Consider the following 262,869-nt stretch of genomic DNA (forward strand, 5'->3'; position numbering starts at 1 on the left):
AAATTCGCGGTTTGGACGTAAATGATTTTGTTGTCTACACCAGAGTAAAAGTTTTACAGCCAGTTCCACAGCTCATCACTCCAATAGTGAAATGTGCGTGTTTATCAAACACGATAATGAGTACAATGATTTCGCCTTGACAACTTGTATCCTATTTGGACCAGTTGAATAACTGCATGCGTAGTCAAAAAAGGGAGCACTCCGTTCACTTAAATCTTCTTCTATATAATAAAAATGAGTTGAGATTTCCTTTCTGACGATTTAACTCGCGAACGGGTTGACCGATTTGCAAGATTTTACCCCTAATCGATTCGTTTTGGGATCCGCAAGGTTTGTATATACATACAAAAAAAAATGGTAAATTCAACGGGGAAATGTAAAAAATCATTAGAATACAATTTTGGGTCAGCAAAACAAACGCATGGAAACCGATCTAGAGTGCGGTGCTGCAAATAGTTTATTGTGCCAGCACTGGAAAGGTCGTGATCGTCATAAGACAGAGAGCAAAGCGCCTTTTTTCTATTTCAGGCGACCAAATGAAAGAATCGTGGGTTCTTTGATCAATTTCGCATGAAAGGCAGTCATGAAAGGATGTTGTGCTTTAAAATAAAATTAAAATTTCTAAAGTATTTTAATAAATACATGCGAAGAATAGTGACTAGTCGATAAATTAATCATATTCCTTTAATTTACCGAGTTGAAAGTGGTAATAAACACAAAAATAAAGCCGATATTGCACACTTTCATGCCCTGTCACAGAACAAATATTTTTTGAGATTTTTGTAGCATGCCATTCATCCTTCGCGTTTCTATAGATATTGAAAGGGGCAGATATGTAAACATCGCGTGACATCTCTCATTGAAAATGAGAAATTCCAGTACTGATTGTGACATTTGCAACACCCGGGCAAAGCTGGGTTTTTACGCTAGTGATTATATATTTTTGAACACAGTGTTCAACTAATTGGATTTATTTTTCCATCAATACTGTATTCACTTCATATGCGTTGCGTGGGGTGATTCAAATATGAAGTCTACTACTTTTTGGCAGGTATTGAACATATCATTTCATTATCATTTAGTATTCAGACAATAACTCATTCCAGAGACGAAATTCCGAAAAGTTTTATATGGCGGACTCCTAGCGCGTAATTTCCCTCTACAACTTTGTCTAAGGGTACATTGCTCTATGTCTAAAATTTACAGCGTGAAACGCTAGTATCATTTAATATACTAAATGATAATAACACTTATTATCGTTTAGTATATTATGTGTTACTAGCGTTTCACGCTGTAAATATTAGACATAGAGCAATGTAATTGTAGAGGGAAAATATCGCTAGCAGTCCGCCATACAACACTTTTCTGAATTCCGCCTCTGGAATGAGTTATTGTTTGAATACTAAATGACAATGAAATGATAAGTTTAATCCCTGCTTTTTGGGATTTCAAGAATCTCCCTCTCCTCTCTGTCACGTTTTTTGTATATTTAGTACATGTACTGTCACAAAAGCTTAGACCCCCCTTCAAAACCTGTGACATCATTATTGAACGACCTCTGTTCTGATCATATCCCGACCAACCATTCGTCAAACTACTTCGAAGTTCTTTATACAAAATTAAATAATTTTGTCGGTATTTCTTTACTCTAAATTATTTCCAAAAACGATATAGGGGGACTGTCCCGTTTTCCATATCACTGAACATACACAGAAAAAAATTCCATGGTAACGGTTACTATTTTGTAGACTACGCCATGTTTTTAAAACAACCACAAATTTTCAGTTAAATTAACCACGCATTCGGCCAAATTCACCACTGATTCAGTTCATGCAACAACATTCCACCAGGACCACAGTTGATTTTTACTGCGCGCATGGTAAAATCAAACGGGTTTGTTGTCTGCTGAAAATCGTCGGTGCGTATTCTTAAATTAACCCTCGGAATGGTAGTTTCGACCGCAACATTTTTTTGTGTGTATATTCATCTCATCGCGAAACAAAGAAATGTGGCCCCAATTTCTTCGGTTCTTTTTGCTAACATGCATGATTGCACACGGCTGAAAAAATCACAAAAATAAGAAACAAATCAAATACTTTTTCATTGCTTTATTTTTCATGGGATAAATATCGGAGCTATGAGATGAAGTCCAGGAGCACTAACCCTAAATCTTAATTAATCGTTATCTCAATTCATGTAAAGAATGTTATCAACGGAATGATATACTTTGGGATAGCATTTCAAATATAAACCCTCCCGACCAACCATTTCTTCAAGTTTCTTCAAAAACGATTTTAGTTGAAGTCGTTTTAACGCGGATTTCGGGATAATATTGCTTTTCTCACCGAAAAATAGACTACCGTGGTACCAAAACAAATGCTCACACGTCCAATTGTATGGAAATTAGCAAAAGCACAATCCAAAACACCATTCTTGCACCTTATCTCACACCCCAAACAGCTCTTTCTTGCAGTACAGACGTCATCCATATATGGAGAAACTGGTGGGAACATATTTTGGTGGGACAATATTTTTTGCATGGGAGTCGAACACGGCGCAAAATTTGCAATAAGAGATTGCATATTGTCCGGAAACTATAAAAGTATGACATTCTTTCCTTCAAGATACAATAATGAAACATTCATTCTATTCCCGTAGAGAAATGGTAACAAATATAATTAAAAACTTTCAGCAAGGAATGACTCTCGAACAACATTCGAAAGCTATAAAGGTGACGAGCATTTTTCATTCGACTTGAGTCGTTTTCCAGTGTGCTATCGAGTTTCCATAATGCCAAAACATCTCGTTATTCTTGTATACTCGATTAAGTTGAAAACCGGAATACGGGACTATTATTTATTTATTTATTCAGACTAAGGCCGAAGTGGCCTGTGCGGTATATAAGAGTCTTCTCCATTCGGCTCGGTCCATGGCTACACGTCGCCAACCACGCAGTCTACGGAGGGTCCGCAAGTCATCTTCCACCTGATCGATCCACCTTGCCCGCTGCGCACCTCGCCTTCTTGTGCCCGTCGGATCGTTGTCGAGAACCATTTTCACCGGGTTACTCACCAGTGAGCCCAAGTACACAAATTCTTCTACCACCTCGATTTCGTCACCACCGATGCAAACTCGCGGTGGGTGGCTCACATTGTCTTCTCTTGAACCTCTTCCTATCATGTACTTCGTCTTCGACGTGTTGATGACTAGTCCGATCCGCTTAGCTTCCCTCTTCAGTCTGATGTAGGCTTCCTCCATCTTCTCAAAGTTACGTGCCATAATATCTATGTCGTCAGCGAAACCAAATAGCTGGACGGACTTATTGAAAATTGTACCACTCGTGTTAATCCCTGCTCTTCGTATTACACCTTCCAAAGCGACGTTGAATAGCAAACACGAAAGACCATCACCTTGCCGTAACCCTCTGCGGGTTTCGAAGGGACTCGAGAATGCCCCTGAAACTCGAACTACGCACATCACCCGATCCATCGTCGCTTTGATCAACCGTGTCAGTTTATCCGGAAAACCGTGTTCGTGCATTAGCTGCCATAGCTGGTCCCGATCGATTGTATCATATGCGGCTTTGAAGTCGATGAATAGATGATGTGTGGGCACGTTGTATTCGCGGCATTTCTGCAGTACTTGGCGAATGGCAAACACCTGGTCCGTGGTGGAGCATTCGCCCATAAAACCCGCCTGGTACTGCCCCACGAACTCCCTTGCAGTTGGTGCTAGTCGACGGCATAAAATTTGGGAGAGTACCTTGTAGGCGGCGTTCAGCAATGTGATTGCGCGGTAGTTGCTACAATCCAGCTTATCGCCCTTTTTGTAGATGGGACACACGACACCTTCCATCCACTCCTGCGGCAAAACTTCCTCCTCCCAAATCTTGGTAATGACCCAGTGCAGCGCTCTAGCCAGTGCCTCACCACCGTGTTTAAATAGCTCTCCTGGTAGTTGGTCAACCCCAGGGGCTTTGTTGTTCTTGAGCCGGCCAATCTCCTCCTGGATTTCCTGGAGATCCGGAGCCAGTAGAATTATGTCCTGCGCGCGTTCTCCCAGGTCCATCACCATACCGCCATCTTCGTCTGCCACATCGCCATTCAGGTGTTCTTCGTAGTGCTGCCGCCACCTTTGGATCACCTCACGCTCGTTCGTAAGAAGGTTCCCGTTTATGTCCTTACACATATCGGGCTGTGGCACGTGGCCCTTACGTGAACGGTTTAACTTCTCATAGAACTTTCGTGTGTTATTAGCGCGGTACAGTTGCTCCGTTTCTTCACGGTCTCGATCTTCCTGCTGGCGCTTTTTCCTCCGGAAAATCGAGTTTTGTCTGTTCCGCGCTTGTTTATATCGTGCCTCGTTCGCCCTCGTGCGGTGTTGCAGCAATCTCGCCCATGCTGCATTCTTCTCTTCCACTAACTGCTCACATTCGCCGTCATACCAGTCGTTTCTCTGATCCGGGGGCACCGTGCCAAGTGCAGCGGTTGCGGTGCTACCAATGGCGGATCGAATATCTCTCCAGCCATCTTCAAGAGACGCTGCGCCTAGCTGCTCTTCCGTTGGAAGTGCCACTTCCAGCTGCTGCGCGTATTCTTGGGCTAGTCTACCGTCTTGTAGCCGCCCAATGTTAAGCCGCGGCGTCCGACTTCGACGCGTGTTGTACACCGTCGAGAGTTTTGAGCGCAGGCATACTGCAACGAGGTAGTGGTCGGATTCAATATTCGCACTGCGGTAAGTGCGGACGTTCGTGATGTCGGAGAAGAATTTACCGTCGATTAGAACGTGGTCGATTTGGTTTTCCGTTTCTTGGTTAGGTGATCTCCATGTGGCCTTGTGGATATTTTTGCGGGGAAAGAAGGTGCTTCGGACTACCATTCCGCGGGAGGCTGCGAAGTTTATGCATCGTTGGCCGTTGTCATTCGATACGGTGTGCAGACTATCCGGTCCGATGACCGGTCTATACATTTCCTCCTTCCTACCTGTGCGTTCATGTCACCGATGACGATTTTAACGTCCCGCAGTGGGCATCCATCGTATGTCTGCTCCAGCTGTGCGTAGAACGCTTCTTTCTCGTCGTCGGGTCTCCCTTCGTGTGGGCAGTGCACGTTGATGATGCTATAGTTGAAGAAACGGCCTTTAATCCTCAGCTTGCACATCCTTGCGTTGATTGGCTGCCACCCAATCACGCGTTGGCGCATCTTACCCAGCACTATGAAGCCGGTTCCCAGCTCGTTGGTGGTGCCACAGCTTTGGTAGAAGGTAGCCGCTCGATGCCCGCTTTTCCACACTTTCTGTCCTGTCCAGCAAATCTCCTGCAGCGCCACGACGTCGAAGTTGCGGGGATGTAATTCATCGTAGATCATCCTGTCGCAACCTGCGAAACCTAGCGACTTGCAATTCCATGTTCCAAGCTTCCAATCGTGATCCTGTATTCGTCGCCTAGGTCTTTGCCGATTATATCGAGTCGCATTATCTCTTATATTGTTCGTAATGATTGGTTTTCTAGGCGGCTTATTGGGCCTGCGCAAACCTCCTGTCTCGTCGGAGGGCCGTCGTGTCAGGGCTGTTTAGCGTCCCACCTAACACCAGGACTTGGGCTTGTGCGCTTTGAGCGTCACACGGTCGCTTTGGTGGAGCCTACTTGCGGATACATGCAGCTTTTTATAGAGGTTTAACAGGGCCCACTGTCAAACCCCACCACATCCTAGGCAAGCCCCACAACTCGCAGATGGCCTGGGGAGGGATCGTCAAGCCCTTGGACATAGTCCCTGCTGCCCCCGAATACGGAATACGGGACTAGCGAAGTTTGATTTTTCTCGCAATCCATACGTTAAACCTAACTTCGCTAGTGGCGCGCTAGTCTAATTAGGCCCTAATTAGGTTTAACGCACGGATTGCGAGAAAAATCTAACTTCGATAGTCCCCCATTTCGGTTTTCAACTTGACTAGCGATATCTCCTGCTCCTCGAGCATACTCGAACGATGAGTCGTTTTCGAGATCGAATCGAAAGCCGTAATGCCAAACATGTTCGACTCGATAGAATTTCGTTCTAATCGAGATGCGCAATGCCACCCGAGAATATGGTTTTGATTGCGAGAAGTTAATATGCATCAGCATTCTACACCATATCATTTATTTGAAATAACTTATACTTTCCTATTATTTTGCTTTACTTCCATGCAAATATATTTCGGACATTTCTACATAAAATGGTTCTTCAACAGGGCATAGTTTTCCTTTGATTATTTGAAAACGAACGTCGTTTCATTCAACATTTCATTTTCCGAAAATCTAAATTTTCGGGGAAATAAACAAACGCTAAATATCAATCGATTTTTCGATGTCCAGCGATAAGAATCGATGACCTAAAAAGTGATAAAGGGGCAGCTGTGTTTATCTATGAAATTCTTTGTCAAAACATATCATTGCGTTGAGATCGTACTTTATCAAAAATCAGATAACGTTTCATGAATTTGCATATCGTTATTGCAATGAATTCAGTGGTAAAGATGTAACAGGGTTTATCTTTGAAATGCTATACCAAAGTATTTCGTTATTCCGTTGATAACATTTTTTACATGAATTGAGATAACGATTAATTATGATTTATAAATATCGTTTTTAGAATTAATTTAGAGTAAAGAAATACCGTCAAAAATATTTAATTTTGTATAACTTCGAAGTAGTTTGACGAATGGTTGGTCGGGCTGTTACATCTTTGTATTAGCAAAAAGATTTATTCCTGGGCCCAGTAGCATAATCAGACTAATAATATTAGCTACAAGTTACAAGTTACAAGTCAACAAATTACAAGTATTTGTAATTTGCGTCGCATAATAATGTTTTGCCAACTAATAATATTAGTACTTGTATTATTAGTAAGGTTGAAATTACAAGTCCGTCAGGTTCATTTACCTGTCAAAATTCATCCGACAGTTCACTGTCAATGCGGAGGTACACGGTTTGTTTACGTTTGTTTGCAAATTTGTGGATAGAATAAGCTTCGTGGTATTGGCATTTTTAATTAAGCCATTATAATGCACACTGGAGTCGTTTTTATGTGGTCTTTGGGATTGACTTAAGTTTTAATTAAGGCGATTTGTAAGTTACGCGAACGTATGCTCCATGACAAATCGAATCCTGCTAGTCTTGTTTGTTTGTTGGTTTTGAAGAGGGTTTAATTTACGTGTATTGTGAGACTTGTGCGGGTTTACGTTTTGCTTCTAATTCTAATATGAAATTTGGACGATTTCTTTTTTAGTTCAAAATACTAACTGCTGAAAATATCGTAATAAATTCTACTCAGAATTTAGGTAGTTTTTCCGTTTTTCTTTTCTTTCCCATGATTGTTGTCAAACATAAAGCAATATGCATGGTCTTAAACGAGATTGTTTAGTATAATAATACAATAATACAAATTTCAGTAAATTAATATATTCTCAATTTTGAGATGAATAAAGTCAACTAAAACTCACTAAACTAAACTCAGTTTTGGTTAATATGTTTTAAGTGGATTAAGTTAAACTACTAAGATCTTTAGCGCTCCTCCATTTGAATACTTGATGTCAGCACTTAAAGTACTTCTACTATATCCAAAGTCATTTGAAAATTTTCATAATTCTCAGTGTTATATCGGAACTAGAATAATAGTTTCTTTCTCTGTTAAGTCGTTAAAAACAATTAAACGACGCATAATTGATTTGCACAGCTAAAATAATAAAATAAAAGCTACTTGTAAATTAAATTACAGCACCATTCATACTTGTAAAAGAAACTACAAGCCAACGCTAATAATTTCTACTTGTATTTTCTTTATGCAACAGATACTTGTAAATTCCACTAATATTATTAGTGCGGTTTACTTGTAATATTAGTCTTGTAAAGTCATACTTGTAGATTCATTATGCAACATATAAATACAAGTTACAAGCTACTCTACTAATATTATTAGTAAAATTTCGATTATGCTACAGGCCCCTGGTTTGTCGCATCTATATCCTCCGTGGTTCCGCGTCTCTGTTCCTGGATGGTATTCCAAACATGTGTTAGCATGTCCTAAGGTTGGCTCCTAAGCTCCAATAGAGGCAATTGTTGTCGATCATGCTGGCTTTGCTTGTATGCACAACAGCTGGAGCGAATCCACTGTAATTAAATATGTACATGAGTTTCTTTATTTTAAAGTGAAGAGTAAGCTTAAAATCTGTTTGAATTAAACAAGGAATGGAGATACGATTCAATGCTGCCCAGAAAATTTTCAACGACGATTTTTTTCTTTCTTTTCTCGTATTTACTCATAGCGATAGAGTGCAAAAGATGTTTAATGTGTGTAAAGGTCTTAATCGTTTAAAATCAAACGTTGTAAAAAAAAATCTTGGTGTATCTATTTTTCTAATGTAAAGATTCATTTTAGAGGTTTCCAGAGACAAACAAGATGGATCTTGACATTGATTTTACTACAATTTTCATGACTGAGTTTTCCAAACATGCTTTTTACAGTTGGTAACGTTCAGCACCACACTAGAATCGCACTGTCCATCCTATCAGCTGGTTTTCACGCATAAAATATAGCGTCATGTAGATCGTAGCATGGTTAGTGGCTTGGAAACCAGCCACTGCGTTTCCTTCATTCACGAGTCTGGCGCTTGCGTATTTGCAGCTATATGAACTCTCCCTTAAAAGTTAGACAATTTCCGCGGAAAATTGAGAAATTATAATTAAATAAATCAGGGTGAGAATGAAAAAAATAAAAAAATAACACATTTTTCAGTAATAAATCAAAATTGGTAATCAATAATAGCAACATTTTTACAAAACAATGTATTTTAGTAGAAAGTTACCACGAAAAAATAATAAAAAAATAGGAATATCATCCATTGAAGACAGCTGTAAAAACTTGTAAATTTTCCATAAACAAATAGAGTTTTCAAAGATTCAAAAATAAGATGACTGTTCTGCTTGCTTTTTACATCTCATAGCTCCCATATTCATCTTATCAAAAACAAAATAAGGAATGGTGATTTTACTTTTATTCGTCTTGAGATGTATTTATAACATTAAGATGGAGATGGGAACAGTTTGTTGTGGTTTGTCTATATTGATTTGCCAGAAATGAGAAAATTTCAATATTAAACATTATAAATGTGTATCTACTAAATTTTTGGAATCATTTGATGAGTCTATGTAAATTCTCAATTAGGGGAACTGTTCCGATTTCCATCTCACTGTACATATATCCATCTCATCGCTAAACAAAGAAATACGGCATCAAATTCGTCGCTTCTTTTTGTCAACATGCGTGCTCACTGCTGAAAAAAATCACAAAAATAATAAACAAACTAAATTCATTTCCATTGCTTTGTTTTTGATGGGATGGAAATAGCTGCTATGAGATGAAGTGGCGAACCGTTCCCCTACTTATGGAAATTTCATAGGCAGGCATTTTCGTCTTTTCGTCATAGTCTCGATAACCGATAAAAGAGACACTTTTTTGCCAAACTCATCCGTACCAAGTCGTAGGCTCAGGAGAAACGTTCTGCAATAGTGGAGTTCTAGCAAATGGACGTTGCTTTCGTTGGTATTAGCCCCTACGACGATGGACGTAAATAAGCCTGCCGTGTTCCTGTCATATACCTATACAGTATACATACTTTCAACCGAATTTCTATAACGGCTATTTCTAAATTTTCAACGTAAAGTTCCTTATTTTCTATGAAGCGTTTTTATTTTAGTTGAATAAAATCCGCAAAAGTTCCTTTAAACAAAATCCCGCCAAAACCCGCAACCAAAACCGCACTGCTACGACTTTCAGACAAAACATTCACACCTCACCTTCACGCACTCCACATCAAGCCTGATATGATATAATTGGACCTGTACCCACTCTTCTGCCACAACTCGACGGTGATCGTTTTGTTTCGACTGCAGATAAAACATGCCGCGAAGTACGCCCGCTACCAATCTTACGATTCTTTTCACAACGCTCTCATATTTTGCTCGTGTTTTGCATTTGGCTATAACGTACATTGAAACGTAATCTCTCCAATTGAAGGGTGCAATGTTAAGTGGTTTATGAGGGCAACTCTCGGGAAAATTCTATATTATTGGAATAATGGGTGCCCCTAATCAACTTTTTCCTAAACGGCATAAAATCAACATTTAATAAAATTATCATAAAAAACCAGATTAATCCACCTAGCGGTGATGGCGCCTTTCTCGCGCAAAAAGGTAATAAATGTAGCCTTTACGCTTACACCTCGATGATGTTCAAGAAAGGCAAAACAGTTACACCGTCTAATGTTATGATAGAAAATTTACACTAGTAGACGACAGATGGCGCTGCCAAAAGTTTCTCGAATTTCCTATGTTCGAATTTAGACTTTCGGACAATTTCATAGTACTATGAAACCAGGGGGGAGTAAGCCTGTCATCCACGAACAAATCAAGCCTACCTAAGATGTATTATCCGGGCCTCGCCGCTTGGGATAGGCGGGCCACCCTGGGCCACCCCGCTTGGCAAGTGTAACATTTTTCGAACTGGAATCTTGTAGGATATTGGTTAACCTACACTACTGCTGACTAACGAAAAAAATGTGGGATTGTTTATTTACATTTGCTTCATACTACATGCAGAGGAGGCGCGATGCACCGCATATTACCCCCCTGTATGAAACTGAACGAAGAGCATAGTTACGCCTAAATGCGTGCAACACGAGCATCTTTATAGTACGATGAAACTCTTAATGGGAAGCCACGGATAAAATATTCATAGATGCAAGGCATTTTTCATAATACATTATTGTTCTATGTGACATAGTTCATCACTATTTTAATATTATCTATTTTTTGCAATTTACAATTATTATGAAATTCAATAGTGATCAACAGCGTTTTAGTCTCTGTCGGATGCAACTTGTTGCAAGAAAATCAGTTAAGAGTTTCTATGTGAAAATTTGGCTAATGTTTTTTATGGCATTTTGTGCACACACACACGCACACACATACACACACACACACACACGCACACACGGACAGACAGACATTTGTTCAGCTCATCGAGCTGAATCGAATGGTATATAACACTATGGGTCTCCGGGATTTCTATCAAAAGTTCGATTTTGGAGTGAAATGATAGCCTTTCGGTACAACTTAGTTGTACGAGAAAGGCAAAAATTCTAATAGATATAATAAATCAATTTTTTTCACCAGAATATTAGCTTATGCCTATTATAGGCAACCGACCACCTTCCCCTACATTTAGTATAGGAGTTAGACAAAAAAAAAAAATAAAACTAGTAAAACCAGAAAAAATCAAACCTATGTTGAAGAGCCTAACGGCCAATCACTTAACAAGAAAAAAGATTGGCTCCATTATTCGTTTTCCTAAATAGGGGAACTGTCCCGATCTCCATCTCACTGTACATATATCCATCTCATCGCTAAACAAAGAATTACGGCACCAACTTCTTCGATTCTTTTTGTCAACATGCGTGCTCACTGCTGAAAAAAAAACACAAAATAATAAACAAACCAAATTCCTTTCCATTCCTTTGTTTTTGATAGGATGGAAATAGGAACTATGAGATGAAGTGGCGAACCGTTCCCCTATATGGTGCGTAAGAAAACGACAGACCCCCTCCCATACGTACTTACGTAATATGTGTACGGCCCCTTACTCGCTTAGTGAGAAACTAGAATATGTGTTCCCAGTCTGCTGTCCCCATTTAAAAAATTACGTTTAACGTATTGAGCCAAAACACCGACGTTAAATCCTAAACTGTCATGGAGGGATCCTTCAACCTTCCAAGTCATCTGAGTTGCTGTTCATGATCCATTTGAAACCTCATCAGCATCGTCGTGATGAAATGATCTCGCCTATGTTTAACATGGCAAAGAATTACACAGAATTATGTTTAAAAACTTGCAAAACGATAGTCATTTTAAAATGGTTTGAAGTACGAAGTAAGGAACCCCGGACATAGGATACGCTTGTATTGTGTTTGACATGTTTCCCATTGAAAAAGGGGGAAGGTTGTGGGAAGAGGTTTTCTTTTTAATTGTCTTTATTAAGGAGACTTTCAGCCCTAGGCTGGCTCGTCTCCAGCCAGGTGAGAAGAGGTATATTCTTTAGTACATGAACAATTCAGTGCAACCTCTTAACCCTTTGACCGATTTCCATCAAATTTGGAACACATATTATCTGCCCTGAGGAGACGATTGTATTGGGGATGGGAGGGTCATTGAAAGAGAAGAGGGTGTGGAAGTGTGTAACTTCTGAACCCCTTGACCGGTTACAATCAAATTTTGAGCACATTCTCTTTTCAAAGGAGACGATATTAGACTGGGTTGGAGGGTCATAGGAGAAAGGCAGAAACATATTTATGGAATGAATAGTTCTGACGAACTTTTTTACGCATGGGACGTTTTTAACCAAATTTGGAACACGTATCCTAAGGAGAAGAACATTTCGAATATGGGAGGTTATTGGGGTTGTGTATTGTTTAGATGATTTTGAAATTTCTTAGAAATTGACACGGACATAACGGACATCTTGAAATTGATATTTCCCCGAAAATGGCATTTCCTTAAAAACAAGTTTTCTCCGGAAATATAATTTTGTATAATATAACAAGATCTTATTTTGAGGAATTAATGTATTCAAAAGTGTTTGATATTACATAAATTCTGCCGATGATAGCGCTCCTTCATTTTTCTGGCACAACCAAGCTCGCAATCCTCTCCCTTGATTTTTACACAGTAGTATCGTCTACGAGATCAATTCAAGAATGGTCTCCATTACTGTGCTTTCAATATTGTGACCTTCGCTTTTGATTTTAACATATCGCATATTATAGGTATTATTTTTTAATTAATACTACTCGAGACATGCTAAATTTAATTAATGAAAGGTAAACGCAAAAATAATTCCTTACAAGAAAATATAAGTGAATAAATTTAATTACAATTATTGTAAATATCACCTATCTTCCTAACAATGTTATTTTTACTTATTTATAAGCTCTACTTTACACGAGTCAGGTGACAAAATCGTTAGACGGATCAATCTATTATATTTTCTTGAATTCTGTCGCAAAATTTTATCACTTTGTAAACGTAAACCCATCAGTAGTGTAACATCTGTAAACCGCAAATGATGGGAGTGCACAATTCAGCGAGTTATTTTGATTATGTTTACTCTCCCGCCTCGCCCCTACAGCCAGCCAGCATAGCCACTAGGTGTATCACTCATTCATGGTTTCGGTTCGAAGCTTCTCTCCGTAGTTCCTCTCTTGATGGGGAGCGACTCCAAAGCCGAATCAAATTGGTAGCCCCAGCAGCAGCCCCACGTTAAGGTTCAATACGCATATACGTTCAGTTAGCGTCGAGAGCTCGTGTCGGGTGGTCGATGTAGCCTCCTGTGTGTGTTTTTGGACAACTTGGAAGCAGGGTGCGCGCGTTGTTCCTCTGTTTGCGAATGGTTCTAACAGATTCTTCAACTTCGTGGAATACTGCAGGATACAGCTAGGGTTTCCAGTAGTGTTGTTTTACTGTGGAAGTGTGTTTAAAACGTCGCGTCGGTTTATATTTATGCCCATATGCTTGCATTTGACGACCTGCTTTCAATCGGATAGGATGTGGAATTCAAAGGAATGGAAATCAAATCAAGTTCAAGAGTTATACAATATGTAGCATGTTGTCGTCTGTGCCGCAACGAGACTTCTGCTGTGTTTACTAGTTATGTTTCGCATTGGGGGTTGTGGTGTGGAAGTGATTCCGAATGAAAACAAAATTGTACTGAGGTTTATTGGCGTATTGTAGCTCGCAGATTCCTCTGTTATACCTTTGGAAACAGTTTTTTTTAGAGTATCGCAGAAGTGGCTAGACGCCTGTTAATTGATAAAAGAATTCTGAGGTTTTAGAGTGTGTAGCACGACTAACGACATTGTTGATCGTTGTTGTGGATGGCGTCTTTAATTAACGGTTGACATTGCGAGGCTGATATAAAAATATACAAAAAATGTCTGTGAAAAATAAAATCTCATGAGTGCGATATCATCGACCGAGAAGTATTACGTGGAAATAAAATCTAACGAAAAAGTATTTATTCTGCGTAGAGTAGAATTGTGTATGAAAATGGAAGAAGAAGGTAGAGGTGGAGAGTGGTAGCGAAGAAGCTTATGTGCTCTAGAATTAATGAAATTATTTGTACCGGATGAGGGGAGAAGTAATAGGACGATTTATCCTACGACATAAAAAACCGACTGTGCTATACGGTGCATGCAAGTGAGGAGTAAAGTTTGGTGAAAGCAGAACCTATCAACATCATTGATAACTATCTAGGATATCTTAAATTGCAGCCATTATAAGTCTAGGTGAGTAACCACCTAATGTATGTACCACAATGATATATAATTAGAAACTGCGGGTTTATGACCCGCTTGAAAGGGTAACTTTCAAGTGCTTAACAGTTTATGGCCACGAATTTTTTGGCTTTCTTGATTCCAAGGTTTATTGAAAGGGTTTAAAATGACCTCAAAAATAACATTTCAATATGAGTTTGCCTTTCCAATCAATGACTCAACTCTACGAATTCAGATGATTCCTTTGGGATGATGTACGTTTATTGAAAAATAATACTTTTTTAATGAATTAGTTTAAAAATTAACCTAAAAATCGGCGAGTATTCCTTTCTAATAACATTGAAAATTGACCAAATCGTGCCCAAGTGCGTTCTAGTGCTGTAGCCATACCACCAATTTATCACAGGACGATAATTAACATGAACGAACATATTGAATGTTACTGATAAATGGTGGATATTGTGATCATTTTGATCTTTCTAAACATTTATGGATTGCTTAAATCTACGAGAAAGGTACCGATTCTGATAGGTGGGTCAATCTTGACTAGATCTGATATTAATACACCAAAAGCAAAACAACATTGCTTAATTAGGGATAATTCACCTTAAATTATCTGTTCTCCAAATTCATTGGCATCTGTTGTGATGAACTATTCAATTTTGATTTTTCAAATACAAGAAATTAGCATTAGCATCATTGCAATTTATATGTACCACGCAGATTGAACACTAATGATACGCATGCTTCTTCTGAAATCTGTGTCCTGATTGCTATCAGAAATCAATGACGGAATCGTCACGATGCCTGAAGCTGGCAAAATGACCTTGATAAATCTAACTCCGCATAAAAACATGTGAATTCCAAAAGTCGTGTAGACAAGCATTCTATTGCGTAATTTAATATTTCTGAATGTCTCGCAATTCACCAATCGGCGAAGTCTGCGCTCTAAAATCACCAATCAAAATGAATTCCATAGACTAGACTTTATTATTTTTATTATACTCTTCTGCAGCAATTAGTGCACAGGGGATGGATTCCTCATAAATACTCATTATTATTTTTTTTAACTTTTTTTGCGCTTTGGTTTTTATCGAACAACCTGAAATCCGCAACTAAGTGTGTGTTTCGGTAAGCTATTTATTTATTTTATTATCATGCTGCGGTTGATGTGGCCTGTGTAGTACGTTAAAATTCTCTCCCGCCCGGTCCATAGCCGCACGTCGCCACGTCGCCAGCCACGCAGAGGAGGGTCGTCTTCCACCTGATCGATCCAATTTGCTCGTTGCGCGCTTTGTTGCAGAACTATTTTCGCCCAGCGCAGCGCAGTCGTTCGATTTCCCAACAGCTGATGCAATTCATGGTTCATTCGCCTTCTCCTAGAAAAGTTTTCTACCCCTCTGTAGGTAGTACGCAGCACCTTTCTTTCGAAAACACCAAGTCCTCGTAGGTCCTTGGCATTCCGTAAAATAAAATAAAAATGATTCGTTTGATATACTCTACTCAGATGTCGCTACGTGGTTTGTTTTTAGTTGATTATGGCACTCGGACAGCTCAGCACACGTAAAAATTGAAGAATTTTCAGGTGGTTGGTATTTTAAAGGTGTGGAATCTGGTGTAGATCGATGGATGATGAAATTTATCTGCGTAAAAAGCGGCCTCAGTGTACTTCGTTGAAGTTTTATTTGGTACATGCTTAAAATTTCGAGTATTTTTCTCCTACTTTTTTCCCTATTTAGATACAACAAAGGTATTGTTCTCTGGGGTCACTTTCTACGAGGTTTGGTTGTTTCTGTCTTTGGATTTACTGAATTGTTGAATTGACCCCATTTTTTTGTTTTTATTTGAGAGACTTTAAGCCCAGAGCTGGCTTGTTTCTAGCAAGAAATTGATTAAATCTATTAGTCTAAAATGCGACCATAGTGTCCTAATTGGAACAACCATCCTATAGCACGACTAGCACAAAAGAAGAAATTATAATTATTTTTTTGGGAAAGTGAATTGTCGTACATTATTCGCCTTACTCTTACAACAACGTTGTACTAGAAAGCTAATTTAGGAAATTAGATTCATGAAATTAGAAATTGGATTTCAATCCTAACATTTATTTTTGATAAAGGATTCAAATAAATATAATTCAAACACCAATTAACTCAGCTCGAAAAACTGAGCCAATATCTATCCTTATTTGAATATAACTCTTTTTATACAAATGGAATGCATCGATGCGAGAGCAACAGGTTTCAATAACTTTGGCATGTATCATTCTGAGGCGAGAAATATTATCTATCACACTGAATATCAAGAAAGGTATTTATCATTGCTGGGGCTAAATGTGTTTTTTGCCTTTCTCATACAACTTACTTGTACCTGTAAGCAATAATTTTACTCAAAAAATGATTTTTAGATAGAGTTTCCCTAGACTTAAAATTCGTCACTATTGAGTAGAAATAGCTATTGAGAAGAAATGAAGAAGTCGTTTCTTTATTAAGATAAATGGGAATCCACTTTAGATTAAGGTACCGTTATTTATATCCTTCGAGAAATGGCTTACACCGACTTGTAAAGGCCTCTAAATCAGTTTCGGCTTCAACAAAAAGGTGAGATACCGTCGTCGGTTTTGTTTCCGACCTCCAGACCGTTGGTGATAGCGATGAACCATTCTTACCACCAATGACGGTAATATCGATTTTGACCATGTAACATTTTCTTGTTTATTCTTATTAGAACCGAAATCGTTTCTGTTCAGAGATCTGATTTCATTGTGTATAGAATTTTCCACCTTCCCACAGAGCAGACATCAATCAAAGAATTCAGTAGATCCACCAAATTCGTAGCTACCTGATTCTTAATCAATGATGGTGTTTGCGTACTTTTAATTAACTTCATTCACCTGCCTACTGGGTAAAGAATAGATAGACCATCTGAAAGCAAACTATAGTCGTTCCATACTCTACCGATCATCACTCATAATTAACGAGTACAGTACAGACTACAGGGGAATTGATACCTACCCAAAAAAGCTGACACTTTAAAATATGGCAAACGATCAAAATTTACCAATTCCAGCAGCACAAAAGCCATTGACATTCATTTACAATTTATAATTTGACAGAATTCAATTCAATGAAATACTGGATATCATCACATCATCATCATCGCTTCCGCGAAGCAAACATTCTTTTACTACAGGTTCGACTTCGAACAGCATCACGCTGTGTGTAGTGCGTATGTTGATACATATACATTAGGGTGCCAATCGAATGCGTGGGAAAATTTGTTATTGAATTTAAAAGGAAGGAAACGACATTGCCCACAAGCTTCGGTAACCCAAAAAAAGTCCCTATCATAAATTTGAACTCAATAGCCTAGGGATGTCTCTAACCGATTAACCTCATGATTTATCACATAATAAAATCGATTTTCCATTTATTAAAAGGGAAACCTTGCGAAAATTTTCATAAGTAATATTGCTAGAACTTTGATCGAATTGAGGTGCTGTTCGATTGAAATCAAAAGAAAATTGTAAACGTCATTTTCATAATCACCCTAATATACAGCTACATCAATCTTTTGGGAGCCGATATTTCCATTTTAGAAATAACATGGTGATATATTGAAGAGATGATAAGAATGAATAAGACGCCTCGAGTCAGCCGAATCGAATATTTAAATCTTGTAAAACCTTGGGGAACGTGAATTGCTTGATATTCCCTACTCTAGGGATAGTTTTGTGTAATCTGCATAGATGCTGAACGTTAAGCGTACATTATATTCGCAAAAAGTGAAAAGGCATTCGAATCAATCAATCGATTTGTTCATTACTGCCGTATCATGTGGTGAGAATAAAATCCTCAACCATTTACGTGCCGACCGACGCGCGTCGAATGCTGCTCGTCTTCCAACTTTATGCTGTTGCTGACTTCATATCTGCACTTGGGTGCTTTGCGGGCTGGCTCTCTGAATGCAATTGACACACTTACTGCAAGGTGTCAGTTTAGTACAGCGCACGCGTGCTGCTGGGTGGGTTAATGCAACGGCGGATAACGAGCGGTGAGAGTATATTCTCAACTCAGTTGCTTATTAACTGACTGACAAGCCAATGACATAACGTGCAGTTTTATTATCATTCACCTAGAGGCAGATAACGGAGTGCAACAAACTACCATTGAGATGAATTTTATGACCTATGAAGTTCATTGAACACACAGGGTTCTTATACAATGGCATTATATTTGACTAGCAAACTTCGTTTTGCACAACATTGATAAATTGATAGGCATAATGAATTCTTAGCATCCATGGTTCCATCCACAACATAGTGTTTACCTGATGAACACACTATCAACAATCTTTATTTTGATTTGCAACAAGAAAGAAAACTAAAGTTCATATTTCAAATCTATGCAAAACGATAGATATCTTTTCCAACATCTTACATACAATTTGCGCTGCCTCAAGATGTTGCGCATACGCAGCAGCGACATCCGGTTACTGCAGCCGATCTGGGTCATACTGAGGCGGGCGTTCCGAACATTGAGGACGACGTATAGTTTTGGGCGCTGTAACCACCAGCAGGTAGTGGTCAGAGTCGATGTTCCGTTCCTGAATCAGAACGTAGCTATTTACGATCTAATTATTGTGGTGATCTACAGGTATACCGATTCAAAAGACTGTGTTGCAATTAAGTACTGCGAATGGCCACATTCTTGGAGGCGACAAAACCAATCAACAGGCGACAAAACCAATCAACAGGATCCAAACTATCCTTGAGTTGTGATCTTGATGTTTTAACTAAAGAATAAACCCGGCACTACAGCATGCTATTTTTGAATCTGTAATGCATCATGATACGTCCTTGCACCATTCCAGAGATAATGCAGATTGATTACAATATCTTCGATGCTTCAAACTGTTCATGAGTTCAAATCTTTGAAAGTGGAAATGGCCAACGAAGTAATTTACGGGGTTTCGACTATATTTTTGACACTGAATAGCTCCATAGGAAATCAATACACCACTATAGACATCCCAAGCAGCACGCGCAACATCTTTCAAATAACTGCTTATTCCCAGTAAACTGTATTAAATTCTCAGGTACTACATTAAGTTTTATTAAACTCATTTTTTAGTTTCAGAAACATTGTATGTCCCTTAAAAGATACAATGAAGTTCAAAAATAACTTTGTTGTCTATGTAGCGGTAGGCGAAATTTACAAATAGAATTGATAGTGTGTTAATTATTGTAATAGGTTGGAAATCTCAAGGTCAGTGGCGTATAGCCATGGGGGTGGTTTTGGGTATAAAACCCCCCCAGAGACAAAATTTTTGGAAGAATTTTTTTTTTTGAAAGAAAAAAATGTTCAGAAACCCGCACCCCCCCCCACCCCCCCTCCAGGCCAATTTTCTGGCTACGCCACTGCTCAAGGTCATTGTGTTCCACAAGAAGTTTCACATACGACGCGTTGTGCATAATTGAGTTCTAAAGCCCAACCTCGTTTATGTTTGCAAACGATAATGCATCGGTGTTTGAGACATTTTAATACATGTTTTGGGCTGAGTAACTTCTGTTGCTGGAAAGGCAACATTTCACAACGAATGAAACATCAGCCCAAAACGACAGACCCATATATTATATTGCAAAGATTAAGTCAAGTGCCCTGCGGTGTTTTGCTATAGTGCAGCGGTTCTCAATCTTTTTCTTGAGAGGTACCCCTTCGTGTGTTTGTATTCTTTGAGGTACCCCCTATTTTAATAACCGTAACTCATAAGATTATCTCATAGAGTGCTTTCGAACCTATTGAAAAGAGACTTTTGAGCATCTTGAAATGAAGTTTCTGACCCTTTTGAAAGTAGGCTTCCAAGCCTTTTGAAAGAATAATTCCGAGCCCCTCAAAAGGGAGTTTCCGAGGCTTTCAAAAGGAGGCTTCCAAGCCACATGAAAGGGATCATTCGAGTCTCTTGAAAGAAGGCTTTGGGGATTGAGGATTGAGAAATGACGCTTCTGAGCCGTTTGAAAGTTGACTTTTTGAAAAAAGAATTCCGAGCCACTCGAAAGTAAAATTCCGAGCCACTTGAAAGGGGGCATCCGAGCATCTTGAAACTGGGCTTCTGACTCCTTTGAAAAGCGGCTTCCGACCCACTCGTGATGGTTGGCTAACAGGATTCCGAGCCCCTCGAATGGAGGATTCTGAGCCCCTTAAAAGGGGGCTTCCGAGCCTCATGAAAATGGGTCTTTCCAGCCTCTTGAAATGACATTTCTGTGCCTTTTTAATGTAGGCTTCTAAGCTTCTCGAAGGAAGAATTCCGAGCCCCTCCAAAGGAAGTTTTCGAGCCACTTGAAAGGGGGTTTCCGAGCCTCTTGAAAGTGAGCTTCTGAGCTTCCGACTCTTTCATAAAGAGGCTTTCGAGCCACTTGAAAGGGGGCTGGCTGAAAGAAGAATTCCGAGCCCCTTCGAAAGGTGGTTGCTGAGCCTTTTGAAAATAGGCTTCCAAGCTTCTTGAACGAAGAAACCCGAGCCCCTTGATTGGGTTTTCGAGCCACTTGAAAGTGGGCTTCCGAGCCTCTTTATAGGGGCTTCTGGGTCTTTTGAAAGAGGGCTTCAAACCATCTGGAAAAGGGGGATTGTGACCCTCTTAAAAAAAACATCTGAGCCTCTTGAATGAGGGCTTCTTATCTGTTTTGAAAGGGGGCTTCCGAAAAGAGGCTTCCGAACCACTTCAAAGGGGGCTGACTGAAAGAAGAATTCGGTTTTCGAGTCTCTTGAAAGGAGGCATTGAGCATCTTAAAATGACGTTGCTGAGCCTTAGGCTTCCAAGCTTCTCCAAGGAAGAATTCCGAGCCCCTCGAAATGAAGTTTCCGAACCACTTGAAAGGGGGTTTCCGAGTCTCTTGAAAGTGGGCTTCTGAGCCTCCTAAAACTGGGTTTCCGACCATTTTGAAAATAGGCTTCCGAACCACTTGTGGGGATTGGGTGAAAGAATTTGGAGCGAGGCCTCTTAAAAGGAGGCTTTCGAGGGAAATTTCGAGCCTCTTGAAATGGCGATACTGAGCCTTTTAAAAATAGGCTTCCAAGCTTCTCGAAGGTAGAATTCGGACCCCCTTTAAAGGAAGTTTCCGAGCCACTTGAAAGGGTGCTTCCGACCCTTTCGAAAAGAGGCTTCTGAACCACCTTAAACCAATTATTTTGCTTGGAAGGATGCTTTCGAACCGCGTAGAAGAAGGCTACCAAGAGTTTTTTTTTTGAAAAAAAAAGCCTTATGCCTCAAGGCTTCTGAACCTTCAAATTTAATATTTTAGTTAAGAAGTATATTCTATACATTTTTCATAATTTTGTTTCGATTAAGTAGATTGTTTTTGAAGATATCTTTGATCTTTTGTCCCACAGTCCTTCATACACTGTGTTGGCTGTGGTGGACATGGTTCGATATCAGAAAAAAAATATTTTAAGCTCTTTTTTAGTGGAATGTATTCAACCGTCTAATACGAGTTAAGTATTCTCCATTTAATTCCACCAATTATTTCGATATCTTTGCAGATACGTATTTCGAGTCGAGTCAAGTACGAGCACTGAAGACGACCACACAGTTGTGGTCGAAATACGTATCTGCAAAGGGATGGTTCGATTTGTTTTAATTTACTAATTGCTATGCATATTATGTTCTATTCAAAATCTTGGAATATAAATTTATACAATTATTAAATCTTTACCAATAGTTTTTTTAATTAGAATTGTAATTCGTCCGCCATTACGCAATTTCGTCCAAGGTACCCCCTGGGGTCAGCGAAGGTACCCCCGGGGGAACATGTACCCCAGGTTGAGAACCGCTGCTATAGTGCATTTGAAACTATATTATACCACTTTATTCTGTACATCAAAAAAGACCGGAGGAAGCATTTTCTATGTATTTTTTAATTTCAAATTAAACAATGTTCTTTTCCACTTCTGAGTTGGAAAAAAATCTGACGCGTTCAGGATCATTAGTTTTATCGTTCAATGGAAGAAAATCTAATACAGATTCTTCATTTTTGGACCCAATTTAGACCTTTAGTTCGTCGCACCACAGTTGTTGTTAACAACTGAAAAACAAGTGGCGTTGCTGGGGATTCATACTATTTCCAGGCCTTCTACAACACTGCAAACTGTCCTTAATTTCAGATCTTAAATTGCTTAATATTGCTTAATGCTATTCTAAATAATCAATGAGTTAGATTAACTTTTTGAGGTATCAAACCATAATGATACAGTATTACATTGGCCGGGGTCAGACAGCGTAAAAAACCGCTGCGTGGACATCGGCCCTTATATGGCATCATATACGATCTTGTGTTGACTGGGATGGCGAGTTTGATGCTCTGTCCAATCTAGGATGTTTTCGGGTTGTAAACTTTCTCAACACTTTGGGCAAAGTGTATCGGTTATACTTGTCACTACAGGAAATATAGAATACTAAACCGTCTAAGACGAATTAAGTACTGTCCAGTACTTAATTTGTCTTAGACGGTTTAATACATTCCACTAAAAGAGCTTAATATATTTTTCTAGAATACTAAGTTGAAAAGCAGGCGAAGTTTTAGTTGGAATGTTGATCCATTGAAGAAGAAGAAGTCCAGGGAATAATGTGGCATGTGTATAATAACGACGATATCCCATGTAAGGACGATATCCGTTGATCGCTTACAGACTTTACAGACCTTCGAAGAACCTACAGATTCAAGAAATTTTTGAAGTACCAATGAGGTTTGCGGAATACTTTGACATACTCACAATAGCGAAATGGTGTTTTATGAAGCTGTTCCAACTCAATACTTCGAACAGAACTTAAAATATGAAACCAAGATTAGTTTGGAGTACCATTGATGTACTGATAATACTGTGAAATGTCTATAATAGGGAGCTATTTGAACCCAAAGATAAGGCCGTCACTTCAAGATCTGTAGTCAAGAATAGTTTGGAGTATTGTTGATGATTTGATAATACTGTGACATATTTTATTTACACAAGCATAGTTGAGCTAAGCTAACTCAAAAACCAAAGGCCAATACCTCTTAGATCACTTCATTGACAATACCATACAGAACTTCAAAATCTGAGCTCCAGACTGGAGTACCGTAATTATACTAGGAATACTGTTTTTGACATGTGATATTCATTTATATAACATTTTGGGAATGCTGTGACATATTTACAATAGGGAAATGGTGTTTCATGGAGCTATGCTAGCGCAAAAATAAAAACCAAGACTCCGTAGATAACTTTATTGACATACAGATCTTGAAAATCTGAACTCAAGAATAGTTTGGAACACCGCTCTTATACTAGGAATACTGTGACATATTTATTCATACTACTGAGGTAAACTGCCGCAAACTGGTGTTAACGAGTAGTACTCATCGTGCTCTTTAACAGGAAAATGGAAAACTTGTATGTTGTGATTCGGAACTTACATCATTTTTTCATATTACAGCAGTTTACAGTAATTCTACTTCACAAGTATGACCAAGACCCCGTAGATCGATTTGTTGACTATAAAGACCTTCAATATCTGTACTTAAAAAATAAAAGAATAGTACCGTAGATGTCCTGGGAATACTGTGATATTTTTGTAATAGGGAAGCGATGTTCCATGAAGTTAATCTAATTTAAAAATATGGCCAAAACCCCGTATAACGCTTTGTTGATCACATAAAGGACCAAAATCATAACTCAAGAATAGCTTCGAGTATTGATGGAACATTGATGATCTGGGAACACCGAAATTAATGTTTTTTTATTCCAAACAAATACAAGATATACAAGATTTTTGATCTTTTAGAGCGGGATTGGTTCCTACCCCATATATCCAACATCCCAGTGATATCTCGTGGAAGTGCAGATGACTCGTCGGCTTCTATCAAAGCGAGTATCATGTGAACATTCTCCTACCCATTCTCCTACCCATCTTTACACGTGCCACGGTGACCATAAATTCAGGTGTCTGTTGAAGAAACTGATTCAAGCCTGATGTGATTGAAGATATTAAGGACGATAAAATTATACGAGGTATGTTGGGATGCAAACAATTTGAATAGGGCCAATAAAAAACGAACATTAAGACTACTGCAGCAGCGGGATTGAGTGCCTGGCGATGATCGGCCGGATAGATCCGGCAGGCGCGAGAATTAGTACTGCAATAAAGAATGTTAATAATGGTCTTCCAATGGGTGGACTGTGGACGACTTCGAAACAGTAGCATTTTGGAGGTGTTTTATTTATAATACATATAAATTGTTCCACCTTATGCCTTCATACAACCCGCCGTATCTTGCATCAGTTCTGGTCGGGTGAAACTAACGGTTGTTGTAACGAAGCGTGTAACCATAAATAATAAACAAAAATGTTCTAATGGTGTCCATGGTCGGTAGATCTATTCACTATTATTGTTGATTCAAAGTTTCACTCCCCCATTTCGATTAGCTCTTCGAGTAGTCTCCGGATCAATTCCAGACACACCCATAAAAAATAGAGGTGACAAAATGAATACTACAAGACTGGGGTTGCTTTTTACGCCGTTAATACCTGAATACCTCCTGATTTATTTCTTGTGGGATTTTCTGGTGGGGTCAGCTTAATCTTTTGATAAATCCAGCGTTCCCAATGTAGTTGAGCTTTAAAAATGTTCTTTGATTTTATCTTTCAATTTGGCGAAAGGCTTAGATTGCTAACAATTGGGTTTTTGTTAAATTTTGAATAACATTTTGATTTTTTTATTCATTCGATACAACACCTTTTTCTGAGCTACAACATATTTTTTTCACCCTAATAGACCCTATCCAATAAAAGATTTTGGAAATTTGACTGCTTGGCAGTTTGCTGACAAGTTGACAGCTCGGCCCATAGTAAAATCAAAATTCATGAAATTTTGGATTATGGCTCGGTTTTTATAATAGATTTAAGGTATGTAGTAATCTTAATACCCCTAAAAACCCAATTTGTATTTTCCCCTAAATCCAAGAAGCATAAAAATTGTTACTTGGGAAATTTGTATGGAAAAATCCTACTTTGGGTAGAGGAGATTGGAAACGCAAAACTTTACCCTTACCTAATCATTTTACACTGGGAGTTGGCATCCAAAAGTGTCAGAAAGAATAGTGATCTATTGGTTTCAACTGCGGGAATGACACTTGTACGCCATTGACACTGTTTGTGTTTGAATGGTGCAAGGTGACAGCCATAACGACAATAAGGTGAAGAGAAAAGGTGCGTTCCAGGGTAACAGTTTCGCAAACAGCAACCAGAAGAAAAAAGCATGTATTGCTGTTTATGAAACTGTTATGTTATACCGGTGGAACTTTGTTGTACGAGATCGTCAAAACTGTTAAACCTCGCTTAACTTTTCAAAAGGACCTAAGTAACATTTTTTTCATGAATTAATTTGAGTACTGCAATCAAAAGCTTTCATGTTGTTCTGTTGATTGCGCTATTCAAATTAATTCATGAAAAACATGTTACTTAGGTCCTTTTGAAAATTTAAGCGAGAAACAAGTGATTCAGAAGGTTGGCGCCTACCTTAATTTTGGAGATCGAACAAGAGATGAGATGAATGGAAAGACGGGATTGTCGAGCTTCAAGAATAGAGGGCGGTATCCAAAAGTGTGACGAAGCATGATCATTATTTTCATTAAACACTCAATATTATACCACATGGCTCATGTGGAGGATAATTCATTCGATCGATTTTGAAAGCTGAAAAATAACAGCAAGCACGTCATATTGTTGGTGTGTTTGTTGAATAATCGATAAAAGTTTAAAAAATACCTTTGACTAAGAAGATAATTCAGTTCGTGTAACTTCGACTATTTGTATCCCACAATCCATAATAATTATTTAGATTATGTATTCAGAAATTATTTAGAAAAAAGATCCATCATGAAGGCATGTATGTTTCCAATACATAAAGATTTGTGTATACGACTTAAATGGCAGCATACGATAGCACCTAACTAGATGATTTGTGAACCATGTGACAGTCTGCAAAATAAATAATCACATTTAACTATGAATTATAATAAATCATGCCACAGATAGTGACTAAATTCATTCGTTTTTCAACCGAAGCACTGATGCAGGTTGACTATCTGCATTGCATTACCATAATGGTGTCACAAAAACTAGCTTATCGGTGGGCAATTCACAACGTATGTATGTCATTCTATCGGCATGATGGAAAACTGGTGAAGGACAGTTTTCACAAAGTTTCGCATACAAAAGACCAATGCCGAAAAATATCAGCCGTTGTATTCTGCCAGCATTCCAAAGAAAGGATGATGTCACTCAAACGTTTAATATGTATGAGATGTGTCTCGGAAATTTATGAATAGTGGATGTAAATTTGTGATACGACACTCGATCCTACACCGAATAATCGTAGGTTGCATCGACTTTGGTCAATGTCAAGAAATGAAAGCAAGTCTTAATAGAAAAAAGCATCGCCGTTCAGTTTCAACTCCTTTGTCTGTGTTTCGACAGTCTAACCGTTTCCGCAGACGCTGAACCTTTCGTTTCTGCAAATGTTGGGATCAATTTTTAGATACTGGGATTTAAGGTTTTAAAAGTACACTGGGGCAAATGACGTTTATTTAATCTTCTGCAATGGCTCTTTATTCAAAATGAAACTTGGTGTTCTATTAGTATTTTCACAGTTATCAATGAAAGCTCTTCTATACCTACCATTGGATTAATTAGTATCATGTGTGGCAAGCACAGTGGATAAAATATGAAATCCAGCACTTGCTTGATGTATTTATGGCCGATGAAGGATTGGATTACGATTGTATAGATAATGGCATAAAGCCTGTCCACGTTAGATTTCGGACAGCTAGATAATGCTCAATCGATTTGTCGCTATTTCACCAATTTAGACGTTAGCTAAAACATACTGAAAGCAGCACATAAACCGGAAAGATTTAGCTGTCATGTAAATGGATTGTCTCCGTATTTTGTAAAAAAATGTTTAAAAATCGCGGTGGAAGATGGGTGTCCGAAATATAACGTGGACAGGCTTTAAATGTATAAAAAGTACAAATGTACATTCAGGATACCCATCATTCATTAGGACCCTTCATGCTCCGCTCACCCCGGTGTACCTTACTTTAAACAGAAAATAAGTGCACGCAAACAGTTTTGGTAAAATAATTAAATTAGTCCTTTGCTACTGTGATAAAATCTTAATGAGAACCGGTTCCAAAACTTTGTGAAAGGTTCTATGGTTGGTTCATAAATCACGTCGACCTATCTTGCTGGGAGAGGTGATGCCGGTTGAATACGGTTTGTTATTAAAATGTATAAGTTTGCGAATGTGGGCTGTGATTTTTGAATTGCCTGTACGTGGTTTACAAACAGGTCCAAATGACCTTGATGAAGAAATCGATTCTTCAGTATCTTTAAACTCTTCCTTTTCTTGAAAGGGGAACCCTGCTCTTTTGTGTGCCTAAAGCAGTCTTCCCTTGCACAGTTTTGCTCAAAAAATTCATCGTCGTCTAAGCTGCATGGTAACTGTCTAGAAAGCATTTTTTTCTGTTTTTTGCCATCATTCCTGCCGCCGATCGTGAGCACGTCTACATAATGTGCTCTGCTGCTTTCAAGGGTGCACGGCAACTGTATATGTCGTATCTTGTTAGCCTATAAAGATTGTGGTGCTTCAGCTACACGTAATGATGGTTATATTTTGGGCAACAATTTAAGGTGGAGTGCTGTTCTAGCATTAGTGTTAATATCTCGATCTACATAAAAATGATGTATAGGTATAAGAAATTGTAGGAAAACAAAACAAAATGCTGAGCAGATAATTCAACTCGAACCACTGTTTACCAAAAATATTATATTTTAAACTGAAGAGTAGGTATAGTAATAAGTATGTAATGGATTTCTCAATTTCAATAAGAGATGTCACGTGATGTTTACATATCTGCCCTTTTCATTATCTATAAAAACGCGAAGGATGCAAGGCATGCTACGAAAATCTAAAATCTCCACAATTTTTATTCCGTGACAGGTCATGAAAGTTTGCAATACCTATCTTCTATATTATTGTGTTTATTACCACTTTCAACTCAGTGGATTAAAGGAATGTGATTAATTTATCGAATAGTAATCATTCTTTACATGTACACAGAAAAAAATAATGAAAATTAAAAAGCGCGTAAAAAATAAAGACGTGGAAAATTACACTATTCTGGCCATACATGGATCTTTTCCAACAAGTACGCTCTAAATGTATGCAATTCACATATCATTATGACACTTATGACACATACCCCCACTTATTCATATAAAAAGTTACATAATGCAATGTAAATTGCATACATGCAGGATATAATATTGGTTTAATCTACGCTATTTTTGGCATTCCCTTTATGTGCATTACTTTCGTGTAAATTTTAACAACTTTTTCTATCTGTGTAGTCACTTTTTATCAAAATAATTTAGAAATTTTAGTTTTAAAACAAAGCACAGCATCATTGCACGGCTGCTACCTATGCCTACCTACCTATTATGGTCGTACACTCCGTGTTGTTCAGGGCAAGACCGAATGTAATCAGATATTCCAGGTCGCTCGTTCTTGGGCCCTCAATCGCCCGTCTACTTGAATACCGGCCGCACGCACATCTTCCTCGCGATATATGGGGCATTAGGGCAAAACGAGCTCAATAACTACATACAGAAGCGTTCCACGTTCATGAAACAGCACTCACTGAATTCTTTGCAAAATTCCCTTTCGAATAAGCTCTTGATCTCTTCTGTAAGTTGTTCGTGAAGAAAGTTATCAATTTTTTCCACCTTTGAATTTGGATTTCCCCATTGTGGAATGTTCCTCTATAGTTTATCATTTATTTTTAGGGGAACCTTTCAACTGGGCTCTAGCTTCATCTATCACCTAAAGAAATTATTCCACCACTTGTCATAAGACGAGTTTATACAATCCCATATAATAAAAAAATAATTTTCTTATTATTCCACCAGTTATGATAGCAGACTAGATCATCGTTGTGTGGAATATTCTCCATAAGTTTCTGGAACACTAGGTATCAACGTATGTATCATTTGTTCATCGATTTCATGGCAGCAATATTGATGAAACTAATCTCTGCGGACGTACTTATTTGATTACTTAGGCTTATTGACTTTGTTGTACAAATTATTTTCTAGCTGTAGATCTTATCTTCGAATGAAAGCCTTATCAAGCACTTTTGCTGCTATCGTTTGAGTAGACAGGTTCTAAAAAAAGGTTGGCAAGGATAAGATGATACAATTGAAATAAATTATAAAACTACGATATGATACGTAACTACACGTTTAAAAATAAAGTGTTATTGTAGCTCAGATTGAGTAGTTCACCATCGTGTTTATTGTTGTCCATTCTTGTGAATCGAAAATTAAAATTAATCAGTTGGGTTCTTTCATTACATGTCTCATATTTGAACACTATTGGATTACGATCAGGCACGGCAAATGCTGGGTAAAGCGTACCATTGATACTTCGCGTACCTGAAGGAATAAAATAGACCCCATCTCGCGGTCCTTAGTCTCTTACCCAGCAACTCCTATCCCTACCTCCCCGCGGTGCTGGCCGGGATACGAGCAACCTTAGGGAAGATCGGGTAACCAACCCCGGTGGGAACTATGGTCGTATGCTGACAGGGAAGGGGGGTTTGCTCCTCTCCGGAGGTGCAAATCATATTGAGCGTCTGTTCTCCATGTTGGAAGCGGCTCACAACAGCGCCTGTTCTCCATGTTAGGGGCGGTTGATCATCGTCTGAATGCCAGCGACGGACTCTAAGTGAAACTGTGCACCATGGTCGACCGGAAATAAAGAGGAATGCTCCTCCGGAAATTTAGAGGGTTTGGTGTCAGGCTCTTCAAGGCAGCCTTTAAAAAAAGCTTACGCAACGAATAATTAACAAGAGAGTACGGACCTGAACCATCGGCGAAAAACACTGCGATGAAAAACGACTAGCGATTGAAAACTCGGTTCGTGGAACTGCAAATCTCTCAACTTCATCGGGAGCACACGCATACTCGCCGATGTGCTCAAGGACCGTGGATTCGGCATCGTAGCGCTGCAGGAGGTTTGTTGGAAGGGATCAATGGTGCGAACGTTTAGAGGTAATCATACCATCTACCAGAGCTGCGGCAGCACACACGAGCTGGGAACAGCTTTCATAGTGATGGGCGACATGCAAAGGCGCGTGATCGGGTGGTGGCCGATCAACGAGAGAATGTGCACGTTGAGGATCAAAGGCCGGTTCTTCAACTTCAGCATAATCAACGTCCATAGCCCACACTCCGGAAGCACTGATGATGATAAGGACGCATTCTACGCGCAGCTGGAACGTGAGTACGACAGCTGCCCAAGCCACGACGTCAAAATCATCATAGGAGATTTGAACGCTCAGGTTGGCCAAGAGGAGGAGTTTAGACCGACTATTGGAAAGTTCAGCGCCCACCGGCTGACGAACGAAAACGGACTACGACTGATTGATTTCGCCGCCTCCAAGAATATGGCCATTCGCAGCACCTACTTCCAACACAGCCTCCCGTATCGGTACACCTGGAGATCGCCACTGCAGACAGAATCACAAATCGACCACGTTCTGATTGATGGACGGCACTTCTCCGACATTATCGACGTCAGGACATATCGTGGCGCTAACATCGACTCTGACCACTATCTGGTGATGGTTAAACTGCGCCCAAAACTATCCGTCATCAACAATGTTCGGTACCGACGACCGCCGCGGTACGACCTAGAGCGACTGAAGCAACCTGATGTCGCCACTGCATACGCGCAGCATCTCGAGGCAGCGTTGCCGGAAGAGGGTGAGCTCGATGGGGCCCCTCTTGAGGACTGCTGGAATACAGTCAAAGCAGCCATTAACGACGCAGCGGAGAACAACGTCGGGTATATGGGTCGAAGTCGACGGAACGATTGGTTCGACGAAGAGTGCAGACAGATTCTGGAGGAGAAGGACGCAGCGCGGGCGGTCGCGCTGCAGCAAGGTACCCGGCAGAACGTGGAACGTTATAGACGGAAGCGGAGACAGCAGACCCGCCTTTTTCAGGAGAAGAAACGCCGCCTGGAAGAAGCGGAGTGCGAGGAGATGGAACAGCTGTGCCGTTCTCAAGATACACGCAAGTTCTATCAGAAGCTCAACGCATCCCGCAAAGGCTTCGTGCCGCGAGCCGAAATGTGCCGGGATAAGGATGGGAGCATCTTGACGGACGAACGTGTGGTGATCGAAAGGTGGAAGCAGCACTACGAGGAACATCTGAATGGCGCTGAGAGTACAGGCAATGAAAGTCAAGGCAGCGGAGGAGATGACTACGTCAGTTCAGCGGACGATGGAAGCCAACCAGCCCCCACCTTGAGGGAAGTTAAGGATGCCATTCAACAGCTAAAGACCAATAAAGCAGCTGGTAAGGATGGTATCGGAGCTGAGCTCATCAAGATGGGCCCGGAAAAGCTGGCCACTTGCCTGCACAAACTGATAGTCAGAATCTGGGAAAACGAACAGCTACCGGAGGAGTGGAAGGAAGGGGTTATATGCCCCATCTACAAGAAAGGCGACAAACTGGAGTGTGAGAACTTTCGAGCGATCACCATCCTTAATGCCGCCTACAAAGTGATATCCCAGATCATCTTCCGTCGTCTGTCACCATTAGTGAACGAGTTCGTGGGAAGTTATCAAGCCGGCTTCGTTGACGGCCGCTCGACAACGGACCAGATCTTTACTGTACGGCAAATCCTTCAAAAATGCCGTGAATACCAGGTCCCAACGCACCATCTGTTCGTTGATTTCAAGGCGGCATACGACAGTATAGACCGCGTAGAGCTATGGAAAATTATGGACGAGAACAGCTTCCCTGGAAAGCTTACCAGACTGATCAAAGCAACGGTGGATGGTGTGCAAAACTGTGTGAAGATCTCGGGCGAACACTCCAGTTCGTTCGAATCGCGCCGGGGACTAAGACAAGGTGATGGACTTTCGTGCCTGTTGTTCAACATTGCGCTAGAAGGTGTCATGCGGAGAGCCGGGTGTAACAGCCGGGGTACGATTTTCAACAGATCCAATTTATTTGCTTCGCGGATGACATGGACATTGTCGGCCGAACATTTGCAAAGGTGGCAGAACTGTACACCCGTCTGAAACGTGAAGCAATAAAAGTTGGACTGGTGGTGAATGCGTCAAAGACAAAGTACATGCTTGTGGGCGGAACCGAGCGCGACAGGCCCCGCCTGGGAAGCAGTGTTACAATAGACGGGGATACCTTCGAGGTGGTCGAGGAATTCGTCTACCTCGGATCCTTGCTAACGGCTGACAACAACGTTAGTCGTGAAATACGAAGGCGCATCATCTGTGGAAGTCGGGCCTACTACGGGCTCCAGAAGAAACTGCTGTCGAAAAAGATTCGCCACCGCACCAAATGTGTCATGTACAAGACGTTAATAAGACCGGTAGTCCTCTACGGACATGAAACATGGACAATGCTCGAGGAGGACTTTCAAGCACTCGGAGTATTCGAGAGACGGGTGCTTAGGACCATCTTTGGCGGTGTACAAGAAGACGGTGTGTGGCGGCGAAGAATGAACCATGAGCTCGCCCAGCTCTACGGCGAACCCAGTATCCAGAAGGTAGCTAAAGCCGGAAGGGTACGATGGGCAGGGCATGTTGCAAGAATGCCGGACAGCAACCCTGCAAAGATGGTGTTCGCTTCCGATCCGGCAGGTACGAGACGACGTGGAGCGCAGCGAGCGAGATGGGCAGACCAGGTGCAGAACGACTTGGCGAGCGTGGGGCGTATTCGAGGATGGAGAGATGCGGCCTCGAACCGTGTATTGTGGCGTCAAATTGTTGATTCAGTGTTATCTGTATAGATGTAGACTAAATAAATGAATGAAATGGATTACGATCAAATAACGTAGTTCTATGAATTCTTCAACGCTATAGTTAGCGATTGATGAATAAAAAAACCCAACATATGAACTTTTTGGATGAGCAGCATTTCCTTTTTTTCTGTTCGACGAAAATATAGACCATTATCCATTGACACACGTGCAACTTAACAAATTGTTTTTATAAGATTTGAAGTGTACTATTTCTTCGTTGCCGCCGCACGACACTCAACAGAGTTAGGGAGAAGGCAGAGTAGACGCGACCGCGCGATGCGACATTTGACAGTTCATTGATAATACCTAATTGTATTTCCTTTACGTGAGTCGCGGCGCACGTTACGTTTACTATAGGGACTCAATTTATTCGAAGCGCGTAATCGTTACGGAGGCTCATCGACTGCAAAATGATCAGTACCGTAATCCGGGGGAACATTGATCATTATTTTTAAATTTTTTTGTGAATATTTCCCCCGTAAGTGAAATCATAGCTTTTTCATATTTTTAAAACGAGTACTGCTCCTTGTAGAACTTTTAAGGCTGTTGTTCTTGATTATTTGATAATTTTAAACTTGTTTTAAAAATGTTTTTTGTCGAGTTTTTTTATTTTTCTATTTGGTGTAACTTTTGATCAATCATTTATCTATAGAGAAACCGTATGCAAACGCATTAAGGTAGGCAATTATAGTTGGAATCTCTTACGCTGCAGTGATGTGCATCGATTATTACGAGAAAGGCATTATCATCGATCGTAGAATTATCTGGTTTTCTAACAATATATATCAAAATTTCGAAACAAAAACTATGGATTAACCAATATTGCTTATCACATAACTATAGGTACGAGCTTAATGTTTTTGTTATTATACTTGTTTTGAGTGCTTTTTTGGCAGCATGTTGTGAGTTCAAAAATTAATGTTGCTTTTATTGTTCAAATTTTGGCGAAAAATAAATGCAAATTCATTCCAAGGTTATATCATTCATCAGCAAATTTAGTCAAGATTAAGATACCTAACTCACAATAAGTAGTTATGATAACAGGAAATAATCATTTGTTGAAAATGGTGAAACCGATCAATGTTACCCCGGTGATCAATGTTCCCCCGGATTACGGTACAAAGCCTTACACAATGGACAAAGCAAAGCATCGATTTTCTGTGTCCGTACTTCAACCCAGTAGATACCTATTTATCGTTTAGTTATTCTCAACATTATTCTATAAATCGCAATTTCATTCTTGCCGTGGTCAATTTTCATAATTTTAGACTTTTCCTTCGATGACTTTCGTTCATTTCATTTGCGTACATGCGTATGTGTAGAATCAAGCAGGGTGAAATAAGATCAAAAGAATGAGAACTTATTACGGTCGCGTGGGTTTTTCCGCATCGTACATGAATTTTAAATGACAAATCCCATGTTTAAGCATTTTCTACGCTCGTTTGTACAGAAAATTTAGAAAATTGCCTTAACGTATCCTGCACTGTAAGCAGCCAACTGTCATCCTTCAGCACTTTCTACACTTAAGTGTCTGTGCCGCACGCTCTTGCATATGAAGAAAAAAATGTATTTGAAATAGATCCACTAGAAGAACAGATTGTGAAAAGAAGCGTCTTATTCTTTACTGGTATCGACTTTTACAACTGGTATTGCATCTTACAGTCCTTTGCTGGTATCGCATTTCCTTCTCGCAGATTTATGTTTATTGAGCAGTTTTACAGCTCCATTAACTGCTAGGTTTCAAAGGCAAATTACTATTTAAGCATTTGTATAGCATGGATCGAGAACAAATAAGCGAATGCTTCCATGTTGTTCAATGCAGTTTAATCCAATATACTTCCTAAAAGTCGAACGTGTTCAACTATCATTTTATTAAGAAAATTATTTAGACCTTTTCAGTTATATTTTTATTCTAGTGAACTGAATGAAGGTGCTTAGATGTTAAATTCACATTAAGTCGTATCAATTGGATGATTCAATGTGAGAATACAATATTGCAATAAAAAAAATCAAAACTAAATTTTAATTAAAAGATAAGTACATACTCAAACCGTATTGATGAAGTTCTTGGAATATGTTTTGGGTGTTTCGTTTGTTATGGGATAAACAAGCATTTACTTGTGAGTAATGCATTCGGATGGATTAACGGTAGGCAGGAAAGCGTACAACGTTTAGACTCTAGTATTGCAGTGTTGTTTTTCAAGAACTGGTGTACAGAGTCCATGTAGTCAAAACCAAGACTCGCTGATGCTTTCGCTTTGGCTTTGTTTTTCTGACCCGGTAACTTTGAGTCAGCTCAGATCTGTGATAAAGCTTCACCCCTAGCTGGTATTCTAATCAAATGATAGCCCTTACTATTAATCAAACTGTACGAAACATATGATTCATAGAAGTGGTGAACGAATTTCGTTCGGCCCCTCTCAGCATTTCGGTGTAACATGACCGAGGGCACTGGTGAGTGGATTCGTTCTTGTTTCCGTTTTCAGCGGGTTTGCGCTGTACCTAATTATTGGAGAGAATTCTTGACAATAATTATATTTTGTCGAATTCCAATACATCTATCCACATGAAGCACAACAAGCTTAATGATGATAATAATTATTACCGTGGGGCATCGAAATCCGTACACTTAAGCACCTTAGTATATGAAAAAGTCATTAGAAAATAGGAGTCGAATGTAAATAAAACGTTTGCCATTGACACAGGCTCATGAAGGCTTCTACTTTTGAAGTGTTTCACATTTACTCATTAAAAACTACGAAAAATATGATAAAATAATGAATTGAATCAACTACTCCTGACTCGAAATCCGTCCACCGTGGACGGATTTTGAATCAAAGGATCAAAATCCGTACAGCTATTTATTAACTGAATATTTAAATTGAAACAGTCTGATTGACTAAACTACCACTGTAAATAGTTCGATACGCACCTTGAGAAGCGATCCCTTCGATTTGTATTCCGCTTATCTTATGTAATGATTTGCAATTAGCAATTAAAACACAGTTAATTTTGGTGCAATTATGCTCTACCCGAAAACAAAATGGCGGCACAAACTCCGCGTTTGGTGGGTGGAGATTTGTTTTTGATTTTTGTTGTTTTAATTTCAAAGCCTTCTTTCCAATTCTTTGCCCTAGAAGCTTACTGTCAAGTATCTGAACAGGATAAGATTAATTATTTCTACATTAATTACCTTTAACTTCCTTTAATTTATTGAAATCTCATGAGGTGGACGGATTTCGGTCCTGCACGGTATTATGAGTTATTACACTACAGTCGTATATACCCTCCAACCAAGTTGAATATACAGAACTCGAAGACGACTTTCGTTTCAACTTTTCCTATGACACTGCACTTATTGCAGTTCAGTTATCAGTCCATCTCACCCGGAGGCAGCGAAACATTTGATCCGGAGGTGGCGAAACATTTTTGAAATGGTCAAGTCACGTTTCATCACTCCGCTGTTCATATTTCCTTCTGTCACCATGGTCGTGTATGAAGGAATTTTGTTGGGGAGGAACTATTCTTTGCTCCTGGATGGTGTCCATCGTATTTTGGTTTGGTACCACATAATTGCAACCAAAATTCCTGAGACGGAACAAACGAATCATACTTTCACCGTCTTCGCTTTCGCGTATTGCGAACGAGATGTGAGAGGGTGGATGAGTATCACAGAACTAAAATTGTCGACCTGAATTTTTTAGACGTTGAATTATGGCAGCGATTTATACTACGGTAGAGCAGCATCTTCATGGAAACATACAAACTGTCAGTGGCACGTTTCATTCCACCCTTTCAAATGAAGCATAATTCCCAGTTTGGATGCGCAAAAAAGGTCAGAATTTAATTAATAGAATCAATTATGCTTTTTTTCCCGTTAGTAATTAGGATCAATGTTTTTTGTTTTTGAACGCTTTCAGCGTGCTGTTGATTTCAAGTTTTTCTTTAATTCTCGGTAAATAGGATTAAAGGTATACTTTCAACCTTCTCTTTCAATGATGTCCTATTGCAGGAGATTAAATTAAGTCCACTCGATCTGCGAAATGTATTGATTGATTTCTAAGTTGAACATTCAAGATGGAAGATATCTCGCAACAATTTATCTTTTTTCTTATACTTCGTGCATTGAAGTTGAAAAGGAATACGAAGTAGCGGTAGATAAAAATGAAAGTATAAATCTTCTAATTTTCTCTGGTGGCATCGCATTTCACGGGTTTCTAAACCAAGTGACTATGCTCTCGTATATCCTTCGGCTGATACGAATACTTTTATTAGCAGAGCCGTGTAAGCTTCCTATTTGCAAACTTCATACACCAGGACCGAGATTCGAATCAACTAATCGTATTACTGCTGAGTTACGGAAGGCTCCTTAAACGTGGATAAATTTATACCCATCGCATCGGTATATATTTCCAGTTCTCCTTGGACCACAAAGGAAAGCGACGAGATGCAAATAAATAAATCCCAACAAAGTATAAAATGCTAAGAGGAGGGGTGCGATATTGTTGTTTAAATATCAGAAATTGAGTAACTGAACCGTTCGATAATTTATGGTTTGGGATATTGAAATTTTCCCGCGCACATGAATTATGCATAGCTTCTCTTTGGCTGACTGTACATCGTTGAAAATCCGTGATTGATCGGGAATGGTGTAAATTACTCTACAATGCAAATGACTAGATGTCGAAGAACTGCTACCCATTCTCTAAATGCAAATGTACAGCTTTCGTAGTTTGATTTATGTATTACTGTGCCTATCATGTCCTCATACCTGTCAGTTGGGAAGAAGAGGAGAGTGTTGTGTTTCCATAGGAAATGCAAGTGTATCCAGTTTTGTCTTCAACCATTGGTTTGTATCGAGGAGATCCAAAAATGTAGTACCGTCAACGGGGGCGTCATTGGGCCAAAATGTGATATGTTCCAAGTAAATGTTACAAAGCTCTGGTAGTTAACATTGAATTCAAGTTTTAATTAGTTTGGTACAAGTTTGAATAATAAATTTACCACTGTGTGGGGAAAAAATAATAAATGAGGTTTATATGTTGTTCAAAATTGGCCCATTCTCACCCCTCACAGGGGGTACATTGGACCAAGTAAAATAAAGTTCAGCGGTGACGATGCCTCGGTTCAATCGTTCATTAAAAATAATTGCCTACATTACGGCTTTTACCAACTATGTAAGACAAGTCAACCAAAGGCTTGGCCCAATCTCACCCCTTTTGAGCGTACATTGCTCGTCGCTACGAAAAACCAGAACTGCTATACAAAATATCCATAAAATTCGATAAAACAACAATAGATTATCGTAACATGACAACCAGGTATCCATCGATCTAAAAACTATTTATGTAATAGATTTGTGGGGCATTACTGACATTATTTTTAAATACGGGTTCATTCGATCAATAGTTTTACATTCAAATTCCAAGCATTATGGTATGAGCACAATTAGTTCTTAGAATTTGTTTTGTGATTTCCTAGATGTGAATTTTAATATAATTTCGAACCGTTTGAAGTTTTCATCAAAATGAGATATTAGGATTGGAAACATTTTTCGTTTTTGGCCCAATCTTACCCCCTAGGCCCAATGTCACCCCGAACGACGGTATAGCATTAGTTTATATGAAAAAAAGAAACCCAGAAATACATAAAATATTGTTGTCTTCATTTCAGATTTTATTCCTCTATGTTTGGCATAAAATATATAGAGTCGCGTGGTTTCCATCCAGAGTTTTAATCCCAGTCCGGCTACTGATGCTTCCTGGGGGAAACATTCTTGACTCTCTGGGTATAGGGCCTAGTGCGTTTCAATAATTATGAATACCAGTTGTTTGTTCAATTATTAATACATTCGCCTTTTGCGTAAATCAAGGTGTAACGCACGGAATCCTTGGCCAATGTACCTTATTTCAAAGAAGTTTATAAGTTTTCTTTTTTAACGTAAGTCCAATTCAGAGGGTTGTTACTTTTTTCAATGTGATGAAAAAAAGCAACTTTCAAGTCAGAGAGAGCATTTTTCGATGTTTATCATTTCAAGATGGATGCCCAGCCAGCATATTGGTTTGGGCAAGTAAAATCACAGAAAAGAGCTAGGTTCTTACTTTCTCCAGCAAAATTGTTCTTCAGAATGTTGGCTTTACTGGAAAAATATCACAAATTAGGTTTGACTATACCCTGAAGATCCAGATACCGGAAACCTTGGGGAGATTCGTTTCTGAGAGCATGCAAATCAGAAAAATTTAACCCTTTCAGGCCCACGGGGTCATATATGACCCCAACAGAAAAATGGATGTAGAAACTCAAAGGTGCAGCCCAATCGGGTTGTACGCAAAGGAGACGTAGGACTACGTAGCCATTCGAAATTGATAGTATTTGCCATAATAATTTGTGTCGTTTTATTAACATTGAGCAAACTGCTCGGAGGCCAACTGAATCAAGAAGTGGAATAGTTGTTCCCAGTTGGATGGACTTGAGTCTCTAATCGTGGAATTAACATGACTCATTGGCCGCTGAAGCCACTCGACTTACTTTGTCACGAACGCTTTGCCGATTAATCCTTACTTTGCCACGAACGCTTACATCGCGGGCGAAAACCAAACGCTGCATATCAATATATTTGCGTTTGGTTTCACGCCACTTCTGATTCTGCTTATTTCTCCTTTATTTCGGCCATTTTTGAGGATGGTGAGGATGGTCTTTATGCATACAAAAGAAGGTTGATCCGACAATCCGATATGAACTTTCTTTAAAGTGCAAAACTCAATCGTAACTAGCAAAATTGATAGCGCGGCGGAGGGAGATGATGCAATTAATTTGAACGGGTGGAATCCCTAGCAGCAACCAAGCTACCACGCAAACCCGATTCCGCCGAAACAATCCATTTTTGCAATTAACTCTTTCTTTGCAAAAAATGCTGGTCCTGAGAAGAACCAATTTTCTTTTCCCAATGCGCCTTTCCAATAACTAACTGCATCCAAACGCTTGGCAGCACCTTGTGTTGAAAGTGTCCGACCGTCTTCGTGCTGCTGTGTCCACTCTGCTGCATCGAATGTCGAACCGCTCTCTGTGGAATCCCGATCAAAATGGCTCGCGCGCGTCGGAAAGCAGCAGGCAAGCTATGTTATAAGAAAGCTGCTTTCCGGCGCGCGCGAGCCATTTCGATCAAGATTCCGCAGACGACGGACCGTTCGAAGAATGACAAATTCTAAGAATCCTATGAAATTTTCTCGATTCTGAATTTGGTTATGAGATGTAGTTTATCTTAGATGCGTATTGTTGCGAGGAATAACAGCAGAAATTTGACTCAAGACGAAGTTTCTTCATATTACAAAACATTATCTCTTGGTATCTGTCTGTCCAAGCGACGTTCACCAATGGGTGGTTGCTGTGTGAAGTTTCCACTGAGGTGGCGTCTTCATTGATTCAATACAAAAGCCACCATTTTATACAAAAGAAGGTTGATCCGACTATCCGAAATAAACTTTCTTCAAAGTGCAAAACTCAATCGTAAATAGCAAATTTGATAGCGCGTCGGAGGGAGATGATGCAGTAAATTTGAATGGATGGAATCACTAACAGTCCCCAAGCTACCACGTCAAACCTGATGCCACCGAAACAGTCCATTTTCGCAATTAACTCTTTCCATAAAATGTTGGTCCTGAGAAGAACCAATTTTATTTTCCCAATGTTCCTTTCCAACTAACTGACACCACAATTTGTAATTCCCATTCCAGCCGCCAAAGGTTGAAATAAATTTACAGCATTGCCACACTGCCACCCACTCCGTGCTGCTGTGTCCGCTCCGCTGCATCGAATGTCGAACCGCTCTCTGTAGAATCCCGATCAAAATGGCTCGCGCGCGCCGCACTGCAGCTTTCTTGTATTAAATTAAGCCCGTTAGCCCCGCCCCTTTGTGAGTTGATATGGGTGAAGATATAATGTGCATTCTTAACGATTAATGAAGGGGCGGGGCTAATGGAATTACTTCATTAGATATAAGAAAGCTGCTTTTCGGCGCGCGCGAGCCATTTCGATCGGGATTCCACAGACAACGGACCGTTCGAAGAATGATAAATTCTAAGAATCCAATGAAACTTTCTCGCAAGATTCTGAATTTGGTTATGATATGTTGGTTATCTAAGTTGCGTATTGTTGCGAGGAATAACAACAGAAATTTGACTCAAGACGAAGTTTCTTCATATTACAAAACATTATCGTTCGGCATCTGTCTGTCCGAGCGACGTTCACCGATGGGTGGGTGCTGTAGATAGTTTCCACTGAGGTGACGTCATTAATTTTATACAAAAGAAGGTTGATCCGACTATCCGAAATAAACTTTCTTCAAAGTGCAAAACTCAATCGTAAATAGCAAATTTGATAGCGTGTCGGAGGGAAATGATGTAGTGAATTTCAATGGATGGAATCACTAACAGCAACCAAACTACCACGCCAAACCCAATGCCACCGAAACAGTCCATTTTCGCAATTAACTCTTTCTTTTCGTAAAATGTTGGTCCTGAGAAGAACCAATTTTCTTTTCCCAATGTTCCTTTCCAACTAACTGACACCACAATTTGTAATAAATTTTCAGCATCGGCACTGGCGGTGCGGGATCGCCACACTGCTATTTTTATGGTCAACGTTTTCTTCATATGAAATTCTGGTTCGTTGAGGTTGAATGATCTGCAGCAACACATCGAGCACCACCACCAATGCGATGGATTTTCTTAGAAAATGTTATTAGCGCCTCCGTGATGCTGTATCCGCTCCGCTGCGATCGCTTTGATGCGTCTGCTCTGCGTAAAATCTTGTTCAAACTGAGGATTAGATCCAAACCCGCAAGTGATTGATTTTTTATGTCTGTGCTAGTGATGCATGTACGTGATTGGTTGGTTGACCTATTTCTAAACTTTTTATCAATTTTCGATAATAAATAGTTAAAAATCAGTATTTTCAAATGAATACAAAGAAGCGTTGACTTATCCTTGATCGAATGGTCCAAAAAAATTGAAAATCCATCCAGAAACGGCTTAGACATTCAAGTTTAAAGTCTATCATATTTTCGTGACGGTCCCCGATTTTCGCAATCGTAAAGTGTACCCCAATATAGAAAACACAGACGTAGTCCTACGTCAAAAATCGCACGGTGTATAAAACTGAAAACTGTCTTCAGCAAAATTGCTTGAAATCAACTTTTCTATCAGGCAAAAATATCAGGCATGGGCGATCATGTCCTTACGGCAACCTAGAACGTGATGAACACGGTGAAGATATGAACAAGAAAATAATTGGTGTATTGGCAGCGGATTGACTGTTTCAAAATAAGAGTTTTATTCAAACGTATCCGTAGAGTAACTATGACAGACAATAGACTATGTCTAGTCTTCCTTGGACATCGTAGGCCATCCAAACTAAAAACATGTTGGTCTTCATTACAGATTTTATTCTTCCATGTTTGGCATAAATATATAGAGACGCGAGATTTTCCATCCAGAGTTTTAATCCCAGTCCTGCTACTGATGCTTCCTGGGGGCAAACATTCTTGATTCTCTGGGTATAGGGCCTAGGGGCCGTCCAGAAACCACGTGGTCATATAGGGGGGGAGGGGGGTGGGTTTGGAAAATGACCACGATAAGCCACATGGGGGGAGGGGGGGTGTTGCTCTCGAACCACGTGGTTTTTTTTAACACGAAAATTTTTGGTAAATAACAATAGCGGTGTAAAAAATACAAATCATCAAAATTTAATGATTTAATCATTAAACGCAAAGCGCATCTTAGGGCCGATGCCCACGTAGCGTCTTTTCAACTCAGTGTTAAAAAGAATTTAGCATTAAGCATCGAGAAAACCCGGTAACGCAGCGTCGGTCGCAACGCCGATGCATATCTGAGTTATTTGGCCAACTTAGCTTTAGATCCTTTTTCCATAAAAAAATAAACGAAAAAGCAGGTTGCGTTTCAGTCTCAATTTTCACCAAAAAAAAATTGGGAAAGAAAAATGAAAAAATATTTTTTTAAAATTCCGCCGCAGATGGTTTTTGGCATCACGCCGCCGACACTTTTGCATCAGCGGACTACAGCTACAATTTTGAAAACTGTTCATGTTTTTACAATAATTCAAGAAAAATCTTCAAAAGAATGTCTTGTGAATATTCAGGAAAAATCCAGTAAAAAAATTTCCTGTGAAAACTTTGACCTTACTTCATACAATCCTGGCTAGCATTCAGAATGTTTTTTGAACAATTTTCTCTGGAAAATTTTGCTTGTAAATTTTGCTACAAATTGGTCATGAAAAAAAAACAAAATATCGCCAGTGTAAATGCCGAAAAAAATTCTATGTGAATTCTGTCTGAAAATTCAAAACAGTCTCGTGGGAAATACATATAATTTTCGGTGGAAAAAAATGTTCATATTTTCATATTTTTTTTACATTCTAATGAATTTCTTCGACAAGTTCTTCCGAATCTTCACCAGAAATTCTATTTCATTTCCAAAATAAGTTTTTCGAACATTTTGGGGAGTGCACTTCAAAATGTTTAGTCTCCAGTTAGCCTTACGACCAAAGGCATAGGATTGCCAATCCGGAGATGACGAGTTCGATTCCTGTTCCTGTCTAGAATGTTTTCGGGTGTCAAACATTGTCGACATCCTAGGTATAATGTATCCTTCGTACTTGCTACACAAGATATATAATCGTACAATTGCTGGCATTTAAAACTTTCAATTTATAACTGAGGAAATGCTAAAAGAATAAACTAAGTTGAAAAAGCAGACCAACTTCCAGTTGGAATATGGAGCCATAGAAGAAGAAGAAGACTTCTAAATTTTACAAGAAAAAATCTTCTGAATTTTCATGAGAAATTAAATAGCCAATGCCACATGAAACACTTTGATATTACCGTTGATTTTTTGTTTTTGGATTTTTGTTTTCAAATTTGGAATTTTGAAATGAAATTTTTTACGCTCTTTTCGAATTCTATCACATTTTTTAAATTTTCCAAATATTTTTTTTTTCGAGGCATTATTTAGAATTTCCACGGAAGAGTCTATGGATTATCTTCAACAAATACTTTGGATTTTCAAAGAATAAATCTTTAGAATTCACAAGGTTCGTGTTTTTTTTTAATTTGCACCATAAATTCTTCCAAAATTTCATGAGAAATTCATTCTTCTTCGGAAAGTCATTTTGATTTCTTTGTAGGTTCAGCTAAACATTGCTTTAAATCTTTACCATGCAAAGAAGCACAAGAAATGATTTAAAAATTTTAAGGAATTTTCACATCAGAAAATCTTTAAAATTTTGATTTAATTTTCTAAGGAATTCTTATTGGAATTGCTTCTAAAGTACAACCTTCACAAGTACTACAAAAGTGCAATTTTTTTCGTTATTTCCACTTGTAAAAACATCGAAATATCCTCGAAATTCATGATTGGTGTTTTAGATGAACTTGTCATCGATTTTCTACTGGAAAATCTTAGGAATTTCCATCCGAAATATTTGGTGATATTCCAAATAATGGCTTTTGGAAATTAAAAAAACTGCTAAAAATTTCTAAGATTATTTTTTGAAAAACGAAAAAAATTTCCATTGGAAATTTAGAAGAATTTCCTTTGAAGATTCATTAAATTTGCCCAGGATTTTGAAAAAAATCTTTAGAGATTCTGTAAAAAAAGTAAGCTGGATTTTTTTTCTAATTTATACCGGAAGTTCTTCGGAATTTGATGTTTATTGGAATTTTCATCGTAAATATGCATTTAAGATCCTTCTACGGATTCTTCTAGTTCTTCAAAATTTCTACCGAACCTTTTTTAGGAACTTTTCCACAGAATTTCGAAAAAAAAATCGTTGAAATACTGAAGATTTTTCCGTGGAGACTCCGAAGAATTTCTTCTAACTATTCTGAAGGGTTTCCCTTGCAACTCCAGAATAATTATTCTTGAAAATTAGGAAGATCTTGGAATTTAAAATTCATCCAAGCAATACATGTAGGCAATTATTTAGGATTAAGAAGCCTAGTTCTTATGATATTGAATAATTAGGCTAATTGATCGAAAAATTTAATAATGCACAAAATTCTAGTAGTGCGTATGAAAAAGGTTATGACATAGAGAAGTTTGCATTTAAAAAATCAACATGAAATTCTAAATAAAATGCTTTTTAAATTCATAAAAGGGTCTTAGAACTAAGAAGAGTCCGGCGATATGAAAAAAAGTGGCAGTGTTCCAGAAAAAAACACTCCAATTCCTAAAACAATCTAGGTAAAAAATAGTGTTATAATAACGATTGAAATTGAATTCCAAAACAAATCTCAACCCTTTCAGGACGGATGGGTCATATATGCCCAGCGTTTTAGATTGTCTATTAAATCACAAAAGAGTTCATCTAGATATTGGTTTTACAGAAAAAAATATGGGAGCTCAAATTTGACTGACCCTGAAAACTCAGTTATCCGAAACTTTGGGAAGATTTCGATTCTAAGAGCATGCAAATGAAGTTGAAATGTTTGAATCATTCTGAACACTCAGATAAGATGGGTCATCCTGAACGTTAAGCCAGTGATTGCTCTCAAGTTCAGCCCACGACTTCTCGGGTGATCAATCATGACATTTGTAATGTCCTCATCATCGGTATGTACCCAATCCGATGAAATAAGCATATGATCCTAATTTCCATTAACATGAGATCTAAGAGACAAGGTACCCAAAATTATCTTGAGTTAACATCAAGCTGCACAATGACTATGCCTTTTTGTAGGGCCTTAGAAGCACTGGGTTCACGGACTTGGATGATTAAGTAGTTCAAACAATACGACTTCCAGGACGTTTTTAAAACCTAAAAGTTTTGTATAACCTAAGTCGAGTCAAGTACGCGACACTGAAGACGACCTTACTGTTGAGGTCGAAATACGTATCTGTCAAGCTACAATCAAGTGGTGGAATTAAATGGGAAGGTACAAACTCGTCTTATGACAAGTAAAGACATTCCACTAAAAGCTCAACATAATTTTTTAACTAAAAAGTCTGTACTGCCGTCATACGCATATTTGTCCCATGTTTGCTGGGATTTCCTATGTACATGGGACAATTATGCGTAGAACGGCAGTGTAGTAGCTTGTACAAATAACAATTGTCATATCAACCCAGTGGACCTAATAGGATATTATATCATACATCATTCATAATTTGGTTAATTGGATAAATCGAATGATCCGAACTCCAAAATGATAATTGATCTATAATAAATTCATTCTTTTATGAGTCGCTTATGAAAAGACCATTGACTGAAGCATATTCGAGATATGGAATAGAAGTTCCTTGGGAAATTATTCGAAAGACATCAGAGTGACCGAGAAAATATGTTTAGTATGGCATCATTGGATTCCACGAGTCAATATCAAAATAAAATTTCAATGAAGAATTAGAAATTTTGAGAGATGAGCCAGCTCTAGATTATTTATCAGAGAGGAAATTGAAATTTTCCTTAATAGTATTGGAAATTGACTATCCAGAAATATGGGTATGTGTCTTAAATAAATATCGACTTACTGCAAATAATGCAAAATTTCCATAAACAGTTGCAAATTTTCCACAAAACAATAATAAATTAGCACTTGTAAAAGCAAAATTGCAATTATGTATTTAAAAATCACCAATAAAGAAATTAAAAATATAGGTTTTTTGGAAAATTTCTAAACCATTACAAATTTTTCTCGAAATTTTTATAACATATTCGCGAGTCCGCATTTTTGGTATCCTCCTGATGCATCGAAGGTATGCGAGTTCTAGATAACCTAATACCTGATACACATTACAACATGATAACATCATAAAAATCTTCGAAATAATGAAAATTTATAATTTCCATGCTGGGTTTTAGTTTGATTTTGAATCAGTTGAAATTGTCCATCTTCAAAATTGATCGGATTAACCATATGTTTTAGTTACATAGGTTTTTTTTTTTATTTTTTTGCTTGAAAAAAAAACCACGTGGTCAAAGGGGGGGGGGGGGGGGGGGTCTGCCAAATGACCACGATAGACCACATGGGGGGAGGGGGGGGTTGAAAATCTTCAAAAATATGACCACGTGGTTTCTGGATGGCCCCCTAGTGCGTTTTATGTTTTCTTTGAAAGCGGGAGAAAATGAAAATCTTTATACAAGATAGCTCCTTCTTGATAAAATGGCTTCAATTCTACACTTGTGAGTAAGTGTAGTTAAATATGGTATCCGCTCCTTGTGGTACAGAGAGAAGATATCGTAGACAGTATATGTTCTTGGTTTTACCAAGAATTCCTGAAGAATGGCCTTTCGGTCTATACGGTTAACCAAAGATCAATTTGCCTAATTCAAATATGGTCGAGGTTCAGCCAAATCCCACCAAGCGCCAACGACAAATTACTGATTTTTCTGCTAAAAGTTTCGTTTAACAGATTTAATTGAACGCAAATCGTATCGGATATTTCTCAACCCCATAACTGAGGATGTCCTACTGCAAATGTACGCTTGAATTGATATGAAACTATTTCCGTTGTCCTTGTACGATCAAAATATCACAAGTCAGTCGAAAAGCCGCTCAGTGCGGTTTGGCTGAACCCCGACCATATGGTACAAGCTCTATGTAGTACAAATCTCGCTTAACTATTCAAAAGGACCTAAGTAACATTTTTTTCATGAATTAATTTGAGTACTGCAATCAAAAGCTTTCATATTGTTCTGTTGATTGCAATATTCAAATTAATTCATGAAAAAAATGTTACTTAGGTCCTTTTGAAAAGTTAAGCGAGAAATAATTGAATACATTCACAGCATATGTTCTTGGTCATCCCGGAAATTCCTGGAATAAGGCCATTCGATCTACACACGTAACCGTGGATTGATTAGAGATTTTCTTTAGAGTTATTTTTAAGGCGATCATAAGAAATTCGAACACCAGTGGCCAAATGATCAAATCGTGACCTTATGTTATTTTTCCGGACTATACTTCCAATCTGTCCAGTACTTACTACTTATTACCAGCGTCAAATTGTGAACAGGTAATCTGGTGGTCTTAAATATGATATGTCGCTTCCTGCTATTGGCATGTGTACGTCAACCATTTTTTCCATTCGTATAACGAAAGATCATCGATTTCGCATTGTCTTTCGTCGTTTGCTCCATTATTCCCTTCAAAGAGGTGAACTTTACATAAATCAATCTTGAGCCAACTTGTATATTGCCTCCTTCTGCATTAAATCGGACTCCATAAGATTTGCGAATCTAGCAATTTTGTTCCATGACGGCTGAGGACTTCTCATTGGAAATTTGAGCTGCAGCAACAACATACAAGTGATGCAGACAAACTAACTATAATTCGATATACGGATAGCTGACCGTACCTAATAAAGGCAATAGAGGCAATAGTCAACAAAGCGACCTACGGGCTGCAGCATCCGTTACATAGGGCACAGCAGAAAAGCGACTGAAACAGTTAATTGAAACTGAGCACAATGACACAACTGCTGTTCTACAGGGATTTGTCTAAGCGCTATATGGCCTACCGGGAATACCTGCCGATTGCATATTAGAGTTCAACTGTTTTCAGTTAACAACTCAACGGCTACGTGCTGTGAATTAAGACTCAATCACTGTCAAATATATCGAATTGATGACTGGCAGCTCGCAGCAGGGTTCTCACCTATTCTCACCTTGTATTTTCGGCTGGGACTGATAGAGTTGGGTTTGTCTTTTGCCGTTTCGCGTACGATTCTGTCGTTTTTCGCTCTGACAGTCTTGCGTGAAACAGGTTTCATAAAGCCATGCGACAGTTATGTATATTGTGAATAAACGGTGAAGACGTAGGCACATTTGTTTCCCTTTGGGGAATATTCAAAAATTTTGTTTTTACGGCAGAAATAATTTATTAGAACACGAAATGCTCTAAACTAATTCAGAATAAATAAATATAAAGTTTTTTTTTGTCTCACCTCTATCCAATGTAGCATATTACAGCAGGGTAGGAACAACTTATAATTGAATAAACACGTTATTTTCAAATCTTTCATATTGTGGTGACTCAAATTAGCTTAAATCGCTTTGTAAAGCTGTAATACATTGCCAATGTTGACATATGTGTTACTTGTTAGACACACACATACATCATTTAAATATATCATACTTGATATGAGGAACTTTTAGGTATTTCCGGTAGGATATTTTTGCTTTGGTACATTCCTGTAAAACGGACGTTTTGATGGTTATGATGTCATGATCAAACTAAACGACAGCTGCATTGTACATTGTCGAGTATCCACAGTGGACCAATGTGGAGCTTATTGGCTCATCATCGAACCTGTGCTTTCATTGATTTTAAAACCTGTGCCCGTGATAGGGCCCCTACCGTGAATACCTGCCGTTACTCCATTAAACTTGATCTTTATATGTACCTCTATTTCGAATTAATTTTCCCCATAAGGTTGTTGCTGAATTTCATTGGTATATTCGTTGGAATAACAATGGAATTTATTGCAAAGAATCGTGGAATGCAGACTTTATATAGATCCGGTTGAGTGGAAACCACCAGATTCAGCTGGGCGACACGCTGGAAGGTCAAAATCTATTATTTGAGAGGCGCATGTTTAGCCGGTCCTAACGATCCATTAACAATCTCTTCTTTTTCTCGTAAAATATCAGTTGGATACCATTTTACTATCACGATTGATCCTTCTAAATGGTATCAAAACTTGAGAAATAAATAATAAGGAAAAAGAGAGCTAAATATAAACTTCGTTGGTTTGGCAGTTGGTCCGACGCTGTACATATATGGTTCTCTTGACAAAACTTAATCGTCGCGCTGGTTGCATTTTATGATATTGATCTTCGACCATTAATTCGACATCAAAGTTGTGATATGAGTGCAAAAGGAAAAAAAACGAGAGAAAAAACTTCGTTTGCATTTGGGTGACATTTACGTATTTCTATTTATAAACTTTAGTAGGTATGACTGGAAATATAAAACAGATGTGATACATATACAATGCCTTTCCGATTCCAGTAACACATGATTGCTACCTTATTTAGTTGCTATGAATAAAATACTGGACATATTAATTTCTGATGTCGCTAGCCCAGAAAAGGAATAATAAATAACGGTCTGCTGACAGAGTTGAGCGAGAACTACCAGCACCCTTGGAGTAATCCTTATTAGGGTTACGGGCCTTTCTTATCAATTAAAATAAAATGTGCGATATTTTACCTTTAGCGAACAATTTAATGAATTTTATGCTGGGTGGACATAAGCATACATAGTACTTTTCCGAGATAAATGTGACGCTTGTTATGACTCATTAAAACGTTTATTTAGTATCCGAGTCCGGGTATACGCAGTACACACCCTCGTTTTATGCTTCTTAAATGTAAAAAAATAAACCCGGTTGAAAAATCATATTTAAATTATCACGCAAAAAAAGCGTTTCCAAATTCATGAACCGGCAAAAATACACCGTGATTTAATTCATGGATTCGGGAATACCAGTCACGTTTTCCAGAACGTTCCAGAAAACGTGACTGTTGTTCCCGAATCCGAGGCTGTTGTTCCTGAAAAAATACACCGAGAACTTGTTATTTAACGAATTCATGAACGCTTCTTTTTTGCATGACTGCTCATGGAATATTCAACGGATTCGCTTTGATTTTGCGCTCGTAGACGTTTCTGGATTGCTGGAATCGGCAATGTCACTTGATCAAAGGCGGTCATAATTGCCTTTTTCGGATAATAAAGCCTGTCCACGTTAAATATCGGCCACCCATCATCCATTGCGATTTTTTAAAATTTTTACAAACCACTGAGGAGATCAATTTACATGACAGTTGAATCTCTCTGCTTTATGTTATTCTTTCAGCGGGTTTTCATTCTTGTCGAAAGAGATAAAATGGCCAAAAATCAATTGGACATTGCCTCAGTGTCCGAAATTTAACGTGGACAGGCTTTATGAGGTTTATCTGAATAAAATAAGCAGATTTATCACAGATCTACACTAAATTCAAACCACTATTTCCCGGTATCCATAGAGCAATAGGATCCCTTCAGAATTTGGTCAACCATTATGGATTGATTATCAATGTAGTCCCCGAATAGATTCTACTGGGAAAAGCTGAATCATTTCAAACCAATGAATTTGAGAGTAAATTGCCCTCACAAAAAGAAATATGGTTTGTTTGTACTTAGAAGTTCATACTTGGTAGTCGGTTTGGTATTCATTGGCTCTTTAACCAATAAAATTGTCCTTTTTCTCATACCGTAATTTTCGAGTTTCGGCACCCATTAAAGACTGGCGCTCTTAGAAAGGGCCAACCGAGATAATTGCAGGCATCAACGCTGTCTGCTGGTATTAATAATAGGAATAATTGAGGAAGACAAAAGTCATCTGTTGTCAAAAACGGGAAGGTTCTGTATTCAAGATATGACTCCACCGAAATATGATTTATTCAAAAACAAATCTTCGACATCAACTTGAATTCTTTTTCTTTGCAAATCTTTTCGAAAAAAGAATATGAAATACAATGTACCCTGCATCAGTTCATGGTCTTCTTCTTTTTATTGGCATTTCATCCCTCACTGGGGCATTATCGCCTCGCAGCTTAGTGCTCTCGAAGAACTTCCATAGTTATTAATTGCAAGGTTTCTAAGCCATGTTACCATTTTTACATTTGTATATCATGAGGCTAACACGATGATACTTTTTTATGCCCAGGGAAGTCGTGAAAATTTCCAACCCGAAAATTTCCTAGACCGGACCGGGAATCGAACCCAGCCACCTTCAGGATGGTCTTGCTTTATAGCTTTATAAATTTTATAATGCTTTACCGTGGACCCCCGATAATTTGAACGGTACATCATTCAAATTAACGGGGTTCATTTTTAATTTGAACTTCTGGTTACTCTATTTGCTTCAGAAAAACTGGTTTCTGGCTGCTCTCTTTGCTGGTTTGTTTTGATTCTGCGTTCCGTTTCACGATGTTCCATTTTTCTTTCCTCGATTCCACGTGTTAAATGACGTTTGAACCATTTTTAATTTGAACGATGTTCAAACGAACGGGGTTCAAATTAAAAAGTGTTCAGATTAAAAGCGGTCATATTACCGGGGGTCCACGGTATAAATAGATAAAAATAAGAAATGATTTATCAAATACCTTTTCATTGCTTTGTTTTTGATGGGATGAACATCGGAACCATGAGCTGAAATCAAGGAGCAGTTCCCGTACTACAAAATTAAACATAATTTATATTGATAAATTGTCAACTGAACTAAATTTATTGTCTCCTATTGAAAATTGGCCGGATTGGACTATGGGCTCAGAAGATATGGTCAAAATGCATTTGTTTATGCAAAAATCGCGTAGAAACAGTCTCACTTTTCTGACACTTATCTTTAAAAGATCTCCTTGCAACAAGTTGCGTTTGATTGATATTCTTAAAAAGAATTTAAATCAATGTGAATAAGGGGCCCTATCCACATATCAGTGTCATTTTTACAAGAACCAATTGACATTTCCCGCCAAAAAAATGTATCTCGTTTTATTGTCTCAGTCAATTCTTTGACTTATTTAAGTTCAACTTTTTCACAGAACTCATACTTTAGAATAAAAAAAAATCGAAAAATCGAAATTGGCCTTATTTTAATTCAAAATCGGGCGAATGTTAGACCAAGCTTGGAAACCAGCACTATTCGTCAAAAAGTATGGCGTCAAAAAGTATGGATTCTTTGGGAAAGTTATTTATTTATTTAAAAAATTGAAGAATCGATTGAGCGGATAAAATTTGTTGACGGGAAAGGTCAATTGCACAGTGCACCTACACCTGCTAATTGGAATATTAAAGGATAAATTGTTATGGCTATTTTGGACTATGTTCGTATATTAAAGCAGGGCTGTATTTTGCAACGGGTTTTAAAATTCAAAACGACGCACAGTAGCGGACCCTCATAAAAATCCCGGACAAAAGATTAGCATAAACAGCATAAACGAGTTTGCATGAGCGTTTCAGGATCACGCTTTGCTGAACGGTTTAGCAGCAATTGATTTAAGAACTGCTAACAAGAACATTCTAAAGATATTCAATTTCTTTTCCTACCGTTGAGCGTCAGTATAATCCTTAAGCCTTGTGCTGAACAAATGTGAATACCAGGATATTTTATTCGACAACATTTATTTAAACATAAAGACTGCTCGAAGAGTTTTCAGTTTTTTACATTCAAATAATAAATAAGTTCGTCCAGAAGAAATAATGCCAGGTTTGAAAACCATTTGGAACTTTATGTAACACATACTGAAATAAACTCTTCCAGTTTCGTGGATATACCTTAAAAATCAGTCCCAGTGGGTCCGATTTGCTGGATGTTGATGCATCATCCATCGTTCTATACTTAATTCCATGCACCAAAAGCAGAAAAAGGTTGGAAGCAAAGATCTAACAGCTAAATATGACAATCTCATCTTATCACTTGCTCCGCATACTGTCAGTCTGACAATTTACTTCACGTTTTCGTATGGCAGAGATCACCAAAAATATGCATTATTTTTCACCACCTTTTTGTAAGGACGTGGCCGTGGCTATTGCAGATTAAAGAATTGTATATTTATCATTATATACAATGAAATTTTCCAACGCGAAAATGGTAGATCAATCAAGTCGATCGAACATATGACTCAGAGTGCATCTCCATATATAACATCATAACATGCCTTACGGGCCTTTATTTGCCCCAATGTACCATAATAAATATAGAATCAATGTAAAATATGACTTACAATATTCAACATCTTTTTAAAACCCCAAAACACAAAAAAAAAATTGAGCGAAAAAAAATGTCCATATAATCGAGGTAAAAAGTCCATATAATCGAAGTCCATATAATCGAGGGTCCATATAATCGAGGGTCCATATAATCGAGGTAAACCTGTATAGATAATATAGATAATTATCTTTCCAATAGTGTATCAATTTCAAAAATTGGACCGGTTTTCGCTGAGAAAATTGCATTTGATTGAAATGCATTTTTTTTACAATTTTCACAATTTTCCTAAGTCTATTGTCTGTGGCGCAATGAGTTCGTCTTGCATATACCCTTCAAAACCATTTTAAGGGCCAGCAAGGTAGATGGTACTCTCCAAGAGGTTTTCGTGTAGGTGATGAGGAAACAAATGCCTTATCTAGAGTTTTATTGTTGTAGAATTCAAATACTCTTGTAGGAAATCATTAAACTCAAAATGTTACTTGGGAACTTTTCCCTAAAACCACAGTTGCTCATTCTCGATGAAATTTATTCGTTTGATGATAATTCGATCAACGTACATACTAGCAGGAAACCCTATTAACGGTCACGTATGAGGAGCTTCTGGTACAAGGAAAATTGGGTTGAGCCGGAAGTAAACCGGTCGACTAGATACTTCGAACTGTTAATGTAAGAGCAGAACTCGTTATCTTTTAACCAGGGTTTGCAGAAATCGCTCTCAATAGATAACGAACAACGATAAAAGAGAGGCAAAAACTGTTCCGAATCATAACAAGCCATGACAACAAATTTATCAAACTTGTAAACAAGTGCGAAAAAACAGAATCGGATAGTCAGTCCCCAGTGCACAGAAAAATGGTGATTTTCGCTTTGTTTTCGCACCTTTCGTGTTGGTTACTGCACAGCTGTGTTGAAATGCATCATCAGAGCTAGTACATTTGGGCCTTTCTAAAAGAAATTTATCATGGGGTATACCATCCCGAATCAGTTCTCTATCATGACAGCTTGCGAAAAAAGTTTCTCGCGGTATGCTACATATCGTATATGTATACAGAGATGATACGTGAGAGACTTGCTCTTTCTCTTTAGGATTCAATCCCTGCTTTTAACTTGTAATATAGTATGCTTCTAGAAAGACGGCATACACCGATTTACGTCCAAATAGTCTTACAAACGGTTTTGAAATTCAGTTCCTTGATTTCATACACCTTTCTAAGCCAAATATGTTTCGAAAATGAAAAGCATATCTACAATAGTATTTTATTTGAAGGGCTCAAATGTTTTGAGGATAACGGAGCCGTATTCAAGTTATTGTATTAAATAATTCAAAAAAATTGGTATTGGTAAATCGTACATAACTTTTGATAGAAAAAACATACACCTGAGATTTTTAGATACAATGCACAATATAAGCTAAGATTTCTATCGATGTATTATGTGTGTGTGTGTGTGTGTGTGTGTGTGTGTGTGTGTGTGTGTGTGTGTGTGTGTGTGTGTGTGTGTGTGTGTGTGTGTGTGTGTGTGTGTGTGTGTGTGTGTGTGTGTGTGTGTGTGTGTGTGTGTGTGTGTGTGTGTGTGTGCGTCATCCTCTATCCCTCACCCAGCTGGGGGCGTTGGTCAAGTAGTACTACGAATAATTTGATCAGATCTCATGCTCCGTAATGGTGCCCTTTTTGTTACGAAGACTAGTACCGCAAAAAGGATTCACATCTGAAGCAAGAAAGGTTTCTTCAGGGAGTGTAGGGTATGGGATGTACTAGCTGTTCATAACAGGTACAGCAAAACTTTACAAGGACGCCCTTATTCGTATTAACTACTCAGGGAGTAGAAGGCCGAGAAGAGCCACCGTTGCTAACTAAAGCGTGAACCGGATACCTAGGACTCCCACAATATCCGCAGCAATAGCAGCAAACGATGCCCTGTACGTATTTAGTATTACATTATAAGCATTTAGAGATTGCTGAAGAAATGAGATGCTCACCAATTTAGTTCGTTCGTCCATAATTTTGCATTACCTATCCTCCTTTGCTCTCATTCTTGGCCAAACTATGGATGATTTGGTGCCTGCAAATGTTCTTATGGGGTCAGCGGCTGTCGAAGTTCCGGTAGCTGTTAGTTCCATAGCTGCTTCAACATCTTCAAATGCTCAGAAATTGGGAAGATTTCTATCGATGTATTAATATTTAAAATCGGTGGCTGCGAACCTAGCGGAAAAATAGTTTCCAAAAAGAAATCCAAGATGGCGGCCAAATTCAATATGGCTGCTTCTATTTTTATTATTGCAAATTGAGGATACACTCTTCCTCTTTCCAACGATATGCTGATCTTTAAGATCGGTTGAGAAATGTTGGAGTTATGACTGTTTGGTGAGTCAAAAATTGACAAAATCGGGGGGTCCTTTAAAATGATTTCGTGTATAACTACCGAGGGGTTCATCTTTTAACTCGGACCCTTAATATACTAGCCGAAAGCTTTCGAATGAATATAAATTTAGGGATTTTTAAGAACCTCGTGCAAATAGTGGCCCAGTTTCAGCGAGAATTACTCAGAAGTCGATTTAAAAGCGAACGGAGGGCAATATTTGTGATGGTATAAATCTCACGACCTTCCTTCTGCCAAACTTCCGTATGAAGAGGGAGGGACGAGTATCAGTGTGGAAGCTGATAAAAATCTTTTGTTGTTAATTTTAAACTTTCTGTTTCATTGGAAAAAAATCTTCGTAGAACTACTAAATTACATTCACCAATCCGACAGTTCTTATTACCACTACCTTGACTACTACTATTAGGCAAATGACCATTTTGCCAAATGATTATAGTGCCGAACGCTTATTACACGAAACGGCATTAGATTAATCGAATTTATGCCAAATGTGGTACAATCTATGAACATTTCACGCTTGATTTATATATCGCACTAATTCTAGTACTTATTTTACAACTAACTTCGTTGGTGTAAATTTTTTGGATGGCTTATGATTCGAGGGATCCGATTCAGCATTTCATTTATCTTATACCAGCCAAACGAATTCCTCGGCTCAGTGACACATTACAAACTATGCTACCGATGCTACCAACAAATGTTATCAGTTTGAAAAGATTACTTCGCATGCCTCCAAGAAAAGGTTGCGGCCCATGTTTATAAGGATGTGCTTCATTTCCTCTTAAAATTTGTTTCTTGTCTTATGTAGCAGTGGAAGCTTCACAATAATGTTTTCTATATAGAAGGTTTGGTCAAAATAGAACACTGAATATGGCTTTGTTGTACCGAAAACATCGTAATATTCAACACCAGAGATATTGTGAGTGTGTGCAAAAGAATTTTTCCTCCATAAGTATTCTAAACCATTTTCTCGCATCACATTTTTCACACAAACGCTTCCTAATGCTCCACCCTTTCTCGCTTCATTTATTCAAGCAAAAGCCAGCTCGTGTGAGTTTTCATGTTTAGCTACGACTCTCCGTGGGCCTTTTTTTTTGTTTACGAAAATGGAAATTAGTTCCAGTATATAGAATGTAGCTAATGCTAATTCATACCAAGAGATGACTTTTCTGGTCCGCATTCCAGTTGTTGTGGCTTGGGCTGTACGAGGGTCGTGGATTCAGACATAATATCATTGATGACGATGCCTCTACTGGCTGCCCATAGAGCAAGGCTATCGTTGATAGTCATGGTAAATTATCAGTTCTGGATAGCTTTATCAATTGTTATTTCATTTCGAATACTGGGAAATTAAAAGCAGAACTGTGTGCCGAAATAGGAAAATCTGGTCTGATTGAGTGTGAGCAAAAAATCCTGATTAATCCACTTAGTAGTGTCAACGCCTTTAACATTTTTTCAAAGCCCATTTGTCCGATCTGATCTCTTTTCAATAATGAAAAACATGTGGATATCCTACTTTTAGCTTGATAATGGTAGTTTTCCTATGCATATTTTGTATTCATCTTGTTTTTGGGTTAGAGGAAAATGAGAAAAATAGCTTTACTTAGGGTTTTAACCGCTAGTTCCAGAAAGTACAACCAACGATTGACAATTTTAAAAATCACCTTCAACATTCTAATATACCAAACTTCTGAAGACGGCCTAAATTCCAAAACCTTATTTTAATTCTACTTTTTTTATTTTGATTTTATTACTAAAGTTCTTGAGATTTATTATAGGTATGCCAAAATATATGTTACCGGTCCTCGAAAAAAATGACAAAACGACTCGAGAACGTGGGGCAGGCCTGCTCTATAACCTTTCGGTACAATTAGGATACGAAAAGGCAAAGTAAATACAAGAGAAGGCCCAACGGCTTTGAAGATTAAAAACGGAAAAGCAACGAAGCGAGCCAGAGTGACTATAGACTGGGCGAGAAATTAACTGCCAGCCACTAAGGATTTTTCTCCCCATTTGGTGGATCTCGAGACAGCTTCTGTTTTATGCCCAGATTTAATCGACTGTACGTCGCGCGATGAATTTAATGTTTATTAGCTTGACTTTTCTCTTGGCGGGTAAGGGTATGTTTTTGCTTTTACGAAGTGAAAACACATGACACATGATTTCGCTGTGTCTATTCGATTAATTGTACGTTCCATTGATTTTATAACCACTCTAACATTGAAAAAAAAAACGCTGAATCTGTCCTCAGAACATCGAAATCATAATTCATTCTGTGGTATCACATCGCTTTGTAAGTGCTTTATGGGAGGGTTCAATCCGCATTGTTTCTATCGCATGTAGCTGGCATGTAGAGGGAAACATTCATCGACAGCATTTAGAAGATTGCGGAAAGGGTACGCATTAGTAATCTGTCAAAACGTATTTCTAAAACCACTGAACCGCTCCACTTTCATGACAGCTTGAATCCTTCATTTTGTTTAGGGATTATAACATGCTTCAACTCTCGCCCAAATTGATGAAATGGAGTCAAATCAAATTAGCTAAGTGTTCGAAATTTAACGTGAGACGTGAAACGAAGACAAAAAGAATGAACCCGCGATCCTGGTAAAAGTAAATAGAATGGAATTTAAAAAAAACGTTCCGCTGTTTTGAAAAATATCAACTTTGAGAAAAATGACTCAATTTTTAGACGACGTATTCACTCAGAAAACCCTTAAATTTTGATTTATTCTATTGTGAAAGAATATTTGTGCGTAACTTTCTGCGCAGCAACTAAAACGATCCTTTAGGGTAATCGAACACACAAAATAAATCATTTAGAAGGAACATAACATTAATACACATTTTTATTCTGTTTTATTTGACGTAATTTTAAACGACTTCCTATTTAACTCGTGTTCCTTATTTCATTCCAAAAGTCAATCCTGATTAATTAGATCACGATTTTTCTGTCGGTTTCTCGTACGGTTTGTATTCATAATAAAAAACATATTGAAACAATTTTATCAAATTATTCCATTCGCGGAGCACTTTGACTTTGAGCGATAGTATGGATCCATTGGATCGCGTCACTAATCATTGCATTTGACTCAAAAAGCTTGATTGGCTAATTTAACAGAAGGGAGTGCTATACCGGCCAATGTAAAAGAGGCGTCGTTTTTTGGGAAATTAATTCACTCGTTTTGAAACTTAAATTTGAGGGGAGCTGGGATAGGGCATTTTTCAGTTGTTTTATTTTTGTTCGAAACTCACACGCGAGCAACAAATCACACTATTATCACCGTTGCAAAACACACGCCACCCGAAGAGTTGGTTGTGAGGAGAATATTATTTTTCTCACACCGTGATTGTCGCATTGAAAAAAACCCTGAATAATCCACCTGAAGGTGTTTGTACCTTTCTCATTCATTAGATAGGGGAACTGTTCCGATCTCCTTCTCACTGAACATATATTCATCTCTTCGCGAAACAAAGAAATACAGCACCAATTTCGTCGCTTCTTTTTGTCAACATGCGTGCTCACTGCTGAAATAAATCAAATACCTTTTCATTGCTTTGTTTTTGATGGGATGAATATCGGAGCCATGAGATGAAATCCAGGAACAGTTTCCCTATTATAAAAAAACTAGTTAAATATCTGAGCGTGTTTTTTTGTTCAGGAATGGGCTAGATGTACCAGTCATGGCTATAGCACCAGTTGTCGCACTAGTGCATTATACACCAAGTGGCAAATCACATCACCACAAAACGTTTTCTGATCAGTGAACCATATTCATATGACCATATAACACCTTTAATCTCCTCCAAATAAGACAAATTTGTAATAATTGTAAAAAATGATTTTGTTTAATTTTTGCCGTCCTTTGCACTAGTCGCACTAGTGGTCCCAATTTGACCAATCCCATCATAAAACAATGGGATTTGCCATAATAGGAACCAACATTAAGAATAATGCCACAATGTACATGTGTTCCTAATAATGATTAAGCGATTTTGGATACGATCACGAATTTTAATTCGGCTTTCACATTTGTTCTAAGAAGCAGGGAGGGTAACCTTCCGCATGACATATCAAACCACCCACATCCCTTTTATTTATATTTTTAAAAACAGTTCTTCTTAACTATGGCGACGATTGGTACACCCACCCTGTATGATTTTTTTTTCATTTGTGCACGCACTAAAAAGAGCAATGGAGTACTGCTTGCAGTTTTCGCTTTGTAAGTTCCCCGGTGTGTAGAATTTTGCCAAATGAAGCCGTTCATATATCTGCCAAGAACATAGAGAAACGGAGTCCTTGCGCAACTCCCATTAACTTACATAACACGAGAACTCGCGTGTTGTAAAAATTACAACAGTCCGAAAATCCATTATATTGAACCCGAATAAAATGAATGATTTTTGTATTTTTTTCGGGAAAGTAATAAAGGGGATTTATACTCTCATTGAGGACTTTTTTTCTGCTTATCCTCCGGAAGATCCGGAACCAACGAAACACTGGTGAAAATAGTCAATTTTCTGAATAAATGGCGCGGTGTTTCTTATAACATTTCTAAAATCCTGGCGTAGTGAAACAAATTCTAAAACCATCTATGACCGATCCCATGCGGAAAAAAATGATTTGGAATTCTTCCACTTAGAACCTACCATTTTGGTTCGATATCTCGGGATCCGTTGGGCTTAGAAAATTGCCGTCTTTTACAAAGTTTTTCAAGGGTTGGAAACCAATATGTTGAGAAACTGATTAGTTTAGAATTCACCCGCAAGGAGGCACTACTGTATATTAGAGATAAGTTCTTTGATTCACGGGATCCTTGGGATTTAGAAAGCTGCCGCCTTGTATAAAGTTATTCGAGCATTGGATACCAATATGTTGAGAAATTGTTTAGTTCAGAACTCAGCTGTAAAGCGGCTGTATATGAGAGATCATCTCGGGATCTGTGAGATTAAGAAAATTGTTTTTCAGAGGTGAACCAGCCAAGAGCTGAAAGCCTCTTTAATAAAGAAGAAGAAGAAAAAAAAATTGTCGTCTTATAGTCTTCTAGTTGTTCGGGGATTGTAAACCAATAGGTTGAAAAATTGTAAAATTAAAATTCATCCGTCGAGTAGTGCTAGTACATGTGACCAGTTTGGTTATATATCCCCGGTTCTGTGATATTAGTGAGTGGCCTTCTTCTACACAGCTGTTCGAGGATGAAAACCAATATACTGAAAACATGTTTAATTTGGATCAAATCCACTGTGATGTGATATATTGGTCAACCAGTTTTGTTAGATATCTCAGAATATGTGAGATTTAAATGTGCCGTCATTTACAGTTATTTGGGATTTGAAAACCAATGTGTTCAGCAAAGTGTGATTTGTCGTCATTTAACTGCCGTTTCTGCCTTATACGCAGGAGGCCGTGGGTTCGATTTCAGGCCCATTCGATTCTCCTACTTTGTATCTTTTTCTAAGAAAATTATTTTGAGCTTTTTAGTGGAATGTCTTCACTTGTCATAAGACGAGTTTGTACAATCCCATTGAATTCCACCACTCAAGTGGTGGTGGAATTCAATGGGATTGTACAAACTCGTCTTATGACAAGTGATCTTTTTCTATATTTCTTATGTTCGCTTGAACAAGAAATTGATTTCCGTACCGTTTCCATTTCAATCCTGTATCTTCAACATGACTAGTCTAGCATTAACTGTTAGAATTGGAAATGCAGGAAAACTTGATTCTTACATCCAATTATAATTCCGTCTTTTGTGCTCCGTTCACATCCTAACAAACCACCTTTGCTAAATATGCTAGTTTTTTAGCTGAAGTACACCTGTGTTCAGAATAATAGCAGCGGATGCCAATTTTTATACAAAGTGCCCAAGTTTGACAAGCTGTAACTTTGTACTCCAATGCCCGGTAAACACAAAATCGTATATGCTGAAACATAAGATGCTAAAGTGGAGGCGATATACGTGTATATTGTATGGGGAAGTACCTATATGTCCACCACTTTAGCATCTTATGTGACATGACATCATATACGAGCTTTTGTTGACTGGGTGACCGATTGAGCTGATATTTTGGCGGTGAACAAATATGTTGAAATTTCTATATACTAAGTATCAAATTTTTCGAATTATTCGTTAAAAATTACACACTAGGTCAAATTGTTCAAAACAATAGCAGTTTTTATTTTTGATATACTGGCCAATTCAAATGTCATATTCCACAACTCGTATTTTTTGAATAATCTTCTTAGTGCCTTTCCGCACCTTAATACAAGTTGATGCTATTTCAATCAATTGTTTTTATATATTTCTGAAACAAAAACTGCTATTATTTTGAACAATTTGATCTAGTGTGTAAGTTTTTCACGAGGGGTTTTTTTTCAAGTTCGTTTATTTGGTAGGCTCAGGTGTGTATAACACTTTACGGAGCCATGGTTCTTTGTGATATATACAATCAATATCATTTTATTATACAGTTAATAAGAGAGGGGAAGGAGCCAGCGTACTCGTGGTGACTCGAGTTTCACGAGGGGTTCGAAAAATTTGATAAATATTTAGTCTATGAACATTTCAATATATTTGTAGTTTATCGCCAAAAATTTCAGCTCAATTGGTCATTGGGGTACAAAGTCACAGCTAGTTAAACTTGAGCACTTCCGGATTCTCCAGAAGGCCGTCTGGTGGCCACTGCGGTCACAGTAAAGTAAGAGCTGTGTACTAACTCTTAGATCACCGTCAGAAATGGCTTAGACAAAATTGCGCTACTCTAGGACGAACTATCCCAAATGACCATTTACGGACGTTCCGGATTATCCTGAAGGCCGTCTGGTGGCCACTTGCGGTTATACCTTTACGTAGTAAGTAGAGTAAGAACTGTGAAATATCTCCAAAATAACCGTCCAGGGTTCGTAATGCTCACTCAATCTCAGGAGCTAGATTTTGGTTTATCTTCCAAGGATAATTCTAGAGGAAAGATTGATGGGTGAAAGATGATCCTAAACATAAACAACGAAAAAAGATTCTTCCTTGGCCCGAAAAACGTTTGCTTTGGTCTCATTGAAAAGAAAAGTCGAAACCCTGATTCCTGACCGTCAGAAATGGTTTCGAAAAAAATGCGCAGCTTCAACTTCATAAATTGACTGTTTCTACGGATGTTCTGGATTATCCAGAAGACCGTCTGGTGGCCAATGCGGTAATAGCAGAGTAAGAGCTGTATTAACTCGAAGATCACCGTCAGAAATTGTTTAGAAAAAAATGCGCTGCTCTTGGACAAACTATCCAAAATGACAAACTATCCAAAAATCCGGAAGGCCATCTGGTGGTCACCTGCGGTCATAGCAGAGTAATAACTGTGTACTAACTCTAATATCACCGTCAGAAATTGCTTAGAAAAAATTGCGCTGCTCTAGGACGAACTTCACAAATTGACCATTTTTACGAACGTTCCTGGTTTTCCGGTTTCGTTCCGGTGACCACCTGCGGTCATAGGTGAGTGAGAACTGCAAATTAGCTCCAAAATTATTGTCAGAAGTGATATAGATAAAATCGCGCTACTTCAGGATGATTTGTTAATGAAATAAATGAATAATTCATTATTGGTGACTTTTCCCAGAGTCCCTGAGCCTTTTATTTAGCTTGATTTACCCGAGCCTTATATCGAAACACTTTTATTATCTTTTATTATCTTCCCAATTCATACAGAACTATTTTTTTAAAGGAATATATGGTGGTTTGGTGCAAATTGGTCAGTTGACTAAAAAGATATCTAATTTTTATTCAATTTGTTATACTTTTTACAACCATTCCCTCGGATATGTTATCTTGCCGCGATGGGTGGGCTTACACCATTAGCATTGAAATGGCAACTAAAGACATATCCTGTCGTGGTGATATGTTGACTGTTGTTGATATGTTGACATGTTGACTATTTTTTGTTTAGTGCCGCGTCACATATAATCTGGCATTGATGCACTGATTTTACGCATGTGCATGTGATTCAACGGACATCGTATCTTGGAGCCTTGAAGGTGATTATACAATCAAGCCTGTGGTGAGTTTTAAATTCTCTTTAAAATCTACATATATTTCCAAAAGCCCAAATCTGGCGTAATAGTTTTCGTACAGTGCCGAATCTCAAATTATGATTGTTCAGCATAACTAAGCAAACGATCTACCATTATTTCAGCCCCATACGCGTTATGGTTCTTTCATCTCATGCTCTTGAAAAACAATATTGGAAAAGCACATGGTTTACAAAATGGCCGATTTCTGGCTTTATTCTAAATCACCTGAATGGTGGTGCAGACAGGCAAAGGCCTTTTTCATCAGTGATAATGATGTGAGATCTCTTTTCTGCGGCAATACTTTTCTGAGGCGTTCTCTGATGATGATGAGTCGTAGCCACGCTTAAACATATCTAGGTAGGAATTAACCAGTAGAAAATATGATCAAGACATTAATAGGGAATTGACTCTTGAATTCACTGAGTAGAAGTTTTATCAAAACTAGGAACGTGGCACCTTTTTATTTTGTTATGTCGCACTTCAAAGAGCCATAATTAAAAATATTACAAATTATAACGATGGTATGCAAACAATTTTACATTGGCTTCATTCTCGATCATTTTTTTCCAATAGATAGAGAATAGGCGTAATGAAGCTGTACTTTGCCACCAAAAAGTGAATCCTATAGCTGACCACGACCCATACAATTGCAGTAATGCTACGCTTGCGAATAAGGATTTGAGACGATTAGACTACTTAGAGACCATTTCATCACTTTCGCTTAAGGTGGTTATACAACAAAGCCACAAATCGGCCATCTTGGAAACCACCAAGTGATTTTTCAAGAGCACGAATTGAGAGAACAACAACGCCCATGGGGATCACAACATCTGCAGATCGTTTGATTACTCATGCTAAGCAATCGACTTTAATTTCAGTATTGTACAAAAAATATTACGTCCTAGCTTCGGCTGGACATATACTAAAATTGGAACGATACAGAGAAGATTAGCATGGCCCCTGCGCAAGGATGACACGCAAAATCGTGAAGCGTTCCACATTTTTTCGCGGATTGTGTTCGGTAGTGAAAAGGCTATTGTGTTGTGCTCCTACCTACGGATCCAAGGCGATCGCTGTCGGCGAGTGAAGTAGCTGCTTCTGGCGACGCCAGTGAAGCAGGCTATTGTTACTGCTGCTACCTACAGCAGCAGGGGCAGATAAGTGGCAAAACTTTTTATTGTTCTCCCTTCTGTTTGATACAGAGTGGGACTGCTTAGAATTAATCAAATTAGTTTTTTTTTCTAATTTGCTATTAGTTTTAAGTTAGTATAAGCAAAATTATCCTTCCACCTTGTGGGGTAAGAATGGAGGCGGAGACCGGAGAAGGCAGTGTGCCTGCTAAAGATGGAGGGCGCACTCGATTGTACCATGCGGCTTTGCCTGGGCCTTGGGTTGTTTACTTTCGGCAGAAAGTAAAAAGCCTAGATTTTCTCGGCATTAAGCGAGATTTGACGCGTCGTTTTCCGAAGCTTGATTTTAGCCAGATCAACAGGAACAAACTACGCATCACCGCACCTACATACCAGGTGGCGAATGAAATTGCTGGCGACAGGGCATACAATGTTGAATATATGGTTCATGTCCCCTCGCGGGAGGTCGAAATTGAAGGTGTGATCAACGCAGCGAGCCTGACTTGCAAGGATGTACTTGCGGGAAAAGGCCGCCTAAAGAATGCAATGGAGTCTACCGTGGATATTCTGGACTGCAAGGAATTGCATTCAGCAGCCACGGTAGATGGAAAGAAGGTATATTCCAAGTCAGGTTCGCTTCGGGTGACGTTCGCCGGTTCGATGCTCCCAAAATATGTTGATATTGAAAACATGCTATTTCCGGTGCATCTTTTGTGCCAAGGGTATTTAATTGTACCAATTGCAAACAACTTGGTCACACTGCCGAGTTTTGTGATAACAAACCACGTTGTGGCAAATGTTCTGAAAGGCATCGGAGGAGTCCTGCCAGCAACAGGCAACAAAATGTGCTTATTGTGGTTTGAATCCTCCCCATGGTTTGCAGGAATGCCCGGTGTACAAAAAGCGCACCCAAAAGTGAAGCGCTCGTTGGTACAGCGCTCCAAGCAGTCGTATGCGGAAATGGTTAAATCGCAAGACACATCCGCCACAGCCACTGCATCGACTGCTATTTCAGCCACCGTTCGTGTAAGTGATTATTATGATTCCATATCCATTGATGAATTGGACTCTGACGCAGTCGATATGGATGATCCTGCGGAGGTACACGTGCCCGAAAAGAGGAAGCAACCGTCTTCCCGGGATCGCGCCGCAAGAGAACAAAAATCATCCATAAAAGCTTGGCAAAATCTGAAGGTAATGGGGCTTATTTAAAATCCCGAAGCAACCTGTTCCTACTGCTTCTTTTGATCCTAGTTGCAGTAAGACATTCCCGCCATTGTTAAAATCCGATGTTTCGAAGAAACATCCGGCTAGAAGAATCAACGAAAGAAAAAAGTAATTCGCACTTCTAGTAAAAGTATTCCGTCCAAGCGAGGATTGATCTCCTTTAAGGACCTTGTGGACCGTTTTTTGAATTTATTTAATATTCCGAATTCATTGAGGCCTATCATTGACCTTTTTATACCAACAGTGGAAAGTTATCTGAAGCAATTGACTGTTTCATGGCCCCTTCTTGCAGGAATTGTATCTTTCGATGGATAATACGGCCAATACCCAAGATACAATCACTGTGCTGCAGTGGAACTGTCATAGTCTGAAAAATAAATTAGACGTGTTCAAATTTTTGATTCGCAATTCCGATTGCGATGAAATCCGATTCCACGATTTTAATATTATTCGCCAAGATCGGAATGATCATTATGGTGGCGTTCTTTTGGGGATCAAAAAATGCTACTCCTTCTACAGAATTCCCATTCCGACTGTTCCCGGCTTAGAAATCGTCGCATGCCAAGTAAATGTGAAGAATAAAGATCTTTGCATAGCTTCAGTGTACATTCCTCCAAATGCCTCTATTAATCGTCGACATTTTTGGAGCGCAGTCTCCCTCCTATCATCTCCAGTATTGATATTGGGTGATATGAACGCACATGGTATTGGATGGGGCGAAACGTATGACGATTATAGAGCGCCTATTTTCTATGATTTGTGTGACGATTTCAATTTGAATATTTTGAACACTGGTGAAGTAACTCGAATAGGACCAAATGGTCAACAAAGCCGTATTGATCTGTCTTTATGTTCAAATTCACTATCATTAGATTGCACGTGGAAGGTAATTCAAGATCCCCATGGTAGTGACCATATGCCGATAGTCACCACAATTAAGAGTGGCTATCAACAATCTGAGCCAGTTAATGTTCCTTTCGATCTCACGAAGAACATTGACTGGCAAAATTTGCATCGGCGGTAAAATTGGTATTGAATCAACTGATACTCTTCCACCTGTGGATGAATATCGATTCCTTATTGAGTTGATTCAAAAGCGCACTAGAAGCTCAGAAACGACGCGTTCCAAGTACATCTGTCATAAGAAGACCAGCCACTCCTGGATGGGATGATGAATGTACTAAGTTGTATTCTGAGAAATCTGATGTTTTCAAGGCCTTCCGTAAACACGGAAGGTCAGAGCTTTTTGAAGAGTATTTGAGGCTCGAAAGAAAACTCAAAAATCTTCTCAAGGCGAAAAAACGTAGCTACTGGCGACGATTTGTCGAGGGACTATCACGAGAAACCTCAATGACAACACTTTGGAAAATGGCTCGCAACATGCGGAACCGCATTTCCACCAATGAGAGTGAAGAATACTCCAATCGATGGATATTCAACTTCGCAAAAAAGGTCTGCCCAGATTCCGTACCAGCAGAACCGCTATTTCGAGAATCAGTCACTGATCCCGGTTCTTTGGGTGGACCATTCACAATGCTGGAACTTTCTATGTCTCTTCTTTCATCGAATAACTCTGCTCCGGGATGCGATAACATCAAATTCAATCTTCTTTAAAACCTCCCAGATATCGCAAAAAGACGATTACTTGACCTGTACAACTGTTTCATGGAGTACAACATTGTGCCACCTGAATGGCGACAGGTCAAAGTAATCGCTATTCAAAAGCCTGGGAAACCAGCGTCTAATCACAATTCATACCGACCGATTGCCATGCTATCATGCATGAGAAAGTTATTAGAGAAAATGATCCTTTCAAGAGTCGACCATTGGGTGGAACAAAATGCATTACTCTCAAATACTCAGTTTGGTTTTCGAAAAGGTAAAGGAACAAACGATTGTCTAGCGTTGCTCTCTTCAGATATTCAGCTGGCCTTTGCGCACAAGGAGCAATTGGCTTCAGTATTCTTGGATATTAAGGGCGCTTTTGATTCAGTTTCCATAGAAGTACTGTCAGACAATCTGCACAGTAGTGGATTACCCGTTATTTTGAACAATTTCTTGTATAATTTGTTGTCAGAAAAACAAATGAACTTCACACTCGGCACTCTTCCTCTTCCACTTCCAGAACTAAATACATGGGCCTTTCCCAAGGTTCATGCTTAAGTCCCTTGCTTTATAATTTCTATGTTAAAGATATTGACAATTGTTTGGAAGGACAATGCACGCTCAGACAACTTGCAGATGATGCCGTGGTTTCTCTAAGAGGTCCATGTGCAGCTGTCTTGCAAGGACCATTGCAAAGTACCCTGAATAATCTGACTGTTTGGGCCAGACATCTAGGGATCGAGTTTTCACCGCAAAAAACTCAGTTGGTTGTGTTTACTAGGAAGCGGTACCCAGCTCAACTGAAACTCAAGCTGTTGAATGATGTCATCAACCAATCTTTATCTTCTAAATACCTTGGGGTCGTGTTTGATGTACTTGGAAACTCCATTTTGAGTATTTGATACAAAAATGCCGGAAAAGGATCCATTTTCTACGTTCTATCTCCGGAACCTGGTGGGGTGCTCACCCGGAAGACCTCATCAAACTCTATAGAACGACTATTCTCTCTGTTTTAGAGTATGGCTCTTTCTGCTTCCTCTCAGCAGCTGATTGCCACCTGATCAAATTGGAACGAATTCAGTATCGTTGTTTGCGTATTGCCCTTGGCTGCATGCATTCAACGCATAACATGAGCCTGGAGGTGCTTGCCGGAGTCACTCCTTTAAAGCACCGTTACTGGGAGCTCTCACTTAGAATACTCGTCAAATGTGGAACAAGTAACACACTTGTTCTAGATAACTTCGATAATATGCTTGAACTAACTTGTCGTTCGAGATTCCTTAGAGTCTATCTCAACTACATTTCTTCAGATCTTTGTCTTCCGTGTTATAATCCACCTCGAGTTCACTTCACCAACGACAGTGCCTCAATTGAATACGATCTGTCCATGAAACATGCTATTCAAGGAATACCAGATCATCTTCGAAATATTTCTATTCCCTCCATTTTTTCTGAAAAATATGAACATGTCAATTGCAACAGCAGATATTTCACTGATGGTTCTCGCATTAACGGATCCACTGGCTTCGGTGTTTTCAATGTAACTTCAACCACCTTCCGAAAACTTCAGGAACCGTGTGCGGTTTATGTTGCTGAGCTGGCAGCAATTAACTTCGCTTTGGGGATAATTTCCAATCAGCCCGTAGACCATTATTTCATCTTCTCGGATAGTCTTAGTTCTATCGAGGCACTCCGGTCGATGAAACCTGTTAAGCACGCATCTTACTTTCTTACAAACATAAGAGAGCAGATACGTGTTTTGGTCGAAAGATCATTCAAGATTACCTTTGTTTGGGTCCCATCTCACTGCTCAATCTACGGCAATGAGAAGGCAGACTCGCTGGCAAAGGTGGGCGCACAGGAAAGTGAGGTTCATGATAGACAATACTCGAGCAACGAGTTTTTCCCATTAGTCCGTCAGAGTACTCTTCAAAGTTGGCAAAGAAATTGGACACACAATGAACTTGGACGTTGGCTATTTTCCATAGTTCCAAAAGTTTCTGGGCGAGCGTGGTTCAGAGGTGAGGACTTAAGTCGAGGCTTCATTCGCACGATGTCGAGGCTTATGTCCAATCACTATTCACTAAACGCACATCTGTACAGAATAAACCTTGTCGATAGCAACTTATGTAGGTGCGGAGCCGATTATGATGACATCGATCACGTAGTTTGGTCCTGCTCGGAAAATGACGCCTCCATAGAGCAATTATTGGATACCCTTGTGGCCCGAGGTAAACAACCCTTCAGGGAAGTTCGCGGTGTTTTGGGAGATCGTGATGTTGTCTATATGCAGGCCATTTATAGTTTTCTTTGTGCTTCTGACATAAAAATCTAACATTTTGTTTTTTTTTCTTTCATTAAAGTTTTTTTTGTTCTGTCTCTGCCTTTTGTTCCATAGAGCTCCATAGCTCTTGCCATCCGGAAGATGCTCCCAGTCGAACCATTCCTCGAGCACGACGACACGCCACATCGTCACTGACGCCAAATGCCCGGATGAGAAGCTGAAATTTCCTGATCCCAAATCCTAAGCCCCGTCCATCCTTAAACATTGTAAACTAACCTCGAGTCACCACGAGTACGCTGGCTTCTACCCCCCTCTTACTAACCGTATAATAAAATGATATTGATTGTATATATCACAAAGAACAATGGCTCCGTAAAGTGTTATACACGCCTGAGCCTACCAAATAAACGAAATTGGAAAAAAAAATATTACGCTGGTTTTGAACTTTTGAAAATAGGAGTAGAAAACCGTGTGGTGAAATTCACCACATGGCTTGATTGTATTATCACCTTAACTCTTAAGCGGTACTTACTTATACGCTTGAACTAGGATACTCGTCTGAGAGAAGGTGACCTTTAGCAATAGAGACAATATACTGACATCAAAACGCAACATAATCTACAATGAGTATAGAATTGAACTGAGTAAGTAAGAAACATGAGATAGCTAAAGCAAACCGAGTAATAAGCGAATTGAACGTGATAAGCGAAATGACACAGTGCGAAACATTCGACATAATTATGACTAGATTGACAATAGATCCATAGACGTAAAGATCGACCATAAGACTTCCTAAGCCTATAAACAATTCGAAGCTCAAGAAATGTTTGGTAACTCATTACCTGTTGAATCATATTTGGAGGAGATTTCGATGCTGTTGATGACCAACAGACCCATAGCGACAGTTTTCGGCGTTTTCTTTAAATGAGCTTTAAAATATGTAGTATATAAAACTTTATGTTGAGAATTTTTGATAATTTCTAGGTGCACGGTTCTGAACTGTGGCCCGATAAATAGACTAAATAGATTTCAAAATAAATTTTAAACGCGTCATGTTTATTGGTTTTGGTGGTATTGACCTAATGTCATAATGAAAATAGAAGCTAGGTAGACGATAGAATTGATTTAAATGGGATGGGAACATGTTCGCAGTGATTATGAAGAAGGAAATGCAATATTGAGCTGAGGTGCTAGAAGTGGAAATTACTAGAAATAGTTAAAATATTCGGTCCAATGAATGCTAGTGGAAGTGTCGTTTCTTATATGATCGATTCATTGTGTGTGTGTGTTCATGACTGTAAATAAGATATATTTGATGACAGTGACAATAGTAATTATGATAGTACTAGTGTACCCGGCAGACGTCGTCCTGCATAGTAGGCGAAAATACGCGTTGAAAACGCCCCATGCGACATTCCCATACAAATCTTTGTTTTAGTTTTTCACGATTTACTCAACTTTAGTAATAATTTTCGTAGGAAGAAATATCATATAAACCCGTCGGAAACGCATACGATAACGAACATATCTGCTGAAGGAATGAAGAAAATCCATCCAGCCGTTTTAGAGTGATGCGGATACGAACACAGACCATTTCATTTTTATATATAAGATGGTGGTGAAAACGATAATAAGTTATGCTACTGGAAGGGATTATTTTATAGAAACTATTTGGATCAGGCCTTAACAGTGACCATTTGAGCAACGTAGCTTAGGAACGTCTGTTATTGATCTAAAATAGAGGCTCATAGAAGCAAATTTATTCACCGGATCAACAGGGAATAGACCCAGTGTTAAGATAGAGTGATGAGTGATAGTGAATATGGTGAAAACGGTGATCAGTGATGTTATTAAAGGGGACTATTTAATAAAACTGTTTGGATCAGGCCTAAAACAGTGACCATTTGAGCAATGTGGCTTAGGAACGTCTGTTATTCATCTAAAATAGACGCTCATAAAAGCAAATTTAATTAACGTGGGGAATAACAGGGATGGACCCGGAGTAGAGTTTGAGTCGAGAGACTGCCAAAGGGTTGCACAAAAAAAAATGTTATACTTTTTACAACAATGTGAGTTCCGGAAGGTTAAAAATGTGAAGCTTAGGCGTTTGAGTTCTCGCAGTATGTTAAAATCTTGCACCCGAGAAAATTTAACTTAATCGGGACCGAGGGAGTGGTTAGGGTATGGCGTAAATCAACTAACGGGTATCCACTAAATAGCGGAAATGGAAAGAATTCCTCGGGAAGAAAACTACGAAGAAACAAAGTTTAACCTGATATGTGTTATATAAAGTCTTGAACTCAGTCTTCAAACATAGATTAAGTAGTAGCTTATACTTGCTAGTATTCCATGACCGCTGGACGGCTGCCACATCGATTTTCTAGGTGCTGCTTCTGATCCTGTTGACGAGTTGCTTCGTTCTTCCAATCATCTTTGTATGGAATGAAGCTCAGTAGACCAAAAAAATTCTTTGGCAGTTTTTGAAACATTTTCACGCTCAATATGGTTCACCGTGTACTGCTACGATCTTTGTTTCTCTTGAAAAAAGTTATAAAATGCGCGCCGCAATTAAATTACTTCTGGTTCCAGCAACTTGTTTTTGACCAGATTCATGAGTAACTGTAGCTTACTTATAACATGTGTGTTGCTCGGGTGGTCATGTTATGGTAACGGTTGAGAAATAAGTAGACAGCAAGAGCCCTAAAAAATGGTCATAGATTCAATTTTTAACTTGTCCAAAACAATGGTCCAGAACAATCTTCCAATCTTGTGAAAGAGTGACTATTGTAGAATACCAAATCAAGCTCCCGCATCCCTTCTAATGCCCAGACCTCAACCCTATTGAAAACCTGTGATATCCTTGAACAGAAAATTCGAGATCACACGATACAAAACTTAAACAATTGTAGAAGATTCCCATGGAAAATTGGCGAGGACATTCCAAACACTGACAAAATCAATGGAAATGCCTCTTCAGAGCGTAAATGTAGCAAAAAATTGACATATAAAGCGTTAATATAAAGTTTTGTACTCGTAAAACAATGTTTCAAGCAACCAAAAGTTCTTTTAAGAATACGTTCTTCGCTCAATCAGCTTCACTGAGCTGCTTAAGCGAGATACGAACTCTTAAAGGAACTTTTGGTTTCTTGGGCATTGTATGGATAAGTTTTTGGCGTTAATTTTTAATCTTTTTTCTGGTAATGAAAAGATTGGTCAGTTTATTTGTTGAATTCAACGCTGAAAAGACATAAGCATAGCATACATCTTACTTTTTCCAAAAACAAATGTGACGTTTGTTTTATTTCATTAAATATGTCCAATAAAGGGTTTTATATCTGAGCTATTACTGTGCGGACAATGTTTTGACACAGAGTATCTTTCAAACAGACTCTTTCGAACTGTCGTTACATGATGATTTATCTTAAACATTTTATTATTTAAGTCCTTATATCGAGGTTATTATGGTTGTTCAAAAACAAGATAACTTTAAAAGTTTGGATTACCGCCACAATGGGCCGGGTGACAATGGGCCTGGAAGTGAGAATGGGTCATCGCTCTCACCGACAGCCTGGAGATCGGATAACAAAATCGTTCAAAAAGGTCTCTTATGTTTTAGTTTTCTTGTCCTCATATACATTCAATTCATTCTGCAAGCATTTTAAGTTGTTAAAACAGTGACCCATTCTCATCCACATTTGACCCATTGTCACCCCCAACGACGGTATAATGTATTTTGGGTGCTCTTTGGAATTCAAATAAAAGTGCATGGTTTTTGAGACTTATTCGAAAGTTTATTTCACTTACCAATGGAATCAATCAATCTATTTTAACTATTACAAAAAGTTCGAGGGAACTTGAACAAATGAATTACCGAATTTCTGTGTTTTTTAATCTCAGCTGTATTCTTGGCGAAACTTTTGCTAAGTGAGTACCGAAAAATGTTTTTAACAAATTATTGGAAAACAGAGAAAATTTGCTCAATCTGCATAGTAGAAGTGAAGTTGTTATACAGCTCCCAATAGAACAACATTTAGTTCGTTATACTTGCTGATGAGACGACACTCATGACAGGAAAAACTTGGCAAAATTTTGAATTTGAATTTCATTCACATTCCACTGCTAAAACCTCAATTTGTATAACCGTAGAGCCCGGCCGGGTAGGATTGGATTTGTTTTGCGTTGTCAACGTGGAACCGCAATGAAATAGAAGCCAAGAAGAGCCAGATCCAAACTAGGAACCTACTGCAGGCTCGAAGGCTCATGTACACATACAAATTTTATTTTTGAGTGGCATGGAGAGAATACTCTGCTAATCCATAGAAACTAGAGTGGGTCAATGTTATTTTTTTCAAAACAATCGTTTTGACTTGGACAATATTAACTCATAAAGGTTTGTACGCATATAGTACGTTTGTTGAATATAGTTTTCCTATGGTTTTGAATGGCACTCCATATCTGAGATAAAATAGCATTAGTAAAATGAAATGCGATTCTTCGAACATTAACCTTATATTTTCGACAAAGTTCAAAGAATACAATAGATCATATTATAACAATCATAATATCATTGCCTATAAAAATCCATGTAATCATCGAAAGAAACGTGACAATCCCTTCGTTTAAAAGAATAGGCGAATCAGCCTAAATTATTATGATTAGGAAGCTCTGCACAACTTACTACATATGAAGAAAGTTCATTCGAGTACTTAAGATAAGACTCGGATAAAACTGGAGACCTAAGACGGAAATTTGAATAAAATTTTTAGAGCTTTCGGTAAGCAGATAAAATTTGCAACTTAAAGTTGTTATCTTCACCGCAATCTAGCGTACTATATACAGCGCGGCAGGTGAGTAATGGTGGAAAGTTCCTGGATTTGTCAGTATGTATACTCTGTGTACGCTGGATTGGCGGAGAAAATCAATTTGGATTATCGTCCCCCACTTTACAGGCTTGTGCGAGCAAGTGGGAAACGTCGCAACTTGATTATTTAGGTGCTGCCCGAAGGTGGCTACGCTTATCAGCACAAAGTACATTTTTACGATCCCGGCAAAGGTGTACTCGATAATATTGGAGACAAGGGAAGCAACAAAACGTCAAGTTCGATGCTAAGTTAGCTTTGAGGACTGAAACTGAAAAATCGATTGCCGTACGTTCGTCGTTTGGTTGATTACCATACGCATTTCTATTCTAAAATTTGACGATAATTTATGCTAATGCTTGAAGCAATAGGGATGACAATTACGACAATTTTGTTTTATTTCGTTGAACCTTTTTTGAACTGTTTTTTTTTATAATACATACTACCCAACAAACAACGACAAGCTACAAATAAGCATCTAAGTCGAATTATTGTTTGTTTGTAATCTTCATAGCTGAATAAAATGGATGCTGAATAGTTCGCTAGACAGATTTCATCTCAGCATTTGATCCAACTAATATTCGACTTGGCCTATTTATTTGTTTACCACCTTTATTTGAGGTCGAACTAACGTTTTAGTTTTATCACATTTCAGCATATTGGTGAAGTTCATCAATGTGCTGAACTAATGGTTTTCAAAATTCTCTGTTCGACTATGATGTGATGCTCTAAAAGGGTGGTCGAATTGAGTTTGAAAAGTAGATTAATAAACAAGCATTAGACATCCTTCTTAACCGTTGTCCTTCTTACTTACTTGATACTTGATGGGCTACAGCTCTTCGATGAACCTACGCCGAATGGAGTATCCTTCTCCACTGGACTCGATCCTGGGCCAATCGCTTCCAGTCGCCCTGAACATTGAGCGCCCTCAGGTCCTCTTCAACTGCAAAAAGCCATCGTGTACGCGGCCTTCCACGAAGCCTGCGGCCTCTTCCGGGTTCTCTACTAAATATTATCTTCGCTTGACGTTCTTCCGGCATACGAACAACGTGACCAGCCCACCGTAGTCTGCCGTGTTGTATAAGCTTAATAATATCCAGCCCTTTATACACCTGGTACAATTCGTGATTCATGCGACGCCGCCAGATACCGTTCTCCTGTTTACCGCCGAGTATTGTCCGCAGCACCTTACGCTCAAACACTCCGAGAGCTCTTCGATCAGCCTCCTTTAACGTCCATGTCTCATGGCCGTATAAAGCCACCGGAAGAATCAGAGTAGTATACAGCGCGAGTTTTGTTTTCGTTTGCAGACTACGGGACTTAAGCTGGTTACGAAGTCCGTAATAAGCCCTATTTGCAGCTGCAATACGCCTTTTCACCTCGCGGGTAACATCATTATCGCACGTCACTAATGTTCCAAGATACACAAATTCTTCTACCATTTCAAGATTTTCACCATCCAGCACTATTTCGCTACCACCACCACTAATGAACCCACGTTGATTGCCAGCGACCATGTACTTCGTTTTGCTGGTATTGATCGTGAGTCCAATCCTCGCTGTCTCCCTCTTAAAAGGCGCAAAAGCCTCTTCCACGGCACGGCGATCAATTCCGATAATATCGATATCGTCCGCAAATCCCAGGAGCATATGCGATTTTGTGATAATGGTACCGCTTCTTTGCACACCAGCTCTCCTAATCGCTCCCTCGAGCGCTATATTGAACAGTAGATTCGAGAGTGCATCACCCTGCTTTAATCCATCTAAGGTAACAAATGACGTCGATATTTCATCCGCAACCCTTATACTTGATTTCGATCCATCCAACGTTATACGAATCAGCCGTATCAGTTTCGCCGGAAAACCATGTTCAAGCATAATTTGCCATAATTCATTCCGTTTCACTGAATCGTACGCCGCCTTGAAATCAATAAACAGATGATGTGTCTGCAAGTTGTACTCCCGGAATTTATCAAGGATTTGTCTCAGGGTAAACATTTGATCCGTCGTTGATCGGCCCTCACGAAAACCTGCTTGGTATTCGCCGACGAAGGACTCTTCAAGCGGTCTCAATCTGTTGAACAGAATACGGGACATAATTTTGTACGCCGAATTAAGGAGGGTTATTCCTCGGTAATTGGCGCACTCCAGTCTGTGCCCTTTCTTAAAGAGAGGGCAAATGAGGCCGTCCAACCAGCTAGCAGGCATTTCCTCGTCTTGCCATATTTTCGACATAATATGGTGCAGAACTTCATAAAGCTGCTCACTGCCATGTTTGAGAAGTTCAGCCGGGAGCTGGTCCTTCCCCGCAGCCTTTGACCTTCTTAACCATTGGATTTCACCTTTACCGGATCTATCGCACAGTGGGAGAAAACATGATAATAGTTTATGCTTTTTCCGTTTGAAAGAAAATTGTGATGGCTTGAATTGATGATATTTGGATAGGAAAATAATAATTTATTTTCAAGACATTGTTGGCTTCATTGTCAAGAACACTCAGGCTTTTTATATTCGTGGGGCAATGCGTAATTGTTTCGTGATACATAATTAATTCCTGATCTAGGATGAAGCTGTTGGAGATTATAACGAACAAAATTGCTGGTGCAATGAAGAAAATTCATGCAGTTGTTGTAAAGTTGAAAAGGAAACAAACACAAACAAATTCATAAAAAAATCGACCATATTGCATGTCTGTTACAGATTTCCTATATACTAGTTGTTTTTTATATGTAAATAAATGTCGATATGTGTAGTTATTTACTCGCTGCATGTGTGGTATTGATGGCAGAATAATATCGCAACCGGTTATTCAGAGTATCCGAGAAAGGTCGAACATAAATTCATTAAATTTTCATAAACCCCATCATTGGAGACGAATTTTATTTTATCGTTTTGACATCATTTTCTTATATTTTCCCAGTGTTGAATAGTTATGACTGGCTGAACAATGGTTGAAATAAAAATCTTGTACAGTTATTAAAAGACTGTAGTTTGACAGATTGACTTGTTGATTAAGAGTCCAATTATGATTCATATTCAGCCATACGATTATTTATGTTTTGCAATGAGTAAGCCGTAACTTACAAATCAAGGATGGCGCGGATGGCAACGTTACCGGCGGATGATCAAATGTCAGCAGTTCGAGACCCGATTTAGGAAAATTTTAAAATGATTATATGAAAATAGCATACATTTAATGGAGATCTTGATCATGTTGGTCTCAATGCGTTATTATTTTCGAAGAATTTACATGTAGCTGGATAAAGGCTAAGTAAAATGCTTATTAAAGGCTTAACGAATCAGGTAGTAAAGTTGTTTTTCAAAATGAGATGTTGTAGCTGTATAACTTCTCCAAAATTGTGTGAACAAAGCCTGAACAGAAGTTGCGATAGGAAATAGTACAGACATAATTCAACACAGTGCTGAACTGATTCATCACACTGATGTTAGTTAAACTAGTGAATGTTTGTTGGGTAGTCAAACTGAATGTAATAAAATGTAATAAAAGCAATTAGGAAAACCCTCTATTCACTTAGATCGTTAAAATGGCATTTGTTTCAAATCTAATAGTGCATTTGGATCAAAAAACTATAAATTTAAAGCGGCGGCAATAGCATTCGGAATCTGATAAGTTTTCATGTCACACAACCAAATTACTAAGTCTACACCATTTGTCCTATTTTTAGAATTTCTCAACACTCGAATTTAATTAACTTCTACTTCTAATTTTTACAACTATTGAACAGATTGAACTGTTTGATTTTTTTAGTCCTATGTTAAAATTGGCGGAAATATTCAGATTTCTAATTTGCACGTCATGTCCAACTTTATCGATTTCCCATCATCGAATTAATTGATTCATCTGATTAGTAAAATATACTTAATTTTTAACAACTAGTCCTATTTACAGGTCCATATACATACCTTACTTGTCCCAATATCACCAATTCGTCTAATAGACCACACCTCCAGAAACTCTTCATCCATTATCACGGATAACAGGAAAGATTGAATGCGATTGGTGGATTCTTTCTTACCATTTACTGGTGTAGTCACTTTTCTGTTGTGCGTTCAAAAGCGCCAATATCCGTTAACCAAATTAGTTCTTCATTATTCCTGGAGCCAATTCAGAATAAAATTTAATAATTAGGAAGCAACATTATTAGCCTTTGAAATCTGATGTGGTTTCGTGACGTGCCTTTACCCTACGGTACCGATATACTTTCCCCCCTTGGAGAAGAACTAACTCTTCGTCAAAGGATTGTGGTTTTCTCAAGCGTGTTTAGGCGCGCTCAGTAATTACCTTCTGGCCCATTAAAGTGATTTGCAATTTAATAGGGTAAGAACTTTACTACCAGCTGCACGGTGTTTTAATTCATGGTGATTTTTTATTTATTTATGACTAGAGAGTCTGGCCGAATTCGTCTACACATTGAACGAGACTGTCCATAATTTCATGGTAGCTCTAGTGGCAAAAGTTCAGCCACTTGTTATTTGCAGTCACATTACAGCTAGTTTTAGATTTGTGGGCATTTCAGTGATCGTGAGGTATGATTATATGCCATATATTATGCTATGCTCAGATTGCGGTCTTGTATTACTGGGCTATCTTGATGACAGTTCTCATAGGCGATAATTTGATTAAGCATGGGCGTTCTATTGAACAGTTACGTCAAAAATTATATTCATGCGATGGTGGAATTAACATTCCAACATTACTGATTAAAGTATACAAACCTGCTTTCTATGAGGATTTTGATTGTGTATACTGTTCACTATACACAGTACACTGTTTGTCATAGTGACAAATATTTGCCCAATCAGCCTGATATTCGTACACTAATTAATGATCTTGTGTGTGTTACTTCTATGTGAAGTTAAACGATTTACAATGATATTCATTTCATTTCATTTATTTAGTTAACATCTAAACAGATAACACTGAATCAACAATTTGACGCCACAATGCACGGTTCGAGGCCGCATCTCTCTATCCTCGGATACGCCCCACGCTCGCCAAGTCGTTTTGCACCTGGTCTGCCCATCTCGCTCGCTGCACTCCACGCCGTCTCGTACCTCCGGATCAGAAGCGAACACCATTTTTGCAGGGTTGCTGTCCGGCATTCTTGAAACATGTCCTGCCCATCGTACCCTACCGGCTTTAGCTACCTTCTGGATACTGGGTTCGCCGTAGAGTTGGGCGAGCTCATGGTTCATTCTTCGCCGCCACACACCGTCTTCTTGCACACCGCCAAAGATGGTGTACTAAGCACCCGTCTCTCGAATACTCCGAGTGCTTGCAAGTCCTCCTCGAGCATTGTCCATGTTTCATGTCCGTAGAGGACAACCGGTCTTATAAGCGACACATTTGGTGCGGTGGCGAATCTTTTTCGACCGCAGTTTCTTCTGGAGCCCGTAGGCCCGACTTCCACAGATGATGCGCCTTCGTATTTCACGACTAACGTTGTTGTCAGCCGTTAGCAAGGATCCGAGGTAGACGAATTCCTCGACCACCTCGAAGGTATCCCCGTCTATCGTAACACTGCTCCCCAGGCGGGCCCTGTCGCGCTCGGTTCCGCCCACAAGCATGTACTTTGTCTTTGACGCATTCTCCACCAGTCCAACTTTTGTTGCTTCACGTTTCAGGCGGGTGTAAAGTTCTGCCACCTTTGCAAATGTTCGGCCGACAATGTCCATGTCATCCGCGAAGCAAATAAATTGACTGGATCTGATGAAAATCGTACCCCGGCTGTTACACCCGGCTCTCCGCATGACACCTTCTAGCGCAATGTTGAACAACAGGCACGAAAGTCCATCACCTTGTCTTAGTCCCCGGCGCGATTCGAACGAACTGGAGTGTTCGCCCGAAATCTTCACACAGTTTTGCACACCATCCACCTTGATCAGTCTGGTAAGCTTCCCAGGGAAGCTGTTCTCGTCCATAATTTTCCATAGCTCTACGCGGTCTATACTGTCGTATGCCGCCTTGAAATCAACGAACGCGTTGGGACCTGGTATTCACAGCATTTTTGAAGGATTTGCCGTACAGTAAAGATCTGGTCCGTTGTCGAGCGGCCGTCAACGAAGCCGGCTTGATAACTTCCCTCGAACTTGTTCACTAATGGTGACAGACGACGGAAGATGATCTGGGATATCACTTTGTAGGCGGCATTAAGGATGGTGATCGCTCGAAAGTTCTCACACTCCAGTTTGTCGCCTTTCTTGTAGATGGGGCTCCTCCGGTAGCTGTTCGGTTTCACAGATTCTGACTATCAGTTTGTGCAGGCAAGTGGCCAGCTTTTCCGGGCCCATCTTGATGAGCTCAGCTCCGATACCATCCTTACCAGCTGCTTTATTGGTCTTTAGACTTTCACTGCCTGTACTCTCAGCGCCATTCAGATGTTCCTCGTAGTGCTGCTTCCACCTTTCGATCACCACACGTTCGTCCGTCAAGATGCTCCCATCCATATCCCGGCACATTTCGGCTCGCGGCACGAAGCCTTTGCGGGATGCGTTGAGCTTCTGATTGAACTTGCGTGTATCTTGAGAACGGCACAGCTGTTCCATCTCCTCGCACTCCGCTTCTTCCAGGCGGCGTTTCTTCTCCTGGAAAAGGCGGGTCTGCTGTCTCCGCTTCCGTCTATAACGTTCCACGTTTTGCCGGGTACTTTGCTGCAGCGCGACCGCCCGCGCTGCGTCCTTCTCCTCCAGAATCTGTCTGCACTCTTCGTCGAACCAATCGTTCGGTCGACTTCGACCCATATACCCGACGTTGTTCTCCGCTGCGTCGTTAATGGCTGCTTTGACTGTATTCCAGCAGTCCTCAAGAGGGGCCCCATCGAGGTCACCCTCTTCCGGCAACGCTGCCTCGAGATGCTGCGCGTATGCAGTGGCGATATCAGGTTGCTTCAGTCGCTCTAGGTCGTACCGCGGCAGTCGTCGGTGCCGAACATTGTTGATGACGGATAGTTTTGGGCGCTGTTTAACCATCACCAGATAGTGGTCAGAGTCAATGTTAGCGCCACGATATGTCCTGACGTCGATAATGTCGGAGAAGTGCCGTCCATCAATCAGAACGTGGTCGATTTGTGATTCTGTCTGCAGTGGTGATCTCCAGGTGTACCGATACGGGAGGCTGTGTTGGATGTAGGTGCTGCGAATGGCCATATTCTTGGAGGCGGCGAAATCAATTATTCGTAGGCCGTTTTCGTTCGTCAGCCGGTGAGCGCTGAACTTTCCAATAGTCGGTCCTCCTCCTCCTCTTGGCCAACCTGAGCGTTCAAATCTCCTATGATGATTTTGACGTCGTGGCTTGGGAAGCTGTCGTACTCACGTTCCAGCTGCGCGTAGAATGCGTCCTTATCATCATCAGTGCTTCCTGAGTGTGGGCTATGGACGTTGATTATGCTGAAGTTGAAGAACCGGCCTTTGATCCTCAACCTGCACATTCTTTCATTGATCGGCCACCACCCGATCACGCGCCTTTGCATATCGCCCATCACTATGAAAGCTGTTCCCAGCTCGTGTGTGTTGCCGCAGCTCTGGTAGATGGTATGATTACCTCTAAAAGTTCGCACCATTGATCCCTTCCAACAAACCTCCTGCAGCGCTACGATGCCGAATCCACGGTCCTTGAGCACATCGGCGAGTATGCGTGTGCTCCCGATGAAGTTGAGAGATTTGCAGTTCCACGAACCGAGTTTCGAATCGCTAGTCCCTTTTCGTCGCAGTGGTCTTCGCCGATGGTTCCGGTCCGTACTCTCTTGTTGATTGTTCGTTGCGTGAGTTTTTTTTGCTGGCTTGCAAGGCCTGACACCAAACCCCCTAAATTTCCGGAGGACCATTCCTCCTTATTTCCGGTGGAGTTTCACTTAGAGTCCCTCGCTGGCACTCGGACGATGATCAGCCGCCCCTAACATGGAGAACAGACGCGGTTGTGAGCCGATCCTGACATGGAGAACAGACGCTCAATAATATTTGCACCTCCGGAGAGGAGCAAACCCCCCTTCCCTGTCAGCATACGACCATAGTTCCCACCGGGGTTGGTTACCCGATCTTCCCTAAGGTTGCTCGTATCCCGGCCAGCACCGCGGGGAGGTAGGGATAGGAGTTGCTGGGTAAGAGGCTAAGGGCCGCGAGATGGGGTCTATTTTATTCCTTCAGGTACGCGAAGTACCAATGGTACGCTTTACCCAGCATTTGCCGTGCCAATGGAAATGATATGGAAATGCTAATATCATCTTCCAAACTTAGACGTACATTGTTCATGATAGAATTAGAGGCGAAAGTATAGAATTGATAGTTCCGTTAGGATACGCGGCAGAGGCATGAAGAATGTTTTTATAGAAGTCGATTTTGAAAGCGAGCGGAGGGCAATATTTGTGATGGCACATATCGCACGACCTTCCTTCTGCGAAGCTCCCGTATGAAGGGGGAGGGAAGAATATCAGTGTGGAAGCTGATATATCTCCACTGGCAAAAGGAAGGTGGTTTGATTTGCTCATATACCATCGCGTGCGGAAAGATTTTCTATCGACGAGTAGGGTAAAGTGCCCTATAGTGGACCCCCAACCAATAGTGGACCCTCCAGCCATTTTTGCATTATTACAGCACAATGTAAACATTTTGCTATGAAATTCCATCGGGAGAACCTACCTTACAGTCCTATGCTTTGATTACATGCATTGGAAAGGCTATGGAAAGTAAAATTAGATGATTTTTTACAATTCTATAAAAAATAAACTCGAGAGTGTCCATTATAGGAATATTTTGGGGGGTCCATAATAGGGAAGAAGAACGTCCCGAAACGGAACATAAAAATCAAATGAAGTGTCGACTATAGGGAAGCAATTTCCAATTATGGACCCTCAGAGGGTCTACTATAGGGCGAATTCAGTCAGACTTTAAAATGTTAATTTCAAAGAATAACGTCGAGAATTTGAGTGTTTTATGTATGAATCGTGAAGTGGAGATGCAGAGCTTGATATTAGATATCACGCAAAATTAATATTTTAAGAATTTCCACTCTTTATGCCAGGAAGAGCAAAATTTCGCTACTAGGGGGTCCACTATTGGGCATTTTACCCTACTGTCTCCAAATTTCTAATATGACATCAGCATCTAGTCGAATAGGATTTTTATTGCACAGTTCTGTTTTTTCATTGCGTCCAAGAAGATTTTTTAAGAAAATTCTCCACTGGTCCACTGGGTGTTGTGTACACATGTCCTGTCCGTTGTCTAATGCTAGGTGTTAAGGGGGATTGAAGGTTGGCAACACACCACTACATAAAGCCGTATTTTTTGAAAGAGTGTTTGTGATATTGCCCGGTGTTGCACTAACACAATCACAATTTTCCGAACGACGAAAAGAGACAGACGACACACCGCCGGTGGTAAATCATTCAGAAAGCTGTTTTCTATGCCCAACTTTCCTTGAGCCTTAAGTCGAAGACCACATTATCATTGATAAAGTGGTCTTCGCTTAAGTATCATGTCTTCTCAACCTCTGGTCGAAGACTTTGATCCTGCCTTTAAGAAAGTTGAGTACTTTGCGACGGTTTACTGGTGCGTTTGGAATTTCGTTACATCTGTCAATTTTATGAGTCGTTATTGACTGCTAACAGCAAGTCGCTTTTTCAATTACGATTAACCCTTTATAAGGCAGTGGCAACTATATTGCCACCAACAAATTATATGTTTTTCTATTTATTAACAAGAGCTCTACTTATTATTTCCCATGTAGTGGCATTATTTGCTTCCTAGTAACACCCCAGATGAATTTGAGCCATAAAAAATTAAAATGTCAACTTGAGAACAGTTTTTTTACGAAAAGATCGTAAGTTTCGTGTTGAAGAAGGATTTTCAGTTATAATTCGTTAAAAAACGACAAAGATATATTTTTTCCCGTTGGTATAATTTATTTTGAATCTCCTGTGTTAGATTATTACGTGATTAGCATGAAAAAAGCTTTGCCTTGCTGATATTTGGTTTTTGGATTTTTGACGAAATTGTGTTTTTTTTTCCCATATGCAACACACCTGAAAGATTATTCTCTCCAAGCGAGTGTGTGGTAATGCAGCTATGGTTCTCGTAAGAGTAGAAAATGAAAGAATACACAAGTTTATGTCATGGTCGTTAGGTTCTATAGCTGAACAGTCATTCTATTGTAAAGATATATTTGAACTGGAGCGAAGTTTGAAAATTATATACAAAATCTGATTAAAATATGAAAGTATTTCTTATTCTACAACCTTTTTTTTGTCTTTATTAAAGAGACTTTCAGCCCGAGGCTGGCTCGTCTCCGTTCTACAAACTTGTTGAAGATCCCCAGATCACAAGAAGGATGAAACGAAGCTCGGATAACTCTAGAATCATTCAATTTTTTGTTACAAGCTAGTAGTAAGTGAAAAAAATCTACTTAACATAAATGTTATCTGGACAGTAAACTTTGCTTTTTATGTTTTAAAGGTGTAAACAAAAACTAATTCTACAGAATAATTTTTAATACTAGTTGAAAACTGATTATTAATCAACTGAAAATCAACGTAGATGTGTAGTTTAGCTACAGTTAGGTAGGAATTACAATACGTAAGCACATACACGAAATCGCTTGAACATTATCTACTGAAGTATGTACGTTATCCAACATGAATTTTGTCAACTGTCACAAGACGAGTTTAGTTTCCATTCAATTTCATCACAATTGAGATCGAAATACGCTCCTGCAATGATTACAAAACGTGATGGAATTATAAAACGTTGTGTAAATGGTAAGTCTTATGACAATTGACGACATTCCACTAAAAGAACTCAAATCAATTTATCAAATCGTGTAATATCTTTCAATAAAAAGTTTCGAACAAAAAAAAGATTAAGTGCCGATTGCAAGCACTAGTTCCACAGGGGTCGTTTGCCCCGAAATTGAGTTAAAATATGCCACCCAGGAAGATGATTGGAACCAAAATCATAAATAATGAAATGATAAGAAAAAAACTACCAGTGTACTGCGTTTCATAGGCGTGAACTGCCGCGAATCGCAAATCAGACTCGAACTTACAAAACATAGCTTTTATCGAATACGAAGAGGATACGGAAATTAAAATCTAAATTTTAAAAATATTCATTTCTCGTGACATGATATGTACGTTAGATAAATGTGTTTATGGCCTTTTAATTGGTTTTTGAACCAGTGTTAACGACACGCGTGCGGCAGTTAAAATGTTTATTGCAACTTCATCAACAACAAGTTTTTTTTTGTCTATGCCTACCAGTGATCCAGACTATAAATAAACTATAAAATTCTTAGATAAAAATAATCCGAGAATAGCGGCACCTGATTATGACAAATTCCATTTAGGTGAATACGAAAGAAACTGATTCAATGTGATCGAATGTACGTAGTTCAATGTTGAGTAATTACTTAAATATTTAATTATCTAATTATATTGTTATTTAAGTATGTCACTATGCGAAAAATATTGCCAGCTTCTTTATAGTTGATTGATTACATAATAGAACTGGTAATTCGAGAGTGATATGAAAAACGTTCAATTTGATTTATGCAAGCTTTGTAGGTTATCAACCCTTGGGACTATCATTTTGTTTTGAATTCGCGTCACGATAAGATAGTATGCTAGAGCATCGATGCGATATAATTCAAACAAACATGTTTGGATCACTATCCTCGTTGATAGTCTGATTGCTTCAGTTCGTGCTAATATTTATTATATAATATAAAAATTACAAAAGTAAATACATTCCGATAGCAAGCAAAAACACCTACATATTACCTCACCAAGTGCACATTTCTGGCCTAATCCAATCGGCATGGCAAATCAATCTTCCATTGATAACGGACAGCGTGCGAATATGTTGATGACGACTAGACGACCTACAAAGGCACCAGTTCCACGTCATGTGTGGCGATAACAGATTGTCGGTCGGTAGCTGAAAAGTGAATCTGGTTTTGGTTAAACAATTCATTGAACCGAACTGATTAGTTAGTACTTAGATAATGCACGAGAAGTTGCGTGGTAGTAGTTGTAATGGGACTTGAATCATTTGCAGTCTGAGACTCCTTTTTAGTTGTTGATACTTTGAGAACGGTATGGTGACGGACGACATACAAATATCTGACATATATCTCAACTTCATAAGTTGAAATATTTAATTGATTACGTGATGCAATTTATTTTGTGCGCCAAGCTCAAAATATTCAAAAATGCATACAAACAACATTTTTTTTTTGGAAAACTGGCTCTTATATCTGGCATAACATAAGTAGATATCAATGCACATTTATCGCATCAGTAAAAGATAGGAAACAGTCAATGAACTTTTGATTCCCAAATAAATCCATTCCATAAATACAATCGTTAGGTAATACGGCAAAAACAACTTCTTCCGCATACTCACTCACTAAAAATCAGTATCGCTGAAATAGTCGCTTTACGGATACCAATTAACCTTTCAGCTTGCACGTATTCCAGGGTCATAAATTTCACTTCGCTCGTGATGTGTAAAAGGAACCAATTTGTTTCAACACTGTTGAACAAAATATTATAGCGCACGTTGAAATTCTCGTTTAGCCTTGACATGAAAGAGGATAGAATGAGATTTCACTTGGTGAGTGCTTCACAAAAGGGCGTTTCCTATAAGTGATAAACTGTGTCAACAAATATGTGCAATTCGTCTTCTTAAAATTATGTGTAAAGTTGTCTTAAATCGGAAACACGAGAAGATATACAGGACCCTCCGGTGCGGTGGCAGGCGCTTTGTCTGACCCCATACGAGTTGTCGCTGGGGAGCGTAAGGATTCTTTCACCGATACTGTTTCTCATCTTAATAGACGAAATTATGGTGGGTGCGATTGACCGTGTAGAAGATTTCCCCTGGGTCACTATGGCCAGCTATTCCTACTATGGAACATCTGGCGTCCTGATGTGCAGAGTGAGCTTAACAACCTGGCCAAAAGCTTCTCTGTGGCGACTTTTACCATCAACGTTAGTAAGACCAAACCGTTGGATGTCAACAAAAACAATCTACCTTTACGGTAGCTGAGAAGGCTGTTGTGATGATCTAAAGCTTTAAGGCTCGGAGACCCATTGACGAATTGAGGTGATGCCTGTTATGTGTGTATGTGTACAAAATTTTGTAGCTACACTTTTTGGAAAATTACTCGCAATAGGTTCTATTCGAAATGCCGTGAATACCAGGTCCCACTGCACCGTTTGTTTACCGATTTCAAGGCGGCATACGACAGTAAGGAAAACTGGACACACATGCTCCCTACTTTCTGTTTTGGATGTTTCTCGATGTAAAATGCTAAAATTTATATGATTTTAGATGGACTAGTTTGCATATCGTATCGAACAATAAAGGCCAACGACGCATAAACTTTGCAGTCTCTCGCGGAATGGTAGTTTGAAGCACTTTCTTCCCCCGCAAGAATATCCACAAGGCCACATGGAAACATCTAATCAAGAAACGGAAAACCAAATCGACCACGTTCCAATCGATGGTGAATTCTGCTTCAACATCATGAACGTCCGCACTTACCGCAGTGCAAATATTGAATCTGACCACTACCTCGTTGCAGTATGCATGCGTTCAAAACTCGTGACGGTGTACAACACTCATCGGAGTCCTCCGCCATGGCTAAGCATTGGGCGGCTACACCTGGCATAGCGCACCTCGACTCGAAACGAGCAAACCATACAAACTGTCATACGAAAGAGCTGTCGAAAGGAGATGCGCAATGAGGCCCCAGGTGTTCGCCTTACGTCAGGTTTTGCAGAAATGCCGCGAATACAAGGTGCCCACACATCATCTATTTATCGAATTCAAACCAGCTATGGCAGCTTATGTACGAAAACGGATTTCCGGATAAACTGATACGGTTGATCAAGGCGACGATGGATCAGGTGATGTGCTTAATTCGAGTTTCAGGGGCATTCTCGAGTCTCTTCAAAACGCGCAGAGGGTTATAGGGCAAGGTGATGGTCTTTCGTGCCTGCTATTCACCATCGCTTTGGAGGGAGTAATACCAAGGGCAGGGATTGACACGAGTGGTACGATTTTTACGAAGTCCGTTCAGATATTAAGTTTCACAAACGACATAGGTATTATGGAACGTAAACTTGAGAAGCTTGAAAAGCTAAACGGATTGGATTAGTCATCAAAACGTCGAAGACGAAGTACATGATAGGGAGAGGTTCAAGAGAGGACAACGTAAGCCACCCACCACAAGTTTGTATTGGTGGTGACGAAATCGAGGTGGTTGAAGAATTCATGTACTTGGGCTCACTGGTGACTGCCGATAACGATACCAGCAGAGAAATTCGGAGACGCATCATAGCAGGAAATCGTACGTATTTTGGACTCCGCAAAACGCTCCGATCGAATAGAGTTCACCGCCGTACCAAACTGACTATCTACAAAACGCTCATTAGACCGGTAGTTCTCTACGGACACGAGACCTGGATGATGCTCGTGGGAGACCAACTCGCACTGGGAGTTTTCGAAAGGAAAATGCTGCGTACCATCTATGGTGGGTGCAGATGGCGAACGGTTCGTGGAGGAGGCGAATGCATCGAGTTGCATCAGCTGTTGGGAGAACTATCCATCGTTCACAACGCGAACATCAGAAGACTGCGGTGGGCCGGGCACGTAGCCAGAATGTCGGACAGTAATCCAGTGAAAATAGTTCTTGACAGCGATCCGACGGGAACAAGAAGGCGAGGTGTACAGCGAGCAATGTAGATCGATCAGGTGAAGGACGATTTGCGAACCCTCCGCAGACTGCGTGGTTGGCGACGTGCAGCCATGGACCAAGCCGACTGGAGAAGACTTTTATGCACTGCACAGGCCACTCCGTCCTTAGTCTGATTATCAAAAAATAAAAATAAAAAAGGAGGAATTGAGCACAATCCTACAATAATTTGTCAGTAACACTTATTATATTTGTTTTTTTATCCTTTCTGGTGAGATTTTTAGACCGAGGCTGGTTCACCACGTACACTTAATCTGTATTCCATTAACGTTACCTGAAAAGTGTATCTGAAAGCCATTTATCTCTATTTATTTACAGCAAAGCGTAATATAATTCCATCAGAATCCATTATTGTTACCTGAAATTAATCCTCCAATTATTTGTTCAGTGTTTCAATAGTTGTGGTATTTGTTATTTTTGTTCCTATAGTTGTGAATCCCATAGTTTGTATACGGGATTCGTAAGTATTGGAAAACTACCTCAACTATTAAAATGTGATGTTTTGAAAATAATGCAACAGTTAAAAATGAATTCCAAAGCTGTTTTGGTCTCTATCGTGGTATGACAGGTCAACTATTTAACCGGTTGCTGGGTTTAATTAGTAGGTTATGGGTCCTGTACACCCCCAGTGGTGTAAAAGGTCGACATCGGAACTTTTACCGTACGAAAAAAAATGTTGTCATGGCTTGTTATGATTGAGAGAGGCTCATGCTTCTCCTTTGTCGTCGTTTATTATCGATTGAGTGCGAATTCTGCAATCCTTTTTCTGCTACCAAAGACATCGTTCTATGGTGGCAAAACACGTTTTCAACTGTCGAGCGAGCGAATGTTCAATCAGTTTTGGAACCACTAACATCAGATCGATTTAGATGGCGAATCTCAAATGAAACAGCTTACTTAGCAATCGATCAAGTAATTGCTTAGGCAGAGGAAAACGGACTTCCATGGGAACACAGTTCTTGAAGCGAGAAGTTCGTGGAAATCTCCGTAGAAAATAATTGAATTATTGAATTAAGCTTAAATATATAGAACAGCCCCTACCTCTGTTCCTCTCATTCCAAGTTTCGTTCATGTTCAGCAGATACCAATACAATGCAATAGCTCCCATTCTATGGGCGACTTTTTGTTGCTTGCTAGCAAAAAATAACGACAAAATTGTGCAAAATATTTATTCAATAAATTCATGACTGTGATATAAGTCTACGAAATGTTTTGTAATCAGTTGTCAAAATATTATATCCATGCGTACGTATGAAGAATTATGCCAAGTTGAAGCTCTTTATTGACACCACATGAATAATAATGATATCTTAATTCGACACATAAATGGCAGCATATGTAAGGTACACTGGGGGAAGTGGAAAAGGAAAAATCGATAGTGCATGTTTGAATTAGTGTAAAACCAGTTTAAATGATCTAAATGGGTTCAATCAAAATGGGCTATCAAAAACAGTCAATTTTGCACCAACTGTGCGGTAATTCATATCATTTTGGTCGCTTGAAATTTGTGGAAAGAGATTTAAATATAAGGAATTGTTTTTCCACTTAACCCAGTGGGATGGGGTAAGTGGAAAACCCATTTTACCATGATCTTCAATTTTGATGAGTAGTTACATATAACTAAAATCAATACAATAATTGCTCTGTGTATCTTTTGTGGAATGATTTCATTACCTTAACGGAATAGATACTCAACGAATTCTCGTAATAGCTAGGGAGGGCTGGTTTTGCCTTCTCGATAACTAAGTGAACGTAAAATCTATATGTTCGCCCCAAAGATGAACTTTTTATAGGAAAAATGGGACTTCTAGGGTTATAAACTAATCAACTTAGTTTAACGAATTGATATGATGTCTGTATGTGCGTATTTGTATGTATGTGTGTGCAAAGCACGTACAAAATTATCAGCTATTCTTAAGCACTTGTCCTTAACCAATTTGTTCGCAAAAAAATGCATTCAACGGCGAAACTTGTGATGAATAAAATTAATGTAAATATACAATATATTTACCTATCAGTGCTATTTTTAACTTTTTTATACATTTTTTTCATATGTAAAACATGTGAAAGGCATCAATACCGATAGGTGGATTAATCAGGCATTTTCTCATTTATATTAGTCCAATCACCACTGGAATATTAAGATTCACAGCTATCGAAATAAACCCTGAAGGAAAGAAAAAATTTGCGTTATTATAGCATTATCCACTTCCCCCGCAGTGTTTGATACCAGGGGTAAGTGTAAAATCTTTGAATTATTTGCTTTCATGGTACAAACCACTACAAATTGAATAGGATTAGTTTAATTGTATTGTAATAGTAACCTGTGATATAAATTCACTTGAAAAAGAGACAATTGGTGCAAATAAGAATTGATTTTATGAATGCAAAAATCAACTTTTCGCGAAACCTTAAATTACAGTTCAAGCGTTAACCGTGTTAGTGTATGTATTATAGAAATTTCAACATAGTATTAGTGTGAGCATCAAAGTATATTCTTGCATAATGTTATGATGTGGTAAAAACTGTAAAGTATGTACAATTCCAATTTTTCGAGTCGATTTTTACACTTACCCCCTTTTTCCACTTCCCCCAGTGTACCTTATACTGTGAGTGCTTTCTTGATTCAATCATATCGAGAAGATCAACTTTCAGAATTATTTGCCGGGGTAGCACTTGTTCGAATGTTGAACTTATTTTTTTTTGTTTCCTTGCCTATGGTTGCTTGGACACTACATATGGAATGCTTTCAGCATTTCGCTTCATACCTACTAGGAAATTGACCATTACGCAACGCCCATTGAGAAAATTTTCTACTTGAAAAGTTTTGCGACAAGGGGCACGAATCGAACCCACACTCACTCGTCGGTACGATGAGATTGAATATCTCTTAACACCAATCTCGCGACTATGAAGCCCAGTTCGGGGAAAAAACTTGGTGTATCATAAATCACGAATCCTGACACAAGATTCGCCTTATGACTCTATCTCATTCTATATTAATGACGTCGTCACACGCACTGGACAGGGTGAAAGATACATAGCGGAATCTTTAACCACCTGATAAATGCGTGTTGATTTATTGTAGGCGTCAGAAGAGAAATCATCAAACGAATAATCGGGTTGTTGGGGGATTAGGAATATTTTAATCATTGGGCAGGATAGATTTTTCATCATTATTTTAAATGTGTATTTTGATATTATGTGGGACTAATCAACAATAATTGTTCAATTAATTATTAATTGCATCACAGCATCCGCCAAACTAACGTTTTAGAGTTCAAAGAAAAACATTGGAGAGCGAAGGATGTTGAGACGTGTGACGAGAGACGCACGTAGATTCGAGTCCCACTGAAAGATATGTTGCTAATTCCGATTTTGAAATTGTTAAGTTATTCTCGCAAAATCAGTTTTACAGAAGAATGTTGAAAAATGGACCTATGAAGTTAATTAATGCCGTCGTTTCACAAATGATAATTGTTAGTGCTTATTATAATCATAAATCGATGAGCCAACAAATTGGTATAACCGTAATGTGTTTGAACTCTCATGATGAAATTTGCACCAAATGAAAAGGTTATCAGATCAACACAACGGAACGAATTGAGAATTCGTATATCGCTTCGACACTACCGCGGCTAAGTCTGTTATTTATTCGATTTTAACAACTCCAATAATCAATATTCTATATATTTAAATATGCAGTCAACTCTCTACAATCCGGCTTCTGAATTGTTATCTAGTTCATGATTACGAATTCTTCGAAGGGTACTTGCTTTTCAAACGATTTGATTGAAGCATGAAGCGTTGAAGCATTGTTTAAAAAAAAGACACTGGTTTGATAATTGATTTTTGATTGTAAGTATAGTTTTCTCCTACTAGTGTACAAAATAGGAACCATTTGGACGAAACAGTTTATACGGTAATTTACGGAAGATCAACTTCTGTCGATTTCACTGTAAAACGAAAAAGAAACCATTCCGAATTCTATTTAAATAACTCAACAGAGCGCGAATATTATTTCATCCGTGAGTAGGGTACACTGACTGAAAGTTGCTTGCTTGAATAACTTGACGTAGCACCTTATAAGAAATACATTTTCCATGCATAAATATAAAATTAGGAAGCATAATCGATTTTCAATTCAAATCAATGGAAAAAAGCCTTTTCGACTATAAATGAAAGGAAATATGTAATTTGCATACTCTATTTCAGGATTGACTTTTTTCTTGTTATATGTGGACCGTTCCGAAAATGTATTATTGTGGTCCATTTCGTTTTTGCGTTTATAACGTTGCAAAATAAGAAAACTAATACAATTTCGTTGAGCTGATGTTACTATTAAATGGAACTTTCGTTTTCTTTGGGCCTTAGTTGACCTAAACAGTTGGATCAAAAAGAACAAAAATCATTCCAAAGTTAAAAGTCAAAATCAAAAATTAAAAAACGAGCAATGGGTAATGTTTTCAACATAACCGCGAGTAGACGTAGGACTTGAATAAACGTAACGTATTTGCATTTAACTTCTAACTTTTGGATCTATAGAGTTTGATTATAGGTATTGATATTGGAAACGACAACTTCCATGCTGTGTAGAATTATTAGCAATTTGTTTATTCAAAACATCTTGAAAAAAACTAATAATTAAATACATAATTAGAATTGCTTTGCTTCTAACTATTAAGCCCTTATTTACTCAAGCAAATGTAGGGCATCTATAGATTTCTTATTGATGATAGTATTTGAAGTTTAAAACCGACACCACTGTATCCGACCATCTTCAAGCACAGAATGACAAAAAAAAAAAATGCGCCAACTTCTTTTATGCATATTCGCAGACCCACCCACCGGCAGTTCTACCGCTGGCGCTGGTGACTGTATGCTGTCGCTGTGTATATAAACACAGCGAACGAACGAACGAACGAAACGAAAAATGCGGGAGCAAAAAGCACGTCAGTACGCACTGCTGTCACAAATTGTAATGACTCGCACACGGCTGGCACTGCTTCTTTTATACACAAAGAAAATCTTCCGGTAGACCCGAACATACCGTGACATACCGCATTCTGATGTCCGTGTTAGGAATGCACGGGATTGATTACATATGAAATTTTGACTGGCTTTGACAAGAATTGAAATTCTCAGTAGCTAATCGTTAATAATCTTAAGTTTCAATAAAATAGGCAAAATGGTGGAGAGTGTCCAAGTCGATTGATATATATGTAATTCTTAAAAATCCATCGAAAGATAAAGGCGCTAGAAACGTTCAAAATCTTCCCTTCCAGCGTAACGCTCTCGATTTCCAAAAATCTAAATGACACCCAGTATAGTAAAGAAAGACGTAAGTCCTACGTCAAAAGTCCATAGAAATGTTCTATGGTCCAAGGGGGCAGCAGTAGGAGATCCCCTTATAGAACAGTTCACCCTATATCAAACCAAATTCACTCACATCATTGGTTTCTCTCTTTTTATCAGGTAAACCGCTTTGAATGTCTCGAAAGCTGACTTCAAATACAGGCGACACCGGCAGTCAGCCGACAATAAAATTAATAAAAATTCAAATTTTCCTCGTGAAACAAAACAAAAGCAAGGTTTAACCAATCGTCGTGCCGCCGACGACGCCGGACTGGTCGCGCTTGTTGGCGTTTTGGCCTGATGGTTGCTGATATTTCGTGGCTCGATGCTTCCCATGAGCGTTATGATTTATAACTGAACCTATGCTGTGGCAACTAGCTTCATTTGATTAAATTAGAAAAAAAAGGTTAGCTAAGTTAACCAACGAACGATGCTGTGTGCCACCTCGTTGAATTTTTGGTAAGTGATATCACACGTATAACATAAGCACAGGTTATTGATTTTTAATGAATCAATCGAATCTAGAGCTTGTCTGACCGTTGGAAAAAAATGGTACTATTGGTCTGTGACGGTAACCTTGGAAAACAATCTACTTTATGCCACAGAGGGCAAACCGGGTATTACTGCAAGTTTTTTGATTGGTATAGCTTGTCTGCACAAATTGTTGATTTATACCAGCCATGGGAGTTGTTTGTTATATTGTATCATTTTTGCACTAGAGCTTCGTTCTCGAAAGGAACGGCACCCGCCCGAGCAATGTCGGGATATTTTGTGCGGGGTTTATTTATGGTCTTGTTTTGTTCAAGCTTGTGGTGTTATACTATTTGTACTATCGTTGTGGCCATTCTAACTTGGTAAGTGCAGCGAGGAGCAAAATTCAGACAAATATGGTTACAGCAACTTGATTGTGACTGAATCTGGTTACATGTGAGTGATAATAACCTGTGTGGAACATGCATGCTGCTAGGGTGTTCTCCTAAGAAGGATATAAACAGGTCTTAAAAACCCCACTAATCCAATGTTCTCTTGATTTGATTCCTAGGCTGATTTGTTATATTTATTTTTTTTTATATTGTTTCAAATGTTTCAGCTTTTATTTTTATGCTCGAATAAAATATTCTGGTTTTGTAACAAATATGTGTCCTCCTTATTTCTCTTTTTCTTCTTCTAGTTTGAATGCGATAACTTTCCATAAACGTTTTACTGTAATTTACATCAATGAAAATATTAGGATTATTTTCATACATCAAAATAAAGGATATCGAATGAATTACCAACAGGTGGTTTTCTACAGTGAGTCCAAAAAGTATTCGTCTAGCTGTATGTTTGCTAGAAAATGTCAAAGATAGAATCTAGTAAGCTCAAAAAAATAAAACTATCGATTACATTGTGTAGTAAATTAATCAATTCATCCTTATTGTTAAAAATCAAACAGAAAAATAAAACCATAACAAAAACAAAGGTAACAAAACATAAAAATTCATTAAATACGGGCTCAAAAAGTATTCGTCTAGTCAGGTTTAGCGCGCTTTTGAAACGAAAACAGGAGTTGTAGAATGGAATTCAATATTTCGTTGGATTCCCCTGTGTATCTATGACGGGCTATAGTTCTTGTGGCATGGAACTGACCAAATTAGCCGTAATGGGGGCGGAATATTCTTCCATTTTTCTTTCAACACTAATTTCAATTCGTTGTTGTTCGAAATATGACTTTCACGAATTTCACGAAAAGTTTGTCGTCCAGAACCTCCCAATGGAGTTAAATTGGTTTTATATCTGGGATCTGAGGAGGCATTTTGAGTTGATTGGGGTATTATAGAGTAGCTACAGCTTAGTACTTTGAGCTGTGTGCTTGAGATAATTATCACCCCGTAAGATGTATGTTCCCTGTAAGCCCAATTTCTCAGCACTGGCGTTCAAATTTTCTTTCAAAATGCGGATGAACATTTTGTGATACATAATTCCTTCAATAATGTGAAATTTTCCCACACCGGTTGCGCTCAAGCACCTCAGAGACCATGATGGAGCCCCCATCATGCTTTACTGCTCAAAAGAGATTCTGTTGCTGTATCTCAATATTCCTTTTCCATCATATCATACTTCGGCCATTTGATCCAAACATGCTGTATTTGCTTTCGTCAGATAGCATGACTTGATTCCGAAAGTCATCCTTCTTCCAGCGATATTTTTAGCGGTAATCGAGCTGTTTTTGATAATTTGATGGCTAACTTGAATTTTCTTCCGTGATACTCGCCCATTATACCCATACTTTTCACAGGTATTGCTGCTCGTATTGGTTCATATCTGAGCACTTCTTCTCTCCAACTTACTTACGTATATAGATGAACTCGTTTTTAAGGATTCTTTTCTATTTTCCCCACAATAAATCACTCATCGTTATCAGTTTACCATCGCTGACGAGCACTCTGTTATTTGTTCTGATAGATTTTTGTGGCGCTGATGTGATCAGTCACCATTTAAATGGTTGAATTTTTGCTACCCTACCCTAGGGTATACCCACATTTCTTGCAAAGTCATAAGTCAACTTGTACTAATTATGCAGGCGTAGAATAATTTTTTTTTCATTTGGACTCATCTTTTTACTTTTCCCACCCATGGTGCTTCTGTTTCACGCGCCAAGTTCAAACAAAACAAAAACATTATTTGATCTGTCATTGAATGTTGACAAAAATATTGCTAGACATCACTAGAGTATGCTAGTGTAACTACATGCGAATGAAACTATTATATTCGTGTTTCACTCGATTATTTTCTGAATAGATGAATACTTTTTGAGCGAGCGAAATTGACGAAATTTAGATATTCTCTACATACCAGAAAAAGTAATTGAAATTTCTATTTGTTTTTGAATGATAATCAAGTGTTGATAAGTTTTCTACCAAATTTAGAAGAAAGTTTTTTGATTTCACTTCTATCATGCCTAAGTTTTACATTTTACTAAAGAATATGCAGCTAGACGAATACTTTTTGGACCCACTGTACCTGCCGCTGCCAGCATCCAGACGCTAAGGTACATGCGTAAACAGCAGCATTAAGTTATCCGTCAGAAACGTGTATGGCGAAAAACATCTAACACGGATTTTCTAGAAAGTGAGAACTTTTTTCAAAAATATATTTGGTACCAGTTATGCAGGAAGGTAGCCACTACTATGGCTACCTAATACTTATTTGATTAAGGTGTTTATTTTCGAGAAATTTAACCTTAGAAACCTTCAGCTATACTGATTTCAAAAAGTTAACGAATAAAATAAAAACTCCACCTAAAAAATTAAAAATTATAAAATTGCCCATAAAGAAATCAGGGTATATGCAATAAACAAACCCCAAATAATGCAAAATTTTCATAAACAATTAAGAATTTTCCACAAAACAAAAATGAATTAGCACTTTTAAAAGCAAAAATTGTAATTATTAAAAAATAATTTTCCATAAAGAAAACAAAATGTTCTATTTGAAAAAAATCGAAATTTTTATAAATATCAAAATGTATTGGCAATGAACAATTACAAAATGTTCCACGAAATATTTTTTTTCACGAGAAATTAAAAACACTCCACGAAAAAATCAACAAAGAGCAATAAAAATATGAAAATTTCCATAAAGAAATGTAAATAAGCAATTTCCATAGATGACCTCTTCTTTGAAACAGTTTATTGTTCATGAAAAATTTAATCAGCTTTTTTATATTTTTTAAGGAAATTTGTTTGTGTATTTTGTTTTTTATGAAAAAAAAAAAAATTGTTGAAATTTTTGCAATTGTTTATTGCTGAAATTTATTAATTTTGAATTTTTTTTTCAAAGAAAATTTTGGTTTCTTTAGCAGAATTATTTAAATTTATATCTTAATATTTATAAAATGAAAAATTCTTAATTGTTTATGGAAATGTTGCATTAATTATGGTAATTTTATATTTGTTTAATGCTTATACGCTGATTTCTTTATTGGAAATTTCCCAATTTGTTATGAAAAAATTCTAATTCTTTATGGAAATTTTATTTTGTTTGATTTAGGCCGTTACAAATATTTAATTAACTTTTTGTCCTACTGGTCTCCAAAAGGTCAAGGGGGGGATAATAAAAAAGAAATATTAAAATGAAAAAAATCAAAAAACTCCTCGGATTTGTTAAAGAATGTGTTGAAAATCCTCAAAATTATCCGAATTTTATTTTGTTGCCCCCTCAAAATATTATTTTTTGGTAATAAAAATCCGAGGGGGGGAGACAAAATAAATTTTAAATATTTGTATCGGCCTTGTTTCATTCATTCATTTATTTAGTCTACATCTAAACAGATAACACTGAATCAACAATTTGACGCCACAATACACGGTTCAATGCCGCATCTCTCCATCCTCGAATACGCCCCACGCTCGCCAAGTCGTTCTGCAACCTGGTCTGCCCATCTCGCTCGCTGCGCTCCACGTCGTCTCGTACCTGCCGGATCGGAAGCGAACACCATCTTTGCAGGGTTGCTGTCCGGCATTCTTGCAACATGTCCTGCCCATCGTACCCTTCCGGCTTTAGCTACCTTCTGGATACTGGGTTCGCCGTAGAGCTGGGCGAGCTCATGGTTCATTCTTCGCCGCCACACACCGTCTTCTTGCACACCGCCATAAGCACCCGTCTCTCGAATAGTCCGACTGCTTGCAAGTTCTCCTCCAGCATTGTCCATGTTTCATGTCCGTAGAGGACTACCGGTCTTATTAGCGTCTTGTACATGACACATTTGGTGCGGTGGCGAATCTTTTTCGACCGCAGTTTCTTCTGGAGCCCGTAGTAGGCCCGACTTCCACAGATGATGCGCCTTCGTATTTCACAACTGACATTGTTATCAGCCGTTAGCAAGGATCCGAGGTAGACGAATTCCTCGACCACCTCGAAGGTATCCCCGTCTATCGTAACACTGCTTCCCAGGCGGGCCCTGTCGCGCTCTGTTCTGCCCACAAGCATGTACTTTGTCTTCACCACCAGTCCAACTTTTGTTGCTTCACGTTTCACGTACAGTTCTGCCACCTTTGCAAATGTTCGGTAGATAATGTCCATGTCATCCGCGAAACAAATAAATTGACTGAATCTGTTGAAAATCGTACCCCGGCTGTTACACCCGGCTCTCCGCATGACACCTTCAAGCGCAATGTTGAACAACAGGCACGAAAGTCCATCACCTTGTCTTAGTCCCCGGTGCGATTCGAACGAACTGGAGTGTTCGCCCGAAATCTTCACACAGTTTTGTACACCATCCACCGTTGCTTTGATCAGTCTGGTAAGCTTCCCAGGGAAGCTGTTCTCGTCCATAATTTTCCATAGCTCTACGCGGTCTATACTGTCGTATGCCGCCTTGAAATCAACGAACAGATGATGCGTTGGGACCTGGTATTCACGGCATTTTTGAAGGATTTGCCGTACAGTAAAGATCTGGTCCGTTGTCGAGCGGCCGTCAACGAAGCCGGCTTGATAACTTCCCACGAACTCGTTCACTAATAGTGACAGACGACGTAAGATGATCTGGGATATCACTTTGTAGGCGGCATTAAGGATGGTGATCGCTCGAAAGTTCTCACACTCCAGTTTGTCGCCTTTCTTGTAGATGGGGCATATAACCCCTTCCTTCCACTCCTCCGGTAGCTGTTCGGTTTCCCAGATTCTGACTATCAGTTTGTGCAGGCAAGTGGCCAGCTTTTCCGGGCCCATCTTGATCAGCTCAGCTCCGATACCATCCTTACCAGCTGCTTTATTGGTCTTTAGCTGTTGAATGACATCCTTAACTTCCCTCAAGGTGGGGGCTGGTTGGCTTCCATCGTCCGCTGAACTGACGTAGTCATCTCCTCCGCTGCCTTGACTTTCACTGCCTGTACTCTCAGCGCCATTCAGATGTTCCTCGTAGTGCTGCTTCCACCTTTCTATCACCACACGTTCGTCCGTCAAGATGCTCCCATCCTTATCCCGGCACATTTCGGCTCGCGGCACGAAGCCTTTGCGATAGAACTTGTGTGTTTCTCGAGAACGGCACAGCTGTGCCATCTCCTCGCACTCCGCTTCTTCCAGGCGGCGTTTCTTCTCCTGAAAAAGGCAGGTCTGTTGTCTCCGCTTCCGTCTATAACGTTCCACGTTCTGCCGGGTACCTTGCTGCAGCGCGACCGCCCGCGCAGCGTTCTTCTCCTCCAGAATCTGTCTGCTCTCTTCGTCGAACCAATCGTTCCGTCGACTTCGACCCATATACCCGATGTTGTTCTCCGCTGCGTCGTTAATGGCTGCTTTGACTGTATTCCAGCAGTCCTCAAGAGGGGCCCCATCGAGCTCACCCTCTTCCGGCAACGCTGCCTCGAGATGCTGCGCGTATGCAGTGGCGACATCAGGTTGCTTCAGTCGCTCTAGGTCGTACCGCGGCGGTCGTCGGTACCGAACATTGTTGATGACAGATAGTTTTGGGCGCAGTTTAACCATCACCAGATAGTGGTCAGAGTCGATGTTAGCGCCACGATATGTCCTGACGTCGATAATGTCGGAGAAGTGCCGTCCATCAATCAGAACGTGGTCGATTTGTGATTCTGTCTGCAGTGGTGATCTCCAGGTGTACCGTTAAAGGAGGCTGTGTTGGAAGTAGGTGCTACGAATGGCCATGAGAGGAGGCGGCGAAATCAATTAGTCGTAGGCCGTTTTCGTTCGTCAGCCGGTGAGCGCTGAACTTTCCAATAGTCGGTCTAAACTCCTCCTCTTGGCTCAAATCTCCTATGATGATTTTGACGTCGTGGCTTGGGCAGCTGTCGTACTCACGTTCCAGCTGCGCGTAGAATGCGTCCTTATCATCATCAGTGCTTCCGGAGTGTGGGCTATGGACGTTGATTATGCTGAAGTTGAAGAACCGGCCTTTGATCCTCAACCTGCACATTCTTTCATTGATCGGCCACCACCCGATCACGCGCCTTTGCATATCACCCATCACAATGAAAGCTGTTCCCAGCTCGTATGTGTTGCCGCAGCTCTGGTAGATGGTATGATTACCTCTAAACGTTCGCACCATTGATCCCTTCCAACAAACCTCCTGCAGCGCTACGATGCCGAATCCACGGTCCTTGAGCACATGGGCGAGTATGCGTGTGCTCCCGATGAAGTTGAGAGATTTCCAGTTCCACGAACCGAGTTTACAATCGCTAGTCCCTTTTCGTCGCAGTGGTCTTCGCCGATGATTCCGGTCCGTACTCTCTTGTTGATTGTTCGTTGCTTATGATTTTTAAAGGCTGGCTTGCAGGGCCTGACATCAAACCCCCTAAATTTCCGGAGAACCATTCCTCCTTATTTCCGGTGGACCATAGTGCACAGTTTCACTTAGAGTCTCTCGCTGGCACTCGGACGATGATCAGCCGCCCCTAACATGGAGAACAGACGCTGTTGTGAGCCGATCCTGACATGGAGAACAGACGCTCAATAAGATTTGCACCTCCGGAGAGGAGCAAACCCCCCCTCCCTGTCAGCATACGACCATAGTTCCCACCGGGGTTGGTTACCCGATCTTCCCTAAGGTTGCTCGTATCCCGGCCAGCACCGCGGGGAGGTAGGGATAGGAGTTGTTGGGTAAGAGGCTAAGGACCGCGAGATGGGGTCTATTTTATTCCTTCAGGTACGCGAAGTACCAATGGTACGCTTTACCCAGCATTTGCCGTGCATTTCGTCATAGAATCGTCAAAAAGTCGAAGGAAATCGTGAAATTTTGTTTAACCAAAAAATGTTCAGATCGGTTTTAAAAAGCAAAATAGTGATTTTGAGTGAAGACAAAAATTTGGGTGTTTAAGTAAACTTATAAGAACAGTCTATGAATAATAGAACGTCTCTGTCTTCTCGACTTTTTTTCTGTCGACCTTTTGTCTTTTCGATCGTCCTTTCGTCCTTTTAACATTTATTTTTTATTTTTTCAGCTTTCATTTCCTTCAGCTTTTGTCATTTCCACTTTTTGTCCTTTCGAACTTTTGTCGTTTCGACCATTTATCCTTTAAACCTTTTGACCTTCGACATTTTGTCCTTTCGATCCTTCAAACTTCCACCCTTCGACCATTTGACTTTTGTCCCTCACACCTTTTGTTCTTTCGACCTTTTATCCTTCGATTCGACCTTTCGACCTTCGACCTTCTGACCTTCGACCTTTTGACACAGATTCCGTAAGAACAGTGATTAATAGAACGAGACTTCCAATATCTGTCTCTTCGACTTCTTTTTTTCTGTCGACCCTTTGTCTCTTCGATCTTTCATCCTTTCGGCCTTTTGACCCAGTTATGTTTTCAACCTTCTTTTCCTTCAGCTTTTGTCATTTCGACCTTTTGTCCTTTTAACCTTTCAACCTTTTACCCTTTGACCATTTGACCTTCGACCTTTCGAGCTTTTGTCCTTCTGTCCTTTCGACCTTTTGTCCTTCGACCAAGAAGAAGAAGAAGATACTCAATCACAAGAGGCATATTTCAAATCGCCAATGAAACATTTTCATGAACAGATACGCAGCTACTTACGCCGTTAAGTGAATACCCCTATTATGTTACAGGCTCCACTACTGGCGCGGTATTCACTATACGAAAAATTTTGCACTAAAATTTGGATTATAATCAAACTGTGGACTCTGTGTGGACGCCAAATACATTTGCAGTAAAGGTATATGGAACTGAACCGCCAAAGAACTACTGACGTCAATATAGGCGACTAAGTTCAGCACCATTATTGTATTGAATCAGAATGATACACGAATATAATTCTCTATCTAATGGGCCTTCTGTAGATTAGCGGCAAGAAGGTCGGATACAAAGCAGACCACGCAAAGGGAGGCTGGATTTGGATTCTGTTCTTGTCTAGAAGAAATGTTGTTTGACTACTGAGTACAGAAAAAGAAAAAAAAATAATGGGGAGAAATGATGATGTCGAATTTATTACTTTAAAAACTATTCAGTTAAACTTAATGGCACTTGTAGGGGAACGGTTCGCCACTTCATCTCATAGCTCCTATTTCCATCCCATCAAAAACAAAGCAATGGAAAGGAATTTGGTTTGTTTATTATTTTTGTGATTTTTTTCAGCAGTGAGCACGCATGTTGACAAAAAGAAGCGACGAATTTGGTGCCGTATTTCTTTGTTTAGCGATGAGATGGATATACAGGGGTTAGGCAAAATGATTGAGATAGGCAAAATTTGGCCCAAATTCAAATCCTTATAACTTTTTGAAAAATTGATTAAATTGGACAAAACCGGAAGCATTCGACGGCAAATTTAGTCAAGATTTAGGAACATGTCCGGTCACGAATACTGGCCACCGGACACCGGAGATGTTCCGGATTTTCGGAGGCCATGTCAAAAACACATTTTTTCTGCCGCTTGTATTTTTGTGTGGCTTGAAGTTTCATCGATAAACATTATTTTCCTAGAAACTAGATCTTATTGAAAATTGAATGCAGGCTGTTGCGCTAAGATCCGTTGAAAAACATCCGAGATATGGCCATTTCAGTAAACCTGGTTCCGGATACTATGGTCAATTATGTGTATCCTTCCAATCACGTATATATTATCCGGTACCATATCAATATTGGTATCAAACTTCAAGATTTTTCATGGGGATGCTTCAAGAAGCATATGCAGGACGATCAGTTGCCCTGACCACTCTGTAGTAGGTTCCAGGTGCCCCGGGGGAAGTGGCCAATTTGAAAAACGTTCAAAACCCTATCAATATGGGTATCAAACTTCAAGATTTTCCATGAAGATGCTTCAGGAAGCATATTCAGGATGATCAGTTGCTCTGACCACTCTGTAGTAGGTTCCAGGTGCCCCGGGGGAAGTGGCCAATTTGAAAAAGTTCAGAACCCTATCAATATGGGTATCAAACTTCAAGATTTTTCATGGAGATGCTTCAGGAAGCATATTCAGGACGATCAGTTGCCCTGACCACTCTGTAGCAGGTTCCAGGTGCCCCGGGGGAAGTGGACAATTTAAAAAACATTCAGCACCCAATCAATATGGGTATCAAACTTCAAGATTTTTCATGGAGATGCTTCAGGAAGCATATTCAGGATGATCAAATGCTCTGACCACTCCGTAGTAGGTTCGAGGTGCCCCGAGGGAAGTGGCCAATTTGAAAAACGTTCAGAACTTTATCAAAATGGGTATCAAACTTCAAGATTTTTTATGAAGATGCTTCAGGAAGATCAATTGCCCTGACCACTCTACCTGATGATCAAGTGCCCCGGGGGAAGTGGCCAATTTGAAAAACGTTCAGAACCCTATTAATATGGGTATCAAACTTCAAGATTTTTCATGGAGATGCTTCAGGAAGCATATTCAGGACGATCTGTTGCTCTGACCACTCTGTAGTAGGTTCCAGGTGCCCCGGAGGAAGTGGCCAATTTGAAAAACGTTCAGAACCATATCAATATGGGTATCAAACTTCAATATTTTTCGAGGTGATACTTCTTAATGCATTTTAGAACCAGCAGCTGTCATGACCACTCTGTAGTAGGTTCCAGGTGTCTTGGGGAATTGACCAATTTGCAAAATGTTCGAAGCCATATCCAATACTCAATACTCATTATCAAAGTTCAAGGTTTTTCATGGAGATGCTTTTGGACTCTCCTGTCGAATAGAGTTCGCCGCCACACGAAGTTGACCATCTACAAAACGCTCATTAGACTGGTCTGCCTATATGGCCACGAAAGTTGGATGTTGCTGGCGAAGGACCAACGCGCCCTTGGAGTTTCCGAATGGAAGGTGTTGCGGACTATTTATTGTGGGGTGCAGATGGAAGCCAATGGAGGTGGTGGTGGAGGCCAATGAACCACGAGTTGTAACTGTTAGGAGAACTACCACATGGTACCATTTTGGCGGTTACGGTGGGCCGGGCATGTAGCCAGAATGTCAGACGATAACCCGATTGAGATGATGCTTCGATAATAATCCGACCGGTACAAGAAGAAGAGGTTTGCAGCGGTCACGGTGGATCGACCAAGTGGAACGCGACCTGCGGATCTTTCGCAAAAATGAAAAACAGACGTCATATTCAGGATTTGTCATCATATCAACAAATACCTTGTCTTCCAAAATAATTTGATAATCGGCAGGCTTCACTTTGCCCTTAAGTGCCATAATAGGACCATGGCCATGTCAAGATATAGCACCCCACACAATTGCTAAGTCATGCTTGCGACCTGCTGCCAATGATGGCAGGCCATCTTACACTTGGTCGATCCACCGTGACCGCATCGCGCCTCTTCTTCTTGTACCGGTCGAATCATTATCGAGCACCATCTCAATCGGGTTGTCGTCTGACATTCTGGCTACATGCCCGGCCCACCGTAACCGCCAAAATGGTACCATGTGGTAGTTCTCCTAACAATTACAACTCGTGGTTCATTGGCCTCCACCACCACCTCCATTGGCTTCCATCTGCACCCAACCATAAATAGTCCGCAACACCTTCCATTCGGAAACTCCAAGGGCGCGTTGGTCCTTCGCCAGCAACATCCAACTTTCGTGGCCATATAGGCAGACAAGTCTAATGAGCGTTTTGTAGATGGTCAACTTCGTGTGGCGGCGAACTCTATTCGACAGGAGAGTCCAAAAGCATCTCCATGAAAAACCTTGAACTTTGATAATGAGTATTGAGTATTGGATATGGTTTCGAACATTTTGCAAATTGGTCAATTCCTCAAGACACCTGGAACCTACTACAGAGTTCTGCTACTACAGACAGCTGCTAGTTCTAAAATGCATTAAGAAGTATCACCTCGAAAAATATTGAAGTTTGATACCCATATTGATATGGTTCTGAACGTTTTTCAAATTGGCCACTTCCTCCGGGACACCTGGAACCTACTACAGAGTGGTCAGAGCAACTGATCGTCCTAAATATGCTTCCTGAAGCATCTCCATGAAAAATCTTGAAGTTTGATACCCATATTAATAGGGTTCTGAACGTTTTTCAAATTGGCCACTTCCCCCGGGGCACTTGATCATCAGGTAGAGTGGTCAGGGCAATTGATCTTCCTGAAGCATCTTCATAAAAAATCTTGAAGTTTGATACCCATATTGATAAAGTTCTGAACGTTTTTCAAATTGGCCACTTCCCCCGGGGCACCTGGAACCTACTACGGAGTGGTCAGAGCATTTGATCATCCTGAATATGCTTCCTGAAGCATCTCCATGAAAAATCTTGAAGTTTGATACTCATATTGATTGGGTGCTGAATGTTTTTTAAATTGTCCACTTCCCCCGGGGCACCTGGAACCTACTACAGAGTGGTCATAGCAACTGACCATCTTGAATATGCTTCCTGAAGCATCTTCATGAAAAATCTTGAAGTTTGATACCCATATTGATAGGGTTCTGAACGTTTTTCAAATTGGCCACTTCCCCCGGGGCACCTGGAACCTACTACAGAGTGGTCAGGGCAACTGATCGTCCTGCATATGCTTCCTGAAGCATCTCCATGAAAATCTTGAAGTTTGATACCAATATTGATATGGTACCGGATAATATATACGTGATTGGAAGGATATACATAATTGACCATAGTATCCGGAAACAGGTTTACTGAAATGGCCATATCTCGGATGTTTTTAACGGATCTTAGCGCAACCGCCCGCATTCAATGTTCAATAAGATCTAGTTTCTAGGAAAATAATGTTCATCGATGTAACTTCAAACCACATAAAAATACGAGCGGCAGAAAAAATGTGTTTTTGACATGGCCTCCGAAAATCCGGAACATCTCCGGTGTCCGGTGGCCAGTATTCGTGAACGTGCATGTTCCTAAATCTTGACTAAATTTGCCGTCGAATGCTTCCGGTTTTGTCCAATTTCATCAATTTTTCAAAAAGTTATAAGGATTTGAATTTGGGCCAAATTTTGCCTATCTCAATCATTTTGCCTAACCCCTGTATGTACAGTGAGATGGAGATCGGAACATTTCCCCTATATGTACCAAAACTCCTAAACTTGGCAGGTGTATATTTAGAATGAGCTCTCCCACTAATCCTGTTTTGGTTCCGATGCCGATTGAACGCGAGATTGAGAAATAACTTCTATTTTCCTTTTATATTGGATGTGAGTAAAGAAAAATGTGGGCATCGACAAGAAAGGAATAAATTTATGTCTCACTCGCATCACAATATGATTGGCAGCCGAGCAGGGGAACCACAATATCTTTGGGCATGCTTGGCAATTCTCACATTCTTTTCAAGTTGCAGAAATACTTGGTGGATTGTTATGGTATGAGGATATCATTGGCGTCTATTATGATAGCTTACAATAGTCGGAGAAATAGCGTAAAGATAAATGCGTCTGCATATATACGTACCTCTTAGAAACAAACTTATTTAAAAAGTTTTACTGTTTAGATATGATTAAATTCATGATGTCATGTGCGTGTAACAAGGAGATATTATAATTTCAATTCGGTGTATGTTCAGGTACGAAAAAGTTTTTTCCTGATAAGAACATTTTTTATCTCCCTGGTATATAGGTACCATATTTGAGATTTTTGATGAGCTATACCTAATTTTCCATTTTATATATCACCCATCCAGCGGATGGCAGATTTTTTTACAGTTTTGCATAAGAACCTTTTAGAAACTATATAATAATTGGGCATACCTACACAATTTCGGAAGATTTTATTACAATTATCTGTATAAAAAGCTTACCGAATTGTGTATGCCAAGATTTTATACAATAATTGTCAGATTTGTTTTTGGGTGTAGCTATACACCTTTTCTATATTTTTTTTGATATAACTGGTTCTAACTAACCCTCTATCTGTTCTATTTTATTTATTTTTTCAGATCACTCAGCTGGTTCTAAGCGCTCAAAATGAAGCCACCGTTACTGAGGGCGACTTTCGTTTGGTCGTCTCTTCTGCTGATATCTGCAACGGTTGAGTGGGTCCACTCGTACCTGCCGGATACGACAAGTCTGACGACTGAGCAAATCGAATACGAGTGCTTTCCGACGCACATGAAAGGTAAGAAAGAATATATGTATCAATCATTTTTTTTCTAATGGGTGCGGAAAGGCTTTACAAGGAGAGCGAAATTTATTTTAAGTAAAACAGAGATTCATGAAGCGTTAATCAAAGCAGAAGATTTCTTCTATATTTTTGAAAACACTACAAGTATAGTAAGTGCGTTCAACTGCCCTATAGGTGTTTCTGGTATTCAGCCATAAACAAACAAGATTTTGTCTTTGTTCGTTGCTTGGTGGAAACGCATTTAAAAATAGAATAAATTTTATAGGTCTGTTAATTAAGAGCTCAAAACAACTTTTAATTACTTTTGTTGTGTTATTTATCATTCAAAGCTACTGATGCATCATAATGGTTTCAGTATCAACTTAGACACGACCGAGCGAATAAAATGATCGAACTCAGAAAATATTGCGGTGACATATTCGTCTTCGTGTATCGTTGTCGGCGGTCGGAAATAAGCTCAAATCCAAGCAATTATTTACTACCTTGATTTCATCATCATTGATACGAGTTCGTGGTGAGTGGTGTGGTATACGTGCGGACAAAAGATATTTTAGTTACTAGATAAAGATTGTTGCTGTCGTCGCTGTCCGGAACATCTTTTGCTGGCGAGGATAGGGGAGCTAAATGTCAAAGAAGGAAAATCCATACGATTTGACAGGTATGTACCACACATGTTTCGGACAGCAGAACAAAGGGAACCGAAGAGACAATCTTTATCTAGTAACTAAAATATCTTTTGTGCGGACACAGTGTTGAGTAGACCTGTGCGCCGCCGCCGACGATTTTGGGTCGGCGCGCCGCCGATCATAATTTGGCCACGCCAGTGACTAATCGCAATAAAAAAATCAATTAACTTAAGTCGAGTCGAGCCAAGCACGAGATTCAGTGTCTCGGCCTAATGCTTGAGATCGAAATACGTATCTGTGAAGAAATACAGCGTGGTAGAGTTAATTGGAATAGTACTAAACTAGTCTTATGGAAGTCAAAATTCAATTTCAAATCTACCTCAAGCTATGGTGTCCCTAGGTCAGTGTAGTGACATACATTGTCTTGGTTAATTAACAGGTTGGTTGATTAGTTTGAAAGTTTGAATGAGGATTTATCTAGTATAATAATACATAAGTTGTTAAACTGATCTTTGGAATGCGTTAAGCCAAGGCCTCATTTAGTCGGGCACCTAAACTTGTAGGTGACTCGCAAAATGGGTTTGTTGTGGAGCCTGGATACATGCCCAAAGCGTCCCCATTCTTGAAGGATCTGGCATTGGTGCAGGAAAATTATTGCAGTTAAGAAATTTAAGTTGCACATTAGTTATTTTGACATTTTTTTTATTTATTTAAATCAACTTATTTAATCAGTTTTCTTTGTTTTAAGATTTGTGCTATTAGGATAGTTGGCTTATAAGGCAAACTGATTTAGCAAAATAATTAAATCCCAACTGTTAATGCTTTACCGATTTTTTTGTTCCGACTCCCGAGTAAGTAATTCATATTTTGAAATCAAATTCTGAACATAACTGACAAACCCACTTGCTGAGCATCAGCAAAGCAAATATTGCTGAGCAAATATTACGAGCATCAGTTAAAAACGCGACCCAGACGTAACTCAGAACTGGGGTATTGTCGCCTCGCTGAAAAGTATTTAATCAAATTATTTAGTTAAAACGTCAGGTATTTTTAAACATAACGAAAATTTAATTTAAATTTATTGTCTTGAAATTATTTAATACTGTATTATAAAGGCCTTATTGTGAAATCCCTGGAATTTCGGAGAATATTCGAAGAAGTATCGTTCAAACATTCATTTATGAATTCCTTCGAAAAATACTCCAGAAATTTGTTCGGAAATAAATCAAGAAATTTATTTGATAATTCCTTCAGATATTCCTCCGAAAAGTTCCTTTTAAAAAGCCTTAGAAGATTATTTTATGAATTCATCCTATTTTTTTGGGTATTCCTTTGGAGATTCTTTACAAAATTTCTCCGAAAATTCCTCAAGAATTTTCATTACGGATTTCTTCAGAAAATTCTTTACGAATTTCTTTCGGAAATTGCTTAAGGAATGCTCCTTCGGAGACTCCTTGAGGAATTCCTTTGGATGTTTCCTTAGCAATTCCTGTGAAAATTCCTTAAGGATTTCCTTAAAATATTCCATTCGTTCTTTTAAGAATTTCTTCGGAATTTTGTTGAGAATTTCTTCGGAATTTCGTTGAGAATTTCTTCGAAAATTTTTCCTTTTGAAATTGTTTCGGCATTTATTTCATAATTCGCTGGAAAAAGTTTTTCTAAATATTCATAAGAAATCAATTCAAATTTTGCCTAAGGAATTTCTTCAGAACTTCTTCCAGCAACTCTTTTAAAAAATTCTTCGGGAATTCTTCCGGTACTTCCTGCAGGAATTTCTCCAAAAATGCCTTCATCTTGCCTAAAGTCTTTGTTTGTTTGTTGTTTATTTTTGGATTTTTATTTTCGAAAATTCAATAAGTAACAACGTCGCAAACAATTTCGTTTTCAATAAATTTGATAAAAAAAATCTGGAGAAATCTCCGAAGGAAAAATCTTGGAGGTTTTACGAATAATCTTTTAAAGAAGTCCCTGGAGGAATATCCGAATGAATTCCGGGCGGTATTTTTTTTGTTATTTAAGAAATAAAATTCTGGAGGAATTCACAAATAAGTTTTTGGAGGCGTTTTTAAAGAAATTTGTATTGGGTTTAGTGCAGCAATTTCCAAATAAACTTTTGAAGGGATTCCCAAAAGAGAACCTGAATGGATTTTCGAAAATAATTCCTAAAGGAACTTCTAAAAGATTTTTTGAAGGTAAAATACTTCCCTAAAGAATTCCTAAAGGAATTTCCAGAGGAATCGATAAAGGTATTTTTGAAGGATTTTATGATGGAATTTCCGAAGGAATTCTCAAAGGAAATTACGGAGAAAATCCTAATAGAATTTCAGAGAAAATGCCTACTGGTTTTTCTGATGTAATTCCTAGGTTTCTCCAAGAATTCCTTTGGAATTTTTCTCAGTAATTTATTCGCAATTTCCTCCAGAGATTCCTTTGAAGATTCGTCCAGGAAATTGCCTCAAAAAGTTCTACAAACTCCTCCGTAAACGAATTCCAGAAAGTTCTTCGGAAATTCTTTCGGATATTTCTTAAAATTTACTTCGGGATTACGTCAGAATTTCCTCCACGTATTCCTTTGTTTAGGAAAACCTTAGGAAATTCGTTAAAATTCGTTCTTTTAGAAATTCCTTTGAAAATTTCTTAGGAAATTGCTTTAGGAATTGCTTCATTAAATCCTTTAGGAATTCTTTTGGATATACCTTCCGAAAATCATTCGCAAATTCCTTTTGAAATATCGACGGAAAATATTTTAGAATTCCTCCAAAATTCCTCCAGGAATTCATTTACAGATTCCTTCGGAAAAATGTTTAGTCATTGAAAGTTTGCTTAGGAATTTCTTCGGAAAATCATACGGAGGATTATTTTAGGAATTCCTTCGGATTTTTTCAGAATAAAAAACGTTGGAAATTTTATAGAAATTCCTCTAGGGGTTCCTTAGCAAGTTCTTTGACAACTTTTCCTGAAATTCCCATATGAATACTTTCAGAACTACCTTAAACAATTCCTTGGGAATTTCTACGGGTAATCCTTTCTACGGGTAAGTTCTTGGACATTTCCCTCAATAATTCCGTCACAACATTCTCCATTTCTTTTGCATTTTTTCGGGAATCACTTCAGAAATTAATTCAAAGAAATTTCTTCGGAAATTGCTTTTGGGAACCATTCGAAAATTCTTCTAAAAATTCCCTAGAACATTTTTTCGAAATTTACTGAAAAGATTCTTTCTGATTTTTCTGCGGGAATTCCTTTGGTTCCCTAATGTAAACTATTTTTGAAATCAGGGCTTCCGGGAAAAAATAATAAAAAACCTATACATATAATAAGCCAGACCTGCGTGCCCAAACCTTTGTTCCTTATTACGAATAAACGAGTCTACATTAAGCAAGGTTTTGTATTTTCTTGGTGTGATTTGTGGGAAATGAGTCGTGGGATCAATAGTGAATCTTACACTAAGTTCTTTCGAAAATTCCTTCAAAAATTTTGCAAGAAATGTCTTTATAAACTCTTTTCGCTTTTCGGAGAGTGCTTTCTGAACCCCTTCGAAGATTTTTTCCAGCAATTTCTTCGGAAATTGTTTTAGGAATTCTTTCGGAAACTATTTATACTCTTTCGGAAACTAATTTTCGAATAAAATCCTGAAATAATATTCTACGGCAGCGGTTCTCAACCTTTTTCTTGAGAGGTACCCCTTCAAATTTTTGCATTAATTGAGGTACCCCCTCTTGAAAGTAGGCTTCCAAGCCTCTTGAAAGAATAATTCCGAGCCTTTTGAAGGGAGGCTTCCAAGCCTACAAAAAGAAGCTTCTTAATCTCTTGAAAGTAGGCTTCCGCAGCTCTTGATAATAGGCTTCTAAGCCTCTTGTAGACACGCTTTCTAGCCGCTTAAAAAGATGATTCTTTTGCATCTTGAAAGGACGCTTCTGAGCCACTTAAAAGTATGCTTCCAAGCATACGAATTACGAGCTTCTTGAAGGTAGGCTTTCGAGCATCTTAAAAAGAGCCTTCCGAGCTTTTTGAAAGAAGGCTTGTGACCTTCTTAAAAGGAGGCTTCTTTTGCATCTTGAAAGGACGCTTCTGAGCCTTTTGAAAGTATGCTTCCAAGCTTCTTGAAAGAAGAATTCCGAGCCTCTTGAAGGGAGGCTTCCGATTCACTTAAAAATAGGCTTTCGAGCCTCTTAAAAAGAGCCTTCTGTGCTTTTTGAAAGAAGGCTTCTAGCCCTCTTAAAAGGAGGCTTCCGAGCCTCTTGAAAGGAGCTTCTGAAAGTATGCTTCCGCACCTCTTAATAAGAGGCTTCTGAGCCCCTTGTAAAGAGGCTTTCGAGCATCTTGAATGGTGGCTTTTGAGCTACTACATTTCTAAAGGATGCTTCTGAACCTCTTGAAAGTATGCTTCCAACCCACTTGGAAGAAGAGTTTCGAGCCTCTTGAAGGGAGGTATCCGAGGCTCTTGAAAGTAGGCTTCCGGACTGCTTAAAACGAGGCTTCCAGGCCTCTTGAAAGGAGGTTTTCGAGCCTTTTGAAAGAAGGTTTTCGAGCTTCTTGAGAGGAGGCTTCCAAGCCTCTTGAAAGAAGGCTTCCGAGCCTCTTCAATGGAGGCTTCCGAGCCTCTTAAAAAGAGCCTTTTGAAAAGAACCTTCAGAGCCTCTTGAGTGAAGGCTTCCAAGTTTTTTGAAAAAGGCTCCGACCCTCTTGAAAGGATCCTTCAGAGATTTTTGAAAGAAGGCTTCCGAATCTCCTAAAACGAGGCATCCGGGTCTCTTGGAAGGGAGGCAAAGGCAAAGGGCCTCTTGAAAGGAGGCTTCCGAACCTTTTGAAAGAACCCAGTCAACACAAAATCATATATGATGCAGCATAAGATGCTACAGTGGAGACGATATACGTACATGTTATATGGGGAAGTACCTATATCGCCTCCACTTTAGCAACTTATTCGGCATTATATACAATCTTGTTGTGACTGGGAAGGCTTCTGAACATCTTGAAAGGAGGCATTCGAGCTGCTCTGAAGAAGCGTAGAAGAATGCTTCTTATTCTCTTGCCTCAAAGCAACCGAGCTTTTCTGTGAAAAAAGCCTTCATGCCTCTCAAACGGAGGCTTCCTAACCTTTAGATTCTAGATTTGGGTTAAAATTCTTGTTTCTAACATATTTGTCAACATTTTGTTTAGATCAGGTAGATTGCAATAAATATTTTTTTAAATTTGCTTTTTGCCCGATTGTTTTTTTTTTTTTCGTTCAGCAACCCTTCATACGCTGTTCTGGTTTAGGATGGCAGGGTTCAATTGGCTTTGATTTACTGATCGCCATGCATATTATGTACAAGACAAAGTTTATTTGGCATATTTTACCAACTTTTAAGAAAAATATTCAATTTGGTTGGTCATCGTGCCCAAGTCTTATTCAGCCAGAGCTCATTTTAGTTATGTTGATCATCTATTGAGATTTGTGCATACAAAAACGCGAGGTGGGGAGTAAACTGTCTATTGTGGTTGTCATTAGTGGACTCCATCGTGAATGCCCTTCCAGGATCTAAGGGTCACAGCAGATGAACGAAGTAGCACTGCAAATTCTCTAAATATACTAGATACACAGCCGCTCAAACATTGCCTAAATGTATATGTAACTCAAAGAATAGTAGTTAGAATTTTTCTGAAATTTAGATATATTGAGAAGTAAATCGACTGGAGTTTATCAAAATCCTGAATTGGGAAAACTTTTGGAAAAAATATTAACCAATTAGTCCTATGACACCGAAGTCTAATTCTCAATACTGCTCAAAGGATACGAAAAGTGAAGCAGGATTCGTTGTTAAATTTTGATTCATCAAAATCAGAGAATGATAAAATAATTTTAATTTAAATAACATTTTGAGATCAGATACTTATTAGTGTCGCTGGTAATTTACTATTGAATGTGCTGTTTGATGATCGACAAACATAGAATATTTCAATTTTAATCCACTGAAATCGATTTTTATACGGACGATTCGTACGGTGTGAATCAAAACCACGTGAATTCAAAAATCCGCGTTAAAATTGATTTTTTTGCCATTGATTTTTTCATCCACGCCGGTTCACGCCGCCGCCGCCGCCGATAAAAGCCAACGGCGCGCCGCCGTGACGCCGCCGCCGCCGGGGCAAAAATGACCACTACGCCGCCGCCGCCGATTATATGACCGGCGCAACTGTTGAGTGATTATGAAAAAAACACAGATTAATCCACCTAGTGGTGATGACGCCTTTCTCGTGCATCGTAAAATGTATTGCTAAAATTATATAAGAAAGGTAAAAAAGCACATTAGAGGAATAGATCACATTTTTTCTATCATTTTGCATGTTTTTGCATTAATTACTATGTATTGCCACCAACCTTGAAATTTTTCAGAAAAAAACAAAGATTTTTCAATTAATTCCGAAATGCAATGTCAGATCGGGCCAATTTTCAATAGCAAACAATAGGACCGTATTATTCGTCGAATGCAACTTGTAGCGAGTAAATCGTAGCGAGTAAAAAGTTCCAAAAAGTGTGTCTATAAAATTTGTACACATACAGACATCACCTTAGTTCGTGGAGCTGAGTCGATCGATATATAACACAATGGGTCTCCGGGCCTTCTATCAAAAGTTCATTTTTGGAGTATTCATATAGCCTACAACTTATAGTTATCGCCAAATCAGTTTGCTTTCTCCAATAAGCAAACTGTTTGAAAAGATAGTAGAATGATAATTCATATTAATGACAATTCTATTTTTGCTGATGAGCAATTTGGTTTTCGCCATGGGCATTCAACCACTCATCAGTTGTTGAGGCTTGCGAATTCAAGTCGACCTAACAAATCTGAAGGATATTCGACTGGAGATGCTCTTCTTGATATAGAGAAAGCATTTGACAGTGTTCGGTATGAAGGTTTGATTGTAAAATTGATTAATTTTAATTTTCCTCTGTACATTATTAAACTGGTCAAAAAAAATTTATCAGATTGCTCACTGCAGGTAAACTATCAGAGTGAGTTTGACAAGCAATGCTGTTTGACATACTTCTCCCCAAATCTTTTCGCGAGCGGAAAGTGTTGAAAATGTTTTATAAGGAAAACTACTAAACAGAATGTTACTTTGTAGAAGACGGCATATTTTTTATGTATGAGTTATTTTATGTGTAATAGCGGGACACTAAGTTTGCCTACTCGCTGTTCATCAAAGGTTGCGTTTACATTTTCCAAATTCGTTTATGAACGATCAATCCAAGTTCGCGTCATAAAAGAGGTTGCTATTTTGGCTTTATTTACGTGCTGGCGGGATCGTCTAAGGTCGCTTGTTTTGCATAGTTCAATTTGAAACATTGTAGTTGATTAAAAAATATTTTTAGCTTTCACTTGAAATAAGACGAGTTTTCACTCGTCATAAGAAGAATTGGGATTATTCACTTGAATTCCACTTTACAGATGCGTATTTTGACCTCAATAGTAAGGCTGCCTTCAGTGCCGTACTAAGCACGAGAGTTACAATCAATTGGTGGGATTCAACGGTATAGTACAATTAGTCTTATAACAAGTGAACATTGTAGTTCCTATATGGTTCAATTTCACTGGTTCAAAAAATTCAAGTGTGTAACAATTAAAATGCTTAAATATATTCTCGCAAATAAGAATGATAGTTTTGATCAATCACGGAGCACCTAGTCTTAAAGATTATTTAATGTATGCATAAAATGCCGATGTAAAATGTCTGAGAAATAGAAAAAAAAACATCCTTTGAACTAGCAGACAATTGCTCAACAACAGCGATGAATCCAAAATGGCCAACGATACTGTTTAAAGAACGTCAAAGACGATGCACAGAGTACACTGTGAAAAACGGATAACTCGAATCCATATGGGTTACAAATTATTGAAAAACTAAAAATTATTATTATTATTTTCAACCCGTGAAAAATCTAAATAACATACTTCCTCCCAGCATACTCGCATTGTGGTCGAGTAGCCGATTTATAATCATCGCTTCCATTGTTTCCTATTAAAAATTGGCCGACTGGTCAATATATATTTTTTCCTTTTTTTGTTCTTGTCAAATCTTTTATTTATTTAAAAAGTAAGACATTTAAACAAAAAAGTTTCATCTACATGGACTCCATCAAGCTCTTTTAGCTTCCCCCTCCCTCCATTTCAAAGGTGAACAAGGTTTATGAACCTCAAGTTCGATTTTGCATTATTGGAACATATTATGATAGCAATAAATCTGCTGATTTTCGTAAACCCAGTACAATTGGTATCGTAGACGGGCAATTTACTTCCTCATAATTGGATATACTAACGTACGTCACTTCTTTTTGCACAAACGTTTATTTTTTATAAACGCAAGCCTGAATATATGACACTCTTCCTCGTCATGATAGACGTGTCAGGTTCTCAACATTGCGACAGCGAAAAAAGTCCCTTTTAGCTTACCACAACACACTTCAGCGTGGCGCAAATGTAACATTTTTTGATGTGCATGGTAAGGTATTTGGATATATACATCACTAAGGGAAAGGACCACTTGGGCAGCGACCCCCAATTTTATCCGCCACTTTAACAGCACGGCCGCTTTTCAATCAAATGGTTTGATTTCTTTCACACTCAGAAATCTACAGATACAAAACATGTACTTAAAACTAAGTAATTCGGTTGTAATGCTCTCGAGTAATAGTCGTTGCGGGCGTGAATCAGGTGAATGAGATGCTGCCCAAATGAGCATTTACCCTATGTTGTAAGTCATGTGTCGATATGCATTACTAGGAAAGGCATTCCTTTTGCACTAATTGTACGCACACTTAACGAATTGAAGAGATATTCGCATGTGCGTCCACATGTGTTCGGGTGTCTTGAATAAATCGCTGTTTGTTCTGCAAAATAATATTTGAGCGCAATTTTATGGGAAGCATAAACTTTTTCCAAACAAATGAAATCAACCATTTTCTGCAGAAAAACATTTTTCTCATCGTGATTGAAGGTAGTATGAAAGTATGGAAAATCATGCATTTTTGCGTTTCAATTTTTCACGAATCGTAAGACTCTATTCGTTAGGACATAGTTTAGAAGATACCATGAAGCTTTGTCAAATGCTGTAAGTTTCAATAACGCCTACAAAAAAGTTATTGACGGTTTGATGATTAATTATATAAATCATTTGCAAAAAAACGACGGTGAAATCCTTTCTCTTTTGGCACATTTTTTTTTCTTTTTCTTGAGTATTGAACGAGAAGTAGTTCCATGTTGTAAATATTAATGATACTTTCATAGCTATACCAGAGCCGAATTCATTATTGCTTAAAGCACAATTCACTTGTTGCTCCTCTTTAATCATTAAAACAGTAAGAGATCACTTCGAGCCTGACTTGATGAAGCTTGATGATGAATTGCTTTACACTTGACCGAACCTAATTATCGATGCTCTTTGGAGCAAAAATTCAGGTACGGGAAAGTCTGAAATGCACACCGGCATGTTCAAACGATCGTACAATACTATGAAGAATAAATTGCCTTAATCCAAGATAACATGTTACCATTCCCGAGAATCGGATTCGCAAGGTTAACCAGAAACTCAAACTAAAGAATCGAAAAATCTTGAATACTGCAGCGAGAAGCAAAACATAAAATACCCGCATATTTGAACTATAACCGATACTCAATACTTTATGAAATTTCACATGATCAATTGATCACCGTTTATTTAAGCCTGATTAATATCAACTAGCTTTGTTGTCTATATCTTGAGCAACGTTTCCTTAGCCCAATCATTTTAATCCTTCCGTGGATCGCTAATATCTGCTAATTAATTTGACCATGCAGACAGGGCATCCGTGCATGATAATTTATTAGTGGCAAAATTCAGCCTAAATATCAGAAATGAAATTAACAAACCGGTTCACCATTGCGAGCTTTGATTTTAAGCCGGCGGTCTATGAGATTGTTGAGTTAGCAATCTGTTCTGGGACGCATACTAATCAACATAAACTACACTTTTTAGGGAAATAGCACTAATTTTGGGCATTTATTCGTTCCACGCGCTAGATGTTTAAATTAGAAAAAGTAGTCTAACCGAATCAGGTGTGTGGTTAAATGTTACGAGTTATTCAGTGCGTGTCATGGCTTATGGGAATTTAATAATCGCAGACTCGATCACAAGATCGCGGATGGACAAAGAGGGCAATGTCAAAATAACAAAGTATCCGGTATCTGTAACTTTACAAATATGGGAGGGGCACCATAATATTAGGAATGTTTGCTGTGACATTTTTTTCAAATGTTTTTTTTTGTATAGGAAAAGATAGGAGACATATTTAAAAGGCATAATATGGCATTTTTGGTGTCTCTCAGTTCTCCTTTTGCGCACTGCTTATAATTAATGGTTGCGTCACTATATTCGGAAACGAGTTGCGGTCAGTGGATGCTGCTCATATTTGTTGAACACCGATATCAAACTGGTCCGGATAGTCATAATCCTGAAAATCTAGATTCGAAACCAAATACAACGGTCGCTATTGATCTGAGGACATGGGGAATGAGGAATAGTAAGTATATGGGACAAAACACGTAGTGTTGACTTGTTATTATCATTGAATGGTTTTATTACTCTTTAAACAAGGTGAAAAAATATTAAAAATAAATAAAAAATTAGTAAATTTGCTTTTCATTACTGTTTCTTCAAATTGGTACTTTTAGCAAAAAAAAGAGTGGCTTCATTAAAAAAATTAAGAAACTAAACTAAATCATAATAAGCAATTGATCAGGGAGCTTATTACCCCATTACCCCCTTTGGTATTTGAGAAAGATTAACTATGAGAACCGCTGATGGATTGCGGAAGCCCGAATGGAACAAAACAATTCTGTATTTGATAAAACCTGTCTGCCTAACGCACATAATTAAAAAAAAACAGAGATACCTGTCAAAAGAAAATGTCAAATTATGTGACAAATGTGAAAAATATGTATATGACTAATGCAAGAATAATCACTTAATAGCAGCTTAATCCAATTGTTTTCAAAAAATATATGATAAATATGCTTTGTTTTATTGACACATACACTGGTGGAAGCTTATTTGGGTTTCCGTATGTTTTTATTTTACTTCATTATCAATTGATTTGTGTTTAGAATTGTGGAGAAATACATAACCCAATTATTGGAAAGCCACAATGTCTCTTAGAGAATTTTACACCATTTAAAGTAGTCTTCAAAAAACATCAAAAATGAAGTTATTATTTTGAATATATACATGTATGTATTTTTATCGACATATTTTTTATGTTTTGAATGAGAAACAACAGAACAAACTAAATTCACTGCTCAGTGCACAATGGTTCGAGAGCAGCCAAAACCTCAAAAATTGAAATTCGTGTTTCCGTCGGAATTATATTTTTCTCATTTTATAGAGTACTTACGTGATTCAAATTCAAAATTTGAAGTAGTTTTGTTGAGTTTTGACTTTGTTACATCATTTTGAATTCAACATGAATGCTGATTTTCGAATAAAAACGCTGTTTGACAACGCGTTTAGATCAGCATCGCACGGCTTCAATTACATCGCTAACCCCAATATTATTTCAAGACTGCATTGTCAGGGTCTTAAATAATATGTCTATGTCAAATATAGGTGACAGAACTCAACTTAAGTTAACTTTAAATACAAAATTAATTAAAATACTCACATTTTACATATTGAAGTTCTCCAAAAGTATAGGCGCCGATGAGTGCCCGCAATGATTCTATGCTCATTACAAAGCTTAAAGCAATAGCTTTCTATTAATCACTATTTTGTTTTGCGAAAAGTTGCGATAAGCTGTTTTTAAATGGTTTAGTTCGAAATGTACATAGTATTTTTGGTCTATTTCTAACTAAAACCTTAAAAATGCGCATTTTTTGTTTACAAGAACCTTAAAAATGCCTTTTTTTTTTAATTATTTGAAGTTGAAACGTTTGATATAATTATATAACATTAAAAACATGTGTAATGAAAGCGATAATTCAATGATGGAATCATTTGTATACTTTTATTTGAATATTTTTATTGCTGTCAATGACATTTTGGAGTAGTTTTCTTCCCAAACGGCTAAAAGATACAACAGACCAAATTTCTTACTTCCAAAACTTTCTCCTGATATCCGCGAATCTACGAATTTTAGATTTCTTTCAAATGAATTTTATTGTCTGGATTTTGTTTATGTCTAATAATCCGAATTACATAATCATGCTGAAAACTTTTCTAAAGCAGAAAATGAAATGAAAATTCTTAGTATTTTTAGCAAATTGGCATTGTTCAATACTTTGCCATTAAAGTGATTCTACATATCAATAGTTTCAAGTTTAAATGTTTGAGCTGTAACACACTCTTCTTGGCAGCAATAGAGAATGTTTGCACTGAGCAATAGAGAATGTTGGTACTGAGATTTGAAATGAAAAGCTGAACTGTCTCATATTTGTGAAAATAGTTATTCTGCTAGTGTTCATAATTATAGAAAAGACAGATACCTTGAAATGAGCAAAAAAGAAAGCCTGTTTCGAATCAAGATTATAAAGAATACAAATGTAAGTATACAGTTGCAATAAAAGTTGTTCGTTTGTCATTCAAATTAATTGATTCAATTCAAATACAACATTTTGTCAAAAATATTCCATAATTGAGGATGTTCCGAATAAAATTATTTGTTTTGTCTTAGCACAGCATAAAATTATTTGTTGTGTCTTGTCTTAGCACAGTATTCAGCAAATGAGTCTTTTGATAAGAAAATTATTAATAGCTTTTTTGTGGAATATCTTCACTTGTCCTAAAACGAGTTAGTACCGCTTAGTACTATCCCATTTAATTCCACCACTTGAGTCAAGTGAGAGACACTGAAGACGGCCTTACTGTTAAAGTCGAAATATGGTTCTGTAAAGTAACAATCAAGTGGTGGAATTAAATGGAATAGTACTAACTAGTTTTATAGCAAGTGAGATAGTCTTTGTTGCGAAACGATCTGTTTTCAAAAGGCGAATTTAGCAGTAAAATGAAAGTATTTACTGCCCCAGGGATGCCAAAAACACGTCTATTTATTGCCAAAGTAGAGCTCCAACACCCATCTTTAAGTCTGTATGTGATAAAGACCATCAAAAAACCACAATAGAAACATAAAACCTATTTTTAGGGACATTTTGAGGTTTTGGCCAACCTTTGTTCTGGAGCGAACCACTGTGCAGTGCTCAGCACAGTACTAAATACTGCATAGAAATAACTCAATTGACTACTATGAGTATTCTCATGAGAATACAAGGCTTAAAATAAGCCAAAATTCACGAAGGTCAGTATTGAATTGAAACCCAAGTGCTATCACATAGAAACATCTATCAACAGTTTGGAAAATTTATCTTAATTATGCATTCACTGTGAAAGATCAGTGATTCATTATTCAAACATAACATGCTAGCCACAAAACAAAATAACATAAAAATGACGGACACTAATTTATATGTGAAATCAAATTTATCAGCGACTTCAATCTGATGGCACGCGTCAACCGAAACCACATATCATTAATCGTTGTTAGGTTCGGGGCGTTTGGGTGTTTGTGGGAAACTTTTTCGTTGAGGTTACAGCTACTAAGCAGACTATGGAACATGTGCCATAATTGGAATCACTGTTAAGTCTAGGTAGTGTGAGAACTGGGGCCCTCCTTAGATGCGCTTCTATAAAGCAAGACCATGCTGAGGGTGGCTGGGTTCGAAGTGACAATATGTTCCCATTATACGATGCCAGTGACGAAGAAGAAGAAAATGTAGGATAGTTGATGACGACGACATGTCTCTTGACTCGACTGAAATAAGAGTTTGGCACCAACATTTCAAAAGGGCGAAACTACTTTTGTAAACAAGAGCTCCTCACGATGCTGGTGGGCTAATTTGTGTCCACCCACGCAATCCAGCGTCATTGAATGAAAGAAGAGAATTCTCTGTTTCCATCAGTGGTTTTCTATTGCATGTTGGAGCTCTAATTAGCCCACCAGCGAAATGTGAACCTCAAACAAAAGCAGTTACGCCCTTTTGAAATGTTGATACCGATTAAGAACGAAACAGGGTATTTGTACCATTATTAATAACAATCCAGTATATCAATATTTTTCGAGGAAAGAGATGATTCAGGCCTTATCCCGTAGTCCACTCTTGGGCATAATGAAAAATATTTGTCAAATTCTCACAGACATCTATCAAATAATTTAGATATCGACATGGATATCAGGCAGACTTGACAAATATTTGTCATTGTTACAAAGAGTGTACTGATAGCTTTAGTTTGCATTGTTTTTATTATTTCATCACATGTGTGTGTTTTTTAAGGGTTTAATGCGACCTGTTCGCTGGGGCTTCTGCTGTCCGACCTGCTAAAAATATCCACACGGATCTGTTGGCCGGGTCCCTTATCCTCTTTGCCTCGATCCTCTCCGGGAACAGGAGATGCTGCGACTACTCCTTGGGAAGGGGAAGGGGCTGTGCACATGCACTTCTTCTAAAATGCCAGGCGCTAGCTTAGGCTAGTTAGCTAGCTCAGGCTGGCTGATCCACTGCTACTTTGTCTCGCTCCTCCTCGGCGGTCGCACAACAAATGTCCTCACTCGAATCTTCCTGACTCCCCCCGGCTTCGAGGGTGGTCCACCAGTTCCGGTAAAGGAAACTTCTGCATTGGTGACTACAGGCGGCTATCGCACGCTTTCGTGTATTGCGCCGACTTTGTCTTCGTGTTGCAGAGGTGGTCCGACAGTTCCGGTGTGACATCCGCACTGGCGGTGACTTTATTGAGCAAGTTGGCTGGTCGAGTGCCGAGGTCGGTCCGATAGTTCTGGTTGACAGAAGAATCTCGGTTCATCGGCGCCCCGTCAACCTGAGGCTAAACGCAACTCACTGCGTTAGATCACCCCCTCCCCCCCAAACGATTTACGGTGCAGCTTCGGCAGCTTTTGCGTCACGACTCTGCTGGCCACATTCCACATGCCTTCTTTTTGACACATTTGCTCTGCCATGTTACCCGTTCTTGGGACAGGTATTCCTCTATTTCCGCAAACCTTGGGCAATCTATATTCAGGAGTCTCCTCTACGTTGACACACGCCATGCAAAAGAACGACGTCGCATAACCAGATATTGGAAAAAAACAGTCGTGTCCGGAACTGTGTGAGGTAGCCTCTCCATGCTCCCTGTTCACCCACGTCGGCACATTGGGAATGAGTGGGTGGGCCCACCATCCATTATTTTCATTGTCCCACTCTTTCTGCCACTTGACCATAGAGTTCAGTCTCACCTCATCTCCCTCACATTACTGGTTCTTCTCCGTTGGTAGCACTCGAGATCCTCTGCTAGGGTTATTCGACGAAATGGTTCTGCACACACTCTTGACTCGAGTGGTTATCAGACGAAACACGCTTCCTGCATTTACGTTCCGTTTGGGGCACAGCTCTGTAGGCTGGAACACCGTACCTCAGTAATGAGGACGATTCTGCCACCAGAAGGCGCTTACTGTGCTGTGCCCTTCGACGGTAAACTTCATCCGCTGGCTGGATCACTTGCAGTTGCTGACCAGCAACTGAATTCCGTTTTGTGATGATCAAGCTGCAGGTTGACTTCACTCATCCATGTTTCAACTGCAATAGTCGTCTCTGCCACCAGCATTACCACTTCTTCGTTAGGATCACATCCTTCGCGAATCCAAAGATCTTCACGCCTTTGGGCACTTTCAGCATTAGCACCACGTTCTACATCACGTTCCACAGTGTCGGGCTGAGTATAGATCCTTGCGGAAAGCCCGCCATAACCCTAATCGACTTCTGCCCCGGATTCGTTTCGTAAATCAGGATCCTACACAAGTAGTCGGAGACCCGCCTTCTGTGCAGCGCTTCGACGATGGCCTCTCAGCTAGTAAACGCGTTCTTGACGTCAATCGCCACTACCGCGCAGAAGCGATTGTCGCTCCACTTCTTCCCGGATGCCCTCTCTGCAACTTCAATGACTGTCCTGGTTGCATCTACCGTTGATCTGTCTTTTCGGGATGCTAACTGCTTTTCCGATAAACTACACCAGTTTCAGGATCTTTCACTTATCCGGAAAGTAGTAGTAGCCACCTGCAAGACATTTCTGCAGCACCATCTTGAATAAATTTAGAATCGCCAGTATCGCAGTTTTTAGAGCCACTTTGGAATTCCATCTGGATACGAGCATTTCTCATCTTAAAACCTTTCGCCACTGATGTTAGCTCGTCATTGGAGACTTGCATACCGGCGGCGGCTACTCCGTCTTCATTATCGTACGGCGTAGGGAGCCACGTCGTAGAATCATGCTGCGGGTAAAGATGATCTTCGCTGCATCCCTGACCTTTGCTATTACGATACGATAAACGTTGCACCAAGGATCAGCCTCAGCTTCCTTGGCCCAACTCCTTGAAGCAGTTGAATTGCTGATTTTAATATCCCATTTGAAGGTATTCTAGCTTCACGAAAATTATCTAACGCTTCTCTCTGGTCGTTTCAGACCTTGCCCTCTGTAAACGTCTTCTGGATCTGAGACAGGCAGCACGGATGTTGGTAAGAGATTCGTTCTACCAATAATTTGGCCGGTTTTCTCGGCATCGACGAATCGCAAGCCCTGGCTAGCGTTTCCGTCAGTTCATCTTCTTCAAGATTTGCTGCACCGCTGTTTGCTCTAAATGCTTCGATAAAAAGGTACTTGTCGAAGTCCTTCATCTTCCATCGTTTCTCTTAAAGTTCTGACGGTATCTTAGTTGTCTGAATCTATTTCAGCACGATTCCAAATAAACTACTTCTTGATTCTCTGCTCAGCTTAATAATATTTATTCTTGATTCCCAGAAATAGGGGATTGGTTAAATGCAATTAACGTAGATTAATGATCTTCTCAAGGACCACTGCTTTTTGAATTTCACATAACCATTATTTTAAAAATTATGTCTCTACTGTTCTTCGACTGGTGAAGAGGTGGAACATAAAACAATATTAATTCAATAAAATCAGCTCGTTGATTTGATGATTTCTTTTATTTCCTCGTAAAATTACCATTTTTGGCCAGAAAAATCCAGAGATGAAAGATATATTTTTATATCCTTCTTGCTGCCAAATGCACAAGAATTTGAGTTAATGATCAAGTTATTCTAACATGTTACCGGAAAGCTCAAAGTCTCGAGAACATTTCGCTGCCATAGCTTGAATTCCATAAAAGTTTTACTTACACCCCTTTGCTTCTAATCCCCTCCCTTTCCTTTGGATAGATACAAAAAGCTGCCTCTGAGGACTGATTTGCAAGTTACATAACACTTCAGAAGGTAGAAAAAAGTTCTAAGCAGTGCTTAGCCGCAAAGAACCATGCTTGAACCGTTTAAGCGTTACATCGAGATGGGCGATGCCCATGAATGAGTTGAGTTAATCGCAAATGAACCCCAAATATTTAGTTAGTCTTTTTTGGACTATTGACGGCACCCGCACATAACGTTCGTAACCATTCGCAAACAGTTGTCGAATGCCGTATTTTTAATTCACTAATTGATGTTATTAATGTTGACATTTGGTAGTACGCTCGAATGTATAACAGAATGGGCGTGTGGCGTCGTGTTTCTCTATATTTTCGGACATTCGATGTTTAGTTCACACAGCACATACAAAAGTATCTTCTGCTTAAATTTATGTCAATTGCTATAATGTGTAATTAATTCAATGAAATATGGGCTTAGCAGTGATACTGTTGACCTTCATCATTTCCTTTTTCTTAGCCTATAGGATGACTGAAAGTACTAAAAATAAAATTGTGTTCATCAAATGTACCTATAGTGTTAAAATATCATCTGTGTAATGCACAATGAATAAATAAGAATAGATAAATTTCATTATAAATAAATTGTTTATTTCAGAAACAATTATAGGTATGTGACATGTTTGACAATAATTATTTAGAACCGATTTATTTTCATTCAGTATTTTTTTTAAATTAAAATAAGTGCATCACTATATGTGATGAATGCCAACGTCATCGATTGGTGAGATATACCGTATCGCAGGCAAATCACTCCTAAATCGGACAATGCTTCCATCTGTGACCGTGACTTATTTGTAGCAGGTTAGCACTTTGATTTACAGTCCATTATTCCGTTCACGGCTGTCGGATTGTGGTAATTAGCATGGCGCAGGAAAACCGCAACGTGTCGGTAAATTGAAATGTCTTACCTGACATTTCACATTTTTGATTAGAACAATCAAGTCGACAGAAAATACACTGTACTATTTTGATTTTTTTTGTTGATATTTAGTTCATGCTCGTTAGCTCGAAGTCAATCAGGCTTTATCAAATTTGCGTCAGTTATATTCAACGCCATTTTACGCGATTATTTACGCGCTTTGACGTTAATCGCCACCTTGATGACAATAAAATATTGTTAATACTTTGATTATTGATGTGAAAGATGAATCGTATGAATTTAACACCAATATATTGATGGATATAAAAAAGTATGATTTTTGTTTCAAACTGAATAAAAGTCGAATCAAATGGATACACTATGCCCAGGAAGCCGAGAATGTTTCCCATCCGGAAACATCCTAGACCGAACCGAAAATCGAACTCGCCATTTCTAGATTGGCAATCCTACGCCCTTCCTCGCAAGGCAAACTGGAGACCCTATTACTCATAAGCATTCGTTTGTATTTTGGCACCCTAATAAGAATACGTGCTTTATGTGCTAGATATTACATTACACATAACGTATGGAATTGATTGCTAGAAAGTAAGGATTGGCATGAGCAGATTTTTTTCAACGAATTTGTAATGTTCTACAATGTTGGACAAAACATATGCAACTGATATTCAACGAACATGAAAACCTCTACAAAACATTTATTTTCAAAAATCTAAATGGAATTATCTCTACCAGACGACGAATTACGTATCTAGTATCACACAAATGAGCAATAATTTGTTAAATTACAGCTCACGAAAATGTTTTTGATGACAAACGTCATTTTGTGTCTTCAAGGTTTTCTATGTTTATTCGCAAAGTTTAGAAAATCAAAGCCACAAATTTGCCATTATACATCAAAAGAGCTATACTTCAGTCATCTCCAGTCATTAAACGGTAAAGATTCGAAGATGTCGCCATTCAGCAAGTATTCCATAAAAATAGCGATTCATTAGGAAAATCGTTTTGTACAGTCTTGGATTCGAAAATTGAACGATGCTATGGCACTTGCAAAATCTGGACAAAATCCACAGTTCTTTCAAAGTATTTAGAATGCTTCTTCTTCTTCTTCTTCTTCTTCTTCTTATTGGCATTACATCCCCCACTGGGACAGAGCCGCCTCGCAGCTTAGTGTTCAGTTCATTAAGCACTTCCACAGTTATTAACTGCGAGGTTTCTTAGCCAAGTTACCATTTGCGCATTCGTAGAGGCGACGAACTGAGGTGATGTCTGTATGTGTGTACGTGTACAAATTTTGTAGACACACTTTTTGGAACTTTTATTTCGATTTACTCACAACAAGTTACATTCGACGTGGAATGCGGTCCCATTATTTGCTATTAAAAATTATCGGACATTGCATTTTGGAATTATTGAAAAACCCAAGGGTTGAACAGTACAACTTGCCCACAGACGGTCCGACTTTACTCCGACCGAACCAAATTTCCTAGGGGCGGAGTAAAAGTTGTACAACATGTCGGAACGTGTATGGGGCCCCTAATAAACCCCCTCCCTCTGTGTCACAATAAGTAACGGTTACTCAACCCCCCTACCTGGCCCTCAAGAGTTACATAATTTGTGCACAAAGCCTTCATGTCAAAAAGATACAATTTTGTAAACATTTTACTTTACTGACTGAAGACTTTACTTACTAAAAAATGAAGAAGAATGAAAAGAATGTACTGTTAGGCAAAAATTATGCTCATATATTTTTGCCTAACAGTACGTTCTTTTCATTCTTCTTTATTCTTTTGAATGTGATTTTTCTTAAACCTTGAAAATCACTTATTGCAACCTTGATTCTAATGAGGAACTACAATCGAAGGTTTCTTATGTAGGAGCAGCACATATTTAACCCGTTTTGATGGATCGATGCTTAGAAGCAGTTATAAATATCTACATTAGATTTTAAGTTTTTTTTTTAATTAGATTTTCTATCAAATCTCATAACATTCCTGGTAGCCTCCTGTTCGACATTCACAATACTAAATTATAGGACAATTTCATTTTATAAGTACCCCATAATGTTGGGCAGCACCTAATTGTGGAGAAGATTGTACCTCTCAAAACCGACTGCTCTCAGTTTGATTTATTGGTTGTTGTTTTTATTTATCGCTGCTCATGGCGAGCAATATTATAACCGAAATTCAATCTAGAAAACAAAAATGAGGGCCCATTAATTAAGATGCTTGGCTTTCTAAGCACTTTGCAAAAACGAAAAAATGCGTTGCTAGGGAACGTCCATAAATTACGACAAGCTCCGAGGGGAATGGGTTTCATGAAGCGTGACGATAATAAGTGAAGGGAGGATGAACATGTCCGATTTTTGCCTGGCGTAATTAATGGACCTTATCCTATAGAAAATCGTTTTCCGTAAACATTCAAACCGAGAGCACGCTGATGATTGCTCCCGCGTGGTAAACGGAAATCAAGCTATTTTCATTGACATCATCCCCCTTTCATCGAAGTGGTCATCATCAGGGCAACCACCTACCAGCATCGTCATGTACCGCGTTTTGAAAATACAGATCGTAAATTTTATGGAAATAAACCGCCAAAATGTGCTTCTTCCGGCCATTGGTTTCATTTGAGATTGTAAGAGCAGGCAACCGGGCTCCATTCCCGATGTGTACTAAGCCCCATTCATTTTGCTCACAGTCTGTAGGGAGTGGTAGTCTAAAATTGTCTACATGCCATTCAAATTCTCTAAAATAACTATCTTTGGAAGTGCATCTAAACCGCTATAAGCTGAGATTTGTCTCATCATTTGAGATATCATCACGTATTTCCTGGTTGACAGTTTGCTTACATGCTTAGTTATTGCAATGGATATTTAGCCTTATCTTGATGAAGAAATTATCAATGAACTTAGGACGACTTTCCCCTACACTACGCAACCGACAATGTATGCTACAGCTGATAGTGCGGATTGTGCTGCTATGGGACGATGTTTATGTGTTTAGTATATTTTTGGTGCAGATTGAACTCATAGTAGAGGCAAAATATTTTGCCACTGCGCATCAGTCGTTACGCATTCCAATGGATTGGGTTTTCGCCTCACTTCTAGATAGTTGTTTTATGTCTCATTTGAAAATGAGGATTTTGTCATCAAACAGAGCTTTTTAGATAAATTGTATTCTTTATTCATATACGTTCGATTCGAGATGTAAATTCATATAGAAATAATTTGAACCTAATGTATCAGTCACCTACATCTAGTATCTGATTTGAATAGTTATTTGTATTTTGAGGTAAGAGCTAATAAATGAAATCACTTGCCTTACAGATTAGAGTTAGCAGTTCTCCAGTGGCTGAGATGTGTCCTATGTCTTGAAGTAGGGGTAGAATTGACAGTTAAAAATACGCTCAAGAAATTCACAGAGAACTCAATGATCTCTCATAAGCATTACGGGTGGAACAAATTATTTGTACTAATGACACAACAATAAAAAAAAGATTTGGTTGTACATCAATTACAGATGTAGTGTTGATTAAGCTACGAAGTATATATGTAATTAGCTTTTAATTCAACTTAAAACCTTTTGGTATAGATTAAAATACTACCCCTTGGGAAAATCTTGCGTGGAAAGTCATAACGAGGTTCCACAGTGAAAGTCGGTAATAGCTGATGCGATGAAAATTCACGTCTGCAAGGTTTTGGTATCATGACGATTCATTCTGTTTATTTTTTACCTTTTTTAAATACAATGTTTTATATATTTTTTGTAATGGCTACTTTGTAGCGTTACAAATTTGCTCTACTTTCCAGCTCCTACTCCCTTCTTCTTCTTCTTATTGGCATTACATCCCCACACTGGGACAGAGCCGCCTCGCAGCTTAGTGTTCATTGAGCACTTCCACAGTTATTAACTGCGAGGTTTCTAAGCCAAGTTACCTTTTTTGCATTTGTATATCATGAGGCTAACACGATGATACTTTTATGCCCAGGGAAGTCGAGACAATTTCCAACCCGAAAATTGCCTAGACCGGCACCGGGAATCGAACCCAGCCACCCTCAGCATGGTCTTGCTTTGTAGCCGCGCGTCTTACCGCACGGCTAAGGAGGGCCCTGCTCCTACTCCCTACTCAAGGGATTTCAGTAGCGGAACCATTCCACTAGCATCCTTCCCGATCAGGAATACATAACAAAATTATAACTCAATTCTATCAATGGTTGTTATTTAAAACAACGTGTGTTATAATTAGATAATTCGATAAAAATGTGTTTTCGGCCAGTTTTAATTCATATCAAAATTATAACAACATTAGTTATGTATATTTACACAAAATAATTGCCTACATTTTTTGATATTGGAAAAAAGCGGAGGTAATCACCTCCAGTATAACTTGAATCAATGTTCGATGTTAATAGCTAGTACAAAGTTAATTGCCTACATTATGGATGGAAATCCGGCGTTGTAGCGTACCACATTTTTATACGTGATGTAGGCAATTACCATGAAAGTAGATTTTTGTACCTCATAATCATATCAACGGTTGTTATAATGTTGAAATGAAGGTAACAACCTCTGATATAATTATGTTACGGCTAGAGGGAATTTTGATATAATTTTTGTTATTTTAACAACTAACCAGCCAATTTTATAACAAATTTTGTTACATTATTTTTCTGGAATAAATAACTCCCCTTGTTATAATTTTGTTATGCATTCTTGATCGGGTTGCCCTACATATTATTTGCACAGTACTTATACAGTGCATATTACCCATTATTCGGCTAAGGGACACACGAATCGATCTCGTTACTTTGCGGTTTCACCGAAAAAAGGATCTGATAAGTGGATAAGTGCAAAACAAAACCATCAGTGATTCATCTCACGAAATTGAGTTGCTCTAGTTTTTTTTCCCATCTCCGTATGTAGGTACAAGCAAGAATGTAACCTCGCAACAGGTACTGCCTTCAGAGCTAAGGCTATTTTCATGTAGCAATCGTAAAGCACGTTCCTGCCATTCGCATCGCATCTCCCACGCTGAATATTATTGTTTGTTTATGACACGAGAGCGTTCGCATCGCACCCAAACAAAATCCCATAGGGTTACAAAGTATGTTGAGAAGGTTATGCATTAAGGGATCTGATTCAGCATAAGTGTGCTTTGAGTTGGTTGAACGAAAATCTATTTCTCAAACTCTGCATGAACAACATAGATAAATGGTGGTTACGTTCCAAATCTCTCCTGCTAATCTTACAAAGCTGGTGTCATAATGTACCATTCTTTTGAATTTGCAGTCGTCAACATGACTAAAATAAAACTCGTTGCTTTAAAAAACTTTCGTCACCCTGCTGTAACTAACCATATTTTACACTACCTCGCGATTGCACTGAAAACTGGTGCCCTTCCATCATCACTGCATTGAAGTGTGGAACTCTACGAGGGACTTCAAATAGGCCTAGTTCGCGAGTCATTGCAGCGTTTGCTTCTAAGTATATATTTAGAATTATAACGTAATAAAACTTTAAATACCATAAACATTGTAGGAACACTGAGAAATGTGTCATCATGTTGACAATACTACTTTGCTTTGCAGTTGCAATTTCTGATAGATAGCCTCCCTTGTGGTTATCACATATTTTCAACATTTTCAAAACCATCTGTATGTAACATTCAAGAATCAATTTTCACAGGTTTGGCAAATATTATATTACAGGGCATTTTGAAACCAAGTTGAAGAAACAATCCTCATGTAATATAATAATTGAATAAATGAATAATATAATAAATAAAATAATATCAACTCGTGACAAGTTTTATATTTTCAAATATGGTTGATTTTAATTTGGTAAGGTCAAGCAGCAAAATGTTGACTGGTTTCTTTAAAATTCAACTTGGAATGGAGCTTTCAACTTGCAATATGTTTCATGCAAACAATGCATCACAAACCACAACACAGATTTCAGACATACAAAATGGAATAAATTGCCGGTTGCCGCCTAATCAACACGGGGTTTTTGATGATGTTTATTTTTCATGTATGTACAATAGAACCATATAATACATATCTAAGAAAACGCTAACTTAATGCAATTTCCTTGTGCAAATTTTCGTTCTCTTGTCACATCTGTCATATAACATATTTCATTGTTGAATGAAGATGTATTTATAAGTTGCGATAAGAGTTTCAATCAATGGACAAGGTGTGGAGTCGCCTACACTAGAAGAGGTTAAAAAGCTATTAAAGAGCTGAAAAACAATAATGCTGCGGAGAAGGACCAGCTTCCGGCTGAACTTCTCAAACATGGCAGTAAGCAGCTTTATGAAGTTCTGCATCATATTATGTCGAAAATATGGGAAGACGAGGAAATGCCTGCTAGCTGGTTGGACGGCCTCATTTGCCCTGTCTTTAAGAAAGGGCACATACTGGAGTGCGCCGCAATTACCGAGGAATAACCCTCCTTAATTCGGCGTACAAAATTGTGTCCCGTATTCTGTTCAACAGATTGAGACCGCTTGAAGAGTCCTTCATCGGCGAATACCAGGCAGGTTTTCGTGAGGGCCGATCAATGGCGGATCAAATGTTTACCCTGAGACAAATCCTTGATAAATTCCGGGAGTACAACTTGCAGACACATCATCTGTTTATTGATTTCAAGGCGGCGTACGCTTCAGTGATACGGAATGTATTATGGCAAATTATACTTGAACATGGTTTTCCGGCGAAACTGATACGGCTGATTCGTTTAACGTTGGACGGATCGAAATCAAGTGTAAGGGTAATGGATGAAATATCGACATCATTTGTTACCTGATGCACTCTCGAATCTACTGTTCAATATATATAACAATAGTGCTTGAGGGAGAGCTGGTGTGCAAAGAAGCGGTACCATTATCATAAGAATGCATATGCTCTTGGGATTTCCGGTGATATCGATATTATCGGGATTGATCGCTTTGCCGTGTAAGAGGCTTTTGTGCCTTTTAAGAGGGAGTCAGCGAGGATTGGACCCACGATCAATACCAGCAAAACGAAGTACATGGTCGATGGCCATCAACGTGGGTTCATTAGTGGTGGTAGTAGCGATATGGTGCTGGAAGGTGAAAAATTTGAAATGGTAGTAGAATTTGTGTATCTTGGAACATTAGTGACCTGCGATAATGATGTTACCCGCGAGGTAAAAAGGCGTATTACAGCCGTAACCCGCTTAAGTCCCGTAGTCTGCAAACGAAGACAAAATTCGCGCTGTATACCACTCTGATTCTTCCGGTGGCTTTATGCGGCCATGAAACATGGACGTTAAAGGAGGCTGATCGGAGAGCTTTCAGAGAGCGTAAGGTGCTGCGCACAATACTCGGTAGTAAAGAGGAGAACGGTATCTGGCGGCGTCGCAAGAATCACGATTTGATGTACCAGGTGTATAAAGGGCTTATTAAACTTATACAACACGGTACACTACGGTGGGCTGGTCACGTTGTTTGTATGCCAGAAGAACGTCAATCGAAGATAATATTTAGTAGAGAACCCGGAAGATGCCGCAGGCTTCGTGGAAGGCCTCGTACACGATGGCCTTTTGCAGTTGAAGAGGACCTGAGGGCGCTCAATGTTCAGGGTGACTGGAAGCGATTGGCCCAGGATCGAGTCCGATGGAGAAGGATACACCCGGTTCTTTTTTTACACGGGTGGGTTTTAGTTGATTGCGACCTTTAGCGTTGATGAAACTATGAGTTAACCCCATGAAAAAATTCACAAAAAATCAAAGAAAATTCAGGTGGTATTTGAAAAGCTGTGAAAAATCAGGTTAACCAGGAAATTAAAGAATACCAACCGTGTAAACAAATATTGGGTGTACTCCATTCGGCGCAGGTTCATCGAAGAGCCATCAAGGTACCGACGGGTCTTTTCACATGACCACATCCCGGTGAGATGTCACACATTTTAAAAATCGTTAATTCTTCAAAACAATCCGTTAAATTGAACAAACAAATTCATCGTGTAAATAAATAATCTGTCGAGGTAATGAATTTGATGAATAATACACCTAGAAGTGGGATGAAAATAGAGAATTGGTTTCTTCGGGAAAGGCGCAGAGTTTTATATTACGAGAAACTTTGTAAAACATTCCCAAGCTCTATCTTTTCTTCTTCTTCTTATTGGCATTACATCCCCACACTGGGACAGAGCCGCCTCGCAGCTTAGTGTTCATTAAGGACATAGTTGGAAGAGTACCACGATGGCAGCCAATATGGCACCGGACCTTCCACGGGCCAACCCCACACCTCCCGCACTCCTCTTCCACCAACATTCGAATGCATCGAACAAAAGTTTAATATTCAAATTACTAACCTGTTCACAGCATATTTATTCACTTCCCGTGATAATGAACATGTTTCTCTAAAGAGTTCTATGTATTTCGGCTCGAATTATAACATAAATCAGCAGTTTCGTGCCAATTTAATAGCCCTTCCCGATTTGGTGGGGTTATCACTGCACTTCATTTCTTCTCTAAGGGCATTGGAAAAATCAAGTTTTTACTCACTTCTCCGCACATGGGCAGCCCGAAATGTTGATGGAATGCAAATTAAACATCCCTTTTTGAAATCAGTCACTTGTTTGAACCGAAAACTTTATAAAAACTGCTATTTTTGCCCGAAAAAAACGATTAAAAACTGATCGCGGAGTGAATGTAAACACCGGCGGCACCGATAGCAGCAAACTAATAACTAGGGTGGTTCAAAAATTATTTTGCTCCGCCAGGCTCAGTCGATTATCGATCAGTCGATTATGTTTCATATTTTGGGTGTCGTTTGATGGGCTGGTTTAAATAGGGGCTTATCGTGCACAGGTCGTTTCAGGTTTGTATGAATGACAGTTGATATGGCGAGGTTAAATTTAACATTTTTTTGATTGTGGCACTCCGTCATTGGGCGATGGCGAGGGGGAGACCATAAGACCGGATGAAATTTTCAAGAGCTTTAACTCCATAGACAATAGGATAAAGTGTTCAATAGTGGACCCTCCAGCCATTTTGCATTATTACTGCACAATGTCAACATTTTGCTGTGAAATTCTGTCGGGAGAAACTACCTTACAGTCCTATGATTTGATTACATGCATTGGAAATGCTATGGAAAGTAAAATTAGATGATTTTCTACAATTCTATAAAAAATAAACACGAGAATATTTAGGGGGGTCCATAATAGGGAAGAAGAACGTCCCGAAACGGGACATGAAAATCAAATGAAGTGTCGACTATAGGGAAGCAATTTCCTATTATGGACCCCCAGGGGGTCTACTATAGGGCGAATTCAGTTAGACTTTAAAATGTTGATTTCAACGAATAGCGTCGTGCATTTGAGTGTTTTATGTATGTATCGTGAAGAGGGGATGCAGAGCTTGTTGTTAGATATCAAGCAGAGTTAATATGTTGAAAATTTCTAAGCTAAGCACTATTGGGCATTTTACCCTACATATTGAATGGTCGTTCCAATAGTTGGAAGTCGGTTTTAATCGAGGTTGCGAGTCTTTAGCATGATAATCAGGCTTCTCAGAAGGCATCAGTTAAACGTGTAATTCAACAAAATAGCCAGAATTTGTCTGTGATATCTGCACCAGGGGTAGATACTTCATACAGAAAGTGTGACATGGGGGTGAGCGGGGTATAAAATGTTTTTTTTTTGCGTTACGTAATCAATGGATCTTCCTGCGGTGCGATTTTCGTTCAGTGAAGTCTCTGGAATGTTGCTTTCAGCTATGTGGGTTCTCTTTTCGCCAGCATTTGGAGGGGAGGCGCTGTAGCCAGTGTAATGAAAGGTTTAATTTCCCATACAAGTTTTCATACAAACCGGCTTGTGCTCAACCGATTCGGTTTTTGGAGGACACTCGGAGCATGGGACGGAATCGAGTGAGCGTGTTGGAGCTGGGTCGTTTTTTGAACCACCCTACTAATATTTTATGTTTTTTTATAAATACGACACCAATACTACTACAGTATATGACAGTTTTTATTGTACCAATACTTTCAAAGCTTTGTTTTGGTACTCAACCCACCTTCACCTTAAGGTGAAGGTGGGTTGAGTACCAAAACAAAGCTTTGAAAGTATTGGTACAATAAAAACCGTCATATATTGTAGTAGTATTGGTGTCTTTTTAATAAAAAACAAAGAATATTAGTAGGGTGGTACAAAAAACGACCCAGCTCCACACGCTCACTCGATTCCGCCTCATGTTCCGATTATCCTCCAAAAACCGATTTGAGCAAAAACTGGTTGACCACAAGCCGGTTCAAGTTTGTATGAAAACTAGTATGGGAAACTAAAAATTTCATTACATTGAACAGCGCCTCCCCTCCAAACGCTGGCGAAAAGAGAACCTACATAGCTGAAAACAACATTCTTCAACATTCAGACTTCACTGAACGAAAACCGCACCGCAGGAAAGATTCACTGATTACGTAACCCAAAAATGTCATTTATACCCCGCTCACCTCCATGTCACACTTTTTGTATGAAGTATCTGCCCCTGGTTTTCGTTTCACTGATGCCTTGGGTGGTACAAAAAACGACCCAGCTCCACCACGCTCAATCGATTCCGTCCCATGCTCCGAGTGGAGAAGCTTAATTATCATGCTAAAGATTGGCAACCACGATTAAAATCGACTCCCAACTATTGGAACGACCATTCAAAATGCATTGTCTATGGAGTTAAAGCGCTTGAATATTTCATCCAGTCATATGGTCTCCCCCCTCGCCAGCGCCCAATGACGGAGTGCCAGAATCAGAATAATGTAAAATTAAATCTCGCCATATCAACTGTCATACAAACCTGAAACGACCTGTGGACGGTAAGCCTTTATTCAAACCAGCCCAAACCATCTGATGACACCCAAATTATGAATCATAATCGACTGAGCGTGGCAGAGCAAAATAAATTTTTGAACCACCCTAGTTATTAGTTTGCTGCTGCCGGTGCTGGTGTTTACATTCGCTCCGCGATCAGTTTTTAATCATTTTTTCGGGCAAAAATAGCAGTTTATATTAAGTTTTCGGTTCAAACAAGTGACTGATTTCAAAAAGTGATGTTTAATTTGCATTCTATCAACATTTCGGGCTGCTCATGTGCGGAGAAGTGAGTAAAAACTTGATTTTTTCAATGCCCTTTGAGAAGAAGTGAAGTGCAGTGATAAACCCACCAAATCGCAAACGGCTATTAAATTGGCACGAAACTGCTGATTTATGATATAATTCGAGCCGAAATACATAGGACTCTTTGGAGAAACATGTTCATTATCACGGGAAGTGAATAAATATGCTGTGAACAGGTTAGTAATTTAAATATTAAACTTTTGTTCGATGCTGTTCGATGAATTCGAATGTTGGTGGGAGAGGAGTGCGGGAGGTGTGGGGTTGACCCGTGGAAGGTCTGGTGCCATATTGACTGCCATCTTGGTACTCCTCCAACTATGTCCTTAAGCACTTCCACAGTTATTAACTGCGAGGTTCCTAAGCCAGGTTACCATTTTTGCATTCGTATATCATGAGGCTATAACACGATGATACTTCTATGCCCAGGGAAGTCGAGACAATTTCCAATACAAAAATTGCCTAGACCGGCACCGAGAATCGAACCCAGCCACCCTCAGCATGGTCTTGCTTTGTAGCCGCGCGTCTTACCGCACGGCTAAGGAGGGCCCCTATCTATTAAAGGTATCGAAATATGAGCGTCATCTGAGGTAGACCCCCTTAAAAACATTTTTTTCAATACAGTGAACTCTCCCTTACTCGATATTGAAGGGACCATCGAGTTAAGGAGGTATCGAGATATTTTTCTTCCAAAATATTAAACAAACATGTAGCGATGTGAGGAGTAAGATGTTAGAAATGAATAGTGAAAAGAGAAGTGAGAAATTGAATGTTCAAAGTCAGCACTTCTCACTTTTCTCTTCCCACTTTGTACCTTCCACTTCTCACCTCGCAGTTCTTACTTCACAAATTTTTCACTTCTAAAAAGGAGTGGAGGAAGGAAGGAGTAGGAATGATGAGAAGGAATAAAGATTAAGTTTAAAACTCCAATTTTCACCTCACTTTTCACTTCTCACTACTTGGTCCTCTCACTACTCACTTTTCACTTCTCACTTCTCACCATTTACTTCACACTTCTCGCTCCTCATTTCTCCCTTCTCACTTTTCACTACTCACTTCTCACTTCGAATTCCACACATCTCACTTCTCACATTTCACTTCTCACTTTTCTATTCCGATTTTTTATCTTTCACTTCTCACATCTAAAACTTTTCTCTTCTAACTTCTGACCTCTCACTTTTCACTTATAATTTCTTACTTCTCACTTCACATTTCTTCTCACTTTTCACTTTTTGATTTTCTTTTCTCACTTTTCATTTTTCTCACATCTCACTTCACAATTCTCACTTCGAATTTGTCACTTCTCACTTATTACTTCTCTACTTCTTACTTCTCACTCCTGACTTCTTACTTTTCACTTCTTATTTTTCACTTTTACTTTCCACTTTTCACTTCTCACTCAAATTTCTCACTTCTAACTTCTTACTACTCACTTTTCACTTCTCAATTCTTACTTGTCATTTCTCGCTTTTTTCTTCTTACTTCTAAATTCACTTTTCACAATTTACTTTTTACTCTCTTTTCTCACTTTTTATTTCTCGATTCTCATTTCAAATTTGCCGCTCTCACTTCTTACTTTTCGCTCCTCACTTCTCACTTTTTACTTTTCACTTCTCCCTTCTCACTTTCCACTTCTCACTTCACAGTTCTCACTTCTCAAGTTTCTCACTTCTAACTTCTCGCTTTTCACTTCTCATTTCTTATTTCTCACTTCTCACTTTTCACTATTCTCTTCCTATTTCCTATTATAAGATAAGCGAAGTGTCTCATTTCTCACTTCTCGCTGCACATATCATGTAATTCCTACTACTCATTACTCACAATATAAGATTTTTCACTTTTTGGCCAAACTACATTCGACCAAACGGCATTCGGCCAAATGACTCGACATCGTATATATTGTGCATGTGAACTGATTCTGACAACATCGAGTTAGCGAGGTGAAAATGCTTTGGGAAATTACTTCGACTTAGAGAATATCGAGTAAGGGAGATATCGACTTACGGAGGTAACGCAGTATGCAAAATTCAAGGGATTTTGAATTTCATCGAGTAAAAGAAAATATCGAGTTACAGAACATCGAGTTAGAGAGAGAGTTCACGTATAACTTTTCAACCATATTTTTTACATTTTCGTGGTCTTCTACAACGTTATTTGGGCCAACAAAATACGCATTTTGATTACTAGAGTTTCTACCATTCAAAGTAACAATGTTATGTTTTTCCATTATTTTTAGACTTTAAGTAACTTTTATACATGTTAGAGTAAACACTTTGTAAACACATTATATTTATTTTTTTAGCGAAAGAAAATTTTCAACTCATTTCTAGACCTGACCTTTTTGTTTCGAAAGATGTATCTCTTCATGACTAAAATCTTTTTAATCTTGAAATCGAGTGTTTACTCTAATACACACGTCTTCTGAATGTAACACCTTACCCACTCTTTTACATGTCAGTTATAGCAGAAAGCAAGGCTTGCAGATGCCACCTGACCCAACTGCGCCAATTTACAGCGGAAAAATTTACTCAAGGTAAAAGTTAGTCTAAAAATAATGGAAAAACTTGAATAACTTTGTTAGTTTAAATTGTAGAAGCTCTCTATAGTAAAAACGCGTACTTTGTTCGCTTGAAATAAAATATGTTTGAAAAGTTATCTTCAATCTTTCAGCAAATACATTCGTTCTTACCCGGAGAGAAACTGTATAAAAAAATAAAAAATATTATCTTGTTTGAAAAAAGTGCTAAAAAAACACGAAAATAACAGAAATTTTGCACCAAATATCACAAAAATACCAAATTTTGCTATGCATGAGAACAAACTAATACTCAAGGTATTGATAAATTCTTGTTAATTGCAAAACCTGATGTTTTTATGATACTTTAGTGCACTTTTGTTTGTTATTTTCGCCTGTTATTTTATTACTCATTCATTATGTTTATTACTTATTCATTATTACTTAAGTTCATACCATGTTTTGTTATCAATATCTTTTTTTACTGTTGATGTGTATAGACTCCGACGGATTTGTAGGATATTTTCTCATGTGAAAATCGTGAGTAAAGATTCGTATGGGAATTTCTGGGTTCTCGCCTACTATGCAGGGCAACTTCATTTGATTTACGATTTACGTTGATTTGATTTACGAATCAGAATGAAAATTTCGTTAAACTGTGATAACGAATCAAAAGTGCAAATGACGAAGTACAATTCAAAACCACGCCGTAAGAAAATCGCTTGTCGAAAAAGTCTTGTTCCTACTGGTCTCTGCGGATTTTGCTCCCCTATTTGCCCCCCTAATAGGATTCCCAGCCAACAAATCCACTTTCAATGTCTTATGTTTGCCATGCCTGTCACGTGCGATTACTTATAGCAGCGGTGGCTCTTGAGAATTGGCTCGAAGTTCCTTCTTAGCTGATCGCACTATAGCCACTTTCTCTACAAGTTGGTAAGCATATGTTTTCATTTTATTGCGAAACATACGGGATGTATATAGGGTTACTGCACGTCTGTTCGCTGTCTATTTTTAAACATATAAATCCTGATTATTATACCTAGCGGTAATGATGCCTTTCTCATACATTTTTCGGTCCATGCTGCGACGATTCGAAACAGACATTTTCTTCGGTATTGGTTGTTGCAAAATTTTGAAGATTCCTGCCCTTGAGAGCGGGATGTTGTTTTGAAATTGGATTCTTAAGCGGCTCAATCTAGGAAACGTCTCTGAATGTTCAATTCCATTAGATGAACATATTGTGAAATTACTTTTAGCAAATGAGTAAAACCATGTGGTTTTGCAACCTCATGTGTAATTCTTTCCTGCAAAATCATTTGGAAGCCGATGATTCAGTTTCACCTACTCTAGAACGATATTGATATTGATATTGAAATAAAGGAACTATCGATATCAACTCATGAAAGCAAATTATGCCATATCAAAAAATATTTTCTGGGTTACTGTTATGAAAAATCACACAAATAAAAATATTTTGTAATTTTAAATGTATTTTCTTGTCCATAAATGGAACATGTAAATAAACGTAACACTTAATTGAATCAAAATAAACTATGAAAGTTTGTAAAATTCAATTCATATTATTGGTTTGCTGAGAATCACTGCTTTTTACATGTTGTTGAACTTCCAATATATTTAGCTGTGCTGAGTTGGAAAATTATTTTATATTCATTGATATACAAATTGATCTAAAAATTGTTATCATCATGCCTTTGCATAATGACTTACATTTACTTAGATATTTTTTTCTAAATTCCACTGCATTGCTTGTTAATGTACATCTTCTATCTATCTATCTTCTACATTCTATACTATCTATCTATCTATCTATGTATCTATCTATCTATCTATTCTATATTATTATTTTATTTATATATAAAACAAAGTTGACATTTGTCACACAGGAATAGACAGCCCAATTTTTGCTAATCAATATTTGCTTTCTTCTTCTTTTTACCAGGAAAACGTTAAGATGAAATTGGAATGCTTTCGAAATCAAAACTCAATCTTTTCATTGCAATAAAGTTTCGTACAATTTGCATTGAATTTTAAAATTTTGATCATCTATATATATTGAACAAAGTTGTAAAAAAAATGAGAGATCATTCTGAAGAACCGATTTGTTTTCTATAAAAATTGTGGACGCAAAAAATTGTATCAGAAAATTTACCAGTTTTTGGCGAGACAAAGTTCGCCGCGTCAGCTAGTATTCTATATAAGTAGGTTTCACCTACTTTGGGTAAAGCCGAAAAAAATATCCATTTTTTGAATACTCAGGATGTTCATAGTGGAAATTCAATAGCAATTATTTTGAGTGTATGATAGACAATGATTATAATTTTTAAAAAAGGTTATAAACTACAGAGAAAGATTGTCATTGTCGTCGCTGCCCGGAACATCTTTTGCTGGCTGGGATAGTTTATAACTTCTTTATTATAACCACAGTGCCACAAAAAACCCAATGAAAATAGTTAAAGAAGTTATAGATAGTTATACGACTGGTTAAACAAGACGAGCCCCGTGGTGAACGAGATGAATCAGACGGAAGAAAATTTGCAGACCCTCAGAATACTGCGTGTAAAGCGATGTATGGATGAGGTTTGAGACGAATGATGAAAACTTTCACGTACTGCTCAGGTCATTTCGGTCTTAGTTTGATAATAAAATATCCAGATTAATTCATCTAGTGGTGTGCAATGTATACAAACTCAAAAAAGTTTTCAAGAAAGGTTAAAAACATCGTTGATGGGAGAGAAAGGTCGCATTGTGATGCTCTCTTTATGCACTTATTCTGATTTCTTTGTGGTTGAATATTTAGAAATTAATTATTTGGTTAATGATATGATTTGATAGCAAAGTTTCACCGTGTTCCTTGTTGAAAGCACATAACGCATACACTCATTCATACATGTGTTCAAATTCGTCGATTGACATATGGCACTCTGCCTTTTAAACCTTCTAAAATAGAGCCAATCATCTGGTCATGTTGAACAACATTTCTCTTCAGATGCAAACAATAATGAAAGAGACCGGAGGTGGAATTTAAACAAGGTGTTATTCCCACCGAACGATCTCCGTCTGTATTTAGCTGAAAACAGAAGTGGCCGAATAACGGAATGTAAATCGCCGGAGCAATTAAAACTTTTAGAGCTATCCATCCAATTTAGCGCCTTCGGTGTTTCCCGTGAGAGTTGCGAAATTCCAGTTCCTTTTCCAAACCATGTAGTGCTGTATTGTAAATATATAATTCATCAAATACTTTAAAAACTATTCAACTCATTCAGAAAGATCAAAGGGCATGTTAATTTGTTTTTTTTTTCACTGAAACAGAGAACAAGACACGGGTCATGTGATGCGACCCGTTATGGATGAGCATTCTATGCTGAGCCAAAATAGACCGAAATAGAAATAGAAATAGAAATAGAAATCAACTTTCTAACTTTTAAATCACTGAATGGGTCACTTACTTGCTTAACTGTTATTTTATTGATAAATAAAGGAAGTAAACTAACCCAACAGCAAGTAGTTTTGTTGTGATTGCGATATTGCATGTATTTCTAATATTTCATTAGGTTCGTTTGAAATTCACCGACCAACTTCGCATTCGATTGCTTTGAATATGGTTGATTTAAATCTTCTAATCACTAATGTAAGGAGAAATACCATTTTATCGCAACGTTGGGTCATGTTACTCATAGTGCTCTAATGATTTAGAGTCTAAAATTTGACCCTCGGATTTGTATCTCGATTCGCGTATGAAAGCGGCGAATTAAAAATGGGGCCATATTCACCATCGTATGCGGTAGGTAAGCGGACATATGAAGAATTAATTGGAGACACTCATCGTGCTTTTCTTGTCCCGTAGCTATGGGCATTGACTTGAATACGTATAACTAAAGATGATCAGTATATAATTATAATTTACAACTTCCACTCCACTAAACCATCACAGTTGGTCTGAAGCAAAATTAGCAGTTGACATAACTAAAACCCTATGGGATGTGCAAAATTTTCTCCCTTTTACTTTTACTACTGAAATATAACATATTCGTTTCTCGTTTCTGATTGTTATAGTTTTTCTTCTTTTACTTATTTTTGAACCAGTCAAGGTAGGAAGTAAAAAATTGTTTAGAGTTTATGAACATCGCATCGATGTGAAAACTTTCTGTAATTGCCTTACGAGCAACTCGATTGAGATCAGTTATTAGTTTTGAAAAAAGGTATACACATTGATTTTCAGTTAAGTCTAAGGCAACGTTTTTGAGTAATTTAAATCAGACAATCTTAGTCAACAAATCTAATTTACTACAAATTAGAACAGAGGAACTACTCCTGGAATCCATCTCATGGCTCCGATATTCATCCCATCAAAAACAAAGCAATGGAAAGCAATTTGAGCTGTTTCTCATTTTTGTGATTTTTTTCAGCAGTCAGTGAGAAAGCATGTTGACAAAAAGAAGCGACAAAATTGGTGCTGTATTTTTTTTTTGTTCCGCGATGAAAAGAATATATGTTCAGTGAGATGGAGATCGGGGCAGTTCTCCTATGTACAATATAATTTTGCTTGATAATTTTAAAGTAATTTGATACCTAATTTATAGTTTTCCTTATAATATTAACCATATGTGCTACCACAGAGCACCTTCGGCAGGTCTTAGGTATACAATAAGGAAATATAAATTAAGCAATTGTATTAGATATATTACGAAAGATAATAGTTCATATTGATACAATGATAGATATGAACGTAAATTAAATCTTACGTGGATTTAGACGACAGTAAGAGAGGTAAGAGGGTAAGAGAGGTATTTTGGACCACTTTAGGAGATGGCCAAACAATTTTTCGAATAAAAGCTAGATTTTGTAATAACGCTTGATCAATTCCCTATGCAACTAAAAAGTGGCGAATGCTGGGTAGGATTTGTAGGTAAAAATGTTTGTAAATCCCGCCGAAAGAACCAAACTATCGGAAATTCTGAAGATATGTTAGATTTAATTTTGGACCACCTGTTTTTATTTTGGACCACCCATTGCACATATTTTGGACCACTCGAATAATTGTGTATTGCTTGCAAAGTTATGTTACTATTAGATTAAATTAGCGACCTCCATCATTTTCGGCGTTTCATCCTTAAAGTCCTTGTTAAGCAATACATTTTTATAAGCACTCAAAAGCTTAGAACAATATCTACTATTAGGATATTAAAACTAATATCAATTGCAGTACAACTCGGAACAGCTTCATCGAAGCAAAACAAACGTGCGGCCCATGGCCGTGGTGTATGAACCTGGTCACTCCTACCCTGCCATATGTTTTATGTAGTTTGCCAGATCTGATCTGTTCTATATGCGTCATTGATAGTTGTGGGTTGCTCGGTTCTTACTTGCTCCTTGCACATTCTTTTTCCGAACGAAACATAATCGTAGAACATGGAACTTGGCAAGCAACACGGAGGAAGAGCTCTAGCAAACTTTGGTTTTTGTCATGGAGCTTTCTTAATTATTTTCGTATGGAAATAATGAAAACAGTTACATGTTGGTTTAATAGACATTTTTCTAGTGCTTTCAAGAATGAACGGTAATTTATAAATGCGGTATGAACAGTAATTTATTAATTGTTTGATACTAGAGAAATAAATGGTTGGTAAAAACAAAAGTTATTATTATTATTGTCATCATGGCTAGCCTCTGGTAGCAAAATCGCAAAAGTTTAAGAGATCTAGGAACTAAAAAGAAGATATGTCGAAAATATGTTCGGATCAATGAAAAATGAACCTATTTTGGACATGTCTCAGAATACTGTTTTTAAACTTACAATGTTTTGCTCCAGGTCTGAAACTGCTTTAATTAATAATACTTAAGTCAACAACATCATTCACATGTTTTAAATCTTATACAAATAAACTTACAGCTTTTGAAAGTTGAATTCAATTTTACCATGTCGTCTTGGTTTTGGTCTAATCCAGCCAGAATGGGTAAATACATGAAAATATTCTTAATAATGGCTATATTTTATAAGAAACAAATGTAGGAGATACTTTATGGATAGATTCTCTTAGATAAAATTTAAATGTTGCATGTTTTATTTAGTTTTGTGTGATATAAAAGCAAAATTCAGCTGGGTGGTCCAAAATATGAGCCCGGTCCAAAATACAGCCGTTACCCTATCTGTTTTAAAAGTAATAACGTTTATAATGTCTTCCACGAAGATTTTCTGAAGAATATTTACATTAGGGGGATCGATCATAACCCTTTATAAGGCAGACGAATCTAAACAATAAATTAACAAAAACAACAATAGGACACAATGTTGACATGGTATTAAACTCAAATGTATGTTTGTTATACATTAAACAGTTCAGAAACATTGAAAAATTGGTGGCAATATAGTTGCCACTGCCCGCCAAGCGGTAAAACATTGGTGGCAATATAGTTGCCACTGCCCGCGAAGCGGGACAACATTGGTGGCAATATAGTTGCCACTGCCCGGCAAGCGGGAAAACAGTCAACAACAAAAATATAAAAAGATTTTTAAAAATTTGGTTTTACGTAGAACCAGTCAAATCAAGGTACGTTACATTTTTTGGTGAAGAGTCCTAGTCAGAAAACGCATTATAAGTGAAAATAAAAATTTTCGCGTTTTTTCTCCCAAGGGGGGGAAAAAAACACAATTTCGTCAAAAATCCAAAAACCAAATATACAGAAAGGCAAAGCTTTTTTCACGCTAATCACGTAGTAATCTAACACAGGAGATTCAAAATAATTGATACCAACGGGAAAAATATATCTTTGTCGTTTTTTAACGAATTATAACTGAAAATCCTTCTTCCACTCGAAACTTACGATCTGTTCGTAAAAAAACTGTTCTCAAATTGACATTTCAATTTTTTTATGGCTCAAATTCATCTGGGGTGTTACTAGGAAGCAAATAAAGTCACTACATGTGAAATAATAAGTAGAGCTTTTGTTAATAAATAGAAAAACATATTATTTGTTGGTGGCAATATAGTTGCCACTGCCTTATAAAGGGTTAAGCTAAATATCTTTATATCTAGCGCATAAAGTAACCGACAAAATGTCTATATTATTCAGTATTATGGCACCACCACAAAACACAATTTCAGACACCTGCAACGTAGCATACGTGAAAAAATACTGTTGAAAAACTGTATTTAGCTTGCTTGAACATTACTATTTTTCTAATTGGGAAGGGAATTTCATTGATAAGTCAATTTCACATAAAAGTTATACAATAATTATTCAAATATTATAATTTTTTTAAGGGCTCTGTTGGTGAAATTATTCAATTGAGTATCATATGAAGATTGATCCTTGAAATATTTTTAACCTGTCTAGAATAGGATTGACTCGAGTTAAGTATGAGACTCTCATTTTTTTTTTTTTCAGATAATAAATAAAAGACAGAACCACCGTCTTCGACCAGAGGTCGCACAGACTGAACACTTAACATCTAGCATGAGGCAACGGACAGGACATTCACACAACACCCAGTAGTGGCCCAGTGGAGAATTTTTCGCTTTACGAAAAGATTTCTTCTTACCGGGGCGGGAATCGAACCCACACTCCACAGCACATGCGTCTAGACGATTGACGTTGCTAACCGTACGGCCACGAAACCCAGGATTAAAGAAAAGTGGTGTGATATTTTTTTTCCTATTATAGTAGAAGTACATACTTCAAAATAGTTTTGGGTTTTAGAAGGCTTGTGGTAATATTTCTACGTTTATAATGAATAATGTGAACTTTTGCAGAAAAATATGAAAATTGTATACTTAGTTGTTGCTTTTACATCGATTGATTTATAGTCATTTTTTCTCTTAATCCATTGTCATGTATTTGCTTGACCTTGACTATTATACGCAGTATTTGAATTCCACATTCAAAACACCCAATTAAATATCTCAATCTGACGAAAAAACGTTTGCGACACTGTCCTCTCCCATTGTGTTTAATGGTTTAAGGTACACCGGGGTGAGTGGGTCCAACTGGGATAATTCTAAGCTCGTGTTCTTCTTCGTGAATCGCCACTGTTTTTATCGCAGCGCAACGATCGGAACGCAATTCTGTTCTGTTCTCACTTGCCCCGCTCTATCGTAGCCTCTTTTTATTCGCACTTCAATTATACTTCAGCCAGAAATTGTTCCTATTTTTTATCGTAAATATCTTTCACCACACATCTCTTGCAGAGAATCTACTGCCACGCTTTGCCTCCCGCAACCAAAATGATTCGATAGCGATCCAAGTGAGCCGTCGCTACACCCACCAGATCATCTCGCGCATTTACGGCATCTTTCTGCGGGAGATCCTCGGCTACCGCAACGTGAAGCTGGTGAACCTGTACGAACGGACGCACGACATTCAACGGGAACGGCTCTTTGTCACGCTGGAAAACCTTGTGTCGTGAGTAGATATAGATTATAGTTAGTTATTCACTTTCTTTTACAGTTCGAAGTGGCGTTCTTTTGAGGGGATTGTGTATCGGCAGAAACGATATTTTACTGCATCCTTGAAACTATGTCCCAAATTTATTTTTCTTTTCTAATACCATGCTCCGGCTATGAAACATTCTATTCCACTATATTGATGACATTTCTCTGGTCGATAATTTAAATAATATGTGATTCACTTCTTACTTTATGCGGCATCTGATCTACGTTGTTACGAAGAGCGAAGCGTATTTTATCAAACACTAATCGTTATTTATACAACCAAAAATTGATTATTGTGAGCTTTAAGTGGAATGTCTTAACTTGCCTCTTACTGGGGTCTAGGTCCGGTCTAGGATGTTGGAAACTTTCACGACAACCTTGGCCAAGTGTATCCAATATCCATTGTACTTGCCACACAAGATACATAGAAAAGCTTTCAATTAACTACTAAAGGAAATGCTAATAGAATAAGTTGAAAATCCGACCAAGTTCCAGTTGGAATGTAGAGCCATTGAAGAAGAAGTAGAAGTTTTTGGTGTTCATAAGACTAGTTCGTACGATTCTATTTAATACCACTACTTGATTGTACCTTTGACAGATACGTATTTCGACCTCAACAGTAAGGCCGTCTTCAGTGTCTCGTACTTGACTAAACTTGAATTATTTATTTTGAAAAGCTGCGTTTGACTTTATGTTTTGGCCACCAATTTTTTATTTTCAAATCAAATCGCATTTTGCTATCGCCGCAGAATGAACATAGTTTGGAGTTTAGCTTACCAATGAAGCACATTTTGGAACACCAGTGAGAGAATGGTGAAAATGTGTTCCGTTCCTAAAATAAAGACATTTGCCGGACACATCGATTGTAAAAATGCAATTGAACAAATTAAAAACAGTTTGTTGAAATTTGTATAAGATTAATATTTAGAAATATTAACACTTTGAACATGGCATTATTCGGACCTTTTCCTTTTGATTGCTTAGTTTTCCTTTTTTGATCGCATAAATGAACATTGCTTTGAATTTTTTTTCGGTTTTTATGAAGGAAAGTAATGAATGTGCGAAGAAACTTGAAATATTTTATAGGTTAGAAATTATGTTGCTTTATAAACCTGAAGCCTGTCCAGATTTGTCGCCATCTATATGGACATCAATGCGGACGACAGCAGCCCATAAAGCGAAAAGATTTATCTGTCATGTACATGGATCGTTTCAGAGTATTGCTCATACCCTGATTTCTTTATTGGCAATTTCCTAAATTTTTATGGAAAATTTCTAATTCTCTACCACGGTAGAGAATTGTGGAAATGTACTTTATTCTTGAAATTAACAAACATTTACTGGACACATCGCAGGACTAACTCAGTATGAGTGAAAACAAATCCAAATTTTGATCACAATATTTTTTAATGGAAAGGTAGGTAGCAACTACATGGGACATAATAAGTAGAGCTCTCGTTAATAAACAGAAAAACATATAATTTGTTGGTGGCAATATAGTTGCCACTGCCTTATAAAGGGTTAACATTTGGCGATTTCCTTTATCAAAAAACTGCTCGCGACACGAAGGTTGCACAGAACAGATCGCTTTTCGCAGTAATTCGTGTCAAATATCAACTATCAACTCTTATCCACTAACAAATTTGCATTCCAACGGCAATCAAGGAGATGCAGATATGTTTCCGGTATCTATGTAGCAGCGTTGGAACTACTCCAAAATGTTATAGGGCAGGGCTACTTTTGCATCAGGGGACACCAACAGGTTTTCCAATAACAATTCTCATCGACTTTTTGTGGTTTCTTCGAACAGGTTTATTTTCATTCAAAAAAAGACGCATTTGAATGAAAATTCGTCAGTACATGTTTCGTTTGTATTTTATAAATTAAACCGAATGACTCGTTAATCTTGTGCTTGTTTTGCTGCTTACTGAGCGAGTAGAAGATGTGGAGAAATCTTGCCAAAAAGATGTGTGCGAGTCATTTGCTTTGGTTACTTTTTGTTTTAGGTGGTATATTCACAAATTTACACCATTGATCTTCAGTGACAATGATATTTACAGTATGTAATAAACAAATATTATCACATAAACGCTAGCTAGTATCAAAAATCATTCAAATGATGAAAATGTAATGGTACGAAACGACGAATGATCCCCAGCACGATGAGTCGATCACCAGGAATGTGTCCGAATAATGTGTGTTTCGTTTAAGCCGACTCGATCCAGTGACCGTTATCTTGTACACTATAGATGATTCTAATAACAATAACTTGGACTCTTAGCTTGGATTATGTTAATTCTAATACAGCGAAACTTATTTGCATAATGAGGAATAAACTGACTAGCGGCACATTATTGAAATTAAATGTGAATAGTAATGGTTCCAAATTCACTGCTTGGTTCTTCAGAGTTATTCTCTTATTCAACTTGATTATTTGCTCATATTAAACATTTATCTCGTTGACCTATGAAGCAATCGGCGTACCAAAAGTTTTCGCAATGTTGTGTCATTCTTGTCGTAACCTAAATGGGACAGTTTTTCGGTGGTGCTTTTCCAAACCTTCTCACTATAATACTATGATTGATCATCTTATACACACTATTTTAGAATGGCACATATGAATTACCTTGTATTTTTAAGGTCATCGTAATTTACGAAGTTTTTCAATTTACAAAATAGTGTGTCAAGAATACGGTTTTTATTGTTCATTATTCACTACCACTTTGGCTTCAACCGCAGGACGTGATCGTGCGTTCAATACCGGATCCGTTTCACTCATCTCACTTGAATAAAAAGAAATTTGAACACGTTTAACTTTTGGCAAGTCAATAGAGTTAATCAATTCATTTTTATAGTCTAAACATGACATTTTTTTTTTCTTTCCTATCACGTTGGAAACCAGTTAATTAATACGAAGTTCTGCCGTAGTACTTAACTTCTATGTATTTTCCATTCAAAATTCCGCATGACTCGTGGCTAGTTTAGAGATGTCCTCTGCTAAAGTAGTAGAAGGCGACAAATGGCTGTACGATTATTCCAGTGTATCGTACGCCAGTGTAAGGGTTTATAACGCCAAAATTGACCATTTTGAACACCTAATCAACCCTCTTGTAACATTTTTTGTATGGGCCGTAACGCTCAGGCAGATACCCTCCCACCCCCTAATGCGTTATGTAATTTATGAACGGGCAACCTAACAATTGGGATCACCAGTATTTGTAGTCTAAGACGAGTTAAGTAACTCCATTTAATTCCACCAATTATAATTGGTGGAATTAAATGGAGTTACTTAACTCGTCTTAGACGGTTGAATACATTCCACTAAAAAGAGCTTAAAATATTTTGTCTGAGTATTTGTAGATTATTAGTGTCAGTTCCAAAAGCAAGCACCTGTTGATTATCTGAACATCTATCTACTAGGGTGGCTAAATTAGTATGGAAAAAACTTTTTTCAATTTTTTTGATGGGTCGCCCTCTTATTCGATTCTTTTTGATGTCCTGATGCTCTGGACAAAATTTCAGCCAAATCGGTCAACGTTTAGGCGGTACTAAACCCGTTGGAAGTTTATATGCAAAAATGTTTGCAGAATCATCCAAAAATAGTGATTTGCAGTTAGACGATACAATTTACGATGAAGAACTATGATACTCTTTCAGATCTTGAAGAATTTAATACAGAATGTGCTGAAAACCGCGAGAAGATTAGTGTTTGTCCGGCGAAGTTATTAGCATTTCACTGCAGTGAGGTTCGAGCAAATTTCGTTTCTTTCACCTTTGAAAAGAAATAAATTCACACATACAGCACTTCAGTAAAACACAAATATCTTTACGTAATAAACTCACTCTAATCTTCTCGTGGTTTTCAGCATAACATTCTGTAAATAATTCTACAAGAACTGAATGAGTATCATAGCTCTTCATCGTAAATTGTGCCGTCCAACTACTTGTCGATGTTTCTGCATACATTTTCCCATATAAACTTCCAACGAGTTTAGCACCGCCCAAACGTTGACCGATTTGGCTGAAATTTAATCCAGATTATCAGGGCATCAAATAGAACCGAATAAGAGAGCGGCCCAACAAAAAAATTGAAAAAGTGTTTTTTGAGCCACCTTACTATCTACATATATGGTTATAATGGCACGTGCGTCGTTTCTATGGAAAATTGATAACCCTGTAAATGTATGAGAAAATAAATGCGGATTGAATATTTAGCACTTAATTATATTTTAGTTAGTTACTTAGCCCACCTCCACTACTCTCCACCAAGTAGACTGGAATCTGTATATACGAAGGAATTTGCATTTCATTTGACGCCATATAACTAGCGAACGGGTTGACCGATTTGCAAGATTTTCACACCAATCGATTGGGATTCTCAGTTTTTAAATACCTATATGAAGAGTTGGTCAATTTAACGGGAATTTCATGGGTTATGAAGAAAGCCATAAAACTTGAACTGATATCGAAAGTGCGACGCTGCAATCAACTAAAAGATTGACGGTTTGATTAACAAAAAAATACAACCCAAGCCAGATCGGACAGGTTCTTCTAGTTAATAATCACAGGATAATAATACAAATTCGTATACTGAACATGATTGGCAAGTGTTTATAAATTGATAATTATTAAATTATTCAAAGAACACCAAACCGCTAAACTCGTTTGCAATACTTGGGTGTTTAGGCATAGACAAAAGGAAGTCGTAGATAGGGACATCATTAGATCATTATAGTGATAACATAATGTCATATTTATCAGACTTAAAACTAAACATAATGAAATTGTTTGCATCTTAAAAGACGTATATTGACATCCTTCGAATTGATAAAAAAAACAACGAAAATGCCTCTGTTTGCTGACAGCACAGGTTGAAACATTTCATATCACGCTCCGAAAACCATATCGGTACCCTTTCTACAAATTTATTTAAATCTGCAAACAAAGCATCTTAACCGAAACAGGTTCCTCGTGCTACCGGTAGCTTGTTGTCAGCAGTCAGCATTAAAAAGCTGTCTTCGTACTATTTTGTTTGTCGTCTCGCACTTCGGTGCAAACAGTTTTTTTTGCTGTATATGAAGAATGGACTAGGCGCCTATAATGGATGGCTCAGGCTATTGCTAGGAAAGTGACTTTTCGACATTTATCCATCATTCTTCATTGTTACTTAACACGTGTAATATTTCTGAATAATGAGTTATGCTTTAATTATGCAAATAAAACAATATTCTCCTTGGAATTTGAAGGGAAAATCTGACTTGAGTTGTCGATAAGGAAGCTGAATGTTCAAAACTTGGCAAATGTTACCGTGGGGGACCGAAATACGCTCACCAGCCACCTCCCCTCCGCTCCCCGCCCTCCTGAGATATCTATAAATGATGTGGAGTTTAAAGGAATTGATTCACACATTATTTATCTTTTCGTTGGCAGCATTATTTTTTTGGCCGTCTGAATGAAAAGAAGGCTTAGAAATTAAAACCACAAGAATCATAAACAAATTGCCAGCCATAGAAAACGCGGATTTTGTGCAAAAAATTAACTCTGTTTGAATTGGTAATTGCAATAAATAAAGTAAGATCAGCAGAACATAACCCAAGGAATTGCTTCTCAATGTGCGTGTATTGAACCATTTACAGAGGCAATCCAGCCAATCGGTCTGCTTTAATTTCAATATTTAGTTTAAAAACCCAGATTAATCCACCTAGCGGTGATGGTGCCTTTCTCGTTCGTTCAAAAGGTTTGGAAAAATCTAAAATAACTCCAATATGTGGATTGGTCTTATTTTTCATATTTGTTTATATGCATAAAAAAAAATCTCGCAAACGCAATTTGTTGCAAACAAATCGGATTAGCATAAGAGCAAAAAATGGCATTTTATTTTGTAGTTTTAAAATTAGTATTTTCGCCATAACTTTTGACCCAATTGTACGATCCGTCCAAGTTTCTATAGGAAACAATAGGACAAGATTCTGCGTCGAATGCAATCTGTTGCGAGCGACCTAAGAAGCACACATATTGCACATCAATCACAGTAACTTATATATGACCGGATTCAGTCACTATATGGTTACTGCAACCAGATTTGTTGAACTTGTGTTGCTTGGAGAATAGATGAAGTCTAAGTGCTAAAAAAGTGAGCTAGACTTTTTTAAACTCTTTTTCACAATAAATAGTAATTTGACCAGAACATCTAAGCCCATAGTCCGATCTGGACAATTTTCAATAAGAAAATATGAGACATTCTGCGTCGAATGAAATTTAATGCGAGCAAATCGGTTGAGGAAGAGTGCCTGAAAAATAAGTGACATTTTTTTAGCGATTTTTCCATAAAAAAATGGTATAATTTTTGATCCCATAGTCCGATATGGCCAATTTTCAATAGGAAACAACGGGACAGGATTCTACGTCGAATGCAACTTGTTGTGAACAAATCGGTTAAGGATAAGTGCCCGAAAAATGAGTGACATTTTTTACGCGATTTTTTTCATATGAATTTGTATTTTGGCCATAACTTTCGATCCCATAGTCCGATCTGGCCAATTTCAAATAGGACACAATGGGACAGGATTCTGCGTCGAATGCAACTTGTTGCGAATCGGTTGAGGATAAGTGCCCGAAAAATGAGTGACATTTTTTACGCGATTTTTTCATATGAATTTGTATTTTGGCCATAACTCTCGATCCCATAGTCCGATCTGGCCAATTCTAGATAGGAAACAATATGACAGGATTCTGCGTCGAATGCAACTTGTTGCTAGCAAATCGGTTGAGGATAAGTGCCCGAAAAATGAGTGACATTTTTTACCCGATTTTTTCGTATGATTTTGTATTTTGGCCATAACTTTCGATCCCATAGTCCGATATGGTCAATTTCAAATAGGAAACAACGGGACAGGTTTCTGTATCGAATGCAACTTGTTGCGAGCAAATCGGTTGAGGAGAAGTGCCCGAAAAATGAGTGACATTGTTTACACGATTTTTACGTATGAATTTGTATTTTGGCCATAACTTCTGATCCCATAGTCCGATCTTACCAATTTCAAATAGGAAACAATAAGACAGGATTCTGCGTCGAATGCAACTTGTTGCGAGCAAATCGGTTGAAGATAAGTGCCCGAAAAATGAGTGACATTTTTTGAGTGGTTTTGCACACACACACACACACACACACACACACACACACACACACACACACACACACACACACACACACACACACACACACACACACACACACACACACACACACACCGTGGACTCGAGGGATGGCTAGTTCAGGCGCAAATAAGAGTGGTCCAAGGGTTCGGAGTCGGCTTCATGGGTCATACCGGTGCCCTGTGGTCGAACTCGATCCTTTTATCCAACAAGTGGCCGCGTGAAAAACAACATGGTATCGTCGCTTTCGCGGCGTCGGTCAACCGGGCGGGTTCCGAGCCCGAGGACGGAAAGGGGTCCTCGTCAAGGCTGGGGCAGGCGTAGGCACCGCGTCGGCAAGTCCCTCTGTGTGCTGGCGAATAGGCCCTATCGCAGAAAGGTCAATTTGGGGTGCACGCGGCATCATCATTCTTGATACCAGTCGTGCAGAGGGAAGCAGGCGCGAAGTCGACCCTTCCCACCTTCCGAGGACATAGGGCGTGGTAAGGCCACCTGGAAAGCCGGCAATGCGCTGGCACGATCCCATGGTGTTCTTCTAAAAAAGCGAGTCACGATGTTCGATGCTGCAAGGACACGCAGCTAACCTCGAGGGTGCGTTATGCACTGGCCCCCCTTTGAAGCATTACTTTCTGGTTGTACCGAAGGGACGATGGGCTTGGCGGCAATGGAAACGGTTTAGCTGGTCGGGAATGCAGTCCTGCCTCCCTCATTGGAGGTGGCCCCTAACCCAGCACTTCCTGGTCAACCCAGGATGTCTGTTGAGCAGATTCCCCCTCCATTGTTTAGGAAGAAAAAAACACACACACACACACACACACACACACACACACACACACACACACACACACACACACACACACACAGACATCACCTCGATTCGTCGAACTGAGTCGATTGGTATATAACACTATGGGTCTCCGGGCCGGTTTGTTTTTGGAGCGATCATATAGCCTTTACCGTATACTTAGTATACGAGAAAAGCAAAAATAACTGTACGAATTTTGATGCTCTGATTCGAAACACGTCTAAGGTGGATGGATTTCGATTCAAATGAAGTTGATTTCGTTCATTATTTTATAATGTTTTTGTACTTGTCGGTCGAAAACTCCGAAAGCTTTCCGGGCCTCTGTTAACGTCCATGCTTCATATCCGTAAAGGGCCACTAGTAGAATCGAGTTTGATACAGAGCAAATTTCGTTTCCGTGTGCATGATGCGGAACATAAGCTGGTTTCGTGAGCCGTAGAAGGCCCTATTCGCAGTAGCAATAAGTCTTTTCATGTCACGGGATACGTCATTATCACAAGTCACAAGCTTTCGTGGTAAACAAATTCTACAACAACACATCCCCATCAAGCACTGCCTCGGCACAAACATCACTAGCTCAACCTCTATCTCATCTGCAATCCGAATACTTGATCAAGCGTTGCCCATCCCCAGTAACATTTTGGTTTTAAAATGATTTCTAATCAAGGCACTCTTGTAGAGTAAATAATGGTCTTCAAGAGCGTTATGAAGCTAAAAATGTTACTTGGGATATCAGCCTAATCAGCTTCGCCGGAAAACCATATTCAGACATTACATTATCTGCCATGGGTCATTTAAATATTTAACTGAGTCATACGCTGCTTTGAAATTAAGAAACAGATGGGGAGTCTGCAAGTTTTACTCCCGTCGTTGATTGGCCCTCACGAAAACCTTCCTCTGAGAGATTTTACATCCATAACGTCCAAGAAATGCCGTCCAACGATCAGCACGTGGTCTATCTGTGAGCAAGTGTCGCCAGGTTTGTTTGCTAATTGCCATCCCTCCAGCAGCAGCAAAGGATACAAGACGCGTTGGCAGCGGAAGGCTTTCCGTACAAATGACAGGGTGACAGAAGCTTTCTCTCCTAATCTACACGTTTACATCCTCGATGTCAATCATTAGGAGAAGGTAGGAAGACTTTACCCCCTCCTGTTTTAGCGAGAACCAAAGTAGTTTTGTTCTAGCATATATTTTTTAGTATAGATCCACTAGACAAATGATCGTTATGTGGTTAGTAATATTTTGGATTGACAACCTTCTTGATTATGCAAGACGATTTGTTTTTTTTTACCCTTAGATTTCCTAAAGATTTTTCAAGTGGTCACGCAAAATTTTAACAACTTCTCCTAACAATGACCAAATGCTATAATTTTTCACAGCACAAAGCCATAAATATGCTTAATGGTCTGTACTGGTCAAGGATGGCTATTTTTCTGTAGATTTAACAGATTCGATGAGTTGGGGTTGGCTAGAAAAAATATTTATTGAGTGGATATCATAGAAAGGGGGTCAAGTCTCCACAAATTCAAAGATTGCATGCACTATCAAATTCCATATCAAAAATTGTTCATGAATACGCACAGCAGGTCGGAATCTCTGCGTATTTTGAAGGAAAAATATTTCTTTTAAATCAGAGAGCATCTTTATACTTTTATCAAAGCAAATTCTTTAAGAGGGATCAATTCCCTCCGAATATTTTTAAATACGGTTTTTGAAGAGCTCCAAAAAATTTATTGTTTATCAATAATAACATCAATTTACATATTTTTTTACAATGTTGTGAAAACTCATATGTGAATATGTACATATGTGGAAGATATTGGTTTGGAAAATGTATTGGAGGTAATCACTTTCCCTTCGATGGGAGTCGAACCCATGACCCTACAGAAAAGATATTTTAGTTACTAGATAAAGATTGTCGCTTCGGTTCCCTTTGTTCTGCTGTCCGAAACATGTGTGGTACATACCTGTCAAATCGTATGGATTTTCCTTCTTTGACATTTAGCTCCCCTATCCTCACCAGCAAAAGATGTTTCGGACAGCGACGACAGTGACAAGCTTTATCTAGTAACTAAAATATCTTTTCTCTACAGTTACAATTTACAGTCTGTCACAAACCAGTAAAGTTAATCGATTTATTTATTGAAGATTCTGTGCGAAAACCGCGTAAGATTATTCATTTTTGACTGTGATACTTTGACTTGAAAAGGGGATCATGTCTACCCAGTATTCCCTACATCTTGTGCTGGTCACTCTCCGTAATCTTTATCAAGGCTTTCATAGAACGCATCCTTCACATCATCAGACTTATCGTTTGTTGGGACATACAAGGGTTAGACAAAAAGGTTGAGATAGGTAAAATTATGTCGAAATTCAAATCAGCATAACTTTGCGTAGAATAATCCGATTTTGATAAAACCAGGACCATCAGAAGCGAACACTTTTCTAGTATAAGGGAAGGTGGGTAGACTTGATCCCCGGGAGACTTGATCACCCCCTGTTTTATCGAGAACTAAAGTAGTTTTGTTCTAGCGTATTTTTTAGTATAGATCCTCTAGACAAATGATCTTTATGTGGTGAGTTATTTTTTGGATTGACAACCTTATTTATTCTGCAGGGCGGTTTGTATGTTTTGACCTTCTCAAAGATTTTTTTATTGGCCACGCAAAATTTGAACAACTTTTCATAACAATGACCAAAGTCTTTCGTTTTTTCACAGCAACAAGCCATAAATATGCTTATTGATCTGTACTGATGAAAATGTCAACATTCCATCAAAGTTTTAGGATATTTGGATTTGAAGTTATTGCCTCAATATAGGGACACTTGATCCCCCGTTAGTCACCCATACAAAAATTTGTAAAGTTAAATACTATATTTCTTAGAGAGTCTGTGTGGAAATCGCGTATGTTTATTTATTTTTGGTTGTGATACATCGGAAATCAGAAAAGGGGATCAAGTCTACCCAGTCTCCCCTACTGTCCCCCTGCAAAACCTGGGATTGGTCCCTGGCCACCGGAGATCCACCAGGGTTTCCGAGGGTATGTTCAGGAGGCGTTTTTCCCACTGCTCGTCATTTTATGTGACGTTTACCTTCATCATGTTTTATGCTTTCTCCAAAAACTAGAACTAATATGCCGATGCCGACTAATATGGTGGCTGCAGATCTAGAATCCATCAAAACTACGCAGAGATGTGGCCATTTCCGTAAAAACGGTTCCGGGAACATGATGAAATGATAACAGATCGGAATAATGCAAATACGAGTGTCTTACTTTATGGCTTTGCGAGACAATGATTACAGAAACATTTTCAGAATGATAGTGTCCACTGCCACCCTTATAGCAGGTTCCAAGGGCCTTCCAGGAGGGGCCGGTTTTGGCACCATTTGGAACCATGCATATTTGGGTGTCAAAATTCATGTTTTCCCAAGGCGATGAATATAGGATCTTTACTAAAGATACATTTTGAGGATTGTAAGACTTTCTGGCCAATTTGTAACAGGTTCCGGGTGTTCTGTGAAAGTGACATTTGTTCAGGGTGTATGGCCGGCCCGTACCATTTTCACGAAAATGGTCATATCTCTGCGTATACCTAACGGATTTTCGAGCTACAGCCAGCCTTGGTCAGCATATTAGTTCTAATTTCTGGGGAAAGCATAAAACATGATGAAAGTAAACGTCACATCTTCTCGCTTCCCGATCACAATAAAGCCAACTCCATATTCTGCTCTGTCACCGCCGGTTTAGTAGATGTAGCACTTGAATGAAGTGTTTGCGATGGAATCCACCGTCCGGAATTTCTGATCTCCAGTTTTGAGACACCGTATTTCCTGGATTTCTGCCACACTCACGCCGACTTTCTGCAGGTTACAAGCCAGGAACCCAACACGTGCGAGATCATCCAAAGTTTTCACGTCACAAGACCCGACTTCCCAATCTTTTCCATTTATTCGTTGCCGGGTCTTTTGCCAATAAAGCCATCCTTTGCTCCTCTTTTGCCTTTCTTGTTAACTGTAGAAAACTTTGGTAGGCTACCTTACCAGGGTTTCGCTGCCTACATCGTGTTGAAAAGGCCTCTCTCTCGATGCGGGCACGATACAGCACAGTGTGCACAGTGGTACAACACACAGTGTGGTAACAACATGTTACCAAGTGAATTGTTTCGCTCAGTTGTCTCCCATTGGAGAGAGATGAAGATCTTTAAACTTTGAATCAACGAACGCTAAGTTTCAACGATCTAGAAAGCATCATCGATTATGCCTCAGTAGAATATCAAGTTGGCATAAATTTTGTTGATTCTTACTTATGATTTGATGTTTTTCAATCCCTGGAAGGTTGCTTGTACCCCGGACGGCACCACGACGGGAAGGTAGGGATAGGAGTTTCTGGATAAAAAGCTAAGGACTGCTAAATAGTGCTCATTTCCCCCTCAGGTACGCGAAGTACCAACGGTACGCATTACCCAGCATTTACCATTGCTTGAACCGTTCAACCGAGGCTATAGAAAATGAGGAAAAATTGTCGGTGTTTATTTTCTCATCGAAATCGTTTTTTTTTCTCATCGTTCATCAGTAAAAGCAGTTCACCACGAGTTCCTAAAGGACACTGTAGTCTTTTGGGCATGTATTTAAGCACAGAGAACAGACATGGAGGCTCGAACAAAATTTCTTGCAAAGCATGTAAAAACAAACACACCGAACCTCAACGCCATCGTCGTCGACATTGCAACTCACAATCTCATTTTGACATCCCGATGGCGTTGGTATGCTCTTGCATGCATATCGACACTAGCGCACAGTGGCATTTTTTATGACGCTAGCGCTGATTCTGCACGGGATAACGGCGACACTCCAAAGTTATTTCAAAATGAACAGTAAAAAGTTATCACAACATAGCGAGTGCAGCTTCAACGTCTGTTTTCTGTGATGTAAGTTACATATTTTGGTCTAAAGGCCGATGCAGCAAGATTAGGCACTATCACTATCACATACAGCAAAATGAACGCTGGAACTTTGTAACAGAGGTATTTGACTAAATAGATTTCAAACTCTCCCAACGTAAATTCAATACAGTAGACGTTCGATAACTGCAAGTCATTTAACTGCAATGCTTTTTAACTGCAATTCGATAGTTGCAACAGTTTTGCATTTATCGGACCGCTAAACTTCAAACTGATGTCAGTCTTAATGACAGCTGCATTGGGATGCACATTTAGATGCACTTTTATTGCATCTGACGTCGATTGACAACCGTTTGACGTCTAGAATGCGTTGCAGTTATCGAACGGCATTCGTTAACTGCAAAGTAAACATTTTGCAGTTATCGAACGGCTACTGTAGATGATTATTCTGTTTGAACATTTTAACCAGAAGAAAGTAAATACCAGTACGAATACAATAAATGAAGACTTTTTCGGGGTCAACATTTAAGATCAAACCAAACAGTAATGTAAATATCTTGGCCAATAGTAGATTTTATGTTTGTCATTTTTTGCATTTGTACTCAAGCTTACGTATACAATGTTTATGTGAACGTAGCAGAAACAGATGGTATTCTGATTAAATTAATGTCTATACTAGCAACACTATAACCAGAGACCGGCGGAGTGAAAAACTGTCGAAATGGCAACGTATGAAAATGCATGAAATCGTGAAAATAATACTGGCAGCACTTGAACTTTTTGCTTGCTTCTTATGGAAGCAAAAAGTAAACAAGTCGAAATGGAACCGTTTTTGACGGTTCGGTTGGAAACAAGATGGCGTCTTCGCCGATCTCTTATTCTAGTATTTCTAGTCTATACAACTCAGTAGATTGTATTTTTCTTTCACCCAAATAGTTTGGGAAGCTCTGTCCTAAGCGATTAATGACGTTGTTTGTTTGTTTATTAGAGACATTAATTAGTAATTAAAGACGCTGTAGTAGAATCCTATAAGAAGAGTAACGCCATGTGCCACGTTTGACAGGTCTCCTGCTCGTTTGGAACACGCATTTGTATGGAACTGACAGACGATTCTGTTCCAATTCTGACACTTGACATATTTAGATTATTCGTGAATAAATTGTTCATATGCGAATGATAAAGTGATCAACAATTTTGACACAGATTATATTTCCTCACCATATCACATGTGTTATTTATTCCAGGCCACAAATTTTGACGGGTGAACGGATGGCTCGTGATAAATATAGGGTAAGATGGTATAATACGCCCCATCATGCCAAAACGCCCCCCTTTGAATTTTAGAAAATTATACCTAACTAAGGGTAAACATCAGTTGGTAACTTTGAATATTTGTAAAACCATCATACTATGTGAATGTAGAAGTGTTTTTGTATTACACAATGAAAATAATAGCAAGATACAAAAAGTTACAGTTTTGATGTAACTTTTAATGAGCAAACACAACATTCTGGAGCGACTCTGGCATACTGTCCGCAAAACTTGCACTGGAACTCTCAGTTATAATAACTTTTCTCAGTGGTTAATATGATTATAAAATTGCTTCCATCTTCAAAAATGTAAAGATTTTCGAAAATATGTTTCACTGGTCAAAACTCCCCAGTGCACAATGGTCGAGCTCCATACAAAGGGACGGCCAAAACTACCAAAACATAATTTCGAAGATTATATACTTTTTTTAATCTCATTTAAAAGTAAATAAACTATATTTTCATGCGCACTTATTCAAAACTAATTTGAAAATGGTTCTCATTGTTTTTTTTTATATCTTTATTAAAGAGATTTTCAGCCCTAGGCTGGCTCATCTCTTGAGGTTCTCATTGTTGTTAGAGGCGTCAAAGTGACCCTAGCGAAAAATTTGGAAATACAGTCGCCTCTCCACATCTCGATATTGAAGGGACCATCGAGATAGGGAGAGATCGAGGAATGGAAGGAGTGAAATGGGTACTAGATCCAAAAAAGCTCGTTGCCATGAAAAACGTCAACAAAACAAATGTCATTTTCTGTTGTTGATGTGATTGGTATTGTCCAAAGATGGTCTAGTAGCCTAAAAATTTGAACAAATCGACATAAGGAGAGTAAATCCTGGATAAAATATGATCAGAATACATCGAGATATAGAGATATCGAGATAGGGAGGTTATCGAGATGTAGAGAGCACAAATGTATGTAGATTGAAGGGACTGAGGAAACCATCGACATAGGAAGAAATATCTCGATATTAAGGACATCGAAATGTAGAGAGTCGACTGTAGTTAAATTCCAAACATGCGTGAAGAACACATATCTACACCGTATGATATGTTCTACTTTATTAACTACATTAATAGTCATACAAAAACCTTCCCATAGCACATTTTACATTCATAAAAAAAGGTTTTGTTGTTTTGTCGCCGCATGTCGCCGCTTCTATGCATGTATCACGTTTCAGAGTACCATCAGACCTTTCAGGGAGCGTCGAGATAGTTTGCACATGTCTGCACATTTCCAAATAAGAGCTATTTGATAAAATGTCTAATTCGAGGTAATTTCTTATAAGAAAAGTCAAAACAAGCACTGATAGGTGGATATGTCCCACCATTCACGTTTATTTGCATTCAATGCTCAAATCCCCGTCGTATAAAACTTATTGCGAGCAAATCGGATGAGTATAAGTGCCAAAAATGTGTTTTTCCTATACACTTGAAATTATAGTATTTTAAACATAATTTTTGAACGCGTTGACCTATGAGGCTCATTTTTGAAGAGAAACACTGTAAGAAGATCCTACGCTGAACATCTTCTTTTGTGAGCGAATCGAATGAGGCATTTGTACATACACACAGGCACATGCAAACATAACTACGCATATCAATACACAGTGTATACATACATACATACATACATACATACATACAGACATACATTATCTCAATTTACCGACTGATATTCAGTAGTCGGCTTTCCAAACCTCTATATGGTATCCAGATAAGAAAATCTTGAAAAAAAATGTTGAAATTAGTTTTGGCCAAATTTCGTCATTTTCCGACCAATGTGCAGTGTAGGCAGGACGATATGTCCTTACTAACTGGACACAAGTGCTGCGAGCCTGCAGTAGTTGCTTCCAAATGATATGGAAAATATTGAAATATAATTCACACCTGCTTAAATGGACTTATGTTATAAGGATTTGTAATTTTTTAATTACGGGATAGATAAAATACTCATGAGGGCTTTGAAATGTCTTTGGTTACGGTGGGGCGTATTGTCCAGGCACTTTTTGAAATCCATTTTTTCATGACTTCAAAAAAGCTTTATTACGTGTTCTCAGTAATATTTTTAGGAAATGCATTTGCGACTTTTTGGACTACCAAATAACACAAAGTTTGCATAAATTGCGTTGAAAAATAAAAAGGTTTCATAGGTATTGCCTTAGGGGGCCATATTATACCGTCTTACCGTAAATATCAATTTTGGGCAGACTGTGGTGTGAAACTGTGAACTGTGACTGTTTTATCTCTCCTCTTTTTATTTTAACTACAAATATAGTTTTCATTGCAAATACACTCAATAAGTGACCAAAGAAGACCGCATATGTTATATATTGCATTCATTTTATTAGTCGAATTAAAAATCGATTCATTAGTCTTGTCTGTTTACCACAAACTTTAATGCATGCAGTTGCAATAAAACTAATTTGGAGTTCAGAGAAAACAGAGTAGAAAAGAAAGAGAAACATTAATTCTTATTACCTTTCCGATATATTGTCGGGCCGTTATCAAACTGGACTGCACCAGTAGTGGGGACTCGCAACGCGACAGATTAAATCATGCTATAAATAGTGCGATATTGTAGTGGCAAATATTTCAATTTTCATAATAATTTTCTATTTTTTCCTTTATTAATATGCATCATGAAACAAAAAAAAATGTACTGTATGGAAATTTAGTATTTTGTATAGAAAATTCTGATTTTAATATTGTTGACCTATAAAAATACTAAATTTCATTTTATTTTTGGATTTAAAAAAATATTTTTAGAGAATCAATTTTGCTACAATCCAGATGTGAACCAGCAAAAGGATGGAACCCTCTATAATGACGAATAAAAAACAATGTTTGCTGCCAACATTCATCGGCTGCTGTATCAATTATAAACGTGTTAAACTAATTGAGATGATGTCTTCATGTGCAGTTGGGCATCTGCAATTAACCGCTCCGATTTATTGGAAGCATAAAAAGCGGACAGACGATGAGTGTTGGCAACTCTCGATAAAAGATAACAAGTGATGTTGAAAAGTTCATCAAGAGGCGGTTAATTTAGTGAATGTATGAAAAACACGCAATACCGTATTGACAGCACTGAGGACAGTAGTGGAATTAAATTCTAACATCCAATTGTTAAGAATTATGCGCATTATGTAACTAAAAGTTAGACAGGTCTTCAAATTGTGTGTTTTTAATTTTCCATGGCTCAACATTCCAACTGGAACATGACCTGCTTTTCAACTTTGTGTTCTATAAGCATTTACACAGTTATCAACTAAAAGCTTTTTCTTTTCCCGCCATTTGCAAGAATATGTATCTTGTGTGGCAAAATACAATGAATTGAATACACTATGGTCAGAAAGCCGAGAATGTTTCTCAACCGATCGAATTTCGAAAACATCCAAGGCCGGATATGAACTCGCTATTTTCGGATTGACATTTCTACGCCTTTGCTCGTAAGCTAACTTGAGACGCTATGGCTCTAAACGGTAATTAACTTTTTATAAGAGACAGTTTTTGAAACATATGTTTTTTCGAAGCCAAAAGATGATCCTTTGAGTCGCAATTACTTCTATTATTATATAGATAATAATCAATTTAATTTTTGTTTAATCCAATTTTATTACATTATTTTCCTTTATCAATAATCTCATGCTTATTTTTAGTTAATAAACCTCAAAGAAGCTTCTTTATACTTCGGAGCAGAAACTTTCCACTAACTGTTTTCGTCTTCTTTCTTGTTATTTATTTCTTCCATACTACTTCAACCCGGCGATGCAGAGATGGTATCAATTGGCCAGAGCCTACCCTCGATCTGGAAGTGTGGATGCTCTCGGACTATCATATAATTCCGCCGGAAATTGAAGAAGCCGGTTCGATAACCCACCCGGGCCGTTTCGGACTATTTATTCCGAAGTCGTTGGTCCGGAAGGAGGACGTGTTTCCGAAACTATACCCCTACACTATGTTCCAGGAAGATCTAAACAATCCAAAATATTACGATTTGATAAAAAAGTTCGACGTTGCGGATGGGGTGCTTGAAGTGCTCAAAAGTTGGGCCGAAAGAAGTTGCAAAAATGAAAACACGTGCAATCAGGATGGTATGTACATACCGGAACAGTGTACAGAAGGGAAGAAGTGTGCTCTTGTGCTCGCACCCCATTACGAAGATACGAAGTTCATCGTAAAGCACATCGAAGAGTTAAAGTTTCAGCTGAAGGTTATTTGGTTAGGAGGCAAACTTAAACTTGGCATCAAACATCTGATGAGTGTGTATGGAAGTGATAGAAAAAGCTCGAAAAAGTTTCTCGTATTACATTGGACTCCGTCGGAGATAATTGATAGCAAAACGATGGAATACGTTGCTGTGACCATGCCGCGATGTGAAGACATCATCGTTAGTAACAACACCGGCTGCAAATACGAACTGACGCCACTGCTAAAGTATCATGCACACGAGTTTGAGTCTTCCCAGCACGCCCTTCAGTCACTGCTCCGAGTATACTTCGATACGTCTGGTATACAGGCGCTAATCGATTTATACGACAAGTACGAACCGCAAATTTTGCGGGCTAGGGATGAGACAAATTTGGAGTACGACGACCATGCTGTGTCAAGATACTACAACCAAATATCTTGCGAATGGCTCAAGACCAACGAACCCGCCTGGCACAAGTGGAAACCCAAAGGCGAGGAAAAGGAGGAAATTTATATTGGGGGCATTTTTCCGCTGTCGGGACTGGGGCAAGCCTATCTGGGGATAATGCCCGCGGCTGTTATGGCTCAGCAAGCGATCAACAGTAACGGCACCATTCTACCGAATCACAAGCTAATAATACTGAAGAGCGACGGTCAGTGTCGTGCTGACAAGGTTATGAAAAACTTTATCAATTATTACATAATGCAAGAGCGAATGATTGGTGTGCTGGGACCGGCTTGCAGCGACACGGTCGAACCGATTGCAGGTGGGTAATATTTTTCTCAATTTTTTATCGGTTCGATTTCCATTTTTTTCACTTTGTTTCTTAGTTTATTTCCTAGGAATAGTCTACCATATTTATCTAATATCAACAACATTTTTAGAAAGAATTCATAGATATATAAGTTTGTTAAAAAAGGATGGCTGATTTTTTAGTCTTATTCCACTTATGTATCACCTTTATATTCCTGTCATTTATTTTGAAACAACATTTTTTTGGCCGTTTTGATACTTGTGTCATATTACAACCGACATTTCCAGGATGCTTTTCAATACTGGCTGTGCATGTGCTAAGACAAGACAAGACAAGACAGGACAACATTTTTTGAATTTCATTTGAAAAAAAAACTAAAGCAAAATTTAACCATTGAAATAAAATATAAAACAGATGAGAATTTTGTCAACAAACATGAAAATAAAACGGAAAGATTCTAATGTTATTGTCGACTAAAACAATACAACTAGCTGTATAAGACAAACTACTCATCACTCACAACTGCGCCTCTTCAAGAATAGATAGACCGATTCGAACTGTTCTATATTTGTTGTGTTCACCTCTTTACAAAACAAAATTTCATGATAAGACTGAAAAACTTTGAAAATCAGAGTTAAATCATCACACTTTCTGCCCTCTACTCATGCTTCAACTTATTTTGTGAATAATAAGATTATTTTGTCAATAAATCAATTTTGGACAAGACGATAACAGAACACCGAAAAAGTTTTAAATAAAAAACGAAATTCGCCACGTTCCTTCTTCCAATTGACAAACAAAAGATAGGACTTTTTGAAACCAATCAGTTTACAATATTTTATTTACAAATAAAAGCTTTAGGTTGATAACTAATTCCAATGGATTGGATGAGTTAATCCATGTACAGCATCGATGATATTAATTCATATCAATTCAATACATTGTTCATGCTGTCTCCTGCAGGTGTATCCAAGCATTTTCGCATGGCTGTTATTTCGTACTCTGCTGAAGGCGCATTTCTATCAGACCGGGACACGTATCCGTACTTTTTCCGTACGATTGGCGAAAACCGACAATACGAGCACGTGTACGTGCGGCTTTTGCATCAGCTCAAATGGAACCGAGTTGCTGCCCTGACGGAAGATGGTCAAAAATCCACCGAATATATATCGCACATGGAAACGATGCTGAAGGAGAACCACATCGAGCTGATATCGAACAAAAAGTTTCCACGCGATAGGAGTGCTACTGAAATGAATCAGGTGAGATGATTATCTGGGACGATTAACATTTAGTTGTGTTGGGAAAACTCAAAAGTTCTCTGAAATAACCACCGAACCGAACTCATAGACCAAAATTTTTTGAGCCATTCAGAATTATTTTATGATTTTCTATAGTATCCTTTGTTAAAAACAGTGAAATTAAGTTCCTCGCATAGAACAATAGATATGCTGACTGCAATAGCATCGGACATGTGTAAATTACTAAATACATTCCGCTTGATTTTAAACGCTTTTTCGAGTGAAATTATTTTTGAGCAAATACCTGGGTGAAATTTCATTTCATTCATGAAATTGCATGATAAACTCAAGGCGTGCTATCTTACCAGTTTGTTCACTCATGAGGGTTCGATAATTGATATACCTATGAGTAAGATTTTAACTAACACTAACACTAACACTAGCTATAACACCTATAAACTGAATAACAACAATTATTTATCATATTCCTTATATATGTTTTATTTATTCCGCAGTACCTTTTGGACCTTAAGACGAAAAATGCAAGAATCATCATAGCCGACGTTGACGATAAGGTGGTACAAGTTATCATGTGTGAGGCTTACAGACTAGAGGTAGGTTATTTTTATTCAACTCACAGTTGGTTCTCCAATAATGATCAATCCAATGCAATGTCAATGTTATCAATATATAATAGAAGGAAAACCAGATAAACCGAAAAAAACTGGCTCATATGCATTTGAATTTGGTAATTACCCTTAGGAAATATCAAACAACTGCCGAGCACGACAGTCCTTTTTTTTGCTTTCGAATGTAAATGTCATTTGTCACGAGCAAGGATCCCGCTCTGGCCCTGGCAGTTCAGTTTCGGGCTATAAATAGCATTTTGTTCAGATCACTTTCAATGTCCACTGGCAAATCAAGCCAACCGAATAATACTTTGTTTTATGATCCATACGCGTGTCGGAATTCCAAAATGCCCCCTTCGGCCTTTACATGAACACAGCACGCCTTTTCATATATTCTGCTTTTACTTGTTTTATTGTGTCCGGAGTTGCCGCCGCAATGGCTTCTATTGCTCCATATCACGGAAAGAAAATATTTCGTCGCGTCTCATTGAATTAGGCATCTATCGATCGACCAGAAACGAGGGAAAATGCCCTGGCATGCGCTGAACAATGATGAAATCTTAATACAACTGTCATAAATTATGATAATTTAAGTTTAGATAGATATTTTGACCAGATAAGAAACCACAAATATGTTTTATGATTTTGGTTCACAGGCGTGATTTCTTTATTATGTGGCAAACGAAGGCGTAACCATAATGGTCTGGGGAGTGGTCGAATTAAATGGAATAATAAAAGCACGTTTTAAAGACCTTGACAGAAAAATAAATGATATGAGGTGACGACAAAATATTGAACGCCATTAGGAGGAATAATATCATCGTGATTCTATGTTTTATACTATATTAAAAAAAAACACTTTTATCCACCTAGCGGTGATGATTCCTTTCTTTTTTTTCCTTTGCTTTTGAGACGTCTTGAGCTCGGACCTAGTTGATCCAAGCCCTTTCTCGTTCTTTATAAAAAGTATCGAGAAAAGTTCTATAGAGAAGTCCAAATAGCTCAAATATAAAGTAATTAATATTTTTGACTGTTGTATAGTTGGAAGTCTAGCATATAAAATAATTTTTATTCTTCTTTAGACTTCCAAGTTCTTGAAATAATTTATTATAAGCAACAGACGATGGAAATCATTCATTGTTTTTTGTATTATTTCTGAGTATAAAATTAAAATGGTATTTTGGCCATAACTTTCGATCCCATAATTCGACCTGGTTAATTTTACAATAGGACAATGAGACAGGATTCTGCGTCGTATGCAACTTGTTGCGACCAAATCGGTTAAGGATAAGTGCCTGAAAATGAGTGACATTTTTTTGCGTCGTTTTGCACAAACACACATGGTGAGTTGACATCTGGGTAGGAGCGACCTACACAGCTCTGGTCCTCACAAGTTCCAATCTCACGCTTTCACGGGTCTTCCGATGACAATCGACCGCCAACTAAGGGTTTTGTACTTAGCTGGTAGTGCGGCCTGGGCACTGTTGTCCTTCTGACATCAGCTAGAGTGAGGGGGTGCGACCAAAGGAACCATCGTCCCTAACCCCTAATCCCAAGGCGTTAAACGACCCGTGCCGAGGGGATGCATGGCCAGGGGGTGAAATAATGAGCTAGGTCTCTAACGGAGCCTGTGGGGTACCTGGGCACCCCCACAGTAATTATCCCTTACCGTGTCATGCTGGGCTCTGGCGTGGTGGACCTCTTTTTCCGAGCAACTCGTGGGACCAAATTGGAAAACCAAGTCAATTCTTCAATTAGTGGTAGTAGTGTAGGCGACAACCCTTTCGCAAGAGGTGGGTTGTTCAGGTCTCCGCCTAGAAGGCCAGAGGCAATAGTCGGCAGCTCAGTGCGCAACGCCAGCGTGGGTCACTTAACCATCTCCCAGGCTCCGCCGGTAGAGGTTATAGACGGCCCATGGCTTGTGAAAGCGATGAACCGCAAACGCGATGGGCTTTCAGCCTTCGAGGTGGCGACGGAACAGCTGGACGCCATCATCGACTTTGCGTCATCGAAGCATAATATCAGTAAGGACCTCAAGAGGAGCTTGCTGAAACTTCGAAAGTCGATGTTGGACGCCAACCTGGAGAGGGCGGTCGGGACGGCCAAGTCTAAGCCCGTGAAACCCGTGGAGTCGAGGTCTACCCAGACTGAGGCCCAAGGATTCGCGGACTCGGGCAAGGTCAAATCAACCGAGGGCGTGCCAGCGAAGACGGTGGTGCCAAAGTCTACCCAGACTGAGGCTCAAGTATTCGCGGGCACGTCGGGGGTGACTGCTCCAACGGAGCAGACGTCACGGCACTGCGGCGACAGTGCGAAGTAGAGACGCCCACCGCAGCCGTTCGGCTACGGAAAGGTCCGGCAGGGACGCAGGTAGCATTGGTTCGGCTATCTGCAGCGGAAGCCTCCAAGGTAGTCAAGTTAGGAAGCGTCAAGGTGGGATGGTCGGTATGCCCTGTGGGCATATACGAGCAACAAGAAGTTTGCTTCAAGTGCTTCAATGCTGCACGAACCCTCCCAATTGTTTGATTTGTTCCAGCAAAGCTGTGAACAGCAAGCACCCCATGGGGGGTTCGATGTGCCCGGCGTTTAAGCGTGCTGCAAAATCACAGTGCAGGTAACGCAGCTTGCTTGCTCGGCCTCGCCCGAGTGTTTGGTGAGCGCAGGTTTAGAGGAAACGGCGGAACACGTGTTGTTCGTGCGCTCACGTTTTCGCGCAATGCGTGACCACATGCTTGCCACATGTGGTCTGGACACTACACCGGACAACCTAGTTCGGAGGATGTGTAAAGATGAAATTGGCTGGAACGCCGTTTTATCGGCTATCGCCCAAATCGTCTCGGAGCTACACAGAAGGTGGCGCTTGGACTCAAGGATGGCTAGTTCAGGCGCAAATAAGAGGTGGTCCAAGGAATCGGAGTCGGCTTCATGGGTCATACCGGTGGTCATGCTTTGTGGTCGAACTCGATCCTTTTATCGAACAAGTGGCCGCGCGAAGAACAACATGCTATCGTTGCTTTCGCGGCGTCGGTCAACCGGGCGGGTTCCGAGCCCGAGGACGGAAAGGGGTCCTCGTCAAGGCTGGGGCAGGCGTAGGCACCGCGTCGGCAAGTCCCTCTGTGTGTTCGCGAATAGACCCTGTCGCAGAGAGGTCAATTTGGGGTGCACTTCTTCTAAAAAAGCGAGTCACGATGTTCGGTGCTGCAAAGATACGCAGCTAACCTTGAGCTATTGGTTCGGCTATCTGCAGCGGAAGCCTCCAAGGTAGTCAAGTTAGGAAGCGTCAAGGTGGGATGGTCGGTATGCCCTGTGGGCATATACGAGCAACAAGAAGTTTGCTTCAAGTGCTTCAATGCTGCACGAACCCTCCCAATTGTTTGATTTGTTCCAGCAAAGCTGTGAACAGCAAGCACCCCATGGGGGGTTCGATGTGCCCGGCGTTTAAGCGTGCTGCAAAATCACAGTGCAGGTAACGCAGCTTGCTTGCTCGGCCTCGCCCGAGTGTTTGGTGAGCGCAGGTTTAGAGGAAACGGCGGAACACGTGTTGTTCGTGCGCTCACGTTTTCGCGCAATGCGTGACCACATGCTTGCCACATGTGGTCTGGACACTACACCGGACAACCTAGTTCGGAGGATGTGTAAAGATGAAATTGGCTGGAACGCCGTTTTATCGGCTATCGCCCAAATCGTCTCGGAGCTACACAGAAGGTGGCGCTTGGACTCAAGGATGGCTAGTTCAGGCGCAAATAAGAGGTGGTCCAAGGAATCGGAGTCGGCTTCATGGGTCATACCGGTGGTCATGCTTTGTGGTCGAACTCGATCCTTTTATCGAACAAGTGGCCGCGCGAAGAACAACATGCTATCGTTGCTTTCGCGGCGTCGGTCAACCAGGCGGGTTCCGAGCCCGAGGACGGAAAGGGTCCTCGTCAAGGCTGGGGCAGGCGTAGGCACCGCGTCGGCAAGTCCCTCTGTGTGTTCGCGAATAGACCCTGTCGCAGAGAGGTCAATTTGGGGTGCACTTCTTCTAAAAAAGCGAGTCACGATGTTCGGTGCTGCAAAGATACGCAGCTAACCTTGAGGGTGCGTTGTGCACTGGCCCCCCTTTGAAGCATTACTTTCTGGTTGTACCGAAGGGACTATGGGCTTGGCGGCAATGTAAAAGGATTAGCGGGTCGGGGATGTAGTCCTGCCTCCCTCGTTTGCTGTTGGAGGTGGTCCCTAACCCCGCACTTCCTGGACAACCCAGGATGCCTGTTGAGCAGATTCCCCCTGCATTGCATAGGAAGAAAAAACACACAGACATCACTTCAATTCGTCGAACTGAGTCGATTGGTATATAACACTATGGGTCTAGTAATAAAAAGTTTGGTTTTTAAGCGAAAAGGCAACAAGTGTATAAGTACCTAGGAATATAATAGTTCGATTTTCGGAATGGCTTTCAGTCGTGAATAATAGCGTTGACAGTTTTATTGCATCGCCAACGTTTCGATCCGGGGATGGGATCTTCTTGAGGGCCTGTTGTATTGTTAAAAGATTAATTTTAACAGACTGATTAAAAGTCACTCCAAAAATCGAACTACGCAAAATTCACAGTCGAAATCCATCTATAAATATAATAATATGCCAAACCAGTAGATGCCAGGTTTTTCTACAGTTCTGTAAGAGAACATTGCTAAATATGTATGAAATTCTTAAATACACTTTTTTTTTTAGATTCTTGTTATAAGTCGCTGGTGTGCTGACTATATCCATCAGCATCGTCACTGACTTCGCTTATTTTTTCACAGCGGTTTTTGATTGTGAGCCATGTTTCATTAGAGACCTGGAATGATTGTGTCGTTTTTTGACCAACCATCAATAAACCACAGATTTGGCTGTACTATTAACGAGCTACCATAAAAAAAAAAAATCTTATATTTAACTTATTTATTTTTTAAAAAGAATTCAATTGAAATGATTATTTTCTTTCATTAATTAGTCATACCATTGGTTATTTATTAAAAATACATATTGTTTTAATCCTTAATCATAATCCTCAATCGATAATCATACTCGAAACAATTTAGTAAATAATCATAATCGTCAATTCTACATCGAAAGATAATTAATTTAATCATCAATAAAAACCATTAGAGGAGGTGGGGGTAAAACGAACAGAGGTCTCATTCGAGATAAATCGTTACAAAGTTGGTATTCTATCAAGTGGATCCTATTGCTTGTTTCAAATTATGAGTACGACATGTTTCACTACATTCAAATAATGCAAACTATTATGTTTATTAATGATTTAATGTAAACTTTTGATGTGTACTATTAAATCTTTCAAAACAAAAATCGTCAAAACTATCCCGCATAACCCTCGAGGATCTCAAACTTAGTCTATTTAAAGATTGTGTACGGGTTGAACTGATAATTTATCTCAAAATTCGATTTTTTGAGATTTTTTTTTAGAAATTGTATCATGGTGAGGTGAAACAGACACGTTCTGGTGTGGGTAATATGGACCATATGAATTACATGACACATTCTTCGTACAGGTCCACCGGAGCATCAATTTTTCAAACGTAATTTTTGACATTATCTATGTGTTTCCCTTTTTTTCCTATACCTAAATCATCAAATAAAATATTTGGTATGATAATATTTTAACGAAAAATCAGTTTTTGACTAACAATTAGTATAATTGATAATAATGAAGAGTAATGGCTGTTTAGACATATTTTCCCAAATTGACTGTAATTTGGGTTCTGATGCATCAATTTGCACTCTGTTCCCACCTATTCAAAGATGAATAAGCATAGAATCAGTGCCCTATGTAAATTTGATTTAAAAGTGTAAGAAATCTGTATTTTGACAAGGTGAAATATGTCACAAAAAAAAGTGTTGTAACGTCACGAAAAATAGACTGTAAATAGAAGTTTTCTGAGAAGTACATATAAGCCATGAATTTAAAATTTCGTATGCTCTTTGTACTCGAAAAAAGCTTTGTTTTGGTGGTAGTAGAAATAAAATCGGTGGCAAATAGCCTGAGTTTCACCTAGGTGAAGTTTGCGTTGTAACGTCACGGAAAAATATTCCTCATAATGACTACGGAGCTTGTAAGATATTCGAACAAATTGGCTCAATTTGTGTACAGCTACAGGTTGAACATATCAATATAAATACAAAAAGCAACACAATACTCGTTTTTATACATTAAATAAATAAAAAAGATATTTGCCCACAGTAAATCAGCTATATTGACTTTTAATTATATTTGACTTCAGGGAATTAAAAAATAATTAAGCTCTTCTAGTGGGATGTATTCACCTGTCAGAAGACGAGTTAGTACTAAACAGTTTATTCCGCTACGGCATCTCCAGTGTCTCGTACTTGACTCGACTTAAGGCTTACAGTTGATGTCGAAATACGTATCTATGAAGATTACAACGTGGTGGAATTAAATAAAATAATAGAGAACTCGTCTAATGACATGCTCAGAGCCCGAAATTTGCTATCAAATTCCTTTGTATTACATGCAGAATAGATAAAATCGTGTACGACTACTTTGGTCAATATAAACAAAAAAATAATAAAACAGATCAATAAATAAGCTGTCGTAATCCATCTGATTTAGGTTTATTTAATAATGAACTTATATTTATGAAAAAAAAAAAAATTTAAAAGGTCTGTTCTAAAATCTCAGTGAGCTTATTCGGTTTCCCCGTGTCAAATGATATATTCTAAAATATCGCGTACACGAACATACATGATCAGCTAGACCTCGGCTAATTTGTTCTGCCGAAAGAAATACTGCTTTCAGAGCTCCAAAGGTGCCATGCCAGCTTAGTTAGGAACAGTACTATGCAACCATCAATGTTAGATTTCTCGGTGTATAAGTTTGGGCGTTACTGATTATTATTATTTATTCAGACTAAGGCCGAAGTGGCCTGTGCGGTATATAAGAGTCTTCTCCATTCGGCTCGGTCCATGGCTACACGTCGCCAACCACGCAGTCTACGGAGGGTCCGCAAGTCATCTTCCACCTGATCGATCCACCTTGCCCGCTGCGCACCTCGCCTTCTTGTGCCCGTCGGATCGTTGTCGAGAACCATTTTCACCGGGTTACTGTCCGACATTCTGGCGACGTGCCCGGCCCATCGCAGTCGTCCGATTTTCGCGGTGTGAACGATGGATGGTTCTCCCAACAGCTGATGCAACTCGTGGTTCATTCGCCTCCTCCACGTACCGTCCGCCATCTGCACCCCACCATAGATGGTACGCAGCACTTTCCTTTCGAAAACTCCAAGTGCGCGTTGGTCCTCCACGAGCATCGTCCAGGTCTCGTGTCCGTAGAGGACTACCGGTCTAATTAGCGTTTTGTAGATTGTCAGTTTGGTACGGCGGCGAACTCTATTCGATCGGAGCGTCTTGCGGAGTCAAAGTACGTACGGTTTCCAGCCACTATGCGTCTCCGAATTTCTCTGCTGGTGTCATTTTCGGCAGTCACCAGTGAGCCCAAGTACACAAATTCTTCTACCACCTCGATTTCGTCACCACCGATGCAAACTCGCGGTGGGTGGCTCACATTGTCTTCTCTTGAACCTCTTCCTATCATGTACTTCGTCTTCGACGTGTTGATGACTAGTCCGATCCGCTTAGCTTCCCTCTTCAGTCTGATGTAGGCTTCCTCCATCTTCTCAAAGTTACGTGCCATAATATCTATGTCGTCGGCGAAACCAAATAGCTGGACGGACTTATTGAAAATTGTACCACTCGTGTTAATCCCTGCTGTTCGTATTACACCTTCCAAAGCGATGTTGAATAGCAAACACGAAAGACCATCACCTTGCCGTAACCCTCTGCGGGTTTCGAAGGGACTCGAGAATGCCCCTGAAACTCGAACTACGCACATCACCCGATCCATCGTCGCTTTGATCAACCGTGTCAGTTTATCCGGAAAACCGTGTTCGTGCATTAGCTGCCATAGCTGGTCCCGATCGATTGTATCATAAGCGGCTTTGAAGTCGATGAATAGATGATGTGTGGGCACGTTGTATTCGCGGCATTTCTGCAGTACTTGGCGAATGGCAAACACCTGGTCCGTGGTGGAGCGTTCACCCATAAAACCCGCCTGGTACTGCCCCACGAACTCCCTTGCAGTTGGTGCTAGTCGACGGCATAAAATTTGGGAGAGTACCTTGTAGGCGGCGTTCAGCAATGTGATTGCGCGGTAGTTGCTACAATCCAGCTTACCGCCTTTTTTGTAGATGGGACACACGACACCTTCCATCCACTCCTGCGGCAAAACTTCCTCCTCCCAAATCTTGGTAATGACCCAGTGCAGCGCTCTAGCCAGTGCCTCACCACCGTTTAAATAGCTCTCCTGGTAGTTGGTCAACCCCAGGGGCTTTGTTGTTCTTGAGCCGGCCAATCTCCTCCTGGATTTCCTGGAGACCCGGAGCCGGTAGAATTATGTCCTGCGCGCGTTCTCCCAGGTCCATCACCATACCGCCATCTTCGTCTGCCACATCGCCATTCAGGTGTTCTTCGTAGTGCTGCCGCCACCTTTGGATCACCTCACGCTCGTTCGTAAGAAGGTTCCCGTTTATGTCCTTACACATATCGGGCTGTGGCACGTGGCCCTTACGTGAACGGTTTAATTTCTCATAGAACTTTCGTGTGTTATTAGCGCGGTACAGTTGCTCCGTTTCTTCACGGTCTCGATCTTCCTGCTGGCGCTTTTTCCTCCGGAAAATCGAATTTTGTCTGTTCCGCGCCTGTTTATATCGTGCCTCGTTCGCCCTCGTGCGGTGTTGCAGCAATCTTGCCCATGCTGCATTCTTCTCTTCCACTAACTGCTCACATTCGCCGTCATACCAGTCGTTTCTCTGATCCGGGGGCACCGTGCCAAGTGCAACGGTTGCGGTGCTACCAATGGCGGATCGAATATCTCTCCAGCCATCTTCAAGAGACGCTGCGCCTAGCTGCTCTTCCGTTGGAAGTGCCACTTCCAGCCACTTCCAGGGCGTTACTGAGCAACGACTGTAACCAACGACAACGACAACGACAGCAACGTTAGTAATCAAGGGATATATCCATAGCCTCCTGGAGGCTTAGGAACCTCAAACTGCATTGAGAGTGACTATGTGCTTTCATGCGTCTGATATCAAATGAAATGTGACCCACCTAGTGTAAAATTATGAACTGGTGTTGATAAACAGTGTATTTATCAGATAACTAATGTTAGATTTTTTGAAGTATGTATATTGTATTTCACGAGGAATGGACAACCTATATATACATTTTTTTCAGAACTAGTTCTGCTATTGAAGTTACCTTCAAACAGTTTGACGTTTGAAAACCCAAGTATCAAAGCGATCGTTCGGAATATGAAGTCTAATTGTACACACTTTCTTCTACTATCTTAATAAAATTTATCATTAGATTTCAATCGTATTTTTATAGAATTTTCAATTTCAGTTAATCCGCAATTGTAACATAAGACCAAACACTGTGTATTATGCTCGAACGATCAGCTTTTTGTTTCTACTCGGTGGAATCTTACAAAGAAGACAAAATATGTGTTTTAGTTTGCAAATTTAGGCATTGGATGTCATCTAATACATTACGGAACATTATATCTTTTCATTTTGGAACACTTCCAAATTATACGGATCGAAAGCTTATTTAAAAATTGATTTTAAATTGGTATACTTTTTCGTGACGTTACAACGTATTGAAAAACCTGTTTTTGAAGAACCTCGCGTTGTAACGTCACGAAATGTTGACGTCGAATAAAACGAACTTAGTCCGTATTTTAAGCATATTACCCCCTAAGATCATCCATTATCCATAAAGGTGTTCATTATTTTTGGAGTAAAATAACAATCAGAGCAGAGAATTAACCATGTTCAAGTAGAGGTACAAAATCACGAATTCACGCGCGTTGTAACGTCACGCAGCAAATTGCATCCCAGACAGCCATTTTCCTACACATATACGGTATTTATATATCTATTCGATCCGAAATTTTATACGGATTCAGAATATGTAATAATATGCATATGTTTACTGATGTTTTATGCAAGGTTTTTTCAAAAAACCATTTAAAAGTACGTCAAAACGTTGTAACGTCACGCCGGATTGTGTCGTTATGTGTATGTATACACTTTTTCACCGAATTTTTATGTTGAAAAGTTTGTATTGTTTGAAAACGCAAAGCATTCATTGGGATATTCGAATTTCCGAGTTTTGTTCAGATCAATGGCATTTAAAGATAATTTTTATTAACCTTTAAAAGACTGGGACGACACTTTGACCATACTTTTGGTCACAACTTATGATGCCGTGGGCCGATTTTCGGAATTTATATAGTTTTTCAAAGGAGAATATCAGCACTTTCAAAGGCCGTTACGAAGAATCCAGTCCGAAGAAATAACGGGAAATGTAGGGGACTGCTCACATATTTTCATATATCGAAGGTCATATTTTAACTGTAGTCAATTGTATTCTAATGAAAATAGCTCAAATTAATTCAGATATATTTAACAACCGGTACACGGTAGATTTAATCATAGCAACACAGACGCTATCTGAGGTCGTATATGAACAGTGCATGAACATCAGAGTCCAAAGGTGACTTCCATGTGAAACACCGAAAGGACTGGCCAAGCGGTTTAACTCAATGGACATAAATTTCACGTAGGTAGATCTTCCCTATAAATAGGAACGCAACCAATTAAGAAGCCAAGCTGAAAATCGTAACCGTTTGAGTTTTCTTATTATTAATAAATATGAAGGGCACCTAATCAAAAGTTTTGAAAAGATCAATGTAAACACTGTCGATCTAGCAACCTTTGTCCAAGCAGGAGTTGAGCATGCTAGTATCAGAGCTTTAAATATTCGATTATTTTTTATGAAGCCGATCGGCCTCCTTTGTCACTTCACTTCTAAACATACAGTCAAACCTTCATGAGTTGATGTTCTATAACTCGATATCGACTCATGGAATCAAATTATTCCATACTAAAAAATATTTTCTGGGCTACTGTGATGGTCCCTCCAAAGAGCTTTTCAAGAATTTTCTATTCCACATATTTTGATATTTTGCCAGTTAGATACATATTAAATAACAAGCATACTGGAGCTACGAGAACATCTACGAATTGTCCTGTAAATACGGGAGGTAGTTTGATCGATGTCGGAGCTTTAAAAGCATTGACAGAGTTCAACAATCTAATAATATCTGCTACGGTGAATGATGGGCCTGAATGGCCAATATCGGCATGGTTAATTGATTCGGGTTAATTTGTGGAAAGTCAGCGTTGTATACAGTCTTGAAAAATTTTGCGAAGAATGCGGCAGAGTCGGAAATGTCATGGGTACGGATGTGACGCCATATACAGGAAGGATCTGATTTGACACCATCTTAAACTTGAATTAAATGAATTCCCGAAAAGAGGAAGACAAACATTCTTAATATTCTGCTTCAAATGCCCGAAGAGAACATCGGCGAGCGTTACGAACAACGTTACGCCGGTGTCGAAGCTCGGCGTTCCACCATTAGGCTTTCAGCGATCGTGTACGTACACGCCCGTTGCACTCACACTTTTACTCGGTTTGTTTGCAACCACGAGCAGCTGTCACGGCAAAATCAAATGGAATTGTTTGCAACCACGAACCTGCGTTCGTGTTGGTGAGAAATGTCGGCGAGACCCTAATGGATGGTTGTACGATTTACGAGAACAGGTTCTTCGATGTTGAGTGTGTCTACCAATATGCCAAATACGACTACGTCGTAGAATGAGAATAAGGCGATATTGGTATTAGCGTTGCGAAAAAGGTCCACCCAATTTGTTAACCGTAGCCTTTTTGGTGACAGCCAGTGGTGCAATTTATCAACAATAGTGCTGTTTTTGTCAACAAACGGGCATGAGCGTGACAGGAACAACTTCGAGCTACTTCGAGCTGCTCATTGGACAGCACTAATAGTGCTGTCCAATGAGAGCTTGAAGTAGCTCGAAGTTTCTCCCTGTCCTGCTCATGCCCATTTGTTCTAAAAAAGAACGAGCAGGACAGGAACAACTTCGAGCTACTTCGAGCTGCTCATTGGACAGCACTAATGCCTGCTGACTGCGATTCTTTTGTTTTGTATTTTTCTCTGCTTCTCTTTGCCTACGACGAAGCCTTTCAGTCAGAAAGACAAAGCAGGAATATCTTAGCCAACTCGGTTTGCCAATAGCGGGCTGAAGCTGATGATCTTTCCGCACAAATTTTCTGACTTTTTCTTTCAAGTGATAGTATTCACCCATGCATTTATATAGGGCCGTCACTTTCGCGCACCAGCGAGTGAACTGAATGGACTGTCACTGTGGGCTGCGCGTGCGATGAGAGAACAGGTCTTTTGTTTACTTTATCTTTGATTGTTGCTGCTAACCATTTTCAGTTTTCACTGCTACGAAGTGAGTATGAAAAGGTAATGATATTTACCAATGTCTTACAAATCTCAGTCACTGAGATTTAGAATTCGCACCACTGGTGACAGCATCGCAATTGTAGCGTTTAAAGTCAAACTCCAGGTGTTCTACGATCGACTCCGGACGTGACGTAGGCCGTAGAATAAACGATTCGTGATGTCAGTCAGACGGTCAGATGGTTAGATCGTAAATGGGGATACGACCAACTGAACTTCGTTGTTGTTGCTCACAAATAGAAGTCAATAATATTGCTGCTGTTATTACGAACATCACAAATTTGATGCAATCATGTTTTCAGTTGATATAAGCTTCTGCTTGATGTATGCGTTTGTCGGCAAACAAGAATCAGTATCATCGTCGTAATGACCAGAGTCCTCGGGGTAGATTATAGTCACCTGCAATCATAACGGAGTCGATGTCGACTGCCTTGCTCACGATTTATTAGGTTCCAAAAAAGTGGAGGTACACTCATTGCCGTGAAGAAGTCCATTTCCAGCGCTTCCCGAATAAAAAATACAATAGAATTACATTAAAATATCATACAATTACAATACATTTTATTGATGAACATTCAATTCTATTGTTCTTCTATTGTACCAATTAAATTGCCTTATTGTTGTTCCAATAAACGTACAATAAAATCTATTGACAGAAAAATGTTGACAATATAATAACAATAAGTTCTATTGTAATGGCAATTCTTGTTACGGTAACTAACAACCCCTATTTTTATTGTAAAACTGCCATTTACAATACACACTTAAAATAAATCGCCGAATTCGGTAAAATTTTACCGAAATCTCAACAGCAGAACTGTTCGGTACATAATTTTACTGATTTTCGGTGATTTTGACAGTTGAGCAATGGAAAAAAATACAAAAAATCTGTAAAAAAAATTACCGAACAGTTCAGCTGTTGAGATTTCGGTAAAATTCACCGAATACTGTAAAATGAGTTAAGTGTGTAGGATTTATGGTGGCAAACCATATTCTTAATTGTTATTCTATTGTGAGCAACAATAGAGATTATTGTAATTACAATAAAATTTATCGTATTGTTACAATAATTTCTATTGTAATTATATTGGACTTTTTTATTCGGGTTTCGTTGAACTCGATAGAGAAAAAGAGGTGAACCAGTCTATAATATGAAGAACAAAAAAACTCGATAGATGCGATTCGCTTGTACAAGTTCTCGCAAAGCTGTTCGTTTCCGACTGCGTACGGCAATTCCCTGTGGAAAAAATGGATTTTAAAATCAAGCGCGTTGAGCGACATAATTTGAGCATTTGTTATGTCGACGCAAACGGTGCAAAATTGTTGGATATGAGGCCTAGGAAGTCCCAAATCGGGCTCAGTCGGACAGATCATCGGCTTTCTAATCCGATTTATGAGTCCGACATTTTCTTTGAATGGTAGTGGCACTCCTACGGTAACAACGATAAAAATTATAGTTTGACGATAATTCAGTATTGATGACATTATCTCAAAAGCCACGTTTCAGTAAGGACGGTAATATCGTAGTCACTAGAAGCGGTTTGTAGGAAAAGGTGATTAGACTTGGGACGGCGGCGTTCTGATAATAAACGATTCGCGGAACGTTCACTGTTCTCTGGGTAGATATATGAGGAGTTGTCGTTCAGAGTGCCCTATGGAAGAAGAGCAATGACTGGGTCCGAGTAAGCAAGGGTTGTCCTGATCAGCGGCTGGAGTAACTGTGGGACTAGCATCAGTTCCAAAATCTACCGATGTAGAAACGATGTCGCGATTTTCGAATTTTCGAAAGTGAATCCCACGATGCCAGGTTTCTGCGGAGAGTGCAGTTGAGTTTAGTGTAATCAAGAATGTATATGAAGATTTTATATGATACGGAAGTAAACGATCTGGTGTCTTTGCCACGGGGAACAAGTTTCACACCCGCAGATCGGATGTAAATGTAACCTACTTTCTGCTTATTCAGCATCCTTATTTTTTTGGAATAATATACCAGATAAGTATAATCAGAATTTCTCTGAACATTCTTTATCTACTCTTGAGCGGTACTCTACAAATCGATGCAGGTGTCCTAGGAACAGAATCATATTCAATTACTTAAAATTGGGACGTACCTATTTCAGTTTTGTTATCTGTCAAAGTGCTGTTCTGAATTAATCGAGCCGATGACATCTTCGCTTGCTTTATTCACTGATACCAGTGGCACTATACCTCAAACATTATAAAATGGTTTGACTATTTACCATAAAATAAATATCAAAACGAAGTGAATCAATGATTTCAAAATAAAGTTATATTGAAAACTATCGATTATTTATTACTTTTCTGATGATCTCGTATTAGCCAAATTGGCTGATGAATTATTATAATGAATAAATGAAATTGTGTCATCCGGCTTGACAAGTTGGTGAAGATGCTAATATGTATCAATAAATATATTAGCAAGGCAATACAATTTAGAAATGTGTACAAATTCTGCTGTTATGTAAATTAGAGCGAGTTGCCAAAAACCAGCGGCAACTGCCATCGTAAATTTTATTCAATCCCACATAGATGTGTTACATATGGAAACCGAGTCCGAAGGCTGTTGGGTAACATTCTTCATACAACTTCTGCACATCAGCACGATGTGTGCCATATCTATTTCTTTTTTATTTCTTCATTAATGATACTTCTAGTCCTAGACTAGTTCTTGCTTCTTGGCTCTACGTTCCTTTCTGGAATGTGACTGCCCTTTCAAACTGATACTCAACGAATTGTTCACACTTATTTATAAAATCCTTTCTATGCCTGCCGTTATTGTATGAATATGTATCTTGTGGCGCACCATGCCCAGGTAAGGGAATCGAAATTATTTACCACTCAAGAACATTCTAGTCTAAACCGAGGCCCAAACTCTACATTTTCGGAGTAGCAGCCATACACTTTCGCTGACAAGGTTAACTGGAGTCCCCGTGCCACATGCCAGGACTGGATAACCTCAGGTCATTAATAAAAACAACATGCTTCACTGACGCCACAGAATGTGCCCGACCGGCAGAATAATAAAATACAATGCAGCATATTTTATAAACAACATGCCTCCAGACATGTGCTTTGATCATGTTGTTCAACATTGAGTTGAAGTGTCTGGAATCTTCAGACCTCTACTAACCTCGAACAACCATCGACCACAGAGAACAAATTCTTTTAAATCAGAAAGCTTTCTACATGTATAAACATGCCATTTATTTAAATTCCTTACTTCAGATATATATTTTTCTTTTGTTCGTGCAGTTAAAGATAAAGATAAAATAAATGCACATGTAGTATAAATAGCTGGCGAACTTGTCACCTATCACGTATCATGGTAGTCAGTACATTTAAGCGCCTCACTCCACCAGACCAACTGAGAATGCAATAAAGTTGCCCCAAAAGCGGAAATCAACCAACGAGTACTGCTGCAACGTAGGAACGTATAAATTCCACATATCAAATAAAATCGGACCGATTGGATTTAATTTGACACACCAATGGGCGGGACGGGAAGAGTTGTTCATCGTGGTTTCCAGTGACGCGACAATATTTGATAGCCGCTTGAACTCAAGGAGTCAAATAACAGAATAATTGGATCACAAACATGAATTTCCTATTTTGTAATAAATCAACAGCAATTGCTGGTTTTATACCATCAAAATAATGCGCTTGCTCAGTGAATTTAAGTGTACGTAAAGCTTATTATGATGACTCCAAGAACTATCATTTCATACGAGGCTCAAGTATATAAAGTTCATGGAAAATTTTATCCTTTTTATTGAGTTTTTTGTATTTTTTTATGGAAGTTGTCTTTTTTTTTGCTCTTTATTGATTTTTTTCGTGAAAAGTTTTTAATTATTTGTGGAAACAAATATTTATTTTGTGGAAAATTTTGTAATTGTTTATTGCTGACACTGATTTGGAAATGTATTTTTTATTTCTTTATGGAAAATTCTTCTTTTATAGTTGCAATTTTTGCTTTTGAAAGTGCTAATATATTTTTGTTTTGTGGAAAATTCTCAATTGTTTATGGAAATTTTGCATTATTTGTGGAAATTTTATATTTATTTATTTCTCATACCCTGATTTCTTTACTGTCAATTTCTCAATTAAGAAAAAATTCTAATTCTTCATGGAAATTTTATTTTGCTGCCGATTTTAAAATAACCAACAGCCTTGAAAAATGCTTCTGATTGGGATCAAGTCAAATAGTTGCAAGTTACTCCATTTGACGGTCATACAACAGACTAAGTTGAGCCAATACACTAATTGCGCAAGGATTTGTTTTCATACATTGGGTTGTTGAGAAAATGCCTGATAAAATTGCCGCGTTTTAGCTCAAAACGAAATGAACTTGTTCAATTACTGGCGACACTAATCAAAAAATGGAAATCGTATTTTACGCAATAAATAGACGGGCCAAGATAATTCATCCTTAAATCTCATTTGACAATGATAAGCTCCAAACAATTAAAAAAAATCTATTCAATTTAATTTAATTATTATTCAAACAATTGGAAAATGTTATCCATCCATACAAACCTTTAAAACAAAGTCTAGAGTACATATTTAGAAAGTAGAAGACCTTGAACGAACATTTTTTCACGTAACATTATTAATAGTGACCGCCTTGGTGGTGATCGGATGCCACTAAAATGATACCTACCGAAAAGTTGATCGACTAAACTCGATCCTTTACGATTGGATTGATGACCACAGAGCTACAACAATATCACTGCAGCGAAACTGAAGGCGGCGAAACTCGTCTGCAAAAAAAAATCGGGTTCACCTTCTGTTCATGAGTGCTGAAGCCTTCCTTTCAAAAGAAATTTTATTACTGTCTGATGGATTGACACCATATGGGTTGCTTGAGTAAGCTGCTTCACGTTTGCTGTCCATTAGTGATTATAATTTATTCATCATAATCATAACATATATATGTCTATATCAGCAACATAGACATTTTTTAAACCAACACTCCCAGTAGTCACATTAAGCGGTAATTATATTCTCATTTGTATAAAATTGTTAATTTAGATAAACATACGAATTAGTGAAAAAGGAAATCGTTTTCGTCCAGAAATGTAACCTCGCTGTATAATTAAACTGTTCCAAAGCGAGACGGCATTCCGATGATTTTTATTTCGTTCTGTAAAATTGGGACAGCATCGAGATTGGAAAGGATGTGTGATGCAATATGCCTGTAAGGTCGACTGCGGTGCGGGAACGTGATTCTACATCAATGCAAAGTAATTTCGAAGATTATGTGACCTAAAATTAACTGTGTGGTAACAACTTTACGTACCTGTTCTCATTGAATGTATGAATGATGTGAAAGTTGATTCATTAACTGCTGTTAACGTAGCTGTAAACGAAAATGTACACTACTGATTTAGTTATGGGTCACGATGTTCTCAATGTATAAATCAATGTAAACATAATTTAGGGTGTCATTTCATTAATTCTATATAAAATGAACAATTTTATAAAAATTTGGTCATGTCTCTATGTATATATCGAAGCACTAGTACGCGTTGAAACAATGCATTATTTAATTATTTTCCAAAACATTTTTATGTTTAAGGGGAACTTCAACCTTGTGAGGCACTATTATTTGAAAAGGTTTATTTATGATGTACAATTGCTAAAGGATCGAACATAATAAAGAAGGATGAGAGCCACCCGTAAATAGCGGCCCGTCTCCGGCGACATGTTTGATTTATTTAGCTTACACCTAAATAGGTAAAACTGAATCATCAATTAGACGCCACAATTCACGGTTCGAGCCCACATCTCTTCATCCTCGGTTGCGCCCCACGCTCGCCAAATCGTCATGTACCTGGTCCGCCCACCCAGCTCACTGCGCTTCCCGGGCCCTGCCTTCTTGAACCTGCTGAGTCGGAAGCGGCAGGATCGTCTTTGCAGGTTTGCTTTCCGGCATTCTTGCAACATGTCATGCCCATCGTACCCTTCCTGCTTTCACTACCCTTTGGATACTGGGTTTGCCACAGAGGAGGGCGAGCTCGTGGTTCATCTTTCCCCGCCACACTCGTCCTTTTGCATACCTCCAATGATAGCACCTGTCTCTCGAAAACATCAAGTGCTTGAAAGTCCTCCACGAGCATGATCGAAGTTTCATGTTCGTTGAGGACCACCGGTCGCATGAGCGTTTCGTTCATGATACATTTGGTGCGAGTGTGACCGCAGTTTCTTCTGGAGCCTGAAGTAGGCCCGACTTCCAACGATGATGCGCCTTCGTATTTCATTACTAATAATCAGCCGTTGAACAAACAAATTGACTGTATCTGTTGAAAAACGTAGCCTGACTGTCACACCGGGCTCTCTACATGACACGTTCTAGCGCAATATTGAACAACAGACACGAAAGTCCATCACCTTGTCGTAGTCCCCGGCGGAGTTCGAACGATCGATGGTGTGCAAAATTTCACACAGTTTTGCACACCATCCACCGTTGCTTCCGTAATTTTCCATGGCTCTACGCGGTCTATACTGTCGTGTGCCACCATGAAATCGATAAACACATGGCACGTTGGAATCTGATATTCACGGCAGGATTTTGAAGGTTTTGCCGTAGAGTAAAGACCTGGTCGGTTGTCGAGCGGTCGTCAACGAATCCAGCTGGATAACTTCCGACGAACACATTCACACAAACTGGCGGCATTTAGGATGGTGATCGCTTGAAAGTTCCCACAATGCATTCCAGCTTGTCACCTTCTTTGTAGATAAGGTATACACAGTGGTGCCAACATAATGAGTATGGTTAATTCACCGCACAACTTCCACCTTCCGATCACTACAAATCTGGGTGCTTATATCGTTCGGATCGACATTTTTTTAAATTACTCTTAAAAATTGTATGCAACAACTAACAACTAATTCATGTAAATGGCAAAGAAAAAACATTTATCATCAATCTCCACCGTTTTTGACCTCCCAAAAAGTGTATTTTAATCGGAAAATTGGAAAATGTTCGCCAAAAGATTGCCGTTGGATTATTTTTACCCCCATTACGTTTTTCATAGTTTTCAATCTGATTATCAGATGTCGAAGCGATCGCTGAGCTTTTGATAAATTTGCATTTTGTTTCTGGAGTATTTTCAAAGATTAACAATTCTTGGATGTCATTCGAAAACTAAACCTTGAATTCAATATACTGCCACGAATCCCTTCTAAAATATATTTTTAAGAAACGATTCTCATGTTGCAGAAATCTCAGAATTTTGGTAATTCGTCTATGCAAAAAATTAAGAAACTGTTTTCGGAACTCAAGGATACATCGAGGAAAACCCATCTGAATTTGAGTAGCATCTCGGAACTCCGGAGGATCTTTGGAACACTTTTCATCGTTGATTACGAACGATTTTCTATGAAACGTATTCCATTTCTTAAACATATTCTTTCTTACATTTCTTAAGCACACTAGTCTTTAAATTGTTGATAAGCATTGATAAGGTGTAATTCAAACATTGAGAACTAGAGATACTCATATTTTTCTTATAAGATCACATTCATTCCGAACAAATTGACGAGGAAATGACGAGCAGTTACCCGTAGAAATTTCCTAGAATTTCCCGACCAAATTTATAAGAATTTCCAAATAATTTGGCAAAATAACCATGAAACTTTTTCGAACGAAGTTTCAATGAATTTCCAAAGGATACATCAAAAATTTGTCGAGAAAACTCTAAAGAATTAGCCGAGGAAACTCCGAAAAATATCTCGAAGTATTCCCGAAGAATTTCCTGAGGAAATTCCAAAGACTTTCCCGAAAAAAAAATCCAAAAATTTCTCGGAGAAATATCGAAATGTTGCCGAGAAAATTTCTGAGAGTTTTCCGAAGAATTTTTTAGGAATAGCGAAGAATTTTCTGAGGAAACTTTCAAAAACTATCTTGAGCAGGGTTTCAACCTTTCGTTTCATTGAGACCAAAGCAAGCGTTTCTCGGGCCAAGGGAGAATCTTTTTTCGTTGTTTATGTTGAGGATCATCTTTCACCCATCAATTTATCTCTACAATTAGCTTTGGATGATAAACGAAAATCTTGCCTATTAGATGAAAATGAACCGTTTGTTTAAGAAACTGCATATGTAACATTTTTGGCCAAAATGAGATTTTTATATATTCTGAATTCCAAAATATCAGTCCAGTCCAAGTCCAGTCGAGTCCAAAAATACGTATTCTGGCAAAAAATACAAAAAAAAATTTGTTCAGGAATGTATGAAAAAAATTTCGTTTGCTTGAGAAACTACACATGTCCACGTACTTTGAAGCGCAATTGTGGAGTACTGCTTACATTTTTTGCACTGAAAGTGTCTCAGGGTGTTGAGTTTTGCCAAAAACTATTGATCTGTATCGAAGAAATCGAAAGATTCGGTGCAAGTTTGTTGAAAAACAGTTTTTTGTTGTTTTCTCGAAATAGTGTAAAATGGACTTATGCAGTTTCTCAAACAAATGATTCAAATCCTTTACCCTAACAAATGGCGAAAAAGCTCAAAAACTTGCTCAGCAGTTTCAGAGTGCCCATAATATTAGTCTAGGTCTCACTAGACCTATTGAGGATCTCAATCAAGAGAATGTTTTTGACCCTTCGTTGGGAACAAATTTGGATGAAGTAAGATCTATTACTAGAAAATTTAAAAATATGAAAGCCCCGGGTGATGATGGTGTTTTTCTACATACTTATTAAAAAACTTACTGATAGCTCTTTATCCTTTTGGTTAATTTATTTAACAAATGTTTTCAATTGGTATACTTCCCATATAAATGGAAAACGCCAAAGTTGGTCCAATTTCGAAGCCGGAGAAAAATCCAGCAGCTAGGCTTCTAGTTTCACCCAATCAGTTTGCTTTCTTCAATATGCAAACTGTTTGAAAAGATTATTTTACTTGTCATAAGACGAGTTTGGACCATCCCATTAAATTCCATCACTTTTCAAGGATTTCCTGAAGAAATTTCTGAAAATAGAAAAAGAAGAATAAATCCGATTGGAATTTCCAAACTAAATTCTGTAGGAATTTCCGATATTCTTCAATTTCTGTAAGAATTTTTTTGAACATTCCTGTAAAATTTTTCTCGGATTTTCTTGGGATTTCTTCTGAAAATTCTCCGGAAATTGCTTCGCAGATACCTAAATCCAGAAATTTCTTTGGGTCTTCCTCATAATATTCTTTCAAAAATTCAAAAAAGGATTTTTAAGAAAATTTCGAAAGATTCTTCTTTTTGGATTTAAGTACTTACAACACATACGGAAATTGTTTTAGGATTACCTTTGGAAATTGCTTTAGGAATTTCTTTGGAATAAATTTTAGGAACTCTGCCAGTACTTTCTCAAGAAATCCCATTGGAAACTCTAGGAAGAAACTCTTGAAATTCCTTTGCGCATTCTCTCAGGAATCTCTTCAGAAAATCCTTAGAATTTATTTTAGCAATCTTTCGAAAATTTCATTTGGAAATTATTTTAGGAATTCAATCTAGAATTCTTTAGATCCTTAGGAAATCCTTTGAAATTTCTGTCTTCCAACTTAGACTCAGACTGCTGGTCGTTGGCAGCGGATGGAGGGGCTTCCTTACAGCTGTATTGTTGATTGATTTTCATTGGCTTTTATCGGTGAGATCGAACTACCTAAGCTCAAAGTGGAAGGGAGCATTTTTACAAAGCACGATGAAGCACAGAATTGAAAGTTATCGCAAGCGAGCGACAGCTACTGGCAATTGTGCGTGACGGTGAAGAACTTGAAGAATGAACTGCTGAGGCCTGATAATGTGAACTGGATGAGCTGTGTAAGGCTTGTAGGAGAGCCGATGACTTATCATACTTGCCGGAAGTTGGTGTCCGGAAGGTACCGTCTTCCGTCTTTCACTTGATGCAATGATTAAGACGCCGTCTACAAAAACCAAGATTACTGTAATCATGAGTCGTTCCTGTTCGGTTTAGTTTAAAAAAATCGCACATTTCGTATTCCAACATGATTAATACTTACCCTATTAGGGTAAACTGAGGTAAAATGCACCCCCGGGGAAAAACGAACTTTCTTGGTGGTGTTTAAAACATACTTTCAAGAATGTTTACTGTTAGACTCGTAGTTCAAGATCCGAACTACATGCGCTTTTGTAAACACTCCTGAAAATCTGTCGAAAATGGCCTTTATAACGTCAAAGGTTGTTTTGCCCCAGGGGTGCACATTACCCCAGATTCCCTTAATAGGTCAATCACGTAGGGTGAAAGATGGCATCCGTGATTCACTCCTTTTGATCTCTTTTGAGGAACTGTTTTCTGGCCGTTCGATAAGATCTGTTGTTCTTCCGAATTAAGCCATCTGTTTGCAATCTGTTTGCAATATATCAGGGAGTGTCGTTAAGCTTACATTATCTAAAGCCTTTTCTAAATCTGAATCCATAAAGGCTCCCTCAGACCTAAGCGATTTCATCGCCGCGACGGCGACAACTAGTCACCGCGATTCTATCGTTGGGTCGCTGCATGCAATGTTCTATTTACGCTTCCATACCAACGGCGCCAAAATCGCTGTCGCCAAGCGATAGAATCGCGTCGCGTGTGTTTGGGGAACCTTAACAGTTAGATCATCTCCTGAGTTCCATTTTACTTCAAGTATTCTAGTAGCGCTGTGGGAATATGATCCATTGTGATTGTGATGGGTGTGATTGGGGCCCGTGAGGTAAGATGCACGGCTACAAAGCAAGCCCATGCTGAGGGTGGCTGGGTCCGATTCCCGGCGCCGGTCTAGATAATTTTCAGATTTGAAATTGTCTCGTCTTCCCTGGGCATAAAAGTATCATCGTGTTAGCCTCATGATATACGAATGCAGAAATGGTAACTTGGCTTAAAACCTCGCAGTTACTAACTGTGGAAGTGCTTAATGAACACTGTTGGGATGCGGCAATGTCCCAGTGGGGGATGTAATGCCAATGAAGAAGAAGAAGAAGTGATTGTGAACCGTTGATTAACAAAGCCTTCTTGATGTGTTCCTATGTATATGCATCGTGTTTTGAGCCAGGTTCTCAAAATGGATTTTCAATGGAAATTTATTTTTTCCGGAAATAAAATAACATTTCCGTGAAAAAAACTTCTATCCTGAAACTTTATTTCATAGATTATAATAAGAATTGGTATAGCAAAAATAATGAATTCAAGTGTGAATTCTACATTTCAATTATTGGATGTTCTGTAATCTTTCCTTTGCTGCATATCGAGTGAAAAAATATCAATAACAAAACAGAATAGCCCTGTTGACCTACTGGTTTTATCGTTTTTTGACGGTAATAGAAACAGCGAATCAAAACGGCAATTCCGGGTAAGGCCGAGTACATACAGCTAGTGCGTAACTTTCACGCTTCCATTGTTTTCTAAAATGTTCTTCGAAATGCACAGCTCATTCGCCGCGCCGTAGCATGCGGGTGGCCGGTTTGGCTCCCGCCAAAGGCTCCGAAATCAAGAATTACCTATGCAATGGGAAATAGAAAAAAATAACATCAATCCACATAAATCTAGGGTAGAATACGGCTTTGGCAGGGTGCGACAGTTGTTGGCACCGTCAACAACATTTGCGTTTGCCAGCAAACATACACTATTTATGAACATAATTTTGATTCAATCACACAATTTTAAGTCTAAGCTTTTATTTAAATAAGTTGTTTGTGTAAAAGTAGCAAGATTTGATGTGTTAATCACCGGAAACAAAATTTGCACCTACGGAAATCCTTGCCATTATTGCACTGCCAAAGAAAGCAGCGCATGAAAAGCTAACTGTTACTTACTTTTTGGATCGCCTGTTTTCCTCTTTATTGCGTATGACACGACAAATTAGGTACGTAAACTACTTTTTACACTTTATCACCACTTGATTATAACCACAGAGAGCAAATTTATGCAATATTTGCTCTATGTTTCACTAAATAAAATCGAGACTGTTCGTTTTCTTTGGCAGCAGCACACTTCGGAATAGAGCGGTAGAATGTGTTTGTAAGTATATCAAACACACGCTAAAAAGATACCACGCACAATTTTTAGTGATTTGATTTTAGGAAAAATACGAACAAAAAATCCGGCAATGGCATTATTTAAAAAAAAGTGTTAACATACAAATGCTTCTATTCAGATTTTTACGCAGACCATGAATTATATCAAAAGTGATAGCAACACCGTAGTATTTTTACCCTTATGTGGCTGACAGAACCGTTTTCCTTTTGCAACTTCAATACTTTCCAAGCTCATCAAAAAATCATAACCATCCCGTTCCTACATAGCGCATTTCAACCATAAATAATTGCCTACTTTTAGGGTATTATTTATTATTCAACTGTGAAACGTAGTGTAAGAATGGGGTGGCTCCAGCAGCTGGATAGGACAGTGCTGCCCATTATTCAACATATGAAGACTCACGAGGTGGAAAATATTCTTAATATACTATACTATTAGAACCGACGAGCTTCGTTTCACCTAAAACTGATTGATTATATATTTGTTACATTATTTAAAGAAGGTTAAGTATTCGAAATTCGCAAAATTGATTCCATTTTGAATTAATTTTCGATTAAAGCAGAAATTTGTACTTCATTTGTATGGGAGTCCCCCTTCCAGAAGAGTAGGGGTCTAATACCATCATAAGAATCTTCATCGTTTCCAAAAACCTTTACATACAAATGTTCATGCCGTTTCCTAGTCTATAAGGGCAGACAGACAAAAAATCATTCTTATGTGTATTGATTTGGTTTTACGTAGTTATGTCTAGCGGTCGTGTCTTGTACACAACCACCATGACTTTTTTTATGAAACAAAAATATCATGTAAGGACCGCAAAGATCAAGTTGTTTATTTGAAACTGGTTGATAGACTTTTGGCATTACAAAACTCTAAGACTCTAAGACTCTAAGGCATTACAAAGACAAAAATGTAAATCTTGGCAGCGAACAAAAAAGCATATAAGTTCCTTCTCTAAAATGGCCAACATTATTCAAATAGGTTGAAAATGGTAAAGTTATGAAACGGTCAATATCTGGGTACAATTTTGGGTGCCCCTATCTGCCATTCACGTCTGTTTTTGTTGGCCGCACAAGGGTTAAATTTGTTTTACAATGTGTTTAAATGCTTTTGCCTATCTGTCTATATGACATAAAATTGATGCCAAGGCTAAAAATTCATGTTTTGTTTTAAACCAGTTTTGATAAACAATAAAGTTTGTTCCAAAATTGAGTGAAGCGAGATGAGCGTTCGCCGATTAATATGAATGAATTTTACTACTCGAGGATATAAACAACCAGCATTTGGCACCAATACATTACCAGTTTTCTACTTCCATGTCTAGTTGTTAAAGGGAGCAAACTCATTGCTGATAATAGAAATTGTTATGCCAACAGAAGAAACGTTAACCTGTTGCTTTATATTAAATTTACTGAGTTTGTGGTAAAAGCTGTTATATTTAGTGAACACCAACCATCAAAGAAAGAGCATACAAATGTATACCAGTTAAACTGGACCTGTGTTTTAGTGTAATAATTCATTATTTTTATCATTCAATTTGGCGAATGTCTTAGACTGCCAAGAATAGGTATTTTCCCTATATCACAAGATTTCAAAAATTCGTACCGTGATTTTTTTAATATCAATATTAACTGTTATCTTTAGCATCTTTAAGCCACTAAGATTTTTATTCTAACTTCTTTCAGGTTGGATACAACTGTAAAATATTGTAATTTTTTTTAGTAAATAAGAAAGTTTTTGCCAAGAGCACTGAGAGTCAATCCATAGGGTCTGATCATTTGATACCGGTCAGTTAGCTGCGTTCAATAGCTATTTTTCGCTTGTGCGTGTATGAAGTCGAATTTAATTTTATGTCGCGTATTTAACTTTTAATGCTGGTCGTAAAACGAACGAAGGGTTAATCGATTCGGACCCAGCCCGCGCTTCTTCCAGCTTTTACAGCTGTGTGTTAGATATTTTAGTTTGGTGTATGAATAGCATTACGTGCCGTGAGAAGCCAACAACAAACTGAACATTTAATACGTAGCATGAGACAACGGACAGGACATTTACACAACACCCATTGCACCAGTGGAGAGTTTTTGTTATCACGAAAAGTTTTTTCCTTACCGGGTTGAGACGAGCCAGCCTTGGGCTGAAAGTCTCGATAACAAAGACAAAAAAAATCCTTACCGGGCGGGAATCAAACCCACACTCCATAGTCCATGCGACTAGATGATTTACGTCGCTAACTGGACGGCCCCAAAACTCACGGTTTCTTATATGATATCATTTTAAATGAAAATAAGATGAGTGAACTTTGACATACTCTTTATCATGTCACAAAACTCGGAATCTGAAAAGGTTATAAAAATCTGTTTTCTAACGTACATTACTTTTTTATACACAAAAAAGGTGCCATCGCCTACAAAGGTGTTCTTAAGGAGAAAATAAATCTTTCGACAAAAGATCATCACCATATTGAATCTGCTTTCAATTCGCATTGAAACCGTTTGATTTTTTGCTTGTGGATTAGAGCCAATATGCCCATTAAAGGATGTTAGAAGCAAAGTGATTGTAATGTACTATACTTGTGATTTCATACACTTTCTTACCATGTATACGGCTGAGCCGAGAAGGCACCAATTGCGATAGAGCGGGCAAGAACCAGAGCAGCCAAGTACGAGTCCCGTCAACGGTATTCGGATCTGACGCCATTCATTCATTTATTTAGTTTACATCTATACAGATAACACTGAATCAACAATTTTACGCCACAATACATGGTTCGAGGCCGCATCTCTCTATCCTCGGATGCGCCCCATTAGGGACCATCCACAAAGTACGTCACGCTCCTAGGGGGGAGGGGGGGTTCCGAGCAGCGTGACGACTCTTACAAAAATTTTAGAGTTTTAATACAAAAGGTGTGACGAAGGGGGGAGGGGGGTTGAAAATCACCGATTTTTGCATGACGTACTTTATGGATCTTCCCTTATTGCAACATGCCCTGTCCATCGTACCTTTCCGGCTTTAGCTACCTTCTGGATACTGGGTTCGCCGTAGAGCTGGGCGAGCTCGTGGTTCATTCTTCGCCGCCACACACCGTCTTCTTGCACACCGTCAAAGATGGTCCTAAGCACCCGTCTCTCGAATACTCCGAGTGCTTGCAAGTCCTCGGATCTGACGTTATGAACTTATATAAAATAGATAAAAAAAAATCACGATAACAAAGAATAAAAAAAGGTATTCGGCTCTAGAGAAGGAACCGAGCGTGGGTGAACTCCCTGACCGACGAAGTGGAGAAAGCTGCAACAACTGGCGATATTCGCCTCCTCTACGATATCTCACGACGCCTGAGTGGAGCAAGGATGAATCCGAGGATGCCGGTAAAAGACGCGACAGGTCAGTTACTCACCGACCCAACTGATCAGCTGAAACGTTGCGTTGGTTCGAGCATGAGCCGCCAAGGGTTCGACGCATTACCCGCGTCAACTTCGTAGCTCCATCATTGCAGGAGATTGAAGCAGCTATCCGAAGCATGAAATCCAACAAAGCTCCCGGGGTCGATCGCATTTCAGCAGAAATGCTCAAAGCTGATTCCATGCTATCTGCGCAAATATCCTGGTATTCATTGACTATGAAAAAGCATATATTCCATCGTCTGAACCACGGAAATCTTGTGACGTTGTTATACGCAAGGGAAGTCCAGGTAATATCGTCGGCCTCATCGAAGCGCAGTACGAAGCTTCTACGTGCAGAGTCCTGCATAACGAAGCTTTGTCTGACCCCATCCGGGTAGTTGCTGGAGTGAGTCAAGGATGTATTCTATCTCTTATATATCTGTTCATCATCATAATCGACGAGATCATGATGGGAACGATTGACCGTGTACCAAACCGTGGGCTGCTCTGGCAGCCTATTACTATGGAGCATCTAAACGACTTCGATTTGGTTGATGATATTGGCCGCACGCTCCTCAACGGCGTCTCACCAAGACCAAATCGTTGAATATAAACACAAACAACCCCTCTAACTTTACGTTAGCTGGGCAAGCAGTGGAGTAGGTTGAAAACTTTCAATATCTTGGCAGCCAGTTAACGTCGGACGTTGGAGCCAAGATCGACATAGGAGCACGGATCAAGAAAGCTTGGGCTGCTTTTTCAAGTTTACGAAATGTATGGAGATCCGATCAGTTTAGTCAACGCACCAAATTTCGAATATTCAACTCAAACGTAAAATCTGTGTTGTTATACGCCAGTGAGACTTGGTGTGTATAAGCAGAGATCATGCAGAAACTGCAAGTATTTATCAACCGATGTCTACGTTTTATATTTCGAGTATGGTGGTAACAATTGGATCTCGAATGCTGAGCTCCATCGACGATGCCATCAAAAACCGATATCGACAGAAATTCAAAAGCGTAAATGAGGTCACACATTACGAAAGAGCGGAGACGAAATCTGCAAGCAAGCGCTGGACTGGAATCCAGCAGGACATCGCAGCAGAAGCAGGCCCAGGGGCTTGTGGCGCCGTAGCCTCAACAAGGAAATAAAGGAAGTCGACAGGAATCTGACCTGTGTCCAGGTCAAATCTAAAGCGAGCAGCCGCGCAGGATGGAGATCTTTTACGTTGGCCCTATGTACCCCTAAGTGTACTCAGGATACATGAGTGAGTGAGCGAGTATTATCTGAGACCTGAAACTAAATGTGTGGCCTCGTGCCATCGGAAAAGGACCAGCCGAATACATTAGGTAATTGCCGGGGACAAAATAGTACTTACGTGTCGTCCGTAGCTAATCAGGGGGAAAACTGGTTGCTTTGCAGACGTGTTGTAGGTCATGGTCTACTGACGCCCAATTCAAATTATGCCGCGTTGCACAATGGCGGAAACCCGGACAAAACCCCATTTTTTTCGTTTGTTTCGCGAATCTCGTATTTTTTTAATTTTACACCTTTTGGTAAATGAACTGATTCCAAAATTTGATGATTGTAGCTTGTAAATTTAATTTTTGGTGGCTTGTTGAAGTTGATGCTGTAAAGCATCTCCCGAACAAATTTGTATGGAAAAAGAAAATTTGACTTAAGTTTTTTCGGGAACGATGTACCATGTATTGAAACCTATTTTTGGTCTACTTTCCGGTGGTTAGTGTGGTGATTTGCTCCTAGCAGCTCTTAAACTGAAAATTGACTGCTTCAGTGTTAGAATGAAGACGCTGTTAATGCTTCAGACCTTAAGGCTTGCGCCTTCAGAAGTACCCGAGTAGCATAGTATATGTTGAATAACAATTCTAACCTCAAAATGAATTTAGCGTCCCAAGATTACTCTTTGGTGAAAGACTTGAGCAACATATTAGGTTTTGTCCGGCATTTGTATGGGGGCCCGCAACTGTGCGTTGGCGCGGTTGCGTATGGCGAGTCACGTGAGATGTAAGATCGATAAAATACTCTCGACTAGAATCTAGAGTGCTTTGAGAATATGTCGCATGCGCAAAAGAGAGTTAATAATAAATATAGTAGACGTTGATCGGTGAGAATTCATCGATCCATTGATTTCTCTAAATGCGCGTTCTGTTCAGATTATTGTCACTAGTGGCGATGGAAGCGTTCTTTACGCAGTTCATTGATCTTCCATGGCACTACAACAAATTGATTCCCAATTGATTGCAATTAGAACACGGATTATTTAGAGATTTTCGAGCATTCTCATACTAATAACAGACTTCCAGTGTTCTGAATTCTCTACCCAGTACCCACTCATTGTTTATCTACATAAGAGACGTTGCAAATAATGGATTGCTTAAATTTTAGTGTCTCACAAATGTAGCATTAAACTCAAAGCTCAAAATAAAAATTGTTTCATTTGTATAGTATTATGCGTGCAACTTATCTCAGCAGCGATTACATTTTTTATCAATGATTACATTAACATTGCATCCGCTTTGTCACACAAGTAAAGCAAACCCCGCTGACATGTCAATGCCTATTCACTCTCATTCCAGATGACGGCCGAGAACGGGTACGTCTGGTTCCTACCGGTGTGGCTCACCAATTTGTGGAACCTCAGCAACGACAGCCCAATCCGATCGATGGTCAAATGCACCCGTCAGGAAATGCTCAAAGCTATCAATGGCCACTTCTCCTTGTCGCATGCGCCCTTCGCCGATAGTCATCGAACCGTGGACACCATCAACGGTACGGTTGGCAAATGGAGGTCTGACTACCGGCAAGTGCTGCAAAAACACGACTATCTTGAATCAGATTACGCTGGATATGCATACGATGCGGTGTGGGTCTACGCGCTGGCGTTGGACCAGTTGATACGAGAGGACCCTTCCTATTTGAGCGATCTACATTCGATAAAAACTACCAAACGGCTTATGGAGGTAATCAGAGCGACCGACTTTCGGGGAGTTTCTGGGCGAATAAGGTTCGGTGAAGAAGGATCCCGGTATACCATAATCAACGTGCTGCAGTGGATCAACGGAACTCCTAATATCGTGGGACAATTCACCCCGAATATTTCGGAGAGCAAGTATCAACTTTTGGGGGGTACGCTTACCTTAAATCAATCGGCAATTGTTTGGATGACGAAAGATGGGAAGATTCCGGAAGATGGCGCTTTGGACTGCTCATTAAAGGGGTTGGCCAGATTTTTCGGAATGGGTTGCGATGGTACCGTGTACGTTCTAATTGGATTCCTATGTGTCATGACAATTGCTGTTATTTCGTTGGCTTCGTTCTGCTACTTCCAAATTCGGTATAATCGTAAGATCAAGCATTCAGCGAAATATTTGCAAAAGTTTGGCATCGATTTACTGTCACCGTCTTCGATTCCGGTAAACACACTTGACAAATGGGAGGTTCCCAAGGATCGTGTAGTGATCAATCGTCGGCTTGGGGAAGGTGCTTTTGGAACCGTGTATGGTGGTGAAGCGCAGATCGAAGAAGAAGGCTGGACTGCTGTAGCTGTGAAGACTTTGAAGATAGGCTCTACTACGGAAGACAAGGTAGATTTCCTATCTGAAGCAGAAGCAATGAAACGGTTCGATCATAACAATATTGTTAAACTATTGGGAGTATGTTTGCAGACGGAGCCAGTTTACACCATAATGGAGTTCATGCTGTACGGTGACCTTAAGACATATCTACTAGCTCGTCGCCATTTGGTGAATAGTAAACAAACTGAAGATTCGGATATATCGCCGAAACGGCTGACGATGATGGCCTTAGATATTTCACGCGCTTTATCGTATCTCGCAGAACAGAAGTATGTTCATCGAGATTTGGCTTGCCGTAATTGCATGGTGAACGCACAAAGAGTAGTCAAACTTGGGGATTTTGGAATGGCACGCCCTACATTTGAGAATGATTACTACCGGTTCAATCGAAAAGGGATGCTTCCAGTACGATGGATGGCACCTGAGTCACTTGCATTAGGAATATTCACCCCTGCATCGGATGTTTGGTCCTATGGAGTATTACTTTACGAAATTATCACATTTGGCTCATTCCCCTACCAAGGAATGACAAACAATCAAGTTCTTGAGCATGTGAAAGAAGGTAACTGTATGACCATTCCTGTCGGTATAAGGCCTCAGTTAGAAGGTCTTATGAAAGCTTGTTGGAATCAAGATTATAAGAAACGACCAAATGCTTCGGAAGTGTCTGAATTCATTTCAAATTATCCTAGGCTTTTGAGTCCCTGTTTAGATGTTCCGTTAGCGTCGGTGCAAATGGCTGAAACCGACAGTGATCAGTTTGAGCTATTGCCAGGTTTGCGGAAACGAAAAGATGAACCAACCGCGGATCTGCTACTCGGAACATCACAAATGAATGATCTGAATCAAACAGCAACCGGCTACACTAGAATGAATATGCGTAGAGGGATCAATCTCAATGATTTGAATGTCGACACAGATTTTCGAAGCAGTACTCTACCTAACACTGAAACCAGTACGGTTAACAATGGAGGCGTGGCTCTTAATGTGTACAATCCCGTTGAGCCTCTTCTACAACGTCAGCTGGAAGTTTCCAAAAGCAGCTATAACATACTTCGCTACGTGCCAATGTTCGGACTTGGGCGGAACAAAGCCCCCGTGCTGATTACGCACAACAATGGATCCGTTACAATTGGCAATAGAAGCAACAGTACAAGTGTATTATAGCAACAGGAAATAGTGGAATCCACCACCGGAATACCACCAGAAAACGCACCAAAGGAAAACCCCGGAGAAGTCTAATTCATTCGAAATAATGTTGGATTTATAGAACTAGACTTTATTTGTTTATTGAATTGAAGTTAGAAGACTTTAAATAGTCTTTGTAGTTTTTAGCATTTCGTTAAACTAAACAGAACTCTGTGCAGAATAACATGAAAATAAAAACTGCAGTACAAATGCCATGCCGTCCGTTAGGGTCAGAGAACCACATGATAAAGGGTAGTGCAGATGAATTTCTCAGTTTTTTAAATTTAGCGCTGCCTGGTGTCACAAGTTTTCAGACTCTGTATGCCAAAATATGAGGAAATCAGTTCAAATATGTAGTAATATAGGACATATTTTGAAGCAAACATGCTTAGAGAGTGCTCAAATAATAATTTATATGTATTCTAATCGAAAGACATTTGAACTCAACCATATTAAATGTTATTAGTTATGAAAACGTAAGACGACGATCTGACGAAACCGAGATTATAAATATAACCTGTTTGACAGAATATATTAATGTTGATCTTTATCAGTGAGAAGTATCCTTTGAAACTAGTCGGATATAGCTAACATAGCAGTTAGATTGCTCTCAAGAGTATCTTCTATCTAGGTACCTTCATAATCTGTAAGGAAACATAGCGAAACTATAGAAGTTTATAAAAGTTATTTAGCTAATCAGCCTACGAACAAACGCTCCAATCTAAGCGATGGATTTAATTATATACCTCAAGCATTGCAGGAAACAGATGATTTTTAAAACGTTTTTACGCTAGATAAACGCATTTTCTACAGCACGACCAACCAATAAAAATATTAATCTAAGACCAACACAAGACTGATTAGCACCTAAGCACTAGCCGTCACAGACTCTGTGCGTTAGTTGTTATCCTCCTCTTACCCACAATGTTGAGCATTCACCTTAAGACATTAGATAGTTCAATATAAGGATTTGAAGTTTAACAAGTGTCATTATCTCTTATAGCTTGTACCTCTCGATGAACTATTGTCACGATACTTTCTTATCTAATAGTTTTTACGGAGCAAAGTTGGACATATGTATTGCATAAGAAACACTACAGCAATGGTAACACCTTCTGAGGATAAAAAAAACTCTGAGCAGTATAATCGCGCCTTTATGATAGTGGCAACAAGAAACATAAGGCACAGTTTCAATTGCCGGTGCTTGCATTATTTTTCCATGACAATATAAATTAACCCAATAAGAAGCAGCATGGTATCAACACAATCTATGAAACATATGAATCAAGGTAGGTCACACTAGTTAGACGTAACTTAGATTTCCCTATATCGAGTTGTATTATTCTTCAACAGTATCTGGATGAGATGGAAATGAAATGCCATTGTGGGTGAAAAAATAATCATTTTAATGTGCGGTAATCTCCTTATTTAATTTCTATTGTATGGATATTAGACAATTTATATCAAACAATCTGTATGCAGTTAGTAGTATTCACAAATAAATATCAAAGTTGTATTTGCTGATTCATAATGTTTGCGTTTGACTTTTATCCGAAATTATTCTAAGTGCTTATGTTTGTTATTATGGGTGAAAATGGATAGATCACTTTCAGAGAATGTAGAAATATTACTAGATAGTGTAGTCTTGCAGTAGACAAATTGGGGTCTGTTCACAAATTACGTAGCGAGTTTGGGGGGAGGGGGAGGTTCACGTTGCGTTATACTTTGTTACACTAAAAGGTGGGGGAGGGTGTGGGTATTACCAAATGTTACGCGTAACACGAATGAAAATTTCTTCATTCAGATTGAAGACTGATTGAAGCAATTGCTGACATGAGTTGATCAAGACGATGAATCAGAATCCACCTCTTCACTACCCTTATATGCATAATTGAATCATTTGTTTGAGAGACTGCATATATATATTTTCCACAATTCCGAGAAAACAACAAAAAACTGTTTTTGAACGAATTGGCACCGAAGCTTTTGATTTCTTCGATACAGATCTATAGTTTTTGGCAAAACTCAACATCCTGAGGCACTTCCAGTTTGAAAACTGCAAGCAATACTTCATAATTGCCCTTTAAAGTGCGTGTACATACTTTGGAGAACACAGAACGCCGTCGGGACAAGTTCTGCTATACTCTGGTTTACGAGGTGAACACGTTCCCCGGCATCGCGGAGTTGGCTTCCTACTAAGCGCTCAAGCACACTCTGCGCTTATGAAGTGGGAACCTATAAGTGAAAGGATAATCGTTGCCAGATTTAGAACACGGGTCCGAAACCTTACTATAATCCAATGTTATGCGCCAACCGATGCTGCCGATCTGCAAGACAAAGAGAACTTCTACAGTCAACTCAATGCCGTCGTAGATAGAATTCGAAGGGTGATATCAAGATCTGTATGGGCGACTTCAATGCGAAGATCGCATCCGACAACTCGAACCATGAGCGCATGATGGGACGTATGTACAAATAAGCGAAAACGGAGAGCTGTTCGCAGAAATTTTGTGATAATAACGACATGGTGATCGGGATCGCTCTTCCCTCATCGACCGGTTCACAAGGTCACGTGGGTCTCCCGTGACGGCTTTACAGAAAATCAAATCGACCACATCTGCATCAGCCGAAAATGGAAACGGAGCCTTCTTGATGTACGGAATAAACGTAGTGCCGATATCGCGTCTGATCATCACCTCCTCATCGGCGAAATACGCCTGCGCATTGCGCGGATTCGTCGGCAAGAGGAAAGAGTTGGACGACGATTCAACACACGCCGACTGGAAGATGCCACGGTGAAACGGTCCTTCGTTGAAGAACTGGAGACGCGTGCTGCAGATATTCCGGAAGGTGGCAGCGTGGAAGACCAATGGACCGCCATCAAGAATGCCTTCATCGCCACCAGCGAGAACAATCTGGGCGAACTGCGCACCCAGAGAAAACAATGGATCACCGATGAGACCTGGAGGAAGATAGAGGAGCGAAGAGAAGCCAAAGCCGCGATAGAGCGATCGAAAACCAGAGGAGCCAAAGTCTTAGCCCGTCAACGATACGCGGCTCTTGAGAAGGAAGTAAAACGCTCATGTCGACGGGATAAGCGAGCGTGGGCAGACTCTCTGGCCGACGAAGGAGAGAGAGCCGCCGCAACCGGGGACATTCACCTCCTACGATATCTCACCGCTTAAGCGGGGCGAAGATGAATGCAACGATGCCTGTGAAAGACGCGAATGATCAGTTATTGACCGACCCAACTGACCAGCTGAAACGCTGGTTCGAGCACTTCGAACAACTTTTTCAAGTGCCGGCCAGGCCATCACCACCTCGGCATGATCTGCCTAGGATCCGACCTATAACACGCGTCAATACCGAAGCTCCATCACTGCTAGAGATTCAAACAGCCATCCAAAGCATGAAATCGAATAAAGCCCCAGGGGTCGACCGCATATCAGCCGAGATGCTCAAAGCTGAACTAATGACATCCGCTCAACTACTGCATCGTTTATTTCGTAATATCTGGGACACCGCAACTTTCCCGGTTGACTGGATGCAAGGTATCTTAGTGAAGGTGCCCAAAAAGGGTGACCTGACTGTATGCGATAACTGGCGAGGCATTATGTTGCTGTGTACCGTTCTCAAAGTTCTGTGCAAAATTATCCTAGCCCGGATTCAGGAGAAGATCGATGCGACTCTCCGGCGGCAGCAGGCCGGATTCCGTGCCGGAAAATCCTGTGTGGACCATTTCAAGAGTCCCTTTACTTGGTATTCATTGACTACGAAAAAGCTTTTGACCGTCTCAATCACGAGAATATGTGGAGCGCCCTGAGATGCAAGGGGGTTCCTGAGAAAATCATCGGCCTCATCGAAGCAAAGTACTAGGCCTTTTCGTGTAAAGTGTTGCACAATGGGGTCCTGTCTGACCCAATCCGGGTCGTAGCTGGTGTGAGGCAAGGATGTATTCTATCACCGTTACTGTTCCTCATCGTAATCGATGAGATTCTGGTAGATGCGATTGACCGTGAACCAAACCGCGGGCTGTTATTGCAGCCTATAACCATGGAGCACCTAAACGACTTCGAATTGGCTGATGACGTTGCACTCCTCGCGCAACGGCGCTCTGATATGCAGAGCTCAACGACCTTGCCGAGCGCTCCTCCTCGGCAGGTTTAGTCATCAACGTCAACAAAACCAAATCGTTGGATGTAAACACGGTGACTCCTTCCAGTTTCACAGTAGCTGGGCAACCAGTGGAGAATGTTGAAAGCTTCCAATATCTTGGTAGCCAAATGGCGTTAGACGGCGGTACCAAGATGGACATAGGCGCACGGATCAAGAAAGCAAGGGCTGCCTTTGCGAGTTTAAGAAATATCTGGAAAAGGCTGGATAAGTAAACGCACCAAAATACGAATTTTCAACTCTAACGTGAAATCTGTGCTTTTATACGCTAGCGAAACATGGTGTGTATCAGTGGAGAACACTCAACGGCTGCAGGTGTTCATTAACAGATGCCTGCGGTATATAATTCGGGCCTGGTGGCCTCACAACTGGATCTCAAACAACGAGCTCCGGCCTCTGGCGATAACGATAGCAACTGAAATTCGGGAGCGGAAGTGGGGCTGGGTCGGCCACACTCTACGTAGGGGCGGAAACGAAATCTGTAAACAAGCATTAGACTGGAACCCAGCGGGACATCGCAGCAGAGGCAGACCCAGAGGCTCATGGCGGCGAAGCCTCAATAATGAAATTAAAGAAGTCGACCGAAATCTAACCTGGCAACAGGTTAAAGCGATAGCCGGGCAACGCTCAGGATGGAGATCTTTCAAGTCGGCCCTTTACACCACCGGGGGTGTACAGGATCCATAAGTAAAGTAAGTTAGAAAGCAAATATTTATGTGGTTCGAAGGGATCGAGAGAACCATCGACATAGGGAGAGATATCGAGATATAGAACATCGAGATGTAGCGAGTCGAATGTATTATGACGAATGGAAACGCAACAAATAAAATATATGAAATTTGTTTTAGAAACAGCTAATAAAAAATATCAACACACCTTCTAATAAAGAAGCAACAAGAAACTCGCTTGTTTGGGAATTACTTTGGTAAGGGATTAAAAACCTTTAGAAGTGAACATTCGCGTAAAGTCACTTTAAGGGTTGGACAAAAATGAAAGTTCCCAGAACCGATGCCAATGTATGGGAAAAATTGGACAATTAGTCTTTGATTTGACCATCGAATTTCAACAACAGGTAGTGCTAAAAAATTTCACCTCAAAAAAGTCCGCATGCAAAATTTCAGCTCAATCAGACTTCGTTAAGAGTTTGGCCAAAGCAGCACCCTTATCAAATTGGCCCTTGTCCCCCTAGATAGAATTTAATACCTTAAATATTTTAATAATTTGAGTTTTATGTTCATCATTTTATTTTTAAAAGAAAGGGAGATGTGGTAATGTGTATATTTATTTATGAGTGTCATTCTCGAGTACGTCATCTGTACTGTTGTCTATGGTGTGGAGTATCGAAAAGTACAAACGGAATGGAAATATACAAATACAATACCCTACCACCACCGAGTGAGGTAAGGATCTTTTCCTTAAGAAATAAGGTAAGAAATCATCCTTAATACACCAGACTAGAATAAATCAACAACACCACCCTCAAATTCGCAGTCTTATGCCTTCAATCGTAAATTTAATTAAGGACCCCAAACATTAATTAAAAAAACAGGGATTGTCATCACACGTTCAATCTTTCTAAAATTATCAATTTACTACCCTCGATTGATTTCTAATAAAACTTTATTATAATATTCCACAGAAAATTGCAATTCACTAATTATTGATGGATCACTATCATCAGGCTTTGTGTAGGATTTAATATTTTGAATTGATTACATTTCCAACTCACCATCTTATTGTATGTTTTCTGGCAAATGCAGTACACAACATCAGTAGGTCTAATTAGAGCCAAATGATCACAAACTGTGACATAATTTAGAATTACAATAAGTTGAAACATAAACTAACATATTATCGCATATAATAAAAATCCTTTCGATCTCAAAAACTTACTAATGCATAGTTACTCGCAAACCACCTCATCTTCTTGCCTTCTGATTCTCCTCCATTTGATGCACTTCCACAGGTAACAATTACATACAATGTATCTTTTTCTTAGATTTTAAACGGTTTCGTTCGTTGAAGCATACATATCTGTTTAGTTGATGTAGGCAATTTTTTTGTACGGGGACACTATGTGTTTAAAAAAATGAAAGAAAAAATCCCGAAGTAAATATTAATATCACATCAGAAAATAACTACGGATGTTCTACACAGAGTTGCTTCACAAAAGCTACATGCAAAGATTAGGGAATAGGTGAAAAGGTCTAACAGGACAACTTTCATATGAGTCAAACATTATGTTAATTTTATAGAATTTATTTAAAAAAATAGAGCTTCTCAGCTGTCAAGTCCAAAAACAGTCTGTGCAATTTGAGTATCTAATCTGCTTTTCACAACTTACTTGTACTGCATCAAATTGCCATAAAGATCCTTCATACCACTTCAGTTAAGATTCCGTATGCTAAAACCGTTGTATCTGGCCATCCCGTACAATTTTTGCACCACAGTTGAAATATGTGTATTTCTGTATCAATTTCGGTAGCTTCCGCACTCAAATGGTGAAGTTAATTTTTTGGTTTTAGTAGTCTACTGTTTTGTAGTTGCGCGTTTGCATCTTCTATACGTAGTTTAACATAAATAAATCAATTTCGGCTGAGCTGTATTTCAGCTCTACTGCGCTATATCCTCCAAGTTCTGGATGTCAATCTCGGTGATATGGTTACCTCCGAATTCGGCGTACTTGGCGTGCTGATGAAGATCGGCTGATCGTTTGAAAACTGTAGGGAAAAAGAAGAAGGTTATCAGGTTAGAATTCAAAGAGTTTCGTTATATTGAAAGTTTTGGGAATCATTTTCAATTTGCAACAATTGGGGCAATGATGGCGCAAGCCAATCCAAGGCCGATAATAGGGAGGGTAATGGCAGAAGAGTTCTTGCAGACCACTTGAACGCCGTGGGGTAGGATAAGGATGGGTGAATGCAAACTAGTCAATGATCAAAGGTTAAAATGATTATATAAAAAAATCTATCACAACGTTTTGCCTTTCTCGTACAAAAAAGTTGTACCAAAAGGCTATCATTTCACTCCGAAAACGTACTTTTTATAGAGGCCTCGACAGCCCATAGTGTTAAATGTCTGTCTGTCCGAGTGTATGTGTGTGCACAAAAGCCTAGAAAAACATTAGACAACTTTTCATATAGTAATCCTCAACCGATTTTCTCGCAAGGAAGATCCATTAATTACGTAACGCATAAAATTTGCCATTTTCAACCCCCTCCCCTATGTCACACTTTTTATATGAAGAATCCTAAAATTTTGTATGGATTGTCACACTTCGGGCAACCCCCCCTCCCCCCTCTAAGCGTTACGTAATTTGTGGATGTTCCCCAAGTTGCATTCGACAGGGGACAAACCCTTGTTGATTACTATTGAGTTTGATAACGATCGAACATTGCGTTGAAAAGTTATTGAGAAACTAATACATCGCGTACTATATAAGTGCCATATAAGGTTGGTGTCTTGGCTAAATGCGAGAAAGGCAGTATCATTACTAGGTGAATTAGGTTGGGTTTTGCCTTTCTCGTACAACGAAGTTGTACCGAAAGGCTATCATTTCACTCCGAAAACGAACTTTTTATAGAAGCCTCTGAGACCCATAGTATTATATACCAATCGACTCAGCTCGACGAGCTGAGCACATGTCTGTCTGTCCGTGTGTATGTGTGTGCACAAAAGCTATAAAAAAACATTAGACAACTTTTCGTATAGAAATCCGCAACCGATTTTCTCGCAACAAGTTTCATTCGACAGGGGACAAAGCTTTGTTGATCACTATTGAATTTTATCATGTCGATCATTGCGTTTAAAAGTTATGAAGAAAATGGTACATCGGACCATAAAAACCCCCTTATAAGGTTGGTGTCTTAACTAAATGCGAGAAAGGCATCACCAACGCTAGGTGGATTAATCTAGGTTTTTAGCTTTCTTATAACCAAACGGTTTAAATTGCAATGTCTTCTTCTTTTGATTCGGAAGGAGCTATTTTGATGGGGTTTGATGCCGTGATGATGGGCTTACAGCACTTTTCAGGATTCTTTCACCATAATTTTAAAATAAAAGGATTTTTTTAATTTTAATATTATATAGCTTCTTTGTTCGAATAACTTGTTTGAGCACACCAAAAGCTTCCGTTTAGAGGTTGTTGAGATGGTTTTTGGCTATTATATCTCTTGTTAGATTTTTTTTTAATTGAAAATACCACCTTGAAATTTTATCCGAATTAGCTGAAAAATTGATAGAAGGCTTATTTAAGCACAAGAATTGTGATTCTGGGCTGACCGGTTGAATTTTTGATACTTTTTGAAAACATGAATAGGTCTATGTGAAGCTATCTGAAAAGTGTATGAAAAACTTCGAGGATTCGTATTCGCGAAATAGTACTCTACCCGCCTTGTTCATTCGATTACACTTCCAATAACTATGTCTGGAATTAAAGTCGCCAATCACAAATAATGGTTCCGTGTGACGAGTAAGGCACTGCAAATCTCGGTGGAACTTGATCCGGGAAAATAAGCGGCAATCAGATATACTGGACTACTGGAGTGGACTCGGTGTAGACAGTGATCTGGATGGCCTCGATCAGCTTGGGAAAATTTGATGCCTTTACGCTCGAAAATTGCAACGCCACCGCCTCGGGTTGCTATCGTAGTGGGACGCACGTGTAGTTTTGATGATATACTGACATGTGTGGGCGTAGCCATGTTTCCGTAACAAAAGCTACATCAATATTACGATTATCCGATACGTTGAAAAATTCACTTTTCTTGTTGCGAATGGAACGACTGTTTAGGCTGGTGGTATTATCCATTGTAAACGGTGGCGAGACGTGAAAACAGCTCGTTACTTAATTCAGGAACTCGGAGAGCGAGAAAAGTTTCGAGTCGTTGGTTCTAACGTTATCTCCTGTCGCAGCAGCGGCAACGCCAACAACACAATTGCTTTTCTTAATGGCATCAGCGAACGTCATATTCGGAGATACGAATGTAGATCGAAAAGTGCGTCCGCGTTAGCCATTTGGTTGCGGCATGTGACCTGTGCCTTTTTATTTGCAATCTCGTCGGTATGGCAGCCTTCGGAACTGGATGTGGTTCTGACTACAGTTCGCGGACCGTATCTTGAATTGGGAGGATTGATCGTCGGTATGCTGCAATCCTTCGTGAAATGTAACTCGCCGCACTTCACACACCTGGCTTGCATATTGCATCTCCGTATGCCGTGCCCAAACTGTTGGCATCGGGAGCACTGGACGATTTCTCCAATATTCTTTGAAAAATAACGCCAGCTAACAATGACGTTGAAAAGGGTTTTCTGCCTCTGTAGCACCTGTAGTTTTATCGCGCCCTTGCGAAAACTGAGAAGATACAAAGCGAAATAACCTTGCCTAGATGAGTGCAGTATTTACACTTCCTTAGGAAATTTGTTTTTGCGCTGTAGTCCTTCTTGTACATCCTTCAAGTCGAATGTCGGTTGACCAGCTAGGGTCTGTTCACAAATTATGTAACACAAAAATCGGAATTTTTCATCCCCTCCCTTCCCCCACGCAACAAAAAGTAACATTTTTTGTAACCCTTCCCTTCCCCATATAACGCGTAACCACAGACAAACAGATGTAACACTAGAGAAAATACCATCGACAATGACTACAACCATCAATTTGAATTTGATTGATTACGTAATTCACAACTAGAGACGCTATTGTCGTAATCCTTCGGGTTTGACATTTCACTCCAGCGCCTTCTGGTGACGATGTCATACGAAACATCGTTTCGTGTAACATGCTCGCAAGATGGTGGTAGATGAGTTGAACGATGGATTTTTCAGAAAAATGTTCAAGCTGTTACGTCTGTTCGTCTGTGGCGTAACTGTGAAAAATTTGAGTGCTTCTTTTTTTATCAAGCATGTGGATTTTTTGTATTGGTTTGAATAATGCTAGGTTTAGAATAACAACAGGTGATCAAACACCAAGGATTGAATTATTATTCTATTCCATTCCAATCATATTATTATACAATGTACATAGCTTATTGAACCACGACAGAAATTCCGTCCTGTAAACCCCAACCTTTTGAAAACCAATAAGAACACAATCTGTCGACAAAAGGCCACTTGCGAGTAGCTCGTGTACTGCCGTTCCGGGAATGCTTGTACTTAATTGGAAATAAGACCACAGATAAACAGACGTAACAGCTTGAACATTTTTCTGAAAAATCCACCAGAAGGCGCTGGAGTGAAATGTCAAACCCGAAGGATTACGACAAAAGCGCCTCTAGTTGTGAATTACGTAATCAATCAAATTCAAATTGATCGTTGTAGTCATGGTCGATGGTATTTTCTTTAGTGTTACGTCTGTTTGTCTGTGATAAGACTATTAAATACTTTGGAATTTGAGCGTAACCAAGGAATCAATTTTTCTTGGATGCGCATGCGAAACAAGCGTCAGAAGGAGAAGAGAACCAACGACAAAGCTTTGTTTTTGTCGGAGATAATAATGACAAAGATCCGAAAAAAATTGTCAGCAGCAAAAAAAAAGACAATTTTGTTGCTAACTTTTTATCCCGTTATTTTTCATTACCTCTACAGAAAATGTCGGTTTTATGCTATCGTAGTTTCTGTTCTGGGGCCCTCCTTAGCCGTTCGGTAAGACGCGCGGCTACAAAGCAAGACCATGCTGAGGATGGCTGAGTTTGATTCCCGTGCCGGTCTAGGAAATTATCGGATTGGAAATTGTCTCGACTTCCCTGGGCATAAAAGTATCATCGTGTTAGCCTCATGATATACGAATGCAAAATGGTAACCTGGCTTAGAAACCTCGCAGTTAATAACTGTGGAAGTGCTTAAGGTCACTCCTGACGGAATCCAAGTTTAAAAGTGCTTGCGTTTTCGGGGGCACACCACTCGATTCAGAGGTGGCGCACAACTGTCATTTTTGTTTATTGAGATTTGCTGCGTCGCAGCATGCGTGAAATAATAAAAATGGCAGTTGTGCGTTGCTTCCGTATCGAGTGGTGTGCCCCCGAAAACGCGAGCACTTTTAAACTTGGACTCCGTCAGGAGTGACCTTAATGAACACTAAGCTGCGAGGCGGCTCTGTCCCAGTGTGGGGATGTAATGCCAATAAGAAGAAGAATAAGTTTCTGTTTTTATGGAAATATTCGAGAATCAAACTACGACTACAACAATAGCATCGAATTCTAGGAAATATCAGAGCATGCAAGGCAAATTATTCTTGTCATATTGTGTTCAGGTTCTGATAAATGTTTGTTGATAGGTGCGTTTGTCAGTAACAAACTCTGTTGATGACAAAGGGTATATTGTTAGGAGTTGCTCGAATATTGATTCCCTGAGCGTAACAGATTTTGGAAAGCAAATTCCTGCAAAAATAAGCATTTCCTAGAGAATCACGGAATGTATTCGAAAAGCTTTTTTACATCATATAAGGGTATTAATTGAGAAGTAAACTCAGATTTTCAAAATTGAGAAAATGGCATTTGAATCCTCAATTTACACTGCTAGCGTCCAACTTGTAGGAAATTTGGAAACACAGGAAACTTATTCTCGTTGAAATCAGTCTAGTTTTTATTCGGAAATAGGATTTGAGATTGATGAGTGACCATTACAATAGTTTAGCGGGTCAGTTAAATACGTCTGGCTTTTTTTTACGCAAATCAGTCTAGCCGTTATTGATACATATTTTTGTGATCCACTTTATTGCATTGAAAACAACGAAAAATATGATAAAATCTAGACCAACATTTGAAAAGGGCGTAACAGCCAAACTTTATTCCTTCTGATTCTTCGTCTACATATAAAGCTATTATGTGGACAAAGAATCAGAAGGAATAAATTTTGGCTGTTACGCCCTTTTCAAATGTTGGTTTAGAAAAGATGAATAAAATTAAGACATTCTGATTCGAAATCTGTCTACCGTGGACGGTCATTGGATCATAATCCGTACAGCTATTTTCTAAGCAAATATTTAATTCAAAGCAGACTGATTGACCAGGATACCACTGTAAAAAACTGTTGAAAATCTTAAGAGAAGTCGCTCCATGCAAAATACATTACGGTGTAGATAGCATTTTTTAAAAGCAACACATCTCACACTTTTTCATAGGTTTTGTCCACTTTCTTTGTATTTGGTTTTAGATTCCTGCTTAAAATATTGAATTTGCTAGAATCATATTTTGAAGCTCTTTGGAAGAATCAATAAAAAACGGGACAAATTGAGGATTTTTACGATTACGACGGGACAGCACAACAAGGTCTAAAAAAAACGGGACTGTCCCGTTTAATACGGTATGTATGGTCAGCCTATTCATCGGTGGTTGAGTTGAAGTTATGCGAACCTTGCTTTTGTCATATTTTTTGCAGATCATTATGGTATGTGGGTGACGAGCTTAGTGGTCTAGTGGCTACCGCTTCTATCTTATAAGCAGGAGGTTGTGGGTTCAATTCCAGGCTCGTGCCTTTCCTATTTTGTATTTATATCTTTGTACTTTCTGTATTTCACGTTCTACCAAAACGATTCCTACTGTTATAACTTCCCGTGGCACCAATGAAAGGTCGTAGAATTCACTACATCCACATAACATATGTGTAACTCGGGTAGCAAAAGTTGTAAATTCTTTATAACACTTTTATTTGTTATACGGAACATCGAAACGTCAGAAGATAGTATAACAGTATTTGATCTAACAAGGGGTCACGCGACTTATATTGTATATCTGAATACGATTCGCGTTGGAATTATACAAAAGATTTTTCCTAGTGGCGTTGGGTGTTTAGGAGCTGAAATTGTTTTTTAATTGGAGATTGGGGTAAACAATATTAAAGTAGAAAAGAAAGGAGTTTAGGGTATGTAACTGATTTAATTATTGATATTGATTCGACAAACTCGAACAGAATCCATTCGTACGCCACGCACGGGCTCTTAACCAGTAAACGATGTTTGTTTGATGTTTGGTTGAAATATTATGCAAGGTTAAAATACTTCAAACTTCCATTTACTTCCGCTATATTCACTTCTAAATGGAAGTTTGGAAGAATGGAAGTTTGAAGTATTTTAACCTTGTAACATTTTCCCCTAAGACGCTCAATATTAATTATTTCATGAAATATTATGTTTTTATTCGAAAACCGTATCAAATGCTCATTCATTGCTATGAGCATATTTATTATCCGCATTTCTCAAACATTTCCCATGTGTGCCGTTTCCTCCCAGTGGTGTGGCAGCGCAACCGAATTTGACTTTTTCTAACATGTATGTAACCGACTTTATGTCTTTATAAAGTCTTCTACACTATCTTTCCTTAAACTATCAATAACAACAAGTAGAGTTTCTTTTATCGGAATATTGATTTTTAAAAAGGTGATGCCTCACCTGGATTTACTTCTAAATGTTCAATGCACAGTTTTGGTGTTTTCTGTTTCATTTTTACATGTCGTTGAAATTGCTCTACTTTTGGTATAGAATATTCGGAACTATCAACCCAAAAGCAATGTTCTAATAATGAAAAGAATGCCATGAAAAGAGATGATATTAATATCGTACATCGTAATAACCTATTCAAATTACGTGCTTCATGGCATGATAAAGATAATTTGATTTCAATGTTGAATCATCACATTTTCATTTAATATGATATCCAAATTGGAATCACCTCACAGTTGCTATGCTCTCCTGCATTATGATAAGCAAGTTTGCTCTCGTACGATTGATAATTTATAATGTTGCTTCTAATCTATCTATTTTGTGATTGTTACGCATCGTTGACAAACATTGGTGTATCCCTCGTCATCCTTTCTCGAAAAACCGAAGACTGCGTATAAAAAGATTCGTTCCCAATGTAGAACAGTTCTAAGGAATATACCTTCCAACACATGTTGAATAAAATCTAGATTTTACCATGCTGACTCGAAAATATTATATCAATTTTAGAAGAATTTTATTTTCATATGATAAATAAGTTAAAATGGATAGAAGACGAACATTTCATCAAAAGTCGCCTGAAAATAGAAGTTTACCCTACACAAAAATCAAATTAGAGTTCATCAAATATAAATTGGCTAGTAACAGCATAGGAGAGACCTTTTTTTGGATGCAATCCGTCATTTTTAAAAACAATGTAAAAAATTGATGATAGAAAAATAAATATCATTATACTTTGGCTACAGATCTTGCTCTTTGTAGTCTTGGAAAAAAGTGTTATAATTTTCTGATCATATGGTATTTGTTTACACTTGAAAATGACAGAACGATGTTCCTGTTCCCAATTATAACAGTTTTGGCTCATCGAAAGGGGTCAACTTTTGGATTGGATTTTGTTCGAAGATCCACTTATGTTATGTGCTACATCTTTCTTAAGTAAGTGTCAAACTAACCATCCTCCTTCCTCAGCATTCGCAAGGACGTGCCCAGGACAGATGGCGACAATTGGAGAGTGCATTGCTTCCATCTAAGAGATAGTGATTAGTCCCAAATCAATATCTGCAGATGTGCACATGTGGTAACGAATGAAAGTGATGCTACTCTCATACAATAGTCTTGGCTTGTACCACCTACGAATTTGTGCGAAATGCTCAATGCTAGTGCTAATGCTAATCATTATGGTATGTGGGTCCTTTAGGAACACTTCCCGAACTCGCGACGTTACGCGAACCGACAGTGATACGTTTACCCAGAATTGAAGGTTTTTGGAATTAACTTCGAGAAAAAAAGCAAAGCAAGTTTGTATAAACAATCGCTCTAGCCTTATTGACGTTTAGACGAGAACTGATTTTCTCGGGGGGTTGAGTGAAGTGTGACAATCCATACAAAAATTTTGATGATTCATAAGGGGGGGGGGGGGTTTGGAAAATGGTCGATTTTTGCGTTGAGTAATTAATGGATCTTCCCTTATTATATAATTTCGTAATCACTTAATTTACTTATATTAGGCTGACCAAATCATTTCGGTGAAAAAACGGGACAAATGCGCTTGAAAAACGGGACATGTAAAAAAATCTTGTTACAAAATTTAATAGCTGTGGAAATTTGAAAAATTATGGGCTTAACTTTCATTTTCCATATAGGAAATTAGAAATATTTTAAAGTGAATCATTCACCACCATAACATTTTATTGTATTAGGTTAGTTTTGAAAAAATACTAAAATTCAAATATTTCACTTTTCAAAGGCGAACAAAATCTACTCTTAGATATGCATTAAGGATTTTGTTATTGACATTTCAAAAACTTTACCAATTCTGAACAATTGAAAATAACAAACAATAGTCAAAGTATCCTGCTTAAGGCCGGTTTTGGAAAAATCCCTTTTTCATTAATAATAGTGGGAAAAATCTGTGGATAAGAATAACAAGATTCTAAACAAGGAAAGAACTTCAATAAAATGTAATTGTAATCACCTGTCATAAGACGAGTTTGAACAATCCCATTGAATTCCACCATAATTGTATCTTGACAGATACGTATTTCGACCTCAACAGTAAGGCCGTCTTCAGTGTCTTGTACTTGACTCGACTTCGACTCGACTAAGTCGAGTCAAGTACAAGACACTGAAGACGGCCTTACTGTTGAGGTCGAAATACGTATCTGTCAGGATACAATTAAGTGGTGGAATTCAATAATTGTTCAAACTGTCTTATGACAGGTGAAAACATTCCACTAAAAAGCTCAAAATAATTTTCTTATCGTAATTGTAATGTTTTCCTACACACAAAAAACAAAAATAGTTTTATTAAATATAAAGCACTCTTGAAACGAAAAGTGCTACATTTTGTTGAGGATGAAAGTGATTTTATCTAAAACAAAAGTTATTTGTTTGATTTAAAAGTGTTTTGCGTGTATCCTTACTGTAAATTTAAAAGTTGTTCCTTTCAGATTGAGAGCTGTAGAAGTGTCGAAATTAGAGAAACCTAACGAAACTTATTGAACAAAACAGGGAAAAGAGACCGATTTGCAAGAACACTGGCATTTCAATAGGTCAAATTTATTGAACATTAATAATTTTATCAATTTATGAAAAGTTGATTGCTTTTAAAATGATTAAAGACTAAATTTGATTATTGTAGCTCTAAAAAAATAAATCAGATACTTCAGCTCTAAGTATTTTGTCCCTTAGTTAATACATTATCTAAACTATTTAAACTTCATTTGCAAATTAATTCAATTGATTGCTTTAATACGTGGTTTAATACATTGAAAGTAATTTGTGAAACTTAATAAAATAATATACTTGATAATATCTTCCATTCGAATTAATTTTGGACATTATTGAAATTTAAACTAACCATTGTGGGATTTCATTTCAGTACAGTGTGACAGACGAAAAACACAATAAAACTCTGTTGGTGTCAGCACGTATTGGAAGAATTTCTAGTTGGCGGAGAATTTCAATAGTAATTTTGTTTTTAATCAGCTATGTAAAGATTCGGTAATGGTTTCGTTTTCGTTCAATTCAGTAGAAGATGGCCAGAAGCAGAACATATTTCGGAGATTCATCCGATTATCATTGCGGTAAGTTCAGCAGTGGTTACCTGAATAGATTACAATTATGAATCTCTTGTTTTAATACAGAAATCGCAGACAAGAAGCAGTCTTGCGGCCGAACTCCCTTCACAATCTTATTTGGATCATTGAGCACCATCCGACGCATATTTTGCCATACGAGAGGTTCCAGAGAATCCAGTGTCCTGAATCCTGAAGGAGCCAAGCAATGGATGCATGGACAATGTGTTGAGTGGTCAAAACCGAAAGCTCAATCATGACTGTGAGCGAAATTTGTTCGTATATTGAACGTTTTGTTATAATTGCAGTAAATAAAAATATTCTCTAAAACATACTTCATACGAAATGTTAATTTTCGGAAAAACAAGAAAGGGGATGGAGAAACTTGGGAAGAATTTGTGAGGAATTCTGAAAAATACATAAATAATTCATTCTTACTTTTACAGTGACATCTTTTAGGTTTGACAGTTCTACAATTCATTACAAAAGTGCATAAACTTTTATTTCAGGGGTGGATGTCAGGTGGCTAGAAACTTTTTTTTTTAAAGTTTGTGGACTTTTGTTTCAAACATATACAACTCTCTACGAAAAAGAACCAACGAAACTTTTTATTTTAACCAATGGTTTTTTTATTTTGATTAATGGTTTTTCTTTCTGTGCATGAATATGGTTGGCGCATGAGAGTAAATGTCAAATCTAATCACAATCACAGTCCTTTTTGTTCGAAATTGATTTAAATGGCGTTAAAAGCAGCCTCAAACCTTGGGAATCTTGTCCATTGATTTTGTTCTCATGTGTTCCAAAAAAAAGCAAGACTTATCGCAGAAAAATATATTAAGCTCTTTTAGTGGAATGTATTAAACCGTCTAAGACGAATTAAGTACTGTCCATTTAATTCCACCAGTTAATTTTCGTTATCTTTGCAGATACGTATTTCGACCACAACTGTGTGGTCGTCTTCAGTGTCTTGTACTTTACTCGACTTGTCGAAGTCGAGACAAGTACAAGACACTGAAGACGACCACACAGTTGTGGTCGAAATACGTATCTGCAAAGATAACGAAAATTAACTGGTGGAATTAAATGGACAGTACTTAATTCGTCTTAGACGGTTTAAGACTTATGCAATTTCGCCCGAAAAGAAAAAAAATCCTGGCCAATTTATGGTCTGGTTTACATCTCTGACTCACAGAGATTTCTGCAGGATTGTACTTTAAATCGGGCCGAATTTCTAATTTTTCATAACGGAATATCATAATAAATCCTGATCACACACATAAAAGCGAAATTTGCAGACAAGCTCCTGATGTGTAAATTAGCCTAGCCTGAATGATTTGGAAATATTAAGAATTGTTCAGAAAGACTTTGAATAATTCTTATTGTTTCGAAAAGAACCAAATGATTGAAAAATATGTGGTAGAGCAGATTAAAAAAAGGAATTTCCCACTTCGGAAGATTCAAAAAGAATAATTGAAAATGAATTTATTCTAAAAATTATAATGTCTGTCCCTGCGTTTTGACGTTGAGGCGTGACCTGATTTTAAGAAAATAGGGGAACGGTTCGGTACTTCATCCTATAACTCCTATTTCTATCCCATTAAACACAAAGCAATGACAAAGAATTTGGTTTGTTTCTAATTTTTTGATTTTTTTTTCACCGGTAAGCACGCGTGTTAGCAAAAAGAAGCGTCGAGATTGGTGCTGTATTTCTTTGTTTTGCGATGAGGTGAATATATGTTCAGTGAGATGAAAAACGGAACAGTTCCCTTGCTTGCTAACCAAGTTACCAAGTTTTAATGGGTTTCGTCCACTTTTTTTTGTTAAGAGATCAGCCACTCGAGGGCTGAAAAACCCCTCTAATAAAGATACAAAAAATCACTTCCCATGTATTTGATTTCAGATTCCTGCTTTAAAGAATAAATTTGTTTAAAATTATATTTTGGAGGTCCTTGGAAGAATCAATAAAAAACGGGACAAATTGAGGATTTTTCAGATTACGACGGGACAGCACAAGTAGGTCTAAAAAACGGGACTGTCCCGTTAAATGCGGTACGTATGGTCAGTAGGGTGGTTCAAAAAATCGATTTTGCTCCACAGTGCTCATCTGATTCTTTACCATGTTCTGAGGGTCCTCTGAAAATTTGAGCTCATTTGGATTAAAACTGATTTAGCACAAGCCGTTTCAAGTTTGCATGCAAATTAGTATGGGGAAATTTATTTTTTCAGTATACTGTAAATGACGCTTACGCATGAAGCGCAGGTTAAAAGAAAACCTACATAGCTTAAAGGAATACTCAACAGCTTTCACCCAACGGAAACCGCATGTTGATCAATCGGCCCAATAATTAGTAATCGATTTTAATACATGTTGCGAATCTTTAGTCATGATCGTTAAACTTCTTTGAGGGCATCACTGAAATGTGCAGTGCAACATAGTAGCCTGAATTTGTGCGTGCTATCTTTCGCGCCACGAGCAGCAATGTTGCCTGTTGATGAATTATGCAATTAGCTCCAGAAAACCACGGTATAGATTAAATTCGATTACTAATTATTGGAACGATTAATTCAGATGCGGTTTCCACAGAGTGAAAGCTGGTGAGTATTCCTCTTAGCTATGTAGGTTTTCTTTTAACATTCACTGCGCTTGATGGGGAAACGTCATTAACAGTGTAATAAAAAAATAAATTTCCCCATATTTGCATGCAAACTTGAAACGGCTTGTGCTCAAGGAATGTAATTGTCGCTGAAAAATGCGAAAAACAAGCGACAAAAGAGAACAGCGATAACTCTTTGTCCTCATCTGCAGAGGATAAAGACATTGTTGCGTTCCATTTTATTTGCAACAAACATGGAGAGGTAATTGTTGAGAACTTTTCAAACTGCGATAACTTGTATATTTCAGAAGTAAAACACAAATCATGTGTACAGATGGTTAAGTTTATATCTAAGCTATGATAACTGATACTGATTTAACCAAAAACATCATCGGAAACCGACTATTTCTCAAAATGAGCGGCAGGCGATCATTGTCCTATTCTGTTGCAGTTTGGGACAAACGCTTATTGCGAGTTGAGTTTGTCCCAACATTTACAAGAGAGGACAATGTTGTTGTCATTGGCAATGTTGTTATTTTACATTCCTTGCTTGTGCTAAATCAGTTTTAATCCAAATGAGCTCAAATTTTCAGTGGACACTCAGAACATGGTAAAGATGTGGAGCAAAATCGATTTTTTGAACCACCCTAATGGTCAGCCTACTTATATCTAAAATTATTGGTTTTATTGATATTATTATATCACTTGATATGATGCCTAATAGTTTATCACACTAATAATTAGATGAGACTCGACAAAAAAAATCGATAGAAGAAAACTTGTCGGCTTGGGGTTATACTGTCAATTGTAATAGAAGCAAGATTCTCAAGACAATGAGTAAAATCCAAATCTTAAATGTATCCCCAAGAGATTACAAAAGAACCTAAATAATTCGGATAGGAAATTAGAGTTGATATGAAACAAGGGATATAAAGTTAACCATAAAAATTAGTTTCAGTCATATTTATGACCACAAAATCAACATTTAAGCAACAATTTATGAAGTAACATCATTCGTGCATAATCCCATGAAGTGCAAAAATGATACCTAATGTTTTATTAAGTTCAGAACAATTTTTCAAGTGGTGTTCGCGGGGAATTGTTTCTAATTGAAAATTGGTAAGATCAGTTAATGCGTTCTGAATTTATGGAAAATTAACTACTTTTGCCTAAAAAGATTTGTTTCCATCAAAAAAGCATGTGAATAAAAAATGGCAAATAATGGGAATCTATTGGCATTCCTATTGTGTACTTTTATTTACTTTACACTACGCACGAAAAAAAACGTAACTTTCTCTAGAAGAATCAATCTGGGCTTCGAAACAAATTTAAATATAATCATAAGAATTACGTGATGTTGGATTGTGAACAGTACATTAAAGATTATCCCATAAGTACCTACCTCCAGAAACTATTTTTTCGAGTCGATAGATCTTCATGTCCTTGCACTCATTGGTGATTCTCGGTGAAACATCGCTCAGATCCTCCAGCTCTGGAGTGATGACGCGCATGTTCTTGCGAACCGTACTTGTGTTGATATTGTAGTACCCGTTCCACATTTTTTCGATCAAATCACGCAGCGACTTGGGCGGTAGCACGGTTTCTCGATCAAGAGGCATCAAAAAGCACCGACCGTTGTCCTTGTCAATGATGCCCGACTGGTTGAACTTGAAATCGTGCAAGAACCTTCCCTGGCGCTGACCACGGAATACCGGTACGTTGATCTTGGAGTAGTTTTCATCATCGGACAAACCCAGTTCGAATTCCTCCTTGAAGAATTGTTCGCTTACTTCCTTCTCCGCGTCTTCCATGCGGCTTTCCATCTCATTGAGGTCGTTCTGGAACGGTTTGAATAGGTCCTCGAATTGACCTAGCCGTTGCATCGAGTTGAGATCATCGGAGGCGTCACGGAGCATCGAATTCATGTAGTACATTTGGTTGTCATTCATGTTGGATGAATCGTACGGAATCTGACAGAAGCCGTGGAATCGTAGGTGATTTCTCGAGTGAGCATACTGCCGATAGTAGAACACACCGGCAATGATGCCCAACGATGTTACCAACAGGGCAATCAAAAACAGGATATAAGTGGTGGCTGATGAAAACCGGCGGGCACGGCGGATCAGAATAATGCTAGACGCTGCCGATTCGTCATCGCGGGGTACATCCTGAAATACAGTGCAGAGAATGGCGTTAGAATGGTAAGTAATAGTAATGTGTTTCGGAATCGGTGAGACGTAGGTGAACGTCGATGATACGCAGCGCCGAACAACCGATGGTGACCTTGAACTGGTGCTATGTGCGTGCTATGAACTTGATTTATTATAAATTCTTAATTATGTCCGTAATTGTTGATTCAGTGTTATCTGTTTAGATGTAAAAAATAAATGAAATGAATGTCCGCGTAGACCTATGTGTAGAATAATAGCTTGTGGTTAGCTGACGACGCACGTACCTAAGGGGAACTCCCATAAGAAATGTACGTGCGTTCAACAATAGGCGAAGAAATTAGCCATTCAACATTTGGCGAATTATCCTATTTGTTTGATTCCTTGGCTTGATGTGCAAAATTAATTTGCGATGAAGAAATATTGAGAAGAACTGCGAGGAGATGGAACAGCTGTGCCGTTCTCAAGAAACACGCAAGTTCTATCAGAAGCTCAACGCATCCCGCAAAGGCTTCGTGGCGTGCAGGGATAAGGATGGGAGCATCTTGACGGACGAACGTGTGGTGATCGAAAGGTGGAAGCAGCACTACGAAGAACATTTGAATGGCGCTGAGAGTACAGGCATTGGAAGTCAAGGCAGTCATCAAGATGGGCCCGAAAAAGCTAGCCACTTGCCTGCACAAACTGATAGTCAGAATCTGGGAAACAGAACAGCTACCGGAGGAGTGGAAGGAAGGGGTTATATGTCCCATCTACAACAAAGGCATCAAGCTGCAATGTGAGAACTTTCGAGCGATCACCATCCTTAATGCCGCCTACAAAGTGATATCCCAGATCATCTTCCAACGTCTGTCACCATTAGTGAATGAGTTCGTGGGAAGTTATCAAGCCGGCTTCGTTGACGGCCGCTCGACAACGGACCAGGTCTTTACTGTACCCGGCAAATCCTTCAAAAATTCCGTGAATACCAGGTCCCAACGCTCCATCTGTTCGTTGATTTCAAGGCGGTATACGACAGTATAGAGCTGTAAAAAATTATGGACGAGAACAGCTTGCCTGGGAAGCTTACCAGACTGATCAAAGCAACGGTGGATGGTGTGCAAAACTGTGTGAAGATTTCTGGCGACCACTCCAGTTCGATCGAATCGCGCCGGGGACTAAGACAAGGTGATGGACTCTCGTGCCTGTTGTTCAACATTGCGCTAGAAGGTGTCATGCGAAGAGCCGGGTGTAACAGCCGGGGTAGGATTTTCAACAGATCCAGTCAATTTATTTTTTTCGCGGATGACATGGACATTGTCGGCCGAACATTTGCAAAGGTGGCAGAACCAGCGCGACAGGGCCCGCCTGGGAAGCAGTGTTACGATAGACGGGGATACCTTCGAGGTGGTCGAGGAATTCGTCTACCTCGGATCCTTGCTAACGGCTGATAACAATGTTAGTCGTGAAATACGGTGGCGCATCATCTGTGGAAGTCGGACCTACAGCGGGCTCCAGAACAAACTGCGGTCAAAAAAGATTCGCCACCGCACCAAATGTGTCATGTACAAGACGCTAATAAGACCGGTTGTCCTCTACGGACATGAAACATGGAAATGCTCGAGGAGGACTTGCAAGCACTCGGAGTATTCGAGAGACGGGTGCTTAGGACCATCTTTGGCGGTGTGCAAGAAAACGGTGTGTGGCGGCGAAGAATGAACCGCGAGCTCGCCCAACTCTACGGCGAACCCAGTATCCAGAAGGTAGCTAAAGCCGGAATGGTACGATGGGCAGGACATATTGCAAGAATGCCGGACAGCAACCCTGCAAAGATGGTGTTCACTTCCGATCCGGCAGGTACGAGACGGCGTGGAGCGCAGCGAGCGAGATGGGCAGACCAGGTGCAAAACGACTTGGCGAGCGTGGGGCGTATTCGAGGATGGAGAGATGCGGCTTCGAACCGTGTATTGTGGCGTCAAATTGTTGATTCAGTGTTATCTGTTTAGATGTAGACTAAATAAATGAATGAATGAACGCTGGTAGTATACTCGTAATTTCCAGATATTAATTAATCGAGAACTAACTAAATCAGTCATTGATCTGAATGAAACTCAATAGCGTTCAATAACAACAAAAAGCTGTGTATTCAAAAAGCTGTAAAACTTCAGTTTAACCCAGAAATTAATGAATTTTTAAAATTAAAATCATTTCATAATTCATAAATTTATTGATAGATTAAAACACTTCCGAAGGTTCTGGTGATATTTTGTTCAGGATTCTGTCTCGCTATGTCGATATATTCGAATTTCTATAGGCTACTAGACCACCTTGGGACAATAACAAACAAAACAAAAACAATAAATGACATTTGTTATCGTTGTTCATTACAACGAGCTTCCTTCGATCTACACGGAACCGCGAAACAACTCACTATATGGTTCCTTTCAAAAATAAGTAAAATGCGAAAAAATCCGGAGAGTCATTTGCCCAAGCATTTGCCTTTACCTCCGTGTTGGATTTTCACCAACTCAAATTCATGTTATTTTCACTCACTCGAGACTATGGAGAAAACAATTCAAATTTGGCTTCTTCCACGGAACCACACACGTTGTGTCGGTGCAGCATGCAGCTCTCTTTGCTTGACATAACACGAGTTTGTACAATCCCATTTAATTCCAAAGTATGTATACGTAAAAACTATATGTTCGCTCCAAAAACGAACTTTTTATAGGAGTCCCGGAGACCCATAGTGTTATATACCGATCGACTCAGCTCGACGAATTGAGATGATGTCTGTGTGTGCGTGTGTGTGTATGTGCGTGCGCAAAATAATCTCACTCATTTTTCAGGCACTTATCCTTAACCGATTTGCTCTCAACAAGTTGCATTCGACGCGAAATCTTGTCCCATTGTTTCGTATTGAAAGATCGGACTATGAGTTTCGAAGTTATGGCCAAAATTCATTTTTTTACATAAGAAACACATACAAAATTCTCACTCATTTTTCAGGCACTTATCTTTAATAAGTTGCATTCGACGCGGAATCTTGTCCCATTGTTTCGTATTGGAAATTGGCGGAATCGGACTATGGGATTCGGAGTTATGGCCAAACTACTTTTTTCACCAAAAGTGCGTAGAAATTACTTACTCAAAAAACAAACGAGAAGTGCACCATCACCGCAAGGTGGGTTAATCTGGGTTTTAACTAATATGTTTATTGTATTGTCGGCGTAGCACCAAGTTGGAATTCGGAAGTCGGGACTTCCGAACCGAACTTTCTTCCGAAGTTTTATTTGTCAAACTAATTGATGCGTTGTTTAGCGCATCTTTAGGCGAATCCAGCGCACTACTTCCGAAGTTGGAAAAGTTGCCTGTATCTGGAGAAAAATCCAACTTCGGTATAAAAAGCGGTATAAATTTATTCCGGATACACAATAAAGCATATTAAAAGTGAAATCCCAGATACCAAATAGTTTTTAATTGGTACATTCAAAGTTAATTGCCTATTTGCCGGGAATTAAGCCACCCGGAGTGGAAATTAATTACTTGAGGCCTTGATAAGAGAAACGCGGATAGAAAATGTAACTCTGCCAACACTGCAGTCAATCTTCTCATTAAAGAACAACAGATGAAAAGGAAGAAATTGTACATATACATACCTTTATTTAATATTTTCACATCACACGACAATAGAATCCAATAAACAAAGCAATTGCATTTCATAATCTATCGTTGATTTGCATATATTATTTATAACAAATGTAAAATGCATTCAAAATTTGTTCATTCATAAATAGGCGTACCATACGTACCGTATTTAACGGGACAACCCCGTTTTTTAGACCTTATTGTGCTGTCCCGTCGTAATCCGAAAAATCCTCAGTTTGTCCCGTTTTTCATTGATTCTTCCAAAGAGCGCCAAACTATTATTCAAACAAATTCAATATTTTAGGCAGGAATCTTAAACCAAATACAAAGAAAATGGCCGAAGCCCATCAAAAAAGTGTGAGATATTATATAGTACCCCTAAGATGCGGAGGACGACGGAGGTCCTTCGTAGCTTAGTAGGGAAAGCACCTGTCTAGCGTACTGGTTTCGTGGGATCAAACCCCACCAAAGGGAGCGGTTACCCTCCAATACCTTTTCCGAACTAAATCCATCACATGTTGTGCAAATGTATAATCGAGTTTCTAAATATTGTGCTGAAGTTGAAAAATGCATTTTTATTTCCTATATATTCCGTGTTAAATTTTCACCATCGTCACTCGTACTCTAAACTTTTTCCAGATGTCGCATCGGAGCTTCGACTTCCCGGATCTCGATGATCCCTTCCATATCGACATGTAGAGGGTCGACTGTATTACATATTTGATCTTAAAAAATTATTCATTTATGGCATCACGCAAATATGGGCGATTTCAAACCCGTTTTCATTTCTCATGCTGATTTTCGGAAAAATCGTAAATTTACTTATGATTTGTCACGATTCGCAAACCCTTCTCCTCCGTAATGCACTTCATAGTACGGCAGTTATTTCAATTGAGTGAGAGGAACAGTCGATATGAACAGTTTGAACTAACAAGAATTATGAGCAATTGCTTTGAATTATTTACGGATTCTGTACGAAGATTGAGGCCTTCTTTAGCCGTGCGACCCATAAAGCAAGACCCTGTTGAAGGTGGCTGAGTTCGATTCCCGGTCTGGTAACTTGGCTTAGAAACCTCGCAGTTAATAACTTTGAAAATGCTGAATGAACACTAAGTTAGGAGGTGAAAATGTCCCAGTGGAGAATGTAATGCCAATGAGAAGAGAGTAGATACGAAGATTTTGGAATGCTGACTCTGAATGCAAAGAATAAAAACCCTGATTGATCCACCTAACGGTGTTTGTGCCTTTCTCGTACATCAGATATACTAAAAAATGAGTGAGAATTTCGTAGCGTTTTTTTTTTTTTGTATATAAATCGTATTTTAGCCATAAATTTTGATCCCGTAGTCCGATCTGGCCAATTTTCAATAGGAAACAATGAGACAGGATTCCCCGTCGAATGCTATATTGCAAACAAATCGGATCAAGATGAGTGCCTAAAAGATGAGTGAATTGTTTTTTGCGCACATACACACACACACACACCTACACACGGGCAGACATCATCTCAATTCGTTGAGCTGAGTCGATTGGTACACAGAAAGAAAAACCATTAATCAAAATAAAAAAACCATTGGTTAAAATAAAAAGTTTCGTTGGTTCTTTTTCGTAGAGAGTTGTATATGTTTGAAACAAAAGTCCACAAACTTTAAAAAAAAAAAGTTTCTAGCCACCTGACATCCACCCCTGAAATAAAAGTTTATGCACTTTTGTAATGAATTGTAGAACTGTCAAACCTAAAAGATGTCACTGTAAAAGTAAGAATGAATTATTTATGTATTTTTTCAGGGAATTCCTCACAAATTCTTCCCAAGTTTCTCCATCCCCCCTTTCTTGTTTTTCCGAAAATTAACATTTCGTATGAAGTATGTTTTTAGAGAATATTTTTATTTACTGCAATTATAACAAAACGTTCAATATACGAACAAATTTCGCTCACAGTCATGATTGAGCTTTCGGTTTTGACCACTCAACACATTGTCCATGCATCCATTGCTTGGCTCCTTCAGGATTCAGGACACTGGATTCTCTGGAACCTCTCGTATGGCAAAATATGCGTCGGATGGTGCTCAATGATCCAAATAAGATTGTGAAGGGAGTTCGGCCGCAAGACTGCTTCTTGTCTGCGATTTCTGTATTAAAACAAGAGATTCATAATTGTAATCTATTCAGGTAACCACTGCTGAACTTACCGCAATGATAATCGGATGAATCTCCGAAATATGTTCTGCTTCTGGCCATCTTCTACTGAATTGAACGAAAACGAAACCATTACCGAATCTTTACATAGCTGATTAAAACAAAATTACTATTGAAATTCTCCGCCAACTAGAAATTCTTCCAATACGTGCTGACACCAACAGAGTTTTATTGTGTTTTTCGTCTGTCACACTGTACTGAAATGAAATCCCACAATGGTTAGTTTAAATTTCAATAATGTCCAAAATTAATTCGAATGGAAGATATTATCAAGTATATTATTTTATTAAGTTTCACAAATTACTTTCAATGTATTAAACCACGTATTAAAGCAATCAATTGAATTAATTTGCAAATGAAGTTTAAATAGTTTAGATAATGTATTAACTAAGGGACAAAATACTTAGAGCTGAAGTATCTGATTTATTTTTTTAGAGCTATAATAATCAAATTTAGTCTTTAATCATTTTAAAAGCAATCAACTTTTCATAAATTGATAAAATTATTAATGTTCAATAAATTTGACCTATTGAAATGCCAGTGTTCTTGCAAATCGGTCTCTTTTCCCTGTTTTGTTCAATAAGTTTCGTTAGGTTTCTCTAATTTCGACACTTCTACAGCTCTCAATCTGAAAGGAACAACTTTTAAATTTACAGTAAGGATACACGCAAAACACTTTTAAATCAAACAAATAACTTTTGTTTTAGATAAAATCACTTTCATCCTCAACAAAATGTAGCACTTTTCGTTTCAAGAGTGCTTTATATTTAATAAAACTATTTTTGTTTTTTGTGTGTATATAACCCTATGGGTCTCCGGACTTTTAATCACAAAATCGTCTTGGAAGTGGACTGGAGATGTGTTAAGCACTTTATTTATCTGAAAATCTGTAAATCTGATGCAAATGCGGGCTTGGTAGTCATATGGCTACTGCTTCTGCCTCATACGCAGGAGGTCGTGGGTTCAATCCCAGGTCCGTTCTATTCTCCTACTTTGAATCTTTCTCTTTATTTCTCATGTTCTAGCAATCGCTAGAACTGGAAATTGACTTCCATACCGTTTCCATTACTATTCCTATACCTTCAACTTGAGTATTCTAACAGTAATCTGCTAGAATTGGAAATGAGCTATAGAGCTCGTTTCCTACATCCAATTAGAAATTCCATCAGTTATCTTCTCCTATCTATCACATTGGCAGCTCGTTAACCAAGACGGACCTCTGCCTCTTCAACCTAACCCAGAAATTCCAACAAATTCCGCATGAACTCGTGGCAAGTGCAGAGGTATATTCCACTTGCAGTGGGCGAGTGATTGCATCATCATTTCCTCCCCCTTCCCTACATTGACTTGCATTCTGACGTGGCAGGCGCCAGTATGACCTAACAAATGAGATCACCAGTACTTGTACATTGAAGATGTGTGCTAGTCCCAAGCAAACATCTGTTGGTTCCCTGTGCAAGAACAGCTGATCTGGTCATAATGGAGTAGCAACTACGAGCAGTCAATCAAGCTCAAATCTGTAAATCTGATGCAAAGTTTGAAAATAACAAAACACAAGACAAACTCTGTTGACCTATTGTAGAATAAATAGATTATTTGCACTGTAAACGAAAAAATATCGCATATTGCCCTTTTTCATGCTGGAGATAACTTTCAGAATGTAAAATACACATTTGGTAATTTACTGTACAATACTTTTTAACAACGAAATCAACGATATTAAACTGCATCTGATTCAGACGAATAAGATGTATCGGCGCTGAAGTTATTTTTCACTAGCCAACAATCTAAAAACAGTTGAAATGGCTCTATCAAAAATGTTGTTCGAATATGTCCCACTTGCTATGTTAAAACTCAAGGGCAAGTGATAAGTGCAGATTTTGGCTTAAATTAAAACTTTTAAATCGTGTAATATTTAGTTGCTCAAAATATTCGCTTTCCACATCAATGATAAATTTAGAAATGACTATTTTGTTGGAAATCCATTGAAATAAACTAAAAGCAATAGCTTTTCCCGGTAGTTCAAAGTCATGATCAAGCAATAGCATTAGTAGAGCCTCACATGGTTTTGATTCCAAATATTTTTGTGTCGGATGACTTCATTGATAGTGTTCTTCTTCCTCTTTCTAGAACATTGTTACCTTTAAAAACGTTCATCGATTCATCGGCAACCATAGTACCCACTTACCCCGTATCTTCACTTGCCCCGGGGTACCCTAATTAGTAAGCCTGATGAGTTTATTGGCTTACAATCCGGAAACGCTCTGAACATTTTTGGAAGGTACAAGCGATTCATCGACTTTCAGTGAGCAAAAACATTCAACTTCATATCTCCAGCATTTTGTTTAGTGAAATGCTGTCATCTGGTTATAAGCCGAGTATTGTAACAACAACGAAACACTAAGGACAAATATACTTCTTCTTCTTATTATAATTATTATTATTTTTATCTGCATTTCATCCCCCACTGGGACATTACGCCTCGCAGCTTAGGCTTTGGTCCGATTCGCGAATTAAAATCAAATTAAACTTAAAAATTACAGTTCAAAAAATTTCAAATAACCCTGCTCGCAGAGCAAGATTACTTTTGACAGATGTTGAATCATTTTTTATAGATATTTTGTTGGTCTTGCTGGGTAGCACCAGCCATTCTTATGAGCGGGGGATTTCATAATTTCCGAACTGTCACTTTTAAGTTTAATTTAATTTTAATTCGCGAATGGGACTGAAGCCTTAGTGTTCATTAAGCACTTCCACTGTTATTAATTGCGAGGTTTCTAAGCCGAGTTACCACTTTTGTATACGTATATCATGAAGCTAACACGATGAGACATTTATGCCCAGGAAAGTCGAGAAAATTTCCAACCCAAAAATTTCCTAGACCGGACCAGGAATCGAACCCAGCCACCTTCAGCATGGTCTTGCTTTGTAGCCGCGCATCTTACCACATGGATAAGTAAGGCCCCTAGAGACAGACATGCCTTTAATGTGTAAATATGTAAATACTTATCGTAAAGCTACAATCAAATTGTGCTTCCCGGAATTCAAATATCTAATCGCGTTTGCAAAGGTAAACCACTCAATATGAAAACAACGCACAACTGTTATCCTTTGAGTTCAGCTTTGCTGCGTCGCGTCTTCACGCATGCGAAGTCATAAAAATGACAATGCGAAAATGACATGCGTTGCTTCCGTATTGAATAGTGTGCCCTTGAAAATGAGAGTGAACTTAATTATGGATTCCGAGAGGCTTGTCCTTTATGAATACTCGCTTAACTTTTCAAAAGGTCCTAAGTAACATTTTTTTCATGAATTAATTTGAATACTGCAATCAATAGCTTTCATGTTGTTCTGTTGATTGCGCTATTCAAATTAATTCATGAAAAAAATGTTACTTAGGACCTTTTGAAAAGTTAAGCGAGAATAGTCTAGATTTGATCGTGTGAATTTGACCTTCCAGAACTCGCAAGATACTGAGTATCGTATGCTGGCCTATGTTGTGTCAAACAAACGTGCGTTTTCCGATGATGTGCATTTTACAATGCATTGTAATGGTCCAGTTGGTTTAAATTGAAATTTACTGTAAACTTTATTTGATTTTGCCTTAACCTTCATGTTTCAAATATTTTTGCTGAGTAGTGGATAATCCCGATGAATCAAAAGAATTTTGAAAATTTTGAAAACAGTTTTCCTTGCAAAACATTTCGAACATGAGCAACTGCTGTTTCTCAAATAAATAATTCAAAAGGTATTAAAATTTAAAGCATATGAAATGATTTATTATTAATTTATAGCATACTTATAAAACAGCAATGATCTTTGCACTAGATCGGTTGGAACAAGTGTGACTGAACTTTGAATATTCGCGAAAATTGGAACACGATCTATTGCGTGTTATTTTACTTCTTAAAAATAAGCTGAGAAAACTTAAAGATTCTGGATGATCGCAGTTTCACATCATCACAGAATCGCAGTTTTACATCATCGAACGCAATTGAGTAAACTTCACGCCCAGACCAATTATCTGGCAACGCCTCTGGACCAGCGACAATGTTAAATTCTAAACAGTGTGCAACATAATTTGTATCCACATTTACACATATAATGATGCATCACCTGAATTCGTCGATCTGAGTTGATTGACTCTATAGTTATTCGGGACTCCTATCGAAATCTTGTTACTGGAATCATTCTATAGTCTTAAAACAGATTCATCGTTCAACAAATGCCAAACAAATAAATTATCACATGGCTTTTACACCATGCAGTTATATACATGAACAATATTAAAACGACGTCTTCAGATAGTCGTAGTTTCCAATTCATAGTTGGAGAAAAAATAAAACGACGTCAACATCTAGACTATCGATTTTCCGGGTAACCATGCCGAGTTACAACAAGCGAAAACTCACATCAGCTATATATAGCAGATGCCCTTTCTGTTGGTATACACTGCAGCACATCGCATCGGCAGTGGTTATAGGTACGTGTGTAGTTGCTCATTCGAAGATAACAATGCTTACCAACCTATAGCCAACCGAGGCAAAACTGGAAATATCAGGGGTGGAATAATACGTAAAAAGGGCCTGCCGTATAGATCTGTAAACTTCAACAAAGCTCTAAAACAAACTTTTCCGCACATTCACTTTTGAATCCGCAATGAAGCCATTATCGAGCAGGATACAAACTACTGAGCAATACACTTACCTATGGACGGCAGACATCGTCACAGTTATCTTTATTGCATTATTTGCTCTTTACATTAGGAACGAAAATATGAAACCAAACTAAAATGGTGGCATCCATTTTTTTTTTCGTTTGCGCTGATTCGTACAGATATCGAGCTGACGAATTTGCTGCACTGGGTGGAGGCGAACGAAGAAACTAATGAATCACACATTTGAACTTAGCAAGGCGATTGCTTTTGTGAAATTGATGGTCATGGTTTTATTACTTGTTGGCATAATTATGTTCCATTAATCCTTTACTCCAATCATCAGGTTATCCAAATTCGAAACTAGTCCTTCTAGTTAGATAAGGGTTTGGACTACAGATCCCTTTCTATTACCAGGCCTTATATCAAAGTGCATTGTTGTGAAATTGATGATCTTATGATATAACGCAATAAGTGTGATTTTATTCGAGTTAACACTTACCGACGGGGCTGACGGGGCCGCTCCGGAGCTACCCACCAATGGCAGGATAGTCTTTTCAGATTTCTTTGCATCCGCAAAGGGCCTTGTAATTATTGTCATCCTGATCGGAAACGATTCTTTCGGTCGCTAATCACCACAATCGATTTATGAGACAAATTCAAGGTTTATTCCGCTGTGTTGGATAGGAAACGCACTATGAATATGTATCCACTACGGCGAACAGTTATTCGTGGCACACACGGAAACGACTGAACGATACGAATGTTGTGCTTGCTCTTTCGCTACTGCTGCCTGTTGTTTCGCCAGTATTCGACCAAAGCACTTCTTTTGTCGTTGTTTGCGATAGTGAATGAATCAGTGTTGCCACGTTTTCACCTGTGCCTTGTTTTATTTAAAAACCATTTTTACCTGTACTACTGGAAACTTGAAATTTCTGTACTGAACACGATTGAAATTCATGAGAAAAATTATTCGTACTTCAATGTTACCAAAAACACGCCCACTCAGGTTATTGGCATTTAGGAATTTAATTGTCACCATGGCGTACTTGTTCCATCTTTATAACATGATTATTGTTTTTTTTAAACAATTTTATTTTCAGCCCTGAAGATATATACGAAAACTGTTCCATTTTTCAACTGATAGCTCCCACATTCATCATATCCATAGGTGTGACTAGAGCTCCGGTCTAGAAGGCCATGGTCCCCGCTGGTAAAGTCGCATGGTTCGCAATAGAGTTTTAAGTCTTTGTCGTTAGTTTGCCATGTTCATATTAAAAACGTTGATTGATTCACCTAGCGGTGTTTATGCCCTTCTCGTGCATTAGATGCAAAAAAAAGTTAGATAAGATTTTCTTGGAATGTTTTTTGATGAAAATCGTATTTTGGTCATAACTATAGATAGTGGAATATATAGATGAGCGAAGATAAATCCTCTGTCTCCAAACGAACTGTCAAACGTGTCTCCAAACGAGCATGACGTCACGATTTCAATGGACACGTTAAGGGCTGTGACGTCATATGCGCGTGTGCACGGGCAAAAAAAATCGACTCAGCCATGCTTTCGCTCATCTATAGATTCTACTATCTATAGTCATAACGATTGTTCCCATAATCCGATCTCACCAATATTCAATAGGAAACAATGGGAAACATTTTCCAGGTGAATGAAACTTGCTGCAAGCAAATTGGTTCAAGATAAGTTCCTAAAACATGAGTGAGTTGAGCTGAGTCGATTGGTATATAAAACTATGGGTCTCCGAGCCATCTATCACAAACTCGTCTTTGGAGCGAATATACAACATTTTCGGTGCACATTGGTATACGAGAAAGGCAGAAATTAGCAAAAAATTACCGGATATATCAATAAAGGGCTGTTCATCTCCCACGTAGACAATTTAGAGGGAGGTGGTACCGCAAATGCCCACGAAGAGCTTGAATATTTTTTCTCAAATTGTCCAAGGTTCATATATTTTTTTGAAAATTGTTTTGAAAAGTATTTGTCCTCGCTGGAGGCAAGGGGTTCGCACGTGCACGTTATAATATATACATTCGAACTAAGTAACTAGTCCACTGAAGTCTGCCGTATTTCAAACTATTCACAATATTTTGTTCTTTGTACACTTGATACAGTTTGTAATTCATGTGGCTGCGCCACACACCATTTTCTGGTTTTCCTCCGAGTATTGAACGCAGCACTTTACGCTCGAAAACCCCGAAAGCTTTCTGGTCCGCCTCTTTTAACCGTGTGATGATAGCCGTTCCTCTGCACGCCAGATCTCCTAATCGCGCCCTCGTAATTCGAAACTGCGTCACCCTGCTTTAATTCATCCAATAAGGTCACAACCGAGGTTGACACTTCGTCTGCAATTCGAGTACTTTATTTTACATTAAGCGTTGTACGTATCAGCCTAATCAGTTTCGAAATCCGGCACTGCTGTCCGGCACTTTTCCACAGATGATGCGCCTTCGTATTGCACGACTAACTATTATCAGCCCAGGTAGACGAACAGGTAGCTAGAAATGGCACTCCCAACGGAAGAGCAGCTAGACGCAGCATCTCTTGAAGATGGCTGGAGAGATATTCGATCCGCCATTGGAAGCACCGCAACCGCTGCACTAGGCACGGTGGGTCCGGATCAGAGAAACGACTGGTATGACGGCAAACATCATCTATTTATCGACTTCAAAGCCGCATATGATACAATCTTACCCGTAATGCTGGGTAGATACCTCTTCGTGGTGTGTTACGGGGTAAGTTCTACCATGGTCACATTGCCAGCTACAGGCCATCTTCCAAACTTAGACGTGATAATTAGCATTTCCATATCATTGTAAATCGTTTAACTTCACGCAGAAGTAACACACACAAAATCATTAATTTACTGCTATCTGATATTCATAACATTCGAAATAATAATTAAATTTTTTACAATTTCCAGCTTCTTCTACAAGAGATGTACATCCCGAGTTAACTTCGGCTCCTAGTTGATGTTATATTCTACAAATTTATATAATTTGATATAATTTCTTATCATAATGTTATTCAATTCACTACATATTTATATACAACTACCAAAATAAGAACTTAAAAAGAACGCGGTGCGTATGGTACGGTATGTCCACGCATCCTTCAATCCCTGTAGATTCGTGATATGTATCATGTTGAAGTGAATACTTGAACACGATACATCTCGAAGAATCATCTCTGGCAAACACAACGCAGTGGGCCTGGCCGCTTTGAAGTTTATGTCATACTACTGGTATGCTGTGAGCCTCAATATTGACAAGAAAAGCTATTGGGCGTCATCTAACTCAATGATTTTCCAGGATGCTTTCTTTGTACTGGCTGCGTTTGTATTCGATTAGATTAGATTAGATTAGATCAAAGCCGCATATGATACAATCGATCGGAGCCAGCTATGGCAGCTAATGCACGAAAACGGATTTCCGGATAACCAGAGAAATTCGGAGGAAAATGGCAGGAAATCGTACGTACTTTTGACTTAGCAAAACGCTCCGATCGAATAGAGTTCGCCGCCATACCAAACTGACAATATACAAAACGTTTATTAGACCGGTAGTTCTCTACGGACACGAGACCTGGACGATGCACGTGGAGGACCAACGCGCACTGGGAATTTTCGAAAGGAAAGTGCTGCCTACAATCTATGGTGGGGTGCAGATGCCTGGCGGTACGTGCAGGAGGCGAATGAACCACGAGTTGCATCAGCTGTTGGAAGAACCATCCATCGTTCATACCGCGAAAATCGGAAGACTGCGGTGGGCCGGACACGTATCCAGAATGTCGGACAGTAATCCGGTGAAAATGGTTCTCGACAACGATCCGACGGGAACAAGAAGTCGTGGGGCACAGCGGCCAAGGTCAGGTGGAGGGCGATTTGCGGACCCTCCGCAGACTGCGTGGTTGGCGAAGTGCAGCCATGGACCGAGCTGGATGGAGAAGACTTTTATGTATTGCACAGGCCACTCCGGCCTTAGTCTGGTAATAAATAAATAAGGTAGACGAATTCATCGAGCACCTCTAAAGTATCCCCGGTATCGTAACACTGCTTCAATTGCATCCTTAACTTTCCTCAAGTCCGCTGAACTGATGTAGCCATCTCCTCCGCTGCCTTGACTTTCCCTGCCTGTTTAAGTGTAGCACACATATTGCAAGTTAGTTGCCGCAACTTATATGTAACCAGGTTCAGCCACATTTAAGCTGCAGCAATCAAAACTGTTCGAAATGTGTACAATAGCTTCCTCCTTTAAATCCCTGCACATTTCGGCTCGCGGCACGAAGCCTTTGCGGGATGCGTTGAGCTTCTGATAGAACTTGCGTTTTTCCGGAGACGAGCCAGCCTCGGGCTGAAATTCTCCCTAATAAAGACAAAAAAACTTGCGTGCTTCTTGAGAATGGCACAGCTGTTTCATCTCCTCGCACTCCGTTTCTTTCAGACGGCGTTTCTTCTCCTCAAAAAGGTGGATCGGCTGTCTCCGCTTCCGTCTATAGCGATTCACGTTCTGCAGTGCGACCGTCCGTGCTGCGTGCTTCCTCTCCAGAATCTGTCTGCGCTCTTCGTCGAACCAATCGTTCCGTCGACTTCGTCCCACATACTCAACGTTGCTCTCCACTTCTTCGTTGATGGCTGCTTTAACTAGATTCCAGCAGTCCTCAAGAGGGGCCCCATCGAGCTCACCGTCAAGTGCAGCGGTTGCAGTGCTACCAATGGCGGATCGAATATCTCTCGAGCCATCTTCAAGAGACGCTGCGCCTAGCTGCTCTTCCGTTGGGAGTGCCACTTCCAGCTGCTGCGCGTATTCTTGGGCTAGTCTACCGTCTTGTAGCCGTCTTGAGCGCAGGCATACTGCAACGAGGTAGTGATCGGTTTCAATATTCGCACTGCGGTAAGTGCGGACGTTCGTGATGTCGGAGAAGAATTTACCGTCGATTAGAACGTGGTCGATTTGGTTTTCCGTTTCTTGGTTAGGTGATCTCCATGTGGCCTTGTGGATATTTTTGCGGGGAAAGAAGGTGCTTCGGACTACCATTCCGCGGGAGGCTGCGAAGTTTATGCATCGTTGGCCGTTGTCATTCGATACGGTGTGCAGACTATGACCGGTCTATACATTTCCCCCCTTCCTACCTGTGCGTTCATGTCACCGATAACGATTTTGACGTCCCGCAGTGGGCATCCATCGTATGTCTGCTCCAGCTGTGCGTAGAACGCTTCTTTCTCGTCGTCGGGTCTCCCTTCGTGTGGGCAGTGCACGTTGATGATGCTATAGTTGAAGAAACGACCTTTAATCCTCAGCTTGCACATCCTTGCGTTGATTGGCTGCCACCCAATCACGCGTTGGCGCATCTTACCCAGCACTATGAAGCCGGTTCCCAGCTCGTTGGTGGTGCCACAGCTTTGGTAGAAGGTAGCCGCTCGATGCCCGCTTTTCCACACTTTCTGTCCTGTCCAGCAAATCTCATGCAGCGCCACGACGTCAAAGTTGCGGGGATGTAATTCATAGTAGATCGTCCTGTCGCAACCTGCGAAACCTAGCGACTTGCAGTTCCATGTTCCAAGCTTCCAATCGTGATCCTTTATTCGTCGCCTAGGTCTTTGCCAATTATATAGAGTAGCATTAGCTCTTATATTATTCGGAATTATTGGTTTTCCAGGCGGCTTATTGGGCCTGCGCAAACCTCCTGTCTCGTCGGAGGGCCGTCGTGTTAGGACTGTTTTGTGTCCCACCTGACACCAGGACTTGGGCTTGTGCGCTTTGAGCGGCACACGGTCGCTTTGGTGGGGGCTACTTGCGCATACATGCAGCTTTTTATAGGAGTTTAACAGGGCCCACTGCCAAACCCCACCACATCCTCACAACTCGCAGATGGCCTGGGGAGGAATCGTCAAGCCCTTGGACATAGTCCCTGCTGCCCGTAGATACAAGAAAGCAAGACCAGCTGATAAACGAACCCACCGAAGCAGGAAGAAAAAAACCACAGAAAGAATATGGAACGGAATGATATGCGGAGATTTTGAGAGACTGCAATCGACCGAAGACCGAATTGGCTGCCAGGCGGATGCAACTTTGTTGAACAGTGAAAATGACGGTGCATCGGTGAAAAGAATAAACATTAGCGATGAAAAGCTGTGGAGCCGCCTACAGTAGATGGGGTTAGAAAAGTCATTAAAGCTGAAAAACAATAAGGCTGCCAGCTCTCGGCTGAACTTCTCAAACATGGCAGTGAACAGTTTTATGATGTTCTGCACCATTTTATGTCGAAAATATGGGAAGATGAGGAATTGCCTACTAGCTGGTTGAACGGCCTTATTTGTCCACTCTTTAAGAGAGGAAAACAGACAGGAGGGCGCCAATTACCCTCCTCAATTCGGCGTACAAAATTATGTCCCGTATTCTGTTCAACAGATTGAAGAGTCCTTCGTCGGCGAATACCAGACAGGTTTTCGTGAGGGCTTGGCAATCAACGTAGGTTCATTAGTTGTGGTGCTGGATCATGGAAAATTTCCAGTTGTATAAAGGTCTGGACATTCTTAAGCTGATACAACACTGGACATTATTAGGCTTATATCACACTGCAGACTACGGCGTGCTGGATCAGAGCATTAGTGATTAATCATACATTTAATCATGATTAATGAATAATGGGTTATTTAATCATTATTCATTAATTATAATCATACAAAAAATACGATCAATCATTAATCACTAATCGTTAATCATAGATTTTTGTATTTAATCATTGATCACTAATCATATTCATGATTGTTTTGAGTTTATTCATTAATCATCAATTTTAATCATTGCATACGTCGCTTTTATTCATTAATCTTTAATCATAATCATACAATTTCAAAGGTGAAAAACATAATTTTGTCGAACGGTTACTTAATTTTTTATCACTATGCAAATCATTTAATTTGATTATTCATAATCATTAATCATATCGTTCGTTAATCATTAATCATACACATATTGTGTCAACATTTAATCACGATCGGCAATCATTAATCATACTTCAAACGTTTTATTCATTAATCATAATCGTTAATCATTGTCAAAAATTAATTCAATCATTAATCATAATCATTATTCATTGTCAAAAATGAATAAATCATTAATCATAATCTTTAATCATAGAGTTGAATGATTTAATCATAACTAATTTAATCATTCATTGGAAGCTTTATTCATTAACGCTCTGTGCTGGATACGTTGTTGGAACGCCGAAAGAGCGTCAAGCGAAGACAATATTCGGTACAACCCGGAACTCGGAACTGGCCGTAGGCTTCGTGGGAAGCCGCGTACACGATGGCTTTCTGCAGTAGAAGAGGACCTGAGTGCGCTAAGCCTTAGGGCGTCTGGAAGCGATAAGCCCAGCATCGAGTTCAGTGGACGAGAATATTCCATTCGGCGTAGGCTCATCGAGAAGGATTCATACAATTCTACTTATATTTACTTTAGACAAAAAGCAACTCCTATGGATTTAATGATCCAATTAGATTCATGTCAAGGAGCTTTAACAATCTGTACGTAATCTTTAACTCCAATACGTCTGCTGCAACTTTGCTTTTTCTATTCGTTTCGGAGTTCATGGACTACGATCTTCCTGGGATATATATTTTAATAATGATATTATAATTGTATTTTGTACGTCAAGTGTTTTGCATTATTTTATTTTGTCTTATTTTGTCATTTTGTTAAAAAAGATATGGAGTTTTTAGGCCATATTGTATGAGCTTCAGGGAAAGTCGCTCAATATGGCTTTTCTCCATCAGATCAAAGACTAATCTTTGAGCAGACGATTGAAGTGAATCTTTGTTGTTCAATACTATATACAGCCTATGACATCACCTCTATATAGTTTTTAAGTTTACTTTAATAAAGTTTCTGTTAAGATCAATTTAATGTATTTCCTATTTTGATCGCTTACTAAATAACAAACTAAAAGCATAGAAATCTTCACCTAAAAATTAATTAGGCTTGCTTCATAACTAATTGAAAAATTTAATTCGCAGTGTCGCCCCATATTACTCTAGCAAGGATAAACTTCCATAACGACGATATCCGCATAAAACGACCAGCGGGTGGCACACCTTACATATTTCCACGCCTTCAAGCGAACTGTGAATAAGGCACCAACCACTTCCACCGATGTTTAATTGGTAAATAATTCGCCACTCCTTCCAGCACCAGAGTTTATGGGAAACTCCAAGAACAGCAACACCTTGCCAACTTTTACATATTCCCGTCGTCTCTAAGCATTTAATACCGCAGAAATGAACGAACTATTATATGGGATTGGGAAATTGGGGTTCAGTCTGCGTCTACAATGCAAAGACACAAGGTGCGATAAATTTGATCCTTTACATACAGCGAATGGCGCACCAGACATAGGCGCAGTCCTGGTAGTTGTGATAAGGATCTTGAATTGGCAGGACAGAAAAAAAAGTAAGGAGTGCAGGATTGCATCAACCCACATATGAACAATGGACCAAGAGGCGGAGGCTATTTTAGAACATGAAACCGATCTGATGGGACTACGAGTTTGGCACTTGTTATTTTTGTGCCTCGGTTCGGTGTTGGGAGTAGTAATTATGCTGTGCTGCTGTTTCCGGTTCCGGATTCCCCGCACCAAGCAGGACATCGAAGCGGACTATCATCGCAAAAAGCTGACGAAGAAATTTCGCGAGCGATTGGACTGTATGAATAATGCCGAAATCGATGAGATGGACTTGATGAAAGGTTGGTGTAGTGTAGCTTTTAACGTGCGAGTCGAACGATTATGATTCTTTTTCCTGCAGCGCTGGAGCGAGTACGCGAAGAATGCCTCTTGGAGAAGCAGAAGCATGTGATAAAAGAAATTGACGAAAACGAGGATAATCAGTTCATGAATGATGTTTTCGGAAGTGTTTAAATATTTGTCTTATCAAGTCGTCATTTCCGAAAAACAATATTTGATAAGATTATTCGTACATATATGTTGTGATTACTTATTTACAAACAACAAAAAAATCTATTTTTCATATCGTTATTGTATTTTTTTTAAAAAGACACATAACAGAGAGAAAGAAAAACATTCATGTAAATAAAAACATTTAAAAAAAAGAAAATAATTGTAGTCTCACTATTTCTGGGTTGAGATTCATGTGTCTTTTCTCTATGATACCCGAAAACAAAGAACTAATGCGCATACAAATGGTAAGATGTCTTTGATTCTAATTCAAATGGAGTACTCGGAGGGTCATTACGACTACACGGATCCCGCGATTCCACGAATTTGACACAGGTTTACCTCACACTTTTTGAACGAAAACATCTGTAAATTTTGTATGAATCGTCAGTTTACTTGCTACATTCCAATTAATAATTGCAAATGCTTGTTTGACTCTGGTGTATTTGGAATCAAAATTTTGCCAGAGCTTTTGAATTTCAAAGACAACTCCATCAACAACAAAGCCAACAATTTTTAAGGAGTTATTTATGAAACCGTGTTCATTTTATCAATGTTTAATAGTAGAGATTGTTGACTGACCAGTCAACAAAGGAGAGAACTACAACAAGTTTCCAATTTTTAAACAGCGTTTAATGGTTCAGTTAAAAAATACCTACAAGTTATTCGTTTGCATTAGTTTTTTTTCATTAGTTCTGCATTAGTTCTTTACAATTTTGCATAGGCATTTACGTTTAGTTTTTGTTGTATCTCTTTGATATCGTCCGCGTTTTACTTACTTGATACTTGATGGGCTACAGCTCTTCGATGAACCTACGCCGAATGGAGTATCCTTCTCCACTGGACTCGATCCTGGACCAATCGCTTCCAGTCGCCCTGAACATTGAGCGCCCTCAGGTCCTCTTCAACTGCAAAAAGCCATCGTGTACGCGGCCTTCCACGAAGCCTGCGGCCTCTTCCGGGTTCTCTACTAAATATTATCTTCGCTTGACGTTCTTCCGGCATACGAACAACGTGACCAGCCCACCGTAGTCTGCCGTGTTGTATAAGCTTAATAATATCCAGCCCTTTATACACCTAGTACAATTCGTGATTCATGCGACGCCGCCAGATACCGTTCTCCTGTCTACCGCCGAGTATTGTCCGCAGCACCTTACGCTCAAACACACCGAGAGCTCTCCGATCAGCCTCCTTTAACGTCCATGTCTCATGGCCGTATAAAGCCACCGGAATAATCAGAGTAGTATACAGCGCGAGTTTTGTTTTCGTTTGCAGACTACGGGACTTAAGCTGGTTACGAAGTCCGTAATAAGCCCTATTTGCAGCTGCAATACGCCTTTTCACTTCGCGGGTAACATCATTGTCGCACGTCACTAATGTTCCAAGATACACAAATTCTTCTTCACAAAAGCCTCTTCCACGGCACGGCGATCAATTCCGATAATATCGATATCGTCCGCAAATCCCAGGAGCATATGCGATTTTGTGATAATGGTACCGCTTCTTTGCACACCAGCTCTCCTAATCGCTCCCTCGAGCGCTATATTGAACAGTAGATTCGAGAGCGCATCACCCTGCTTTAATTCATCTAACACACTTAAATCATTTCACAGATTTCGGTGAATTTTGCTTCAATTCACCGAAATCTCAACAGCACATTTGTTCGGTAATTATTTCACAGATTTTCTGCGGTATTTTCCTTTGTTCAACTGTCAAAACCACAAAAAAATCTGTAAAATTTTTACCGAACAGTTCTGCTGTTGAGATTTCGGTGAAATGTCACAGAAATCTGCGATTTATTTTAAGTGTGAAGGTAACAAATGACGTCGATATTTCATCCGCAAACCTTACAATTGATTTCAATCCGTCCAACGTTATACGTATTAGCCTTATCAGTTTCGCCGGAAAACCATGTTCAAGCATAATTTGCCATAATTCATTCCGTTTCACTGAATCGTTAATAAAATCAATAAACAGATGATGTGTCTGCAAGTTGTACTCCCGGAATTTATCAAGGATTTGTCTCAGGGTAAACATTTGATCCGTCGCTGATCGGCCCTCACGAAAACCTGCTTGGTATTCGCCGACGAAGGACTCTTCAAGCGGTCTCAATCTTTTGAACAGAATACGGGACATAATTTTGTACGCCGAATTAAGGAGGGTTATTCCTCGGTAATTGGCGCACTCCAGTCTGTGCCCTTTCTTAAAGAGAGGGCAAATGAGGCTAAATCAACCAGCTAGCAGGCAATTCCTCGTATTCCCATATTTTCGACATATTAAGAACTTCATAAAGCTGCTCACTGCCATGTTTGAGAAGTTCAGCCGGGAGCTGCTCCTTCCCCGCAGCCTTATTGTTTTTCAGCTCTTTAACAGCTTTTTTAACCTCATCTAGTGTAGGTGACTCCACAGCTTGTCCATCGTCGCTAATATTTATTCTGTTCACCGATGCACCGTCACTTCCTCCATTCAACAAAGTCTCGAAGTGTTGCTTCCACTTGGCAGCCACTTCAGTTTTATCTGTCAGAAAATTCCCTTGTTGGTCGTTGCACATGACGGAGATGGCTCTGTCTTTCTCCGCACGCCATTGACAGACTCATAAAACCTCCGCATATCGTTCTGCTCCATTTTTTCCTGCGCCTCACTAATAACTTGTTCGTCGTACTCTTTTTTCTTCCTGCGGTGGGTTCGTTTTTCGGCTGCTCTTGCTTCCTTGTACCGATCTCTATTCGATCGGGTACCCGACACCAACATCCGGCTTCTGGCAACGTTCTTCTCGTCTGTCACTCTCTGACACTCCACATCGAACCAACCCGTCCTGGGTCGCCTCTGTGCAGTGCCTACCACTTCTCGTGCTGTTGTGCTCACCGCTCCATGGATCGACTCCCGATCGATGTTGTCGCTAACGTTGATTGCACTTATCCGTTCGTCGAGCTTCTGGCGGTACTCAGCCGATACTCCTTCCGCCGACAATCGCTGGATATTGTAACGCATCGTTCGCTGTGATCTTTCGTTCGATACAGTTGACAACCGTGATCGAATTTTACTGACAACGAGGTAGTGATCAGAGTCAATGTTCGGACCTCTGAATGTCCGCACATCGATAACATCCGAGAAATGGCGCCCATCCACCAGAACATGGTCTATCTGGTTGCAAGTTTCACCATTTGGGTGTCTCCAGGTGTACTTTCGGATGTTCTTTCGTGCAAAGTAGGTGCTACTGATGGCCATCCCTCTGGCAGCAGCAAAATTTACTAGCCGTAGGCCGTTGTCATTGGTAGCGGAGTGAAGGCTCTCCCTACCGATTATGGGACGGAAAAAGTCCTCTCTACCGACCTGAGCGTTAGCGTCTCCGATAACAATTTTCACGTCATGCTTTGGGCACTCTCCATAGGCTTTATCAAGACATTCATAAAACGTGTCCTTCACGTCGTTGGATTTATCGTTTGTCGGTGCGTAAACGTTGATTCGGCTGCAATTGGAGAATTTGCCCCGTATCCTCAACATACAGATTCGTTCGCTAATGGGTTTCCGCCGCATCACTCGCTTCATCTGCTTGCCCATCACTACGAAACCAACTCCATGCTCTGCTTTTTCACCGCCGCTGTGATAGATGTTATACTTGAATGCAGTATTGGTCGTGGGGTCCACGGCTCGGAATTCACGTTCTCCGGATCTAGGCCATCGGATTTCTTGAATAGCGACCACGTTCACTCCAACCTTCTGCAGTTCACGAGCCAGAAAGCTCACTCGTCCAGGTTCATTTAGGGTCCTGACATTCCAGGTACCGAGTTTCCAATCAAAGTCCTTACTTCGTTGCCGGATCGGTTGCCAAAAGAACGTTCTCTTTTCTTCTATCTCCATTTTTCGAGGTATTTGAGAGGCTTCAGTAAGCTACCTTACCGGGGTCGCGTTACCTAAATCGTGATGATGGGGCTGCCACCTTAGGTATAGCTGACGCGATACAGCATTTCGTTAATCAGCCGCTAGGTACCAGGCAGACGCTGTTTGAGCCGCACCTCCTGGTGAACAGACGCTCGAGGCGTACCTTCTCACTCTAGCTGATGTCAGAAGGACAACAGTGCCCAGGCTGCACTACCAGCTAAGTACACAACCCTTAGTTGGCGGTCTTTTGTCATCGGACGACCCGTGGAAGCGTGAGATAGGGACTTGTGGGGACCAGAGCTCTGTTGGGCGCTCCTTCCTTGATGTCAACCCACAATTTTGCAGCCCCGTCCGCGTTTTATTAATTAGCAATTCCTGTTTTAATGCCTAGTGTAACAAGTGTTATGTAATGTTTTTTACTGTTTCAGGACTTCTATTAAAGTTCTATTAAATTAGTTCATTTGATGATGCACAAATTAATTACCTCTAAAGATAAAGATAATAGAATAAACAATTTATATAATAAGGAGTAATTTTAGATAATTAGTTTATAAATTTGTAGCACATAATGCGTAGACTCTCAACACAGTATTTTTCCACGTTCCTTTTCTACCACCTGTCATCTGTCATCCGTTTGAGACAAACAAGAAAACGAAATTGATCCATACAGCTTCTAACGAAGGTTCTCTTAGTCTTAGTGAGTTGTGTCGACCAGGGGTCAGGGCCCTCCGGGAACGCCAAGGTTCTGGTGTACAGGTCCTTCGTTACGAATATCCAACACAGCGATCTTCATTGCTGGACGCTCGTATATGCCTGTAGTTGTTTGGATGGTTGCCGATCTCACCTGGCCGTCTCTGCCACGATTCACTCCAATGATTCGGCCCTTGGGCCAACAATTTCGAGGAAGTGCTGGATCCACTATCAACACGACGTCATCTTCTTGTATCCCCTTCACGTTGTCAAACCATTTGGTTTGCCTCGTTAGCTCTGGTAAATAGTCTCGTACCCATCGTTGCCAGAATATGTTCGCCTCCACTTGTGATGCTCGCCAAGCTCGCCGTAGGGCAGTTCCACTGTCTGTTAGACAAGTTGCAGGTTTCAAACCGCTTGAAGACCCGAGGATGAAATTTGTTGGAGTCAGAACAGGAGCCCCTGGATCATCCACCGGGACAGGCGTCAATGATCGTGAATTTATAACGTTTTCTATTTCCACCAAACAATTCCGCAATACTTCTTCAGTTGGATAACGTCCTGGCTTCATCTGCTGCAGATTGCGCTTAACCGTCTGCACAAGCCTCTCCCAGGCTCCTCCCATGTGTGGGGAAGCTGGAGGAAGGAATTTCCACTCTGTGTCCTGGCTAATAATTGTTCGTATGTAAAATGTACTTGAGTACAACACCTGATAATCGGGATTTCTCACTAGAGATGAAATAAACTAAACCGTCTATGTCGAGTGATCGATTGGAAAGAACCTGTCGGTTCGTTTATTGTTTAACGAGAATTCAGACAGTGTTGCGCGCAGCGCAGCCCTTCTCTATCGCTGACAATTTGTATTGGTACTCCTCGTCTTGCCATGAAGTTTCGTAACGCCATGATGCATGAATCCGCAGTTAATGAATATGCGATTTCTAAATGAACCGCTCTTATGGTCAAACACGTTACCAATACTCCCCAACGCTTTTCATGTCGTCTTCCTACCACCACTGTTAGCGGACCGAAATAGTCAACGCCTACGTAAGAAAACGGTCTCACGTAGGCTGCCAATCTAGCTTGTGGTAAATCTGCCATTGGAGGAGGATTTGGAGCCGCACGTTGGTTCTTACACACCTGACAATCTGCTTTGATTCTCTTGAATAATCCTCGTAGTTTTGGAATTCTATAGATTTGCCGGAGTTCATTCATAACGGTTTCGTGGTTCCGATGATGGTACCGAAGATGATAATCCTGAATGATAAGCTTCGTGATGTAGTGGTCCTTCGGAAGAATAATTGGGTTCTGCGCGTCGGTACTTGCATACTCACACTCCCCGATTCTGCCACGCATTCGAAGAACACAATTTTCATCAAGGAAAGGCTTCATATTGAAAATAGTACTGCTCTTCGGAAGAGTTTTGCATCCTGACTTAGCTTGTGTCAGAATGCAAATTTCATCTAAGTATGACGCAGCTTGAGCCTGCTTATATAATAATGTTGCAGCTTTCCGCAGTTCATCCGTTAGCAGGGGACCGGTATGGAGATTGTTGCCCGAAATTTTTCGCTGTAGATTGCCTTTATATCTGAGGACTGTAGCTGCTGTTCGTAGTAAACGATTCCATGTTGAAAATATTTCCACTCGAAACAATGGCACCGCACCTGAGTTGTGATACAGCAGGCTAGCCCGCAATTCTTCTCGGGTCACGCCGGTGTTAAAGGGTTCTGTGGGCCATGTTTCGCTTGATTGCCATATAAACTCAGGTCCTTTGAACCATCGACTATTGCTGCTTAGGTTTGGTGTTTGTGTCCACTTAGTAGCTTCATCGGCCACGTTGTTTTTAGAGCTAACCCACCTCCAGTTCGTAACCTCTGTGAGATCCAAAATCTCGCTTACTCGCCAGCCTACGTAGGGAGAGTACCGGCGATGATCTGATCTCAGCCAGCACAGCACGTCACGAGCATCGGTCCAATAAAAACGTTCGTTGATCGGAAACGATAGAGCGTTGGTTATCGCCTTGGCTAACCTGGCTCCGATGACAGCGCTCTGTAATTCCATCCTCGGTATTGAAATAAACTTAAGAGGGGCTACTCGTGACTTCGCTCCGACGATTGCACATTCCACGGTACTACCTTGTTGGAAGCGAAGATATACCACCGCCGCATAACCCAGCTCGCTGGCATCTACGAAGGTATGTAGCTGAATCACCGTAGTTGTGCATATTGAAGTCAAGCTACGGTAGCAACGGGGTACACTGACATCTCGCACTTTTGGTAGCATCCGAAGCCACTGTTCCCATTTGTCGTGTAAAGCTGCTGGTATTTCTTCATCCCATTCGATCGAAGAACGCCAAATTTCTTGGAAAAGTATTTTAAGGAAAACGAGTAGATGGGATAGCAAGCCGAGTGGATCGAATATAGACATGAGTGTACGTAAAACTTCTCTCTTCGTAGGCTTGCGTTCGCCGGTCAGGAGTTCAGCATCGTGTTTCGGCGAAAGTTTGTACTCGAAAGTGTCGGAAGCCGTGCACCACCACATTCCTAGAACTTTTTCGGTAGCTAGTTCTGTTCCGACATTAAGACTTTTTTTTATCGTTCCCTTCTTGGTGTAGAGCTTGGCGAACATTTGGCGAGTTTGACAACCAATTTCTTATGTGGAACCCTGCTTGACCGTGGACAAAGCGGACATCTTCTGCCAGTTGGATAGTTTCTACGCTATCCAACATGTCATCTACATAGTGTCGCTTCGTTATTGACTCAACCGCTCGGGGAAGTTGAGCCGCATATTTCTCCGCATGACAAGCTGACAGTATTGATCTTTCTTGGCTATGAGTACCTGCAAATACATTTCTTTAATATCGCCGGCGATTCCGATCCTATTTTCTCGAAATTTATATAAGACGTCGTTCAAAGGAGGTCAGGTCCCTTTAATAACAGCGAATTTAGAGATATTCCGTTAAGGTGACTCGGGGAGGCACTACACATCGTGTTGTTTTTCCTATCTTTTGTCTCTTTCTAGCATTGGCACCTCCTAATTTTGGAGCGGCGTTTTTCGGTTTTCAGTTGTTTGATGTAACTGTAAATGTATCAGCATGCACGCGACGGTGATACTTTTTCAAAATCATATTTGTTGTAGAAAAAATAAGTATTCAATGATGAATTGATGACGATTTGATGATTGTTATTGCTTCCCGTGTCACCTTAACTGTTAACTTAAATCCCAAACGATTCTTACATTTTCGGGCTTATTAGCATTAAACACTGGGAAAACAGGAATGTACCATACTCGACGCGTCGACATTTCTTTTTCATCTGCTTTCGTAAGTTTCCTTATGTATCCTTTCTTCCTGTAATCATCCATCTTCTCCCTTACGATGGCAGACAGTTTCTGATCCTTCTGCATCCTAGATTCAAGGCAGTAGAAACGCTTTAAAGCAACTGGTTTGCTGTTCGGAAAATGGAAGTCCTTGTATTTCCAAAGAAGAGGAGTCTCGTAGCGACCGTTGCTTGTTTGAACAATTGTAGTCAGGATTCTATGAGCTTCTTTTATATGGGTTCTCCGGCTTTGAGATTCCTAGTCCTTCCTTTCAGTGCACGTGCATGTATTGATGCTGTGGTAACCCAAAAACGCTTCGTGTTCCTCCGATCCTCCGTGAATCACCCAACCAAGCCGTGTCTTTGTTGCTATGGGTTCATACATTCGCCCTTCCTTCCCTTTTAGAGGATAGCTAAGGTTCGCGTTGTTAACTCCAATGAGAAGGCGTGGCTGTACATCTTGATATGAAGCTACAGGTATTCCGCGGAGATGTTGATACTTGTCGCTCAGTTCCTGCACGTTGATTGTTTGTTGAAACAGTTCCAAACTGGAAACCGTATGGACGCCTCGGATGTCGTACAGTTTATGATGTGTTTCGATTCCGGAGATCTGCATAGATATGTTCATAGAATCGCTCTCCATGCGGCTTTTGTTTGCGGTCCACTTGAGACATAAAGTGAGACATATGTCTTCAGTCGCTTAACGGGTCCGTACAATATCACAGGTACAACTCTAAACAGTACCTTGTTGGTGACTTTGTGATGGATGTTACATTCGGTTTCGGTTATGCTTGAAAGCTGTGGCGTTGTTGTGTCACGTTGGTAGTTGTGCAACAGCTGATGGTGCTTAAATTGGCAACCGTTTTTGCCACATACTTGTCGAGAGCGGCATGTTCCGTTGTGCTTCTTGAGGCATTTTCTACAAAGACCTAATTATTTGACGCTAGTCCATCTTGCGTTGTAGCTTAGGTCCTCGAAGTTCCGGCATTTATCCACACCGGTACAACTACCTTTACATATAACACAGGACTGGCTCATTTGCTTAGATGTTATAGGGATCTGGGCTGCAAAATGGTGGGTTGACATCAAGGAAGGAGCGCCAAACAGAGCACTGGCCCCCACAAGTCGCTATCTCACGCTTCCACGGGTCGTCCGATGACAAAAAACGCCAGCTAAGGGTTGTGTACTTAGCTGGTAGTGCAGCCTGGGCACTGTTGTCCTTCTGACATCAGCTAGAGTGAGAAGATACGTCCCGAACGTCTGTCTACCAAGAGGTGCAGCTTAAACAGCGTCTGCTTCACACTTAATTTTTTTCACCGAGGCCGGCAAAACAAATTACCGAGAATCCAACAGCCGATACTTCGGTAAAAATCTCGGTGAAAGTTCAGATTACCGATTGGTCGTAAAATGTGCGAAACCACCCATCTGTCAAAAATTGCCGTTCCGTTCGGTAGTTCTTTGCCGAATAGATCGGTAATGTGGTTTGCCGAAATCCAGTGATTTTTTTATTTACTTTCAGATAGACCAAAATAAAAAAAAACTAAAAGCGCAAATGCAAATGAAAAATAAATAATATATTTCGTTCGTTTTTGTTGCTGTTCATATTCATAAATCGAAACAAAACAATGTTCAAATACAAAAACTACTTCCAAAATTATGGTTCAGCACAAAAGGAGTGGCACATGTTTTTCCAAGCTGCAGCAGGAAAATCTTGAAAAAGACGGCACATCGTGCAAAAAAGAAGACAAAACACGCAAAAGATATGCCGTATTAGTAGGATATGCTGTTCTATTGTGGAGAATGGTTCTATTGTGGACTACAGCTATATTGTTTCCTAAAAATAATAAACATACATAAATTTTATTATGTTAATATTGAATGCAGCCTGTAATGCTTCGAGAATTTATTTATATAAGTACAAATAAGGAAATTTAAGCTATAGAATAAAAACTTACCAAGAGAACTGAAGATGGCCATGTGTTTTCTAACGGTAGATCGCGATAGAGATTTATACTTTTGACAATTGAGTTTACCGAAATTCGGGTAAATTCCAGTTTGCCAATAACTATGGCAAACTTGACTACCGAGTTTCAGTTACTTGTATAAACGTCATATTTATTAACGAGATATCAGTTAAAATTGGATTTTACGATCATGTTCGTCAATTCGTGAAAAAAATTGTGGATTAAGTGTGTTGGTACCCAGCGGCTGATTAATGAAATGCTGTATCGCGTCTGCTATACTTAAGGTGGAAGCCCCATCATTGCGATGTAGGTAACGCGACCCCAGTAAGGTACCTTACTGAAGCCTCTTAAATACCACGAAAAATGGTGATAGAAAAAAAGAGAACGTTATTTTTGGCAACCGACCCGGCAACGAAATAATTACTATGATTGTAAACTCGGTAACTGGAATGTCAGGACCCTAAATGAACCTGGACGAGTGAGCCTTTTGGCTCGTGAACTGCAGAAGGTTGGAGTGAACGTGGCTGCTATTCAAGAAGTCCGATGGTCTAGAATAGGGATCGTTGAATGAGGCGGCGGCATATCGAGCTCATCCTCTGTATGAGCATTCAAAAAAGCTGGATTGTTTTTGGTTCGATGAGTTTTGATTTCGTTGGACACGGCAAGTGGACAAATGGTTTCTGCCAGCTCGTACAGCCATCTGAACTGCTAATGCAAATTCTATGATCGTGTCCAGCTTATCAACTTTGGGAGTAGGCGTAGAAGCAATTTTTCCTATCATAGAGCAGCAGCCATTGAATTAGGAGATCAGGAGTTCGAATCTAGGTAGCAAGAAAATTGATATTTCAGTTTTTACAAAAAAAAAACATTGAATAAACTCCGAAATTTACTCTCCTCTCAAATAATATTTGATCAAATTGAATTCAGTGGCTGTATAAAACTTGAATAAGAAAAAATTGCTTAACATGCTGTAAAGTGGTTGTGCAGGCACGTCAAAAACAGCTGTATAGATTCACCAGATTTGCTGGTGAAAGCATTGAATAGAAGTTCTTGATCATATTTATTGAAATAACATTTACATTGACATTAAATGTTAATTGGGTATGTTCAGAATCTCAAACAGATTATTCAAGATTTCATACGAATTTCCAAAGGATTCTACTCCGATGCAAATAAATAGCAAGATGGGACAACACAAGTGGGTTTTGATTTTCAAATTTCTAGAACAAAGCCTATTATTTTATCAGTTTTTCTTAAAGATGAGGTCATTTACTGCCGTCATACGCATATTTGTCCCATGTTTGCTGGGATTTCCTATGTACATGGGACAATTATGTGTAGAACGGCAGTTTACAGCTTATTTCTGGAAGAAAATCAAAATCGTCGAAAATCGACATGGGACTCTTATGCGAATCGCGGCAGCGTAGAGCTCCATCAAATTTGGACCTTATGGTTTCATTAGATAGCTTATATAATCAATTTTGTGTAAACATAGTGAAACTATTGAAAACAATCAAGTAACTATTAATTCATTTACAATCAAAAACTTTTCGTTTCCCACTAATTTCGGCTATGCTAAATAACTTTTGTTCTAGCATTTTTCTCAAAAGTGATTCCTTACTTATTGAATTTTTGAAAAAAGTCTTCGAGGAAGCAACCCATCGGTCCCAAATTCTGCACAGTTGTTCAGGACCCAGAATGGCTTCGAAAAACCATTGATTTGAAAAAATGACCATGACGCCCCGCCCCACTCTAATGTACGTCTAAGTTTGGAAGATGATATTAGCATTTCCATATCATTATTGGGACCCGCCTCTTTCACATACGGGGCGATTTCTATAGTAATTTCCATACAAGTATCAAACTGCTCGTGTTCAGTCAAATTACAACCAATTCAGTTAAAAATTTAGGAGGTTCATTAAAATAGCAAATGTTATCGAAAAAGTCAAAATTTAAATCACTGAGCTCATTCTCGAATCAGTGACATATGTAGGTAATCAAATGAATTATCTTATAATCTGTTTTACGTTTATTACGTCGAGTGGTCGTATCTTGTAATAACCCTTCTGGTCTGATTGGATATCTACACATGTGTATGTTTAATTCAAATTTATAATTCTTTTTAGAACTTCTTAAAAAAAATCTTTATGCAACTATAACAACCCTTTTTCTATTTACAACATCATGCCGCGATTCAAGGCGCATTTTTTGTGAACAAATAGAAGTAAAGCTTTCAAAAACATTTGGAGTCAAAATTGAAATAACAATAATTAAGAAACTCGAAAACTTAAATTTATTGCCAAAAATATTCACATTCGTTCGGAAATCTTACCAGCGACTGTCCGCAGATTCCCGTACACTTTACTTGCAGGCGAACCTAGAATAAGATGACTGACGGCACGTTTGGCATGTTGAATGTTTTTGTAATTTCCCAGTATGTGAATCTTGGAGTCCTGCAGAACGATTCGCGTCTTAGTTGAATTTTCCAGCGTAAACTTAGTCCTTCCTCCCTTTCCGGCTAATCTTCCGATGGCGCGACTAAGGTGATCACCTGAAAGAAAACAAAAGCCAAAGTGTTTTAAATTCTGTTTATTCTTAAAGATTTTTTTTTTTTGCTCCCGATTACTTTAGTAAAATTAATAACTCACCCTTCAACATTTTAACATCATTGACTTCGAAAGATTCAATGAAAAGATCATCAAGTCGCAGCAGTGCCAGTGCGTCCTCCACTTCGAAGCCAAGCAAGAATGCGCGTACAAAATCCGCTCCTCTTTGCAAGTTGGAAGGATCTTTCGTTTCTGGTCCAAGACGTAGTTCCACTTGTTTGTTTTTAACGTTGTAGCGGATCTGAAGTAGCAACTGATCGACGACTGGTGTGAATATCTTCATCCAATGTTCCTTCAAAGCTGATTGTCTACAAGTGTTTCAAATACCTACATATAAATATTTTGCTGTCGAATAGTTGCTGGTTACAAAATTTACCTGGTACGAGGAACAAACACTTTTCGGACTTCCTTCTTGGATTTAGGTTTGGTTTTCTCCGCTGGTTTTATGCCAGGAGCAACATCCTGTATATCGACCTCCATCGTAATGTCGTTTAACTAGGTAATATGATAACTAATCTTCTAATAAAGCATCGAGCACATGGCTATTTAAAATGCACCACCACTTCGTAAACACTGCGAACTTCAGAAATAAAAGGGCAAGACCTCAAAGCCGTTTGCAAACTTCTCGCGAGACTGATGATGAGATGACCGAGATGACAGATTGAACTGACGTTAGTCGTACTGCACGCTGAGAATAATTCACACAGCTGCGCGCAGGTGGAGATTTTCGAGATTTTCGTAAATCTACACTGAACAAAATCTACACGTTTAGAAAAAAGTAACTAATATTAGATATTATTTACTCAAATTGGCGATTTATAGCGTTTTACAGTATACCTCCGCTGATCCGACAAATGTATTGTGTATCCGGAATAAATTTATACCGCTTTTTATACCGAAGTTGGATTTTTCTCCAGATACAGGCAACTTTCCCAACTTCGGAAGTAGTGCGCTAGATTCGCCTAAAGATGCGCTAAACAACGCATCAATTAGTTTGACAAATAAAACTTCGGAAGAAAGTTCGGAATTCTAACTTGGTGCTACGCCGACAAAATAGTCGGACTATCGAGGTTCCTCTCGTTAATCCAGCTGTCGAATCCATACAAATGAACCAAAACAAAATCACTGCACAATTTTGAAAACTGTCAGCATAATGTGTTTAAATGGGTGTTGTTACTTTTTAATCCCGAATTAGCGAGTTCCGGATAAGCGGGGGGATACTGTATAGGGTTTATAGACCAGTGCATGATGACGTAGGTTGACAGTTCACAGAGCTTTTTCACCGGGACTTAGCCTCTGGCGAAGCTTCCGATAAAATTGTTTCGTCATTTTATTCGCATGTAGATGTCCTTTGCGATTGATTTCATGTTGAATGCAAAGAATATCATTGAAATATTCGGATCGCAGCAATTTTAGACTAGAAATATGAATTTTAATTTTCTCCTCATCGATTTATCTTCTAACACCTTGTAAACAAGCTCTGTAAACTGTCAAATAAGTGAGGTTAGATCAAGATCTTGCATTGGTCTATTAGAAATAAGCCATTTTACGAGACAGATTCGAACAGCTGATCGAAATTTTGAGTGGACGGCTCGGTCTTTGTTTTGGTAAATTTGCATGCAAACCATCATCAATTCGCCATCATCATCATCATTTCATTCCATTTTCGCAAATGTTCCTTGTAAAATGTAAATATTAGTGTTAGGTCTCCTGTCATTTGAGCTTTTTATAAAATAGCTTATACCAAAATCGAACCGTCAAAAAAGTGCTGCCAGAATTATTTTTACGATTGCATTTTCATCTGGGTGGTGCGGATAGAATCGATTTGGTTGTCAAACTGAAGCCAAAATTTTCTATTGTGCCGGAGCCAAACATTGAAGATTGTGGTTATGTTCGTTTCTGATCTAATATTGAGAAGTATTGTTAATTTTTGTGGAAAAAATAAAAATAAACTTTGTTTGAGTTTTGTATTCTTTGTAACAAATATTCTCACATTATATTTCGAGTGGAAAATTAGTAGGAATGCAACTAAAAAGCACTCGTTACGAAATTTCACGAGATTCAGCAGCTGATTGGAGCACGAATGTATGTAAACAATCGTAAAGTCATGTAGAGTCTAGCGCATTTGTGCGCCCTCATGCAGCGTGGAAAGAGAAATTCGAAGAGCGGTAAATGTTTGACAGCTAAGTAACTGCAAAATAATTTTGTTTATGGGAGTGATTTCAAAATATCCCTCTACAGTAGACGTTCGATAACTGCAAGTCATTTAACTGCAATGCTTTTTAACTGCAATTCGATAGTTGCAACAGCTTTGCAGTTATCGGACCGCTAAACTTCAAACTGATGTCAGACTCAATGACAGCTGCATTGCGCTGCACATTTAGATGCACTTTTATTGCATCTGACGTCGATTGACAACCGTTTGACGTCTAGAATGCGTTGCAGTTATCGAACGGCCAGGGCTGCCATATACACAGATTTATCTGTATTTTACAGATTTTTTAACGTCAATACAGACTTGATACAGATTACAGATTTTATACAGATTTTTCAAAATAATACAGATTTGTACAGATTTTTTAAAATTTTAAATGTTATCGTCCCCATAAAAATCACATACGGTTTGCTGGAAAACTATCACTCTTGGTTCACCACATGTATTTGACTGACGGCGAATTGCTGCCACGATTGCTTTGATTATTGTGTATCCGGAACAAAGTTGGAACGCTTTTTCTACCGAAGTTGGATGTTTCTCCACATACAGGCAACTTTCCCAACTTCGGAAATAGTGCGCTGGATTCGCCTAAAGATGCGCTAAACAAACCATCAATTAGTTTAAAAGATAAAACTACTTCCGAATTCTAAGTTGGTGCTACGCCGACAATAATATTTTGGTGGCTCTCCGTTGTGGTTCATTTAAAGTCTTCTGCGATGCTTTCAAATCTATTAGATATCGCCTTTCTATAATTGGTCGGGGTTCTACCAAACCGGCAAGCAGCTTTTTGACTGCCTTGTGATATTTTGTTCGATCAAGAAAAAGGGAAATCATTTCGTATCAATTCATACGAACATTTGTTGTAGGATATCTTAAGTTATGGGGTTGAGGGATATCCGATCAAATAATCTGCTAAACGAAAGCTTGGATAGAAAAATGGTTAGTTTTTTGTTCTTATGCGTACTTGGGAAACTCAGTTGAGTTTCAGATAGCGTTATTTCTAATTAAATTGATTGAGTATCAAAAAACGAACTCCAAATATATTTAGACTACATTCCTACATGTATTCCTACATGTCTTATGAGCATCAGTTGATTGGACATGCATAAATGGCAAAATATAGCAATTGTTGCATAATAAGGTTTAGTAATCGGTATTTGGGCATTGACAAAAAATCATTGTTTCCGAATCATAGCATTTAATATTTAATTTCGATGGAATATTGAAAAAGCTAGAAAAAATATCCGAAAAACGTCACTTGTAGAATGATGATAAAATTTTTGCTGAGGTCGAATAATAATTGAAATGTGGAATTTAAAAGACGACATGAATTTGCTCAATTCAATGAATTATTACAACCGAGAGAATTTAAGTGATGTGATGCTTCTACATGATTGCAAAAAGCTCCTTTAAAAGATTCCAACGGATTTCTGGGATTTATTTTATTTATCTGGTTTAAAAAAAACTCAATGAAAATGTTATCTAAGTACATCACATTACAATCATCAAAATCTATATTTTGCATAATTTATAAAACTAAAACTATTTTCCCCCAAATACAGACAATACAGATTTTTTAGGATTGCCGATACAGATTTACGAAAAAATAATCTGACAGCCCTGCAACGGCATTCGATAACTGAAAAGTAAACATTTTGCAGTTATCGAACGGCTACTGTACTCGCTTGAGCGCAGAAAAGCGGCTCTATCCGCAGCACCCAGTTCATACGTAGCCATTTCGACAGTTTTTTACTCCGTCGGTCTCTGGTTATAGGGTTGCTAGGGTTTAAGTGCCCTCCTTAGCCGTGCGCGGTTACAAAGCAATACCATGCTGAGGGTGGCTTGGTTCGATTCCCGGTGCCGGTCTAGACAATTTTCTGATTGTAAATTGTCTCGACTTCCCTGGGAATAAAAGTATCATCGTGTTAGCCTCATGATATACGAATGCAAAAATGGTAACCTGGCTTAGAAACCTCGCAGTTAATAACTGTGGAAGTGCTTAATGAACACTAAGCTGCGAGGCGGCTTTGTCCCAGTGTGGGGATGTAATGCCAATAAGAAGAAGAAGAAGAAGATGGCTTGTGGAGGTGAACTAGCCTTGGGCTAAAAACCTCTTTAATAAAGATTATAATAATAATAATAAGATGGCTTGTGTAAAAAGTAGTCAAATAAATTCAATCAAATTTTCATTTATTTTGTTTTGTGTAAGGATAAAGTTTTGCACGGCAACTGTATCGATGGACTCATGCATTTGACACATCGTAGGATACTATCAACCATCAACCAAACCATCAACCAGCCATCAACCAATCAATCGATTGATGACCATTACAATCATCCAGGATGTCTTCTTCGAAGGCTGAAAGTAAAATACAATATAATTTTCACTTCTTCACTTAACGAATAGAATTTGTACTGCTCCGTTTTACAACTTACGTTGTAACGGTCGAACTACAAGTTCCGCTAGACCTCTTGAACTTCCAGAACCATCAAGCATTTCACTTCTAGTATAGTTTTAAGATTTTTCAATTTTCAAAACGAACAACAACTCTAAAATGATATTTTTACCAAGACACGCAGTGGCAGTGACAACGGTACAATATACTGAATCTGCAGCAAACTAGTAAAGTTTGCTGAATTTCAACAGACCGAAACAAATTGCTGGTTATCAGCAAAGTTCAAAATTGCTGATTGCTTTTCAGCTGAATATTTTGCTGAAACATATTCTTCGAATTTGGTGTGATACAAATGAAGAAAATTGACGCAGACGAGCTCGGTGGTCTAGTGGCTACCGCTTCTGCCTTATAATCAGGAGGTCGTGGGTTCAATTCCAGGCTCGTCTTTGTATTTCTATCTTAGTTCTTTCTGTGTTTCACGTTCTTTACCAAAACGATTCCTACTGTTATAACCTTCCACATAATCTCAAAACCTCCCGTGGCACCTATGAGAGGTCGTAGAGTTCTCTGCATCTTTCTTAAGTAGGTGCCCAACTAATCATCCTTCCCCTTCCACAGCATTC

The 262,869-nt window shown here is 39.1% G+C and overlaps 5 protein-coding genes and 1 non-coding gene across 10 annotated transcripts; 3 read left to right on the forward strand and 3 right to left on the reverse strand.

Annotated features, from left to right (window-relative positions):
- The first annotated feature begins 13,380 nt into the window (after nucleotides 1-13,380).
- On the forward strand, nucleotides 13,381-205,137 carry LOC134213182 (uncharacterized). 4 transcript variants are annotated; one of them, XM_062691872.1, is made up of 8 exons: nucleotides 13,381-14,373; nucleotides 109,550-109,728; nucleotides 150,408-150,621; nucleotides 168,600-169,783; nucleotides 170,735-171,033; nucleotides 171,528-171,626; nucleotides 202,097-203,104; nucleotides 203,186-205,137. In XM_062691872.1, the coding sequence occupies exons 2-8, from the start codon at nucleotides 109,578-109,580 to the stop codon at nucleotides 204,260-204,262; spliced, it is 4,032 nt and encodes a 1,343-aa protein (XP_062547856.1). In that variant the 5' UTR covers nucleotides 13,381-14,373; nucleotides 109,550-109,577; the 3' UTR covers nucleotides 204,263-205,137. The 4 variants fall into 4 exon arrangements, with proteins under 4 accessions (XP_062547856.1, XP_062547854.1, XP_062547853.1 ...); XM_062691870.1 differs by having other exon boundaries at nucleotides 13,381-13,556; nucleotides 14,116-14,373; nucleotides 202,097-205,137; XM_062691871.1 differs by having other exon boundaries at nucleotides 13,462-13,478; nucleotides 14,116-14,373; nucleotides 202,097-205,137.
- Nucleotides 65,393-65,499, forward strand: LOC134218667 (U6 spliceosomal RNA). The gene has a single exon (XR_009981431.1). It is a non-coding gene; the product is annotated as a U6 spliceosomal RNA (small nuclear RNA).
- A 4,921-nt stretch (nucleotides 205,138-210,058) lies between the features above and the next one.
- LOC134213178 (uncharacterized) lies at nucleotides 210,059-237,000 on the reverse strand. 2 transcript variants are annotated; one of them, XR_009979411.1, is made up of 4 exons: nucleotides 236,708-237,000; nucleotides 224,960-225,725; nucleotides 210,801-211,176; nucleotides 210,059-210,529 (listed from the first exon to the last, which is right to left on the reverse strand). XR_009979411.1 is itself a non-coding variant. In XM_062691863.1 (3 exons), exons 1-3 carry the CDS (start codon nucleotides 236,804-236,806, stop codon nucleotides 211,070-211,072), a joined length of 972 nt encoding a protein of 323 aa, XP_062547847.1. In that variant the 5' UTR covers nucleotides 236,807-237,000; the 3' UTR covers nucleotides 210,059-211,069. The 2 variants fall into 2 exon arrangements, 1 of the variants encoding a protein (XP_062547847.1); XM_062691863.1 differs by having other exon boundaries at nucleotides 210,059-211,176.
- LOC134213179 (uncharacterized) lies at nucleotides 235,965-245,292 on the forward strand. Its single transcript, XM_062691864.1, has 3 exons — nucleotides 235,965-236,034; nucleotides 244,245-244,971; nucleotides 245,031-245,292. The coding sequence occupies exons 2-3, from the start codon at nucleotides 244,716-244,718 to the stop codon at nucleotides 245,141-245,143; spliced, it is 369 nt and encodes a 122-aa protein (XP_062547848.1). The 5' UTR covers nucleotides 235,965-236,034; nucleotides 244,245-244,715; the 3' UTR covers nucleotides 245,144-245,292.
- Nucleotides 245,293-250,552: 5,260 nt separating this feature from the next.
- LOC134210182 (uncharacterized) lies at nucleotides 250,553-252,376 on the reverse strand. Its single transcript, XM_062686210.1, has one exon. It carries the CDS (start codon nucleotides 252,374-252,376, stop codon nucleotides 250,553-250,555), a length of 1,824 nt encoding a protein of 607 aa, XP_062542194.1.
- Nucleotides 252,377-257,299: 4,923 nt separating this feature from the next.
- On the reverse strand, nucleotides 257,300-258,283 carry LOC134217334 (RNA-binding protein pno1). Its single transcript, XM_062696081.1, has 3 exons — nucleotides 258,012-258,283; nucleotides 257,678-257,943; nucleotides 257,300-257,580 (listed from the first exon to the last, which is right to left on the reverse strand). The coding sequence occupies exons 1-3, from the start codon at nucleotides 258,113-258,115 to the stop codon at nucleotides 257,339-257,341; spliced, it is 612 nt and encodes a 203-aa protein (XP_062552065.1). The 5' UTR covers nucleotides 258,116-258,283; the 3' UTR covers nucleotides 257,300-257,338.
- Nucleotides 258,284-262,869: the final 4,586 nt, after the last annotated feature.

Source organism: Armigeres subalbatus, chromosome 2 (assembly GCF_024139115.2).
Source record: "Armigeres subalbatus isolate Guangzhou_Male chromosome 2, GZ_Asu_2, whole genome shotgun sequence".
NCBI lineage: Eukaryota > Metazoa > Arthropoda > Insecta > Diptera > Culicidae > Armigeres > Armigeres subalbatus.

What these genes read in the sequence shown, in the direction of transcription:
- LOC134213182 (XM_062691869.1), top strand. Translation starts at nt 109,578, where the DNA reads ATGAAGCCACCGTTACTGAGGGCGACTTTCGTTTGGTCGTCTCTTCTG. An exon ending in CACGGTCGAACCGATTGCAG is followed by an intron (nt 169,784 to 170,734) that starts GTGGGTAATATT and finishes TGTCTCCTGCAG; the next exon opens with GTGTATCCAAGCATTTTCGC. An exon ending in GTGCTACTGAAATGAATCAG is followed by an intron (nt 171,034 to 171,527) that starts GTGAGATGATTA and finishes TTTATTCCGCAG; the next exon opens with TACCTTTTGGACCTTAAGAC.
- LOC134213178 (XM_062691863.1), bottom strand. Translation starts at nt 236,806, where the DNA reads ATGACAATAATTACAAGGCCCTTTGCGGATGCAAAGAAATCTGAAAAG. An exon ending in CGGCCCCGTCAGCCCCGTCG is followed by an intron (nt 225,726 to 236,707) that starts GTAAGTGTTAAC and finishes ACTGTATTTCAG; the next exon opens with GATGTACCCCGCGATGACGA. An exon ending in CGAAAAAATAGTTTCTGGAG is followed by an intron (nt 211,177 to 224,959) that starts GTAGGTACTTAT and finishes TTTTCCCTACAG; the next exon opens with TTTTCAAACGATCAGCCGAT.
- LOC134213179 (XM_062691864.1), top strand. Translation starts at nt 244,716, where the DNA reads ATGGACCAAGAGGCGGAGGCTATTTTAGAACATGAAACCGATCTGATG. An exon ending in TGAGATGGACTTGATGAAAG is followed by an intron (nt 244,972 to 245,030) that starts GTTGGTGTAGTG and finishes TTTTTCCTGCAG; the next exon opens with CGCTGGAGCGAGTACGCGAA.
- LOC134210182 (XM_062686210.1), bottom strand. Translation starts at nt 252,376, where the DNA reads ATGTTCGCCAAGCTCTACACCAAGAAGGGAACGATAAAAAAAAGTCTT.
- LOC134217334 (XM_062696081.1), bottom strand. Translation starts at nt 258,115, where the DNA reads ATGGAGGTCGATATACAGGATGTTGCTCCTGGCATAAAACCAGCGGAG. An exon ending in GTGTTTGTTCCTCGTACCAG is followed by an intron (nt 257,944 to 258,011) that starts GTAAATTTTGTA and finishes AAACACTTGTAG; the next exon opens with ACAATCAGCTTTGAAGGAAC. An exon ending in TGATGTTAAAATGTTGAAGG is followed by an intron (nt 257,581 to 257,677) that starts GTGAGTTATTAA and finishes GTTTTCTTTCAG; the next exon opens with GTGATCACCTTAGTCGCGCC.